Source organism: Anopheles ziemanni, chromosome 2 (assembly GCF_943734765.1).
Source record: "Anopheles ziemanni chromosome 2, idAnoZiCoDA_A2_x.2, whole genome shotgun sequence".
In the NCBI taxonomy this organism is placed as follows: Eukaryota; Metazoa; Arthropoda; class Insecta; order Diptera; family Culicidae; genus Anopheles; species Anopheles ziemanni.
The window spans coordinates 87,109,440-87,358,294 of NC_080705.1; the positions used below are offsets into that span (position 1 = coordinate 87,109,440).

The following is a 248,855-nucleotide window of genomic DNA, read 5'->3' on the forward strand; positions in this document are numbered from 1 at the left end:
CTTCTTTCTCTGGATAAAAGTAGAAAATTATCCTTTGTAACTTGTTTTAAGTGTAAATTTGATATGTTTTACCGTACGACATGAAGTATAAATTGACTCCTAACAAACCTATCTCCATCACGAAGAAACACAAACTCTTGATAAATGTCATCCACAGCCTACTTCGTGTTTCACTTCTAGCGCGCGTACTGATACATCCCCGATGTCCTGTAGATATTGATCTGCAGTGCAATATAAACAAGTCCCTGGAGCGTGTCTACGCTCATCGTTACTTAAATTAATTTCGTCCCATTCCTGCCAGAACACTTGGGCGAAAGGATTGGCAGTCCGTTTACATTTGCCAGCATCAATGGGATCGTCTTCTTCTCACGAAACGCAAATGATCCTGCCGGGAACAACCAGCAGGCGGTGACGATTGACTGCCTATGGTGTTTACCAGCAGCTTCCAACTGGCATGGTACGGTCAAATGTTTACATTCCAAATAAGTCCAGAGGCGTTGTCCCAGAAGCCTGGAAATGCTTGCAGAATAGATTGAATTTTCTATGATATGATTAATTTGAATTAATTCCAATGTCTCATTGAATAAGGTTTGTGGAAAAATAAATTGTTTACACCATGTAATTTGATTTTCGTAGTATAACTAATGTTAAACATATTGTAAATCTAAGCTTAAATTGCATCAATCCTGCATTAGATGATGCTGAAACCTCAAAACTAAATTTCCATACCCAAAACACTACTCTCGCAGAGGAGGGGGAACTCCGGTTTGGCTGAGTAGCACCGGTGAAACACGGGCAAACATCCATCCGGGATGAAATTTGATATTAGGTTTAAAATTTAATAACCTTCAACACCCAAACACACACGCACACACATACTCACAAGTGGGTAAAAGCGAACCCCCTGATCGATCTTCTGTTGCTGCGAGAAAATCGATAATAGCCTCACCCCACAGGGTGATGGGGTCGTGATGGCAGGCTCGGTGACCGACATCCCGGCACACGAACCACATCTGGGTCGGAAATCTAATTCCGGCAAAGCGTCTGTGGCGGAAGTGTTGTGATGTGTCGGGCGACAAATTGCCCCTGTCCTGGTGACGAATTTATTATTTTAATTCACTGAACACTAACCTTATTTAAGAGCTTCCTTTTCTAAACAAAATAGCGTTATCAAACAGCATTACTGTTTATGATCGACATATTAAGTGTTGTTACCTACTATTTGATTGATAAATTTAGCAGAAACGTGGATCAACTTTTCTTTTACTTAAGTTTAAAAATGTTTCTCGATCTTTAAATCCTTTAAATTCCTGCCCTTCGGCGTCGCACGGAAGGTAACCGCAGCAACATAATCATACTCTGCTTTCACGTACCCCGACCATCGTCGTCATCATCATTCGATTGCTTTTAGGATGGAGGCGAAACAGCAGACAAGCTTGGGTGCGTGAGCGGATGGTAAAGGTTTCACCCTTTTCAGTGTCGATTTGATTTCCCAGAATCAACTTCGACATCTTCGCCCGGGATCAATAACATGGCAGGGAGAAAACAAGAGCCAATGTTGTAGCCCATACCTTGTAGTGGTGGAGTGAGAAAGCAGCCAACGTTTGTGCTTGCTCCTTATCGCTACATCTAGCCAACGATTCGGCGATTGGATCAAAGCATCGAAAAGGTGCCTTCCACGGAAAACGCATAATAAACAAAAGGAATGGTAAAAATCGTTACACCACTGTCAAACTTTAGGAGCGAAGGAAAACAACCAACACATAAACATCTCGGAATGATGCCTCTTTTCCCACGACTTTCGGGCGCTTCTGTGATTTGAGCTGATTGCAAGTTTTTGTGATATCTTTCAACTTTAGTTTTGGTTATTGGAACTTTCTAAACGAGTTCAATCATTTATTTCAATTTCCTTTTAAATATACCTCTCTTAACATTCTAATTCTACAGAACCTAGCAAAACATAGATACGGTATGATTTGAATTGAATTCTTCGAAAGACATGCCTGAATTCCACAACCCTACCGGAGGAATCGGTGAGGCCGGAAACAACATCAAAAACACAATGCTCTCTCCCCTGTGACGGGAAGTGGAAGAAGTAATAATACTAACAGCTCCCATCCACTACCACGATCTGCCGCTGCCAGTTGCCGTAAGGGATTTACGCGAAAGGGGGCCAACAGCAACGAAACATCAAAAGCTCGGCAGCGTGAGACAAGCTCGCTGAACGGCACGTGTCGACGTGAGACGAATGCCCATCGGGGGCCACTGGGGGTTCGCGTTCGCTACGTTGGCACTATTTATCACACACAAATCTCATTTGCTCGTTTCACTAATGTGATTGATCATGGAAAGAGCTTTTGTGTTAATGATATTTTATGATTTCTAGTGGCCAAGCGTTGAGTGAGCCTCTCTTTATGCTGGTGAGCTGCTGCCAGGAGGTTGCTTATGGAAAAAAAACCCTAATAATTATTCTCGGAAACGACGAAGCAGCAAAAATCGGTCAAAATGAGCCGTTGGGGTGCTCGAATCATTATGTTTCAGGTAAAATTATTAAAGTGTAGTATTTTTTTTATTTTCGTACTATTGCTCCAAATGTATTAAAATGCTCAAATAATACTAAAATTAATGCTATTACAGATTTAATAATAACATAAAGGAATGAAACAAGCTAGAAATGTATTCTACCCTTTCCGATTGTCATTCAATTTTAACTACATCCAAGAAATTTACAGTTATTTAATTACATTCGGTTTGAATTGAAGCTTTTAATATGATATCATCGGTTTTAGGGAAATCTTCGTTTTTAGACCAGCATTTGTAAACCAAAAATGGGATATTTTCTTTTTGTAAACAAACCTTGTGGACTCATTTGATTATGTTCTTATATTTTTCATCTTCATCCCTCACTCGTATCTTCCGAAATGTTCAAAGTTGATGTGATTCTAAACAGGAACTGTTCGACAGTACACGAGTGAAAGCAGCTTTTATGTAACCCCCTCCCCCCCCCCCCCCCCTTTGAGTAAGCTGTATTTGCTGTTTCTTCTTATTTTATTTACTTCTCCATACCCTTTTTATCCTCTTTGCTACCGTCGCGTATGTAAAGCGTATAGTGGCCCGAATATAATGGGTTTCCGTTTTCCGGCTTCCCGTGTGACAATATTGACTGAAGTAATTTAGTTTGGGCTCCGATTCTGTTCACCGCATTTTATTTTTGTCATTTTTGCAACATTACGCATGTGAGGAATTCTTAATTGGACATTTTCTACTCCGACAAACGGGCCACCGTCGGTAAAGGCAGTACGTACACAACTGTAGTCATCAGAAATGATTCCTTTTCCATTTCATTTGAACAAGTGAAGGGAAATTCGAACAACGCAACCAAAAAGCATGCAATGTGAACTATAATATTATTCGTCTCTCTAACTTGTCGAGTGGAAAAATCTTGTCGAGCATGAAGAGACCACTCGTTCGATAATACGCTTCCATTTTAAGCTGCTTAACTATCCCTCTACTTTGACTGTTTGTTGAGAAACAGAGGGTAGAAATGTTAGAGCTTTTAACTCAACTTTTAACTTTTTTTCGCCAAACCTTTTAATAACATCGCTCTATCTGTTTAACAAGTTTAAGAGTTCAGACCAAACTATTTGCGTAAAACAAGCTATCATTACACAAAGTTTCGGAACTAAATAAATCCTTTGCAACCTTCTTCTTACTATGCCAAGCAGGCAGCTGGTTGATCGATCTCTTGTTTTGCTCCACATTTATCACAACAACGTGGCGCAATGTATCCCAATGCTCGGCGGTGAATCACCCAGCAATCTTAGCTGCCATTTGGTTTCCGAATTATTTCCAATTATTTACAAACTGGTCATCTATTATGCATTAGAAGGCCGCAGCCATTGGACACGGGCTGCAAACGATCGAGTTCTAGTTTCGGAAGCATTCCGGTCACGTTTCTTGAAGCCAACGACCGGGTGAAAAATTATATACAGCACACACACACGGGAAGAAAGGAGAATGGGAAAAAAGAAACTACCTCGAGGGATCGACACCTCGTGTGTTTGAGGATGATTTGTTGCACGGTGGTGTTTTACGAGACAAACAAACCCCTGTTGACCTTCGGGGAGGGGGTTGCATTTTCACTGCTTATGCACTATTGTTGTTTTATCGTTGTTGTTTTTATCGTGTCATGGGGTTCAGTTAGATTTTTAGTGGAAGAAATAAGCAACGATATTGATTTTTTTACTAGATAAACTTGTTTATCATACCTTAATAAAAAAAATCAATAGATAAATAAATATATAAAATAAACAAACTAGTTTAGCAATGAAAAATAATGTCTTTTCCATACACACAAGGTTTACATCACAAACAAGCAAACAACCACCCCCTTCATTGAAAAAAGATACATTTTTCCAATTTATCTGACAAAATGTCATCACCATTTCATGACCTCTTTCAGCTACTCAATTCAGAGTCAGTACTGATCGAAATCGATGCAAACCGCAAGCGGAATAAACCTACATCTTTTGACCATTGGCAAGACCGGGAGCTCAACAAATGGCGAACATACCATTCTACCATCTTAACAATCCGACGACGTTTGCGCCCGGAAAAAGGTCATCCATTTCCTCGCTGGTCATGGCGGAACGGTTTTCATTCTCCCGGATACCGCCCCCAGATTACATCCGCCGTCGGTCGGTGCCGACCAGAAAAGCATCCGAAACTTTCTTCAATTCGAACCCTCCGGTGCGTTATTCCCTTTCTCCCTCTGGCAGTAGCGAAAGTTCGAATTGACCGCAGCGAATGCATTTAGGAAACGCAATCCTTGAGCGCCATATTTACTCATGCCCTGGTTTCATGCGCGATCCTTTCGTTGTTGTGTGTGTGTTGGTATATGATTAGTTTTTGTGTTTTCTGTGTTGTTCCAAAAACAAACAAACACTCCCCACTGACCACACTGCAGAAAATGTTGTTGTGCTCACTCGCTAAAAAATATGCTGCAGAAAACATGTGAAACGACCCCGCCACTCGCACCGATGCTCATTCTGTGTCTGGTTGCTAGTATGGAACACAATTTCCGCCCAAGTTCGACCACAAAACCCTACGTACATTACGACCGGCGGGGCGGGAAGCACTCAGCACTAACCGAAACATCCAGCAACTACCTGACTCCTGATCCCAAGGAGGAATGTCCTTGCGGATTGTATCCAGCACGTGAGCATGTGTAATCCTTTTCCACTTCAGCGTAAACTACGTCGGACACTGCCATCCGTTGGTTGCTTCTTCTGGTGGTCAGCAACCACGATGTGGCTCTGCGTTGCATTCGCGATTTCGGGGGATGATTTCTCATTTTCACTAGCCCGGGAGAAAGATAACAGTCTCCCAATTTCAGCAGCAAACGCGCTTGGTTGTAACGAAGGACTTGGAAGGTCGTTGATCAAACAAAGCGATCTAAATGACTCCGAAATGGTGTTCGCGAAAGGTAAAGAATAAGATGGAAAACTGAAATGGAGCGCGCGTTAAGACCTTCGTGTGGGTGGAATGATTAGAAATTGTAATCAACTGTACCGAATACGGTTTACTCTTTTTAACTGATAATTCTTTAGGTACAATCGTTCTTTAATTTTTAAAGAAAAAATAATATTTCTTTTTAATTTCGAAATTTTACAAGTTTAACAAATATACGTTGTTTCAATACTAATACGAATTTACTATAGCTATACTTCAAGATTCTTAACTATAACTAAAACTATTTTACAGTAATCAACTAACTATTTTACAATAATAAATTTAAAAATTAAACAATTTCAGGTTAAGTTACTCATTTTTACTAAAGTGTAAAGGTGTTTTGTTGTATTACTACATCTTAAGAAAAAAAAATTAAAAAGTCAACGCTTTCGATCATAATAATACGATGCACTTACAAATTAATTTAGAGTCCATGGCGCGTGTCACATTTCTTCTTTTCTATACAATTGATCATCAGGATTCATTCATTTACACATGCACCCTTTATTTAGAACATTACTTTTTATCTTTATAAATCCCCTAAGGAAATACTTTTTCCATCTGTTCTGTTTTACCCTGATCTCAAATTCTTGAGCGTAAAGCGCTAGGCATATCCAAAAACTTTGTGCAACCCAACGTTTTCGTATGTCGAGTGATAGATTCAAGCCACAATCCATTTATCTGCTACTTTATATCCTTCGCCCAACCGCCACCCAACCCCGCCTGGTTTCGCGACAACTCGCTTCCGGTTAATCAAATTTTATAACTTCATTATGGCCCGCTAGCTGTGGCCACAGGAAATGGAGCCGAGGAACAGCATAGAGATAAAAACATCCCCTAAAATGTCGGATACAACTGCCAGATATGCCACCATTTGCTTCCATGGCCCAAATGTTTGGTTGTTTGGCTTCTCGATGGTTTGTTTTCATTTTCGGTCTTTCGTTTTGTTTTTAGTTTTGTTTTTTGATTTTTTTTTTTTGTTTCTGTAAGCCATAACAAATATACTGAATATGGAATCGTTTTCAGACCGAACTAGCATCTCAATTATGCTCGGTTCATCTTCAACCGTTCCACCCAACCGATCTTTAGGGGCCGAGATACACGTCCCGGTGGCAAAGCCACTGACAAGAGGAAAACCAGTGCGGGTTGTGGGTACGCATTTATTTGTGGTGATACTTTTCTTTTATGAAACTCAATTTTACCCCCACCAAGCAAGCGGTACCCATTTCCACCCGGGCTCGTCTGAAAGCTGCCACATTTCCCCGCGGCGTGAATCGCGCACGACAAGCACACCAGACGAGGCCATTACGAGCGATACGAGTCAGCTCCGAACGGCGGGGATTACGACGATGTACAACTGTTCCGGCTCGTTGCGAACAAGATACACGGAAACGACAAACACAAAACGAAGGACATGGAGGTGGGAGGGAGCTTTTTCCCGCTTTTCTTTCCACCAAGAGGACCGCTTGTCATTCACTCGGTTCAAATAGAACGAACTGCACGAACGAAGAAACACTCACCAGCTGTACTACAGGAGTGTAAAGAGGGAAAACTTGCCAGAAAGGAAAATGAGAGGCTAACAAAAAATACAACAACATTCCCACCACACAATACACACCACATAGACCTCGGGGTCACAGAACGGAAACCGGGAGGAAAATGGGGGTTTCCCGGGTCGAGGCTGGCGGTTTGGTTGGCGTCGCTCGGTCCGGCATAATCCCGAAAAACGCAATTCATAGGGAATTTATAACGGGTGGATTTATTATCACTTTACAAAACCGCTCGCAATGGGCGCATAAATTCGCCATTTGCCATTTGCTCGTTGCTGCGGCCAGCTGCTTGTTTTCTACGTATTGGTAAAGTTATGCGATACAAAACTTGTGTTTTTATTTCTTGGTCACCTCAAGTTGTTGGCAAAGTTGGTACATAATTTTTATGCAAACACCTGAAACAATTCATCAGGTTTAAGACGATTAATTGTCTCTTGAATTTAGGTTGATTGAATTCTATGCTGGGTTTGCCGAGCATAATCATACATAACTTGTTTGAGAAATATTTGCTGTTGTTAATACTAAAAACAATTCGCCAAGAGGATTTAAATGTTTGAGCTACTCTTTACAAACGTTGCCTTTATTTAGCAACAACTCTACTGCTCAGGACATCTTGGATAAAAGAGAAAAGGACTTCGTACTCTTCATTATCCTTTTGATGAATTTGTGCTTAATGTTATAATTAGCCCATTTGGTCCTAACCCACTCGACTGTTGGCGAGGACAGCAAATTAGAAGGGAAGGGGAAAAATATTCTCATCCTGCCCCGAAGGAATCGAAGCTATGGTAATGCTCATCTTCTGCTTTGATGTACATACAATCATTCTGTAATCAGATTTAACCAGGATTACGTGGATGCTGCTGGTGGCAACTGCTGTGAAAAAGAGTAAGAGACATCAGGAGTAGGAAAATTCGCAATTCTTCCCCATTTTAATTACCTTCCTTTGATAATGATATAGTTTTCGAATGCTTTGACTCGGTTCTTTCTTTGCTGAAACAAAAACAATTTCAGCCATTTTAGACTAACAGACTAAAACTAACAAACCAGTCCCTTGGTTGTCATTTGCCATGGCAACCAAAGTTTGCTTATAAAATGTGCAATAAACAGTCTGTAGCAAAAACACATATAAATTTTCCAGTAAATTTAAACTGACGTTTTTTTCTTCCACTTGATAATCACAAATCCAATAACGTTTTACTCTGTGCACTGTCACAGCAGAAAATGGCAAATCATCCGAAGCGAATTGAAAGACGCACGGGGCATTGCGTCACGAGCTTGCGATTTAATTTTTCACTTTTCTCCCCGGCCCTGTAATTGAAGGTATAACACACATCATCCGTACTTCTCTGCACACCCGCGAGCCGATCACCCGAAGCTCGCTTGCCGGCGACCCCTTTTTACATGCACTGTTACAAAAGTGAGTGAAAGCAATTTCGGCACAACATTCCGCGCAAACATTCTCGCCGGTCTCGATGGGAAGGCCGGAGCGACAAAATGCTCAAACGACCGCGAAAAAGCGAACAGAGAACCAGCCCGACGAAGGAACCAAAATGCCGCAGCCGAGTACTCGGATGTGGTGGCCTCCCGAGACTTCACATGGAAGCAAACGGGAAATTCCTTCCGGACGACGTCTGTTCGTTCATTCCCTCCCCCCGAGGGATGGGAACTGAAAGCCGGCCGGGCCGATCGGCAATCGTAAAGATTACTTTTTCTCCTTCTAGTTTATCCAAACCGTGCCGAGGCCTACCACGTTGGGCTTTTAGTTTTTCCGCTTACCGGAGGCGGCCCGGTAGGTCGGGCTGGCGTCGTTGTCGTCGCCCTACAATCAGTAGGCGGCGAGATGGTAAACCCAGAGACGGGAACGCTAGCAAGAGCAAGGCCAAACTTCCGCAATCGCAAAGTAAACATCAAAAGCAACATTGATGGAACGTATAATTTCCTTTCTGTTGTTCCTGTTTTTGTTTTTGTGTGTGTGTTTTTTTATGTAATACCTATCATTGCGAAACCATTACACTAATGTGTTGGGCGACCCGATCATCACGCAAATGTATACGTTACTCAACGTCGTTCTCTTTCGTATGAATATTAGATTTATGATTTCCTGTGCGAGACTAGAACTCTTCGTTACATATAGCCATAACAAATGTTAAGCCTAATATTTAAGGAGCTTTCCTAACTGATAACAAAACATAAGTAGGAAGAAACAGAGTTCATTTAATTAAATACTAGCTTCCATGTTGTTTACATACCTGTCGTTCTGTTGCTTCGTTCTTAACAAGAAATAACGTGCTATTTTGTTATGTGTTATGTAAAATGTTTCGTTTTATCTCTCCTATCAGCCTTGGATTTTGTTTTGTTAAAGGGAAATATTTTTCCCATCTACAAAACTCGTTACTGTTTGTTCAACTATTATCGAAACGATACTTTTGAAACGAAACATCAAAGAAAACATTATGTAAAAGGCGGCAAATGTTTTTCTGAACGAATAAACAAAACAGAACTATCAAAATTAATTGCTGCAAAACCAAACCATTCGTGCGTTCAACCAACAACAAAAACTTAGTATTTGGCAAGTTGATGAATTCATTATTTTTTTATAGAAATGGCTAAGATCTTGTTTTTAGAATTTTTATTATGTAATTTGTAGTAGAAAGCAAATAAAATAAATTCCGATATCATAACTATACTTGTCATTTACTGACTTTTATGGTTCATAAGGAAAAATATTTCCCATGAAATTATAAAAATCCTACACATGCAAGGTTTTTCTGGTGATATTCCCTTATTTTACACCCCAAATAGCAAAAATATTGTGTTGTATTGCCAATTTTAGTCTTGAATAGCTTACGGTCCTGAAAGGGTTAAAAAGATTATGATTTATATAATTTTTAATATGATTATCTAATATACCACATTTTTCCAACTATTTACAACTTTAAACCACAATATTATAAATAACGGTAACGGCCGACAAGAAACTCTTAGTTACAGAAAAAAGTTGGTCACGTTTAACTGAGGTTTTCAACGCTCACTTCAACGTAAGAATTTATCGCGGTTCAGTTCGGTCCCTCCCGCAAATGCGCTTGTCTTCGCCATCTTCTGCTATCGCTAATACCAATCAGCAGCCCAAGTGCGCCACCATTCACAGAAGCAAAACTGAATAATGATTAATTGCCCCGGGTAGTTGCCAGGGCCACTTGACACACCCGGCCGGGAGAAGTGAGCGCTTTGGAACGTTTTCCCATTCGGGGGGCTTTATGTCTCACTTCGAAAGCACGCAGCAAAGCAGCAGAGTGGCACATCCGGAGCCGGAACGAGTCTTACGTACGTATAGAGCATGTTTTCTACATCTACTCGACCACCACCGGTCCTTTTTTCCGGTGTGCGGCGGAAAAAATGTGACCATAAACATGTACGTAAATCACGGTTCCACACGGGGCTAGGCGTCCACCAAGCTTCGAGGTAAGAAACGCGGCGAGGATGATTAAGTGTTGCATATTCCAGATAGACGGCATCCGCCCAACTACCCACCCCGCCCCAGGGCAAGTGAATGGAAACCGGGGCCACAGCAACGACGACACCCACTAACAGCATTCTTCAGTATTAAGCTGAAAAAAGCACTGCCGGAACAGCCGGAAACCATGGGAAAGCTCACGAGCGATACAGATTCCTTGAAACGCCGATCCCCCCGTGGGATGGAGACAGATCCTCCGAGCGCGCGTGAACCAACACGTGAGCCAGCTCCCAGCTGCGGTGAGGTATTACGAGGACGATGATGCTATCAGCTGCAGAATAATTATGTGTGTTGCTACATCAACCCAAGCTGCAAGCCCTCCAATTTGTTTTGTACCTGCTTTTCAATTCCATTGTTCCGCTGCAGCGAAAAAACGGGAATGGGAAATTTGAATCGATCCGTTTCAAGATAAAATGAAAACCAATCAGTGTCACATCATCACCGAATGAACTGAGAGGAGCTGGAAGGTGTTCAAGGGAAAATGATCTCGTTTTCGTGCATTGATTGGGGAAAAAGCAAATTCAAATAAGTTTAAGAACCTGTTCCCAGAAGTAAATGATGAATTGAAAATGGAACAAAATAAAACAAATTCTAATACATATGAGACGAATTTAATGTTACTGTTGCAATTATATTAAAAGTAAAACATGAATCCGTTGCTTGTTTAGATTTAAAATAAAAAATTAATAAAATAAATTCTAAATTTCGTTTAGTTTTGTTTGTTAAATATGTTAAAGAAATTGTTTATAATACTAACAATACAATGGCTCGCTTCCTCCAAAACAAGTTATGTTTAACGACAATCAATAAACACAGATAAATTAGATGGCAAAGCGGGAGGAGGATATACATTATTTATAATCCCGTTCATGTCCCGTGGCGATGACGCCAAAGTTTTCCACGGTGTATTATTGTAGAGTAGGCCGCTTGTTGAGCGCAAAATTATGTCCGTTGGGAGAGGGTTAAAATTATTTACATTTGAAATCAACCATCAAGCCGGCGGCCGTTTGGGTTTCGCTGTCTTCCCGAAAATAAACAACAGAGTAGTGGGAAAACCGCGCCATTCTTTCATTCGAAGTGTGCAACCAAATTTTACCCCCTACCGAAAACGGAAAGAAATACAACGGGAAATTGAAAATCACTCCCGACCGTCGTAGCAAAAGTATGGTGAGATAACTTTTTCGACCACTGGGAGGATAGCTCAAGGTTTGCTACCGTGTGCCACGTGTTGGCTTTTGAAGTCAAAGCCTGCCTTAACCGGAAGACGATAGGGAAGAGCACGGTAGGACCAAGCAGAAACAGCTTCCTTGTCCGTGATTTATTCCATGTTGTTGATGATGATGATGCAGATGATGGTCGGGATGATAATGTTCGCAAATCGTGCTGATTCGGGCTGTTAAAGTACGCCCGTCGTTAGCAGTGTCGTTTTTGTTCGTCGTTAGCAGGTAGTTCAGAGGAAAGTGCAGCAGAGCACTGGATTTTACCGGTGCATCTGACGACTTGTTTTCCGGTGTACGTTACACCCCCCCTTTTTCCCCCTCACACCATCAACTCGAGCTGCACTGAGCGTAGCCCACATATGACCCACTTCGGACGCAAAGTTATTGCACCGGAATGGTTCTTGCCTCCGTCTCCCGGTACACCCGGATGACGTTCTTCTATTTTCTTTCTACAAGCAGACACTCGAAAACTGTGTAAGTTTCCATCTTCACATGCACTAGCGCCCCGTAAAGTACATTCGTGCGGGCAGCAAAACACTGGGCACATTCTCTGCCCCGAAACGTAGTTTTGATAAGCAAGAATAACATCGGCCAAATGCGATCAGTGTTTTTCTTGCCAAAGATTTTGAAAGCACTACTAAGTAAACTTCAAACAGTCGACCCACACCACTAGGGAAAAAAGTTGGTGTCAACGAGAGTTTTTTGGGAGATTTATCGGTACGTTCCTATCCCCAATACATTGTTGTTCTACTTGTGCCTTCTCTAGCGCAGCCCCCTTGGGCCCTGGAATGGAATGTCGCCCAGGTTGAGTTTAACGCCCAGCGTAATGTTTTTATAGTTTAATACTCGGCCCCATCAACAAATGATGGATGTGATTTTAGGGAGCGAATCGAACGACATTGAAACCATTTTTGCAAGCATTTTCACTCCCGCATGTATTTTCCATGCAAGATTTTTCGCTTCATTTGATTGTACAAAAACAATTTTCACACCAAATTGCACCCTTCCGCGGGTTCACCGGTTTTCGACAGCTCGCGATAGCGTAACGTCAAACACGGTTATATTTGTTTTAAATACCCGTCGAACGGCGAATTGTCTGCATTACGACCCGCCCTCAAGGGTGTCCGCGTCCGCTCCAGAACCGGCACCCGTTCCTTCATCCCGCCCGGCATTAAATCGTTGCAACCGAAAGCGACCGATCAGGCGCACACACCACCACCTCAGGTCACGCTTGACTGAAGAGTTCGACATCGTGTGTGCAGTTGGTGGTTTTTGGCACTGGCTGGTGCTGCTGCTGCTGCTGCTACATATTATATTATCCCGCCAGCTCGGGCCCACCCCGACCGTGGTGTTCCATTTGCGTAATGGATCGTAAAGCTCATGTGTTGGAAAATTAAATTTTCATCATCATTTCTCACCCTTCTCATTCTAATTTTGAAGGGGATATGTCATCTCAACCCGAATGTAATGTCGTCGGGCATGGGTCCCCCGATAGTGGTATGTGTGGGGTGGAAGTGGTTCGTCGATGAAGGAATCATTTTATGTGTGCGGCACATACATCGGAAAGCTTTTTATACCCACCTCGCTTCTGCTGTGTACATTTTATGGGTATTTAAAATATGAAAGCTCATTAATAATGAGTCCTACGTTAAGTACCACAACTTAGTTTGAAAACAGCGTTCCCAGTAGTATTCTTCATTAGTTGATTTAGATACATTTAGAACAATGTCTTTCGAATAAATGTATATTCTAAGATGATTCCAACGCTACTGACGCGTTAGATAATATAGGATTTTCGATTTAAAAGTATTTCTGTGGATTTAAAAGCACCACCTTACCTGCCTCATCCTGCCAATCCAACTGACATCGACAGATGTCCATAGCAAAACTGTCAGTAGCACAACCCCTCACCAGCGGGATATCGAAGCTGAAATACGCCTACGAAAAATCATCTGCATCCACACGGATTATGCAGATTGTTGTGCTCTATTTGTTTCTTCCTTTTGTTGCCTGCTGACCGGGTGAGCTAAACTATCGAATAAGCAAATCGAGAGGGGTTATTTAAAATTGCACAACACTTTTCAACACCCAGCATCACGTGATCGTGACTGGGTGCGATCGATAGCCTTGTGACAGGTTGCATAAATGAGTGTTTTATCCATGTTTTATCCGCAACATATCATACACTAGCTAGTATGTGCGCATGCAAATTAAACAAAGCTGCTGTGCTTTGTAGTTTGCTTAGGGGAATACAAATAAGTGAATGAAAACAAATCCGCGATTAGAATAAACTATGCAACAAGGCCATCGCGGATGTGGTTTGTTGTTAAGGGAAAATACAGAAAAACTGGTTGTTTATACACGCTTAAGTCAATCCACACTTGGATCCTACAGGTATAACACACGCTATAGCAAAGTATTGTTAGAGCACAATCAAATGATGGAGGCGCATGGTCTCTCATGAAAAATGGAGGCGCATGGTCTCTCATAAAATGCCGAGTTTTTGCGATCTCATTTCAGCGGAAATAACCGTTTAAATGAAGAAAACCATAATAAATCTTCCACCATTCTTTAAAGTTGATTTTAGATATATTACTTGTAACAAAAAAACATCACACTAATGTTTAATTTCTATTAAAGATTTCCATTTGATAATAGTACATACAGAGCTTACAGTATTTGACGTACACTACAAAACTAACAAAAACGTCGTAAAACGTCCTACAATTTACGGCATTGTCCGAACGGTCAACATAACTAAATCGTAAATGTCATCCACCGGCACAACACGTTCCCACTTTGCAAACGGCTGAAGAACGGCATCCCTCGAGTGGGGTAGCATCTCTTACGAACCTCATTCCGCTTTGGTTCGAGGATTTGTCCGCTTGTAAATCAATGCGCCCGTTTCGCCTGCCCACTCGGTTCGCAAACACGTTCGCCACCGGAAAGCTGGCCTTCCGGGTCTCGCAAAAGGCGGCCGCGGTGTTCACGATAAATTATCAACTTTGCACCGATCCCGTGTCGCCGGACGCGGGCGGACGCCGGCAGCAATCGAAGTGAAGTGTGTCGAACCACAAATTAAACCATCCACTGGGAACCGACCGGCTGGAGATTATTGCCGTTTCGATCTATTCGAACTTCGTTTCGATTTCGATGAAGAAAAAAAGCAGGCACCGGGCAACAAGCATGGAAAATATAAATTTTTCTCTTTATGTTTCACTTCATTCCGTTAGATGTTGTTTTTGCGGGTTGTTTTACTTCGATCTAACTTTCCAACCGGTTTTTTGAATGCGGGTCTTTGGGCTCGTACTTTTCCCCCCATTTACTGTCCGTCGCTTTGTTGTTTACCCTGCTGATGTCCATCTTCGTTCACGATCCGACGATACCGGGACACATTTTCTGCCGCCCGTTTACTAATGATGTCCGCTAAAGGGCCACTAGCACGACATTTTCTCCGGAAGCCCTTCGGAACGCCGGTTGTCATTACATCAGCTGGCTGAAGGTTGAACATTTTTACTGTGTACCGTTTGGAGGGACGGACGGCGTGAACAGTGGCCACACCATGTTTACACCGACCACCGGCGTCCGATCTTCCGCACAGATGTAATTAACCGTTTGAAGGATGGCTGACGGTTTAGTCCGTGCGGACGGACCGTTCTCCCAAACGGACGGTAGCCAAATACTAAAAGCACATTTGCTGTAATTCGAATTTAATGGTACCATAAAACACATTATGACACAGATTATCCCACCCTGCCCCCTTCTGACCGTCCGGTCCGTTGCCCTGTGTGCCCGTGAAACCTCCGACCTTCGCCCGTTTTCTTTTGATTCATCCAGCGCAGAATTAGCGTAGAACGTGCTTGCGATAAGCGGTAGCAACAGTTTTCGCCTACAAATGCCTTTTGAAACCTTTCTAAGTTCAAGTGTCTGCTGCTTAGCAAGTAACGTTGTTTCGAAAGCGTCTCCGTAGAGCACAAGGCCGTACGGTTCTTCGTAGCTTTCCCCCATCGTACCGCGTACCGGTGGAAATTTATTTTTACTACCAAACCAAAGCCCAGCCTTAAGTAAACCTTAGTCCTCCACGGTACATTACTTCCCTCGTGAGCCCCCGTTTTTGGTGAGAAAAATCGACTGTCGTTTAAAATTTCCCTGATCCTCCCTACAAAAGCGCGAGCGTGCTAGAATCAAAAAGCAAAAGGGCTCATCAATCTCACCGTGGTCCAGCTAAGGCGTCCCCACTATTGATCCTTGGATTCACGTGGCGCGAGACGTGAAAAATTTGACTCACTTGTAAAAGTCATGCTGCTTTAAACGACACATCAGGCAGAAGGGAAAGCAACGTAAAGAACGACCATCTTTGATCTGATTCGTTTCCCTCTGCCGGCGGTGGGGTGGACGGGGAATCCACCGGTCGCTCGGCACGGTTCGTTACTTCAAAAGAGAAAACATTTTGTCAATCAAAAACGAGCCCTTCCCTAAAGACCCCATTTAGCGGAAGCTTGTGTGCGTTCAATTCTTCAGGCGCACTTACCTGCACCGAACCGGCCACCCCGGGACGTTGTGGAAAGCAACGGAGGCGCAACGAAGGATTCGATTCAACAATTTCGTCCACCGTTTCTCCCCGCCCAGGGCTGCTCATCCCCCCCCATCTTCTCTTAGCCAATTTGGTTGCCAATTTTACTTGGCGCAGGAGGAGGAGAAGGCGCGATGATTTTATTTATCATCGGTAAAACGTTTTCGGTGCTTTTTTCCACTTCCTTTCCGTGGTTTTCGACACCTCCGTCGCCACCTTGAAGAACCTTCATTTTTTTTTACATTCAACCTTCCTACTGCTTTTAGGAGGGTCGTAGGCCGGTTCTCTTCGAGCCGGTAGGTTGAAATGAAACACTAAGATAAACATAACACTTACTTCGACGTGTTCCGCGCGCGCGACGAAAAGGCTCTCGGGCGTGGGAACGCTTTTCGCACCGAAAGTGCCTTCGTTCTCAGACACGGCTTCTACGGCTTCCTCACTCGGTTTACCCCCTTTACCGGTTCGGGGCTAATGTGCGGCGTTGGATTAAAGCAGCAACACTCAGTGCATTACGCGCCCACCCTTGAAACTGGTTCGTGTGAGATGAGCCCGCTTCGTGGAAAATGGAGGATCTTTCCTGTGAAGCGAAGCAATATTGGTTGGTGATTTCGAGAGCCTTGTAAGACAGCTATTTTTAAAGGAGAAGTTTTGCGAAGCCGATAAGAATTAAGGTAAAATGTTACCTTTCCCTTTTTCTACCAAAACGGAGTAATATCCTCTAAAAACAAGCAATGTGTAAAATGAAACAAATTAAACCCATTTGAGAATAATTAAAAAACGATTCACAACAATTTTAAAACAATTTTATTTTTTGATTTTATACAAAACTCTTACTTTACTTTATAAAAAAATTAAATCTTTCCTTTTTCTATGGAAACGGAGTAATATCCTCTAAAAACAAGTAATATGTAAAATGTACCAAATTAAACCTATTTGAGATTAATTCAAAAACGATTCACAACAATTTTAAAACAATTTTAAAACAATTTTATTTTTTGATTTTATACAAAACTCTTATTTTACTTTACAAACAAACATCATTGTTTCGAACTTGGAGAAGATTGCCGTAGTATTAAGAAAAAATGTTGGCACTTTGAGAAGATTGCCTTAATATAAAGAAACAATGTTTAAGGAAAGTTAATTAACGAATTATTGATTTAAAAACAGCTCATCTACATTTCTGTTTGCTTCCAAAAATTTCAATATCTAAACTTTACGAAAAGCATTGAAAGTGTGTCCTTGAGCGGCCTAAGAATAAGTTGTTTTCTTAAGGGAGGTGAGCAAATTGCCCCGTAATCTCCTACCGCCCAAAACCTCTCCCACCTTTATGTCTGTGTCTGAAACCCGACGAGGCCTCCCTTAAAGAGCAATAATGGAAGGTTAGCGTTCGTGTCTGCGTCCCTTAAAGCGGCATATTACTTCGTTCACACGCGCGTGGAGGCACAAGAAAAATGTTCCCTGAACAGGGTTAATCTTGAGAGGTGAAAAGAAAAAAAACAATCCCGATTTCGATTGTGCCTCTTCAATACGAAAACCCCACCGTTCGTCGTTCGTGCGTTCACCAATTATGTACGAATTTCCGTGACCCACCGTGTTTGGCAGTGTGACACGGGAAACGAGATACGGTGTGCCTCTCGCGAGCTTTCCACGAGCAAATCCCACCGCGTTAGCAAGGGAAGCTGTGGTTCAATCGGGCCTTCGGGTTGGCTACGAGGAAAACTGCCTTCCCGTGTACTATTAGCACAGCACTTTCCGTATGCAGTCCCGCTTGAAAAGGATTTCCTTTCAACATGCTCCCCCAACCCGCCTTTGGGGAGAGATTTCTTTATTCGCGGAACGTGCGCTCCACTACACTCCCGGCGTAGTTCCGGTTGCCACAGCGCGAGGGAAAAAGTTAATGTGATAATATGTTATGCGGAGTCAACCGCACACTCCGCACAATTAAATGGCGGTCGGCTCCGGAGCGGGCAGCACCGAAGCAGGGAGCTGCCACTGAAAGCCGCATTCATTTGCGAACTGGTGAACAGTAACGTCGTACCGACCGGCTTATGCTCGCTCGGCAAGAACCAAACGGCGACTACGGAAGCGCAGTGGCGTGCCTTTAAATCTTACCGCATCAAGACGGCCGCCGACTGCCCGGGGATAAGTGGGAAAACTTCTCAACGGCAGCTGACAGATAAGCGAAACAAAGCGCGGGAGATTTTTGTGATGCTTTTGTACTATTTTTCTCTTATGTCTCTAACCTTACTTTTATTATTTTGTTGCCTCAAATCCCCTCCTGTTGAGCCCGTGTTTGTTCAGCGCTCAGCTCAGAGCGGAATGTTGGTTTTGTAATGTGATTCTTTGAAGCGCAGTGGAAGCCGTAAATTGCAGAAACGCGACGCGCAGCATGATGAAGCAGGTGGAAAGTTAGTGGAAGCGGTAATTTTTCAGCGGTCGGCCCAACTATCTTTGCGGCGAAAATGTTCTATATTCCATTGAAAGAAGCGTGGGCCGCGCGTACAAGAAGATCTTGTAAATTGGTTTCGTTTGAATTAATAATACTATTCAGGTCGCTTTTTTAGAGACATGAATAACAAAGAAAAAGTAGAGTGGAAAAAAGATCTACTATTTGTCCAGGATTTATCCAGTAGTTCCACCTGCAGCTACTAAACTCTAGGTCGTTGGTGAGTAGAAGGGGATCGTTGGGCTATATGCACTGATTGGTTGAAATAGACTTGCATATTGCCAGCTGAATTAACCAGTTTTAAAACCAATTTTATACTTTGAACTAGTCAAAAGCGTTGGCAACTGAAGGTGAAATATTAATTATAACATTGTATAAAATAAATAACTATTTAGCTTTAGAAAACGTTATTATATTAATTATGATGGTCAACTATGATATAGAAACATTGATCCTCGAAACACGATAAGTTGTACATTACAATCAGAACCAGATTAACGTGGTGCTTTTTGCCCCACAGTTTGACTTCTTTTACTCTAATTTTTTTTACTGATTCCGGAAAGAGTGAAGGAAATTGTAAAATTGCTGGAAAATTGTGTTTACATTTATGTTTTACTTGAAATATCGTATATTTGATATTTCACTTGATAAAAAATTTTCACCCACAAAAATGTTTTGGTTCTCTAATTTTTTCGAACAGGTTGCGAGATTTTGTGTTTAGCTTCTGGAAATGCAAACTACCTAAATTTCCCCTAGAAGTCAGCCGTCATGCGGCAAACAATTCAATACTTGACCATAGCAATTTGCTCTGCTGCTCCTGCGGTTGCTGGATAGAAATACCGAGACTAGAACCGAAAACGCAAATACTCGCCCAGTTCATCCGCCGCCGCATTGTGCAGCTATTGCCATCCACTATCTATCTATCTATCATACGCCAGCGGCGCTCGAGGCAATACTTGAGCTCGGCGGTATTATGCTTGTGCTTTGTGTAACAATCTAGGTCAAGATCGGCGACGTTCCGTTTCGTTTCCGCAAAGTTCCCAAGTTGGCATACTGCTGCTCGAGCATCGGATGCCGGGATGGCGAAACCCGGTGGTGCGTTGTGCTTAGAAGTGACCCGAAAATTCATGATATGATCTCATTTTAAATTCAACAGACCCCCCGTCGGTCGGTCGCAAGTTGTCGATAGCCTGCAGTGAAACTTCCGCCCACTTTGGGACGGGCTCCACTCAAAAGTATCGAACATTCTTCAATCTCCATAACGGCCGATCGCTCGTTCAAACTTTAAAGTGCAATCAATCTGATGGATCGGCCGAAATAACCGCTCTCTCCGCTACCGACATTAGTCGAAAGTGCTGCACCATTTTATCACCAGTACCAGCAGTTAGAGAAAATGTGTGCGGTGTAGAAAGAAGAGCCGGTGGCCGGAAGGCAAAATAAAAACTGTGTCACCTGCCATTCGGAAAAAAGGGTCGCACACCATTTTCCCTTATCGCACCCATCTCGTGGAAGTAAATAATCCTCCGCCCGGTCGCCGACAAAAGCAAACGCCATAATCGTTACAATTTATCACCGATCAAATTCTATCAAATGCCAGGACGTGTGTCGCCTTTTTTTTTGTTTGTCGTACAGCCTTCTACCCCTCCATTTTCCTTCGCAGCCTGCACGTCTGACTCACACACTCACTCAACCGTGCAAACGTTCTCTCGTGCGCGCCTTCACCGGTTGGTTATTTTAAATTCAATCATCCGCCACAAACTCCAAAACCCGGTGTGGCAATAAAATGCACACGATTTCAATTCGGCCCGCGGGGAAGCACGGGGGAGGGAGGGGTGGATTGCAAACGAAAAACCAAACACGATCGAATGCCGTACCTCTTCATGCCTAAGCGCCGGATACGGAAATCAACCGACCGTAGTCCACGAAAGGGCGCCGAACCGACCGCCGGAAGTGAACGTGTGGCATTAAAAATTGATGACCGAAATTCGATCATTGGGCGCAGAAAAATATTGGTTTAGCATTCGGTGTGCACTGTGGGAGGGTTGGAGTTATGGAAATAGTAAAATAGTTTCACCCGTGTTCGTTTTTGGGGGGGGATGTTATTTAAATAAGGGCTTCAGCATTCATCGTACTGTGAGCTTCATTAGATATTTATTGGTGAACCTAATTCATGCTTCACTGGGAATAAGTATGTTTCATTTGGTACAATTGATTTACATATTGGCACAACATATTGAATGGAAAGTTTATCAACAAACTATCTTGCCCAATGTAACAATTTATTTTTCTACACAAAATTTATTCTTCGTCGAAACCATCCGTTAAAGTGGGCTTTCAAGGAAATTTGAATGTGACAAGAAATTCAATCTCCTGCATAACATTTTTTAAAGTTGTCAACACACGAATCGATTTTCTGCTCATTGTATATTTTAGACAAAAAAAAAACACATTAACCGAATACCATCGGACGCGCACCAGCAAACAATTTCCCACCATCAATATTTATTTCTTGCCGAGCAGATACAATCAGGGCGGGCCACGCAGCTAACACAATCGAATTTCGGAAGGATTTCCCCGAAAAGTGAAAGCTGCCATTCCTGACGCTGACGAGGAAAAGTAAATAAACAACCCACAGCCACAGAGCCAAGCGCGGTAAGTCGGACGGCCAATACATTTATCTCGAGGCGGGCTCCGGTAAAGCTTATCCAAGCTCACTGATGCCGATAACGGAGAAGGCGGGAAGTCAGTCGAAAAGGCAGCTGGGTTTGGTTTGGCCTTGATTGGATTCGAAGGCTGCAGCAATGGTGGCTTGGATGCAAATCTCATGGCGAGGAAATACAATAATCGATAAGCTTGCTGCTAGGTCGAATTAATGAATAACCTAACCTCAATTCGAACCTTAATACGATCACCGAGTTGGAAGTTTAATGAGACGTGATTTGTTACACTTTCAGCGAGTGTCAAAAATTGACCAATTAAAAAATAATTGTGAAAAAGGCGCTTCCCACTCAAAAGGTGCAAAATCAATCGATCACCGTCCCAATGTAAACTGGGTGTGAAAGCAAAGTAAACGAACACAACTACACCTAATTTACTCGAACCTTGTGCAGTCGAAGTCAATGGAAAACTTTGCCTTCTCATCAGGCAGCTCGTATTCTTTTCCTCGAAAAGAACATTTAGAAAAAAAAGTTCTCGATCTTTCTTATCTTTTTTTTTATTCGTTGGAAGTTTGGGAGAGGAAATTAAAGTTTTCCACAGCGCCGTACAAAATGAAACCAACTTGAACTTTTGCACCTGCTTCGTGTCACAGCAAAAACCTGCTTGCCAAGATCGCATTGCAAAGCTGAAGGAAAGTTCAGTGTTTTCTTAAGGCATATTTCTTCATCTAAGGAGAAACGCAGAAGAAAACTCAACCAGAGAGGTTGAGTTGCAAAAAAGGGAAGAGTACGGAAGGTGGAGGGTTTTTGAAATTAAATTCGATTTCCCATGCAACCACATTCTCGAGCCACCCTTGCATGGAGCTGCACTTGCGCCGGGATCCACCGAGAGTTCATCAACGGCACTAAACTTTGGTCCCCCGATGCGAATTTCGGTCCACGTTAGCAGCATGCACCTTTCGATCCGCAAAACCGGGGCCCCCTTTTCCCGGGTGACAGGTGATGACACATTCGTAACGCCAACGATGGCGGAAAAGAGCTAGCTAAGCCCGCAGCACGCTCGCAGTGTCGGTACAAGTTTGCGTCGGTTCGGGCGACACGATGATTCGACGCACCGGCAACTTTCCACGTGGGAAATTAAAGAATGGTGCGGTAGGACAAGGTAGGGTCGGGGAGTGAGGGGGGAGGGGAACCATCATCCAATGCCTCCCATACGGTCCGGGGGACTGTCGGAACAAAGGGCTTATTTAGCGACCGGATCGAACGCGATATGATCTAATGTAATGAAAAGTTTGCCATTGTTTCCCTCTAAGCTCTACGTGTGCGAGAGTTTTCCCTCCCGAGCGCCTGAGAATCCACCCCTCCCCAAAGAGTGCTTCTGGCGTTTGGAGATAACCAGATAACTACTGCCGCGAGCGCTAAAACTCAAACAATTTGTACGAAATTTTCCACGAGCATTTCTGCCAACGTTCGCAGGTTTTTCGCTGGCGCAGATCGATACGGAATTGAATTCAAACATTTGCCCGTTGCCATGGGCGGGGGAAAACTATCGCCATTCGTATGGACGATACATTCGGGCGAACAAATGTTTATAAATCACAAACGCAAACGTTCATTAACCGGATTAATGGAGTTTCTTGGCAAGGAGTAGACAAAGACGCTTCCAGAAAGCGCAACGGATCTGCGCGCGCGCGTGCGTTATAAAACTGATTTATAAGTACATCAGGCACGGCGCGGAAAAATAAATGGCTCAGGAAAGGTACACCATGCCGTGCCGTGTTATAAATTAGAAATCAGCCTCCGGCGGTTCCTTCCCCGGGTTTTGGTCTCCTCCGGTTTCGTAGCTTTTCTTCGCATTGCGCTTGGTGTTCATGTCGGCCCCGGGAGCGCTTTTCTTCACCGGAAAACCTGAGGAACCGCGGGGCCGGAGAGAAGTAGAAAAGAACAAAACGACACACACCACACCGAGATGCGGGAAAATGAAACATGAATTCGTACGCACTGGAAGAAAGGATCGTGTTGTAAAATAAATACGCCGGTATCACGGCAAATGTAACAGCTTCACACAGTCGCTTCCAAGTAGACGCAATGGAAAAGGGAGAGAAGAAAAAAGTACTCCCCAACCGATGGGATAATACGACACCCCCGCTTGGCTGGCGGGAAAATACTTAGCGAACGCCGACCCGGGCAACGGGAAAACACTTCCCTGGCGGCCCATCCAGAGAATCCCGGTTCGTTTCGGAATGTTAATGTCATGCTTTAGGCTAAACGGTGGGAGGGATGTAAAAGCACAAAGCAAAATACACAGCAGAAAGCGGGGTGAAGTTAAAACATAAAGAAGGAGCAGACTTAAGACATTTTTCTAACAAGAAAAGGGTCCAACGTCTGCCGCTCGGAAAAGAACCACCCCTCGAGGGGGTGGCAGTGAATTGAAAAAAATGGTGGCCTTTTTCTCTCGACGATACTAATAATTCACCTTCGCCGTGAGCCGTGAGTGATCGCCGGGTCCCTTTTGCTTCACTTGCTGTTAAAATGCAATTTGCATCGATCAACCCTTTCCCTTTTTTTTTTGGTTTTTCCTGCCTTTTGGTCACTTGTGTTTTTACTTGGTTGGCAATTTTCTTCGAAAGATTAACAATACTGTTACCTTTTTGGCCGTCCACTCTACAATGAACACTTCATTTTCGCTTCATTTGAATGTAAATAGAAATTGACAGGCCGCTGACTTCCATGCGGGTCCCCTTTTCAAATGGCTTTGCTTACCTTGACAACGTGTAAAAGCTGCTTTACTCGCGTAGATGATAGCACTAACACACACACACAAGTGCTTGTTGCAAGGGCCGGTTTCACTTCCCGCAGGTTCTCAAATTTTCCACCCGCACGGCGGGACGGCAGTGGTCGGTGTTACATTTACATCGATGAAACATTATCCAACGATTGACTTTCAATGTTTTCCCATACCGAGAACTTATTTCCCGAGCTCTACTCACTGCAGCAGCCAAAAAAAGGACCCCTCACGTGGAGCTACTCGCTCAATCACAAAACTCTCTCCCCAACTACGGCCTGATTTTTCCTAATTTCCACCGACCACACTCAATAGCACACAGTGCCGGTAAGTCAAACGACGGTCTCGAACGTTTGATGATGACTTTTTCGTGTTAATGTACACTTTTATTAATGCGCTTCATTACTTCGCACCGGCAGTGTGTCGGGGTCGAAAGCTCCACGAAGCAAGGCTTCAGACGTGGACCCTCACACCTCCCATAAACACACCTTCCGCCCCTTCCTGCGCGTGTACTGGCGAAGAAGATGATTGCACTATGATTAAATGCTTTCTTTGAACTGCCACTTTTCGCCTTGCTTCGACGATGCTGAAACCCCGTTGTTACTGAACTCCATCATTAAACACCCCCAGCCACTATTACCGACACTATTTTTTTTTATACACACACGCACACATAAATACACACACTTGCATAGTAGCACACGAACAATGGGGGAAAAACAAATGAAGGGATTTATTTACCATCGCGCGCCGCACCGATCGACGTGGCCACATTTGCATTTTAGGGGCATTATTTATACATTCACTGTTTCATTAAAACCTTCCGATCGAAAGGAAAACCACCAAAACACAAAACCGGGAAACGTGCATCGATGGGCAGATGTGTTCGAGCCTGCCGCCGTCGTCGTCGTCGTTCGATCGTTGGAAAATCCAGATCCGACTACCTCAACGGGGGGGCTTACTTTCTAATCCCTTTCTTTCCCTCTTCCCCGGTTGCCCGTTGGGAAAACCAGGAACCCCCTCCTTGCACTAACGATTGCGGGAAGACAAAAACCACAACCCGGACCCGGTTCCCTGTACTTTGGCTTGTAACTGTTTGTACTCGAGCCGCAGGCTGGAACACAACCAGGCACACAGCACAGCAGCAGCACCTTCCTCTCTTGGTTGTGAGGCTTGTGTCGACGGGCGAAGCACTTTCTTCATCTAACGATTATTATCCTTTTGAATAATTTAAAAGCAAACCGTACTACACACTACACCGACAGCGACCGAATAGACCGGCACTCGGCTGCGGGCAGTAACGTTCCAGGGCAGTAACAAAGTTAGGTGCCCCGCAAGCTATAGTTCTGATGACCTTTGTTGTCTACCGCGTGATGCTGCGCCGCCCGGAACGTGCTCCGAGTGAGGTACCGGGCGCCTCCATCGGGCCGTAATTGTGCCGTGGAAGTTAAGCCAGCGCCAATGTCCCTTCCGAGGCGGAGCGCGTCACAGCGTGGATCGCCGAGTTTACGACCCGTTCCGGCTCAACTACGAAGTTGCGTTGAAAGCAGAACACAAAAAAATTAAGGACCTCTACCCCTTCTCCGGTGGGGTGCAAGACGCCGTCGTGCAATCATGCACCCACGCACGCACGCCACAGCAATACTCGCGTAACGATCACTTCACGCACGAACGCACGCCACAACCGTTAGGCACGCCCGGAATGGGCCGGTAAGGTTGCTTTTGCCAACCTCCCCCGCCTTTTTTGCCTTATTCGATTGCCGAACCCGCGCCAAACCGAAGCACCGAACCGCTGCGTATGACGTCCCGAGGAGTACTGAAGAGTGTGCATTGTCCAGCTCCAGTCGGTGCCGCGACCGAGTGCTGCCAGAGTCACTCAGTCGGGGGGAGAGCGCGGGCTGGCGGCCATCGATCGCCCGAAGTCATCTTAAGGTACGCGTTCGTAGAACGAGAAGTTCGGAAGGTAGGGGTTTCCAAAAACGCCTCAAGGAATCTGCACAGGTACACGTGGCGTACCGTGGTGACGACAGTTTTCCGGCTTTGATTTGACGGGTAGGAGCGAGCCGAAGGAGGTTTCTTACCCCCGAATGAACGTCGCATTCGGATGAACCACCCTCTGGATGAACGCAACCGGAACTCAACCCGAACGAAAACTTCGTCTATCCTCGCGAACTGCGGGAATGAACTTGACAATGAACGTAGGCCCACGACCAGCTGGGGCTATGGGCATGTCCTTGCCCGCAACTCCTAAACCTGTTGATTCCGATTATCTACTCTCATTTATCTTATCTTCGAAACGATACGTTAAGCCACCCGTAACCGGACAACCGTGGGAACCGTAAGCTCAGATTCACCTAGAAAAGAACCTGTGCGGAGGGGTTTGCCGAGAGTTGGATGACTCTTTATTAATAGCGAATGATAAGAGCGCCGCCGCCTTCTTCAGGCTTTATTTCTGATATCGTGTATTTTATGAGCGCTGAACAGATTGGTTTATGAATGAACGCGCTTTCGCGGTGTTCTGCAGGACTCTTTTTAATTCCCATAAAGTTTTGCAATAAACTTTACGCTGCGGTGCGAATGATCTTTTAATGTTTTGTACAACTTTACTAGACTAATCAAAGGTCAGAAAAAAGGGTTAGATAATATACCAACTCCTATTATCATACTTTTCTCACATGTAAACGCGGTATACTTTTTTAATGAAAATAAAATATTTCTAGACGATGGGATAGTTACATTTTATTTACAATTGAAGTCGTTAGATTAGAATACAAGATCAGTCAAATTTAATACCTATTTTGAGAATGCATCCATTTTTATATAAATCCTACCAATAAAAATTTACTTAGCATTTCCCTGAATCTTTGATGTAGGTCGCTGATACTCAACCAAGTTCGCTGTTGATATTGACATAGTTGATAAACTCGTCGTTAAATGATGCTATTGGGAAATGACAGGGTGAGAAAAATTATGATAATAAGTACTTCGATTTATGTGTTGTAAAAATAAATTATCTTGTGCATTAAACCTGCTTATTGCAGCGGATACATGACCTTGGACAAACATTTTATCGACATGTTGTAGTTAAACTATCCTATCCAATGAGTGTTTTACAGTTCGCTAAAGTTACTATTAGTCTAATGGTTCTAAAGAAAACCACAAAAATATTCAAAATCGCTGAGGCGTAAGGAATCACCTAACGAAAGCACTGACTACCCATGTACACAAAGGGAACAAGTCTAGTAAACCCTTCATGACACAGGCTTTTGTTATGCCAAGAAAGAAAGGCGTATATTTTTCAGATTATTCCAAACTGAAAAAAGAATTGGGTACAAAACTACTTGAACAAAGAATTTTTCCAATAATTCATATCCCAACGATAATGAGAAAATGTATCCCAAACTATCACCGAACGTCATAGCTTTTGAAAAAATGTGAAAAAGAGTTTAATAAATTGGGAAATCATATTGTGATCAACTGCACGTCATCTTCAAAGCACGCCGCCGGAAGGAATGCTCGGTGATGGATGGCCGGAATCTAAGCCATCACACTATTTCCCACCCCCGCTCAGCCAACACAACATTGCTCGCTGACATTGATCTTCATCTTCGAAGCGGGTCGAAATTTGTCGTCGCTACCATAAACCACGCTGTCACAACGGGGCTTTTGTTTCATTCCCGTTGGATCAACGTTGCCCCAGGGCACGAATGTTTATGCTACACGTCGGCATACCCGGCTACTCAACAGGTTCTTATACGTCTGACGAGGCGAACCGGGAGAAAAGTCTCCCAAAACGTTGTCATAATCCGGCAGCATGCCGAGAGCGTGAGGTCGCGAAACAGCGACGATCGGATGGCTAGAATGCGCGCTGATCCCGCTCCGATCGTCTTACACCGCGAGCGAAAGGAGCATGCGAGCCTTGCTATATTTAGTCCGCGGCCAAGTGTCGCTTACACCGACGAGAGAGAGAGAAAAAGAGATGATTTTTATTTTCAGCCACCTGAGCCGAGCTCAAGGAAGGATCGTAGGGGCACAGCGTAACCTCCTGTCGTGAGCATCGGCAGCAACAGGGGTCCAGTGTCGAGATCGAGCTCATCGATGTCAGATCGCCGAACGTTCGGCCGTCAGGGCGTCAGCTGGACCCACGTCCATCGCGTCCAAGGGTGGTAGACAGTTGTTTGAAAGCCTTCACAAAGTGTAAATATACCACACATCGAGTGGGGAGCTACTTTTAACAAACCAATGAGCAAGTGCTTCCATCTTTTAACGCGCACTTATGGTCAAATATTTAATTACCTTATATTAAAAACCTACCTCAACGTAGACCACGTTTTGATAATTCCTTTTTTTCTCAGTTCTTTTCCCCAAAGTGTTTTTGTTAATTTATTCTGCTGATTGAAATGGTTGAATTACGATTCCCGAAGTCCTTGAAGGGACCTCCCGTGTTACGTAACCGTGTTTAAGTTCTCGAATTTGCAACAGGCAAGAACAATTCGCGCTCCCTTATCAAACGTGTGTTCGAGACGTTGGGTACATTGTCCAAGTGTACTTCACCGTTGTGTCAATTGTCAGTGGTTCAATAATAGGCTGTAGTGTTGGTGAGAGAAACGTGCCATCGAGGAATTAATTACATACGTCAATTAATTAATTAAACACCCCGCTTTAAAGCCAGCAAACAAATCCTAGAAGGTCTCCCATGCCCAGCGTGTCCGGTGTGTAAAATAATTACATTCCGCGATCCTGATCCAACCGAGAACAAGTGTGTGTCCGTGCCATTGCCAATCCCGATCCCGGCGGCGAGAAGTGTTCTCGCATGCAATTTGCCAGTGCCGAGCCGTATCTCGCGTAAATCACGGTCAGCAGGGCGCGTCACGACTTGCAAATAGTCAAGAAGATTTTGATTTTTTGGTGGAATTTCGCAGCTACGCAAGAAGTTTTCTAAGCCACCCCAAATCACGCGGGAAACTCGAGATTCACAGAGAGAGCGTGAGGGAGTGAGAAAGAAAGGTGGGTACAAAAAAACCGAATTTAATTAGAAAGTACCCTTCTCGGTGCGGTGCCAAAACCCCACGAAACCCGTCGGTTTGAACGTGAATTTTGACGACATCAACGCACGAAAGTTTGGGGCGGGTGGTGACAAAGTGAAAATTATCGACCATGTAAAATAATTACCCACGGGCCAGTGCCACGAGATCCGCATTAGTCGTCACGCGGGTGCGCCAATCGAGTGCGGGTATATGTGTGTGAGTTTTTGTGTTTGTGTATGCAACCTTCGCGAAGTGAAGGAAAGGGGCAGCGTGGAAAGCAAACGGATCCTCTGACTGACGCAACGCAACACCGCTGGTGAAGATTCCGAACCCCATTAAGGCCGGCACGAGGTTACGCCGGCATCCGTTGAATGTTTGGGATAATCCACACCGTTACGTTATCTAACGAGCACGTGAAATGCTGATTATATTGTTCTGTTTTTTGGGTGAGTCATACATTTTCAAAATGTACACAGTGTGGGGTTGCTTTTCAGCTTTCGATGTCAGCATTCAATGTAAACCAAAGACAATTAACAGACAGGTCGCAGCATACCATGTAACGAGCCGAAAACCGTGGGAAAATGTTTGACAGTTGGTTAAAATTTTGTTTACTTCTCACGAGCAGCGAAGAAAGTGGGGTAAAACTGCAAATTTGGTATGTTTCATCAAAAGAAAAAAGAGTTGAAGCGTTCGAAATATGTTTTGGAGGAAGACTGGGTATAAGCCAGACCAACACACTTAATTTCGGCAATCACAGCGAGCAAAAGGATCTATATCACATGATTTCACACAGAAGAGCAGTTTCTATCCGCAAGACCATGGATACTATGATCTAGAATTACCAACTACCAATTTCGCGAAGATTTTGGCGGAGATCTCCCACAAGTAAGCTGGAATTTTTTGAAAACACTTTTTTAACCAACTGTCACAACAATGGCGGAGCAAAAACCAGCTTTGACCCGACCTGTCTGTTAATTGTCTTTGATGTAAACCTTCCTTTCACGACTCTTAAGAACCTTATGCCATAAGCGGCAAGAAAGAATTAAAGATTTTGTTCTGACATAGATTGTTGTTTTAATACTACAAAAATAAAATTCACTTTTTTCAATTGACGAAGTTGTAAAGAAATCCCAATCTAAAGACGCGAAAATATATTTATTTTCATGGATCAACTGCAATGATCTATAAATAAATAAAAAAAAATGTTGTTGATTACACTCTACTCTAGAAATATGTTTTTCAATTCAAATAATTAATATTCCTTATCAGAAGTACTTTTCGATGGATTTATAAACACCATCGAAGCTTACAAAATTGGAGTTTATGTAAAATTACAACTTTTTCAGTTTTATTTCCTTTGGTTTGGTATAAAACTGTTTTGAAGATATTTATAAGTAACACTTCATTACATAGAAAAAAAGTCAAACAAAGATTCGATTAAATTAAACACATGGAAATGAAAAAAAAAAACTAGACATTGCACTCTAAAAGCTTTCAAGTAGTACACATTAATCAAACCCTTGCTTGATATAGAACGCTGTTTAACTTATGTTTTAATTGGAAAGGTCCCTTAGCCTGTCTTTGCAAAAAAAAGAAATAATGTTAGTATCCGGGGCGGAGAAAACGTCTTGTATGGAAAAATAAAACAGCTTAATTGGGCAAATTACGGGAAAGTATAACACGCCACAAAGCAACACGCGGAACCTTGGTCGGGCGGCGGCGCTGGAACGTCGAACTCGAGGCAGCAGCATACTATTATACCTAACGAGTTAACCGACGCTCATTAAATCAATCACTACTATCGCCACACGCCAAAGGGGTAAACCGCATCCGAGCCTAGCGGACACACACACACAACCGAGGCCGCGTTTTGCGGTCGAAAGGAAAATTTATGTACGTACTGCATCCCACATAAATCTGTTCGCACCCCGCGGCTCTCGAGGTACTGTTAAGGGGATTGGGTTGGCGCATAGTCTTTCGGCGAGGCTTCGCTGGATCATCGCCCGAGCGCCGGAAGGTTCTGCAAACAAGAGTTTGCGAAAACAAAAGTACCACGATCTGCGAGAAGGTGAAACGCTGACTTTAATCCCGTCACGTGGCGTACAATGGAAACCCCCTCCCCCCGGTGCGCAATACGGGGAGGAATTCGAATGTTAATATTCCCATTACGCCAATAAAAAACCACCACACACACACACACACACCCGACGAGCGTGCGAGCCCACCGCATCATCATCATGATCGTCCACGTCCTTTTATTTTCACCCCATTTTCCGATCGGGCTGTGAGCTATTTTCGAATGTGTGGTTTGTGCAAAAACGTGACTTAATCATCGCCACTCAACCTGCGTTGGTTCAAGTTGGGGCGAAGCAACAAGAAAACAAACAAGAATGGACGCTGGGGGATTACTTGACCGATTCCAATTCGTCGAGGACGAGATTTTTCAGTAGTTTTCATCCCTCCCCGCCGCTCGTGCGCTTTGGGGAGCAAATCCTCGCGCAGTAATTCCCCGGTGGCGTAACGGACATAAAATCCAATAAAATTAGACACACACGCTTGTGGGGAGTAAGCGGGACAGGGTGGCGGGTTATTTCGGGATGAGAATAAGTATGTTTTGTTTCGCTAACAAGCGGCAAACTTCCGTTCGGCCTTTCTTCGCGGCAAAAGGCGCGTAATGCTCTAGCGCTTAACGGTTGTCGGCTCGTTTGCGTAAACAAATGCATCAAACGGTGAGCCGTGGCTGTGTGTGTGTGTGTGTGTGTATGGAATGCTGACGTTAATTTTTATAAAGGGTGCTAACAATGTGACCCCAAAATAGGATGACCAATAACTTTAAAATTAACCAATGACCAAAAGGTTTCCACACGAAGTAGAATGTAATTTTAGCATCAAATCAATCTATAAACAAATCAACTGATGCTAACGATGTTTAAAAGTATAGAAAGTTAACAAACATGAAAAATATTTTATTGGGATAAAAACTTCTAGCCTTAACAACCTGAACATCAACTGAGTCAAGTTTAGTGGATTATTCTATTATTTTCGGTACCTATTCGCTTTTGTGGTTCTTTGAAATAAAATCAATCGGCTTACATGACTTATTTGAAATGCTTTTAGCCCCGCGTATATAGTTTTTCTGATGATCCTTTTTGATTTTACACACAGGAAACCAAATGCAAAAGTTAAATTCAATAACTTGTATAAACATCATCCGGCAGTGTTTGTCGTTGAGAAAGGCATTGTTCAACCATATCATACGAAGTCCTATTGCTCGAATGATTAATGTAACATGCAACATCCTTTACGAAATATATTACGATTGATTACATGATTGTAAAACTTGAAGGTAAATAATCAAGATTATGCCCCAACAACCTGTCCAATCGAGCACACAAACCGAGCAGAAAAACAAAATAGGGGGCAAACAAATGATTGACATCCTTTCTTACTGAAGCCCGGAACAACGCCATTTTTCCCCCCCATTGGTAGAAAAACAGAATCCTTACAACCGAAAGCGTTCCTTCGCGTGGTCAAACAAACATTTCGGTGAAAAGAAATAATCATAATTAAACGCGCTGCTTAAGAAAATACATTCCCTCCACCCGCTGTGGCTTCCTCCCATCAGCGCCCAACCGTGGGTGGCGAAAATTCTGTGAATATTTTTTAACCAGAACCGACCATTCGTTGTCCCTCGTGCCTCATTTTCGCCTTCCGACGAAATGCTACAAGCGAAATTGCGACTCACCATTCGCGTTCGGACATAGTCGAGTTGTTTTCGCCACGGTTTGTGGGTCCACTTTCTCGTTAACCCCGTCGTGACATTTGAGCTAGAGAATGAGGCGGCACGAAAATGACCGAAAATTCGATCCAATACAATTAAGCCACCACCGTGAAGTAAGCGGCTAGTGAAGATAAATGGGGCCACGGGGTGCCCACAACCGTTAGCCGTTCCGGTCTTCTGGGAGCACGATGGTAAAATATTCACACGAGATTGAAAGCCTGCCGAAGCTGACCTCGACGCGAGGTTCGCCAACAGGCGAACGATCCGTCTGACACAGGGGGCTAACAAGTCCAACCGGGTACAAATGATCCTTTCGCATGTGGCAACGCTCTTCTCCCGGCGCTCCACATTGCTTCCCACAATGGCAATGATGATGTTTAAGCCCGTCCGATGGTGGCCGTGGGATTTTCGGTGGTTTCTCCGAAGAAAGCCACTGGCATACATCATGGCTCACGAACACGACGCTGGCCCGCTTTGTGCCCGCGCGAACTATGCTCCGAGCCGGGACCACGCTCATCAATTATCACTCTAAATTTATCGTAAATCATGTGCGCGATATTTATACTTGCAAAAACAAGACTTGAAACAACTGTTTTTCAAAACATAACCCAACGGCGTACGACGTCTGCCGAGGAGAAGAAGACGAAGACGAAGACGACGACGATGACGATGGTAGGAACGCCAAGCAAGAACGTCTTGTTTTCGGCCAGGTTCCCGCCAGGTTTTTGGGGCGTAACGCGGCACTAACAAGCGTTTGTGTGTGTGTTTGTACGAGTGCGTATGTGTTCCTCCCTCGGTGCGCAAAGGGCTGATTGACGTTGGCGCTGCATTTCGCTGACTGGCCGTGACAAGGGATGAACGTTCCCCGTCCCGTTATGCTCCCTGGCGGATTGGATGGATAGCATACGGTCGGCGCTAAATAGGTTGTGGAAGACGCAGCAGCAGCAGCCACTAACGGCGTCACTCAAAACCCCCATTCACTCCACCACCGTCCCCTGGGATAAGTCTAATAAGCTGACAAATCTTGGCGCTCGGGCAATGTGGTGGAAAACCGTCAGTAATTGTTAAATGATACAAACGAAACCCTGCCATGGCGGGTAATTCGTCGCCGAGCTGAACGATGGCCACCGGATTGGGATACAAAGTTAAACCAAGCGAAACCAGATTCGGCGACCAGCCACAACCAATCATGCACTATTACTTAGAGGTGAGGGTTTGCACCGTTTGTCCTCAAAAAAAGAGTGAATAGAACATATTCAAATTTGTAGAAAAATTATCAAAAATTTTACATAACGAAGAAAGACATTCAAACACTGTAAATCAGAACTGAACTATGGACATACAAATATAAGTAGTCGATCACGCACAGGAAGGACATGAATCTCTGGATGTATACTGATTTGTTTTCCATCTGAATTGCACGATGTCCGCTTATCAACTAACCTACATTGACAAAAAATACTGCTAAGTTTCTACTGATATGTAGTTTGTAAGATTTGAACCATTCGTGATTAACTTTCCTTCAATAACAAAAGCTGGAAAAAAAAAACAATTTTGAGATGTTCATAGAGAACTTGATATTGTGAAGATGAAGAAAAAACCTATAAATGAAAGTTCAAATGTCCACCTTGAAATTATTTAACCCTTTCAGGACCGTTTTCAAGACTAGAATTGGCAATACAACACAATATTTTGGCTATTTGGGGTGTAAAATAAGAGAATATCACCAGAAAAACCTGTGCAGTCGGTGAAGGTTTTTTTTATGATTTCATGGGAAATATTTTTCCCTATGTAAATAAATGACGAGTATAGTTATGACATCGGATTTTCTTTTATTTGCTTTCCAATACGAATTACATATTAAAAATTCTGAAAAAATAATATATTCATCAAGTATAATAAACTTTCCAAATACTCAGTTTTTGTTGGTTGAACGCACGAATGGTTTGGTTTAGGAGCAATTAATTTTGATTTTTGCCACCTTAGACATAATGTTTTCTTTGATGTTTCGTTTCAAAAGTATCGTTTTGATAATAGTTGAACAAACAGTAACGAGTTTTGTAGATGGGAAAAACATTTTTGGTCCCTTAGTCGTGAAAGAGCTAAGTTCTATATGCCGATAAATACAGTAAAACAAAAATACAACTCTAAACATAGATAACCTATACTAATTCTAAAAAAACTTAAAATCTGTGTACGGACACGCATAAGAGATAGTTGGCTTGGTAGAAAAAAAGGGGCGGCCGATTAAAGTAATAATAAACACTTCCATTTGAACAGTTAAAGTATTCGGCTTTGCTCTCAGCTTGTGAAACGGCTTTTGCCGCAGGAATCTATTAAATGATTACAATTTCGACCCCAAAGCGGTACACGCAATTCCACTTGAAACGCCGTAACGGAGCACCAGCTTCGCCTTTAACTTCAATTAACCTTGCCAGCATGTCACAGCACAAGAAAATTGGCACACACCCGCCGAAGCACGCACGTTCCGTTGGGGGGGGCGCAAAACAAAACCTTTAATTAATTTACTCCAACCCGCGTGGATCGAAACACACTCACATGAAGGATGATTGTGGCAAACACGTACATCGAAGGGACCATGATGTGGGGGGGTGGAAGTCTGCACAAATCCTTTTTGCCACAAGTCCGGCAGCACCCAGGCCCACTGTTTGGGGGCGGAAGTGAAAATGGATGGCAATAAATTTTACCCACACAACAACAGAGTTGGACGACGCCGACGACGACGACGACGACGATCGGTGACAGTTTCATGACTATTGCCACACTCAAACCGACAGTTCGGCCGCCAAACAAACATTTTCGAGTACCCCCACATGCGAGTATGTGTGTGTGTGTGTGTGTGTGTGTGTGTGTGCCGCTCGGTAACGTCCTGCAGGTGTTGCGTGTTTCGACTCGGGCCAGCGACACTAAACCCGGCGGAAACCAAATGATCCTCATCAACGAGCGCGCGCCCGCGTGAGTTCGGCCGTACCGAGTCCGACAGGTGAAGAGGGTTTTGCGGTGGCAATCGAACGAACATGGCGGAATACATAAAGCAAATATGGCGCACGGCATTCCACACAACAATGGAGAGACACGGACATGGGAAAGGGATACCATCCATCAGCAGGGTGTATTATGCTTTGAGTCGGCCGGTATTAGGTGACGTGCCTCAATTAAAGGTTTTGATCTCGGCACGTAGATAAGAATTCATTGCTCTCGGAAAGATTTATTGAATTCAGGCAAATGTCAAGCCAGTGAACTGAACTTTTCTTTACTAAGACAAACCTATAGCTACACTACAAAATATTCCCATATCCATTCGAATTTAAAAGCACATGTTTGAACATCGGTACAAAACAATCGTTTTTTCCATTCGCTTGTTGCATCCTCCATCGAAAAAGAGAGCGAGCAGAAAATCCGTAAAAATATACAAACATTTGGCGACGTTTCAAACAACATTTGGCATCATTTAATACGGCAAATAAATGGTGACGACTTTTTTACCACCATACCCATTAAATATGATGATCTGCGAACATCGATTGGGCAGATTATTTACAATGTGCGAAAATGAGAACAACACAGAAGACCAAGCAGAAAAGTAGGTGCAACATAACTGAAAAAAATAAAATATTTGTCTACATTCCGAGCGGCGAATATGGCTTTTTTTTGTAAACAAAACCATAGTAAACAATTGATAAAGATTCCCAAATAATATCAAACGGAAGAAAGTAAATTTATATGTAAATAAACCGTTTTCCTTAAAAGGACTAAAATAACAAAAAAAATAGAACAATTATAAATTAAAATACCGTATTTGGTATTTACAAGGACTTTCTCTATGTTCATCAACTATCAAAGTCTGTCACTCATGTTAATTATGAATTGTAACAAAACAAATTGTTAAAATTGGGTAACATTTGAAGTTAAACCTTTTTCGTCACAAACATTAAATTATTCTTGCGTTACGTTGTTATACATACTAAAATACGGTAGGTCCTTCCAATGATAGAAAAACACATTAAAAATTTCAATTTAAAAAAACCTCGTCAAACCAAAGTATTCAACAAAGGATTAGATTGTGCTCCCTTGAACACATTCTAGGAAATGAATATTTAACTGATCATGGAAACGATATTTGCGCATCCAAAAATACCCCAACCATATTTAGTTCCTGCGCCACGTAATAATAGAACCTGTACAGTGCTTTCCCCACTTTCGTATTTGTCATCTCCCATTTCACGATTCTTCACGAACATACGGCCAACATATTTTGCACTTGTAAAAAGCATGTGCTGATGCTCCGATCCAGTCCGCACCGCAACCGCGGTGCCTTCCCCTGCCCGTACGAAACGTAAGAAATTGTTTCACACGGTGATTAACCCAAGTGGATCAGGTCCGCTTTGGCAGCGGGGCCTCCTCCTGTCCTGTGTCAAACGGCGGCAGTGCACGGTTTTCTAAAATAGACTCGCCCATTAGCCTTCCCGATTTCAGCGCTGGCACGGAATGCGGGCCCGCCCGAACGGATCGGAAGGCCAGAGATCTCACAACAACAAAAAAAAGATGCTCGGGACACAAAAGCAAACAACAATAAAGATACATGAAAGTACCATAACGTGTAGCGGATGGGCTGCAGATGAAAGCGAGCAGGGAGTGGGACAAACGCCAGACGGTAAATGTGCGTGAAATATGTCCCACTTGTCCCCCACTCTCTCTCACCTGCTTTCCCCGTTTCGAGAGGGTAATCCATTCCATTTGGCATTTTCGGAGCTGGCAGGATGAGTCGAGCCGGGGTGATTGGTTTGTTCCCGAAGCAACGATGAAGACATGCCAAGGGAATGTCCTGCCCGGCCCGAAAACGGGGTCTTTGGCAAGATGGATGATGGAAGTTTGTTTTACGCAACTGCTCATAAACTGCTCATAATTGTCCTACTATTGCAAGACGCGGCCCGGCGGCCGTTAACACCCCATTACCCGGTCGCATAGCGTTAAATTAAATAATCAACCCTCCGCTCAAGAGCGGCGGCGGTAGTTCCCATCGGTTGCTTCCCGTCTGGAAGAGGATCTGAGTCAGGGCGGGTTTCGCGGGTGGCCTACATCGGCTTGCCAGTACGTGCTTCAAATGTCAGGTATTCAATCTCCGAGAGAACCTAGCGGGTTTGACTTGCAATGCGGCTCGTGTTAAGCTGAGGCATTAATTTCCGAGGCTATGGTGGAAATCTGCAACCATGACGCTGTCGACATAAATTAACTTAACCATGGGAAATGGGATATACTCCTTAGAGAAATTATGAGGGATTTGGAACTAGTATTACACAGCATTACATGAACCTTAGCTACCACCAACGTGGCCTAAAATTTCATTCCACTTCCCTTTGTGCCGTTCACAGGATTCACCAGTGCCTGGCGCGAGGGTACCCCCTGGAGTAGCACTAACCGACCGCGACCACCTGCCCTGCGCCAGCAATGGACCGAACCGTACTTCGATCTGACCGTGTCCCGCAACGTGACGGTGCGCGAGGGCGAGACGGCATTCCTCACCTGCCGCGTGGAGAACCTGGCCCAGTACAGCATCTCCTGGGTGCGGCACCACGACCTCCACATACTGGCCATCAACTCCGACGCGTTCATCTCGGACGAGCGGTTTCAGGCGCTGCACAACAAGCAAACGGAGGAGTGGACGCTGAAGATCAAACGGACGCGCAGGAAGGACACCGGCATCTACGAGTGCCAGATCTCGACGATGCCCGTTAAAAGCCTGCAGCTGTATCTGATAGTGCTCGGTAAGAAGCAGCTCCGTGCTTGAGCTCGTTTAACGATTACATTGAAGGCGGCCATGATAAAAAAAACGGGTGGGTGTGTTGAAACTTTTCCATTACGGAACTACTAAACCATGTTAGGGGGTTTGCACACGAACGCGCACTGAAAGCAAATGTCGGTTTGTGCGGATAATTGGCACCGGGTTGATTTATTTAGCCATTTGCCGATTATTTTATTGCAGACATTCACAATCGGTCGCAATATTGAACAAATTATTCTCTTATCGGACAATCGTTTGGAGTGGATCGAATGTCGGACGATGTGCGGGGTGTCCGGAGCTCCACTCGCTGCCACTCGCCGCGGAGTATCGTAAATACACTCGACACCGGACCACTAAATCATTGCACCCATCGAACCCAACCCGACACTGGATCGTTACATCCGTCATGCACCGCGCAACACAAATAAACAAACCACAGGTCCGTCACCGCAGACCTCCACCAAATCGCAGGCCGAGGTGCAATTTAAAGCTGCCACGAATATATGTGCACCGAGCAAAAACCAACCATGCGGGTTTTGTGTATTTGAAACACGAGTTCTATCGACACCCCGCGAAGAGACCACCGACGTCGATGAAGTTTCTTCCGAAACACAACTCGCACGGATTCGCCAAACAGCCGCCCACTTGGATGCGAAACCGACGGAAGCACAATGCACACTAATGCAACACGATCGCCGTCGTCGCCACTAGAGAAACCGGAAGGAGATGTGGACGTTTCGTTGCCCCTTTCCCCCCGGATTCCAAACAAAACCTACCAAGGAGAAGCTCGGTAGACATCGTCGGTCAACAACAGCTCCGCTCCAGGTTCAAGCCGTTCAACAGAGGACGGATAAATAAACATCCATTTCTAGTGCGCGATCCGTAACCGATATGACTGCGTGATGCCAGCGCCTGCTGAAGCCACAATATATTCTGCCAAATTCCAACGATGCGATATTGTAAACTAAAAGCGAGACGGGATCGAAACAAACACCATCGTACCGGCAATGGCCAAGGACTGGCCGCGGTCGGGTTTTGGAGAAATTTAAATGTTCATCTGCTACGGCGGCGTCAACAGCGTCAAGCCAACGCATGTACAGTTGCTTACAGCTTCAATTTGAATGCAACGTTTATTTGCTTATGCAGCAGCAACACTCGGCTGCCGGGTGATGGGTGCATTATTTATCGACCAGTTGACTGCCATTATCACTTGAGGCCGCCGACGCCGGCTTGGAATGGGGATGGTAAAGTTAATTTTTCCCCCGAGTAAACACACTTTCAAGTGCCGATGTTGGGGCTGAATATGCATCAACCATGTTTGAACAGTAGCGTAATCAGTTGTGACATAGTCAATCATCAATCAGCTGACATTATGGTTTTAATTAGTAGCATCTTTAAAGTGTTCTTTTATTAATTTCTAACTTTTGAATAATGAAATCTCAATAATAATTGATAACCATTATGAAAAAGTTAAGCTCCTAAAGGCGACATTCTTTTTGCGGATATTTTCAACACCATGCCAAAGATTAGTTTTTATGACAACTGCCCGCAGAATAGTATATGGAAAGGTTGCAGAAATTAAAAATCTCACAGGTGGGAAATTTGGCAAAAAAGAATTAATTAGTTTCCTGCTTGACGGCATCATCCCAAGAAACGTTCTAGAAACCGTTCAAAAATAAAAGTAGTAAACAGAGCATACTTCGCACAAGAGTGCTTGGCTTGTGTTGGAGCGGGGAAATATTGTTGTTAATACAAGTATTAAGAGTTACGAAGGTTCTGCTTCAAGGTCCATCGATCTCCACTTCATGACGTCAGAGAATTTGTTAAATAAATTAAACCACGAGTCGTTAGTTTCCGTCATGCATTAGTATCAAAAGCCCCTCTGCGTCTATTCCTTCGTCTTACGGCTAGTTTCGAAAATCCCAACAGACGGTGTCCGATTGCTTTGTTAATTCAAACTCAACAAAACAATTCCGGTCGGTCTGCAAACTTCTAACCGAACACAACCGGCAACCGTCAATCACCGAGCGAAGCTAGTTGCGCCGACATATTTTTGTGAGGAAGTTTGGAAAACACCGAAATCCACCCGCACCACACTCTGCCATTTATATTAACGCCGGTCGACATTTATTTTGACACTCACAGCTTTATAAATGTGGTGTTCTGACTTATTAAACGGTTAATTTACATCGCCGTTGACACAGACAGAAAAATCCCCAACCGAAACCGAAACGGAAAACATGGAACGGCAAACATAATTGGAGTGCGAAAGCGCCAACGACCGCGGCCGTGGGCGAAGGAAATCGCCCACTAACGTCCTTCATTCGGAAAGAAATTGTTTCTTTTTTTCTGAAGAATCTTCAACAGTTTCTAAATCCCCCTCACGGCCCAATGGGGGGTGGACAAGCGCCTCACGGTCCAATAAATAACTGCTCATTACATATATCACGAGGTTTGTAGGTCTTTCAGCGGTGGTTCCATGGTTCCTCGGTGTTTCGGTCAATCATTTCCTCCGGGTCAAAAGTGTGCCACTTTCACTGTTCCTTAATTTATTTTTAATTTCCACAATTCAGACATCCTAGATTGACAAACGACAAACATACTGTCCACTTACTGGGCCCCCTGCCTACCCTCAGAAGCATCGATCATCGAGCTAACGAGCCATTATCGTAACTCTTTTCTCCAGATGACTCGGAGCTGGTGAGACGACAGGACGACATACTTTATGACATTCCGCCTTCCTCCGGCGAGCAGCATCTTCCGGAGGGCAAGAAAGCGGGCGATGTCTACAACCGGATGTACGCGGATCGTGTCAACGGTGAGTTGTCAGCGAAATTTCTTTTTCTGTCTCCAAGGGAACTTAAACCGACGGAGTTTTAGATTACCTGTTCCTAGCGGCGACCACGCAAATTCTCGAGGGTACGATGGTGTACGGTTACAAGGGGCAAAACATAAGCCTCACCTGTATCGTCAGCTATAATTATGCGGAGCGACCGAACCATATAGTTTGGTATCATCACAATGAGGTAAAAAAAAAAGCCAAACCACCTACACGTTCGCTTGGAAATCTTACAAATCTGCGTTTGGCTATTTGCAGATCGTTGCCTACGAGTCGCTGCGTAAGCGCGAACGATCGTCCATCAACAGCATTACCTCGAACCATTTGATACGCAACGCCGAATTCGATGACGCCGGAAACTACACCTGTGCCCCGGAGAGGTACGCCAGTGCCAGCACTATTGTGCAAATCTTGGACGGTACGTACGGGGCGGCTCCCAGGACCAATGGTGAGAATATTTTTCAAAAAGGTTGTTCATTCCACAGGCGAGGAAGCACAAGAGGTTAGCAGTGCCAGCATTGGCGACCGGATAAGTACAGCGATGAAATTGTTTGTGGCCCTAAGTATCCTGTACAATCATCGGGACAGGATGAGTTAGTACACTGCTGCAGCTATGAACACAATTTAGACGGCATGGCCGATACCCCGTGTAAATAATGTAAATACAGAAATTAATGAGAAAAATTCCTACCGTATTGGATTTAGTTTAGTTCCATAGTTCAATTACAGCAAATTTATAAGATAGTGAAAAGAGTAACGTTAAAAAAGAAAAACTTACGCAGGCAGTTCTATGACCTTTGAACGATTCTAACGTTGCCCCATCCGAAACTTCCTACTGGCTGGTATCATATCACAAATTAAGTCATGTTTCGCAAAATAAATAGGAAATCACAGCAAAATATAAATAAAATGATTTTCTATGCGAATTAAGTGTATTAAATTGCTTGCGCGATGGATAAACCGAGAATATGATTTGAACAGAAAAAACACACTTCATTCTTCAGAATTGTGCAAGAGCAAAAATGTGATTAGATATCTAACTTCGTTCTGCTACGTCTATGCATGCCAGATGCGCATTATATAACAACAGCGTGCTGAACACGTGCTCAAGCTGTAAATCTTCCAATTCATTTTCTTTTCTATGCAACAAAAATACCACAACAACCGATAAAACTAAAAAGATCCACGGAACGGAAAATTGTGGCGCTAAATAGCATGAAGTGATACTCTTTTAAAAATTCGTTAAATATCTTTCTAACAAAATCATCACATTTCCAGTGTTTCATTGAAACCATCAGAAGAACGCTGCGTAATTGTACATGGTTTTCTGTTTAATTTTTTATCGAGAGCCATCAAATGCTCTATAGAATAAACATTGGTAATTATAGAGTAAACTTTTGTTGTATAGTTTAGCATTAAACGTGCTACATTTTACTCCACCGGTGGTTATCGCCCCATATTCCCCTACTATTGTTTCAAAACTTATTTGAAAACTGCCATTAACCTGACTTGAAAACATGAACCCTGCTGTATAAACCAAATCGAACCGGCGGCATGATGTCAAAAAGGATCGATTCGCGATTCGCAAAACATTTTTCAGTGTGTTAAAAATGTCCGACGAAGTAGCAAAAGCGCAGTCCGCGGATTCCGCCGCGGAAGATACCATTTTCGGTAAAATTCTACGCAAGGAAATTCCCTGCAACTTCATCTACGAGGATGATAAAGTAAGATTTCGGAATGGTAGACGGTGGGAAGGATTTACTGAATGAACACCTTAAATCCCTTTCAGTGCGTCGCTTTCAACGATGTGAATCCGCAGGCCCCCATACACTTTCTTGTGATCCCTCGCAAAACCATTCCCCAGCTGTCCAAGGCCTCGGAGGAAGACGAAGCACTCCTCGGCCATCTGATGGTAGTCGGCAAGAAAGTGGCGGCCGAGCAGGGACTGGAAGAAGGGTTCCGTGTGGTTATCAACGACGGCAAAAACGGTGCACAGTCGGTTTATCATCTGCACTTGCATTTCCTGGGCGGTCGGCAAATGAAATGGCCCCCTGGCTAAACAGTGTTGAATGTATACGTGCTTACAATCTTCTTATCGGATGAATGCAAATAAACAGCGCTTAGCGCTTTGGCGGATTATTGTTTGAACGGAATTATATTACGATAAACTTTCAGTCACTGGGTTGGGATTGAGATAACTAAAGGTGTTCGCCGAGGATGTTGCCTGTTGTTGCGTCAAGTATGGTCCGAACGGACCGAGGGTAGTAGACGTGTAGTTAGATGTATACTTACGTCCCGAGTCCCGGCTGTAATACTTCCGCTCGATCACTTTATCGAAAAACCGAGCCAGTTTCACGGAGTCGGTCGTTCCGGCGGCCAACGATCGAGACTCGTGGCTATTGAGACAAATTTCGTCCGCTCCACACTGTTCCGCTATGCTACCTGCTAACGTGCGATTTAGTATCCGGTGCTTATTGTTTTCGTCCAACATGTCGAGCTTCGTACCGATGACCAGGATAGGAATCTGGCAAATTTTAAACTATGCCATTACTGTCATGGAGCTTTATGTGACTCAAATATTAGAGAAAAAAAAAAAGACGAACACTTACCTGCGTCGAACCGAGAAACTGCTCCGGATCAATGTCCATTGTATCACCTGCTCGTAGTGTGTCCTTTCCCTCCTTGTTTAGTATTTCCATTAGCCATTGCTGTAAATTTTCTTGACTTTTACGGTTGGTAAGGTCGTGCACGAGGATTATTCCGTGCGTTGGGTTATAGAAAACACCTCGCGCATTCTTGTGACTAATCGAACCTCCGACATCCCATAGCTCGATGAAGAAGGTATTTTGTGACGGAGTTCCTTCCTTGTACTCGTGCAGTTTCACTTCCACCGAACAACCCACCGTCCAACCGGGCGATGTCAGTGGTTCATTGTTGGCGATAAGATGTGTGAGGGACGTTTTTCCAACACCTGCAAGAAAATGTTCAGAAAGAAAATGTTATAACATAGCAGACCAGAAATTATTTACAAAAGTTTCGTCAGAGGAGCCCTCTTGTTAGAAGTTGCAGTTGCAAAGACAAAAAAAAAGGTGTTGAGAGTTAACTGGTGTAATTTCGTATCGATTAATCCATATCCCTTTCGCAAAACATGCCCGGTTTTGCATTCCGAAACAGAATCGTACGAAATCTGCGAAATGCAGTGCTAGCATCAGTGTTTACATAAAAAAATTCACCGGCTGATGAACATAAACAATCGAGCATTGAAACATTTGTCTGGCAGCACTGCACCGTCCGAAACGCCAATTTCCAACATGGCGCACCGCTAACAGGCACGGTGTCTAGTCGGGTCAGTAGAAAAGCACAAATTTCTCATTGTATCGCTCGTCGTTGGGGACCCAGGTGGCGCACAATAGAAACGCTATGTTACTAGTTACCAGAATCGCCAACAACCAGCACGCGAACTTTGTCGATAGCCGCCATAAAGTGAAGTGAAAAATCGTGACCCAATCGAACCTGGCCGTCGTGGGACGAACAACAATACTGCCTCCGCGGCAGTTGAATTGTTGCTGTCGCTTCAGAAGTGAACTGGTACGCATGAACAGCCCAACCTAGTGGTGTGCTTGTTTTGCTATTTGAGGAACGGTCCGGAACTTGGAATTGTTAGTCCCTCGTGCTGGAATTGCATTAATTTTAAAAAATTCGAAAAATGTATTCAGTTGTACTTTATAATATATTTATTTAAACACCTACCGTATGCCTTATGTACTGCTTATACTTATAATACTTTTGCTTTTTTTTTTACAGCATTTCAAACCTTTTAGTTACTGTAAATTAGTAAAGTTTCTCGAATACCAAAATGGGAGACCAACGATATGTGACGGAGATTCCAAGCAGCCTCAAGCAACTGGCTCGATTTGTGGTGCGAGGGTTTTACACCATCGAAGATGCGCTCGTCGTTGATATGCTGGTGCGGAATCCGTGCATGAAAGAGGACGACATATGTGAACTGTTGAAATTCGAGCGCAAGATGCTACGGGCAAGGATCTCCATTCTGCGAAACGATAAATTTCTCCAATCACGGCTGAAAATGGAAACAGGGCCCGACGGTAAGGCGCAGAAGGTAAACTATTATTTCATCAACTACAAAACGTTCGTCAATGTGGTCAAGTACAAACTGGACCACATGCGCAAGCGAATGGAAACGGAAGAACGGGATGCCACGAGTAGGGCGAGCTTCAAGTGTCCTTCCTGTAAAAAAACGTTCACCGATCTCGAGGCGGATCAGCTGTACGATTTCAATACGGACGAGTTCCGCTGCACCTATTGCGGGAGCGCTGTTGAGGAGGATAGTTCCGCTCTGCCCAAGAAGGACTCAAGACTGTTACTAGCTAAGTTTAACGAACAGTTGCAACCTTTGTACGATCTGCTGCGACAGGTGGAAGGAATCAAACTTGCACCGGAGATCCTAGAACCGGAACCGGTGGACATTGACACCATACGGGGGTACGTTGTGCAGATAGTGTCGTACTTTAAGTTATTTTTGTATATTGAGCTTTAATCTATTGATTCTATTATTTCCCGCAGTATCGCGAAACCAACCAACAAAGCACCAACAGAACAATGGTCCGGCGAAGCTACCCGATCGAGCGGGTTCGCCGTGGAGGAAACTCGGGTCGACATTACGATCGGCGACAGCGATACGCTCGATACCACGACGCAGCGTAAGGATCGCCCGGTCTGGATGACCGAGTCGACGGTCATTTCGAACGACATGGATGACAATTCGGTCGATGCCATTCTGGAGAAGGCAGCCTTTACCTCCACGCAGCCTACATCCATCTCCGCCTCCAACAGCCTCGGTGGCAGTATTAGTAATAGCAGCACGTCAACGAACGTAATGTCGTCGGCACGCAATCGGAAAGAAGACGATATTATGTCGGTGCTGTTGCAGCACGAAAAGCAGAGCGCAAGCAACACCACCAACGAAGCGGTACGGGGTCTCGCGCAGAACAACAACGACGGCAACTCGAGTGATAGTAGCGACGATATCGATAGGGATATCGAAAACACTGAAGTCCCGGTGGAGATAATGGATTCGGGTTCGGAAGACGACACACCGACGGTCACCGTCGCCGGAAAGCCGTACCCGTTGGATGAAATCACCGACACGCTGATAGCGGACATGACACCGCAGGAGAAAGAAACCTACATACAGGTGTATCAAGACCATTTCAGTCATATGTACGATTAATTGCTAGGTCAGTAAGAAATAAACAAATGTTAAATTTGGAAATGAGAAATATTGCCGCAAATACCAAATTGAATTGTTTTTTTCTTTTACTGTGCCATTAACGTTTTTTCCGCGCTTTTTGTAATGACATCTTTAGATCATATTTGGTACGCACTCAACCATTTTCATCAAATTCAAACACAGTACGCAGCCGCCGCTTGCTACATTCAAAGATAACGGTTTTAGACACGTGTGTATCTGGAAACAATTATTTTTACCAATAGTATAAGAAAACTTGGGAAAAAATAGCAATACAATGGAAACTACTTTCAAATGATACAAAATATGTTTAAAGATAATATATGTATAACGTAACATTTATTTCTCCTATAACAAGTTGTTAGGCTTTCGAAACAATCATTGTGGTGTGACGTTAGAGTCTTTGTTTTAAGACAAGTTTATTTAACGTCTTCGTTTTAAGACCAGCGAAACGCTCCATATTTCCTCGATATTCACATAACTTTAATATGTGCGAAGCACTCGCACAAACACACCTCAAACTATCAAACGTTCATTCAAATCGTTCGAATAATCGTAATACATCTCATCTGAGGCACTTATCGTACTGTTCTGCGTGTAACTTTCACATTCCGCATCGCACTCTTCGCGTGCAGGCGTGCTGGAAGGATTCGCTTGGAACGATAGTACATTCGAGCCGGACTTGTACAATTCCACATCCGCATTATCAACGGTACTTAGTTCCGTGTTGTTAAAGTGTATGCCAACGTCGAACTTGTGGCTAAACCGTTGCCAGTATACATAGTAACCCGCACCGCAGATGGCCGATATTAGGAGGGCGTACAAGGAGAAATTTAAAAGTTTAGACATAAAGCTGGACCCCTCTTCTCCGGCGTCTGGCTCTACCGCTGATTGTTCGTCCTCCAAAGCATGGCGGAATGGTTTCACCGCTAGACTGCTATCCTCAGTAGCCGGACATTTGTCCCCTTCGTGCACCTCTTGTCCATTCTGGCAAATACAGCGTCCCTTCGTCTCCATCGGGATACACAGATGGTCACAGCTGATAAACTTTGCGTCACAAACATTCAACGCCGACGACGACGGCTGCCGGGACTGGTGTACCAGCAGGAGCTGCTGTGACGGTGGTACGTTGACGTTGAACTGGGCACACTTATAGTTGCCGAACAGCTGACACTGGCCAATCGTAGCCGAACCTCGGTTAACGATCAGAGCTTGATTTTCGAAAATACTTAGCTCCACCGGTTTGTTGATCAGATGCGGCTGATCCCGGGCGAGGTACTTCAGATGTTGGCCGAGATAGTTCGTGCTACAAAGCGAATCTCCGCTCAGATCGGTAAAGTACAGCATCTCACTCTGCGTGTCCAGTGCGATGGCCGAAATGAGCGTATTCCGCTTGAGGATGAGCGTCTGCAGCGTGCCATCCAAGTTGGCGCGGAATATCATCGAATGCGGTATTTCGAAGATCCACGAATACAGCACCGAGTAGAACATGACTTTCTTTATCGGATCGATGGCTAGGGCTTTGACGAAATTACGCTTCGTGTAGGAGACCAACCGGGCGCACGCTTCGTGAGCAAAGTTGCACACCTTTATCGACGGTTCAGCCATATCGATAAAGTACACGTTGCCCGATATCCAGTCGACCGCAAGCTTTGCCGGTGCACCGACATTTTGTAGCACCTTCGTGGCGTTCGTAGCGAGGTCCACCTCGTACAGGGCCGAGCTGTCCTCCGAGGAAAAGTACAACCGGTTCGCGTGGATATTCGTCTCGATCGACACGATTTTACTACTATTCGCCGCCAGTAGCGTTTCGATTTGCGGTGGGTTAAGGGTGAGCTTGCGCACTTGATCGAACTTTGTGTAGAGCAGGTACTGCGTCGCTCCGACCGCTTTGCAGGACATTTTGTCGGACTTGAGCATAAATCCCTCGTGGCAGGAGCAGCGGTACGAGCCCTTGATGTTGGTGCACGTCTGTGCGCACGGGTGGCCACTCTCGCACTCGTTAATATCGACGCACTTTTTCATGCTACCCGCCAGCTGAAACCCTTCCAAACAGCTGCACACCGATCCGGCCGGCGTCTTTCGGCAGATCTGATCGCATGGGCCCAGCCCACCGAGGCATGCCGAGTTGCAGTTTCCATCCTCATCGTTCCCGTTCGAGCAATCACGCTTCCCATCACAGACCTGCGTCAGCTTAATGCATTCCCCACGTCGGCATTCGAACGTTCCTTCGCCACACTCGTCCAGGTGCGCGCTCGCACGAGAGTCAGCGGAAGCGGTGCAGTTCTTCTCGTCCGATCCATCGTCGCAGTCGATGTCCTTATCGCAGCGCCATTCCTTTCGGATGCACGTGCCATCGTCGCACTGAAAATCGTGCAGTCCACAGTTCGTGCAGTCCGCCTCGTCCTCACCATGCGGACATTCAGCCGTCCCGTTGCATCGGACTCCGATTTCAAAGCACTGATTCGATCGACCGCAGTGAAACACCGTCGAGTTGGTATAGTCCGACTCCTTACACTGCGTGGTCAGACGGTCGTGGCAGTTTTCCTCATCCGAACCATCCCCGCAGTCGTCGTTGCCATCGCACAGCAAAGTACTCTTGATGCAGTACCCTATCGCGCACTTACTGTACCCGGGACTGCACTCCTTCGAGTTGAGATGGCAGTTTTCATGCTCGTCGGACGCATCGGCACAGTCCGGGCTGCCATCGCACTCCCACGAACCGGCTATGCACTGACCGCTGTTGCATCGGAACAGCCCGCTGGTGCAGGTTATCGCTTGCTCCTGCTTGCTGGACACCTTCGTACAGCCCGCCTCATCCGACCCATCGGCACAGTCAGCCATACCGTCGCATCTCCCAGTCGCGTCGATGCATAACCCGTTGGAGCACGTAAACTGAAGCTCGCTGCACGTCCCATACCGCTCGTAGCCATCGCAGTTCGCTTCGTCGGACGCATCGGTACAATCGTTCGTCTTATCGCAACGCCTGCTCGACGGAATACACTTCGTTCCGTCCGTGCAACGAAATTCGTTCCACTTGCAACTGGCCGTGATTCGCGCTTTGCTCGCATCACAGTTCTGCTCATCCGACTGGTCCTTGCAGTCCACGTGTCCGTTACAGCGTTTGCTCTTCGGCAAACATTCGCCCGACTCGCACCGGAACTCACAGTCCGTCGCATCGATACAGTTTTGGCTTAGCGAAGAATTGAACACCATTCCCGTTGGGCAAACGCAAGCACCGGAATAGAGCCCAGCGGCAACGCAGATATGCGAACATCCACCGTTCTTCTTCAGGCAAGGGTGGTCGTGCTTTTGCGTGGGTCGTGTAGCCGCAATCGGGATCCGATCCGGTACGCTCATGTTCGGTGGAAGCTGAATATTAACCTTCTTAGTCGCACCCACGTTGTGCTTGTCCGACCAGTACAACCGCTGCGAACGGTACCCCGTCCAGAAGAGCTCGTTCCCGATCACGGTAAGTGCGACCGGTTGCCGAAGGTACTCCCGGTACAGGTGGCGCGTGTCACCCTCGTAGCTGGTGATTTCGATGCGATTGCTACCCATATCGCTCCAGAAGATTGCCCGCAGATCGTGATCGACGGCAAAGCTGATCGTTCCGTTACTGCTGAGCCGGCTCTCGATAACGTGCGTATGTTCACCGCGCCCCGTCATATCCTGCCGATCGATGTGCGTGTGCGGCGGCACGGTAAGCGACCGGAGGGCGATAAACATTTTGCCAGTCTCCGGAATGAGGGCCAACGCGACCGGCACGTCATCGCCCAGGAAGTGCTGAATGATAGACCGATGATGGGTCTGCAGACTATATATCTCAATAGTGGACCTTTCGGAATCGGCCCAGTACAGCGTGTTGCTCAGGTAATCGAAGGCCAGGGCGGAAATCTGCCCGATCCCGCTGCCAACCACCTGCTGCGTCCTCGCCGACTCGGGCTCCACGGTGAAGATGGCTTTCTGCACGTTGTCCGCGATGAACACATCGCCGGTGACGCTGTTGAACGCCATCAGGCTGATGGTCAGATGCAGCCCTTCGCCTTTGCCCGCCTCGTGGCGCCCGAATGGGTGATGCTTAAGCGATACCAAGTAGTTACCGATGCCTAGCAGAAGCTTCTGGCGCTTCGACACATCGACGCAGGTGTGCTTGTCCTGGTGCAGTTGCATTCCCTCCGGGCAGGCACAGGTGTAGGTGACGTTGGTCGTGAGCAGACACAGATGCGAGCAGGTGTGGTTCAAGCAGGCATGATTTCCCTTCGGTTGTATACTCGAATGATAGATGTGGACATCTATGGAAGATAAGAAATATATTTCCAATTATTGTTACTAAACTATGCACCTTTTTAGATAGTGTAATTACATGCATATAATACTTTTGAAAAGGGTCTTGTATATTTTTTAAAATATATAACACTTACCGAAGATCATACGATCGTGCACTACCGTACGACGATTCTTTCCGGTGAATTTGTCACACGATTGAATGCTCCTGGTATCCCAATCGGACCAATAGATGCGGTCGTTGAACACGGCAATCGAAAAAGGATGCTTCAGGACGTCCGACAAAACAACAACACGATCGCGCCCATCAAACCGCATACTTTCGATACGCTTCAGCTTCGCATCGATCCAGTACAGACGATCGTTCGGCCAGTCCAGCGTCAACCCGTTCGGCCAGTGGATTCCCTCGCTGACAATGACGGTCTGGTTGCTTCCGTCCATCCGGGCCCGCCCAATCAGTGCATTGTTACCCCAATCGCTATAGAAGATCGATCCGTTCTGGGGAAGCAGTGCGATACCGCGCGGTTTATGTAGCTGATCCTGTATGATCGCCTTGCAGTGGTAACCATCGTTCGAGCAGACGGCAATGTGCATCTGCCCACTGTCGCTGAAGTATATGTTTCCGGTCAACCAATCGAGCGCAATGTCCTCGGGGGAAATAAGCCCCGCCGTAAGCAACAACTCCCGTTTACTTCCATCCTCCAGCGCGCGCTCGATCGATTCCGTTTTGTGCGCAATGTCCGTCCAGTACACGTGGCTCCCATCGTACGCGACGCCAATAACCTGCGATAGCTCTTTGGCGATGTAGTACTGGTGCATCGAGGAGAGGTAAAGGCCACCGACGGCTTTCTGGGTGGTGTACAGCATCAGCGCTTCCGTGCCGGAGGACAGCTCGCACGTTCTACCGTCGCGCATCAGGTGAAACTTGTCGATGCAGGTGCACCGGAACGAACCGGGCGTATTGATACAACCCTGCGAACACAACCCATACCGATCGCACTCGTTCACGTCCTGGCACTTGCCCGATGGCTCGTCAAACTTGTACCCAGGTTCGCAGAGACACACGGCCTTACCGTCGGGCATTACCTTGCACGGCTGTGGTGCGCATTTGAGACGCGTGCAGGCATCGGATTTGCAACCCGCCCGCTCGTCGCTATTATCCCCACAGTCATCCTTTCCGTTGCACACCTGCTCCACATCGATGCACGTGTGATTATTGTTGCACTCAAACTTCCGGTGCTCGAGATTGCACTCGTTGACGCAGTGCTCCTCGTCCGAACCGTCGCCGCAGTCGTTCATCCCGTCGCACACCCAGCTGCTCGTCGGCAGGCAGTGCTTGTTCTTGCACAGGAACCCTTTGCACTTGCTCTCGATGTCGATGCAGCCGATCGTTTCGTCCGACCCGTCCAGGCAGTGCTCGACCCCGTCGCACACCAGGTCGGTCGGGATGCAGGCTTTGTCGGTGCAGGTGAACTCGGACTTGCTGCACAACTGTGCCTTGTGCGGGACCTCATAGTTGTCGCAGTTTTCCTCGTCGTCGCCGCCAACACAATCACGCTGCTTGTCACACCGACTCGAGGCACTGATGCACGTGGTGTCGTGCTTGCAGCGATACCAGAACGGTGCCTTGCAGAGGAAAAAATCTGCACATGCACACGTGCAACAATCATTGGTTAGGAATTGGTACAAATGCTAGTAGCGTTGTCCATAACATCTCAACTTACCACAGTCAGTTTCATCACTTCCATCGGCACAGTCTTGACTGTCGTTGCAATGCCCAGAAATCGGGATGCAGGCACCATTTTCACACTGAAACTCGTGCGATCCGCATGCTTTGGAGGAACCTCCGCCAAAGAAGCGCGGTTCTGCTATCACGCCTGCCGTCAGCAGCAAAACCAGAACGGCCAGGAAATCCATACCCTACACGCAAAGCAATAAAGGTAGAAAAAGGGTTGCATTATAACAAAATTCTTTTGTTTCACTAAACACGTGGCGACTCATAACCTAAGATTTCTTTTCAACTAAGCTTTTTGCGTGATTTTCGGCAAGCATACAGAGAACAATAATTGTGCGTCCTTAACGCAGTGGTAAGTGGAATTGTTTCTTACTTTTTACAACACTGCACACATGGCACCAACAACAAAAAGACAGAAAATAATTACAACAGCACTTCACACTCTACGCGGACTGGTGCAGGATATGGATTACGGACTGAGCCTGACCGGACGGCTGGATACAACTGACCAGTGAGAAGAGGAATATCCTTTTGTGTGGTCGGCCACATAATAGGCATCGAGGAAGACAAAAGGAGTAACGCACTTGAGCGCATTTTATGTGTGCAGTTTACATGATAATCAAGCAGTTTTGAAGACTGTTTCTACATCGTCGAAACGTATCAAATTGCTTTAAATTATTCTTTGCGTTTGTTTTCAACAGTTTTATAGCTTTTGTGGTTTTCAGAAACACGAAATTCCTTGCAAATTAAGAAGTTTTTCGATTTTATTGGCTCCAATTTTGAAATCACTTTCAATGCAACTCCTTTGATTTGAGATACTCCTCGAAGTCTTGAATAGCTAAACACCTTTTCCGATTATTTTTCCATCATTCTGTAACGGTAGTTTTAAAATAAAAAAAAATCATGTTCAATCTTTGGTATACCTCGCAATGGTACTGTCAAAATTCACAGAATTAGCTAGCCTACCAACCAACATACTTGATTGCCTTACGATTGTTTGTTTACGAATTTTGTTGGACAAATTCAGATTCCATTTTCCGCGAAAATTAAAGCTTAAAATGTCTCTTGTGGCGTACGAATACAGCAGTGATGAAGGCTCGGATGCAGAAGATAACCCGGAGGAAACAATCACAGTCCCAGTCAAATCGAATGGCATGCGGAGTAAACCAGAACCTGCAGGGCCTATAGAAAACGACGCAAATTCTGTTTCAGCACATTTGCCTCTTCCCGCACCGAAGAAAGCGAATGACCTGAACGTGGAAGAGGAGGATGACGAGTTTCTTCGCAAAAAGGCTATACCGGAAACATCGCTTCCAGCTAAACCGAACGTACGCAATGGCAAAGTGCAAATCACAATCCCGTCCATGAGAGAGTTCAAAGATGACGATGCAGGAGGTACGAAGAAAAACAAACCAGTAATTGGAGCGGCATTACCGAACAAATCCACTAGCCTGTTGAGTTTGCTGCCGAAACCGAGGACAGAACTGTTCGCAAAGCCAGTTTCCGCAACGAACTCGGCGGCAGGAAATGTAGCTGGTCCTTCAACCGCGAGCGCAGGATTTAATAAACGATTGGTCCCGGATTCAGTCGCCAACCGGCCACGAAGTGTACCGGCAAGCACAGTTAAAGCGGTCGATCGAAAGAATGCTCCGAACGCTGGCAATGCATCCACACAAAGCACTCAATCGGACCCGTCGTCAGCCACCAAAGAGGACAGCGATGAGGAGGACGATGGTGAGAATGTAGATTTCTTTTCCTTCAACAAAGTCGAAACCCTCCCCACCGTGAGCGCGAACGAGATCAGTGCGATGGTAGCGAAGAAAGCGGCCAAAATTGCCGAAACCGTCCGCAAATACACCGAACCAGAGGAACAACCAGATCCGTATGGTTCCGTGGGGCCAGACGATGGGGCGACCAATGCGCAGCAAAGCAATCCGCCCACCGATGATTTGGCAAGCGAAACAGCCCTGGCCGCTCTAATTGGTGGAAACCGGGCGAAACGAGCGCGTGTGGAACAGGTGGATCTAATCGAAATTACATCCGCCGATATTGTGCCCTCGAAGGAGGATTTCTTACGCCGGCAGCTCCAGGACGAAACGGGCTACGTACCCACGGGCCATCTCGTTGGCGATTGGACGTGTACCAGCAAGCGGAAATCGCACATTACGCAGCTGGCAAACAAAGCGCAGGCCAACGCACAGGAACTGGAAGCCATGTGGGCCGCTAACCGACAGTCGAAACGACAGACCCAGAGCAAATATGGCTTCTAGGCCAATGTGCGTGTTGATGCTACCTTTCTACGATCACAAGAACGATCAAGCGGATGAACTAAATAAACTGGCACTATTTGATACCCACCGTTTTTGTTACCCTTTTTTAGCATTAGACATTTTTATTCTAAATATTTGATTTCTCCAGGGGGATTATACCTTACAAATAGAGACAACTTAAAAGCTCATGATGGTAAAGTAACGGAAGCAAACAAAAAAGCGGTATTTTAATACCGATAACTTAAACAAACGAGCGTCGGTCGTGCGGGTATTGTTTGCACCAGGATTTACCGATAAAATGCTTACGCAGCTATTTCTCCTTTAAATACTGCCTTCACTTTAGTTTCTTGCGAATCGATCTTCCAACTGGCCCCCCAGCTTAAGATCCCCTTAAGATGGATTACAGCGCAACATTTGATGGGGCGAATCTTCCGGCTCATCGTCCATATCGTTGTTGCCATTGTTCGCCCGATTTCTGCGATTCGTTCGAACCTGCGCCAACCGCTGCCGGAAGTTGTTTGACGAGGCAAGGTACGCCGACAGTGACGGTGTGGCCAGCCGCAACAGCCGCGGGTGCATGAAAGTGTTCCGGCGCTCGAACATGTTGCGCCGCACGATGCGCCGGAGATCGTGGGTTTGGAACATCGGTACCTTCTGGTCTTCTTTCGGGCCCTTTGGTACCCAGATTTTGATGTCCTTGTCCACACCGGAGGTAGCCAGAATGGGGAACTCGGGGTGCGGTTCGAGGCAATTTACGGCACCCCGGCGGTCGCCATGCATCCAGTTAACGATGACCTGGCTGCTCTTCTCCCAAATGTACACGTAGCCACAGTCGCTTCCGCTCACCACGTACTCCGAGTGAGGGCCGAAGAAGTTGACACCCTTAATCGTTTGAGAATTGCTATTACAAAAAAAGGAGAAAAACAAATACTTTTTAAAACTTGCATAGACGTATGGTGCTTGATATCAATTTAAAAAACATAGCAGAATAGCCTCAAAACGATTGTGCATTGACCAAAAATAAGGCTTATTGTAATTTTATATATTTAAAGGAAATAGATTAACGTAAAATCCGCATCTACTTACCGATGTCCCTGGTACCGATTGGTAGGTTTCACCACCGATTGCGTTGAGGTATTATCGTACAAATAGATGTCGTCATCACTGAAGCTGGCAAGAATTTCCTTGCCGTTTTCATTGTACACCGCGCAAGTGATGCTTTCCGTCCCCCGCTACCGAAACCACGAAATGAAAAAACGTTACGAGTGAGGAGTAAGTACGACTGAAAACGTCGAAACGAAATTTCCTTACCGTGTCTTCCTGTGTGGTGTAGCGCTGAGATACGAGCAATCTTAGTGGCTTCGTTACGCTGCGCATATCGTAAACCCGGACGTATGAGTCACCGCCCGCAATGCAAAACTCCGAATCGTACGGATGTGTTGCGATGCTGTAGAGCGGTCGGTGCAGTTTTTTCAACATCTCCTGCTTGCCCTGCCGTAGATCGTAGATGCGCACCTTCCCGTCTTCGCCGGCCGTCATAAAGGAGAACTCATTGCGCGCCGGTATAGCAATCTTGTGAATTGGCGAATGGCCCCGGAATAGCAACTCCGTGTTGGATCGCCCGGACGGATCGACACGCGTGTGACGCACCTGCCCATCGCGTCCAGTCGAGATGATTTCCAGCTCCCCTTCGTAGCCCTTGTACTCCATGAACTTCGTCTGGAACACGTTCAAGCGGTGCCCGCTGTTGATCGATTTCAACAGTTTCCTTGACTCCCACTGCCAAAGGTTGACGTGCAGGTCGTCCGATCCGCTTACAAGCAGCTTACCGGACGAGTTGAAGCTCAGACTGTTCACGCAACCCGTATGAGCTTCCAAGCGGTGCAGCAGCCCCAATCGTTTCATCACGTGCATCGAACTGTAAGCACGTTTTTGAAACTGGCCCGGAGTGTAGCGACCACCGTGGGAGGATGCTGTCGCTCGCAGCGGAAGCCCATACTGTCGCTGTTGTATGTCACGCATCATATTCCAGTTGTCCCTAGAATGACAATTTATTGCTATTAGTTAATCAGGATTTCAAAGGGCGAGCAAATCACCATGACTACGTACTTTAAATCGTCAAACATCATGCAAGTAATGTTTTTCATGTCCACCAATTCAGCAGGATCCGGATTATCTTCGACAGCTGTCTCCGATTCAGTAGAGCTGTAAAAGAAATCAATAATGTGACTCGCAGTAACTTTGCCATACCGCGTGCGATAGTCTCAAAATTCTATAGAAAACTTTTGTTTTGCAAAAAACATTATTATTTTTAATGAAAAATAATAACCAATCGTACTCGGCCCCTAACTGCGAGGGTTACTGCGATCAAAGCTTCCACACGTAGCTTTAGCTTAGATCTAAGTACTCCGGTGGTAGAGTCGGTTACTTTTTTGCGAACCAATGTTTTCAATTGACGGACAATGTTCGCAACACAGCACAGGCCCGTTTCATTGGCATACCCTGGGAAAGATTCTTCACTACTCGACGACATTGAGGAATCGGAAGATGAATCACTGAAACTTTCCTCACTGGCATAGTCCATCGCACCTACGTCAATGTTTTCCACGAGGTGCGGGACTAGTCCTCCGGGAACATCGTCGGAGCTATTATCGGAGCTCTCTGCTTGTTCATCGAAAAACTGTGGTGGCGCAAACAGCTCCGCTATGTCATTGGTGAGCTGATTGAGCAAAGCGAAACAAGAGGGTGTTATAGACAAGCGTAATGTAGAGGAATTTCAGCATTCACTGTTTACCTCTTCCCTCATGCGACCTGCTACCTCTGGATCGTTGAGATCGTAATCGTCATCATCGGATGAATCGTCATCATCCTGTTCATGTGCCTCGTTGACATCTCGATTAAAAATGCTTGCGTAGGCCAAACGACGCACATTTCTACGCAGCCGATCCAATTCCTGCCGGCCCCTGCTAGGTGGCCGGTTTGAGCTGCTTGAAGCAGCCGGCGGATTTGCGACGGCCAGCGCGTTTGTTTCATTTGCTGCTTCTGCTCTGGGTGGCTGCTCCTCACGGGGAGGCATATCATCTTCGTTCACACCAAACCGACCTTCGATGAGCTGTTGCCAGCGGGGACTGTCCGAGGTGGCCTCCAGCATCTCAAACAACGATAAACCTGGTCTGGTGCCTCTAGTGGATCGTGGAGGTTGTACCGGACTTGGCCTTTCCTCTCCGTTTGCATTTTCGCCATTAGATACAGATTCGCTAAAATAAAATTAACAATTTCGACACCGTGAAACAAGTCCTCTTTGTACACTTTCAATTGTACCTACCCATTGGAAGGAACTTCAGCGGATGCTGCAGCCGATGTCGTGGCTGAAGAGGTCGAGGGTTGCTGCTCGTCAATTCTTGCCTTTTTCGGTGGACTTTTATGATCATTGCCTGCATCTTCACCTTTCGACGTACTTTCCTCCATCGTTCCGGTTTGTTAATCTACTGCTGGAAGCCTTGGATAGCCAACACCTTTCGCAATGACAGCTTTTCGAAGTAACGACAAAGCCGGAAATGAATATTTTTCTTGTCGGCTGAAATCCTACTGCTTGGATAGCAAACTTTAGTTTACATTCCTCTTCAATTGTACGTGCAAATGGTGGTTGATGATGCACCGCACTGCATCACCGCAGGATAGGTGATAGGAGAAATATGCTGTAGCAACGCGACCTACAATGATTGGCTCGGTTTGGTTGATGAAGCTAACAATACGGTTACGAACTGAACGATTTCGATGCGAAAGCTTGCATTAAACAGTGTGAAAAAGATTTTTTAGGAAACTAAAATTACGCAGAAATATGTTGTTGTCTCGCGAGTCGCCAGAAAATGACACTTTCGTAAAGACAGTTCCGTTCATTGGCAACACTGCAAGAGTTGTTTTGGTAGTTTTCAAACGTCGCTGTCATCTGGTACACATGATTGTCTGTTTACAGTTTATGCTCGTGCATGTGCGAAGAAATTTAAACTAAAAATTGTATCTACCCACTAGAAAATGGAGAATTTGTTGTCGATTTTGAAACGTAAGTTGACGGAATTCATACTCCCGCATTGATCGAAAGGATGCTTACGAAGTATTCTGGTTTAATTTCAGATTCCCACAGTCAAACCGGCCGGCTGTACCAGCACCTAGCAAACGCGGAATGGAATAGTTTGCTTCAGTCCACCGAATTTCAAGGAGTGCTAAAAACTAGCCCAAAAGATCTTAATCTTGGCGATGAAGATTTACTTCACCTGGCCGTTGGTTCGTTACTGATTTTTGTTCAGCACAATTTCCTTGGCCCACGTGTTGGGTCCTCGCAGCAAGATGCAACGATGCCGGAAACGAAGGACATTCTATTGCAGCTGCAATCGGACGGCGAAGAGTTAAATGTGAACGCCGGGCATACGGAATGTCTACTGGTGTGCAAAAAGGTGTTTGATCAGCTCTCTGCAAGCAAAGAATTGGCCGTGCGCCTTTGGTACCAACGATATTTACTCATCCACCAGCGGTGTACGGACGACCTGACGCACAGTTTATATGAACGTTTCAACGAAAATGTGGCCCTGCTTGAAGAAAGCCTAGAAAATCTCGACCGTATAGGCAGGATAGAAGTTTACCTGGAGATTTTTGTTGGATACGTGCAATTTAAGCGTATCACTAAGTCCGAACAATGGCTTAAGAAGCTGGAGGAACTGTCGAACGTGACGATTTCGGTTGAAGGCATGTTGGGTGTGCGTACCAAGTTTCAGAAGAATCCACTACCGCAGCTAACCCTACGGTCGAAAGGTTTCACCGACCTGGGTCTGCCGGTTGCGTCCGAAACACACGCCACGGTAAAGCTACCATCCATCCTGAAGCTGGACGATGACGTACGATTGGAAAAGGTTACGTTTGTTAACGGAGCGGATAACGACGACATCCAACTGCCTGCCTTAATACAAAACATGGTGCTGGCAAAACTGTAAGTAACAACATACAACGAACGATCTATTATTAAACATTTGTTTCTTTTTGTCTGTCGTCAATAGGTACTTTTTGTACGTTTCTCAACCAAAGGAACAATTGGTTTTGGAGGAACTGCGTCCTTATATTACGTCGCTAGTTTACCAACAGTTTGGCCCTTGGATGACACGTGTGGCCGCGTTGTATTTAAACGCAACGACCGAGGCCACCCACAAACGGACCGTCGATCGCTCGTTGCGCCAGATCGAGGAACTTGTTCATCAATTTGACTCTTCGAGTGAAGTCGCAATCACCGATCGCGTCTCGATGGCGTTCAGTTCCTGGATGATTCCCTGCTGGCAGATGAAGGAAAAACTGGCCGACGTAATGGTTAGTCTGGGCATGATAAAGGGTGCTCTCGACATCTACCTGAGCGTGCAAAGTTGGGAAAATGTGATCGACTGCTACACGGTGCTCGAACTGCGACACCAGGCCGCAACGGTCATTAGACAGCTGATCGAAAAGAATGGACCATCCGTGCGGTTGTACTGCATGCTCGGAGATGCAACGGATGATGTCGAGTGCTACCGGCAAGCGTGGGAGCATTCTGGTGAAACGAGTGCCCGCGCCCAGCGTCACTGGGGAAACTATTACTTCGCACGCAAAGAATACGCGACGGCGATCGAGCACCTACGACGCTCGATCGAAATCAATTGCTTGCAAGAACCGACACTACTGCGGCTCGGCTATTCGGCACTGCAACTTGAACGCTGGGAGGAAGCGGCCTACGCATACCGACTCTATACTTCCTTCGAAAGTCACGGGTTCGAATCGTGGAACAATCTCGCCAAAGCATACATCAAGCTGGGGGAAAAGACACGAGCGCACAAGATCCTGCAGGAGGCTCTCAAGTGCAACTTCAACAACTGGATGGTGTGGGAGAACTATCTGATCGTGAGCGTGGACACGCGCAACTTTGAAGATGCCCTCAATGCGTACGAGCGTCTGATGGAGCTGAAAGACAAGTACTACGACCGGCAGGTGCTGGACATCGTAGTGCGCGCCATCGTAACCGGGGAACTGGATGCCGATGGACAACCGTGTGGGCGATTGAAGAAAAAAGCAATCAATCTACTTGGGCACGCGTGCGCTCAGCGTGCGAACGATGGCTACCTTTTCGTACTGGCGGCGGAACTGGAGGATGTCGATCTGTTGCGTCGCTGTCAGAAGCTTCAAAACGCCTACCGTGGCTACACGCAATCGAACAGCCAATGGTCGAAGGCGGGCGAAAGTTGCCTCACGGTGGTTAACCTTTGTGTGGAGCTGTGCGAGTACAGTTTGAAGGCTTTTGTTGAAGGGAAGGAGGATAAGGATCGCTTTGTTGCCCTGCGATCGCAGCTTTCGTCGGCACGGCTTGCCGGTCAAGGTTGTGTACGATCGGCCAAGAACGAAGATTGGCCTCAGTGTGCTGAACCGACGAATATGCTAGAGGAACTAGTACGTAAGATTACTTCTGAATTAACGGAAGCTATCGGGAAATAAACTATTCCATTGACAGGGACGTTAACATTCGTGATGGGTCGGTCTGGCATTGGCATCTTTTTGTATGACGTTTCCGAATATAATTTTAACAATATTGAATATAAAGATCTACATTGAATGTTAGTCATTTCTTTCAATGTGGGGAACGATAGTATTGATATTGCTTCACACAGGAAGATTTATTTTTAATGTAGATTCAAATTAGTACTAATCAAAACACGCACCGTCTGATCAAACGATCCACATACGGCTAAACCGACTCGATCCGGGCTCCAGTCGAACGTGTGAACAGGTTGGGTGGAAAGTGTCGTTGCGTGCAGCATTTCCAACGTACCAGCAACTCCCTGTTCTTCTCCATCCGCTAAACTTTTGGTTCGTTTCTCCGGGTAATGGCTGCAATAGAATAATTTGTATACATTAATACTCCCAAAATAGTTTTCCCTGGCATCAATGCAACACTTACTAGAGCCAAATGCGCACATTTCCCGATCCTCCGCCCGTGACGAAGATGTCTCGGTTTTGTGGAAGATGCTTCACCGTCCAGACGGTTGATTTCCCTCCACTGATGACACCGTTTGTACCAAGCGCCTGGCCAACCGTTTTCTCCCTTACCGAGGCAAATCCCTTCTGAGAGTGCTGCGTACGCATATCGTACACGTGAAGGCCGCCTTCAAGCGTACTGACTGCCAGCTTGTTCATGCGGATGTCCTTTCGGTCAAACTCGAGCGAGCATATTCCGTTCTTTACATTCGTTTCCCAGCGTAGCTTTAGATTGCGCAAGTCGACCAGTTTTAAATCACCATTGTCATACCCAGAGCAGACGAGTCGTTCGAGCGCATTGTACGAATCGCCAAAGCCAACGGCCCAGCAGTCGCGCCTTTCGGAGGGTTCCATACTTGCCGGGCTAATGTGTGCTACCGGATCCGTCGGCTGGCGTGGATCCCAAACTTTCACCGACCCATCCCGGCCCCCGGTCACTATTTCCGGGGCTCCACAGTTAACCGTCGATCCCCCTATTGCGTCCAACGAGTTGATGATGCCATCGTGGGCGGATACTTCGTAAATCGGTGCGTCGAGGCGCTCGAGATCGTACACGGATAGTTTGCCGGTGAAATCGCCAAGGGCAAGATGTTCAGTGCGCAGTTTCGATGCCCCAAACGAGCAGCACTTTAACGATTTGTCCTTCTCGGTATCCTTGACCAGATCCAGCGTGCCACGATTGAGTTCGTAGATTTGAAGCGCGCCCGTCCCTTTCGGCTTCGAACCGATAACGACGAACTTGGCGGTGCAAGGTATCCATTTGACGTCGTACACGGAATATGCGAGCGATTTTTCGATGTGCGATATCATTTGAACGGAATCCATTGTTGTGTGCCGAATGGTAGCAATTGGTGTGCTAACATGCTACAATTAACTCGTGTGAAGTGTGAACAATCTGGAAAACTTGGTAACTACCGCCGGTAACCTTTGCCGGTTGCTATGATTTGTAAATAAACAAAGATTCGTCTCGTCAACTGATGTTGTCATCAAGGATGCCTCAAAACTGTCAAATGAAAATAACGGGTGATCACAACTTTCCACGACCGTATACGATTTCGCTTACATCCAACTAGGATTATTATCTTCCTACGTATTATTATTTCCATAATAGATGGAAAACTATTATTAATTATAAAGAGAAATTTCAGCTTGATTTCAATAGCTATCCATACGTGATTTAAAAATAAAAAGCAACGCTTGTTGATCTTCTTTCAAGCAAGTCAAAGAATGCGTTGACCGAGACCTAACTCGTACTCAAAATATCAACCAACTCTCCGCACACTTTTCTTCAGTCTCACTTGATTTGTCGAACGATCAAGACGCTCGCAGCAAAGCTGTTTCCCGTGTTAAATTCTTGGTGACTGTGTGATTGAAAAACAATAACTTAAACAACCTGTCGAGAGAAAACAATAAGTCGTCGTAATTACGGTACTGTGTTGTTATCCGAGCAGGATAGTTTTGCATCCCGTCTACTGCTGAAACGTGCCGAAAAATCTCAGCTTGATCGTCGCAACTTGTGGCCGCAAAAGTACATCCACGCTTTGACACACATAGATATACGTTCCGCAGCATTTTTTCTCGAAAGGACGAGCTACCTGGTGCAGGAAATAGCATCTTCAGAAGCCGTGCAGTGCAGTGGACGGTGAAAGAGATTGATTCCGGTCGTCTCGCGAGTTTGGATACCGGGATTAGTTCATGGTTAGTTATGCTTCATCCGTGTTTTGTAAATGTAAATCAAAATTTACTTCTCGACTAAGTAGCCCCTTGCAGACAGGCGGCAGCTCGCTCTATCTTCATAACACCGAACGTGGAAAACTGTTCCTTGAACCGAAAGAAAGCAAGTGCTTTCACCTCATAATTGTTACTCCTGTCCTGCTTCGTTTTGGGTACAATTTTAAGTATTTTTAGAACACCACGAGCTGCTGTCGAGTTTGAACAATTTATAGAACGAGAAATCGAAATCATGCGGTTTCTAAGAATCTTTGTGGAGGATGTTGTGATGTGCGTGTTCTGAGGTGTGTGCATAAATGGTTTGTTATCATATTTTCTGCAATCGCCATTCAATATTGAATGTTGTGGAAAGTTGGTGAGCCCCTTTTCAACTAGCACTACAAGCAAGCGCCTTTTAATCCTTTCGTGTTGTGCGAGTTTAAAAGTAAAGAATTTGTAATTTTTTACTGAACAAACGAATGGTTGTCGATACTGTTCCGCAAAGTTCTAAGTGAAAATGCAGTTTTAGCTTCTTCCATCATAATGCTAAACGCAAGTAAAATGATTATATAAGCAGTGCTTTCCTCGAGAAAAAACGCTGGCAAAAAAACCTACTGTCGCAAGGAAGAGAAGAACATTCTCGACGCCGATGACGTTGATATCGACTGCTGGCAGATGGGTAGAGAACGTCAAAGCGTCGAGCGATGGTTACTTTTCCGGTGTTCGCTTTTCTCCAGTCACGGGATCAGCTTTCCACTTCGCTATCGCCGTGACTGACCGTGCGTAAGTGCAGTTGTGTATTTCCACTATCATTTTTCAATGGCTTTTATGAAAATCGATCGATTAATTTTTCTGCTCCTGACTAGGTTCAGGACACACCGCTGAAGGGCAAATGTACGGAAAAACAACGACGCCTGCCTCTCACTTTTGCCCTTGAGATGTGTGTGCCCGCGGGAAGAGAGACGATCGATAAAACGGCCATCCCCGGCATGGGGAGTTTTACAAGCGGTTTCGGGAGCGAAACGGTGGTTCCGTTCGTGAATGCGTGCACGTGTTTGCTCTTACTGCACACGTGTCTTCGCTCCACCACCGATGGTGACATGGACGATGGCTTGGAAAAACGGGTTTTATTGGTCGGAAAATGGTCCATGCCTGAAGGAAGCCGGAAGTGTTTGTTCCATGACACAATCGAGATGTTAAATGGCTTGTGGCCCGAGCGGAAAAGATGTGAAACAGCAAACTACAACGGTCGGCAAAATTGTAGCTAGACCGCTAAAAAGGACAATGCAAATCATGGTAGGCGAGGTTTGGTTTCGAGGGGAAAGGAAATGCAAAAATGGCGCTCTCCTTTCCCTGCGCTAAGTGGGACCAGTTTTCTCACCAGAGAGTTTTGCATTGTTGTGAAATTCACGACATCTAAAAGCCAACATTTATGAACCGACGTCATCTCGTGCAAACCGATGGAGATAGGTCAAGAAAACTTACTACACTGTTGGAAAATCACGTATTTACTTATCAGCTGTTGATTGCTGCTACGTGTGCAATAAACAAAATAATTTCTTTCCAAACCCATTCATTCCCAGTCCTAGATGGGCCAGATTGGATATAAACCTTACATTAGCCTCATTTTTAGATCTACGAATAACATATAGAGACGACTAAAGCAGATTAATCAATTCATAACTGATTTGATTATCTCGCAAACTCATTGTTTTTCGTAAGAGATGAGAATTCTGCGAAATGAGCCAAAATCTCGTTTATGTCAGACGTTCCAAGTGTTTTTCGTAGCTCCATGTGTTTTTCCTGGGTGATTGAAATATGATGCCCTGGGGTAATTCCGACTTAGCGGGATATGGGAATATAGTCATGGATATTGATTAGTAGCTGCGCTGTCGTGCGAGGATAGAAAGGATTCCCATATAGTCGCGAATCCAGTAAGAAGTAATTACAACGTTTTTCCTCTGGCCTCTGGCTTTACTTACTCCTAATTTTTTATGATTCCGACATTTCTGGTTATCTTTTGCTTTATGGTGTGCTTGATTACCTTTGTTGGGATTTTTATATTATTTCCTTAAATTACATTTAATGTTGAATCAACTTATAAATCTTTAGTACCTAGTCGTAATCATGCACATTATCACAGTTTACCAAGTAGAGTGATTAGTAAATAATATTTACATCAATATAAATGTTAATAACGCGTCATAGACTTTATATAAGATTCCCGTTTCTTATTCTTGACCAACTGTTGAATACTTTAAAGAAAAATAGAACTTTAATGATTGATGTTGCATGCGAAGGTGCTTACCTAAGATTTGGTCATTTTTTGTTAAAGCAATTATATGCTTTACGATCCTCAACAAGGAGGCGTAGAGCTTAGAAGACATAATACATTCGTATCGTCGCTCCTTCCTTTTTCATTCTTTTTGCCGCGATCATCTCGCATGTCAATTTCGTAGGGGTCCAATGGGTTGGATTACTGGCGAGCAGCAAAGTTGATAGCGTTTTCTGCTATTCCCCGCAGAATTGGCCGTTGATGCCATAAAATTTTTAATTGTGCACCACGTCGCAGGCGGTTAACCTTGAGCCGAGGGCAGACCTCGCATGGTTGGCAGTCTTGGTTAGCACGTTGTCAGAACGTGACAACGGAATGGATGCAAAAGGATCAGCATCGTCAAGCAAGAACTTAGGGAAATCGAAAAGATCGTTTTCTTCTAGATATCCTCGTACCATACATTTGACAATGAGGAGTTTGTTTTCTTTATAAAACTTAATTTCGTCAACGATATTTTCTAGACTCCAGTCACTGAAAGGTTCAGCCTGCGATTGAAAAACCTGTTGCGTGTTTTCTGCTGGTGGTTCCCTTCGATTTGTCATCTGCATTCGGAGAGACCGTTTCTGTATGCAAGCATTGAAACGTTCGTCTGACGTGACCGGCGTCCGGAGCTCTCGGCTGGGTTGGGCCATGTTGCCTAGGGCTTCTTCTTATTTCACCTCTAGCGTTCGGTCGAGACGTGCATTGCGTTTCCGTCTGAAATTGGCACAGAAATGGAACGCGCGTCTGGCGACCCGCCAACGATGGGCGTGGGGCGTTTGGGGCGTGTGGCTGTTGGCATTTTTGCGGCTAGCCCAAGCCAATAGAGCGGAGGTCAGCAACCTCGCGTCTAGTCGAATCGGCGATGTGAAGAAGCGTTTTTCTAGAGGCTATATAATTATTTAAGAGTGATGAAAGCGCCAGCGATGAAAAGTTGCTTTGACTTCTGTTCTTCATTGGAACAGAAAAAAACGCTACATGAACGATGTAATCTATTCACTCATGTTTTGTTATGCGCCAGTCACAATTTTTGGTAAAATCGTTTACGCGCCATGCAAAACTATAGTTCCAACCTCATGACATTCACTCCAGCCAAGGGCAAGCGTGCATGACATCGATCCAATGTCATTTCAATTAGCTAAACGGACGTCCACGGGGCGTTGAACAGATCTTCTGAATTACTATTTTAAATTTGTTCCCATTATCTTGATACTGTTTTATGTGCTTCACATCACTGATTGCTGAACACGCGTGTTAGACATTCCTGTAGAAGTTTTAATGCTGGAGAGTAATAAAAACGGAGATAAATCAAATACGTTCAGTAACTGTTCTTATGCCATGTTAGAAGGCTTCATATTTACCCAGAGCTCCAGTAGAGGTCACATTAGTTCAGGTTAAACGCAGAATTTGCGCAGTTAATTTAAAGTTTCACGCAAACAGTTGTGTGCACTATCAGGCAGTTTCTCATCCAGACTTCCAGAATGCATTGGTTTGATGCAACCAAATTTCGAACAAGTCAACAATGGTTCCATGTACAACTAATGCCTCCTTACGCAAACGCCCCACGTTTAGCACTACCAACAACCGGTCTGTCTAGATTGCCGACAGTTTGATTAGGTTACAACCGAGATTGAATTCGACTTCGTTCAACTCGCTGAGTGATCGCAATCCATCGATTGGGGCGGAATTGAGTATGATTAATCGCGATGCACCCGAGCGTGACCATTGTCATTGCGCATTTCGTGCTGGAAAATGATACTGGCAAATACCAGTCGGCGGCCAAACGGGTGTAATAAGCTGTAGGTTATGTAAAACTTTCCGTCAGCTACGAGAGAGACGAGTGTAAATGTGTGCACATATCCGTAGAAATTTGCAGAGGATTTATTCTATATTATATAGTTCTATATAGGAGTAAAATTATTGAGTTGTTGTTAAATGCAACACATTCTTTAGTTTCTGTTTAACTTCGCCCAAACTATATTGTAAACCTTGTTGCAACATTTTTTGGATGGCAAAACACTTCCCAACCGTGGACGCGAAGCTCTTTGCGAGTTTAAATAAATTAATGCAACCTGTCCTCCAGCACTGCGGCCTGCAAACGAGTTGTCACTTTAGAGGCTTTCGTTTATTGTAGATGCAGTGCGAATATGGAACCGGCTTTTTCGCCGGCCGGCTTTTCTTAATGCCACTCAGACAGTCACGCTCAAGGCGGCTGTGCTGCAAAACCGTGACCGTCTGCGGACACACTTAACTGCTTCGTTTGAAAGATTCTCTCGATCACTTAAGGAACTGGAAATAGAAGATGCACACGTCGGCTGGATGAGCGTTCGTGTATGTGTGTGTGTCTGTTTCCATGCCGTGTCCATCGATGGTGGAAAGGTTCGAAGTAGAACTCCAATGCTGCCATTCTGAGTTGGACCGGTTTTGAGCCACACTTTGCCTGTAGCGGAGATGGCTCTTGTGCCTATTTTTCGCCCATTGATAGAATCCACTCTGAAACACACTTGCGAGTTCAGCAAGTTCAATGGCTTATGGCGTGTAGCTGCTGAACGGCATCGTCTCAAGGCCCCGAAAGGCAGTGCAGTGAATGCACCTCGAGTTCGGTGCTGCCGGAAATACACGTGACCGTTCTGATGTGTACCTTGAGATTTAGCACAAGGATACCTCAAACTCTTATAGTCACGCGGTACCGCTTGTAGTCACGTTTCTTTTTTTTTTTTTGTATCGGAATATTTTTAAATTTTGAAAGTATCTAAGCGACATTAAGCTACAAAATTTAAAATTTTTAATGATATAAATAAATAGTTTGTGAAGTAAATATTTGAAAAAAACATAACTAACCCGTAAACCTAACTGTTCCATCAGGTCCAAATACAACCCTCTAGAACCGCTTGTACTCTCTTAGGGAGTTGGTTAACCATTTAACCGATAAGATTCAGCGACATCCAAGGAAAGAGGCTGCCCAAACCGCGGTTCTCGGCACGGTTCGCGAGGAAATTAAAGAGAATTTTCATCCCGCGACGCTTGCCCGCCGTAACGATCGCTCACTCGCTCGCGACCTTTAAGCGACGGGTGGATTCATTCAGATCGCGTTCGCGTTCACGAGAATCGCGATGAGCGCGGTCTCCATCGACGCGCGTGCCGGCCACGACCGGGCACTGAGCCGCGACGAGTCAGTTCATTGGCGACATTCAATCGTGCCGGTTGATCTTTGCGACTTAGCGTACGCCGCAGATCTGGATGTCAATTTAAGTTTGCTTGTACGAAGCGAGTAAATTCATTGTGAGTGTTCAAACAATTTCGAATAATTTCGGTAAGTTCCTTCGGTCTATTCGTGGAGGAAAAGTTGTGAGGCGTATGGAAATGTCTCTCTACTATGCGCTCGATGCGATTTTTCCGATGTCTACCATGCGTGTCAGTGCCGCGCGGTACATTTTGTAACAGAACAACCGTTGTTGGCTCAAGGTTGGTGATCTTTCCAGGACCGCCGGTCGTTTCGCCCTCCGTTGTGGCGTAAGCGTGTGTGCGTACTCCCCAAGACCTACGCTAATTGACCGAACAACCGTGTAACAGTGGCAAGGGTGGTGAGAAAATTGGTGCGTTCGTGACGGAAATAGACTCCCGGCTGAAAGAAAACCTAACGGCAGGTTCTCACGGGAAAGCGGATTGGGATTCGAATGAGGAAAGTTGGCTAGAAGATTGTCTCCTCTGGTTGCTTTCCAATTCCTTCGCCTCTGCTGCATCCCCGCGGGCAGCATCACGAGACTTCCACCACGAATGACGTAGAACCAGTGCTGTGGGGATGGTGGGAAAAATAAATAAAGAAGCGCATGCCAACGTTTCCCGTTTGGTACGTGGTTCTTTTTCCGCGTTGACCTAAGTTGGTGGTGGTGATGTGTAGACGGTAAAGCACACGCTTTTTTATCGCATTAAATTTTTCTCCCTTTTTTATCCTGTGAATACCACCATACACGAATTTCGCGGTTTCGCGATGATCGAGTGACCGACTGCGAACGAAATTGGAGCCGCCGGCCGGTGCACTCTTCCCTTTCGGGGCCCTTTTCGCCCCCCTCATTCGCGATTCGTGGACTTTGACCATCGCGAGGGTATTTCTACGTAAGGGGTGTTTCATCAGCCGCGCACGCCGGTCGGTTCTCTAACTGCATCGACCGATTCACTGTTTATGTCATGGCGCATTTTTATACCCTTTTTTTTCTTTACTATCTACTGATAGTCGTAATCAACTTGTTCATATGAAAAATTCACAAAGCGTTTTGCGGTGTTGTAATTTGGTAAAGTCATAAGTATGGGTGAAAAGTATCCTACTACACTTTGGTTAATCTTTTCCTTCGGTTTTGTTAATCGTCGGTGGTGGTGCCCACTGCAAGAGTCGAAACGGCGCGTCAGCATTGCGATAAATTTGATACATTTATGACCCAGCCCTGCGTCCTTTGGTACGCGGTACGCGTAGGGAGTGGAAGAATTTAATTAAAAAAAATACGTAGGGGTTAGTACTTTTCCACTGTGCGGTAATGTTGGTTTCATGATTCATTGGAGTTTTATAATTAGTGCAAGCAGCTCGTTTCTGTAGCTTCATCAGACCCAAGCTAAGCAGAATGCATACATCGTTCTATTTTTAAACTAACTGGACCTTTAAAAGTAATAAGAGTCCTCATAACTGTGTATGAAAATTGCGCTTGTTGTATTTTTTTACCTTTTCTGGGCACTTTAGCATGTCGGTGGCTCGTGTCTAATGGTTTCTTCAGTCCAACCATACAAACACCAACACTTGACATACTCTCAAGTGGTTGGACGTATTGTGGAAATGCAAATAATTGCAAACTATTAAAACTTTCTACCGCATACCCGTGCGGCCGAGGGATATATAGTTGGAAGTGTTGTGCGCAAAGTGCTGTGTCAATAATAGAAAGAAGCTAGCGAGAGATAAATACTTGCTGTCACAAACCATTACTGGTTAAAGTAGGTGTGCTGCATAGGAAAAAAACACTTTTTATGGTGTACTGTATGTCGGTATTCCAAATGTACATATATTTTTCCTAGCTCTTATGGCATAAATAAGAGCTACACTTGCTAAGTACACTTCTACTAAGCTATGTTACTTTCCTAGAAGCGTTTTTAAAATCTACGCTAATTTTCTAAGATTTTTCTTACGTAGTGTATTTAAAGACTGGTTGTTGTTCTTCACGGTATCTTACAAATTAACACAGTCGGGAGATTCAAAGCAAATAGTCGGCGCAGAACTGATCGACCAGAAAGGTGCTAAATAGTTTCACAAACATCCGCCAGAAGTCGCAGCATAGCAGCGGATCTGCCCTCCACATCGTCCCCGCGGCCACCACGATCGTTCGTCCTGCGGAGATTTCTAACACTTGAGTTGATGTGTCGGTAAAGTCGGAACGATTGCACCAGCGCAAACTATCAATTTCTTATCGGCATGTGCTTGCATCGCTCGGTGGTAACTTGCCCGTAACTGTTGACCTGTGAAAACAGGGAATAATTACGTCGATGCTGATGATAACCTTCTCCCGGTTGTAAAGATGTCTTCCGCGAAGCACCGATTCCGGTTCAGTAGCAATCTAACACTTCGAAGACGGACATTTAGGTTCGCTAATGAGACATTAATTGAGTTTTTTGATTGACAAATGGGCGAATAATGAAACTGTCTTTGTCTTTTTGGTGCAATTAAAATCTCGTTTTTTACATATGTCACTAATTTCATTGTCCAATCTGTTTTCTATACCACTTCCAGCACTTGATCCACGTGCTGAGCAGCAGTTGTTCTTCAGTCTTCCACGTGCCAACCGTTGTGAAATTTCGTAGAAGTTCTTTTGCCTAATTGAGCGTAAAAAAGTGAGCGCCATTTCTCAGCAGTGAAATTTTGGTTCGCTACCAAGTCCCTAGGTGATAAACTATCATCATCGAGAGTGTGTGTGTGTGAAGCATTGTGTAAAGCATAATATTTAGAGCAGTGTATATCGACATAAACTTATCCCATAATTTGTGTTAGATATCCTACCACAACAGAAGGTTTCTGGCAAAGAAAGTGAATTGAAGTGACAAATCGGATACATCTTAATTCTGTTGTTTAGTGAACATCGTCTCGGAGTTTTCTATCGGTTGTTTGCTGTAGGCCACTGTAACCAAAGTCCGTGTTCTGGTTAGAATGGCCCCACCCAACAATGAATGCTCGTACGATGTGATTAGCAACGTAGCCGATGCTTCCGGTGAAGCAAACGAGTCGTCGAAGGCGTCGCAGATGGCTTGGGAAACACCGGTGGCCCAGGGTCTGTACGATCCACAGAACGAGCATGAAGCATGCGGCGTTGGCTTTATCGTGTCGATTGAAGGAAAACCGAACCATAAGGTAAGTCCCCCGTTTAAACCAAGCTCTTTCGCTCGCATCAATCAAACTTAATATGTATCCGTTATCTTTCCTTCCGCCACACAGATCCTACGCGATGCTCAAACCCTTGCCATACGCATGAACCACCGTGGTGCATGCGCCTGTGATAATGACACCGGCGATGGTGCTGGCGTTTGCACCTCGATTCCCCATCAGCTGTACGCCAAGGAGCTGTAAGTAAGGCTGTGGCGCCACATTCTCACTCGCTACAAGTGGCTCTCCTCCAATCGACCGGAGAGTGGTGGAACGATGTATGTTGGTGACCCCAACACACGCGGTTTCTCTACCTCCGTTTGGGAGCTTCAAGTGCATCCTCCTCCCCACATGCCCTTATCGGTAGCCGGTCGCAGTTGCGGCGCAATAGGGAACCCGAGTCACTAGTCGCACGACCGGCCCGGGCCAGTCGTATGCGTAGTTCATTTGTAGCGGAATTTATATGATGCCTCTTGCGCAATCACGGCGCTTCCAGGCTGCCCGCGTCGTTAGCTCACGTGTGGAGCGGGATTCCTCAAGTGTGATCTTTTATTTATTCTCCCTTCAACGGAATGTTTATTAGTTATTTATATCGCTGGTCCGGGGGTTGTTGTTGTTTTTTTTTCTACTCGTTTTGTGACTTCTTTCGGTATAGCGCACTTGAAGAAACTAGTTTCCGGCGACTTCACCGCCAGTCAGTTCAATCGTCGTCCTTGTTGCGGGTATAATTAATTCATTATTGGGTTGCTTTAATTGAATCGCTGCTCTTGGCCCTGAATGTTGGTTTGCCTCGGTTTTGCGGAGTACAACTTGTTTTTTTTTGTCCCGCGTCTTGTCTATCCGATGCAGTTTTGCAACTGTTGTTGTTCCCCCCTTGCCGCTACTGGCGTCTATTGCGTGTGGGAAAAAGAAAGAAGGATGCTGCCTGTCGCGGTTATCAACGATCGACCGGTTTTTTTGTCGTCTTACGGGGCACGTTCTTATCACGCGAAAACGGGGATGCACCCTTGGAAAAAAAAAAAATAAAAAATACCCACAGTGGAATGTGGATTTAAGTGCAGTATTTGTTACTATTTGATGTCTGCCTATTATAGGTCACTCACTACGTGCGAGTTTTATCTCTATTGTTTTTATGTATTTCAAATAACTAATTTTTGATTCAGCCTTTTGTTCGATGCAATGATCTGTTTTTTTAAAGTAATTTAATCACGATTCTGAAATGAGTTTTCCTTGTTATCACAGACACCCTTAAGAGGGTCGACAGAATTGGATAAAGGATCAGATGAATGTGCTAAAAAGTGAATAGTTTTCGTTCGGCAAATTGTACTAGTAATTGCCGCCCATGTTGCTTCGAAGAAGCCAGCTAGCCTTCCAACGACATTAGTGATAATGTGTGGTAAATCCCCTCCAGACGGTGGTGCAATTAATTTTATCCACCAACTCCGGCACGTAATCGCCTTTTCGATACTATCAGACACCTTCTATCTACGGGGACTGAGTCTGACACAGTTTCTTTCTCGCTCCTGCCTAATCGCCCTCTGTCCTTCGCTCGCTCGTGCGCTAGGCTGATCGTCTACTTGTTTGACTTGCTAGCATTTCTTTCCCATTCATTAGATGGTAGGGTGGTTTGTTATTCGATATCAGTTGGGTCGATTAAACTCTAATGTGACACCACACGCGCGCTGCTGCATCCAAGGTTTAGGCGGTCGAGTTTGGCATTCGACTGCGAAACTGACAAGGCGCCTCCATTCAATCCCGGTTTGCAACAACACGTCAGGGATAGAGGAGGGGTGGATAATTTAGCGTATTTTCCTACATTGTTGTGTCGCTGTCGCCCGTTTGCGAAACCTTGCCTAAGCTGGTCCAACAACTGAGGATTTTCTTTTGACATTGATGGATACGGCTAATAGTATTTCTGTTTGCCTCCCGTTGAAGGTCACGTTGGAGCAAAACGCCGATGTGAGTTACTCTAGGACATGCTAAAATGAAATTTGCATTTGGAAGAAGCTATCCAATTTTTATGTTTATTTTTGATAAATACATTTTTTTAAAGTAAAAACACACATGCACTAACAAATTCACGAATTGTGCCTTTAGATGATTGGTTATTTTTGACCTGGCCTAATTCCACAAAGTTTTTTTTCTCCCCGTTTTGCCTTGAGCATCACACACGCTTCGTTGGCAAATTTATTTTGTGGTTCTTTTTCTTTATATAATTCTCTAGTACATACTTGCTTTGTTCCGTAGTGTTACGACAGAGCGAATGGAAGAAAAACAAGCTCGCTTGGCATTTTCAAACATCGGCACAAGCGCGGAGGAGAACTGAGTTCAAGGATCGCATTTTGTTGTACCATATAAAATGAAGTGAAAAAAAAACCAAATCACAAAAAACAGCCACGCAAACATCTCGCGACGGTTTCAAAGGTTAAAAATATATTTTTTAAATCTATCACGGTTTCTCGGTGCACAGCTACACAGAACCAGGAAAACTGAAAGTCCATCTGATTAACACGTGCCCAGAAGAATGTCTATGTCCCGTTTGATTAATTTGTTTTTCTCGTGTGGAACGTTTTCGAGAGATACGGGAAAAATAAATGTGCGCGAAAAACAACTGGTTTGTTTTTGTCTAGCCATATTATAAATAGTGGAAAGCAGTGTGATTCTATGACGATTACAAAACAAATATGTCTAGTGACAAAGTCGAAAAGCGCTGATGCATTTACCGAACCCGAATGCAACTATCGATCGACTTCGATCGACGTTTGTTTGGCAGCCGCCCGTTCCAAGCCACTGATAAGGCCCCTATAATGACAGATGGCATGCAGCCTACGTCCTTTGGCGGTCGTGTATGGAGGCGCCCGCTTCTAAACTGAACGGGACATCATGAGAGACGGCGATGATTGATCGATAAGCGGAGCAGCAAATTACGTTTCGGCGGGACTTATGTGTTTCTTATTTGCCTGCTTGCCACATAAGAGCACAACACAACGTCATTCAAAGACGCGGAGGAATCGGCGGTCCGAGCGCAACGAAGGATGCGCCTCAGATTAGGAATTATAGCGTTTGCGCCAATATTGCATCACTTGAAATGTGTGACAAACAATATTCAAGCTCAACTATAAAAACAATCGTCACAGCAGCAAAAGGAAAACAAAAACCACAAAGAACAGAACGTGCTAAATCATGTTTTACTTGGTGGCTTATCAAAAAGATGACTCAAAGATGCAAATGCATTTTTATTTTTCCAATAAAACCATTATTCCTGCTGCAGTTAACCCAACAATCAAGGTTATCGAGGGATGTGTGAGTAAAATAAATGGACCGTACAGAGATTGAAATTATACCTAGTAGCTACGTCGACGGTGATAAGCTTGGCCATCAATTTTCGATTCCAAATTTGTGGCGACGGGGATGTGTTCGATTTACGGTATTTGTTTACAATCGCAACCAGACGTTAACATGATGGAAGCAAAATGAATGCCAGTATTTATATCGCTTGTTTACGAAGAGGAGCTCATCTTGCCACATAAATTATAGTACTAATTAAATTTAAGTGTTTTTAATTGCCCTTTTCGTCGCAGATAGAAGGGCGCAATTCACATTTCGGCAGAGTTCTTTTGAGGTTGCCAAACACTTGATGAATTTTTATAGCTGCCATTTGTGTTTTTTTTCTCTGTCCTCTCCATATGGCAGGGAAATTGCGGAAATGTACCGTTAGCTACTGGTAGTCGCAGTTTTGGCAGGAAGCTATTTTTAATGATTTATCTGACTTGGATGTGACAAGACGGCCCGGCTCGTGCACGATTGGCTCCCGTGCTGTCCGTGCGAGGAAAGCAACGAAAAACACCCCGCACAAACTCACACGGTGCCAATTCGCGGGACGTTAGCGCCCCTGGCAGGAGCAAAACTGAAATGAAAATCTTAAATCACACCGAACACGAAACAGGCACACACGTTTTTCGCAAGCACACGTTGATCACGTTCAACAAGGTGGGCGCAGGCCATCCCGGCCACCCGCCACAGACACAATATTTTCGTGCGCCTCCTCTTCGCGTCACGGCCGGTTCGCGCTCCTCCCACCCCGGACTTGTGACGGGTCCACAAAGCCCTTGGTACTGGCCGGTGATTTCACTTTTATTTTTCACAACATACTTATTTTTCCCTTTCGTCCCCCGTTCAAATGCTGGTAGCGTGTTCGATTTGTTTATTGCCATTAGCCGATAGGTGGGTTGGAGAGAAGGGGGAGGAGGCCAGTTTTGCGAGTGATGTTTTTCACGAAAATAATACCTAATCTCGTGCGCTCGTGCGATGGTTTTTTTTTGTGTGTACTGTTTGCTTATTTACTGAGGTTCGGGTGTTAATGAATGTTTTTTTAGCAATCATTTTTGTTCGCTTTTATATTTTCTAAATTTATTACATTCCTCTCCACAATATAGTAACGCTAAAAAGGAAATATTTTTCTCTTCTAAAACTTTTGTTTGTGCTTTTGATTGTTATTTACTTCTTTAGTTATTTACTGTCTGTCGCATATGATAGAAAATGTTTCTCTATTCGCTCATGGGTGGAATTGTTTACTACGGCATGTAGTAAACGCGCTGATATCCAACTGCGCGAGCTGATTGTGCACGCGTTGGTTGGGTGGGCTATTTTTATCTCAACAACCACTATCGTGTCCCCCTGGTGGTGGTGTGGCACCCTCGCTCCTACTCCTCGTTTTCCTTGGAAAAATCGCCATTACAACGCCACTACATCGAACGCATCATAATATCGCTGGTGGTAGACCCACCAGAGAGTTTGTACAAGGGTATATTAATTTAATAAAAAAAAAAACTGTCCACAGAACGTTGAAAGGATAGGCCTGGCCGTAGAGAGGATGTCAACGGTGGAGGAGGGTTTCTGTCTGTTTCGCCGCGTGTTCCTCAAATTCACATTCTCGTGCGGATTCGTAGATTCCGATGCACGAGTTCGCCCAGAATGCCGGCAATCAGAATCACGCCGGTGGCGCGTGATCTTTGTGCGAGCATTACTTGCCTTCTCGACGATGTCACGACGCCATTTCTCGCCGCCGCTCCACTGCCGTAAGCCGTCTCTCCTTAAGACGACAGTTTTGGGGGCCCCATCTTGCTGTGTTGCTTTCTTATCGTAGATCGGGAGCGGCATCTTTGTGACGCGGGTGAAAGCAATTAGGTTTTACAGTAGAACTCTGTTGATTTTCGCCTTTTCTTTCCATCGAATGTTTTGCAGAGTGGTAAAGCGCAGCTTCATTATCTTTTCCGCGAGCAGTGTGTCGTTTCGCTTTGAAATTGCCTAACCCATTGCCTCGCTTAGCGACATTTTTTTTTGTATGTTGTTTACCACCGTGGCACTTTATAATTTGTTTACTTTCACAATTTTCGAAACATGTCCATCGTTCTTCCATCGTCGACCGGTGGTGTTGTGGTGTGTCGTCCATGGGTCGTCAGTCATGTGACGGAATGTTGGGCTGACATGTTGGTACCATTCACTCAGCAAAACATTCGGGTGGGTGTACGTACTTTTTTTTCGTTCCATCTTTGAAAACAAAGAAATATTACACATTTTGTATGACGACCAAAAATCTAATAACGTCATCAATTTGGCCAAAAGGGTGAGAAGACGCGGACTTTGTTTATTTGGCAATTTGCATGCTTGTTTTTCCCAACATCAATCCACTTACGCAAGCAGGTCCGTCAAAAAAAAAAAAAAAAGCTGAGAATTATATTGCGCACTGTGGAATATTGCTGTATTGGCCTTGAAGAAGAAATTTAAAATTATTACAAATTCCTTTATGCTAAGAACATAGATGATTGTCGTTCGGAAACCAAGCATGTCTTTTGTTTTTCCCTCCGTTGGACCAGCATTGGTTTCATAATGTTCGTTATTGCACCATAGCTTGCAAATTGGCGGCATCAACAGCTTACCCCCATGTGCGTCACTTAACTTCCAGATCCCCCACTCGTTAGACAGTGGCGCAGGAGAAAAGTGCTAATTGCTGAACCACACGTCTTGGGTACACTTTAAATTAGCATCTGCGGCCTAAACTTGAAAACGAAATACCGCGCCACATATTATATGATGTTTGTCTGCATCTCGACATAAGATGATTATCTGTGCCCTTTTTTTTTTTGTTTTTGTTCGCGAACTGGCGCGAATGTAGGAATGTGGTGCAATATGCGATATGGACGCGACCTAGCCAATGCACAAGGTCACCCCAAAGTCGACCAGATTCGCCGACCGATAACGAAGGAAAGCGGGTTCAGGTATTTTCCTATGGGAAACATGCGGCTCGTTTCGGTCGATGATTATCGCAGCTCGATAAAAAGACGATCACGAATTGGAGTGATTGGTCTGCTGGCAACGGTGATCAAATTTAGAACCGGATTGGTGCCAGACGACTAAAAACAAAATTAAATGGTTCTGTCCGACCGTGTCCATTATTCATGATTAAGGGGGTAGGAATTTTGGTATATGAATCACTTCTACTATCATGAAAATTGTGGTCCAGTGAACTCAATTTCTTCAACACCTTTTTTTTTCAAACGTCTTGCCGATTCCGGGCAAATCTCTTGGCTCCCACGTGCCGTGTGCGTGTTCTCTCCTCCCCCCAGGGCGCAAGGCTTTTCTATGTGACCTCCGTGAAGAAAACCAGAAAGAAGCAATTATGATAAGGCGACAGCAGAGGCACGCAGCTTGAATGAAATGCCACAACCGCACCGAACCGGTAATTTTCGAGACGAACGAGCGAACGGAACCGATTGCAGCTGGTTATCTGATAAAGTAGCTTGCCGAAAAGTGGAGAAGAAATGAATTGTGGTTTTCGGGGCGATAACGTATCCGGCATGGGAAAGTTACTGGAGATCATCAACCCGAGGTTGATTCATAACCCCTACAAATCCGGGAGAAATGGAATAAGTCGTAAGGAGACGTAATTTAATGTTGCGTACACGATATCAGTGAATGACTAAAGAGAGGGATTCTTTCGTTTCAGATATTAACTGAGTCATGAAAATATTTGTCAGGCTTCTTCTATTCATTTTTGTTTGTGTTTTACAAAAGTTTACCAAAAAATTTCCATCAAATGTAAAACTCACGCTGATAAGTATGTGGTTCCGGGGAAATTTTGTTTCTTATTTCAAGCTCACTTTCTTTTTGCATATTTTCTTATAATTTTCACTCAAAATAGTAATTTTGTCTTGAAGCACAACGATTGCAGATGAATATGAGTTTTGTATTTTTCTAAAATTATTGAACTTGCCTCTTGGTGGATGACTGTGGATGCTGTGTTACAGTTTCCCAACGCCAGTATCCCCGGTTTTGTGCTTACCAAGGCACTGTGTGTGACCAATTGCGTCAATGACGATGCATTGTGCCAGTCACTTATCTGGTGCATTTATAAACAGAAAACATCCACAAACAACAGGTTCGCTTATATGACGCCCTGTGTATAATGTTTCATGCTTGGCAGGGCTGTTTCGTCCAGAGAAAGAGAGAGAATCGTTTGTTTTCTGATTGTCCTTGCACAGTTGTTCAATTTTAATGAATGGGAAAAGGCAATATTTGAAGGAATGTCATGGGAGATACCACATGAAGTGAGCATATGTTTCTTTTGACGACGAAGAGCTTAAATTTACAAACTACCCAAGGTCCGTGGGTGTAATGGTGTACTAATCGAGTTATCTTTTCTCCCGATCGTTTCAGAGCTTCTCATGGCGTTGAACTGCCCGCCCTTGGCCGCTATGCAACGGGCATCTTCTACCTGGACAAGACGACGCATGAGGAAGCGGAGAAGGAGTTCAATTCGCTCGCCGAAAGCTTGGGCATCCAGGTGATTTACTGGCGCGACGTCCCCACCAATCAGGAGGCGGTCGGTGCGGTGGCCCGCAAGAGCGAGCCCATGTCTCGTCAAGTGTTTGTCACCTCCGAGGTCGACGAAGAAACGTTCAAGCGGCAGGTAAGCACAGTGGATTTCCACGGCTCAATTATTCCGATCGATAACAAACGGTTCCTTTGTCGCTTGCTTCCTCGTAGGTATTCATCCTCCGTAAGCGTGCCACTCACGAGTTGACCCGCCCGGGACGTCGCTTCTACATCTGCTCGCTGTCCCCGAAGACGATCGTCTACAAGGGACTGTTCACTTCCGACCAGATATGGGAGTACTACGTGGACCTGAAGAACCCCGACTTCCTCACCTATCTGGCGCTGGTGCACACGCGCTTCAGTACGAACACATTCCCATCGTGGGAGCGGGCGCATCCGCTGCGCGTGCTGGCCCACAACGGTGAGATTAACACGCTGAGAGGCAACGTGAACCTGATGAAGGCCCGCGAGGGTGTCATGAAGAGCGAGCAGTTTGGTGATGAGCTGAAGAAGCTGTACCCGGTCGTCGAGCCGAACCTGTCCGATTCGGGTTCGTGCGACTGTGTGCTCGAGTTTCTGACCCACGTCGGAAATCGTTCCCTGCCGGAGGTGAGTGATACGAGGGATAGCTCCCGATGGTGGCAATTCGTTGCTAATCAATACTCGATCTTTTCCCCCCAACATCTCAGGCCGTCATGACGATGGTGCCGGAAGCGTGGCAAAACGATCGCACCATGTCGCAGGAGAAGCGCGACTTCTACCACTGGTCCGCGTGCGTCATGGAACCGTGGGACGGCCCGGCACTGATCTCGTTCACCGACGGGCGCTACATTGGCGCCATCCTGGATCGGAACGGTTTGCGCCCATCGCGCTTCTACGTGACCAAGGACAATCTGCTCATCATGGCCTCGGAAGTCGGCGTTTACGACGTAGATCCCAAAGACGTTACGCTGAAGGTAGACCCATTGTGTACTTATGCGATTTTTCTTTTTGTAGATTCGTTTAAAAAACCATGCCCATAAAAAACCAAATCCAATTACTACGCCATCATTAACGCAACCACCACCACCACCACCACACACGCAACCACGCGCGCGATCTCGTCTCATACCGACTAATGGCTGATCGATTGGACTTTCTGTTCTGTGTGACCGCCGCAGAAATCGATCGATCGTCGACATCGTCGTCACGAAGAACGCACAGTCCTTACTACGGCGACGGCTTACCTTACCCTCCCCGCGCAAGAAGTCTGAAAGTGAAAATTGGCCTTGCACAAAAGGAAGCAAAAAAGAATACGCAAACAAGCAATTCAATCAAGGGAGTGGGATAACACAAGAAAACCCCCCGTGATCCATCCACTGCCGGGGATCCATCCTTCGAATGGGATCCAGTTCCGCAGATTTGGATTACTACTGGCCAGCCAAGGGTTTGGACGGCAGAGTGTGGGCGCGTGCTTGGCGTGTGTATACGCCTCAGTACCATCTCCTCCTCCTACGCGATGCGTGGTGTCCGTTCAACCCGCGGATGTAGTGTGGTGTGGTGTATGCGAGAGCGGAATGCCCCCGGGACACGTGAGCGGTAATGCTTCTCCACCCGTAGCTCGTAAGGCATTTTCATTTCTCGTCTTGTATGTTTCTTTTTCTTCTTATTATTATTCAAGTTTCGCCAGTCCAAAATGAGGGGAGGTAATCGCTCGTCCTCTCGCCTTCATCTCTTCCTCGTCTCTAATAGTGCGCGTAATCGCAATCACACACAAAACCGCATACTCATAAAATAGTGGGATACAAAAGCAAAAAAATCGAAAGGACACACACGATCGTGCTACTAAAATCACGATCACACACATTAGCGTTTGTGCCAGAGTTGCGAGTACAGATCGTGCGAATCCTATCGCTTGGTTGAAGGACCAAAAAAAAACAAGAAAGGCATTTCAATCAGTGTATCATCATCATACGCCAACAAGGCAACAACAACTAAAATAACCGCTTCCGTTTCTGTTATCCCGACGCAATCCCGCGTCCAAAACTAAAACAGTCAATGATTTTTCTAATCAAACCAATGTTTCCCTATTCTTTCTCCTGACAAACCAAAAAACCACAAACGCATCGCAAACGCGCGCTCGTCTGCTCTCTCTCTCTCTATCTCTTTCTCTAACTATCACTATGAAATTCCCACCCACCGCACGAATTCTATGCGCGCAAACACATCGTTGGCTGGTGAAATTTGTTCGAAAAAAAACAAAAAAAAATAACTCACACAAATTCCTTCGAATCGATCGAATATGATCCGTCGTTTCGTCGAACAAACTTTCCCACCCCGATGGCTGCCGTGTGGCAAAATCTGCTCTCGTAACGGTGCACGGAACGAATCGTGGTGTTATTTATGATGACCCTTCGGCGGACAAACACAACAGAGTCGACTGAAGCCGGGCCGCATGCTGCTGGTGGACACGGAAAAGAAGGCGCTCATTCAGGACATCGAGCTGAAATCGGAGATTGCCAAGTCCCGTCCACATGGAGAATGGCTCAAGGAGCAGGTAAGGATCGTGGCGTTAAATTAAATTTGGTCTGTTCTTTTCTAGCAATGCACAATGGAAAATACCCCCCACCCGGGCAAGGCAGCGGACGAAGACGTAGGAATTAAAAGGGTTGCATCTCCGTCGACATCAGAAAGGGAGCTTTTTAGTGGAAAAGCGTATTCAGTCACTAGAGTACCGTACCACCAACCACCATCATTCACGCATTTTGTCAATCCATCCCATGTCGCATTGTGGTGAATTGGTGCACTTATTGTACTAACATAATTGGTGTATACCAACCAGTACTAATCTATGCAATTGTACTTTTCTTCTCTCTTTTTCTCTCCTCTCACCTCTTCGTCGGCATGAAATTGTTGGTCGTCATCCACACATCTGTTGCAAAACGAAAATTGTATACGTCATCTTTATCCAACCTACCTACCAAACACACCCATTGGCCCATTGGTGATTTGTTTTTATCTTGTGCTTGTCTTTTTTTTGTTTGTATCATTTTACTCTTGTTCGTAATTATCTTGTCTGATATCTTGTGTTACACCTTTGTTTAACATATTTACACTTTCGATTGCTTTTTTTTCGATACCAAACAAACATACAAAACATTCATTTATGTTTTTGGCAAACATACAATATTTTTATAATGTTCTCCCCGTCTACGGATCATCCAATCACGCATTGAAAATTGTATTTGGTTTGTTTTTTTTTTATTCAAAATTTCTTCTCTCGTAAAATATACACCACACAACACAACAAAAAATAAACACCGTCACGTTTCAACCGTAAACTTCATGACATTACAACAGATGGTAAGTGGACTGGATTAGGTAAAAAATGTGTGTCGATCGCTTGATGAAACGCTAATTTTGCTTCACGCTTCACGCGAAATCCTACGTACATTTGGTTTCGCGGCCGTCTTACATTGTTTATTACGCTTTCCGGATAGTACACACTCAGTGCCTTTGTCTCTAACAGTTCGCGATTGGTTTCTTATATTGTTTCCTGTTGTATGTTGTTTATAATTGATATCTTGAGGATACATTTGGCCAGTATACGATACGAAGTCGAGAAATTTATTTTGTTTATTCTACAGAGACTACAATTAGAATAATTATATGAGAAATATTTAAATAACTTCAAGAATTTAAATCCAGTAAAACTAAAGAAATTGTTTGATATTGCTGCTAATGTTCAGGGATCCGAAATAACCTCTTTTGTTGTTGAAGTAGGAGAACTCCAAAACAATTAATTTAGTTGCATGGTTTTAAAGGATGGTATTTGTTTAACAAACAAGTCGACGAGATTGTTCATTGTTCTTTTTTTCTGTCCTCCACACTTTGTGCTTTGTTTATTAGTACACATATCGTTTATGATTAATTGCCAGTCCGTCCCGTTTTCTAGGTTCCTAATATCCTGCCGTGTTCAGTGTGAATGTTTTGCTGTTATAATTTCGCTATGACACTGTCTTCCCACAACACACGATGGGAAGGTGTTCTATGGCATGAGTACTTATTATTTTTCATGTTGATTGTCTCGTAGATCACCATGGATGACATTCGCCGTGAGGCAGCCGAAAAGATGAACGGTACATTGGAGCTGGCTGTAACCAACGGAGGAAAGCTAGAGGAGCAGAAGGGCATCCTGGATCCGCGGTTGCAGTTGTACAGCTACACGACCGAAACGATCCACATGCTGCTGCTGCCAATGATCAAGAACAAGAAGGAAGCGCTCGGTTCGATGGGTAATGACGCGCCGCTTGCCTGCCTGTCCGCGTTCCAGCCGCTCCCATACGAGTACTTCAAGCAACTGTTTGCTCAAGTTACCAACCCACCGATCGATCCATTCCGGTAAGCCGCATGCCTTCTGTCTTGTACCATGCGCCATCGTGCACGTAATGAGTTTTACACCCAATTTCCCCCCACTTGATTACAGTGAAAAGATCATCATGTCGCTGCAGTGTCCGGTCGGGCCGGAGGCAAACCTACTGGTGGCCTCGCCCTCGCAGGTACATCGCATCTGGTTGGATAATCCGATTCTTAGCATTCCGGATGCTGAAATTCTGAAAAGAAATCAACATCGGGGCTGGAAAACTAAGGTTCTCGATATTACATTCCCAGCGAACGAGGGTCCACCGGGCTACAAGAACGGGCTGCGGCGCGTCTGTACTGAGGCGCACGCCGCGGCCCAGAACGGCTACCAGCTGCTGATGCTGTCGGATCGTGCCGCCAGTGCCGAGCGGGCGCCGATCTCGGCCCTGCTGGCCCTCGGTGCCGTGCATCATCATCTGATCGAGACGCGCCAGCGCATGAAGGTGGGTTTGCTCGTCGAAACGGCGGAGGCCCGGGAGGTGCATCACGTGTGCGTACTGCTTGGCTACGGTGCGGACGCGATCTGCCCGTATCTGGTCTTTGAAATGGCCGGTGCGCTGCGGGACGAATGCGTGCTCGATCCGGCGCTGACGGACGATGCCATCTACCGGGCGTATGCGACCGCCATCGAGACGGGCATCCTGAAGGTGATGGCCAAGATGGGCATCTCGACGCTGCAGTCCTATAAGGGGGCGCAGATTTTCGAAGCCGTCGGCATGGGCGTGGACCTGATTGATCTGTGCTTCCGCGGCACGCAGTCACGTATCGGTGGCGTCAGCTTGGAGGTGATGGCCCGCGAGGGTCTCGAGCGGCACGAACTGGTGTACGGTACGCGCCACGCGGATGCCAAGATCCTACGCAATCCGGGCCAGTTCCACTGGCGTGCCGGAGGCGAGGGGCATATCAACGAACCGGGGGCCATCGCGGCCCTGCAGGAAGCGGCCGTCAACGAGAGCAAGAACGCGTACGCGACGTTCCGCGATACAACCATGCGTAGCGTGCAGCTGTGCACGCTGCGTGGTCAGCTGGAGCTAGCAAGTGCCGGTCGGACGAAGATCGATCTGTCGGAGGTGGAACCGGCCAGCGAGATCGTGAAGCGTTTCGCTACGGGCGCGATGAGCTTTGGCAGTATTTCGCTCGAGGCCCATCAAACGCTGGCCATTTCGATGAACCGCATCGGAGGCAAGAGCAACACGGGCGAGGGCGGTGAGAACGCGGATCGGTACATGAACCAGGATCCACAGCATAACCGTCGTTCGGCGATCAAGCAGGTTGCGTCCGGCCGGTTCGGTGTGACAGCCGCGTACATCGCGAACGCCGACGATCTGCAGATCAAGATGGCACAAGGTGCGAAGCCTGGTGAGGGCGGTGAGCTGCCCGGGTACAAGGTATCGCAGGACATTGCCGATACGCGTCATTCGGTGCCGGGCGTTGGGTTGATCTCTCCACCGCCCCATCATGACATCTACTCGATCGAGGATCTGGCCGAGCTGATTTACGATCTGAAGTGCGCCAATCCTAAGGCGCGCATCAGCGTGAAGCTGGTGTCGGAAGTTGGCGTCGGCGTGGTAGCATCCGGTGTGGCAAAGGGCAAAGCGGAACATATCGTCATCTCCGGACACGATGGTGGAACTGGCGCTAGTAGCTGGACCGGCATCAAATCGGCCGGTTTGCCGTGGGAACTGGGAATTGCCGAAACGCATCAGGTGCTTGTGTTGAATGATCTTCGTTCAAGGTACGTTTTCGCAAGGTGGCTTAAGCCCGGACACTTTAAAAATAAAACCATTAATTGTTTTTCTCCCTTCCTTCCATAGAGTGATTGTACAGGCCGATGGACAGCTGCGCACGGGTTTCGATGTTGTCGTTGCGGCACTGCTCGGTGCGGACGAATTCGGGTTCAGTACCGCGCCCCTGATCGTTATGGGCTGCACGATGATGCGCAAGTGTCATCTGAACACGTGCCCAGTTGGTATCGCTACGCAGGATCCCGTCCTGCGGGCCAAATTCGCTGGCAAACCGGAACACGTGATCAACTACTTCTTCATGCTGGCGGAGGAGATTCGCGAAATTATGGCCAGCCTCGGGCTGCGCCGTTTCCAGGAGCTGATCGGTCGCACCGATCTGCTGAAGGTGCGCGAAACCGTTTCGTACAAGGCGTCCCAGCTGGACCTCGAGATGCTGCTGAAGAGTGCCCTTGATTTGCGCCCCGGAACGAACATTGTCGGTGGTTCGTTGAAGCAAGACTTTGCCCTGGAGAAGCGTTCCGACAATGAGCTGGTACGGCGTGCCCTGTCCGTGATCGAGGGTACGGCTGCGGAACCGCATCTGACGTTGGACATGAAGATAAACAACGAGGAGCGTGCTTTCTCGAGCACGCTCAGCTACGAAATTGCCCGCCGATATGGGGACGCCGGACTGCCGGAAGATCGCACGATCAACATCAATCTGACCGGCTCGGCCGGGCAAAGTTTCGGTGCGTTCCTGGTGAAGGGCATCAAGATGACGCTGGATGGCGATGCGAACGATTACGTGGGAAAGAGCCTTTCGGGAGGCACTATCGTCATTCGCCCACCAGAGGGAACCACTTTCGAGTCGCATCTGAACGTGATCGTGGGTAATGTCTGCCTATACGGTGCCACTTCCGGTCGTGCGTACTTCCGTGGTATCGCTGCCGAGCGTTTCTGCGTGCGCAACTCGGGCGTGACCGCTGTGGTGGAAGGCGTTGGTGACCATGGCTGCGAGTACATGACGGGTGGTATGGTCGTCATTCTGGGTCTTACCGGGCGCAACTTTGCCGCTGGCATGTCGGGTGGAATAGCGTACGTACTGGACGTGGATGGTACGTTCCGCTCGAAGGTGAACCCGGGCATGGTGGAATTGCTGGGGCTGGAGCTCGATGAGGATCGCGCCACGGTGAAGACACTGCTGGAGGAGTTTGTTAACGAGACGGGTTCGGAAGTTGCCAAGGAGCTGCTGTCGAAGTGGCCGGAACCGTGTCAGCAATTCGTGAAGGTATTCCCCTACGAATACCAGAAGGCATTGAAGACACTAAAGGAGCAGCAGAACCAGCTAGTGAAGGCCCCGACCCCGGCGACCAACGGTCATCCGAAGGAACCACAGGTGAAGGACATCGAGGAGTCTATTCAGGATGGGCAGCTGGCAAAGAAGAAGTTCGATCAGGCGTTGGACAAGACGCGCGGCTTCATCAAGTACAAGCGCGAGGCAACGGTGTACCGCAATGCGGCCGATCGGCAGAAGGACTGGAACGAAGTGTTCAACTTCCCGCACGTACGTAACAATCTGAAGATGCAAGCGGCCCGCTGCATGGAGTGTGGCGTTCCGTTCTGCCAGTCGAACTCGCACGGCTGTCCGCTCGGCAACATCATCCCGAAGTGGAACGACCTCGTGTTCAATGGCAACTGGCGCGAAGCGATCAATCAGCTGCTGCAGACGAACAATTTCCCCGAGTTTACCGGCCGTGTCTGTCCTGCACCGTGCGAGGGCGCTTGCGTGCTAGGTATTTCCGAGCCCGCCGTCACGATCAAGAACATCGAGTGTGCGATCATCGACCATGCGTTCGAGCAGGGCTGGATTAAGCCCGAGGTACCGCAGGTGCGCACCGGCAAACGGGTCGCTATCGTTGGCTCGGGTCCGGCCGGATTGGCCGCTGCCCAGCAGCTCAACAAGGCCGGCCACCACGTGACGGTGTTCGAACGCAACGATCGTCCCGGAGGTCTGCTGCAGTACGGCATTCCGACGATGAAGCTCTCCAAGCAGGTCGTCCAGCGTCGGCTCGATCTGATGGTGGAAGAGGGCATCGAGTTCCGGTGCGGCGTACATATCGGCAAGGACGTGATGGGCTCGCAGCTGGAGCAGGAGTACGATGCGGTTCTGTTCACGACCGGCGCAACCTGGCCGCGCGATCTGAACCTACCGAACCGCGACCTGAAGGGCATTCACTTTGCGATGGAGTTCCTCGAGGCGAGCCAGAAGAAGCTACTCGGCACCCGCCCAGAGTGGATCTCGGCCGAAGGCAAGGATGTGATTGTGATCGGTGGTGGTGATACGGGTTGCGATTGTATTGCAACGTCCCTACGTCAAGGTGCGAAGTCTATCACCACGTTCGAAATCCTCCCGGTGCCATCGGAGAAGCGCGCGCAGGACAATCCGTGGCCACAGTGGCCTCGCATTTTCCGGTGAGTACATCCCCCTCCCCACGCAATCGACATTGGCGAATGCTGATTTTATTGTTTTCTTTTCTTCTGTCCTTTGCATATAGTGTTGATTACGGCCACGAGGAAGTTCGCGTAAAGTGGGGCAAAGATCCACGCCAGTATTCTACCACGACCAAGGAGTTCGTGAGCGACGGCAATGGACAGATCAAGGGCGTTAACACGGTGCAGGTTGAGTGGACCAAGACACCCACCGGCCAGTGGAGCATGAAGGAGGTGGCTGGATCGGAGAAATACTATCCGGCTGACCTAATCCTGCTAGCGATGGGATTCCTTGGGCCGGAGAAACAGGCACCAACCGAGATGAGTAAGTGGGCGCGTAAGCTATGGACGAAGCGGGGCCTTTGTTTGTTAATCCATCGAATCCCCTTTTTTCCCCTTATTCGCAGATCTGGAACTTGACGGAAGAGGTAATATCAAGACGAGTGTCGGAACGTACGGCACGGCCAACCCGAAAGTGTTTGCGGCCGGCGATTGTCGCCGCGGCCAGTCGCTGGTGGTGTGGGCCATCTCCGAGGGACGTCAGGCCGCGCGTCAGATCGACACGTATCTGATGGGCAAAACGAGCGCCCTGCCCGGTCCGGGTGGAGTGATCGATACAACCCGATCGCCAATCGCCGTTAACGCATAAACAAACAAACAAACAACGCAACGTCGACCTACTGGCGAACAAAACATGGCAGAGGACTGCTGGTCATGCGGTCACACAGCGCATCACCCACTAGCCGTGGATTGTGGGAGATTGAAATAGATGCAGTATCTCCTTCATCCTCCTCCTCCTCCTCCTCCTCCTCCTCCTCGTTCTCTCACCCGTTTATGTTTATGGGACATTGGGGGGAGGGATGGGCATTGGATGGAGAATGGGCAGAGATGGAAATATTTATTACGATTAAAATATGGTTACGATTTTATTTAATGTGCCTAAGGCCATTACTACGGGGACGATTGTAAACTACTTCTCCCCGTCAAGTTTTGCTATTTCGAATCTGGGAAGCAAGTGTCTCGCTTATGGCAAGACAAAAGGGAAAAGAGACCACACATCAAACGCCTCAAAGGCAAAGACCCGTTCTGAGATAATTGATATCGCGCACAATATCGCCCGTTGTTAAATCTATCTACCGAAGTGGGGTGGGAGGCGCATCTCTTGTTACGCTGTGTAATCGGTTTAGTTGAACACACTAAAAACAAAACACTAGTTGTTATAGTGAGGATCATCGGAGTGTCGCGATACTCTCGAGTGTTTGTACCGTGTGACAGTGACGACGATCGTTTGGAGTTGGTTTATTAAATCATGCTTGTGTGAAGGCGGCGGAGTTGTCCGTGATGGCTCGCCTTCTGGTATTTCCATTCCGGTTGCAAGACACAACATATATAGTAGCTTCCGTAGTAGTGAAGAACCGTGTTGTGTAGAGGGTTTCAAGATATGGATTTCACCACCGGTCAGAGATCTTCAATCGTCCAGCAGTCAGTCAATCAGTCACTGTCGCTCGGGTACAAATGGAGTGCATTTTAAGGAAACTATATATATACAAAAAACGAAACAAAATCCCATACATAATACACACTAGGAACCTTTATCACGTGTATGCTAAATTAACACCTATCCAATGTCAAACCAACTACTATTTAATGGTGACGCTTGATAGTCTAATTTAGTTTGTTTTTTTCTTTTACGGCAGCGATGCGGGTCTATTAGGAGCTATACTATTATTATGTGTTATGGACACGATAGATAGAAAGAAGCGGAATGAGCGTTATAATTTATTTTATCTTTCCTACATTAAAACATTACATGCTTCCCGCTCCCGTATGGCTACACATATGCACCATCTGTTTTTGGTATGTTTTAATCGCCCCGGCGGTTCCCCATCTCCAACTTGCGTTAGTGCTTCGATTTTTTTTAAACTTACGATTTCGTAGAGATAGATTTTAAGTGGAGAATTAACGGAAAGTGTTTAAGCAGGCAGCTACATTAAAGAAAGTGCCCTGTACCATCTGTGTTATTGATTCCCTAATGCACTAAAATAATACATACGAGTAGCGCAGCGTATATGTTATAGTTTCTTGTTATTTTTTTCTTCTCATCTTTGGATTAATGTTTGTTACTTTGGCAAAAAGTAAAGCAACGGAAGAACAAACAACTAAAGAAGGAAATATATTATTTCTGAAAGTTTTTTTTTGTTTCTGTTTTATTCTTTGATAAAAAAAACCCCGCTTTTCATACACGGTTTAGGTTCAGCATCATCTCATCACCCAGCACGAAAAGTAATAAATTATGGCAATCTTACCTCAAACTGTACACACGACGGGTGTAAACTTTTGAAACTAGTGCCCACCAATATCGCCATCGTTTCACTCCTAAAAAAGGCACGGGATTTTTCTTTTTGTTTTATATTTGGTTAGGCCCAAATGTGAAACAAACAATTAGTCATTAACATCTTTGCGGCCTTTGAAGTCAATTACAGGTTTGCACCTCGATCGACGGTTAAAATGAAGCAACAACCCAAACTTTTTTTTCCTTTTTGGCTTCGTAACAGTGAGTACACGTGAAACGTCATCCAATCATACAGGAATGCGAATCTTCCAGAGACTAACCGTGAACGTCGTTACTACGTCCTGCTGCCCAACAATGGCTGCATGCTCAATACGGAAAGCTGCTGAGTAGCTCCGGTTGGCGGGTTGGAGGACGTACGAGTATAAAATGAAAAATGTGCGTATGTGCAGTGTATCCCCGATGGATAAATTACTGTAGGTGTTATGACAATAATTAGCGTGGAAAAGTATAAGATTGAGCAAATGACTAAGAAAACATATATTTCAAGTGACAAGGTAACTATTTAGTAGCGCTAAGTAACTGACTTATAAAGATTCTAGTGTATCCTCGAGTGATGTGGCAGAGTTCGTGACTATATATATATACCTAAAACATCATCCTCACAACTGATAAAACCAACCACATAAAAGCTCAAAAGAAACTATTAACCGTTGTGTTTATATAATGATGATGAATACAATTTCAAAAATGCAAACTAAAAAACCACAATATCTCATGCAGCACGAACACCTTAAACTAAACAAAAAAAAAAAACTTATAAACGCTTCCATTTGTTTGCAAGTAACCTAAGGTACATCGGTTTTAAGTCATCTGAGAGGATAAAAAGTGATCCCGGTGCGAGGCAAAGGAAAGACTATACTATAAGTTCAAATGCAAGGCAAATCCTGTTGAAACGAATCCTTCCTTAAAACAAACGCAGCACGATGGTGAAAACGAATCGACCGAACTACAGCAGGAATCAATAAAATGCAAGGTAACGAAGCCGGTCCCGGTCAAAGACTGAGGAAAACGGAAAATATACATAATCGAGCGTGAAAATTGTGAAATGTGTCATGGTTATACATTGGAAAATTTACATTGTTGTTAGCATGTTTGTTGCGGTAGCGGATATTCATTGAATTGTGCGTATAATATATACACAGGAAAAGCATATAAAATACCTTAAAACGCGATTACTCTTTAAAGCTTGGCAAGAATATTTACAAAATATTGAACTAAAAAAGAACATTTCGCAACAAACCGACAACTGGTACGTTCAACAACGCACAGTCGCAAATGAATAACTAGGAAATTACTTGTATATTGTGTGCTTCCTAAAAGTATCAGTTAATCTTCGCTTTCCAGTACACAACGTAATGCATAATATTTCAGCATTTCCCTTTCATTTAACAGTTTTTATTTTATATTTCAAATGCCGGAAAGTATCCTATCGATGATCCTATACAATGATAAATTTGCTTGCTACAAACAAATCTCCAGATACTTTAAATCGCGTTGATTAACAACTTTGGTTCAGGGTAACACGAAAACGAGAAACAATGGTTTACTTTCGCAATTGAAAGCCCTTCGGCATGGGAGAAAAAGACAAATGCTATCGCTGATATATACTGTTCTAAATTGCATACACGTTTGAAAAGAAAATTAGCAACAAAAAAATCATAACCTGTCGAACGAGCAAAAATGAACGAGTTACTGAACTATTACGTGTGAATCTTACGCAGATAAACTTATTACACTGTTGTTCCAGTGCAGCATAATTATACACGACACGTAATGGATGAATGCTTCTGCAATCTTAAATCATGTTCAATAAATGTAGACACTGCAAAAAAACCCGCATACACATAGTTGTTTTTTTCTTGTAGCTATTGCCAAATTAACACGTGGAGCAAATTGCAAATAATCATATGGGAACACGTGTTTGACCTCAGCGATTTTTAACAAAGTACACTTGAAACTTATTTGAAAAAGATTTGTAAATTGTCTCTAACATCATTTTCTGAACAAAAAGTTAAAGTAGCCAATAATAGTGTACCCAATATTTCCATGGAAACCATTAACGATGATGTGAAAATAATACCCGTCGCATAGCTACGTACTTGATGGGAAAATTGATCAAGTCGCTTTGATACAGTATACGCTGCTTCGAGAGTCAACATCAATAAACCAAGCAAAACTTATAGTCGAAGGTGAAAACAAGATTAATCAATTTTCACCCTCAAGTAAGTAAATACTAATCCCTAACCGGTAAAGAAACAATCTGGTATACATATTGAAAAGAAAACGCTCACTAAACTCTTTATTTTCAAGTTCAATTTCACCAGGCCAAATAGGCGGTAACGCTGAGAAATAGGATTTTTGCACATTCGCATACGAATTGCTCCCCCGCCCCGTTTGCCATCTCAAAAACAACGAACCGTATCATACGCGGGTTTCACCTCTTTAGGAAAACATCTTAACCGTCTCCACGGAACCATTACCGAGACCGTGCTTTGTATCAACATTTTTACAATTTTCATCACTTATTGCCCTCTGCCGACGCGTTACGCACCGCGTAGACGAGGGGACCACCAAGCGGCCCGGTCGGGAGTCGATTCATATTCATATGTAGCGCGGGGTTGTGGAGTGTTTTTCGGCGACGAACATTACTCCTAGCTACATTATGGATCGTAATCGGATCGAAGGTAATGGGAATCGCTGGCGAGCGGATGTAAGGAAATCGAAAGCGCAACGAACCGCAGCTCGGAACCCTCCGCGTTCCAACGGCCGAAAGAAAGTATTTGAAGGAAAGCAAGAGCATTTCTTCCAGATCCAATCGGCGGAAAAAGTAGATGGAGATTTTTTATAGCTCCAACCGCGAACACGAGCGGATCGGTAAAGTTTCTGGGATCATAAATCTATTTCATACAAAACTGAGACTGGGACAACCTGACCCAAAACAATTACCGTCACATCTAATTCTAGTGTTTATCGCTCTCCGCATTGTTGGTTCTATGATTATGGCACTGGTAACTAATACTCACACTTTTTTGCGTCCCCCCTCAGAAGCAAGTGTCTTTTTGCTTCCGGTTCGGTTACATCGATCGCGCGAAACAGCGTCTTCGATCGAGAAGCGAGTGAGGTACGCTGAGGTATGATTAGAGGCTCCACGTACCTTCCTGCCGGATTACATCGGGTACCATGCCGAAGATTATCACCGACGGCGTCGAGATGCTGCCGTACACTTCCCGGTCTGGGTCGGGAGTGAGTACTCCGAGTCGAGCTCGTATTGTTTCCACTTTCACTCGTACCGTCGTGCAAACGGTAGGTACGAAGTAGCAAAACCTTTCAACCTACTCACGAGCACGCCGCGCGCGCTGGCGTATGTTTTAGTGGCCACCTTCGGCATGTGCCATTTCCATCGTGCAATGCAACCGAAAATCGTTTGACTAAGCATTAAAAATTGAATCGAATATCAAGTCAATTTCTATCTCTATTCATGTTTACTCAACATTTTAAACCCCCAAAGATTTTCATAGAAAATTGAAAACGCATTGAAAACGAATCAAATTTTATGAAAAGTAAATGTTTTACATCACATTTATACCGGTGCATTCTGCTCCACACAAGCCGGTGCCTATTGTCTCCGAGTGAAGACGTTTTAGTTTTAGGCTCCACCAAAGCTACGAATCTAATTCTTCTGATTTTCCAATAAATTTCGTACTGGTTTTTGATTTCTTGACGATACGAAGAACAATTGCGATACCATATAAACATCTGCTATACCGTAAAATACAATAGGAAAAGTTTACATAATTTCATAATAAATTAGTTTTGTCTCTTCGTATAAATTGCCATCCCGGTGCATCTTGTCCCACTTTCTGCTACTTTATGTTTTTATAAAAAAAATACTCAGCCAACTTTAATCAAATGACTGCAGCAGCAAATTCTTATCACATCTTTAACACATCTTTCTCCCGCTTTAACGCTCACTCAAACCGAACTAAAGTTGAACCTCGTTTGCGTGTAGGCTTTGGCGCGCATAACGGCGCAACCCCGGATCGGCTCACGTTGGGTGCGCTAGTGTTTGACGATCGACTATTGCATAAATATATGTACGTCCGGAAATTCCGTCCTCAGCTCCCGCTTACCCAATCCCCATAACTGGTCCCGACGCAATACTACAATCCAAAACAAACCGGCACACGCGGGAGAGGGGGAAGAGAGGTTATCCCTTCTCCCAGCGCCGAAATCCGAAGCGGTTCCAAAACCGAACTTCGCGAATAGCGCCACCAGCAGCGAAACGGAAAAAGCTCGGTGAAAAGTGAAATGCCATGGAACCGTGCCGTCGAGTGAAGTCATAGTCATCGCATCGCGGGTTCGGGTTGGTGGTGGATTTTTAAAACCACCAATCTCGCTTCGCCCTTCCCTCGAGCGGGACGAAACCGGAATCGGACCTGACCGCGGTGCGAACCGACACAGTCAGTCGAAGGCAGTTGCAGTTCGCGAACGGTGTAGTAAAGATGCCTCTTCCATCCGGCAGCAATGGGTCGCGGACCCGAAAGTGGGTTAGTAAGGTGACGGCGATATCCCGGTTGGCGCTTTGCGTGATGCTGTGCCTTGCGATCGAACGTGCCGAAGCCATCAGCTACCGGAAGGACTCGGGGTAAGTAGGAGCGGTTTGGTTGGGCGGAAGGGAAGGAAATGGAATGATATAAGTGTGTGGTGTCGATAGGTTTGCCACCGATGGGATGGATCAGTTCGTGTTCCGGGAGTACCCGGGTTCGAGTACGACGGGATCATCCGGAGGATCGTCATCTACCGTGAAACGTTCCGGGCGGGTTCGTTTCATCGATGGTCCAGCTGGTGATAGTTTCCAGCAGGGATCCTCAGCAGTACCCACCTACAACCGGGGAACTGTAGAATCAGTCGGCGGAGGAGGATTCTTCCAGGGTGGTTCTAGCTCCAACGCCTCACCCTTTCCGCAGCGTGATCGAGAGCGCGATCAGTTTTACACCGTCGGAGCCTCGATACAGCTGGCCGGTGGATCTGGGGATATGATAACACCACCACCGCCGGTCGAATCGCAACCGAAGCCAAAGCGCAAGAAGAACAAGTACAAGTACTCCAATGCGAACGAAAAAATCTACAATCCCGATGACCAGGGTTCATTTACGCCATACGCTGGGTTCGGTGGAGTGGCTCAACGATATCCGGCCCCATTGCAGGACAATTACCTCACGTCCGCTGGTCGCCCGGTCGGAGGGCAGTACGACAACTCCATCTCCAACTATCCGGAATTGCAAAAGCAGCAATATCCGTTCAGTGTGAACTCACCCTATCCCGGGGCGAACTACTACTACGGTGGCCAACAGCAGGCAGTTCCTGGAGTGGCACCGAACAATCCCTATCAGTACCAGTATCCCGCGCAGTACACACCACAGTACGCCAGCCAGCCTTACCCTCAGAATAATCCTGGATTCTATCAGCAACCCCAGCAATCCTTCGGTGCTGCCCCGGCGGGTGGACAAACCGGGCCTCCGAATGCACAAAGCATTCTTGGGGTACTTCAGAGTATCTTCAACTTTGCTCCCGGAACGTTTGGATCGAACTCTCCCCCAGCAGCACCGACCCGACCCGGAGGTCTCTACTCTCCCGCACCGACGTCACCATTCGTTGGGGGAGTCGGAGGACAGTTGCGGCAGGCTTTGGACAACATATCCGAAAACGACGAGCTACAGTGCGTCCCGAAGCTCCTCTGCATGATGTCCCGCAGCTCCACCGGGCAGGGATTCAGCCTAGTCAACCGGGGACTCTTATCGACGTGAGTAACAATCTCTGGAAAATCTTGCCTTCCCCCCTCATCCATTCAGACAATTTCTTTGTCTCTCACAGAATCCTAGGTGCCGTTCCGGACAGTTCCCCGTGGCTGAAGTTCTCCCGGGCGGCCCTCCTGGGCTACGGTATCGGTGCGAACAGCTGCGACGCGTACTACCCCAAGTGCCCGAAGGACGAGATGGAAATCCTCTACTACCTGAACAACCATCGGGGCGGTTTCTTCCGGTTTTTTAGCAACGGTGACCAGGGACAGACCCAGCAGCAGTACGGGTGAATACGGTACACTAACAGGCAGTTAATTGAAGAAACTCCCGAAAATCGTAACCCTATATACGCCAGTGGAAAGATAATGTGCCAATCGGGTTGACTTTGAAGTATAGTGTTTCTTTTTACCCACAAATACGTAGTGTGCTGCTATGGTTATTTATTTTGAACAATAGTGTCTCTTTCTCTGTGTGCTGCCTGGCTCCCTACTGTTCCATCCATTTACTACATGTGACAGTGATCGTGTATTTTGGGTATCCAAGTGTGTAATAAAGTGCGACTAACATGGCCTACTGTGGGAAAGTTTACTCCGTTTGTTGTAAGTAGTTTGAGCGTGGTGAAACAGTGTAACGGAAAGCAATTGTCATGGGAACATTGTTTAGTTTTCGTTTTGCGGTGTCGTTAGAGAAGAATTACAACGGGTTGCATTCGTTAAATCGGCTACTCCACGTTATTTTGAAGGTACACCAAAACCCGTTTTAACATATTTAATATCAGTTTATTTAAAAGTTGTCACACCAGTGTTAAAATAAAAAACAAATAATGTGGCAAAGTTGTTCAATTTAACAATATGTAGGAAACGAATAAAGTATATCTGTGTCTAACAAAAAATGTTTTTATAATTCATATTTGTTTAATATGCTATTGCAATGTGTTAGTTAAATTAAATACTCTTCTATTGATAAGCTTATTCACAATCTCATATCTTTAAACATATGTACGTCCCCAACCAAGCGAACATTAACATTTACCGTTATAGGAACTTTCGTAACGAATTCGTTCAAGTTACCATTTCGGGATTGTCATATTCAACCGGAGAAAATATTTTGAAAAAAAAGCGAGAGTAAACCATTGAATCAACCTTGCTTACGGAGGAGGACCTAGAGGCTGTTTACTTTCAACTGGTCTCTGGTCATGGAGGCGTAGGTGATGACGCATCTCACCCCTGCGTCTACACTGGTGCGATCGAAGCCGGTTATCCAACCGCAACGGTCGAACCTTCCGAGGTGACCCAATCGTGAGCATCAACACAGGTAAAGTTCACGGCAGTAGTATCGTTTGTTTCACCCAGGCATTTTCTTTTTGCCAAATGGGAAGGGAAGGTCAATATATATCCACCTCCACCAAATCCGACATCCGGAATCACCGGTACAGGGCAATAAAGGGCGACCATTATCCAGCCAGTGTGTGTCGATGTCAAGGGAGATAACATTACTGGTGTTATTGTGGTCCAGAGCTCATTAGAGTGGCTGGGTTGCTCGTGTTTTATCGGTTCGGCGGCCGGCAACCTGTGCTGTCCGATCAGATACGATATTCTCTGACGCAGTGACAGTAGAGGAAGCGGAGTAGAGGGAAAAGGAGAAAACTGAATGATAATAAAAATCAATTACCGGTCGCCAATACTCTATTTGTGTCGTATTTATTTGATAGATCGAATGTTTGGGAAGGGAAATGAGAAATGTTGTGCATATTGGGAAATTGCATAATTGCATAATAGAAAGCATGATAAAAACTAAAGCTATAGCTAAAAGAAAATTCAACCTCTACATATGAAGCAAGCAGAAATGAAATAAATTTTGTTTTGAACTTAGCTGTAAAAACACGAAAAACGTGTCCGAAATCAACATAATTTTGTCATGATCTGCTTCCCTTTAACCCCTTCACAGTATATTTAAAATGTATAGACACATTTTTGGAATGGAGTAACAAATACTGCACTTATCAACAGGCCAGTTTTCTTCCAGGACAGGAAAACATCCCGTAAAAATGATACGGGGAACATTGCGCATGTCCCAGCATCCTTACGGAAATAACGCCTATGTATAAAAGGGCAGTATCCTGGGCGATATTGTTTTCAGTTGTGGATGTCATCCCGAAAAGATTGGATGTTATCTCCATACGAAACTATTCCATACCCTTAGTGTGATCAAACGGACTTGGCAACCTTCAAAACAACCAACATTCGGTAAGGACGTTATTAAATTGAAAATGTTATCACTTACTCAAAAAGGATCCTTTCCGCAGCATGTTGCTTCAAATGATGTAGTTGGCAAAGCATCATATCTAGTTAGTTTCCTCAATGACGGCAACGGAAGCCAAGCAAACGGCGGACAACTCAAATGGCTCCACAACGGCTGCTACGTCCGGAGTGGGTTCGTCAAACGGCCATCCCCACGGTGACTTCCACAGACTGGATTCATTCGTGCGCGCCTACACTGGCCATGAGCTGCGCTGTGTAACGTCCTTCAATGATTTCGTCGAACGGTGCATGTACCGGCCGGTGGATGGAGCCGCCCTCGGAGTGGCCCGTGCACTGTTCGGGTTGGCCATGCTCATCGACATCCCGGAAGAGCGTGGTGGCGGTGATCTGGACCTACGTTGGGGTGAACCACGGGACTGCCGCTTTCCACTGATCCATTCCATGGAAACCCCGGCATTACCGCGCATGGGACTGATTTATGGCTTGATGTGGCTCGGCGCGGCGGGCATTATGTTGGGCTATCGATTTCGCACGTCGGCCACCATCTTCGTCGGGACGTATTGGTACGTGTTCCTGCTGGATAAGAGTGCCTGGAATAACCACAGCTACCTATACGGGCTGCTCGGGACAATCCTGCTCTTTACCGATGCAAGTCGATGTTGGTGAGTCACGTAATAGCCTTCGTTTTCCTTAACCGCTATCACTGAATGTTGCATTTTTATCACTTGCAGGTCAATTGACTCCTGGCGCGAACCAGAACGTGAGCAGACGGTTCCTTTCTGGAACTACTTCATCTTAAAATTTCAATTTTTCGTACTCTACTTCCTGGCCGGGCTGAAGAAACTATGCCGCGAGTGGCTGTCCGGGTATGCCATGACGAATCTCAGCTACCATTGGGTATTTTTACCGTTCCGAATCGTACTGGGACCAAGGCTTACCGACTTGCTGATTGTGCACTGGTTTGGCTGTTTTTTCGACACTACTGTTGTGTTCTTCCTCATATACGCCCCGACACGCAAGCTGGCAACCGTATTTGCCAGTGCATTTCATCTGATGAACTCACGGCTCTTCCATATCGGCATGTTTCCTTGGGTTTGTCTAACGCAGCTTCCACTGTACTATAGTTTCAGTTGGCCACGGAAGCTCCGCCTGCTAAGTTCACCGTTGGTTGCTACGACGAAAGCATTCACTGAAGAACCTCCAACTGTTGAAGTGTGTGGAAAAACGAAACACCGTCTACGGCGAAGGCGATGGTCTATGGTGGTCATGCTGATGTACTGTTTGCTGCAACTATTCCTTCCATACTCTCATTTCCTCACGAAAGGATACAACAACTGGACAAACGGGCTGTACGGATACTCATGGGACATGATGGTGCACGCTTGGGATACAGTAATGATTGGCATCCGGGTGGTAGATCTTCAAGATCCGGAACGGGTACATTACGTGGAGCCGTACGCCTTCACCGATAACGATCGCTGGACCAAGCATGCAGATATGGCTGTACAGTTTGCGCGTTGCATTGAACGGAACATCCAAAAGGAAGCATCCAGAGAATGGGTTCAGTTCCGTGGAGGCCGAACCGAAACAATGGCTAATGTGTCCGTTTACTTCGATATCTGGTGCAGCATGAATGGGCGCTTTCAACAGAGGATATTCAACCCGAATGTGGATATCCTACGGGCACCGTGGTCGCCGTTCGTGTCGGTACAGTGGGTTCTTCCTTTGCTGGACGAATTCAACGGATTGCGTGATACTATGATACGTCGAATCACCGACGAAGTGCTTGGCTGGAGCAATCACTCGGATGTGCTGTTTATAGCTGACTTTCCGGGACTGATGTTGCGGAACTTTGTCGGGAAGGATCTGTACAACGTGACGCTGACGGTACTTCAAGGAACGGTCCGATATCAACTATCCCGTGAGGACGAAGTGGGTGGGAAAGATCCGATCACACTAACTACCGGTGAAAGCATCGAACTTCTCTCGGGTAGTTTTCATTCCATCGAAACAATCGGTTCGCAACCTTCCTGCTACATGTACACATACGTAAATCGCACCAAAGAGCAAAATGCATCCAAAAATCAGGCGGATTTAAACGCTTCACCCACGTCAATTCTTCCGCTTGGCGAGGAGTTCCTTCATCGATGGGAAAATGTTGTCCGTTTCGCGCAGCATGTAGCCAACTCGTTGTTGTTCGAACTGTACGGAGTACCGATGCCAAGACGTTTAAAGGAGCTGGTAGTAGATGGTTAATGTAAAGCAAATAAGTGTGGCCAGTGTATAGTCGAATTTATGTTTTAAGATTTAGTTTTGCTATATGTACAACGGTGGATCGGTAAATAACAATAAACATAACACTCATCTTTTTGGCAAAAACACTAAGCTTGTGGGCGAATGAATTCTTTTTCATAACAACGAATAAATTGTAGATTGTGAGTTGATTCGCGAATGTATTACCAAGGCACATATTTGAAAACACACAAAAGTAAAGGAAAAATTATAAGAAAAACGGAACCGTTAATTCCCTGTGCTGTAGCACTGACAGCATGAACAACTTACAGCTTTTATCGATTATCTGTCATGCTGGTACAATGCAGCCCTGCAACATCAGCTGTCACTAGGCGAGCTGTCAGTCGAAAAATGGCCGCGCTGCTTCAGATCGCTTCAAAACAAGCTCCCCAAATTAATCGTAGTTTGCTGGAGTGTGTTCGTCTTTCGTTCAAAAATCCGCATCCAATCGGCGAAACCTACTGTCGGTTTCATTCGCGGGTAAGTACAGAAACCGACGTTCAGCTTTCAGTCTTCCCTACTTGACCAACCAGGCAACCTCAGTCACAGCGCGGTACTCTCGATAAGCTGCACGATGTTGTGGGAATTCCTTGCAGGTTGGGTTGGGGAGTGAAGAGATGAACCTTCTTCGTCGGTCGGTTTATTGTGGGAACTATCGTTGCCACCGTTTGCGCAGATGTTTGAATGATTGCATCAATTTTAATTTCAGCTCTGATTCATCTCTTCACTCCCACAATCACTGATCGCTCACGTAAACGTAATCAGCCCTTTGCAGCTGATATCGAAACGAGGAGTGTGTGAAAAGTACCTCACGGTCAAGGCCAAATATTACGCACTTCGCACTGAAACCAGCTGCTAAACACTTACATAACTCAACGTAACAAAAATGACAGACGACGATGTGCACTCGGCGCGGCCAGGAGGAAAAAAGAAGCACAACAAATATCCACGCGAATGCATCGATCACGTCGATCTTTTCCGTTGGCTGAAGGGACTAGGATGGGCAAACGAAACGGCACTGCGAATCGCTCGATACGAACACTCCGGAAAAGGATTGTTCTCACGAAAGCCCATCGATGCAGGAGACTGCTTGATTTCCCTTCCGTTCGAGGCAATGATCGGACTGAATGCCCTCGAGCGTGATGCAGAGTTCAGAGCCATGTTTGACGAATTGGCCTTGCAGGAGCACTTATCAGATGAAAAGCTGCCCTTCCAGGCGCTGCTTGCATTGTATCTATGCACACAGGAGCATCGAAGAGAACCAAAATATGCAGCGTATTTTCAATCCCTACCGGCATGCCTAACAAATCCATACTTCTGTACGAAACGGGAGCTATCACTGCTGCCCTACTTTGTCTTGCTGCAAACGGCGGAACGGAACAAACAGATCAAAAGCTGTTACAATAAGCTTTGCTCGGTTCTAAAACCGGAGTGGAAGAATAACTTCAAGCTGGAAAGATTCGAGTGGGCCTACTTTGCTGTAAACAGTCGAAGCGTCTATCTAGATCCGGATGTTACCAAGATAATCAACAGTTTCCTTCCCGATGGATCGTTGTTCGAAGACATCCTAGCTGATGAGCCGTCGATGGCGCTGGCTCCTTTTCTAGATTTTTTCAATCACCAAAGCACCGGCAAGATGGCCAGTGACCTGTCCCTTTCGGTGGTACAGATAAGGGACCGTTTACTTAAAGAGCAACCACTGGATCTGTTCTACAATCTTCACACCGATAAGCCGTTCTCTGCCGGCGAACAAATATTCATCAGCTACGGTACGCACAACAACACAAAGCTCCTGCTGGAGTATGGATTCTCTGTGGCCTCGAATCCGGATGACTTTGTCGAGGTTACGATTACCGAGATTAACGAATTTATCAAGCACGATCCAGAATTACGTTGCTTACGATTGCCGCGTGCAAAGTATCGCTTCCTTGCGGACCACCAGCTGGACGAGCAGCTGTTTTTCGTTGCGGACGATCTGATCAGTCACAATCTGGCCGTTTGTCTCACCGTGCTGTTCGTCGAGCAGAACATTCATCGTATGAAAACGATCGCATTCGCGGCCACCCCGCCACTGGAACCTATCCGGTCAATCACATTGCGTTTGCTCGAATTCCTCCTGCTGGATGTCTCCCGCTCCCTGGCCGGGTTGGATGCACTCGGGGAGCTTAGTTCCGCTGGTCACGCTTATCGAGAGTACCGTCGGGAGTGTGGGGTGTTTTTAAATAAAATTAAAGACGATTTCTAAACCAAACGCTTCCAAAACCAACTACCTGTTTCGTGTTAATCTTTCACTTTTGTACCTTTTTGAAAACGGTTGCCATAGCAATTGCATAGCAGAGCGGCCGCTACTGCTAACCTGCACGATGACTCCCGATTTAGAAAGCAAGAAGCAAAAGGAAGCACTTTGGGTAAACCATGGCGCTACTACTCCACCCAAGTCCCATCGGATAAAAAGGATCAGCAAACGACCGAAAATGCTCTCTTGAACATATTTCAGAAGAGGAAAAAGGGTAAGACAAAGGGAGGCAAACATGCAAGTATTAAAAAGTCCTGTTTTAAATATCCCTTTTTTAAAAAGCATGCATCTAACTATAACCAAAATTCAGCGCACATATCATTTTCGAATATAACCTCCCCAAACGGGTCATCCATATCGCCATCATTTTGCAAGCGTTCGAAATCAATACATTAATGCTTCTGCAAAGTGATAAACTCAACGGGTGTAAAAGGGGACACTAATTCTCGGATGCCAACTTGTTTGTGCTTGAGGTTGCTGCTATGTTGTTTCCCGTATGCCTTCTTTTATTGTTCCATTCCTTGTTTGATCTTTTGGTGTCCATTTTATATGTGTTTTTTTTTCTTACTCCACACGCACACAAAAAATGTTCTGCACCATTCGTCCAGTTTGGTAGCGAAGTTCTGTAAATTGTAATCACTTGTAAATGGTTTCTTATGCTGCCGGTAACAATGATTTGTAAATGTTATTTTATTCTGTTTTTGTAGTTTTCTTTACAATTTGAAAAAATAGTGTGCAGAATGTTGTAACATTTGTTAAATAATAAAGTTCAAAGAAAAAATGTACGTTAGAGATCCAATGAAGCTTTCTCTGATTCTTTTTTTCTCTTTTCTTTTGAATACCACGAATAAATCGAATCAATCTTACCTTCCCACCGAAACCGGCGTGCTTTGAAAACCGAACATAGGAGATATTCATCTAGGAAACTCTTCATCTTGCGAATGTCTAGTCTCCCCTGTACGGTACCGTTCCTCAGTTCCAATCCTTTGGCATAGGGTACAACGGCAGCAACAAACTCAACAAGAACGTCGGCGTCATTATTCTTCCAACGGGCCATCGGTGGTTGGCCCGTGCACGAAAACCATGCGAGAACACACGGTGTCCCGGGGGCAGGGACAGGGACCGCTTACGATGGGCCGGAGTGTGGCGAATTCTAGGGGCCCCACCTGGGCGTCATCTTCCCATTCTAGTCAACCCGCACTGCAAGCTCCATTCACCGTACAACCACCACCCATTCGTCATTGTTTCCATCTAGGGCACCATCCGGCGTCGGGCGAATCGATCGGGACGTACGAAGGACCGGAAATTAAGGCCACCGATATGATCAAGGCGATGGCGACCTATATCTGGCCGAAGGATGATGCGATGGTGAGAAAGCGGTAAGCTAACCTAAAGCAATGCCGTATGCTTTATTATTGGCTATTGGTTGAACCGTTTTTGTTCCGTTCGATAGCGTCCTGATATCGCTGAGCTTGCTGGGAGGAGCGAAGGTCCTGAACGTCTGTGTTCCGTTCCTCTTCAAAATGGGAGTTGATAACCTCAATCTGCTGAGCATGGACACGGTCCCGCAAGCTGCGTCCGCATTAACCATTTCCGTGCTATTGGGATGTAAGTTAGGGAAAGGGCGAAACTTCACAACCAAAAGCAAACTAACTCTACATTATTTGCCGGTACTTTTTCAGATGGTATAGCGCGTGCCGGTGCGGCCGGTTTCAACGAGCTGCGCAATGCGGTTTTTGCACGTGTGGCTCAACATTCTATACGCAAAATTGCCACCAACGTGTTCTTACATCTGCACAACCTCGATCTGCAATTTCATCTCAGCAAGCAAACGGGGGCTTTGTCCAAGGTAATATGTTCTATGATACTTTCTATTAACTTTCTCATGTAAATCTCTCTCTCTCTCCCCTTCCAGACGATCGATCGAGGATCGCGGGGTATTAATTTCGTACTAACCGCAATGGTGTTCAACGTTGTGCCCACAATGTTCGAGTTGGCGTTGGTGTCCAGCATACTCGGTATGAAGTGTGGCCTCGCGTACGCCGCCCTCTCGATGGGCTGCGTCGGAGTGTACAGTGCCTATACCCTGGCGGTGACGCAGTGGCGCACCAAGTTCCGCATCTACATGAATCAGGCGGAAAACGAGGCCGGTAATAAGGCGGTCGATTCGCTGATCAACTACGAAACGGTCAAGTACTTCAACAACGAACAGTACGAAGCGAACCGCTACGACAAGGTGCTGAAAAAGTACGAGGAGGCGAGTCTGAAGACGAGCACTAGCCTGGCGTTGCTAAACTTTGGCCAGAATGCCATCTTCAGTGTGGCCCTTAGTACGATCATGGTGATGGCGGCGAATGAAATAGCCCAGGGTCGCATGACCGTGGGCGATCTGGTGATGGTGAATGGACTTCTGTTTCAACTGTCGATTCCCCTCGGATTCCTCGGTAGCGTTTATCGTGAGGTGCGCCAGGCACTGCTCGATATGCGCACCATGTTCACGCTGATGGGTGTGGAGAGTGCGATACAGAACCGCGTGAATGCGCCCCCACTGGATGTGCGGCGTGAAACGGCTTCAATCGAGTTCCGCAACGTGGGCTTTCGCTACGCACAGAGCAATGACATCTTCAAGGATCTTTCGTTCACCATTCCGGCGGGCAAGAAAATTGCCATCGTCGGTGGATCGGGTTCGGGTAAATCTTCCATGGTACGCCTGCTGTATCGATTCTTCGAGCCAACGGCGGGCCAGATACTGATCAACGGGCAAAATATCCGCGATGTAGACTTGCAAAGCTTGCGTCGGGCGATCGCCGTCGTACCGCAAGATTCGGTTCTGTTTCACGATACCATTCGGCACAATATCCACTACGGGGATCTCTCGCGATCGCAGGAGGACCTAGAGAATGCGGCCCGCATGGCGGACCTGCATGAATCGATTTTGCATTGGCCGAAGCAGTACGACACGCAGGTCGGAGAGCGTGGCCTTAAGTTGTCCGGTGGAGAAAAGCAACGGGTAGCGATTGCGCGTGCAATTTTAAAGAACTCACCCATCCTCGTATTCGACGAAGCCACCAGTAGCTTGGATTCCATCACCGAACAGGTATAAAAGAGTCATCTTTCTGAATGTTCCCATTGATAAATGAAATGTTTGCTCCGTTTCAGAATATACTGCAAGCATTGGCACGAGCAACCGACAACCGTACCAGCATTTGCATCGCCCATCGTCTGTCGACAGTGATGGATGCGGATGAAATATTGGTCCTAGAGAATGGTCGCGTTTGTCAGCGGGGTACCCATGATCAGCTACTGCGAAGCGGAGGTCTATACACAAAACTTTGGGACACCCAGAATCGCCTCTACAACATTAGCAGCAAAGCCGCTGGCAAAGGAGCTGCAACGGATGGGGAGAAGTAATTAGAAACGTGTAAAAATTACGAATCAAGATCAAGATTATTCGAACGTGCATGATACGAGATCCACTGTTAACTATTTTTAAGCCGAGAATGGCAATCGGACAAACCTCTAAAAGAGGAGAAAAAGGAAAGACGTTCTTTTCGTCACTCGTGTGATTCGAGTACAAAAGTTATTTTTCTAGCGTATTATCAATTAACGTGTACAGTGCAACCAAATCGATTTCATAGAAAATGCAATAAAGAATCTTGAAAATGCCGACGAATATAGTTTCATATAGTAATCATGCATAGATTCCTCGATTAAAACTAAATAAAATCTTTTTGTAAATAACTGACTCACATAATTTTTTGAAATACTGACAGCATAGTTCGAACGTTGGCTGTCATAGTAGTGCTGTCAGTTGTTTGACAGATAAAAAATCGGAGCGGCGTATGTCATTTAGGAAAACAGAGAAGAACGGAGAAAGTTTGCAAACACGCCGACTTTTTCGGTGCGAATAATTACAAAATTCGGTGACTTAAAACAAGACAAACAAAAATATTACCACCATGGCGGACGTACTGGATATCTACAACCACGAGGAGTTTGAAGTGGACGAAGATGGCGACCAGGGCATCGCACGGCTGAAGGAGAAAGCACGCAAACGCAAGGGACGCGGTTTTGGCAACGAAAGCATTCCCCGTGAAACGATCGACTACGAGCGGCTGCAGGTGGACGAGGAGGAGGCCGAACCCGGCCCGCAGCGTTCCGTCGAGGGGTGGATTCTGTTCGTCACGTCCATCCACGAGGAAGCGCAAGAGGACGACATCCAGGAGAAGTTCTGCGAGTTTGGCGATATCAAGAACATCCATCTGAACCTGGACCGCCGGACAGGCTTCCTGAAGGGATACGCACTGGTAGAGTACGAGACATACAAACAGGCGCTTGCCGCGAAGGATGCATTGAACGGATCGGAAGTGCTCGGACAAACGATTGCCGTCGACTGGTGCTTCGTAAAGGGACCGAAAAATCTTAGACGATCCAATGACCGTCGTCGGCGATAAGGAATGCGACACGCCACACACCAAAGGACGGGCAAACATCTGATATCTAAGTAGGTAAAACTGGAAGCGAAATAAGATTCTTTACATTCGTGGATTGCTCCGGGAATGTTTCATCCACACCTCAATATATACTTTTCATTAAGAAGATTTAAATTATGTAAAATTTGAATGAAATAAATTTAAATACACCTTCTTACACAACTTGTCCGTGTTGTTTCCATCGAATTGATTCAGTTGTTTTTAGGAAAATAACGACGCAAATCCAACGCGCTTCAGTTTGGTCGCCTGCTTGGCGTTATCAAGATTTCCACTCGATGGCGGATATCGTTTTGGAGGCTTTCCGAGGCTCATGGCATCCTTTATGAGCAGTTCCGTTTCCTTCAAATGCGTCGCCTTTGTACCGGTCGCTGTAGATGGTGATATTACTCTTCCCACGTAGCTGTAAAAAACAGATAGTTAAAAGACATAATTTTATCTGCACGATCTGCTGCATGACGGGTCTTTATTTTAGCCACAAATTGGCTAGACAATCGTAATAACTATACGCCATTCATATATTATATCACTTTATCAGTTGTAGATTTACGGGTAGATGTTGGTACTAAATGTCAGCATTATTTATCGGCTACGTGGTTCTTCTGGTCACAGTTCATTAACCTATGCCTCGGAGGAGAACTCAGTGCAAGTAGTAAGTGCTTAAAAGTGCTTCTAAAATATATTATAATATCTTTAAGACATTGCTGCTGTCGATAGCAAGCAGTTTATCGCATTGTTCCGGATTTTTGTCCTTACATTTTTTTTTATATGATTAGCCACTGTTTCTCAGCCACTTTTATGTGCCAATATTTCTTCAACAACAAGTGTATTTACAACCATTGAAAGCACTTTGTGCATGTGGTTTTCTTTAGTAGCCGCGTTGTTATATGATTTGATGCAAAACTCTGGTAATATGTTTATATATAATTTGTGTCCACTCACTTGGCCACATGCTGGTTAGTCTGTTTATTTAATCATGTAGCTTTCAAAGTGTAGTACAGGAAAAGTCTGTCGCTCGAAATTTAATAGTGGTTTAACAATTTCAATTCATGTACATACGTAGTTTTCTATCATTTAGTGATTTGTTCGCGTTCGAAACGAACCTCTATGTTTCAACGTATTCAAATTTGTTATGGCATGAAAGAGCGGGTGTAAGTAATCTTGTCGGAACTGTCGCCAAATTTGAGGTTATTATTTTTAAACACGATTCAATGTTCTTTTTTTCATCTATAAAATGAAAGCACCCATCGGTTTCAATCATGATAAAAGTGGCCGACAGGCTTGTTTGTTTCAAATGCCATTCCTATTGCCCGAGCCTATTGATTTTACCACAAATATCTGACCAATGGCCATATTTTTAAAGGAATTGCCTGCTTTCTTTCCAACTGCGAAGCATGCGTAGCTATATGTGTCATGTTATATTCCTAATCATGAAGAGGACCTAAAGTGGAGCAAACAGCCGTTATCTAACAAAAAAAAGCAAAACAGTTTAATTACAAATAAATAAATAAAAATAATAAATGAAAGAACTGTTGAGAAAAAATAAAACAAAAAAACAAATAAGATTTTATGTCATCTGTGCTGTTTATTGGGCGACAGATTCTTTTTTTCCGTTGAACCCTCCAGCTAACGATCACTCGCGACAAAGAATACGGTCCACACTTTTCTCCTTCTCTACTACGTTGCCACGCGGCTCACACCCGGGTGCGGAATTTTACTGCTTTAAAGGAGTAAAATATGAATTCTTACTATAGCGAAAAACATACATAAATAAATATTTCAGAACATTCAGCCTTGCGTGTATGACGATCGCACCAGTTGGGTTGGTTTGCATGAGTCTGGCTTCCTTTTTTTTTGTTGTATTTTAATTAACTAAAATAAAAGTATACATAAATCCCCACACCCCCGCACGGGGGGTGTGTACTTGTGTGTGCCACGTTATCCACGTTGATCCTAGTGCCCTTTTTGCAAAGGAGACACGGACACTCTGCTAATGATGAGTGCTTTTTTAATCGGCAACGGATAAGTGAACGAGAATCATAACAAATTCCAACGCACGATGTAGATATCATACCCGCACGGTGATGTTGGTGCTGCTGTTTGAAGCATTTTGTGTTTCTTTGCTTTACTGTTACTTTTACGTTTTTGATGCTAACCGCCGTAACTATTATTGTTAGGCTTGCCTGCACTCACTTCATCTATTGTATTTAAATAGACCTACTAAAACTAGCACAAACTTCATAAATAACCAAGCGAATTCTTGCTTGCCCTACTTTCTCCGATTTTTTTGGGCATGTTGTGTTTGTATGTGATCTTGCTTTCTAATATCTTAGAATTGTCCAGCCGGTCGACAAAACCAATCGAGTCGTAGGTCCCTGTGTGTGTGTGTGTACATGGTGTGTTTAGCGCCGCGCTGTCGTTATCATGTTGATTTCCATCGCGTGATTGGTAGGAAAACTCGTCACAAACTCGTGTCCCATTGTCGATTTCATGTTTTGGTGCCGTCCGCGTATGCTATGTAGTAATATCCACAGAAAAAAAAAATGATTTCCACGACATTAGCAGCGTCCAATGTCGTCGTATCATGTGGCACCTATGCGGTTACCAATTTACAAGGCCATGGCGTCATCCAGGAGATTTTTCAGTTCCTTCAGGTGCTGAGCCTTGGAACCGGTGGCGGTAGAGGCACCGCAAGGACGTCCAACGTAGCTGTGTTTGGAGGGTAGGGTCGTCAAAATCGTGTCGATGAGAAAGAAAGGTAAATAAAAATAAATATTTCATATTGCTAAGACACAAGCTGCTCGCGACAAATTATGTCGATTCATCTCTAGTGGTAAAAATTAGCAACAACACGTTGTTCAATCGTCGATAGGTTGTTAATTGTTCATACAAAACACAAAAAATGACGAAGGGAGAGTGGGGTGGTTGGTGAGGGATTATTTCAATTTGGACAACTGTTTATGAGAGGAAGATGGAAGACTTGTTTTTTACATAAACGTTTGTACGGAAAACTTAACAGTGAGTAAAGTTGAAGTGTACATTGACGGCAATACAACAACATAATGAGTAGAGATAATTTGGTTTTCTACTTAAATACACATCTAGCAGAAAGGCAAGCAAAAAACGGAGAAGCATGCTCAAACAGGAGAGCATCCGACATTGATTAATGGGTCTGGAAGCCTAGGTAATGGAACAATTTATGAAAAGCATGCACAAACTGTGAGTTAATATTAAACCGAACCCAAGTAAAACCAACTTAAGATTAGAAAAGTCAACAGCTAACAAATTGTACGTCATGAAACAAGAAACAAGTAGCAAACCTATGCATTACCCATACAAAAAAGAAACTAATAAAGTTTAAATAAAAATAAATATGCGAAAATATAAAGAACGAAAAAGAACTTGATTAAAATATAAATAAACATAGAATAGTTGACATGAGGAAATAATAAGGAGCCAATTTCAAATAATAAAAAAATGCACTTTTTTTATCGAATTGCACAAAACAATGAGTATCTCAATCAGAATGACGAAAATTTTTACCAAAATAAAGAAAAAAAAAGGAAAAACGTATCTAATTGAGTACGGCAAAACATAAAAAAGGCGACAACAGTGCGCAGCATTCAGCATTGCAAGAGCAAATACAAGAAGCAAAAACAAACATCCCTTATCTGGCCATTTGATATCGTAAAGTAAAGAAAAAAGTATACAAATTTAATGCAAAACTATTTTGAACTTCATTACACTTGCTGTTTGTAGTGTAGAAGCGAGAAAAAAGTAACAATTACGAAAAGTAATGATAATACAAAAAAAACATATTCAAATGCGTCTTTCTTATATCGAGTGAGAGATATTATGTGGAGCTCGCATTAAAGCAACGATATCAAATGGTGGCATCGAATGAACAAGGGATGAAATTACAAATACTTTAAATGGTTAGCCTAATGGTGTTGCTGCGCACCATCAACGAATAACAATGTGGCAAACTGCAAATAGCAAGCACGAAGAAATGAACGTAGCTGCTGGCTGCGACTTCTGCTTTTGCATCCAATATACATAATTACTATGAAGTTGTTGGGCAGTAGTACGAGCATAAATACGAGAGAGAGAGTTGCAATTTGTGTATTGTTTTGTTTTCAATCGGCCCCTCACCTAAGTGGTCGCGATGAGATTCGCACTTTGCGACCCTTGCTGGCCGCGGAACCGCTCGTCGGAGAGTTAAAGGTACCCTGCGGGATATTGAATCCTTGGCCGGTTTTCTGCTGCACAAGCTTTTCTTCTTGCACGCTGTCAATACGGGCATGAGGGTTGTTGTTATGAATATTGGCACTTTCGCTACTACTAACGTTAGTGAGGGTGGTGGTGGAGGTGGTGGTGGTGGGCGTGGATGACGGAGATGAAGATGAAGGGGGAAGGTGACTTTGCATTGTGGGTGTGGGTGTAGCAGCGTTTGCGGTACTAGCATTGGCGGAAGAAAGTTTGCTGCTGTTGCTGCTGCTGCTGCTACTACTGCTGAACCCAAAGATACGACTAAACCACGACCCACCGTCCCCGGGCACCTTGGCCCCGGTGGACGGGGAGGTAGTGGTCGTGGAAGCGGCGGAAACGGGATTGGGTTTGCCATCGGAATGCCCTGAAGCCGCATCGGACTGCTGTCGGTTATCGCTGCCAACGACGGCGTCGATGCTGGCGGCGGCAGTTGGCCGGTTTTTGGGTTTGTATGCTTCAAACACATCTTTGTAACCTTCATTTGTTCCGTCTGCGCCCTCGACGCTGCAAAATGGAGAACGAGAGGGAGGGCCTCGTGTTGGTCGATTGGTTGTTGTTGTGGAACGTTTCATTTCGTTAAAGCGAATTACTTCCGGAACGTGAGTTTTTTTTGTTGTTGTTCGTGAATGGAAATGGTAAGGAAAGTAGTAGTAGTGGAGGTTATGCTTAAAAAGGTGAACTTTACGGTGGATCTAGTTTAGCTTGAAAGCAAAAAAGAAATAATCATCTTCTCCTACCGACTACGACGACGGTCCTACTTTTGCTGAAACAAACGATATTGCAATTTCCTGGTAAAACACATAAATGCTATATCGAGATTTAAATATTTAAGGACGAACACAAAAGGTACCGAAAAGTAAAACATAATCCAACTCATTATGTGTCAATTCAAACTAGGTAAAACAACATACAAAAACCAACCTAAAACCAACAGAAACGGGCCACTAACTATGGGGGGAATCATAGCTAGGATGGTAAAAAGGAGGATAAACAACTTATGCACTCGATGTGTAGTCCACTCAGTTATTAAAATCAAACAACAGAAAAACACGATTAAACAAATTAAAATTATACTCTCAACACAACGATAAGGTGTAACTGAGGGAATCAAACGATGAAGGATACAAAGAAAATGTCATTGAAGCAGAGACACAGTTCCGGTGGAAGAGTGGGGGGTGGTGGCAGAATAAAATTTAATTTCCTTCCTTCAAGCTACCTTCTTCACTGAATTCATTAATTTTGGTGTAAATTTTCACTGAGCCGTGTATCTTTTCCGAAACAGAAAGGATTTCGTTTGTTGCGAAATTCCCCTAGTACTACAATTTGTGCACTTCCGCAACCCGCCGGAACAAATGTTGATGAGCCAAATGTGTCCGCCTATATTCCAATTGTAACCAATGTGTGTGGGCGTGTGTGTTTTTGTGCATTAAACCGAAACCGTACCGATCTACAAAATGCGAAACACTACTACAGGCGATAAGACAAAGTGACAGAGAGAGAGAAAGACGGGGGGAAAAAGTAGAGAAAAGGGATTCAAGGGCGAAAAAGGATGAAAGTGAACTACGGCACAGCAAAAGTAGAAAGGTAAAGTGTGGTGGCATAAGTGCATAAGAAGGTAAAGGTGAAGACTTATGGGGTGCGCTTCTCTAGTGGGAAAAAAAGTATAGTGAGTGTATATTATTAGAAAAGAGAGAGAGAAAGGAAAAAGTGGCACAGCATTTTCAACTAGAGGGATGCAGCATAAGGATGTCGCAATGTCTTTTATACTTATTTTTTGGGAAGTTGAGTTGCGTTTTAATGGAGAGTAAGGAGGGCCTAAAACATTTAAATATTGTATGAATTGTGTACCGGAATGTCGTACATGTTTGGGGGGGAATAGGATTGTATTGTGCTGTGTGTTTATTATAAACTTGAAATGTGCGTGTTTAAATGTCAGTGGATGCCAATTGTAAGTGTATTATGTATGTTTTCCCACACTTTACTAAACCGAATATTGCTTCTCCATATGCACAAATTTGTGAGGTTTCTTCACCAGAGAGAAAGGATGACTTTAAAAGTCCAAATGTTGCCATATGTTGTATTCTACAGTAGAGTCCCATAGTGAAAGGGATCAACAAGGTCCGTATCCAAACCGTAGGAAAATTGTGTGAGTTGTGTTTGTGTACAAGAGGAATTGGGAGCTCATCAGGGATGATCGGATAGATGGATGGAGAGAGAGATGGATGGATGGACAACGAACACAAAAACAGAACCATTCTTTGGTTCACACTACGGGGAGAAGGGGTTACATTCCGCGGCTCACCTGAAGTCACGCGTCGAGTTGATCGCGGTATCAAAGCGCGGCTGCACGTACGTCCAGCAGCCCTGATTCTTGTGTTCTTCCTGGGCCCACACGAGTTCCGCGTTCGGGTATTTGGCGCATTCGGCCTTCACCAGATCGTACGGGAAGGGTGAGATCTACGGCGGAGACAAGAGATTGGAAAATTAACGCTAGCTGTCCCGGGGTACGTGACCTAGTTGTAAATTGCCGCCTTGCCTGTTCGACGCGGCTGATTGCAATGCTGGTATCCAACTTGCGGTCACGGCGAGCCTTCAGCAGGTCGTAGTACACACGACCCGTGCAGAAGATAACTCGCTTGACCTGGTTCGGATTTTCCGCGGTCAGCGCATCGGGAATCAAACTGAAACGGGAAAACAATAGATTATAGTAAAAGAAATCAAAATCTTTATCCGCCTTCGCTACGAAAACTTACCGCTGGAATTCGGTACCATCAGTCATCTCACTGAAGTTGCTTCGGCATTCCGGATGACGCAGCAGCGACTTGGGCGTGAGGACGATCAACGGCTTGCGGAACGGCAGAGCGATCTGGCGACGGAGCAGATGGAAGTAGTTACCCGGGGTCGAACAGTTGGCCACGATCCAGTTGATGTCGTGCAGCTGGCGGATAGCGAACTCGTCCGACTCTGGCGGGAAGTAGTCGGGATCGTCCGAGCACATCTGCAGGAACCGCTCAACGCGGGCCGACGAGTGCTCCGGGCCCATACCCTCCATACCGTGCGGCAGCAGCATTACCAGTCCACTCTGGCGCACCCATTTGGCCTGGCCGGACGACACGAACTGATCGATAATGCACTGCGCGGTGTTGTTGAAGTCGCCGAACTGGGCCTCCCAGCAGACGAGCGCGTTCGGGTTGGTCATCGAGTAGCCGAGCTCGAAGCCGAGCACACCGAACTCCGACAGCGAGCTGTTGCACACGGTGTACGGAGCCTGGTCGGGGTACAGGTGGCACAGTGGCCGGTAGGTCGCCTTGTCCACCGTCTGATGGTGCAGCACGTGATGTCGATGCGAGAACGTACCACGCTCGACATCCTGTCCGGACAGACGCACGTGAATACCTTCCTTCAGCAGCGAACCGAACGCCATCGCTTCGGCAAGCGCCCAATCGATGGTCTTGTTTTCCAGCATCTCCTTACGAGCCGCCAGCACACGCAGCAAACCCTTGTGGATGACAAATTCTGCCGCGTTTGGCGGTGGCGACGAGAACCGATTACCAATGTGCACGAGAGTCTCCTCGATCACACCGGTCGGGGCGACCTTCAGTGGGTCCTTGCCCTCGAAGAATCCGGACCACGGCGAATCGATCCAGTCCTTGTACTTGATGTGCGTTTCCGTCTTCGCCTGCTCGAACGCCTCCTCGCAGATCTTCTCGTACTTGTCCTTGACGCTCTTCACCTCCTCGGCCGTTACAACACCCTCGGTGATCAGCTGATTGGCGTAGATATCGAGCGCGGGCTTGGTGCCGCGGATCTTCTTGTACATCAGCGGCTGCGTGAACATGGGCTCGTCAATTTCGTTGTGTCCATTGCGCCGGTAGCTCACAATGTCGATGATAACGTCCTTGTGGAAGGTCGCACGCCACTCGGCGGCAACCTTGCACACGTGCATCACGGCCTCCGGATCGTCGCCGTTCACGTGGAAGATGGGTGCGTTGACGACGCGTGCCACATCCGTGCAGTAGGGCGAGGAGCGCGAATGACGCGGATCGGTAGTGAAGCCGATCTGGTTGTTTACCACAATATGCACCGTACCGTGGGTCGTGTAGTCCGGCAGATCGGACAAGTGCATCGTCTCGAACACCACACCCTGGCCGCAGAAGGCAGCATCACCGTGCAACAGGATCGACATCACCTTCTTGCCCTCACCGTCACCGCGGTAGAACTGCTCAGCGCGAGTCTTACCCTGGACCACCGGATCGACCGCCTCCAGATGGGACGGATTGGCCACGACGGCCAGGCGGATGTTTTTGTTCGTCACACGGTTCAGACGCTCGATGTACGTTCCCAGATGGTACTTTACATCACCGGAGCCCTGACGGAAACGGATTCAAAACCACCTGATTAGAACCCTCAAGCATTACGTTTGCGGTGGTGCGCGGTACTTACGTCATCGGCAGCCTCCAATCCGGCAAACTGGGTAAAGATCTGATGCAGCGGCTTACGGCACACGTTGGCCAGGACGTTCAATCGACCACGATGCGGCATGCCCATGATGATCGATTCCACTCCGAGCCGCGTCGACACGTCGATCACCTCCTTCATGGCGGGAATCATGATTTCGCAACCCTCCAGACCGAAGCGCTTCTCGGAGGAGAACTTCTTCGCCAGGAACGCCTCGAAACCGGTGGCACGGGTCAGACGGGCCAGGATGAGTCGCTTCTCCTCGTTCGTGTAGCTCATGATGTTCGGCGTCTCGAAACGCTCACGGATCCAGTTGCACTGCTCGAGCGAGTTGATGAACATGAACTCGACGCCGATTTTGCTGCAGTAGGCCTTCTCCAACCGGCCAAGGATTTCGCGCAGGGGCAGGAACTTTTCCTTGCCACCGATGAACGTCGTGCTCGGCAGCTTGAAGACGCGCTCCATGTCGGCTTCCTCTGTTGTTGTTGTAGTTGTTGGTTTGGGCAGTCAATAAAGGGACAAACGAAAAATTAGTGAATGACGAGAGCAATAGTTTTCTCTGCGGGAACACCTAATAATACCACGCACCATTAAAATGCCAAACAACGCAACGTCTAATTAAAACAATCCCTCCCTTAGAATTTAAAGAGCGATTTATAATTCATTTTGTTGCATTGTTTGGCAAAGTTTAGCATTCCTAACATAATTTGTCTCCTACTCATCTACAATGATTGATGCAAATAAAGTTTTGCTCGCACAGAGGTTTAGAAAAAAAAAAGACCAGAACAGTATATGAAGCAACTTGTTGCCGTATGGGGAAACATTACTTGAAATGCATATCATTAGTTGTACCTACGGCTCAAGAAGGAATGTCTTAAATGTAAGCATTAATGTAAAAATATAGGATTGAAATTCGGATAGCATTTATAGAAATTATACAGATCTATGTTCCGATGCACTACGGTATCACTATGCTAAAGTAATAGTGTAGAGATTTTGTGCACCACGCCTTCTGGCTAATGACCAATCATTTCCGAGGGATTAAAGGTGGCAATCTTATTTTACATTCCCAAGCAATGCAAGAATCGGATTATGGAAGGAAGTGTAATACAAGAAAATGCAAGGCGCCAAACAAAACGAATCACTAGTAGTACGCTCGGCAACGTCCTTTGTTGGCGTCTGTAGCTGTTTGTTGTTAGTGTGTATTGTTTAGGAGCGAAGAAAGCACATAGCAATAATATACAGATGGAAAGCCAGTACCAATGTGTTTGGCACCTTCGTAGATATAGGGAAAATTGTAAGAAAGAAATGGGAGGAAAGAGAAAGAAAGCATACATAAATAGACAACGAAAAAAGAAAGAACTCAAACATGTAACTGAAAGGATTGACAAAAACGAACGTAAAGAAATGGATAGTTTCTATACAACGACGAAAAAGCGCTGTAGCGTGATAGAAAATATCAAAAAACGGGGACGAGAAGGACTTTCCCCCGTTTCCCCGTTTCCCCGTTCGCCATGATCGCTTTCTCTTACTCATCTTCGTCAGCAGTACACGATCTTCATCGCTTATACACTCCAAAATCCATTGGTGCACTGTTTTTTTTTTGGTTTGGTTGGAAAAATGGAGTGTGCAAAATAAAAACAGACTCTCAAGAGATGGAGAGATGTGAGAAAAAATGTGGACACGAATGGAAATGAGTACAACGAATCGAAAGAAAAGAGAAAAATCAGAGAAAAAACATAATTGAGACATCTGGCCGGCAAAAACTTGTTGGAGTTGTGTATATCAAGCAAATATCGGTTGGTAGGGACTGGTTTGGTTGGTTGGAGCGAATTTAAGGACGTGCAGAATGAAAGCGTTTCCTTTTGCAAAGAAGGGGAAGGAACCGATTCATCGAACATGCTTCAATGAACATGAGCTACGATGGGAATCGAATCAAACGATTCTTAATTTCCGAAAGGAGGTGTCCGTACCATGAAGGAATTCTTCTACAAGTACCAAACATGTCGCAAGAACGTTCCAAAATGATAATTACAGAAGTTTCAAGAACAGAAGAGGAAAACCATGGAGGAAATGCAAGATGGCCCGCGATCGATGGGAGATGTTGTTGGTGGAGGTAGTAGGAAGTTGGTGGTTGGTTGGGTGGTGGTGGTGGTGGCATCAGTTCGCTTACTGTACTACGACACTAAGTAACGCTTTCCCGCGTCCGACCCGATACTCACCGAAACGGTAGGACGAGTACAGCAACTCCGGTGGAGTTTTATCGTCCAGGTCTGCACTATTGATGCCGAGCGGGTCAAGGCGGGCCACATTATGCCCTCTGATCTGTACATTTGTAATTACAAACACGGAAACACATTTCCCACACACGTACACACCCCCACACCCATACCCACAAACACGCACACACACACACGTGAATTCATTCGGTGGTATCGCAAGGATACGTGACGTAGTGCCCGAGATTTAAATTTCGTGTGCGAATGTAGTGTGCCGTGCCAATCAATGCACAATCAAAGCAGCCACAGATGAACACAATTTAGTTTACATTAACATGTTTAATAAGGTGGTTGCAGAAAGATTTTTTTAAATTAAAAACGAGTGTTAATTTGTGTGGCATTTGCGTTGATAGTTAACGGGCACATTTTCGAGGTTTGCGGGCGTGGCGGATTGCATTGTATTGATCGAGTTCAATAATTAGTGCCACAAAACGTCACCAAAATCGGAGAAGAGAAAAAAAAGGATGGATGAGAGAAAGAAAGGCAGAACATCAGTTTCGGTTTAAAATTACGGAACATTAGTTTTGTGGTCGGATGGTGGACAATGGATTGAAACTTAAAACAGCAACTTCATTTTGGTGGTGTTGGAGATGGGCGGACGAATGGAAAGAGAATGTTTTACAACGCACAGGGAGAGGGACACAACACAAACGCAAAGCGGCCATAAGCAGGTTTGGTTGGGTACACACAGGACAGTATCTACACAAGAACACAGGACAAGAGGACAACACACTCGGCACAAAAAACATGGGTAATTTATAGCGGGTTTTGCATACACGACGTACCATAAACGTACCACACAAGAGAGGGATCTTTTTCAGACCAACTTTTATGCACGCCAGAATCTATTTTCCATCAGCTTTATGTTAAATGCTCTCCATAAGATTTCCAATTAAATTAAGCCAATATTTGCATGCAAAAAAAGTTGTCCCTACTATCGTGAGTATACTCTTTAACATATCACACCACACACCATGTTAGTTGGCCGTCGATTGGTCAATCGGAACAGCGAAGTTCTCTAATAAAAGAATATACAGTTTGTTTATATACCCCTAAGCTTACGTAAAGAATGCCATTGTTTTGTTTTTAAATTAGATTCCTAATAACCAGAGAATTACTCCCACGTTGGCTTCACCGAAGCCCAATTTAGAGTTAAAGCCCTCTTTGAGTCATCCGAATCTCATTCACAGGCGAGATAATAAAATTAAAGCTATCCAGGGAGCTGATTCTAACTTATCCACTATATATGCGCCCTGAGAGTATTAGGGTCGAAGTTAAGTTAGAGATACTATAGTAAGTATTAGCAGAGTAGAAAAAAAAGGTAGTAGTAAGGCGTATCAATTTACCAAAGTTCATGTAAGTGCGGGTAACTTTTTCGTTCGCTCGAAGATTCGCTCGTTCCGGGTGGATTTCGGCATTAAGAATGCCCAGCGGATCGATATCCGACACCAGGTGCCCACGGGACTGCAGGATGAATGTTTAATGATTGTTTATGTTGGTATTTTTAACGTTCCATCGATTGTGAATCAGTGAATTAAAAATATAAATAGATGATATTTTAGTGTTTTCCTTTCGTTTTTTTCCGATTAATTGTTGAGTGATAGCAAAAGGCGAAAGTTTTCCAGTACTTGATGCAAACTGTTATAACCAATCTACAGGCAGGGACGGCTGATGGAAGGATTTTGACTCGACGATGGAATAGATATCATAATGATTAAGGATACTGTTGTTGCCCTTTGCCAACTTGCAATACATCTGTTATGTTCCAAAGAACAAGCTCGCAATAACCTACGAACATTCTCGTTGAAGGACAATCCATTTTAATATTGGACACCGCGTCGAAATAGCTAACAGAGGACTAACCATATAGAAGCCCGTGTTTATCGTGGGAGAATATAATTAAAACATTTACCACAATCATGCAGAGCTATGGACCATTTAAGATCGATTGTAGGGAATCGAATGAACAAAAATACAAAAACCAAATAGATATAAATGCGACCGCTGATCTAAGTTAACTAGTAAAAATTACAGAATAACAATTTATGTTGGAAACTGCTGCTTTTAAAAAAACCAAAATACTAAATGTAAAGTATATCAAACAATTAGTGATTACGCTTCAGAAAAGCCACAGAAAAAAGTAAGCTAAAACCAGGAAACTAATTTTAAAACAAGAGCGGTCGTTAACTGTTACATTTCTTCTCCAATAAAGGGAGGAAGGACGAACACACGGGTTTGGGAGCATTGGGCTACTGGTAACTCAACGGATAAGGAATAGGACATTTAAACTCTAGCACAACGAATCGTTGTACATAATCAAACGTTTAAGGCGCCGCGGACAAGATCAAAAAGGACAAACGAGGGGACAAATTTAATACGGCGGACGATCGATAAAAGACTGAGTGGCTAAAGGACGAGAGGGGCCGCGATTACGAATAGTTGAGAGACAGGAAAGGACGGTGAGCGAATGATTCGGGCTACGGCGGGACACACCGTAAGAAGAACGTTACCTGGTAGCTACGAATGATAGCTTGCACGGCAAGATGATCATCGATTAGCTTGTCGTCGATACGGCCACCGACGGCGGCGCCAGCGCCAGCCACGGCCGGCAGCGAGCTGCCCAGGTACTGTGCTGCGGGAACATGATTCTTCGGCACGGGGGCAAGGCTCGGAGGCGCTGCGTACGAGTTGTTTCGGAAGTACGCATCCCAGGACTAAAATGGAAGCGCACACAGGAGTGTCAATAAACAACAAGATGAGAACAAATTGAAAGGTTGGACGATTTCTTACCGCATGCACGGAAGCTGGATCCCGCAGCCAGGAATTGTACATATCGTCAATGTAGTTCGACGAAGAGCCATTAAGGAATGGCTCGGCTGCGGTAGAGTTGTACAGCTTCACCGAAGAGGCAGCCATCAGTTCCGTGGTCAGCTGGAGCGGGAAAATGGGAAAGAAAACGCTTTAGATTACTTCCGCACACCTAAAATCAATCCCAGGCATCATACCTTCGAAGCTGGCTTCTTCAGCAAAAAGGAACCAAAGTTCTGCTGACCCTTCGGGTTCACTAAGTGGAGAGCTGTTCTTGCGCGATGCATTTTGGTGCTTGTTGTTGGTGTCCTTGTTACTTAGACTGCGTATGAGATGGTCCAAAAAGGTTCAAACGACGGATTCGGAGGGACCCGTTGCGCAGAATATAGGCTGACGTCGGTGGACGACGAGTTTTTGGATCAGATTCTACCGTGCGAAAGGAACGAGACAAACGATTTTAGACAACGGGAGCGCAGGCGTTAAAGATTAGACAACAGCTTTTGGATTGCGTTTTTAAGTACAGCCTACTGTGAATCGTCGGACTGCTTATCCCGCGTACGTGGTGGTGAGAGTTGTGATACAGTTCCTTGCGGTGACGTTTACTTCCTTATCAAATGTAACAATTTCTTCCCACCGTCATCATCGTACTCTTATCAACATCTCTTTTCTCCCTAGCTTTACCGAAACTGACGAAATATTGTGCCACTACTGATGCTAGCACTGCGCATGTTAATTCTCCTAACTGATGGTGGGTTGATTACTAAATACGAACCATTTGAACGGTAAACTGTTGACAAAACCCGTCATTGATCCAATACGCATCGCTTGAACTTTGAATCCCATTGATCCCATTTCGAAGACATCAATGTAGCAACACAAAGGCATTGGAAGCGATCTCTACTCATTTGTTCAATATTTTTGTGTTTAAAAATTTGGTCCTATTTCTGCATACTCGTTTTACATAACAGTTCACAAAATGGACGATTGTTGCTCTGCGTTACGAGTTAGTTTGCTCGTGGGGAACAAAACTCATTGCGGCTATTTATATTCAAGGATCGTGTTGAACTCAGCCAAGACGGCATCGGCAACGGTTAGTGGTTAGTGATCGTTTATGAGAGACGCTAGTAGAAAACATGTTATAAAGCGTAGCGAAAAGATGAAAAATCATATTTTGCATGCTATTCTCGATAATTTTTTTGTTCTTTAAGGTATTTTCATGTGTTTTTGTTAAGTCATATTTTGACTAGAAATTTCTCGAAACTCAACTACAACAACCCCCTTTTTACGCTAATATACTCTTATCATGCACGTTTTAACTTTCCCCAGCAACGCTGACTATCGGTTTGTGTTTGAAACTGAATTTGTTTCGGTTAACGCAATTTGTAAAGAATGATTTCAACCGTACTTTCCAAACAAACGTTTTTGCAGTATAAACGTTTAAAAGGCTTTTTATTAAATCAGCGTACAATTAATTAATAACAAAAAAAGGTTCAGAAACGAAACAAAATTTAAAAACAAATGTGTTCGTCACAATACGACCCAAACGTGAGAAACCGTTCATACGGGCAGGCTAATGTAGCTAGGTTTACGAGTAACTTAAAGAGGGAGGCAGATTTTACGAGCATCAATAAACCAACAAACTCGTATTTTGATCCATTGCAGCGGAGACATTCGGAGAAATCTAACTTTTTTTCGTTGCGTGCTTAAACAATTAAACTGCATGCTTGATAAGATAGTGGATACATGATTGGAATCTTAACTTTTTATAGCTTTAAAACCATTCCGATGGAATTTGTAAACAGTTGTTGTCAATGAAGTACATAATTAAAAGTTTGAATAAATCAAGACTTTGTGGTCTTGCCGATTCGAAGGAGTGTTCCTTCGTTAACAAACAACCTTGGTAAAGTCGTTGATTAACGCACGAAACAATTTGTTGCATCGTTTCGATCACACGCCAGATGTGCTCGTTTAACGAATTTTGGTGCTAGAATTTAAACAGCACCGCGTATGGTACGAAAATTATGCAGTAGTCTCGGGCAAGGACACTCCCTCGAATATTTTTTCCCGTCGGTCCGTTATGTGGCGGTGCAATCACGACACTTGAACACATTCGCGAAGAAGCATAGCTATAAATAAAATCCCATCTATCCATCGTCGTTGGCAGAAAACGTGACGGTGGAACCGGGACGCTGGTCAGCAACTGGCTCCCGTTTTCCCTGTATGTACACACCTCACCCCAATTCGCCGTATCGAGGATGGTGTTTTATCGCGTGTGTCGCAGTAAAATTTGCCTAACCCGTAGAGGACAGGGGTTCGTCAGAACATCGACCTGCGCGGCGGGTCCGTTAGACTATCGCGCTCGACCTTGACATTGCATCACGCGGTTTCGTTTGCCTGCCGACATCCTGATACTGTTATCGATTTTTCATTTCTGATGAATTATGTCTGACGATTTCGACACGCCATAAAGCAGTTGTTGGGCAAACGTGTGCCGGATGTTCATCAATTTTCCTAGACAACTTCAACCGGTCTAAAAGCTTGCTTGCATTGTTCTACAATTAAAAGAATGATAGATGGTTTTATCGTTCAAAACTATAATATAACTTTGGTATAGGCACACTGCACACGATTTTCCAAAGACAATTCCGAACATATAGGACTAATTTTCCGTGGACATAAACTGTGTGGTTGGCTAACGAATATGTAAAATCGAGTTTATGATGAATAAACATCACGTGCGAACCTAAATGAAAATGTCACGATCCCAAGTTATACTCTAAACGTTTTCTGAGTTCCAAGAGAATGTGACCAGCCTTGCCACATGCAGATAATTATCATCTTTTCGCGCTGAACAATCTTTCCTTGAGGACGCATCCGGGGACATCCGGTAGTGGTCGTTATTGCGTCTTATTTGAAAGAGCTTGATTGTAGATTAGAGCGCGGATAATTTATCTTGTCTATCTTAGATAATGGTTTTTTGATCAGCGAAAAACAAAATAACCGATTATTCGAGGAATTTCCCAAAACATTATTTTACAGATCGATGATAGTTAAGAATGAAAATCTTGAGGATAGAAAAATCCCAACCGTCGCGTCACTATCAAGTTTATCGCTCTCGTTGTTTAAGGGGCCATGACATCATACCTGGCCACGGCGCCGGTCAGATGACGCACCCGTTGTTGGAACGTCTCATTGCTGTACCTGTGTGTGAGTGTTAATGTGGTGTTCGCAAATGCGTCACCGGATCTGCGCGCGCGCGCATTGCGGAGGCGCGCATTCGCTAATCAGCGAAGCACGTGATTCACCACTTCTCGCCAGCGTGCTTGTGTTTGAGCCACTCACTTTGAATGTGGGATCAGCATAAATGATAGGGGATGGCTGCTGGCGCGTTATCATGTTTTTGGTTCGTTTTCTGCCAACTACGCGAAAAGTTTTGAAGAAAGCACATCAGCAAGACATGTAAACCGGTTCGGGTTGGATTTTAGTCTTCTTTGATCAGGTTTTTTGCTTGTTGTCTTCCTAAACGGGTAGCTCAAAAGGAGGTGGAAAAACACAGCAATAAACCCAGCAGCACGTAATTTCCACGCGGAATCGTATCGTTATTCTGTTCATTGACTCATTGGCGAATTTTTCGAGGAGCCGGTCTTTCATCTAACCGGTTTTTGTGAAGCAAACACCAATGCAAAAAAAAATTGGTTTTGGTCGACCAGGTATTTGGCAATGAATCGATCTTTCTTCCTTCCGTTTACCACCGCAACCAACTAATTTCCTCTCCCATTTCGATTTGCGTCCAAATCAGGTTTTGGTTCGCGTTTGGCCTTGTCCTCATAAACTTTTGGCGAACACTAAACATGAAGGGGTTTTTTTTTTACTTGCGGCAAACCAGGCCCGAACATGAATTCTTCACCATTTGCACGTGAGAGGACCGACCTTCGTTGTTTGGGGTGGTGACGATGCTAGCCCGATCTTTTAAAGTTTGGCAAATAGCCAAGGCGTAGAAAATGAAACAGATCATTCTCTCGATCGGACAACAAGCGGTTGGCAACAAGTAGGCTGGGTTGTTAAGACAATCCTAATGGGCAGTAGAAACTGCCTACTAGGATCTTATACCTTCAACCATCGTTGATATTTAAAGGTTTGCCAAAATAAATCGAAAATAAGCACACCCTGTGTTTGATAACGCACCGATGTCGGTGGGTTTCAGGTTTTTCATCCATCTTATCATCGCTGATACCTTCAAAGCAGTGATAATAAACAGTCGTTAAAAGGGGAGGGTTTGCAAAGTTTATCTTTAATCAGATGGTTGATGCTTTTCTCCATCGCTCGACAACAGGATTTTAAGAACGGAAGACATCTGTGGCAACAAGGTGCAGGTGATGGTAAACACACGTCAGAGATAAAATGAATGACGAAGCTGACGCACATCGACTAGCTTTAGGCCTTTTCCCATCTAACTCCACCCTTCCCCACGGAATGGGGGGAATCTTCGAACGGGATGGAACAGGAGGTTTTGCATAACTTTGTGCAAAAAAATAAAAAATAATAATAAACAACACGATCACTCACACCAAAACAATAACAACAGTCTTGCATATCCCTGCGCCACACTGAATACACTGTAAATCGTCCGTGCAGGGAGCCAGATGGACTTAGAAATGATTGAAATTTTCCTCTCAACCACACACAAAAAACCACCGACCATTGTACACCTCCCTGGCTCATTTACCAATTCTATTTTTGATTATTTAAACGACCAACCAACAAAAACAACACCAAATGGACCAGAGAGAGAGAAAATGCCGAACACTCGGAACGGATGTTCGTGATCTTCCTCCCTTCGTGGAAACTCATCACGAGAGTTTTCGCTTTCGTTACATCTTCACCGGTGAAAATTTTGCTCATTACCTAAGAGGTCAAGATCACACTGGTTTGACCGTTAATCAGCCCTTGAAAAGGGGGAAAAAATATGTTCATAGCCGTTACTTCACGATCGCAGCAAAATGATCATTCTATTACTTTCGATGAAAATGGCACAATTATAGAGGCACTGATCGCGACTAGATCTCCGTTACCACCGGAGCGACGAACCACGTCTGGCCATATGGCGTAAGCAAAAATCACCGTTATGTAACACGTGAAAATCTAGCCGTAAACGACCAAATAGATCTCTTGCCACGTGTGTTCATTCAACCTGGACCACTTTCATAACAAAACATTCGAACGCAGCATGGATTCATTCGTTGGGGAGTTCGTTCCCGTAATGTTGCGGACGAAATTCTCTATTGAAGAAATTCGTAAAACTATGCAGCAGCTTCTGGAACATGATATTGTATCAGGGATGTTTCCAAGTAGAAAATGTTCACCTGATAGACACTTGTTACCGCACTAACCCAAATTTAACGGCAAAAGTGCTTACACAAAACCGAACGTACCTCGCCTGCCAGCAATACCGACACGAGGCTGATTTTCTACTGGTCGCGAACTTTCAGAATGTTCGCGCAACGACTGCTCGCGAGCGACTGTTGAATCGCGGTCGCTTGACCACGAGACGGACAGACAGATAGCCGGGCAAACCGGCCAAGAGTCACGATCAAACCAACACATCGAATGCAGGAAAGCGCGTGTCGGATGAGGGGGATTGCTTCCCGCGCCCGGCCAGCTAGATAGAGAGCCGGGAGGCCACCGAACCTAAGGGGTGGAAACCGCAGTCTGAACACACCTCCACCGTGACGCCATGCAATCGATGGCCGGGCCGTTAGAAAAAAATACTAAACCTCATAAAACAATAAAATGAGTCTTCGTTTTGGAAAACCGTTTCCGTTACATTGACTTTTCTAGTCGATTCTCTCCATTGTAGACGGCGGCGTGTTCCAAAATGTAAATTCCCGTAGGAATTGCGAAACATGACAACCGTATGCCAAGGGCGTATGATCGCGAAAAGGGATCGTAACTAAGTGAATATTGAGATAGGGAACCTAAGGGTAATACCCACTATGAGGTAGTGTGATTTTTCAGATGTTATATGCGAAATCGCCAATAGATGTTATAGCTCTACGTTGAACAAAACGTCCAACATGCACGATTGAATTGAAATCTTCGAGTAAGTTTTTTTGTTCTCCTTTGGACAATCTTACAGCCAACTTTTTACTATCAACTATAGCTGTTAAAACGTTATTTTACTGAAAGTGATCCATAACACTACTATACAAATACCCTGGGAACATTACCTTCATATAATATCACACAAAAACCCCGCAATTTCTTAAATTGGATGCGTAATGCCCCACTAAACCCTACTATATAACATACTAATAATAGATTGCCTTGCTACTAATGCGGGTGGTGGTGATACTGTTGCAATTTGTACCACGTGCCGTCTCAGTTCAGCTGATAATTTTCACTGCTACGGCATGCAATGTTGACCCTTTTGAATACGTATGATGTTTGGGTTTCTTTTATTTCCAAAAACGAAACCTATCATGCTGGAACATGCGAAAGAATTATGATGAAAAGTAGCATGTCCAAACCAGCTAGAACCATCGGTACAAATCAAATCCAATAGGTCAGTACTTGTTTGCATTGCTTATAGGGCACCATAACCATTCGACTCCAAGTAGGCGTTTGGGGGGAGAAAAAATGCTCAATGTACAATAAAAGGTTCTCGTGAGAAAGTGTGTCACGGGCGGAACCGCCACTTGAAGGACAATTACCAATTCCAGTGCATGGATGATGATGTACCTTGTCCGGGCTCGTTGGCCATAAAGGAACGCTGCCTGCAAGTGGCGTACACAACCAGACACTTAGAAGAAGATGGACGTTACGTGCAATCCTCTTATCACCTGCGCTGTCACAAACCACGGAACCAAATGGCGCAACAAATGCGGCCACAAACAAAACGGTGGCTCGAGCTGCTTACCACTATCAAACATAACATCACAATCTCGCATTCTGCTCCATAAGGTGCTTTGTAACTGCGTATTTCTCCGGTCATATTCGCCCGTCGGCTTTTCCGCGCCTGATGAACCAGTGTTCCGTCCGCCACGGAAGGTGATAATGGGCTTCGTGTGACACTTGCCACTGAAGTCAGCTCGTCACACGACACGACCACGGATTGCAATTATCGTCTTTTTGTTATGTGTCTTTTTTTCACTAGTGCCCTATCGGTCTTCCGTGAAGATCGACAATCCTTACAAAATTAACACCCTCTCGTGCCAACGACACTTGCAAAGGGGGTGTCATTACAATTACGATTATACTACTTGAACCGGTTACGACCGGACAGGCAGAACAGAGTCCGGTGTCTTGTCTGCACCAGTTATGTTGTGATAGGAGATGAAGGGCATTCATTAAACAACTGAGCCCTGTGGGCTCGGTGCTCCCCCTCTTCCATCATTTTCGACTTATCAGCTGGTTTCGTTATTTTCCTTTCCCGTCTCTCATCCGCCAAGCAGAAGTCAAGCATCTTTTAACGTGTGGAGGCTCGTCTAGGCGCCCGGAGATATTGCCTGACTTTTGACCTCATTAAATGACGAACGGGGCGATCGAAAATCCGATAGTTTGCTGTTAGACCGTAGAGTAAAGCGGTACCCTTAGTACATTATTTCGAGTCTTCGCCGCGGAAATCTATCTGAAACATAATGTAATATTATTTTTTATATAATAACTGCAATCAACCACGTTGCAAAAACATTGGGTGTGTTTTTCCAATGACAAGTATGTGGACCGTATCCGGCCATTTGCTGTACATTGTTGATGCAGCAAATATTTGCTAGACGAGCACAATCTTACAACAGGACAATACTATCTGGTTTTCCACTCTTCTAGTCCAGCCTCTTCTCCCGCATGAGGCAGTGAAAGGTGGCACCCTTTCCTTTCCTACCACAGACGGTATGCTTTTTCCTATCTTCAATGCGTTGCGCTGCCACGACTCCCAACTGTGTTTCGTCAGCCGGTGAAATGCAATTGATTGCACCACACTTTTACGCCCACCTGGGATTCACAGTATAGGAAAAAAGATGCACTTCCGCTTTTATTGACTGCTGGTATCACATTTAGAGCACATTTTGCAACACCTTTGCACACGGGATAGTTCGGCGCGGCCAAGGACACATGGTTTTTCTGCAGCCAATCCTTTGCCGTCTATCTTTTCCATTACATAATGTGCTCCTATTTACCCGCGCCCAGAACTGTAATTTCTTGAAAACGTACATTCGCACACACCACGCACGGGGAATCCAGCCGTAATGAACAATACTTTGCTAATTCGAGATGGAAATTAGAAACTAAAAAACCGAAAAAGGAACCTTTTTATACCTCACAGCGAAAAGCACGAAAATGCGTCTGCGACTGTTTGACAAACGCGTCGGGCGATTAGTGATGACAGATCGTTAGAGGGTTACCCCACGAACACACTATAACGTACCATCCCTCATTTTTTGGCATGATCGGCTGTCAAACGTGTTTTTTCGATGCACTTTTGACAGAAAAAGGAACTTTTAGCAATTCTATGTGCCAAAACATGTCGATAGTTTGCTGAAATGGAGTCAATGGGTACAAATTTGTTTTTTCCTTCCGGAACTTTAATACCCACCACTAGTAGACTGTCAACGGAGCTGTCATGTGCCGTGGCGCAAAATATTTACCTTTTGACCAAGGTTCATTGAATAAAGCCTCTACGACCAAAATGTCTCAATTTGAAATAATGGTTGAAATAGCCGTTGATAACTTTTTAGTCCTTGAATCGATTTTCACAATTATAAACTGAAATTACCGTCTTTCTGAGAACAATTGAGCTTAACTTAACTACAAATTTCATATCCATTCACCGTTAAATTAGAAGGATGTGTCAAACGAAGGGGACATTTAATTTGAAATAGGTTAGTGGCAGTGGAATAATTTTGAATCTTACTATATCATCGGTCGTGAGAAAAAACTGGTTTTTGGAAACGGTTTCCGAAAGATTAGCTAGTAACTTATAACGATAAAGCTCGTCATGCCCTCAAGAGATTTCCTTATATTCCGCGTTCCTTTTCCATAAATATCTTCGATTCCATTCATATCTTCCCTATGGATATGAAAAACCCGTACGACATACTCAGTCTTGTCAACTGCCGCTGGAGAGACCATTTCCATACTAACGAAATCGATTCACCAATCTGAGAAGATGTTGGAAACTTGTTTCCCCCTAACATGCCGACATATGACTATTTTTGGTATGAAGAAAGTGTGTTTTTCTTTCCTATGCACACGATCGTGCAATCGAATGGTTTGAAACAATGTTCGAAGATGAGGCGAGTTAGTGATTTGTAAATACCTAATTGAAACGTTTTACCAACTGTTCCGATTCCTCACGGGCAGATGAGCATCGCCACTTTGCTGTTACGCCAATGGCCGTTTGAGGCGACCCGCGGCTAATGAACATATGCTTCGACCGACTGCAGCATCCATTCTTGTGCAATCCGCTCGCGAAAACCTTGATGCAGAGATTCGCAGCTACTCCTTTCCAAATTCGACCCAAGATTATCCCTTCCCGTCCCGATGGCGGATAACTTGTTAGTTTTGCATTTGCACCGCTCACTTCACACCAGCCGCCTGTCCCTTCCCCGAGCCACAAAAGGAGAAAGAAAAAGAAAGGAGAAAAACCGTTACTACTTGAGCGGCGCGTGGTGCGTTTCGAATGGCGTGCGCGAATGCGCACAAAATATGTTGGTCGCGCAAGGCCGAAACTACACACACTCACGGCTGGGGAGTTGAAGAGAAATTGTTAACCCCGGTTAGGTATGGTTTGGATCAGGATTCATGCGCCACAAGTGTCCGCGACGCCGTGGCGAAAGGTTGTGCCCGGGGCCCCAAAAACGATCGTATCGTTGGTAGATGCATAGTGGACAAGCTCACGCACGAAAGTGTGTAGTGAAAAGTGTGCAGTGCGCTGTATCGTGCCATTGGCCAGGGGGTGCCTGTTTTTGAGCCGTCGAAGAACGCATAGGAGTATCCGAGTTCAACGCACGATGAAGTGTCACTGCTCCTGGGCCGTCCTGTGGCTGTGGGCTGTCGTAGCCTGCAGCAACCTGCTGATGCTGCACCCGGTCCGAGCCGATGCACCGAAAGTGAGTTCGATGTCTTATTGATTGTTCGGTTTCTTTTTCTCGGCGTTTAATTGTTCGCCAGCGTGGTTGCGTTGGTTATGCAATCGCAATCGAGCCTCCCGGAATGTTCGGCGGTTTGCGCCAAGCACGATCACTTACACAATTCGAGGGCGTAATCGGAGGCAAGTAGGTTCGAAGGTTCAATAAAATTTGGGTGATCGCAATCGATTTATGTTTGTTGCTAACTTATTGTTCAGTGTTTAGTTAAATTAAAAGGTACGAAATTGATAAAAGCAGCAACACTGCACCCTTTACTAAGCCATGTATTTTTTTAAAATTTTGTTTCATTAGTCATTCATAATTCAACGATCATAATCTGTTTTTAAGCTTGAATAAACATACACTACATATTTTGAACTTGTGTAATAAAATAATGTGCATTCACTTCCAAAACTACCCCCTCATCACAATCTGATAGATTGGAAGTTTTCCAACCCGCGACGATCTTTCCGGTCCCCGAGCATTGCCCCGATTTCGTAACATGTGATCGGCAATTTTCAAAGTCAGCCCATGCCGGTCTGCCCAACCGTGCCGTGCCACAAGGTCTTACGTCTTCTTACGACAGAAACACCACGTTTGTGGCGCATCGCATCAAGGCATATCATCTTTGAGGAGGAAGAAAGATACAGTAGATCTTTGCCATTGCCTTGTCAGAAGGCACGCACCAGACCACGGTGGGAGTTTCGCTGGCGATCCATTTTGTTCCACCTTTACGTCCAACATGTTTAGCCGAAGACTAAACGCAACCTTGCCAGGGGTGAGGGTCCCTTACCAAAAGTATAACCTTTACTTTAGTACGTAAGTCACGCAGAGTCTCCGAGATGGGTGAAAGGTGTGGCTTTGGGATCACAAAGCTGTTCACCTTGACCGGCGATTGGATGATAGCAAAATGAGGGTAATTTTTAGAGACAATTTTGGGGGATTTTTATTTTTTTATTACTTTTTAATTTAAGCTTAGATTTTACAATTTCGCTTAGGCAATTATTTTTGAGTTTAATTTAAATCCCTTCTTGCCCAATAATATTTGATTAGTTTGGCAACATTAATAGATTGACAAAGTATTCAAAAGTCATATGATTCAATACTACTTACTTCTTGCGGTAAGTCAATGCATACGCTCCAAACATTACATAATTCACAGGGTTCGCATTTTTGGGCGATTTGGGTTGAAGAACTGGCAATAAGGTTCCCACCACCAAAGTAAGACCTTAAGGCACGGAGGCGCAAACGACATATTTGCATCATACGACAATAATGGAAGACGAGTTTGCTTCCCGACTCCTCCGCTAGGCAACGAAAGGCAACGGAAGGTAGCATAATGCGTGCGGAAGCCACCGCAACCGACTGCTTGGTACTGAACCGTTGCCGTTGTTCGTCATTGTCGAAAAAAGGGACTGCCGGGAAACGGGTTGGGAACACGGAAAAACGTGTTTCTGTGTAGCTGACTGGAACCCGACGGACATACGAAATTGAAATGGATGTTCATGCACACGACGGTTTCTCCGGTTTCTCCATGCGTTGGCTTTGCGACGCGAACCGGTAGCGATTACAGGCAGGTTTAAACGCCGATCTTGGGTGCCATAATGTACCCGCAGCCGTGTCACTTCTTTCGGATCTGCTTCGGACTGCTCACTGGTTTTCTCCCTATTATCTGCAAGCCATCTTGTTTTGTATTGCCCCTTTATGGACTAGGTTTACAAGATGATTACGGAGTAATCACAAGTAGAAACATTTTCACTAACTTTGGTTTACTTGCTTCCCTTCCAGAAGCGCTGTCTCAGCAAACCTACCGTGTCGAAGAAAGTGGACATGGTCATTCACCAGTGCCAGGAGGAGATCAAGTCCGACCTGATCGAGGATGCGCTGAAGATCTACACGGCCGAACACGGCCAGTGGCACGATCGCCGGAAGCGCAGTCCGGACGATGGAACGCTGGACTTTTCCCACCCGACGATCGTATCGCACGAGGACAAGTGGATTGCCGGTGTAAGTTCTCTGATGGAAAAATGGCCGCCACCATAGGAGTACGTTTTTGTATAAATTTATTTCACCCATTTTACGCAGTGTCTGATGCAGTGCGTTTATCGTAAAAATAATGCCATCGACAAGAACGGGTGGCCAACGCTGGATGGGTTGGTCAATCTGTACACGGACGGTGTTAACGAGCATGGCTACTTCATGGCCACCCTGCGCGGTGTCGACCGGTGTCTGAAGGGAACGTCGAAGAAATACCAAATCAAACGGAACGATGCTGCAGGTGAGTGTGCAATCATTTGATTGTCTATTTTAGGAATCGATTTTCATTTCTACTATTTCTTTTTAGAAAACTTTGAGCAGTGTGAAGTCGCCTTCGACGTATTCGATTGCATTTCGGACATGATCACCGACTATTGCAGTGGTGGAATGCAGGATCATAAATAGTTCAGTGAACCGTTTTAATCTAAGCAAAAACAAACTCGCTAGAGTTTATCGTAATGCCCGAAATTGATTTTGAATCCAAATGTAAATTTTAGGAGTGTAAACCTTAAGTTAAGCAGGGCATTACATAGAAATGTGATTTTTGTTAATAAACTGGAGAGATAATTTAATTTAAATTTCGTTCCATCCGAGGATTGCTAATTATAATTTTTCACATATAAACCAGATACACATAATAAATTGTATTACGTTGTACAATTTTATGGGAAAGAAAGTTAAAAAACTTAAATGACTGCAAGCAATTTTGTCCAAACTTTACTTGTTAAGAAAATCCAGTTTTATTTCTGGAAACCCATTGCGGAAACTTGCGAGATGTATGAAAACAATAAAAAATTAAGGCAATTAAACAACAACTACGGTGGGTTTTCCGCACTTTTGTTGTTTTCATCGCACTGTCCCACTGGTCGTAACTAGCGTAAACGTATTTAAATTAAGGGTTAAGTTCAACGATCGTGAAATATGTAAACTAACCGGCGGGTCGGTTTCCAAACAATGGTCAATAAGACACCCATCTCAACGCTCTTAACGAGCCGCCAAACCTAGGCCAAAAATGCCAAAAGGTTGACTGGTTTGTGTTCTACGTCCACGCAAATTATTCGATGCGGAACTTATTAAGGGACGAGCATGATTCGCATTCGCATTAACACTGAAGAACACGATGGTGGATTCATCTTCTTCGTTTGCTTTATGAATCAGAATTGGTTAACTACCTGGAAGTTTTCTCTGAAGAACAGTGGTTATATGGTTTTGTTTCGTTCCAAAACTAAGGTTAAAAAAGTAGATTTTCTGTGAAACTTTTAGGTTAGAGTGTTCTGCCGCCTCAGACCTTCCCAGAGCAATCCGTGACAACGGAAACAAAGCGGAACACTTTTACGGCTGTTGGGCTTCCTCTAGAGATTTTCCGTTTCAGGGCCACCCACAACGGACAATGGCGGTCTTGGCGGGCTAAGTAAACATGCGACAGTACGCATACTGCACCGAAAGGGGACCATACACGTGCAATATCCGATTACGATCGCATCCGTAAAGTCATCATTGTTCTTAATTGTACCTTTTTTTAGCGTTTTTCTTGTTTCTCGGCCAACAAACGCCAAGGAAAAACATGGTCAACGATTTGTCATCGTCCAATAATGCTCCTCTGTGAACAACCGCGGTTACAACTGGCCAAGTCGGCTCCTGGGAATGAAGGTTTACCGTGTTTCGCAAAACTATTGTCCCACCGATTTCGGTGATAAGAATCGATTCTTTAAATTATCCAATTAAACATTTCCGGTGTCACCGTGAGTTGCACGAACGGTGTAACGGAAATTTCAATCCACGGTTTGTCTAGTTTAATTATCTAAAATTTGTGAAGCATTTGTTTCAAGCCTTGTGTTAGAACAAATGCACTGGTTTATTATGAAAAACAATCTATTTTTGTCGAGCATAAGTAATCCTTACACGTTCCCGATGTTGATAAAAATCCAGCACATTTTGCTAACTCAAACGAATGATTACCAAACGTGGTTTCAAATCTTGGCATCATCGCCGAGATATCTCTGATTGATCTCACGTACGTTCTCATGCCCAACCTCAATTCACAAACGAGGCTCAACAATTGGTGATGAAGCTCGGTAAGATGGTAAGATGCAAATAATGTTAATAAACTTTGAATTTACGCATCAAAGGGGCCACGTTGAAATCGGAGTCACGTGTTGTGCATTTCCTTCTCGTGGCTCGTAAAGATCGTTAAATTAATTTGAAGGGTTGCCCATATGAGTATTTAATTCAGAATTCTCTTAAAACAACAGACTCCATTTTTGCATTGAATAAGGACTTGTTATTTTTGGTCAACCAAAACTTATAACGCATTACTGTATACTTATTTATTTTAGTTGTTGTATGTTGTATGTTGTACCATACCCGATCACTAACAAGTGTTTATACTTCTATCCTCCTCGTTTTGACGTACACCGCGATCATCTGCATCAGCCCACGTCCGGTTGAGGTGGATGGATCGTTTCGCAGCCATAAATCATCTGCTGATTTTAATAACAACGAACGGCGAATCCAACCGGCTGAAATGATGAGGGGTTTTAATTAATACACACACACCTGAAGAAACATACACCGCTGGCAGATGGACGGAACTGTCCGGTTTCCGAGGGACAGCTGAAGTCACACCCAGCCCAACGATCCACTTCCGGCGCGGTACGTGAAAATCTGGCTGTCTTCGGGCGACCATTGTTTGGTCAGTTCGAAGGTGTGTCGAATGCTGCCTGGCAAGTGGTTTGCTGAAGAGCGAGACCTACCGAAATCTAGCCAACCTCCGTTCCTGCAGAACCTTCGGCTCGCTGGCGCTATCAATCATTTCGGGGGCTGGAAGGAAGAAAGGAAATCCTGCCAAAATAAGGCAGCCGGACAGGCGCCGACGTCAAGCGACGCCAAGCCATCAGGTGTTGGCGGTCCAGGTCATGGTTTTCATTCTTCATTCGCCTAAAGAGTGTTGAGCGGGAGTCTTCGGCAGGTTGCCGAAATGGTGTACGAACGGTCGCAGCGCGCAAGATCGCGATCGTGATGGTGGAAAACAATGGGCGAGGGGGGAAAGAAAATCCCCATTCGCCATTATGACGCTGCCCTTGACTTGTATCTCCAAGCGGGAAAAAGATGGACCTGCGTTACCGCGCCTTCGGTAGGGCAGCGTTGTGATGTACTGGTTTACCGGCTGCATCCGTTTGGGCGTGAGGTGAAGCTGCGATCATATATGCGATTTATTGTCCACGTTGATGAGCAGCCAACGTTGCTTTACAAGGCACTACATTGTGTTGCGATTGCTTCGCTAACTGCACAGTGATGTATGTTTTATTATTTGTTGGGGATTTGAAATAAGACTACATTAATCTTAAAATGGTGTAAAGAATATAAAGTATTAATAAAAAGTTTACCGCGAGAGGTATATTTGGGAGTTCTTTATAATAAAGAGCAACTCATTATATGTTTATTTTTATGTATTCCTCATATTAAATAAGCCATTGATTGTAGACTTAGGCTTTAAGCATCATACTCAAATTTCAAATATGAACGTTGGAGCTCAATAACTTCGGACACATAACATTTTTAATGCTTTCAGTACAATCAGTTACTTATTTTCTTGCATGTTCTAACAAATTAGTTTAGTAAATTGACGGATCTAGTGAGATTCCCAAGCAAAGCGCTATTAGAAACATTACTACAACCCAAATAAACATTTGCTATTACTCATATTCGTTTCTCCCGAGTTCTTGAAGATTTCATATGTACAGACAAGCCTCCGCGTCCCCGCGGGTAGGCTATTGCTCAAGTGAATGAGCATAAAGATAAACATTTTATGAATGAAAAATTCCACCACCAGCTGCGCCACGATGGCTTACTTTCGGTTTCGAACGCTGCAAGTGCAGCAGCAACGTGGAGTGCAGTCATGCAAACGATACAAATGAAAAGAAACCACCGAGACGGACGGGGCTGTGAGCAGCCTGCACACTGACCACACATACAGACACGTGTGCGCCACCTACGATCAAACTGGAAAAGATCGATATCGAGCAGACCGCAGCGTGATCCCACCGGCCGGGCGTCCCGCCGTGCATTTGGGCTGGGAAACGGCGCAGCCCGATCGGTTGGAGGAGATCACCATTGTTTTCGACCGGGCGTGGAATGTGCCACACTCTTCCGGAGGTGCCACAACACCGGCCCCGTCTTTTGCCACCGCAAGCTGTAGCTCATTTTCAGCTCGTTTTCACATTTTCCCCCGGACCGACCGACCGGCGTCCGGACCCACCTTGCCACACTGGCACACAAAACGCGTCATAGAACCATCTAATCAACACGCATGCGCATGCGTTAGGTCGGTGGTAGCAGCAAGAAGCCCTCGACCGAAGGGTGCCGGCTAACCGACTGACTTTGTTCCTTAATCTTTCGATCTCGTAAAAAACGGCAAACCCCTCCGATGGTTTCGTTTTTGAGTTCGCGCGCAACACACAACACCGTCGGACGGCTAGCAACCGTTTTTCGGCACCCCCTCCCACAACGATCGGGGCCGAACGGGGCAAGGGAAGCATCCGACGACTCTACTCCACGGAAAACAAACACAGCCTCCGATCAGGTGGCTTAGTGCGGGTGGCACATCTTATAGTATCATTATTGTTTCGCCGCGTTCATTTGATGATCTTTGTTTTTTGTTCGTTTCCCTCTACATTTTTGGGCGGAAAAGCGCCATTAATCCAGGGGGAGGCACGAGGGTTTCCCGCGCAGGAACATTCGGAGGGAGGTGGCGGACTAAAGTGTATATAAAGAGGTACGATTTTCCGCCGCACTGAACAGTTTGAGCCTGGTGCTGAGTTTGACTAAAAGTAGCTCCGGAAAAAACGTCAAATCTCGTGAAAATATTATTGATCGTTGAACAAACGAACGTTGAAGAATAAACATGATTCAAGTAGTGAAATAAGATGAAAGTGCTGCGAAGAAATCTGTGAACAGTGTTCAAAAAGAATAATATATACAATAAACAAATTATAAAAAATATATATATAGGAGAAAAGTGTTAAAATTTTAAGATAAGAAGCAGCAATGAAAGTGTTGGTAATTTTGTGTGTGGTGTTTGCCAACCTGCTAACAGTGCGCACCGACCAGACCGATTTCAACCACATCAATTCGGATGGATCCTTTGCATTCGGGTAGTGTTTGAGTCGAATTTATGGAAAAAGTGGTTGTACAGTCTTACTGAAATGTGTATGTTTGTTTTCTTTTTCGTGTTTCACTCTCAATCGGCATCCTTGCGATCCGACAAAGGCTTAAGAATTCCGACACACCCGGTGCGCACTACCATACGGCCAGTGGCAACCCGAAGACCGTCGTTCGCGGGCGCTACGGAAGCCGTCAGCCGGACACGGGGCGTGTGGAGGAAACGGTCTACACTGCCGGACCGCGCGGGTAAGTGGAGGTTCCCGGAGCCAGCCAGCGGAGTGATTGTATGGTTTTTATTCCAACGAAGTGAAAGGTTTCCCAATGTTGAACTTGAATTTTATGGGATGAGCCACCGACCGAAGAACGCGGGCGGAGTGGAAGAGCGAATTACTAATTTAGCATTTATCACACCGTTAAAGAAGTGTAATTATTTTGAGGTCACAAGACAATTGTTCAACGGCGGGGGTGTGTGTAGCAGTGTCCGTGCAGAAAGAGAATTATAATTTTACTCCCCCATGCCAGTGGAAAATGGTTTAGACCCCCAAGGTGGTATCAGACCGTTCGAAACCCTGCCGACTTGTCCTTCGTTTGGTATGAGTTTTTAAACAGCAGTCCCATTGTGTTTAACTGTTTTATGCTGCTTTGGGTCCATCAAAGTCAAATTTAAAGTGGCATTGATGTGCAGAACCGATGCTGGAGGCGGCAGAATGGGTTAATCATTTCAAGCAATGGTGGCGATTTTGCTTTCCGAACCGTTTCGGCTAAATGTATGAAGGTGATTTACAATAGTTTATGGAATAACATCATGAAGAGTAAATAAAAGTAACTGTTATGAACTATATAACTGATTTAAAAAAAAAGTACAGATCAGAGAATTTTTTTTAGTTTGTAGAAATTTGGTTTTGAGAAATATCAAACTTCGTTTATACAACTCCACTTATGTAGATTTGGATAAAAAATGTTTAGAGAACGCATGGAAAGTTGAAATCTTATAGACCTTTTTTAAAAAAAATTCGCGTTAAAAAGACACGAAATAATCGAACCTTTAAACGGCTTCCTGTAACAAACTGTAAGGAAAGACTTCAACTCAAGAATAAGCGACGAACTCGAAATAATTTTTGAAATGTGCTTGATTGACTGACAATCGGGTTGTGTTATGAATTAGTAAATTTGAAATCATTGTAAGCAGTTGTTTGCACTTTTTGTGATTTAAGACGGTTGTTGAATAAACTAGTTTTATAGTTTTGCAGTTAATACCTTTTTATCCACAAAAATAAAAAGATTTATTATTTATAATATAAATTTTCCCCAATATTTCATAGTTTCCGTGCCCGTGGTCCCAAAATCCACCGGAAGCAGAGCCTCTCGCAGGTGCCAAGAGGGCCGGTAGGTACACCGGACGACCCACTGGCCGATCCGTACGACGATCCGAGCTACGACTTCCAGTTCAAGACGCGTAACTATCAGCGGCGCGAGGGTTCGGACAGCAATGGGCGGGTGAACGGGCTGTACACGTACATCGACGACGTGGGCGAGAAGCACTCGGTCCGGTATTCGGCTGGCTCGGGCACCGGCTACGAGGTGGCCAATCCCGTACCGGACGCACCGAACACGATCGCCTACGAGAGTCCGCTCTACAAGACGCACAAGCAGGTTCGCGGGAAGGTGGCGTTCGAGAGTGGCCCGAGTGGGTCCGGGCAGTACAAGTAAGTGTTGTGGAGGAGGCAAGAAGGCAATCATTAGTCAAACGATCGTTCGATTTACATTGTTTCAAGATTACTCTCCGTGGGACCCGACCAACGACGCTCGGAAACGACCGGACCGGACGGTGTAACCCGTGGTTCCTACTCCTATCTGGACGATAAGGGTGTGCAGCGTACGGTGCAGTATATTGCCGGGGCTGGCATCGGCTACAAGGTGGTGCAGAGCACTGTAGGTGCCGGAACACACCGGTTGCCGCAGCCCAACTTTGGCGTGAACCACGTCGAGCAGAGTGAAATCGGTGACAATAACAATCCGTCGTATCAGACGGCCCCTTCCGGTCCGGCCAGTGAGCGTCCCGGAGCTTCCGGAACCTACGATCATGTGGCGCGTCCTTCGGCGGGCGGTTACGATGGAGGACCATCCGGTCGCCCAGGCACGGCTTCCTCAGGTTCGTACGACCCTCCGACAGGGCCGTCGGGTTCGGGAGCGGGCTATCCGCCGGACGGTTCGAAACCTAGCGGACCAGCCGGTTACCCCGAGAGTGGTCGTCCCACGGGTCAAGGATTCGATGAGGAAGATTTCGATAGCAAGCGTCCTACGACAAGTTCGCCCACGGCGGGTCAGCGTCCCGGATCGTCGTCGACCGACCGACCCAGTGCCGACTCGAGCGAAGTGTCCCGGGAGAAATACCCACCATCCGGCGCATCGGACGATTCCGACCATGACGCAGGGGTGTACGGAGACGACAACATCATAGGCCTTGTGCCACCCAAGTACGATTTTGAAGCTTCCGGTCCGGGCGGTTCTTCACCGGGAGGTGCATCCGAGCACGAGCACGATTCACCTCTGTCCGGACCGTTCGATGTGGCCATCACGAGCGGCCCATCCGGACCCGCTCCGTACCCATCGTTCGGTGAGTCTGCACCGGGCACGAGCGCCTACGACTCGAACAACGACTTCGCCTCCTTTCCCGAGGTGACGTACGACAAGAAGAAGCTCGAGGACGACCGCAAGAAGGACTGGCGTGATTTCGCGAAGGACTCAACCATCATCAAGAACGTGGGCGACTGGTACGTGGGGCTGGCACCCGGTGCCTCGGTCCGGGCACACATCCAGAACATCGATCTGCTACCGTACGGTGGACGGGCGCCCTCGCCAGGAGATGCCCTGCGGCGGGACACGCAAGCGCAAGCAAAATCGGGCCCCGGAGGCAATCGGAAGCCTTATGATGGGCGGTAGGGACGCGGCAGGCGCAACCTTTTTCAACAGTTAGTAGGCTATTAAGCTAAGTGGAACAATTAGTGATGTAAATAAATTATTGCAAATGTGAAGAAATAATGGTTTGGTTGAGTTGGAATTATTTTCTTAAAGTAGTAAAGTAACACACTAAGCGACATGTTGTGAAAAATAACAAATTTATAATCTAAGTGTGAAGAAATGGAGAAATTTTATTCCGAAATGAAATTAAAATGCACATATTTTTGAATTTTCAATCCCAACAAGGCATTTTACAGACAAATATTACAATTTTTTATAAATTCTTCGTTCAATTGAATCAAATCATATCGTATTATGTGTAGATTTTACGAACACTCTAGAAATAGACCAATACATGCCATGGTATACTTTTTCTTTTTGCTTTTAGCAACCAGTTGGGATATATTGTGGATAGTTATCTGTATGATACATATTACGACTACTTGTACTACTTTAAATTTACTTCAGCTGATGAAATACTAGTTCAAATTGTCGGGTTTCCCCTGAATCAATCAATCAGCTTCTCTGTGCATGAGGTGAGGATCTAGTCAGCATGGGAAGCACATGGGAAGAATTGAGCAACAACTACAGAACACCAGAGCACCGGTAGCCGACAATCTTCGCCTGATCTGAGAGTGACGCCATGAAACAAATCCCACCCCGGTTCGGTCGATCATCATCTTTTAGCGCCTTTTTAACACCATTGTCAATTGGTCTGCAGCACCTGACAAATTGAATGAACATGCAACGGCTTCCCCGAAAACCCAAACCTCCCTCTGCAACGGAGGACGCCCAACGAGTACAAGCAAAAAGTAGCTAACGCGGTTCGATAATTGACGGCACGGTAATTTCATGCTCAACAACATCGTTGGGCGTGTTTGCGATGGAATGTTGTGTTGCTGCAAAAAAATATATCGCGCTTCATTTGAATACAATCGATCGCAGGAAGATGCTAACGGTGCACCGGTGTATGGGCAAAAAGTATGCAAATACGGTAAATACATCATAATCGATCAAATCGGGTGTAAAACGTGTGGAGCTAATTGAGGGGTTAAAAACATTTTCCTCTTTTGTACAAACCGTTGTGTTGTAGACATATTTAAATATGCTAATTAATTTAGCCGTTGGTCTCGATCGGAAGATGATGCTTTACAAACACCGATTCGTTTTTGTAATGTTTTTTGGTTCTTTTTGTAATGGTTCTGTTTTGTTTACTTGTACAGACAGTTTTCTGATGGATTTCGTTTTAGAATAAAAAAAATCTGAACTGTTACCTACAAATAGGACCTCACGGCCCCAGCACGTGGCTTGTTGGCACGATTAACGACAGTTTTAATGAATACAGTTATCTTTAATTGTTAGATGATAGCCTAGATGAAACAAGCTTAGTTCATCAAACATTGTGTGGATCGTAAATTTGTGTGATCCTTCGTCACAACGGCTAATTGTTACTAATTGTTACTAAAAGATCATTGATTGTAGATTAGTCGTGGATTTATTGAGATCCGCTCCCGTTGCATCCGCCGATAAATCAACCCCGGCGGGCAGTTTTACAACATTATAAGCTACCAGAATTACTGGAAGACATCCATTATCGCTCGCGGATGATTAGATTTTATTAGACATAAACATACGGTATCCCGGCACCGAGAAAGGCCACCCCCGCGTCTCCGGGGGAAGATGATCCACAAAGATTAATCGAGCGAACTTTCCCGCGAGGCGGAACTGACGGCAAGGTTTCGGTATCGATTCGATAGGGCACGTTTGATGCCATGGACAGGTAGTAAGTAGATGGTCGCCAGTCACTTGGAATTATAGGATGCCTGGGGCTAAGCCCTTGGTAGACCTGTGGTTTCCAAAGGGGAGCAAAATGATGCCAGATGCATTACTAGAACCGCGCGTCTTGTTTCGGTTGTGTTTGTGAGCATCACATGCGACGGAACCGGCTTTGAGGAATGCAAGATATCGTTAATTACCGGAGATGAATGACGAATCGCATCCAATACACTGCACTGCAGCTTTTCAGCCCTTCGGGGGAGGTTTTTTGTACCTTTTTTTCCCTAGTTGGTTATTGTAGCGGGTGGATCGATCGATGATCTGTCGCACCCATATTAATATGGCAAGGGCTTGTAATGACAATGCCACCATACCGGTTTCGCCGATATTAAGTCATACGGAGTGCGTCGCAGCATTGTCGCTAGTGTTTGCGTGAAGACGCTTGTTCTAGTGGTGACCGCGGAGTGATGAAGTAGACCAGTGTGCATCGATGTTGTTGAGTGACAGCTTATAAAAACACCTGACTAGTAGTTCCTTACCAACAGTTGTTTGTTCTGTGCTGGAACGAAGGGAAGTATCTCAAGGTGGTTAGGATGGTGCTTGGTCGTTTTGCGTTACTAATGCTCGCGGGAGCCGTAAGCCATGTCAACTGCTGGAACTCACCAAACACGTATTATCCAGGAGTAGGTGATAGAACGTTTGGAAGTAACCGAGGATACGGTCAGGGGAACGCTTTCGGTGGAGCATGGAATCAAGGACAATTTCAAGGAGGTATCTATCATTCTATGAAAAGTTGACGTCCCCAACGGTGATCAAGTTTAACATTTTTAGGATTTCCCGGCTCAGTAGATCAAGGGTTGGGCCCTGGCTTTGGGAATAGCCAGTGGGGTGGAGACGGTAAATCTTACGGATCTGGAGGAGCAGGAAGTGGATTACCCGGTTCTGGATACAACGGAGCTGTAGGTAATAATGGAGCACCTGGAAACGACAATGGGGCTGCCTTTGGTTCAGGTGAATAATGACAATTGCTTCGCACAGTGCTATCTTACTATCCTCTTCTATTACTTGTAGGTCAAGGTTTAGGGTTTGGAAACAATGGACAGTTTCCTACAGGACCATTTCAAGGAGGAAACTATGAAGGTAGGCTTCCTTTCAAAAGATCGATTTGTGCCATATTGGTAGTAACAAATCTCTTACATTGTCTCTGCGATAGGTTTCACTCCAGGGACCGGAGGTGCCACAGGTAGTGCCGGTTTAGGACCCGACGGATCCTTGGGTGCGCCCGGTTTAGGTGCTTATGGCGGTAGTGGTGGATCATCGCCAGCAGGAGGGTTTAATGGCGCAGGATCATCAACTCCCGTTACTAGTGGCTCATATGGAGGACCAGCATCTGGTCGTCCTGCAGGAGCTGGACCAGCGCAACATTTTGGAGATGCTGGGTTGAGTTCCGGAGGAGTGAGGCCAGAGGTTAAGGGATCAAATCCACCATCCAACGGGCAACAACCAACAAATATTCCTTCAGGCACTAAAGAAGTTGGTGCAGGAACAGGAGCAACAACAGGAGCGTCAGGTCCTGGAGCTGGAGCTGCTACTCCTAACGTACCTTTTACCGTTCCCGGATCTCGTCCTGGTGTTGTTTATTATGTGAACCCAGCAGCTATACCTGCATCGTATCCAAAGCCTTACGGTGCACCAGCAGGTTTTGGTGGTTATGGTGGTGCCGGTAGATACCCATGGCAAGGTACAGGCTATGTGTACCGAGTCCCAGTGGCCCATGTGAACCCCGATGGTAGCTACGGCTTTTCCTACCAAACGCCACATTCGACTCGGGAAGAGGCAGGTGATAGCAATGGAAACGTTGACGGAAACTATGGCTTCAACAACGATGGCGCGAAACATAATTTCTCCTTCAGTGCTGGTCCCGATGTAGATTTGCGTACAGGCTTTGGTAGAAACCCAAGTGAAATTGATCCAACCGACTTCGGACCGCAGTCGGTTCACTCAAGAGGCCGGGTGCCGACGTTTCTACGCAATGGTGCTGATGGTTGGGAAGGTACCATAGGCGGCACTCCCGTAACGACTGGAAGGCCTCAGGGTAACGGAGCAGATGGTCCCAGTACGACCAGTGGCGCAAATTCCTCAAACGGTCCTGATGATAGCACTCTTCGTGTGCTGGGATTGCCAACAACATCCCCCTCGACAGGTGGCTCAACACCACGTGATCAGACAGTACGGGGAACTACTGAGGCATATAGTAACCCTAACGCTGGCAATCAACTAGGTGTCGTACGTAATACTGCAACTGTTAGTCCAATCGGCAGTTCAAACGATCGCACAACATCAAGCGGAATCGATGAGGACGGCTTAACTACTCAGCAAGATACTGAAGACTCAACGGATTCAGTAAACAGCCTAAGAGGATCGTTTAATCAGGCTACCGATGGCTCAGATAGCCAAACCACTCGCCGTCCTCAACAGTCACCGATCGAGCAAGTGGTTGCTCGTCCAGAAAATGATCCGCGAGGTTCCTTCGCGAACAATAATCTAGGTGGTCCGAACGATTTGCAGTTTCCTGCGGGAACCGGTGTTGGGTTTCGTCCAACCGGTGGGAGCCTGGATGATCCGAATGGTCTAAGAAATAGAGCTTCATCTTCCTTGGGACCGAATGGCGTAGGGTCTCAAACGGCTGGCCCACGTCGGGATGGTTCGTACCCATTCGGATATCAAGCACCGGCTTCTACCCAACAAGGAGCCGCCAATGGAGCGGGCAATGTACGGGGCCCATTTGCGTATAACAATCCGGCGGGTCGTAACGACGGCTTCCGATCCGATGGTAGCTTTTCTGCGCCAAATGGTTTAGGTCCCGCAGGAGTTTCTCCTCCTGGTGGTGCCGGAGGAGTGTTGGGTGCTGGTGGATTCAGAGGACCCGGCTATGATGGAAGATATCAATTTGGTTATCGTGCACCTGACTCAGAGCGTGAAGAATCATCGGATGGTGCTGGTAACGTACGAGGATCTTACGCGTACAACAATGAGGCAGGAAGGAATGATTTACAGTACGTGGCGGGTCCTGGCACCGGATTCCGTCCAACGGGTGGAAGCCTTTCCGTTCCAAATGGACTCGGTGGAGCTGGTAACGGATTTGGATCTGGTAGTTCTCCAGGATCTGGTAATGGATTTGGATCCGGTGGTGCTCCAGGAGCTGGTAAAGGATTTGGATCCGGTGGTGCTCCACGAGCTGGTAATGGATTTGGGTCTGGTGGAGGCCTAGGAGCTGGTAATGGATATGGATCTGGTGGTGCTCCAGGAGCTGGTAATGGATATGGATCTGGTGGTGGCCTAGGAGCTGGTAATGGATTTGGATCTGGTGGTGCTCCAGGAGCTGGTAATGGATTTGGGTCTGGTGGTGGCCTAGGAGCTGGTAACGGATATGGATCTGGTGGTGCTCCAGGAGCTGGTAATGGATTTGGATCCGGTGGTGCTCCAGGAGCTGGTAATGGATTTGGATCTGGTGGTGGTCCAGGAGCTGGTAATGGATTTGGATCCGGTGGTGCTCCAGGAGCTGGTAACGGATTTGAATCTGGTGGTGCTTTAGGAGCAGGCAATGCATTTGGATCTGGTGGTGGTTTCAACAATCGGGGAGGATTGGGCGGGCCCTCTACCGTCACCAGAAGTCCCCAGGATGTGCTCCCATCTGGACGCTGGAATACTGGAAACGGGGCGTTTGCCACTACGAGCGGATCATTGCAGCCTGATAGTGCATCGACGTCGCGTAATGTAGCCGATGAAAGCACTACCGGAAACTTTGATGATACACAGCAAACCACAACCTTTGGTAATGGAGGACGTTTCTAAATATATGAGAATATTGTAACACAATAACAAATTAAATTTCAATCGCAGGAATGTAACAAAACTATTTAAATAAATTTGATCATTTTATTATATATTTTGCAACTCTTTGCGTGCTATATTTTGTTTACTATACAACACGATTGCGCAGGTCAAGTACAACGGACGAATTAACCGGAAGTGTCAAACCAACTGTCCCATCGCCGGTTACCAGAACTCTCATTCCGGTACACTCTGATGCTTGTTTTTCGCCCGAAATCAAATCGCAATACTCCCCCGGAGGAAGACATGTTTGAAACACTCCATCACGTGTCACGGTGCCGGTGTTGAAAACCGCAAATCCAATATTACCACGGCAGAATGCAAACGTGCCACTCGTCGTCTGCACATCGGTCAGTGGAGCGACGGCTGCAAAGTTACGAAAGCCTACCATCCGCCGAAATACGGGCCATCGATGTTCACAGATCCATCCGTTGGAACAGCTTCCGTCGGTGGAATTGAACCCGGGCGATACGATTTGCTCCAAGCCATCGGCGGGTGGTCCCTGGCCGGAGTCGGTAAAGTTGTATGAGCTCATTATTCGTGCAGTACTATAATCGGTGGCTAAGGTGAAAGCAACGGCTTGGATGTACTTTGGTCCATCCTTGAAGGTAAGAATTGAGGCACCACCAGCACCGTGTCCTCGTTGATTGTCATGGTTGTCCACGAACACCAGTGCCGAGTCAGACGGTATCAATCCGTACTGGGTAGAGTTTTCGGCCACCAGTGCTCGCAGTGCCGTAGCATCCAGTGTGCCCCGCAAGATGAGCCCGATGTACATTGAATATTTGAATTCTGTGACTTCCCCAAGGTAGGTGTATTGTGATCTGGTAGAAAAAGAATGATTTATTAGTCCACATCGATATTGTATTCACCTTCCGATATAGTGATACTTACGCCGTGATCGGTTCCTGCCCAAGATCTATTACTTCCTGATAAATAAAAGGGGTCGAAAATGGTGGAAACTCAAACAAACTATTGAGAGGATGCAGCCGCTTGTAGATAACTTCAAGATCGGTTGGCCACATATGTTTGCTGCCATCCATTCGGAAGCCGGCAACTCCGAGCTTAATCAATCGATTCATAAAGTCTACAATTCGATCCTGGACATAAGACTCCGTTTGATTTAGATCTGGAAGTCCGTCGAGTGCACAATTTCGAACCTCCTCCGCGTACTGATAGTTTGTGATCGTACATTCCGGATGAAAGTGTGTTCGATTGTACGGAACGCCTGGGTACAACCGGTTCTCCGGGTCACTTGGCGAGCCAGCCGTACCGTACAGTGGCACACGGAGCCCAACGGCTGCCATATGGTTTACGACCACGTCCACGTAGATCCGCACACCAGCTCGCTGACAGCGACGTACCATGGCAGCGAACTGATCTTCATTGCCCGATCGGGAGCGGATCTCGTACGAAATAGGCTGGTAGCGTTCCCACCAGGGACGATTCGGTGCGACAACATATTCGTTAACCGGTGACACCTGCACACCACCGTATCCGGCTGGACCAAGCACACGTTCGCACTCTTCAGCGATATCGGCGAATGTCCATTCGAACAGGTGAACCATCACCGTCCTTCCGGGATAGTAGTGGGGATCTTTTCGATTTCCACTAACATTTCTGCCACTCGCTTCAGCCGAAACGTTGGGAAGGATCGAAAGGTTGTCGTTTCCTCGGGAGAGTTGATTAGCACGATCTGAGGAAATGTTCGATGCTGCAATCGACGAAATATTGCTCCAATACTGAGGATTTGTGACCGTGCCAAGAGTCTTCGATAGTTGCTCTATTCGTTCTAGTCCAGAGCCGGGAACAAGGTTTACCAATTGGTTCCACCCACCGGATGAATTCAGAACCGGCTGTGAGGTATTTGTTGTAATCAATCTGAATGCATTGACAGAATTGTCCAGAGGAATCCATCGGCCCAAGTATCCACTCGAAAACGGACGCACCCAACTACGCCCGGTTGGAATCGACGGTATTGATGGTATCGAAGGAAATGTCGGTAATAGTCTAGCTTGGTTCGAAGTATTTGGAATATCGTTCGAGAACCTGTTTCTAAAACCATCGGCGACGTTCGTGAGTAACGAGCCGGATGGCAACACTCCACTGTTTCCTACACCGCTTTGATGAATTTGCGCTTGGAACGAGGCACTTCTTGCTGAAGGATTAAGCGATGCGTTGAACGGACTGTTTGAGTACCCGACGGCACCGCCATTTCCTACCGAAGGGACTGTGAATGGACCGATCTGTAACCCTATTATCGATTCGATATTGTAACGCGCAGCGATAAGAAACAGTAAAATCCAACCATGTGCCATGGTTTTGCGATGGTACTGACCCTCGTAGGTGATGAGCGGCTATTTTTATAGAAAACTAATGGTGTAACGTGCTAGAGGAATGTGTCGTTTAAACAGTTTGTGAAAAGTGCATACGCAGAACTGTTCGGAACAGAAACGGGACAAACAGAAGCAGGTGCTTGATGTTTGTTGTTGCATCTAATTTTCTCCCAATTGTTTGCTTTTTGAACAACTGCCTGATGATAATGTGTGCAGAAAACCAATAGTAAATGCTTGTGAGAGAAAAAATGGAGAGGTACATTTTGTAAATAAAAAGCTTGTTGTACGAAAGATAAATTGATTACAACAAAGTTGTAGTTGAATTTGTCATTAGTTATAGTCCCTGGTAACCGATAGCACTTCCAACAATAAGTGTACAAGATGTGTTCTAGAAGGATGAATATTAATGAAATTTTTCTTAAAATTAATTTGAAAATTTGAATCACTTTTTTGCATACTACACGTTTTTATAACTAAACAAAGCACGTGGTCAGTCGTGTTTCAAAATTGCCACAGTTGATCAATGACTGATTTGTTTATGTTGTCAAATTCACTACATCGTGCTGAAATGTCAAACTTTTCAAAAACAAAACAATACAGTCAACAAGCATTTTTCGTGTTTCTAGTGCCGCTCGAAACAATTCTCTCGTAAAATGGTTAGAAAATTGAAATTTCATGAGCAAAAGCTCCTGAAAAAGGTCGACTTCTTCAACTGGAAGGAAACACACAGCCAGCAAGAGTCGAAAATAATACGCAAGTACCACCTCCAGAAGCGAGAAGATTACACTACCTACAACCTGCTGTCCCGGAAGGTGCGCGAGGTGGCGCAAAAAATAGCGGAAATCGACCCGAAACACCCGTTCCGAACGGAGATGAGCGGGCTGATGCTCGAGAAACTGTACGTGATGGGTGTGATAGCGACCAAATGGGATCTGGAGAACGTGAACAACATTAGCGCGTCGGCGTTCTGCAGACGCCGGCTGCCGGTGGTGATGGTGCGAAACAAAATGTCGGAGAATCTTAAGCATGCCACCACGATGATCGAGCATGGGCACGTGCGGGTCGGTGTGGAGGTGGTAAAGGATCCGGCCTTCCTGGTGCCGCGGACGCTAGAGGATTTTGTGACCTGGGTCGATGGATCCGCGATTCGTAGACATTTGCTGGAGTATAACGATATGAGAGATGATTTTGAACTGTAATAAGGATGAAAGAAGAGAATAAATATTGTAAGCATAAAAATGGTAAACTTATATGAGATAATCAATAGGGAATCCGAACGATATGACACACTTTACCCCATCGCACAAATCGTTGTCGTAGACCATCCGAAAAATTTCTTTAAAGAATGATGGATATCTATCCGCCGATCAAACTATTCGTGTAACTGCAAATTTTGATAAGCTTCATGGTCTGAACATTTCTAAATCACCACCTGAAGAATGAAATACCTATTATGTGTAGTACCATGGGTTTTTATTTTTCACAACTTCATGTTATTACTTTGTTAGTTTAATTAGATTTTCTGCTACGGTGCGTTCATGTTGGAAATATCCGCTTTGTGTTTCAAGTGCGTTCGCCCAAGATTCTATTTTGAGTATACAAAAATAATACCGTCAGTCCAATAGTGCAAGTCCATGTTCCAAAGAAAGACGAATACCTGTGCTCGTTATACTATACCCTTCATTGACAGGGTAAAAGCAAGTTCATGATCAGTTTTTAAATTGGGATAAACATTGAAGTCAAAATAAAAGAAAAAAACACGTCCAAACTTACTAACGTTTCGTTAAGTTCTAAATTTGCCGTAATCTAGTGCATTATGGTCGATCTTATAAACGCACGCGAACGCAAACAAGTGTAGAGTCACTTACGAGTTGAGCGCCTCTTTCTTACGTTGTCTCCTTGGGAGAAGCTAACTTTTCCTATCCTTTTGTCCCTAATCCCTTTACGCGCCCTAGACAGCGTCAACTTTTTCCTTGTTTGTTTCCCCATCGCCAGCGTCACCGTTGGTGGCCGACTTTGCCAGACCGGTGTTCTTGTTGACTCCACCACTGGTGTCGACGCTATCGTCTTCCTCCTCCCCGGCACCGTCGGCCGCGAGGGTTTGCTCGAGACCGTTCTTTTCCGTGTGCCGGAACTTGTCGTACCGCTCGAGACTTGTTTTGTCATCATCCTCTTCCTCCGCTTCGTTAACGTCGCGCAGCAGCTCACCCAGCTCGTCGTTATCCACCTCTTGCCACATCAGCTTGTCGTCGATCAGCGCCGTATTGACATCCCCACCGAGGGAGGCCGTATCGGCGTCTTTGCTTACGTCCAGGGAGAGGATTTCATCAGACGGAACGGTACCACCAACGGCCGGCTCCTCCTTGATATTGGTTGTTGATTTGGCGGCTCCGGCATTGGTTCCAGATTTTGAATTATTCGAAGCTTCGTTCGATTCGGGCTTCTTTTCAGTTGCAGCTCCTTCCGTTGCTGTCGAAGTGGTGCTTGCTGTCCCATTGTTGGCAGCGTTAGCCGCTGGTGTAGCCGTTTTTGATTCCACAGTTCCTGCTCCTCCGCTGGCAGTGCTAGATTCCTTTGATTTTTTTTCATCACCTACAAGAGGGAATGAAACATAGTAATTCACATTAAAAAACACATTCAGTGTGGTTCGTTGTGAATATTCTTAATCTTACCCTTCTTGGAGTGTGTGGATCCCTTGTCACCCTTCATCTTTTTCTTGTGGATCCGTTCTGCCCGCTCGCGCAGCTTCCTCTCGTTGCGGATGCGTATGTAGTTCCTCAGATGCAACGGTTTCTTGCAGTGGTCGCGCAGCGTATCTTCCTGACCTAATCCCCTACTTGCCTGTTCATGCAGGTAAATGTTGCACAATTCGCAAAACTGTACCTCCACCAGCTTCACGTACTCCTGGCCAATTACCATGGAAATATCGTCCTCGTCGCCGACTTCATCATCGTCCTCATCGTCATCCTCGTCCGTGCCGCCGGTCGCCCGCCCACCGGCACTATCGTGCTCACGCTTGATTGCCACCGCCGACGAAGATGCACCACCCGATTCCTTTTCCACGCCCGGTTCGCAGATCTCGTCCACCTTGCCCACCTCGTCAACGATGGTCAAACTGTCCAGATCGACCATATCGCCCGTCAGCTCGTCCCCGGAATCGTCACCCTTCGACTCCGATGCGTATCGCACGACGCGAGCCTTATTCTTCAGGTGATCCAGCGACGCCCGGTGCGTTTCGTACGCCATCGGGCTCTTGAAGTTGATGCGACACACGTAGCAGGACGGCATGAGGAAGTTCTTCATCTCCTTGTGGCCCTCGGACTGCTGGTGGATGATGCGCGGCTGGCGATAGTTTAGACGGCACAGCATGCAGAATCCAGGCCGCTGCTTGCCACCGGTTCCATCTTCACCATCCGCACCGTCTTCGGACTTTTCGTCCTCGTCCTTCTGGGCATTGCGCTGGGCGGAACGCATCTCGATCAGCCGCTCGCGACATTTGACCGCGAGCAGGCGCATCTTCGCTTTGTGCGTGCGGCTGTAAAGGTGAGTTTGATATTCCTGGAAGAAGAGCATATAAAGGAATATAAACCATGTGTTTGAACATGACTGTTTCTTCGACATGTACAAAAAACATTACAATTTTAACATTAAATATGAACTAGTAAAAACTGTTCAAATCTCTTGCTCTTACCTTAAAAGTGACGCACTTGTAACTACAATGGGCACAAGTCAGTTTAATAAACGATGACGAGCGGTACTTGGTGGTGATCGTTGTCGATCGTTTCTTCTCACTTCCTTCGTCCTTGGACTCATCCAGCGATTTTTTTGTCGAGGAAGGTTCCTTTTTCGGAACCTTCTTCTTCACCGGAGCCTGTTCTTCGCCCCCTGCGGTACCTGAATGGAGAAAGAAAGGGTCATCGTAGTTCCCGCGATAAAATGGTTTGAAAAAGAAACCAATTATGAATTTCCAATCCCTACTTACCAGTATTGTCATCATCGTCATCCTCGGTTTTCTCCTGCTTAATCTTTGTTTCCTCTTGCGCATCATCCCCATCGTCTTCCTTCTTGGAATTGATATCCGCTTCGGCCGATTCGACCAACGACTTCCGTTGCTTTTTAGGCGTCGGTTCACCTGCTTCATCGTCCACACCCGCATCTTCCGCGTCGTCGTCATCGTCGTCGTCAACATCGTTCTCGGAAGCCGAATCGTCACCCAATTCTTTCGCGGCCGCCAGTGCCCGTTTAATGAGGGACCTTAACAAAGGTGAGAGCGTATTGGAAAGAGAAACGCCAAATGAGGAATAGATCCAATAGATGACGTAGATGAGAAACCTACTTGCTGGCCATTTTTGAGGTGGTCATATCATGCATCCGTTTCTCTCCGATTCTTCCACCAAGGATGCGACTACGCAATTCTCCCCGGCCACGCAGCGACGGATAGCGTCGGTTGTGGAGCGACATCGGCCGCATATCGGTGCGCCGATGGTGACTGCTGACGCCGATGATGCGCGAGCTCAGCATCCCACGCCTTCCGTCGGAACGATAGTGAGAAATGCGGCCCCTCATCGACCCGCGTCGGTGGATTCCTCCGCCGATACCGCTTCCCATGCCGTGGGAACTGCTGCTGCCGCCACGTCCACCCATCATCCGTGAGCCTTCGCTCATCGGTGGGCGCATCATTGAGCGACCACTTCCGCCACCGCTACCGCTGGTCCGCATCGCCACCGACCGGGGCGGGCCCATGCTCGACGAATTGTTATCGCGCGACCTGTAAGAACTGCCGGAATCACCTCCACCGTGGCTTCGGCTGGCACTGCTACTGCTCCGGTGATGCGGCTCGAACTTGCTCCGGCTCGAGTTGCCATCACCCGCGCCACCGCCCGACGTCGACGAGTGATGATCGTGGCTGCCACGCTTCTCGTACGAACCTGAACCGGAACTGCCTCCCTCGTGGTACCGATTCGACGATGATCCACCGCCGCGTCCTCCAACCGTGCTGCTACCACCATACTCCCGCCGCGAACTTCCTCCCTGCGAGCGTATGCATTCCAGCCAGGATTAATCCGCATCCATATCCACCGATGTGCGTGTGTGTGTGTTGGGGGGATGGCGATGGTGATCAGCATTCATTCCGATTACATCCCATTTTCGTACGCCGCAAAATATTAACCAACATATTTACCATACAGCAGGAACGGTGGTTTTTCGACAATCAGTTGAAGAGATTTTCATTAGAATTTTTGTTGGGTTTCAGTTTGTTTCAATTAAATATTTTGTTTTGTTGATCGCCTTTTGTAGTGTGCAGTTTGGAGTTCACAAAACACAAACCTCGCGGTAGCAGAAATAGGTGGCCCCAAGCTCACCGCACATTGGTTGTGTGTTAGGCTTCTTTCGATTTACAATTTCGTTTGAAGGTTCGAAAAAAAGCCCCGAACGCGAAATTATGGGGAATACGCGTCACGTATCATTTTTGTTTTTGGTTTGCGTTCATCATTCTCGATTAAGTCACGTTACGTTCGTCGTCCAATTGCTTCATCCACCTTTGTTTATTCTCACGAAGACGATTGAAGTTCGATTGATTTGCTACACGGAACAGATATTCTATCTTTGCTTAAATCTGATGCAGTTCATACCCGCGATGCACTGAATGTATGTCCTTGCTCTTCTCACTTTGACTCGCACCCCGTAGAAGTGATCGGTGGACATTTGGTCCTTTTAGTTAAGAGAAGAGCTGCACTGCTTTGCTAGTTATTAAAAAGTTACCACCGGTAGATCTATATTTGCACTCGAGTTCTGCTCTATCGACACACTCTCTTTCTCTCTCTCCACAAAGCGACCTAGATGTGTGTTATCGCTTCCGATCCCATCATTTAAGGGAGCCGAGTAAGTGAAGACAGATGTCCTCAAGAAGCAGCATCGGTACGGATTTTTACTTCAAATAACGTCTTGAATTGTGAGGTACATAACAAAAAATAATACATGATGGGAAAGTTTGATTTGTTTCCGGTTGTCTGCCCGCCACTTCCCATGTGAGACTATAATTCGATCGATTTCTTGCTCATTCGTAGATGCATACTGAGATCGATTGTTTCTTCACATCGGGTTCTCGCCATGATATCTGCTCAGCCGATCGTGTGGTGAATCAAAGGCGTGGATGGATGCATAAGATAAACATAAGGAGGAATACGTAAGAGGGATTGATTTTGTTCTCAAAACAGGCGAACGTTTTGCAATGATGAAGACACGCCATCTGAGTGGGTTTTATACCGTAACTTCTTGAATCTTCATCACCAAACCAGCGCCTTATCACCGTTTCCTGCGAAAGTATGGGTTGCTTTGGTCGTATCGATCACGAAGATTTCAGTTTCACCGCACACGTTTTATTCTATATGTGTCCTTTAACGTGTCTAACAAACTGATGGAAAAGTGGCCCCTCCATTCTATCCTTCACCATTCACCTAAATTGCACGGCACCGGCCAGTAACACCAACAACTGCCTCTCGCGGAGCCATTTAGGGCATTCATGCATCACGATGCGCGGGAGAATTCTTCCTTCTCCGGTTTCTGTGCGGATCGCAAGCGCGCTAACTCGTGAATATTGATCATGCATGCTTCCTATCCTCATACACACGTATTTGAGGGAGGGATTTTTATATAATTTGTGTACCCATTCTTTCCTCAAACTTTTCATATCAATCGTAGTAGTTTGGGCTCGTGTCTCTTCTTCTTTTGGACAATTTAAGGGGTTTGTTTATGTTGAACATAGAATAAAAAAAATTTCATCAATAAATATGCTTAGCGTTTGTATGTTAAATTTATACTTTGAACATTTGAAAATATTTTAAAACAATTGAAATTAAACATGTAAACTGAAAACTGTTATGTTCACAAACTCGACTAAAGCAAAGGCTATTTGTCTCGAGTGCACCATATCGGAATGTAAACATTTTCGCACAGAAACTGTTCAAACAACTTCGAAAAATTAATAATCGTACTGACTATACCGTTCTTTTCGGTTTAGTATCAAAGTTTTCCCGTTGTTTTTGTATTCCATCCAAAATCAACTTTTAATTACCTGCGAGTTGTGATCGTTACGAGGACGTTTTCGATCCGGCGAGCGGCGATCTCGGTTATCCTTGAATGAAAACGACGCGAAACGATTGTCAGTTTGTTGTGCAATAAGAAATATAGAATAAAAGCCGTCCATCACAATCAGTATTTAGAACATTGCCAAATGCTACCTTATTTTATCAATAACAATATTAAATAACCGCCTCTCCCTCATCCCGACATTTCCAGCCAAAGCGCAACGGCTATTCCTCAGATGGCAGAATGAGCTGCTTACCTCATATTTTGATGAATTGTTTCGCTTGTAGCTATCGTTGCGGCCATCGTGCCGCGAGTAGCGCGAATCCGATTCATAACGGGATGAGTTCCGTGAATCGTAACCTCCGCCACTACCACCGGTGTTGCCGCCACCGCCGGTGCTGCTGCTACCGTACCGATTGTTTCGCGAATCGTTCCGGTTGTCATAGCTGCTGTTATGGTTAGAATTGTGGTAGCTGCCACTGCCATGATACGAGCTACGACCGCCACCACGTGAACTACCTCCACGGGAATGATATCCTCCACGGCCTCCGCCGCCTCTTGGAAGGACCATTTTTAGGTCTTTTTTATGCAGTGCCTTCGTACAACTGCGCCCACTATCGAATACTATCCGTCAACACTTTGTACTATACGAATGTCTGGATGACGCTGCAGAAAAGTGTAATAAAAGAAACAATGATTAAGTATGTAATAAGTCTGCTACTACGTTTTACACTACGGGAAAAACTTCATAGCTACAGTGAATATTTATTTCGTCCAGAGCAAATTCTAAAATGGCGGAACACCGGGTGCTACGGACGCCGCCATTCCTGCTACCCCGAAGCACATAAAAAAACGATGAATTACCTTATTTTTCTACCGCTTGCGAGCGGTAATATACTGGATTGGAATTGGCTTCAACTATACGTTCAAGAACACGGTGCACGGGGAGAAAAACTGTGTGTTTTTCGTCTGTAAATACAGATTTTCCTAGAAGAACAGATTTTCACTTCACGTCACGAAAAATTTTCAACATCCAACTAACCTAGTGATGGCAGTATGACACGGACCCAGGATGGAGTTCCACATGCCGACTTTGATCGATCCAGTCCGTTCCAAAAAGTTTCGCTGAACCCAGCGAACAATATTTGTTCGAATTTATCGAATTATCAACAAATTACCTTCTTGCGATACTCGTTTAGATGTATTTAATCAATTATAATAATCTTACGACGAAGTTAGTTGATCAGATTAACGTTAAATAGTTTTAAACATCCATAGTTCCTGGAACTAAGTTTTGTGTCCCGGACTCGACGTTTGCTCGAGCGGGGAGCTTGATGGAGCCAATTTGGTCGATTCAACAGACGTTCTTCTGCATTCAGCCGCGCCGGTTGCATTTGGACAAAGTAGACGAAGCAAGTCAGTGGTGCTGCTTGTTCGCGTATCAAACATTTTTAATATCATTTTTCTGTTCGGTGTATTGTGCAAAAAATATGTTCTTTTCGCCGGTGTGCCTCGTACCATCGTGAGAATAGTTTAACCAGTGTGTGCGGATTTGGAGTACACGCAAGATAGTGTATTGTAAAAATATTGTTCATTAGGAAAGAAAAGTTTGAAAAACCATGAAACATCATACTTTAGCACAAATGTTCATACTAGTACTGATGGTTGGTAACCGCTTCCTCAATCGCTTCCATCGATCAGACCATCGCCTGTAAAATCTATCCCGGCATTCCCGGTAAAGTGGTATTCGCTGATTTTTTTTTCGTTTCAAACCGTCTGCATTACACGTGTGTGGAAAAAGGTGTATGTGCAAGATATTTTAGAATATTTATTTCGTTTCAAACAAGTGTGGTAGTCGCGAAGCCTATGTTCAGTGTCTATGGCGATTCGCAGCAGCTTATGATTGTTAGAAAATGTTGCGAAAGTGAAAATGTGTCGAAAAGTGTGCGTTAAAGCAGTGTGTGTATGAAGCATCCGGAAGAGCCGGTGAGTTCGTCGCGGTCCCTTAAGAGAAGGGACCATCACGAATAGTGTCTACCGTAGCGTAAGGATAATACAGTCGAAGCATCCGCCATCCTATTCCCTCGATAACGCACGCGACATAGACTGCAGCAACCCCATAAAGCATCGGGCTGCAAGATGTCGAAAACCATCGAAACCCGCCTGCAGAGTAACGAGGTGCGAATACCGAAGAAATCGACCGAGTTCGACCTGTCCGCACCGGCTGCCCCGAGCCAGTACTTCAAGAGTTCGTTCGCCCGCTCCCTGTCGTTCAGCCAGGGGCCGGGAGGGCCCGGTGGCGGTCCGTACGGAAGCGCCGAGCAGCACTTCACCCGCTCGCTGGATTTCGACGTTAACTTTGATCCGACCGGCGGCGGCGGCGGCGTTGGTGGCGGTTTATCTAACTTGCACCAAATGACTCCATCGTCCGCGTCGCCGGTGTACGAGGAAGAGCACGAGGGTGCGGTATCGCGGGCGGAAAACGGTTCCGATCATGAGCTGGTGTCGCTCAACGGGATGACCGGTATCGAGGCTAGTAATGGTGGCATCGTCAAGACGCTTTGGAACTACGCCAAAGGACAGGTGAGTAAAAAAACATCAAAAGTACAGAAAATTGCACTTAGAGTCCTTTGCGTTCTCACAGGATAAAATGTTTCTTTGAGCAAAATCAAAATGAAGTAGAAGTAGTAAGAAGTAGTAGTAAAAGGAAGTAGAAAAGTACTAAAATTAAACAAGGGTGCCAACATAATCCCGCAGTTTTTCAGTATTCTTTTCAGAGAAAAGGGGAGAATTTTCCGTATTACTAAGTCAAATGACTCTTGTGAATGGGATTAACATCGAAAATAAAAGCGGCAGTTTTTGCGTTTCATGATCAAAAACTTTAAATCAAATCAAAAATAAAATTAAACAAAAATATATTAAAACAAAACCAGAAAATTAGGAAAAAATCATGGCACACTAGAAAGGTGCTTGTGTTCAATGAAAAAGACCATCTCCAAATGCGCTGGAGCGTTCGGGTTAATTAGTTTTTCTTAACCGCAACATAAACATGGACACACCACACCGTTGGTTTTATCAATTTGTTTTACATACTTATCACTTCCAATCTTTACAACCGGCGCTGCTTCACCTAATGTGTTAGTACGATCTTGTTAGGAGAACCGTAGCCGTTTCAATTAGCACCTTCGAGAAAACCCCTAACGGGACCGAGAGCGAGCTGTTGTTATCTTGCCTCGATCAGATCGTTCGTCCGTTAGAGGTGTTGCGAGTGTTTTCCTCGACCGATGAGCGAAAGAAAGCAAGATTTTATGCTAGTTTCTTATCGGGATAGTTTGGGCCGAGAAGTTTTTGTTCGATAGAAATGGAATGGACAAAAAAAGCCAGACTGTCAGTGTCGTCGCCTAAGGGATTGAAGCTAATTGCCTTTTTTAATTCGTGTTTCAGGTAGAGAGTCGTTCTTTCTTTTTATGTGCTCATTTAATTGCGTTGATTTTGGTTTTTCTCTCGGCACCACTGCAACATCTCCTAGGGCGTTCGGATACCCTGCGTTGATTACATCAAGGGATAAAGGATCCATACGTCGGGGAGGTATGATTCACCGGAGCGATGAACCCTTGTGGAGTTTATATTTGTATATTAAGATTGTTTTCTTCTCCCTGCCTCTCGGTTTTTTGCGATTGACCAATAGCGGGAGAAGAATGCCCTAGCGCAGCTCCCGAGGACTCTCGCGGCGAACTTGCCATGACAAGGGGTCCTTGTTTGTGCTCGGTAATGCGAGCGCTGATCTGCAGGAATGCAAAACATGCGCCCGGCCCAGGCGGCGGAGGGCAGTGCATCTATGCGAGGCGAATGCAACTCCGCGTGCAACTGAGATGCTGTTTTGTTTTGTCCCCTTTTTCGTCTTGCGTTTTTAGCCTCGCCAAGCCATTTGGGTTTCGGTCACTTTTCGTCAAGCCGTTGCTCTCGTCATCAATTTCCATTTCCAAGTGGACACTTTGGAGGACCGGCTGGTCGGGAGGCGGTGGGACACCGTAGATGCTGCCTGTACGCGTGTGGTGCAGTAAAAATAGAAAACGCAATTTTGTGTCGCTTTTTCCGACACCACAAGACGTGACGAGCGATGGGTTGCATATCGCGCTCCTCCCGAGCGCCAGCTTGTTGGGAGCTAACCCATCGCGGCACGTTTTTGTGAGAGCATTTTGAAGAAGAGATTAAAATTGCAGCAACCATTCGACTGAAGTTGGAATGCAAGGAAAATCTATACTTGTGTGTTTTTTTCCTTCTTTTTTTGCGACTCTGTAGGGAACATTTGAAAGATTCAGCTTCAAGTTCGTAATCGATCTTAGAGTGTTTGAATTTATGTTTGTGTAAAACGGTTTTCTATACTTCAGTTTCTGACTGATAATTTTCTGTTAATAAATTCGATCCAACGGGAGTTAATTTTTCACCAGTTCTGACGGTCGGTTCGGTGATGCTGACCGAGGTCTACCGTGGCGGTCAAAGCGGCTCTAGTGCGTGGTCATTAGTCAACTAAAAATAAAGTCCCATCAAACGGGGTTCCGCCTCGGTCGTAATAAAACCGTAATAAGGAATAGTTAAACACCGTACGATACGGCCTGGCTTAAGGTGATCATCGCTCGATTGCAAGTTTCTAGGGGTCACAGTTCTACGGATCTCCATGGCTGTTGGCACGGATCAGCATAATTAGGAAATAAATATAAATATCAGACAGCAATTGGCTGTAGAAGTGGAACTAGCGGTGAACGAATCTTTTAGGGGCATCATATGGCTTCATTCTTTTTAAATGAGAGCGATGCTCATCCTTTGGTAAATGATTTGTGGATTTATCTATTTAAGAAAACTGAGCTCCTGAATAATCATATCTTGGTCTTTCTCTTCGCAGGAAGTAAAATCGGCAAGCAGCAGCCCAGCGAAAATGCTAAAATCCAACGGCACGTCACGAAAATCCATCGAAGGCAACGAGATAGAAGTTTTGCGGCTTCGTAAGGTAGGCATACCCATCCCTTTCGAGAGGGCTCTCTGCGTGGTTTGTTTGATGATATAATGTACGATTATTTAACAATACTTTTATCGAATTAATCGAATTCACCCACATTTCACCCCCGCCACACCGGGTGGTGCCGGTCCTCCAGTGGGTCAGCTTTTTCTTCACTTTACGCTCGATAACAACACCTGAGCGCCAAGCGGACCGAGCATAATGCTCTGTATGCTTGTTGTGTGCTGGGCACTCTAACCTTGACACGTATCACTTTGAACATGGTTTTTCGCTTGTTCGGTTGTTTTCTCCGTTGCTCCTTTTTTTTTTACTCTTTAAAATGTGGAGTTAATTTTCACGTGCGACGGGGTGTGTTTGTTATGGAAACTCCCTACTTCGCCATCAACTGCACCGACGGTGCGGCCAAACGTAATTTGATTTTTAGAAATTTGTTAGTTTTTTTTTTATTGTTTTGTTTGCTTTGCTTTGACCGTTTGGATTTTCAAGATCGTTGGCAGCTCCGACCGGGGCACTACTGTTACGTTGGCCGAATGCAGCTTCGGATAGATTACGCACAGCTTTACGCTTGAGGCGCGGGTGGGTAAAAGAAAAGCACAGTAAGTCCTCGACAAGCCGTCCCGTGTGCGGGTGTGCGTGGGGACGGTATTGTGTTGTTTTGTTGCTTCGCATTTTCCCATGGGGAGGAAAAATCGTACCCCGTAGAAAGAGATAAAACGAGTATCTCGCCAAATGAGGCGATAAAGAAAGATTGCTGAAAAAAAGTAACTAACCCATAGCAAATTCGACCGGTTTTCCGATACATACGGATATACGGTCGACTAGTGGCTGTTCGGGGGCCCATGGAAAGGGTAGCGAAGCACCAATTAAGTAATTTTGGAGAGCCACGGTTGCGATCGAGTTTTTGCCGTTAGTGTGGTGATAGCACCAACTCTGCCGCGGAACGCATGCATTTTCCTTTGTGAAGGAAAATTTCGCAGCTTCTCTTTTTATCTGCGACTGAAAAAGCTATCTTTTCCTCCGGTGTCTTGCAAGCCGCCCGGCTCGTTTGTTGGTACCGTTGCTTGCCATTATTTTGCGAGTGATTTATTTTTCCCTTGTTGCTGCCACAGTTATACGCGCTTTTCTTTAACTTTGGGAGGAACCATCTGTGAGGTGCGCTGCTTTTTTAATTTTCTTAAAAATGTTTTATTTAACATGATAATCGGGATGATACGGGAATGGAATAATACTTCAATCCAGTACAGCATTGTTTTTATTTACTTCATTTTTAATTTTTTGTTGTGATACTCCTGTATTCTCAATCATGTTCTTGAGACCTCTTATATTGTTTTCCACGCTTCACGCTAAACACCAATTGAAAGGACTAAGTAAACGCTACGGGGTATGTAAGACGTTATTTTTCAGTTTTTCACCCTTTTCGTTCGATGGATTTTAAACGCAGCAGCTCCATTGAACGTTTGCGACATAACTTAGCTGTCAGCTGAAGGTCAGTAAATATCCGGCTGAAGATTTCTCGCCCGTAGCGAACGATCGGCGATCGGAAAGTTGATACGATAAGGTTCCATTGCTGTTGGGAAAAGGAAATCATCCGAAAAGACCCGTACCCGTGTGTGAGTGTCACATTCAATTAGGTCGGACAAATCGAATTTTTCCCCCCCAGTTGGATAAAAAGGCAACGCACGTGTGTTGGGGTCATCGATGTTCGGTTCGCCGCTACAAAATCCGCTCATTTTCCGCCGTTGGCGCTTGAAGACATTTATGGACGTTTTTTTTTTCAACGAACCATATTTTGTTTATCATAAATTAAATCCTTCATTGCCCGCTGGCTTACCTTTCGGAATGATGATAATTTATTCCCGGGTGTCATTAGTTGAGGCAATAAATCAGATTGTCCGACAGATGGACAGCTCCGAGCGGCTAGGAAGTTGCGATGCGTATGAGCGATGAACTGCGATTTCTTTGGCCTGGAATGGAAAAACTATTTGAGATATGTTAAGAAGAAATACCACTCGAAGGGGCCTTAACCTTCGCCCAGTGGAATCGAAAATTAAATTCAGTTTTGACTTGGTTAAGCCCCTTGTGCGCGGCTATGCCTTTTTAAAATTGAATTGTTGTTCTGGTTCAACAAACGCTAACCAGAGCTCTGGGTTGTTGTTTTTTTCCTACAACACACGGAAGACATTCGTTACACGACAGTTGTTCACTTCCTTCAGCAGAAGTGTTGTTTTTTTTAGCGCAATAAAGCAGCCTCTTGTTAGATGGTCGCTATGACTTGTAAATAAAAGTAAATCGAAATTAAGTCGCTTGCCAAGTTTCAACCGTCTTGTTCCTTATGGCCTAGTTTACTTCAGCCACCGACAAGGCACAATTTATCGTTTTTGCATGATGCTGCTGGCGACGTTCCTGCACACTTTTGAAATTCAATGAACTGGAATTGGATTTGTACTGCAGATCGTCCCGACCGTCGGTACAGTTTGCCAACTTTGGATGATGGCGTCGTTCTTGACTAGTATTCCTTTTCAGTTTTACCGTGGTTCTTTGCTCGTGATCCGTAAAGACAGATAGAATCCCTTTAATAATGTTAGAACCGCATTCAATGGTTTGAATTGAAAGTATCTTTTGATGTACCAGCCAAACTTGGATCCGAAAGGAGACTGTATGTTAATTCCTTTTAACTTCGGATTACACGTTTTGCTCCGTTCCCACGATGCTTAAACCACTTACAGTCCGATCGTTTGATGTCCTTGCTGTCGAAGGGAAGGAAGGAGATTTGTGTTGCCGTGGAAAGGGATTCTGTTTCACGAACTGCCAGTACTGCACCCTAGTTCATCTAGTAATCTAATACGTCCAGCAGATCGGACCGATTGGCTAACGCCAGTCGAGGTAGGGCGCATCGATACGCGCAGGTTACAGTGCTAGAAACTGGAAAGTCGCAAATGACCTCCTGTGTCGTGTACCGTTGCCCGAAGGCCTTGGTTGGTACACATTCCGGCAACATCCAGACCGGCAGACGGTGGAGATGGTGTAATCCAAACGTGTCGAGATGAGAGGCGCTCTTAAGAAGCTTGCCAAGTCAAGAGGCACTCGGTCTGGTTGGTCGTGCGGCGGAGGTACAAGCTTTTTGGGCGGCCAGAGAACATCGCGATAGAAGGGCCTATGCAATTAATTGTTGTCCGCCTTTCCCATCTATATCTGCCCACGTCTATCGCACGGGGACGATCGGTGAACTGAACTCCGCGTGTGCGGAGGTGCCTAATTCATCGAAATTTGTTCATCGTGCCCTGGGTAGAGGGGTTAGACGCTCTAATCCAGAGTCCAGCAGGTATGTCACGTGAAGTTGTTGTTGTTTTTTTTATTATTATTTTGCAATGGAGTCCTATACGGTGGAGCTTAAGAAATCTTAGAGACATTTCTTCACTCGGACTCGAATTGGCCATCTGTTAGGGTGTGGATACTGGTAGCTCACTAGGGTCACGAAGTGGTTGTACTAGTGCCTTGGATAGAGACTACAAAGTGGCCGCCTATACCCTCTAGCCAGAGCTTGCAGAGATTGCAAAAGGGAGGGAATGCGCGTCCTTATGTGTCGAGCACCGTATGCGGACCATCGCGACGCCTGGCGATGGTAAGATATCTTGATCGTCTCGGTTCAAGATTCTTGCCCCGCACTATGGTCATGGACCGCTGCACAGTGACGTGCCGTGTAACGTCGAAGCTTCCCAAAAACACCAGGTGCGGAGTTGGCAGCTCGAATAAACAATGCCACAGATGTATGTTCGTGTAGTACAGTCGCGTGTTACTGATTATTACCATACCTGTCGTCTTTTGAACACAGGTGAAATCAATGTACATAGTACGCTTAAAATTAAACGCAATGATGTAGCAGGTATTTGGTAGGGAGTTATTAAGGATTCATTTAAATGACCACACATTTATGACTACTACTTATGTCAACTAAAGTAAAAAAGTGCTATGGTTTAATTTATTGTGAACGATTTCTTTTAGTGACGGTGAAACCTTCCAGATTTATAGTTAACATTCGTCATCACCACTCGCGAAAGAGACTTACCTCAAGGGCGCGGTTCGTGCTCTAATTAGGCTGCTGATGGTTATCCTCTCTCGGTCGGTGGTAAATTGAGGGATGACTCAGAAAGAAACGTAGGTTGGAATGTGCCGTATTTTCGCCGCACGTTGTTCATGTGACTCTCTTCAGGCGCATCGATGCGTAAAGCGCTGAAGCCTATGACTCGACGACAACGGCTCTGGATGGTCCCCCCGGCATCAGAATAAAGCTTAATGGAGTGCGCTCTGATTTACTATCACAGTTCCACGCTGATTACGGATTTTGGAGGTGTCCGTTAGACTCGTTTTAGGATGTCGCATTATTACCTGAAGGCTTCTGAGTTTCATACACCTGGATTGGGTTTGTTTTTCTTACAGAACCTCAACGCAACGTTGCGACTTGGTTGGGAGGGCGTTCGTACGAATGTGTTCTATGGTTACAGCGTGTTCCACAAAGCAAATTCTAACCGCAGTTAGCCACCAGCAACAGGGGCTCCCATATTGAGGTGGCTTCTTCATAGTATGCGCACCCCTCCGCTTTGGCCCAACGCGCTTGCTGAGCCAGGTGAAGTTCCACCCTTTTCCGTGGATCGTTCTCTGCCTTCTCCGCCCGCCCCTCCCAAAATCATACGCGCTTGCGAGCATCACTCGCAACCGTAATGTTTCACGACAGTGAATGCTCGCTGACGCGCATCGATCTGTGACGAATTTGATTTCGAGATAGCTTAGCTAAAACCCCCTGTAGAGTGAGAAACGTTGCCGACGATTTCGGGCGTGGGCGGCGGGTGTGCGGACTCTGGTCCTCCGGTTGATTGTAAGGGCAGGCTGGAAGGACTGCTTGGCTTGGTTTCGGGCTTGGTAGTTGTGCCGTACACCACCGGGAAGGTGAGCGTGTGCATATATCGCGACCGATGCTTCTGATGGTGGATGGTTTGGGCCTGGTCCGGGGTCGGTTTGTTTACACATGAGCCAGCAACCTGCAACAGCATTGTTTTTTTTTTCGCAAACTTTCCATGTAATGTGTTTTTCACCGGTATAGAAGCGTTTGTGTGCGGAGGCCGCTCGCATCGATAGGACGATGATGTTTACATTCGTACAGCAAGGTATGTTGTGTGCGTGTGTCGCAAAAGTAAAGGCCAATCACCGCCCGCATAGCTAGAGCTTGGTGATGGAAAAGTCGAAGATGGTCAAGAATTACAATGCCGGTTGACTGACTCGGGCGGAGTGCGGTGATTTCAACAAACGCTACGGTAGCTCCTACCCATCACCGCTGATTACTCCATCGCGACCATCTTTGCGCCGGCCAATACCACCACCAAATTTTACTGCTGTACGCTCAAACGCGCTCCCCGCGGATACTTCCACTGATGATACCATTTGTTTTAGTAGACCGGGCACGTAAAACGATGCGCTTGCTGTGGTGCGCGTGCGTGCGTGCATAAAAACACCTGTACGGTATTCGCCCGGGTATCAGCATGAAACGCGCCATGCTGCTGGGAATTTATTATCGTCTTGTGGAGTGCTATCATAGAAGGCGCCCTCAGTTGCGTAATGCTACGATCGCGTTACATTCTCCCAAACTTCCGACGTGGTTTATCGGAGTTTTTTCGTTGATTTCCCTAGTTTTACGAATTCGTCAAGGTTTGTTTTAAAAAAAGCCCCATTTAGAATGATTGTGCTGGTTTTTGCCGTTTTACAAACCAGAAATTCTTGTCTCTTTCTGTTGTTTTCGTAGTATATCTTTTATACCGACTTTCAAATGCTTTGGGTTAAGTTTCATAATGTCTGAACCTCTGAAGTCAAACTAAAAAGATCTGATATGTCAGTGGTTTAGTACTTCCTCTCTCTTCTGCCCTTGTGGACTGTATTCGAAGTCCCGGTTTAGAAAGCCATCGTTGTTAGATATTATGGATAGACACCGTTTTTTACTTTCAAATAATTACTTAATAGAAACTAAGCCCTACAAAAGTAATAAGGGGTCTTCTTGTATAGCAGAAAGCATAAATGTTTGCAAGAGAATATCGAATATCGGAAATGGTACTAGAAATAAAAAAGAAGAATACAATCACAGCTGACATGTTCAATGTTTTTCTTCTTTGTTGTGGCAAATCCTTCATTGTGCCATACAAACAGAAAATGGTCGAGAAACGATTGGATGAATAACCCAAAACGTCTGAGACAAGTCTGTTAAAAAAGAGTGTCTTGCTGCCGGCGCCGACGTCCCATTATTACAAATGATCGCAAAAATGTTTGCACATTTTGTTGCCTATTAGAAAATGGCAGTTTCCTTTAGCGAACCGAACGAATGAGCAGATGAGCGAATCGAAAGAGAAGAAAAATGGTCAAATTAGGCGAAAGGTCAGCACCTTTGATCTCGATCGCGACCACCGTGCGGCCAAGCTGGCTGCAATTTGGCCTGGCGGCCGTTGCAATTTCCACTCCTCGCCATGAACGTCATGATTCTTTGCCGGCCGCCAGCATCCATCGAGCGCCGCAAACTTTCGCAATTTATTCCATCCATCAAGTTTTGCGCCTAAACGACCGGTAAAGTACGGCCGATCGATGGAACGATTTACCGAAGGCCTCCTTGCATCTTTTTGTTTTCGTTCGTCTTGTGCTTTGGCGTGTGCGAGTGGAAATGTGTGTTCGATGGAACCCGGAAGTGACGGGGTGGTAGGCCCAACCGATCGTTGGCCCGCTTGGGTCTTGGTGGCGCATTTAAAGGAGCCATCGTTTCTGGTAACGATCTTTTCCTCCACTCCGATCAGGAAGTGATTGTCGGGCGGTTTTCGGAGGCGGTGTTCCAAAAATTGATTGTTTAATGACCATTTAGCATTTCGGTCTGCTGCTGCTAGGTCGCGGTCCTCCTTGCGTCGGCCTAGCGATGTCGGGTCGGATTTCCTTTCCATTCCTGCTTGCTCTCATTAGGAGTTTCCTAGCGAGCGCGCCATACAAAGTAGTAGTTTTTCTTCCCGCTCGCGAAAGTATGTTTCGCCTTTGGCATTTTCCGATCCGATGTGGGAGCTGTACTCCAGGAAGAAAACCTATGAAGGTCATTGAAAAGTGTTTGCCGCGTGGAACGCGAACGAAAACAGCCCACCGTGAACGATAAATCCAGGCCAGCTCGCTTCGGGTTTGACCTCATCCGATTGGGCCCGAGCCTACAAAAACGTTCGATCACCCTGGTCCGGCGGTCCAGAAAGTCTTTCATTAGCAATCGTTAAACTTAATCTCGATCCCAATTTCCTCCCATTTTCGTGAGCTGCCCGCTGACGAACGGCAACCGGTAGCCGCTTTTGCCCAGTTTCGGAATTATTATGACGCCACCAGCTTTTCCACCGGGTGGCGCTACTTTTTTCGAAATTGAATGTAACGTCAGCTAATCGTTTATCTTCGTTGATGGAATAACTCTAATACGAAGGAAGTGTTGGAATCGGGTTCGGGTGATTTAAGGTTAGTTTCAATAGAATTGATTAAGGCGATATGAAACAAAAATTGTTTTTGTTATGATCTTTTCTTTTTATTAAAATAAAATAAATTGCCAACAATAAGTAAAACATGCTCTTACCATGTTCTCCGCTCAGGTTATCCTTTTCCGGCAAAACAACTCCGTTTCCGTTGGTTTCCCTCTCCCTCGGGCCGGTGGTGCGATGGTGTTTGGTTCGGTCGTTATCTGCACTGCGCACGGCATTATAAATTCCGTGCATGTACTTCCGCTCCTTGTTTTAGCCGACGTCTGCTACGGTTTCTGCTAGGGTGCGGTTCGTCGGGTTTTAATTCACTTATTTTAGCAAATTTTGCACCCCTTTGCAAAGACCGCTAGTGTGGCGGAAAAAGTTGTCTAAAGAGGAGCGTGATTTTTGTGCCAGGAGCATTTATGTTTTGTTTAGACGAATGTTTATCGTCAGTTTAGGGTTTCCATGTTATGAATACTACGGTGTTTTTTTATTTAAAAATCTTTTTAAATGTTCTATTTGCAACAAATTCATTTTGATAGAAAATTGTCATTAAGCTTCTTGCAAAGATGCATCGAGCCTTAATTTACATCAAATGGGGCATAGTCTGCCCAACATTGTCATAATCTTCCCTCTATAAACATCCAACGCACCACGCGACGTGCGTGTTCTAGATGTTCCACGGAACTGTCAAGTTTAACACGAACGAGCATAAAATGGGAATGTTTAAGATTAGCCATTGGCCAGCGACTCGGCATGAATGATTCATACACATGTTTGGTCTCAAGAATCGAATCGAAGGTAGGGAGGAAAATAAAAGTTTAAAATCAGTCCGTGTCCGTGGTCGACTGTGTAGGATTTTCTTTCACTTCGATCACAGAAAGACCTACCCCCGGGGGCCCTCCCCGCTTCGCTCGCATGCTCTCGTTTCCACCGTTTGCCTTCGTTCGAATGTTTCTGTCCAATGTGATGGTTGTGCAGTGTAAATATCATTGTACACCGTGTTGTATTGGAAGCTGGTCGGGGGAAAGGAGCTCCATGCCTAGAGGATGTTGCCTCCAGTCCAAACTGGCCTACGGGTGGTTGGGCCAAGTCTTCCCCGTGTGGAGGTGTTTTTCTTGCGTGAGTGTCGAAAGTAGCGCAAACAACAACCGGGCAACGCCTCTGGAGAAAATCTTCCGGCGTTAATCAATGAAGCTGGCTGCCCGGATCGGTTTGACGAGGAAGAAGATTGAGGTCTGCGATCGTAATGTTTGTGAATGGACGTCTTCAATACGGCGCAATGGCGTGTGCGTTTCTCATTCAACTCATTCAGAAAATGGTTTGAGAACTTCTTCCACTTCTTAAGGTGGAATAACTATTTAAAAAAAAATAAAATTTATCAGTTTTTTTAATCGTTTCAATTATTTTGAGCGTTTAATTAGTTGTGCTGATTTAATAACTAATTATAAAAATTTTAATCGACGAACGACACTGTGTGTTCGAATGATAAAATACCGCTCGGCGAAAACCGACGGCGCTATCGGGAAATGAGGTAACGGAAATGAAGTAAAATAATGCATGGCGTTATCGGAGATAAACTCCTCTTCACAACTTCCTACATGCGCGTCACATAACCCGCGTCCGTAGGAAGCGCGGCCGATCTGCGTGGAAAAGGAAAAGTGTCCAAGCGCAGGCAAAGCAAGCAAGTTGTCCGATGTGTCCCTGTCGGTGCGTGAGCGCAGGCGCAAATTGTGAGACGCCTGACTAGGCTGACCTGAAGCGGGCGGAGGATGGTAATGCATGCGTTTTCTTTCCTCCCCCCCCCCCACGGTGTGAAGACCGGTTTCGTTCTTGGAAGGCGAAAGTAAGAAATCTGCGCCTTGTGGAACACCGCGTTTGGAAGACGCAACATATTCCGCGTGGCCAGCTGTCCCTCTGCCCCACTGCCCGTCTCGCCGATGATGGGGTGGGGGAGGGGGCGGTGGGCGACGACGACGGTGCGAGATGCATCCGCGAGGGCCGTGCACGTATGCTGCGCGCTAACGAGCGAGCATAGCAAGCGACCGGCTGGTCGTACCGGAATGTTTTTCTCGTTTATGGGTGGATGGCATAAAAAGTTGGGTCTATTTTTGGCTTATCTCGACGACTAGTAGTAGCCGCTCGACCCGGTTCGAAATTGAGCTCAGCGGAGGCGGCGGGGACGTAGACCGACGGCCGTTGATGGCCGCGCATGTGCGTGTCGAGGGGGAGAGAAACTTATAAAAATCAGCCCAAGAACCTGTCCGGAAGAACGGCCACCTTCGGGTTAGGGGATTTCCGTATTTCCTCTTTCCACTATCAATGAGCGCATCATCATGGATCGCTGCAACATTGCTCCGAGCGCTCCATGTTGGGGCATCTGTTAGGGGTAGTGCAATAAAACAAAAACAGAAAAAACAAGCAGAAAACTCTTCCGGGATGATTCTTCGTTCGTCCTACATAAAAATGCAATGAAAAGCCCGTCCGACGGTCGATGGAAAAATTATTGGGAGATTTCCGTGAGCTGAACGACGAGCCACGTGTGTGGGGGTCTTGGCAGCGTGTCAAGATGGATGTCAAGAACAAGACGCGCGCGCGCGAGAGTGCACGAGAGATGCACGCGATCCAAAGCCCCCTTGATGGGCAATAAAATATCTATCGAACCGCATCGGGCAGCCAGAGGGACGAAGGAGCGAAGGTGTTCGCCCCCCGAGTTGTGCCTGACGACAGGGGGCTTGACTTGCGCCACGTGCCAATAAAACAACGACATCCACGATGACGATGACGGGGGGGTGTCTTGATGCCTTTGGTCTCCTCGGATGCGGTGATTTATTTTTTCGAAGCACCGGTGCTTATGCGGTGCCATCTAAAATTGAGTTTGTCGTGGAATATGTCAAGAAGATCAGAAAGGGCTTGTGCTTAATCGATATGTGCACTGAACTAAGCTCAGAATGGGGAGAAAAGGTGTTTTAGACAGCTTTAAAAATGGAAAGAACTGTGTATTTCTTTGGCAATCGAATATTCTTTTTAAATACAAAATTTTTGCTACAAATTCTCTCTGCTTTGAAGCTTCTCTAAAAGGCGTTTTAAACGATTGCAACTTTCACTTAACAGCAACTGTCAAACACTCATTTCACTCATGTGAAACCCAACTTACCACGTCTAAACGGGAAATAAACAAACAATTTGAGTTGCGCAACTCAAATTTCACTTAACGTAGCCGGACTAGAAATTTGTTTCACAGCAATGAAATTTGCTTGACAGTTCGTGCAACTGATAGCTTTAAAAGGAGTAAACAGAATAAAACCATTTGAAATGATCGTTCAATGAAATAAAAAAAGTCATTTTATGCGATTTAAGTTCACTTCCATGATTCACAACACTAAATGAGTATTATAATTAATTTTAGAGATGGAATAATACAGCTCATTTACAATTCTACATAGTTTGTTTACCGACTCATCTTTGCCGGTTGACAGTTAGCGTTAATTCGTTGTGAGTCGTGTAAACGCGTGATGCGTTCGGAAACTTTCAGTCCACTGAAATGAAGACGACTGAAAGTTTCTGTTGCATGAAAGTTGCTGTCATTTATCTGCACCTTAAGGATCATTTTGGAGTTCATTAAAATCCAAAAGCAAAAAGTTGATAAGACTGTAATACAGAAGGGCTATTGATGATTTCTATAATTTCTCAAATAAGTTCATATTATGCAATCGTAAAATGTTCGAATACGATTTATGACTATTGAATGAGTTTCGCTTTTTATCATCCATACATATTTCGCTCACGTATTGTCGTCTGACTTTAAATAGGTCCCAAATAAACTTTTCAAACAGATAATCAGCGACTTGTGAAATTCGGCTTGTTCTGTTCTCTTTGCGTCGAGGTCTTGGAAAATTTAAGCGAGAGCGAAGAAAGGCAATCGTTTGTGCTTTTCGTGTGGAAATTGTGATGTGGTGCATTATGTTGTACACTTTTGAACGGAAAAGGATAGCACTTGAAGTGAAAAACTTTTCCCAGTGCGCTTGTTTGCGTTTTTTTTTCCCTCAAGTTTCACCTTAAACCTTCGTCACCGACGTGTTTTCTTCCGGTAACACTTCCACCGTCTGTGGCCTGTCTAGCCGGCGTCTGGAAACCGCGCCCGTCTCTTTCTTGCGCAATGTCTGCGCTGGGGGGCACAATAATCAAGTCTTCATCCGTTCGCGAGAACGGAAGTCACGTACCTTCACGGTGCGGTTCCGGCGAATCGGGCAAATGCTGCAACTCATCATCGTTGTCAGTTCACACGCCATTCGGTACCGAGGAGGTTTCTGTGCGATTTGTTTTTTCCTTAAACTCAACGTCTTAAAAAGGTAAAGAAAATGGTTTTTGTTCATAATGCACTTTTTACTGTTAAGCTTACAACTGGTTATGTCCTTAATATAATTCGAATGTTCTTTCCATCTCCGCATTGGTATGCATGTTTATCTTAAGCCGTTCGCTATAGTTTGGCTTTTCTATTGGTTCCAACATTCTGACCAAAAGTCGACTGAACAATATCCTCTGCCTCGCCCTTCCTAAAGAATTTAAATGAGCTGTGGCGCCATTATTGTCACTTCGCCAAGTCTTCGTTCACCCGTTGCCACCGGGGGTCGAGGTGCCATTGCAGCGTGAAATGTCTCAGAAAGAATCAATTCCAGGTCACAAGATTCCAACCGTAGCCGGAATGATGTGGTCGTTTTGGTAAAAACCTAATACATTGCCTTAAAGTGGGCCATCGGCAGGACAGTTGATGGTGATACCGAGATTCTCGTGCATACCTTGCTTTTTTGTTTTTCTCTCACTCCGCCAACTCGGCGACACACCCGGTGGCGTTCGGATCGAGTGAATGGCGGAAACGTTCGTCCCGACGAATGCTTCACTTGTCAATGCCGCCGTGGGTGGGTGGTTCAATCGACGGGCAGTGGGTGGGGGATGTAAGGTAAAACCGCTCGAGTCCTCGCTAGATTCCGAAGCTTTGGGCGATTGCCGTCTACGATATACTCTCCCTCCTACCGCCCGGAAGTTGGTTGGAAAATTAACGGCAAAACCGCAACCTAAATAAATGATATCATCGTCGACAGAAGAAGGTCGTTAGAATGGTTGGACGAGTTTCAACGTGAAACGTGATAGAGACGCTTGTTTGTGGTGTAAATTATTTCGATTGCTCTCGGGAAAATCGTGATATTTTTACAGTTAAAACTGGTTGCATTCTGTCGATCTGTGGTTCTTTATTTCTGTAGCTTTTTATTTAAAAGAATAAGTTAGAGAGGTAGAAATATTGTTGATCTATAGTTCTTTAGAGGAATACAAATATTGTGATGGAAAATTAGAACATCCCCATAGTTACCTACTCTATTACCAGTGTGCGGTTAATAATAATTGCCGTGAAAGGACAGTTTTGCATATTTACTCTTCTCAACGCTTAGAAAGCCGCATTAGCTGTAGGGTTATTAATTTATGCCAGTTTTCACTTGAAGGGTAGTTTTTTTATTCAGCCGTCGAATACGATCTTTTACATATTTGAATAACAATGGGCAGGCTGTTATGCAAACGATCGGCTCGCTGCAGCGGGCTTTCTCTTCTGACAGCCCTGCACCGGCCGGCCGACTCCGACGCCAAACAGAAGCTGCGAAGATTTAATCTTACCCTTGCGCCATCGGCTGCCAACCGCCCTCTCAATCAAGTGGTATCAAAGTACACTTTCGATCATTTAATAACACACCCGCATCGACTTCCCCTCTGCGCGTGGTGCGCGTGTCTCGTTTCGCGTTGTCTCGTGTGCGATCTGCCGGTTCCGTCGGTTCCGTCGGGGTCGGCGCATGACACCGGCCCTAGGATTTGCCGGCCATCGGGGCGCCATGTCACGCTGTTTGAGCGCGCGCACACGGCAGAAAGGTTTCATTCGTGGTCGCGCCAGCAGCCGCAAAGAGCCCATCCAGAAAACCAGAAAACGCCACTTCCGACAGATGAATGCAACCGAACGCGAGATAAACTGGCTGCCCACAACCGATCCGAGCCTGGCGCCTTTTTGTCACCCTCTCTCTCTAGGGTTGGCGCCAAGACGGGGGCACGATCGATCGAGCGTCGTTCCAGTGATTCATTCGAAGCAACAACATCGCTTGTGAGGATAGGAACAACGTTTATGACCACTTTAAGACAGGGATCTACGATTTGGTTTAACATTTCACGGATGTGTGTTTTACGGATTGTGCTCATATCTATTGGAGGGATTCCTTCTGTTCTCTTGGCGGACTATCGTTTTCCATTTTTTCTGACTCCTAATTAAAATTGCTTTGCTTTTTGAGTTATTTTTCACCAGATTGGTTATTATACTGGTAGCGTGAATACTAAAATTGTCCGAAAGCTCATTTTTAAACTCAGCATCATTTCAATGGTTTTTATTTTAAATTAACTGTGATTTTCTTTTTATTTTAAATTAAATATGAAGAACGTCTAAAAATAAAAGAGCTAGTAGGATTATATAATAACTCAGCAATTGTATGACACTTGTGGAGGATTTCCCAACGGAAAACGCAAAAGTGTGTGACAGCAGAAATCAGTTCTAAAAAGTTTTTGATCCATAGACAGATGAACATGCAACTTAAAAATTATAGTAATATTTAATATCAATTCTTGGGGAAGCTTAGTTTTTGCTTAGCCTTCAAAAATCGTTGGTTTAATAAATATTATTTACAAATTTTATTGAAAAAGATTCGACTAAAAAAGTGTGCTAAAAACGCTTGGCAGTCAACGTGTGAATTCCAGACTTATCTCCTTGATCGCTGGTCATTAAGTCCAACGACTTTACTAAGAAAAGGGTTTTGAAAGTAGGAAAGGTCATTTGCTTGAAAATGGGTCAAATTAATTAATCGAGTTCGGATCCTTTTATAACATGATTGAAATTTTATTTTATTTATATTTATTATAGTTAAAAAATGAAATTTTATCAAAAAAAGAAAAACAAACGGACCAGGTTTATGATCAAAACAATGTTTTAAAGATGTTAAGGCAATATGTTATGTTTCGCTCATAGAGCTAACGAAACTATAGAAGATTTGGCAATGTATTGAATCACTCACGACATAAAAAAGCTATCAAATTCACAGGAGCTAACCGGTCGATTTCATAATCGCTACGTTGATCAATGATCATCATCAACCGCGCATCAATTGACGGTGTCCAGTCGTGTCACGAATTCGATGCGCGGTCATCTAACGTCTCTGCACGGGTTCATAAGCTACGGGTTAGCGCTGTCAGATTTTCCTCCCATCATCCCGCTTCTCCCGGTGGCCGGGAAACGAGCGCTGGGAAGCATATCGATTTCCTGGCGTTGTGTGTGGCGGAACAATAGAACGCATGCAACGCGCGTAGAAAGTCCCCGGGACAAACATTACAACATCGTACGGCGCTGATCACCGCAACCGGCGGAAGGTGGTAGTGTCGCTTCTGCGCGGTCGGTTCCGGTAGCCAGTTGATTACGACAGCCCACAACATGCGCACCAATCGGCAAGGGGCCACGGCATGGCCAATGAAAGTAAGTAGCAGCAAGCCGTGGCGTAGATGTTGTGCCTCATCATCAGTGCGAGCTTCTGCTGCCCGTGGCGGAAAAACTTTTCCTATTAACACTCTCCCGGCTTCGACTTTCCTTTCATCGGCTGGGGGGAGTAGAAGTAGAAGGCTAATCTCATGACCCCCTGGCGACATTTTCGCCGCCGATCCGCGTGGCGCTGGGGTTCCCCCGAAAGGGCACGGTCCGGGGAAGCCATGTCGGAAATCGTTTCACCACAAACACGGTCCGGCAACTTCTCCGTTCGAAGTTTCTCACTGCCAGCAGTCTCTCACACGGTTTTTTCCCCCCAACACCTCGAAGGCAGCCTCTGGCATGATCCCGGCCTGCGACCTGCGGACACTATCGGGAAGCATCCGAGGACTGACTGCAAACGGTTTAATTGAATTTTGATTAATCGCTCTCTGGTGCAGATTTATGTGCAGCATGCATCTGTGTGACATTAGTACTTTTTTTTTTTGCTTGCGTTTTCCCTCGACCGCTACTGCAAGCTTTTCTTTGCGGAAGTGCAGTGTGAAGGTGGTAATCGGCCCGACTCCATGTATTTGTGTGCCGCATGGCACCAGACATGGCTGCGCTTCACTGTTGTCACATAACTTTTAATGATTTATTTATTGATATCTTCGTCCGGCCGTTCGACGGTTGGACGCTAATCGATTTTCGTAAAGTGGGCTATTTCAACGTTTTTTTATGGATTGATTACGATTCAATCGGGCGACTTCTGGGGATGCTGATGATTGCTGTTCCGATGGGGGGAGATCGAAAATTAATGAATGCATGTTTTGGATGTGCTTTTTTTCAAAACTGTTTTGGACATAACGTGACAAAAATAGACATTATGAGCATAAACATTCCACTTCACTAAACGACAATGTCCCATCGTCCGGTAGTTGGTTGGGAGATGGGAGATAAAAGTTATTAAAAAGTATAATCGTAATAACATCGGGTCCGAAAGTTAGAAATAAAGGGCAGCACCCCGCTTGTTTGCAGGGCTGTGATGCAACCAACATCCTACACCCGGAACATCGTACAACGGGAGAAGAGTCGTTTAGGAGTCGCTGTTTTTATGTTGTTGTTTCTACTGGATAGATGGAAACACTAGAAAATGAGTGGAAAAGGGATGGAAAAGGGTTTACAATTCGTCTGATTTAATCGACCATTGTTACACGCTCTGCGGAGCACTAGTTCCGGAGGGCTCTGAGTCGTAGGGTCCACATAGCTTTTTCGGTGAAGGGAGCGAAGGCTTGAATAGTTCCACTTGTGGGAGGAGGTACCTGTGTGTGTGTGATGAAAAACACGAGTTTTTGGAAAATTTCCAATGTCCCGGTGAGTGGGTTCTTATTCAAAGAATATACTTAAATTGCCATGTCTTAAATTACCCTTTTTTGTAGATGTATGTATTGCTCATGCTAATCCACAAAGCAAGAAGAAACTGTGCAGGAAGAAGTTTTCTATTGTTGGCAGATTTATAGGCAGTTTAACAAATGACTCAAAGAGAGATGTTATCGTTTAACTGACCGTCACATAAAGTAACTCTTTTAATGGTTACTGTTACGATATAGGTACGGTATTTTGGGATTGGAAGGGAACATTTTACACAACACATAGCACACATTTCATCGGACCAGACTAGACGTCTGGTGTGGTTTAAATATATCAACATATACCTATTGAAGCCATTTCAGAAAGGACCATCAATATGCCCGTTGTGCGTTCCTAGGGCTCCACAGTATGAGTATGTACCTCGCATTCGAGAAGCCTTAATACCGTTGAGACTTACTGAAAGCGAAGCTCACCATGGGGTTTTGTTGGGTTACCCTACACCCTATCCCTGTTGTTGTTTCACTTTTCATTCTGCAATTTAAATATTCACCCACAATCGGGTTCGGTGAGTATTTTCCGTTAAAATCATGGTCACTGCTAGACAACCCTATGTTATTACGATCACGATTACATAAAAAGCATGCAGTGCGTCTTTCCCGGGTGAAACATGGCCGCTTATACTGCAGAGTGTAAAATACATGATATGCATAAAACATAACACATACGGCGCACTTTCCGACGGGGGGTTTTTAGTCCGTGTGGTCACCCATCATCGCAGGCTATCACTAGGTAACCTGTTGTCCCCGGGATGGTGTGGGAATGGCGCAATACAGCCGAAGCTGCAAGCAAGACTAGTTCTCCAACCACTGCCGTTTAGCCGTTGGTGTGGAAAAAAACAAAGGATAAGAACTTTTTCCACCCGGTTCACGGCGCTATTAGATCGCATTTCGGCGACAGGTCACGTTCAAGGCGAGAAGTTATGGAAGGGAATAAAAATGATCAGTGGTGAATCGTCGTTGTGACGTGACTGCTTGTTTTAGATTTGGCGGTTAAAAGTTGAAACAAAATCGTGACGGAATTAAAATAGTTCGTTTTTTTTAATTTATGGATTTGAAATTAAAGTTTACCGGATTCTTTTTTTGGGAATTGCTTCATCTTGGTCGTTAGAAACAATCAACTAAATACAGTAGGTCCCCGCAGTACGCGATACTCGACATACGCGAATTCGCAATACGCGATTTTTTTACAACTGACTCATTGCGTTTACGGTTGTTGCTTGAGTTCTGATTAGTCAATTTTGGTAGAATTATGTTTTTAATACGCAGTTTTAAACAGCCGTTTAAAGGCCATGACTGCATTAAATAATAAAATGGCAACTCAGAAACATAGTGAGATAATACAAGAAATGGAATACTTATTAGTAATTTGGATAGAAGATTATATAGGCGGTTTCCTCTCAGTGTCAACTCTTCAATATGTAGTATAAACGATATGACACCGGAAATCCGCAATAAGCTTAAATTCGATATACGCTATTGCGTTCGGTCCCAAACATTAGCGTACTGCGGGGACCTACTGTATGTCAAAAAATCTCTTCAACCTCATTTTGACCCTTGTGCAAACGACAGCATTACAGATGGCCTACTCGAATGATGTAATGCAAATGAGGTACCGTGAGGTCGAAATTCCTACCCTTTAGGGCCCATATAAGGTAACTAATCAAACGTCTTTTTTTTGCATCCAGGGTCCTAGGCGGACCAACGTTGTCAACTGAAGAGAGGTTTTCTCGTTGGGCTTTGCGGTCGACAAAGATGACATCTCATCGCTTTGGCACCATAAAAGTCGCAAACGCCGTTGGTCGGCTCGTTTGCCTTTAAAGTCCCGCTTTAATGTACCGTCAGCACACTTTCGAGGTCGTCGTCGGAACTCCTCGTCGTCGGAACTCCTCGTCGTCGCCCTCGGCCGCCTTGAATGAGGTTTGATTTAGACGACATGCGTTGGAAATGTTTCCGATTTTCGCTCGCCGATAAGTCCGCCTCTCGTTCGCCAGGTGTGTTTCGCACTCGGCCGATCTTTTCGTTTCATCAGTCAAAAATGTGGAGAAACGCTGCGCGCTCCACTCACGAGATTTGACCGAATTTTTCCCTAATGCGGGCCTAACAGCGCCTCCATCTCTGCCCCCCCCCGTCCGTCTCGGTTTCGGTTCGGTTTTGGGACAAAGCAAATGGGAACGACTACGAATGTGCATGCTGCTGATCGTTGCGATTTTCGCGCAGCCTGTAGAGATTTGGGGGGTTTTTGGGTGGAAATTTTCGCGAACACATCGCCGACGAATTGTTTCCTCTAGTTCTTCACTAAGGCTTCGTTCGCCCATCCCCGCTGACGTCGCGCTCGCCGAAGCGAACCATAAATCACGGCGTGGTCACAAGATGTGACATACGGGTGGGAACGACACATCGAGACGGAAATAGTGAAAGCTTGAGAAAAGAAAGGGGAAGAAAATCAGTTGTTATAATGTACGACCAGCAGCAACGGAAGGAGGTGAAACGTGGCTGCGGGTCCAATGTTTTGGTCTTAAATTCATATGTGAGCCGCGGGTCGCACCAGATGTCGAAACGATGGTGGAAGAACATAAATTGCATCGGGGTGTGTGTATGTTGTTGGAACCTTGAAGATGATGCCGTTTTCCGTTTTCGGCTGGCGCCTGGTCACCTGCTTGGGGAAATATTTGCCCCGCTCCTCTGCGTCGTGGCATTTGTAAGGCAATTTCCGGTTGATCGTCGGTCGTATGGGCAGCAAGATGAAGTCGGGGGAAAAAATGTGACTGAGGGAAAGGAAAAATGTCAAAACGAGGGCAATAGGTAAATTCGAGGCTAATGATAGTTGCCATAAACAGCCGAGATATTGACGGAAACATATCGTTGGGTTTTATTTTGTCCCAAAGTCTTAAGAGGTTAAAAAAAGCTTTGTATGTTGTTTATGTCAGGTATAAAATACCAATAAGCAGACTAACCGAAACACATCCAGAATTTTGGGTATAAATCATATAAGATGCCGGGTCAATGTTTTGCAATAAAGAAGTGAGATGAAGTCGACCTCCTTCGTGGTTTATCTGCATCTCTCTTGCGCAGGTCCTCGGCGAAAAACTGCATAAGGGTTTTCCAAGTAGCATTTGTTCGCTAAAGGTCAAGTGCAACCTATTTTCCTTTTTTTCGTTCACCAAACAAAACCGTCACCGTGCGAAACCCTCCTGCATTTCAATTCGCCTGGTTTCTGGCCTAGAATCAGGAGCGTGCAGTTGAACCTGGCCACCTTGCACACTGGCAGCTCAAAGTTGTAGTGAGGTGAACTATCGATTTTTCTCATTGAAGTACGGTCCATATTTCCCTGCTGTACGGTGGTTCAATTAGGTTAACTCCAGCACGCTTCGTAGGGTGTAGGTTTCAAAGGTTTCTTTGCAGCACTCGAAAAATCGACAGCCCCGATCCCCCATGTTGGCAGTTTCATTCAAATTTGGTTCCTATGCTTGCACCAACTAAAAATGATGAGAAAATGTGGGCTTTCGTGCAATCGTTGGAAATTCGATTTTAATGGGCTTATGCAGGCTTATGTGTTTCCTAACAGTGAAGGTCATCCTTTTCCTGATGAAGCCGTCATTATTGCATGGGTCATAAGGTTGCGTTAGGACTAGCGATTTCCTACTGTTGTGACTTCTAGGCTGAAGTGTACGGCAATCGAAACATGCGAGAACTTTATCGCGTGAGACATATTACCATTTGTTTGGTTTTGCGTTTTGTTTTTTTTTCTTTAAAATTTATACAACTCAATTTACTTAACTCTATCGTTACACCATGTTGTTTACTTCCGTACTTTTAGTTATTTTATCCACTGAATAATTATTTCCATTTTTTCCATTTTTTATTCATTCTTTCGATCCAATTATTATATCAACCAACACCGAAAAAGAAATGGTAGCGTTCCTTCATTTAATATGCTTTTTATAGCCAACTTGTATCATGTTTCGCCCATTTCCAGCACCTTCAAACCTATTCCTTACCATCCATTATGGGGTTTTAAAGTTACACGGCACCGTTTACGATTCATTTGCATAGCGTCGACCAACCTCGAAATGATGCTGAGGTTTCGGAGCGCACTCTGCAGAGCGTCGTCGCACTGCCAACAAGCGATGCCCAGGTTTGGTCACAGAACCTCCCTCGGCGAAGGGTTTGGTAGGGAAAAGAAAGAGCAAGACAAAAGAGCAGCAAACATGCGCACTCTTAACCCGCTAAATGGGCATGAATATGCGCATGCAGATGCGTTTTTCTTCTCTTCTCGAAACTGAAGTGCCACCACCGTTTGTGGTGCGCAATGGAAGACGTCAGGAAGATCCCGTCTTTGCTCAAGTGACGCAAGAGGCCCACTCTGCACCGATAATAATGTTAATAATAATTTACGCTACCATTAGGACATGGCAACGATCAGAAGTTTTCCGGGGCGTGCAGAATGCTCTAATGGGCGATTTTCGAGTCAAGCACTCTCTAGAAGCACCACTTGGGTGTAAGTTTATTTGATCCTTGTTTATGAGAAGCATAGTGCACGCACACCTGCAGTAACGTTGCACATTGCAAGCCTATCAGAATGGTATATGCAGGAACATGTTCCAAGAATCGGCAGCAAATAATGGTATACGAAACTGCTCGAGTAGTTGGAGTGGGTTGTTACATTATCAAGCATCGAATATTTTTATTTGGTAGCAATATTATACATGCAAACAACTCTATTGAAACTAATTTTATCATTTCTTTTCAGGTAAGCGTTTCCCATCAATACCTACGGAATATACAGACACGGTCGGGCAGGTAATATTTTAAATTTTCCTGTTTGTCACTCAATTCATTGAACCGTACAATATTCGGACTCGGGCACCCTATCATCGTAAGGTTGCATGAAACTTGACACTTATTTCCGCTCGTGAAATGCGAGCAATTTCCCACAGGGTGTCCTGAATTTGTGTTGAGATTGCCATTTTTGCCGCTCAATTTTCGGGATCAAAACGAAACGAAAGGGTTATCAGAACGCTCAGGAAGGAAGCCGTTTTCCATATGGAACCGGTAATACTAGACTGGTCGTTGAAACATTGGTGCCCTTTTTGCTGCCCTACTGGGCCCCATGTGTGTGTGTGGCTTACTTCCGTGCGGTACTTGAACACCGTTCCTTTTCATTTATCGTTCGGTGGGTTGTGACTTCCGGTATTTTTTTTAAAATTATCTCCAACCCAATGGGGGAATCGTTGGCGGTCTTTTTATGCTCGGAGAGGCTACACAACACAACGATGTGTGTGTGACCTTTCAATCTATGCGTTGTTGCACCCAATAGAACGGTTCACAGACGCGACTCAAATAATTCATGACCATTCTGTCAATTTGAAATTACTTCGGGGGCACGGTGGAAAGCGGTAGAGAACGGTTCGATCAAAACTTGCGTAACATAAAAATGCATTTGTTCGGTTAGCCTTTAAACCGATGCATGGCGTTGCCGTGATGCGTGACATCGGGGGTTGTAGGCAGAGTGGGTGTGTCAATGCGAACGATGAAATGAGGAAAGGCTTTCGTCAACCTTTTTTTTTGTCGCTGTCGTGAATATTCTATGCTTCATTATATTATCTGTTACAGAGCATGGGCTTGCGATGGTTGCGTTGTCTGCGCGCGCTCATTATAACAGCTTACCGTTCTGTTGCTTTCACCCTCCGGTCCAGCTTTATTCGAAACATTTCGGTTCACGATATATTATGCGCTTTTTACTTCCTCACGATTCCACGCGTGTGCAAGCGGAAGTCGGGTTTGTACAACGTCGGGTTGCGGGGCTAGAACATGATTTTGGTCAATTGGCTTGACGTTGGGCGAAACCTTCACCGGAAAACACGATTGCTATAAAATGCATTCCCATACATTTTGGTTTGCTGTTTGAACTGTTTTATTTTTGTAACTCTATTTGATAAAGTTTGTAAGCTTAGCTTAAAAACGATAGAAAAAGGCACTCATTATGTAAACATTACTTCATCGAAGTTATCTTTTTTTAAAGATGTTATGCAGAATCTTGTACTTCATATCTGCATTCTGAATTAAATTAACTTTTTTGTTCAAAACCTAACGACTGCATCATTTTCGGAAGTTTGTGCTGTTCTGCGCAGGCTCTCAATGATGCCAATTTTGCCGAACGTAAGGTTCGTGCTGACGTTAGTGCTTTTAATGTTTTGGGATTGGTATTTTTCAAGGCTACCCAAGACAGTGCCGGGAATAAATTTGAAACCTTTCTGTCACGTCATTACACCATTTAAAGCTGATAATGTTTTTCGACGTTAGAACCGAGTCGAAAATGGTATGATTTAAAAATTAAGATATAATGGCTTACCGTACCTTGCAGTTCGCAAATGAAGAGAAAAAATGTATGGGTGATTATGCTGGCTGGGAAAAGGGTCATACCCCACTGGAACGATTAATCGTTGTCGATTAAAAAACCAATTAAATCTCACGCCTCCAACGTGTGCTTGGCTCCCTTGGGCGCCAGGGAAACCCGTTCAATCATCGGTTCGACACCAGTCGCGCGCACCCTAAAGGATACGTGGTAAGCCATCAACACGCCCTTTTTTGTGCTGCACATGCACACACCGAACCTACCACCGTAGAGCATCCCCGGCGGTTTGTTTGCCGCATGATCGCTGGATTGTATGATCATTTTTCCGATCACTTTTCAAATCCCACCGAAAGCAAAAGTAATTGCGCGCGGGAAACATCGGTCGGGAGTTTAATAAGCACGATGCGTAGGAAGTCGGAAGAAGCCGTAAAAAAGGTGGTGGTTGGTGATGCTAATGCAGAAAAGTGCATGTAGCAAAACACCGTGCACCGTGTTTTCCCCCTTGACTCATATTTTTGTTCATGGATTATGCGCGTTAATCCGGTTTTATCCGTACGAAAGTGAAACACCGTACAGTGCGCTGTTTTTGTGTTCAATCATCGATGGATTTTAATTTCTTTTGCGATTTCTTGAATGGAACGGTTTAATAAGTCTTGTAAACCATTTCGCGCTGATTATCAGTGGTATAGGCTTCAGTTATGTTTGTAATCTCTTGTAACGGATGAAGCATTTGATTGTGTCTGTTTGTGTTTTAAGTGATCAATGTTTTAACTATTTAGCTCAAAGTTGAACGTTCCACTAGCACCCTGTTTTGAGCAGTATGTTATACTAGCTTTACTTTATGTACTCTTTACTCATTGTTCACTCTTCTCAAAAAGAGTGTTAGAAAATGTAGAATGATAATTTATGATTACGATTACCACAGTTGATTGCTGACAGTTATGTAATTTTAGTTATCTAGTTGAACACACCTTTATTTCCCGGTAGCAATTGTTTACTCATTAAGTGAAACGTTGTTTTATTCAACCAATGTTAAGATAAGCTTTCATGGTGCTTTTAAATCGTGTGCCTTTTACGGATTTGTTTTTTAAATTGCACTCGAGGAAACAACATTGCACTTGTGTAAAATAATCTAGTGTTCAAACATCTTCTCATTTTATCACTGTAGATTAGGAAGCGTAACGTATGACACGTTCATGATCGTTTTGCTTGTATTCTAGTTGCGTTAATTATCATCTACGTCGAGGACGATCTCTACAATATTCTTTTTTCATTTTATATGTTTTTTGAGTATTTTCATAGTTAACGTGCTCAAATTTGGCAACATCTGATGAACGAATGAACTCAGAAACAGAAGCAGGCGTACGCTCTGTGTAACGTCTCGGTAGAAGAGCTGATGTGGATGTAATGCATTTATTTTGTTCCCGTCCAGAAACAGGTGATCGTATATTGAGAATCCATCGCGGAAGTTGAGTGAAAATGAAGCGATGAATCCGCCAATCAAACCGGTAAACAATAGTCAACGGTATGTGTCTGTGTGTGTGTTTCGGATTCAGCTTCCTTCGGGGTGTTTTCCCCCTTGGCTTGATGATTGTGTTACATCTGTTCGCGCGCAATACAATAGCGCAAACGTAACGAACTCCACTAGGTGCACGGTGTCAGTGTTCAGCAGTTCGTCTTTTCGACTCGGATGCCATTCGCTTTTCCTACGCTGATGGTTTCGGGAGGAAATTAGCGCGAAAGCAGAGGACTCGGTTATGCTCCACTTGGGCCTACCACCCATCGCTACCACCCGCCGGGAAAGGGAGGTAGAAGCAAAGCAGACATCTTAAGTCGAACGAGATACACCGACGCCTTGGGGCCAGCTGTTCGTCTTTCGCCCGCATTCAATTGTTTGGCTCGGGACGTAATTTTCCCGGCAACCGTTTCTTCGCCGTTTCCTTTCAACGGGGAAACACCCTTTCATCTCAATCACCGTGCCGAGAAGAGAGAGGGTTCAGTTGGTCCGATGGTATTGATCTTTTCCCTCGGGCGAAGCGCTGCTCGATACCGTACGCGAAGTTTTGGCTGATGTTTGACTCTTCGGATCGCTCCATTTTCGTTTTTCTTCTCTTCGAGGGATCTACTGTCTTTATTTCTATTGTTTTCGAAGCTATTCTCGGCCGCTTTGGTGTGGGTGCGGGTGTAGGGGGGAACGATATGGTGCGAGAAAAAGATTTGTGTTAGGTTGATGGTACCGTTCGCCGTTCTTAGACGGTAGAGAAGAAGTGCCGAAGATCGCCTTTCCCGTTATAACGAGACTGTGTAATTGATAGTTGAAATGCAGTTGGATTCAATTCTCTTTCCCCTATTGCTTCGCCCGACCGAATCTATCAATCCGTGCCGTGGGGTTTTTCGCACGTCTAGTGTCTCACTTGTGGTACATTTCTCTTGCTTAATGATCCATTTCGCAACGCTAAACGGTTCGAAGTGGGAGAATGGAAATGGTTTGATCTTTACGATCCATTTCTTCGTTTGAAATGGAACCCTGGTGCTAACTTCATCATCCCAGTCGGGCGCGAAACAATGAACTGTGTCCGCATCTCGAACCCGCCACTCGCAGTGTTCTTGCGATGGAAAGGTGCATCAAAGAGGAGGTTCCCAATATTAACCCAATTCGTGCACGTCCGTATGGCGTTATGTGACTTTTGTGCCGCACGTACTCTAAGGGAGGAAAGAACATGATAGAAAACGCTTTATGCAGCCCATTGTTTTCATGCAACATTTGGTGCAGCGATGTGTCTACCAGCACTGTGGAGACGGATCTCATAATTATTTCCAAACGTTCACCAACGAAGGTGGGTGCATCGTTTGGGCATATGCGCCTCATCGGCACCGGAATGGGAATGGAAATTAACCTAGAGGCTCGTGGAACGTGAATAAAATACCACCAAATATGTAGAGCAAAATGGGTAGCAAAGATGACGAATGTCGGGTGCGAAACTTTTAGTGCAGATGGGTTCGGTTTGCGGACTAAATTAGTGGAAAATTTCCTAACCTATTTTCTGCCTCAACGTGCGATAATCACTTTTTCCCTTCAGCTTGCTTGGAATGTGTTATTGTTCGTGGTGGGTGAACATTTCGACGGTGACGCGAGCATTTGCAGACACGGAGACGATCAACTGTGAAGGTATCGGCTGTCGTGTGGAGTCTCACCAAATGTCAGAGGGTGGATAATTGGTGCGTAAAACCTTCGTTTGGAGTGAACTAGAGCACCGCCCTATCCATCTTCTCTTGCGACGTGCCGCGACGCGATGAGGTGAATCCACCGACTTTTTTTTTGAAGACCAGAGCACCTCTGCAGGTGTTGGATGGTTCATTTCCGTGTGCGTTCCTCACCTCCATGTCTAGGCTCAATGTTGCTATGAATTTCGATGTGAAATAGGTGTTCCCATATCTTGCTCGATTCTCCCTCACGTGACCATTTTTACCAAGCCCAGCGATGGCTGAGAGTTGGCCAAGTGGATCAGCGTACGGGGTCAGGAGTGCACCCGTATTTATGACATGCTCCCACGTGAATCAAAGTCTTCTTGAATGCTTGATTAAAGATGGTTTGCCGCTAGTTTTTTTCTCTTAGCTCTTTGTCCTCGCTATCCCAGTTAATGAATGTGCCGCTTCTCTAATGCTGCTTTGCATGCGATTTTTGACCATTTATATTTTATCCCATGTTAGATCGAAATGTCTTGAGTGCAGATACTCGAGCGAAGGTCTGCAAAATGAAAACGCAAGTACAGCGAGGGAAGGGTTCGGTTAATGATACCCATTAATCCAGAAGACGTTGGGGTTCCTTTTTCATTATATGGTTGTGCCAAATCGTATCAAGCACTTATCGACGGTAATTGATATTTGAGGTTGGTAAGCTTCAGATTATTGGTGTCTTGCTTGGCAATGACGCAGAAGAGTAGAAGGCCAAACGATTCAACATACTGGACATTGTATTTTGAATAGAATTACCAAAAGGTGAATGCTTTGTTTTTATACGCGAATCTTAAATGTATCCATTTGCGGAACTTCCTTCCTGACTTATGCCAATACTTCATGTTACCATGAAATATATTTTCTCTGTACGTGAGCTCGGAATCGAAAAACCTGCTTTCTCTAAAATCTACTACATATTTTAGCTTTTTTTATGTATGGAGTTCTATGTACACTAAAAACTCAACCAATACTGACCCGTCGCTTCTGAAACTTTTCACACATTAAGTTTAAGTACTGCAGATGATGTTGAAGGATTTTTGAACCCAATTTTGTAATAAAATCATCTAAATTTTACAATTAAAATTTTACAGACAAAACAAGCATGTAAACAAATGTCAAGGTGTATCCAACATAGTTACCCTAAGGCTTATACATCAAGGGGAATTACTACTAATACTTTTTTCAATCCCTTCGTTACCGAGCAACGCCGGGGCGTCAAGCTAGTAAATAATAAACTTGTCCCACTCTTCAATCAGTTTTCCTTCACTCCATTCTTGAAATACAATTTCTCTTATGTTTGTATGAACTCTTAGGTTTGTTTTAAAAGTAGAACAGATGGGCAAAGATGCAGAAAGTTAGTCCCATATTTAGGAGCTAACCTGAAAAGGGCAATAGCCAACCGAGAGAGCTACTGTGTCTAGACTGGATTTCCTTGAAGATCTACAGGAAAGGCGACAAGCAATTAAAACAGCTTTTGCAAGTAGATCAGCAGACTATTTTTACAATATGCTGATGCGAACAGTCAATACCAGTAGCTCTCGCATGTTCTCTCACCATAGAAAAAGGCGATTGTGCAAGGGTTCCAATGTCTGGAAAAGTGTAGATTGCTAGCCTCTTCAGTGAACCTAAGCATGCGCGTGGTCATTCAACAAATCGTATGTCACACCTTTCCCTTGGAATGCCGCGAAGGGCCATCCGATCGGTACAACTGTGCTGGTGCATCCAACCGTGATCATGTCGGCGCCCCATTAACACCGAAAAATAAATTCCAATCACTCCCCGCGTCCGGTGGCGCTGCGGGAAGTATTCGGGTGGGTTTTTTTTGTTTTCTGCTCTCGGATCGCATTTTTTCGTTTTCGTCATCCTCTCAGCGTGGGCCGCGATCGGCTACCGAATTGGGCTGTGGAATCGCGCTTCCGGCAAAAAAGGGTGTGTTGTTTGTCACCGTTTGTCTCAAATACTGTCCAGGAGGGGCGGAATGTGGAATGGTGGAACACTGGTGGCAAGGGAAAACACCTTGTAGAAAGCATAAAATGCCGTGCATAGCGAAGCAATGTAAAACAAACGGCTGGGGATGCTCGATCTAATTCGACCCGAGGGTGAAAATTCGGCACCGAAACTGCAGTTAGGCGTTTACAATCGATCCGTGACTCCTGACGGATTTAAAACAACATCGAAAGCACCGTTTGCTACCGAATGTGGTGCTGGTGTTGTCATTACGATGTCGAATCGCATGGCTGAGCAGGTGCGTTCAAAACACTTTTTTAAATTGCCAGCATAATTGATTTCAATTTAGATGAGGAAAGTTCAGGAACATATATCTTAAAACAATTTAAAAACAATTGTTAAATAAAGGTTCCAACTACAGAATTATTGTGAACTAGTGTGTGAATATGTAAAGAAGTTTAATAATAAATCAACATTATACAACAAGCAACAAAAAGGTTGAAGTCTACGTCACGCTGCTTTATGCGAGGAGTAATTCAATTTTCTCGCTGAATTATTGAAATTTTATCAGATAACAATCTCCTGCCGCGTGGAAATTGCTGACCCGTGTTTTTTTGTGCCTTGGTCATTGGAATCAAACGATTGTATTATGATTCTACTTCCACAACGTCAACGGAAGCTGGGTTTTTATGGCATTTTAAATTTATGCAGTGCGAACAAAGTCGCTAAAATGGTTTGGGGTGAAATTTGATCTACTAATTTTTGAATGGTTCCATCGAACATTCGACATTCCAAGGTGAACTGATGTGTGAGAGTGAAAACAAAGCGAGGTAAGGTGTCAGAAAGACATCACGCAATTCGGTGGACGCTGCCAAACAGAAACACCTTCACTGATGAGGTTGTCGAAGAAGATTAGTGATCCAGCGAAGGTGGCGTCGCTGTAGGCAAGGCGTTACGAAAGTCGCGTCTGACCTGTTGGTATCGGATGGCTTCGTCAAATCTACGGATATCCTGTGTGCGTCAGTTTTTTTTTGTTAGTTTGGTCGAGCTGATAATGGGTTTTGAATGGTGGTTGATCAGTAATTTTTGTTGTTGAAATCTTGATTTTGCTGTTGCTTTTTCGTTATTATTTCCCCTGGTAAAGTATCGCTGTTGTAGATATGACTCAATTTTTCAGTTTTATTTTTAGCTGTAGTAGCTAGTGATACATTTTCCGGCCGATAAAGAGCTAACGCCGTGAAATTTTCCTCATCAAGGTCTACCAAGGTCTGGTTAACGAGACAACATAATATTTTTTCAAGCGTTTATTGTATAAAATTTATTAATTAGTAATAACTGTTTTTGGAAGGTAAATTCAAGTTGGAAGCTTATAAAAAAATATTATTGAAAATGCTTGAGATTGTTAATGATTCCATTGAGATTTCTTTGCGGTTCTGCTGATACAACTAGTTTGTATCATGAACTTAAATCATGATTTATTTTTGCTGCTGATATCCTACATTTTCGGAAATGGAAATATATTACCTGCTAATTAATAGCATAATGTTCCTGGTGCGTGAATTCATTGCCATTCAATCCCAATGTCATTCCATCGCTAATTATGTGGTTGGAACTGCATTTGTTTATGCACGGAAAGGGAAAACGCACCTCACGGTCAGTAGCGACGCGTAAATATCGATCGATGTCTGATGTGCATATTTATGAGCTTTTGGCAGGCGATGGTCTGTTTGAGGCAATGAAAAAGGGCGTTATAACACCACCCTGATTAATTAGCAAAACTGTATATACAAAGGCTAAATTTGACCGTAACTGTGAAGTGCATTGTCATTTTTGTGGTAGTTCCGCAACTGTTGATACATTTTTGGCAAAAAGCTAAGGACAGGAAACGGCAACCATCCTCGATTGCTTTTGATGTGTATCACGTACTTTTGTGTGAAATATTTCTTGTATGTTTTACGTTGTTAATTTTGGAGCTTCGTTGGAATGCATTGCCACCTGTTGGCGCTGGAAAATAGTTTTGTTTGTTTCTTAGTGAAAACATTTTCCCAAGGATAGTCTCTGTTTCATAACAGTTCGGACAACGTTTCTCACAGTGCTCATTGTGATTTCATAGACACACGCCGGGTCAGGAAAGATATAATAATTTGTGTCTTTACTATCGTATTGCAAACAGCTGTAGATAACATAAATGCATGCATACAATGACCAATGACCTATGGGTGCTTCGGCGGAAAGGTTGCGCAGTAACATGCACTATCTTATCGATAATAGAATGAAAAGTTTTATTAAAACAGTTTGAGAGTTGTTAATGCCCATCTTCCTTCTGTTCGATCATTTCCGTGCCTCTTGAACCTTCCTTCGATCGGCTCAAACTTTTCTTCGAACTTGCTGCATGCTATCTGCTGTACCGCTTTCCGTTACATTTGACTTTTATTTTCATTTTCATTTATTCGTTTTTGGTAATTTGGTTGGTGGAAGGTAGTGGCTTTTCTTTCCTGTCGAAAATGTGCGATCGCTGCTGTGATTTTGCTACGTTTAGCTTTCCTCGCTTTTAAGCTTGCTTTCATTTGAGTTTTTTTCCATCATCACTGTTGCATCTGCATCCTGTGGCAATCCATGTTCGGTGGACATGTTGTACAAACAGAGTTTTTGCTGTTTGCCTTAAAACATGCTTCCGTGAGAAGAACATTCAGTGTGTTTTTCCATGTTGACATTCGGTAGCCTTTAAGCGTAGAGAAACTCTGTGGCGGTAGAAAAAACGAGCAAGAAAACAGCAGAAAAATAAAAAGTTTGTTGTAGAAACCACGGTTGATCAACAGTAAACGCCGATGGAAATAATGTGCTCTCTTGGTCAAGTTCAGTGCCATTTAATGACCACTTTTTGTTGTACCCTGTGGTAAAACGTTTAGTTTGCGTCCATAGAACTTCAATGAATAAAAAAGTTGAGCTTAAGCAAATAAAATGTGCTTGAAATTTTCATATTGATGGTAGTTGATTTTGGACAAGAAGAGTCTCAACCCGACTTTCACGGTGTGTTGATCCGTTCACTAAATTCCTTCGTCACTGGTGTTACCATTCCGGTACACCCCATCGTCCGTTTGTTCGTACTTTCATTTTCGCTCACTTCGAAACGGCTTGACGTTGACGAGCAACGTGTGCGCCATTCTTGCGGGAAGAAATGATTGGCCTCATCTACGACCTCACAATACCATACCAGCGTGTGCCACACGTGTACTTACTTCGCATGGCGAGAGGATGGCACGAGGAAACGATCGTGCCCCGGTGGTAAAGCCAGTTAAAGAAATCGCAAAGATCTGGGGCGTCTGAGTGAAGGTTCGCGATGAAGGCGACGGGGTGTCTTTGTGGGAGACGCCGTTGAACATCATTGTTGTGTTGCACCGTTGGGGGGAGCATAATGAGAGTTATGCTGCAGATTACGCCTGCCATTGCTGGATGGTGGATTTAAAGGCGTTCACATCTTTCCGTCGGAAGTAAGAAACAATAATTTACTTCGATTCATTTCCATTGCAATCGTTTTTGGTTTTTGCTAGACATAATTTGAATTTTAATGTATTTTTTTTTTTTTTTCAAATTATCAAGACACGATGGTTGGTTTCTTTTATTAAGATAAATGTGTGTGCCATAAGCGGTAAGTTTGCATCCTTTCAAATTTCCCTAATTTCTGTCCTTCTTTCAAATAAACCGCAATTATAGGAAAAACAACCCTTTTTGGAGCCACACCGTTGCAGTGAGTTCAAATAGGGGCTACCGATGGGTTTTGTTCCGCAACTTGCATAACAGGCCAGGGTTGTGTCGCACGACTGCCATATAATTATGCTATTGCCCTTTGCAATGTTTACCTTGGGCGCGTGAAGACATCATTTGTAAATAGCGTGTGTTTGCTAATGATACATTTTGAATGTTTGAAAAAGTCACGTTACATTAAAAGGAACAAACGAACCATGTAGGCAAACATATATTTTAAAGAAACAAACTATTGTAAATAAAACATCATCTATTAGTTGCCCGTTCCGAATAGAACTGCAGCATAAGAGGGAAAGTAATGAGTAGACTACATAATCGTTTTTCGTTTAGTTTCCATTGCGTGTTTAAAAGTGGTTTTTGTTCAATAGCTTTGATGCTTCACAGCAATTCTCACACGGGTCTTTTTTTGTGACAAAACCTTTCGCTAATGAGTCGAAACTAAACATAATCTCGCCTCTCCGGAGCAATACAACAAACCGAAGTAAAATGCGTAAAATACGCGCACCACAAAAGCTGTTGCTGTTTTCCCGGCTAGTGCTTTTAATTGCCATAATTTGGGAAACCCTGATCGGCAACACCCGGGCTGGTATGGTGCCGCTTCCTCTCCGTCAAAGTTGGTGTTTGTGGTTGTCGTTGACCGGATAGATGTTGGTTGTCTACATAAACACACGCAGCATCGGCTTTGAGCATACTGGGGAACGACCGATCCGACCGTGACGCAGCGGCGGAAGATCTCCGAAGGTGATGCATTAATTGCTCGTGCGGTTTTGTGGCTCCGAAGATCAGGTGGATGCCGATGTTGCCACAACGTCTCGAGAGAGAGAGAGAGGGAGAAATTTGTGTGCGTCTGAAAACTGAAGTTCAAAGCTGAAAAAGAATTGCAAAAGCACGTTAATTACGGGCCCTAATTTTCTGATTTCCTTGCACGGCGGGTGGTCCTCCATCTTGTGTGTGATTCGTTCTTTTGAAGTACAGCACGCAAATCTTGTGTTGTTCCTTTTCGACAAACCGCTGTTAATGCGTGGTAACAAACCGAACCAGGGATAATTTATTGTACCTTATATATTTTTCAATGTGCTTAATATATTTATAGATCGGACACAGACATCGGAACGCTTTTAAATAGATTTTCTCAATTAATCAGCTTTACTATCCAATCAGTTTGAACCTTCTAGTGAAATGATGACCTGTGTATCTACGTAAAATAATGTATTCCTTCCAACTTCTGGTACTTGTACGGTGCACTGAACCAAATTTCCTTTTTTTATGACAGTGACTAGGAAAATGTGCTTCAGACGATGACTCACAGATGGGTGTTAAAAAACTACTAGCTTCGATGGTTTTCTGAATACAATGGCCGTCTAGGGAAGGCGACTGGTGCCACCTGGCCATTAAGGAAGACAGTCACGACGATCCATAGAATGTGCGAGCACTGAAAGTGTTTCGTCCGATCCGGGTGTTTTAATGACTTCCGTTGCGCATCGGGAAGGAAATTGATAAAGGCGAGTTCAAGAACCCTTCTTTATTGCCGTCCTGAGACAAGACAGCGGTGAAAATAAACCACCTTCTCTGGTTCGCGTTGCTTTATTTACGCCACCAAACGAACCCAGCCCGCGAATCTCCCATCATTTAGAACAATCGATGCAGGCTGCCTTTATGCCGTCGGAAGGAAGGACGGGATGTGGATCAGAAAATTCCCGAGTCGTAAAATCAGAAACGATAAAATTCGCAAACAATAACACTTCGCGCGGCAAGATTTGCAAACACCTCAGCAGCGGCGGTTGCTCCGGCTTTCTCTTCGGCGTTTATTTAGCACCATTCTGGAATGCGCATACCCGTGGTTATAAATTAATCTATATTTAGCCGGAGGTACTTAAACCCTGGAATCCCGCTGGCAATTGAGTTGATTTCGAAGTTCGTTCGTTGATCCGAACACACAAGATCATCTTGCAAGAACCACTTGGACTGGTTGGCTCAACTCAAGCTCTGTTCTTTGTCAATAATGATGTTTTGGTAAATAGGTAATCATGAGAGGATTTCAAGTGGCAACATTAGCTCTAAATGGGGGATAAGATCAGCTATCCGTTTCGATAAGTAACCCCATAATTCGTAACATCTTACAGATTCTTAAGATTTCTCTTCTGTTAAGTGTATTAGGGTGTTGGTACTTAAACGGAGTTCAAAGATTAAATTTTCTTTTCTAAAGGTGACCAGTTTAATTTACTTTACCTGCTTATGCCTTGAAGACAGGTAGTCGCCCTTTCCCTGCTGCCGTCAGGTGTTGTTGTCACCCACATCCGTTGAAAACAGACGACACCGTAAACCCCAACTCTCCCCCAGCTTATACTACACCTTCCGCTATTTTCCCTCCCAATGTTAGGCGTTCGAAATGCCACCGTTTAATTTATGCTACATTCCCGTCGAGCGAACGAATGTGGAGTGGCACTGCCGTAGTTGGTAGTCAACCCTAATCAACAATGACGCTGTCTGTCCCACCACCACCCAGAAGGTTTCAGGTGGAAATGCATAATTTTCCGGTGTCTCGTCGAGTTTGTCGTTTTTTTTTTTCGTATCCCCGGTTTCATCCTCCAGTGTCGTCTCGATGCATTTTTTTCTTTTCACTCCCCCAACTCAACTTTCACTGTCGCGGGTGCTTCGTAATGGCATTGCTTTAGTTTTTCCCCTTCGGAACTATTTTTGTTTGTCTAAATTTATGTGCGCCTTTTTTTCTCGCTCTTTTTCACCTTTACCTAATGCGTCCCTTGATGTTTTTTTGTTCGGTGCGCGGGGGGTTGTTTGATAAAACTAATCGTTTTGTATGTCTGATTTGCTCGACATTCGCCTCCCGTTCGCGGTGACTACCGTGTTTGGGCAATGGGTTTCAATTAAGCTAAACGTATCTCACATTATGCGACGCAAGAGGAAAGTAAAATGGGAGGAGAGGAGAAAGATGGAACTAAAGTTGAGAAAACGTGTACCATTGATTGTAATTGCACTGTCTGTCATCAGTTACTGCATTACAGGTTTGCTACGTATTGGTGAACGCCAGGTGAGGGACAAAAAAGCCAGATAAAAATATAACAATTGCACCTGGTGACACTTCCGTGATTTCTGTTGACTTCACTCGCTAGCGCAACGTGTAGGGTGTTTGCTTCTTTCCCGCCCTTCCGGTCGACTGTTTCTCGAAGCCAGCGCAGTTGGGACGGTCGGGATTTCCAGCAAAATTTCCACAAGAAAAGCACGATCTGCTGAAAATGTCCAATCGAGCGAGCCGGCAGGCCGAGAGGGTGGTGCCTCCATTGTTCGCCCGTTCGCGACTGCTCGAGAAAAACATTCATCTTGCTCTACTGTCAACGCCACGGTTGCGCGATTGTAGTTCCTCTTTTTTTACGGCAAACTTTTTACCACCCCCAGGCGTTACGGGCCCGTCTTGGTAGCTGTGTCTGTCGTAGTCAATTCGAGTCTGCAATAGTGCGGAAGGCAAACAACAGACCGACAGACAGATCGGCCAGACAGTTTGTACGCACGTCGTGGAAAACAGTTGCAACGATGTACTGCTGGCGGAGAAACTTCTGACACGCGGAAATCGTGACCAACGATAAGAAGGGCTTTTACCGTCGACATTGTTTAGGTCAACAAGTTGCCCGTTTTACTTGCGATGATTCAATGATGCAGAAGATGTTATCAAATACTTCGAGATTATCTTCGTCTCTAAATTGAAATAGTTGGAAAAAATGTGTTTCCATTTCCCCAAAGGATGTTGATTACTTTTATCGAAAACTAGCTGATTAACCCGATTTCATCCGGTTAGAAAGAACTTCCAAACGAAATTTTCATTCAGTATCTTGAGTTTTGAGGGGGTCAGGGTAGGAGGGCATTAGAAAGAACAAAAATTAGCTACACACCAGCCAAGTTTGGCACAGATACACTTAGTAGATTTTGCGTTGCATACATGTGATAAGAATTAACACTTTTCGTTTTGAGCTATGCTATTGATTTGCTGAAGATGAGGAGGGCAGAGGGAATCTGGGGTAATATTGAACATTAACAGTAAGGCCATTCGATTTAGAGACCACAAATACCTCGAAATTGATACCCATATTGTATTTTTACCATTTTTGAGGTATGGGGTAGTGTGAGAAGCCCCCTTTCCCCTTTCCCTAGATGGATGAAATTTTAACCCATGCTATGTCCCTACGTAAGCAGCATGTGTATTAATTTTTGTGAAAATTCGATCAATAATGGTTGAGCTATAATTGTTTTTCATTAATTTTAGAGGGTAGGTGTTCGGGAGGGGTAGGGAGGTATGGGGATATCAACAAACGAAGTTCAGATCATTCAATCCTGGAAAATTAGCTACCTTCCTGCCAAGTTTGGTGTAAATCGGCCCGGTAGATTTTGCGTGATGCGATCACATACATACATATATATATATATACAGACAACGGTGACTTTTATATATTAGATGGGCCGGGTTTGGGACCGCTTACCCTAAATTATGCTCATTTCTGACGACGGAACACAATTTTTGTGAATGTATGACAAATGATGTGTTGAGAATTGGATGCTTTGGGGAAAGGGGAACACATTAAGGATGGTCGTGGTTAGTTTTTTTCTCGTGAGCTTACTTTCAATGATTTTTTCGTATATTTTTAGCAGCGACGAAAAGAAATTAATTTTGAATGAGCGCATTAGGCGAGCCTGCAGAAAAAAGAACTTGGTTTTTTCGTAAAAAACATCCATACAAGTGATTGTGAGTGATTTTCTAGCTTAACACCTTTTCGATGGCTTGAAAAAAAGTGAACTCCCTTTGCAGCTTATGAATGTGCACACCTTTGCAGCCTCTGCGACATGGTGACGATCATGAAATTTTAGATTAGTGTCGCTTCTGGTGTTTCTGATTCGTTTCGGGCCGAAAACCACCACCCAACTTTGGGTTGTGGCCCTTTTATGCATACTCAAAGAATTCACCTATCCAACCGTGGACGGCTTGGGTTTGTTTATTCAAGAAATGAAGTTATTTTTTACACACATTCCTCAGGGCAAGGGAACGGCATTACGGTAACATTCAGCTCGTCGTAATCACCGGACAGTTGAATGTGTATAGTGGAGGTAAAATGTAGGTCGTACGGTACGAAACGAAATTGAAAGTAAAGTGACCTCATTTGTGGTGAACATTTTGAAAGTTCATACTTATTTTTAGTTTTTTTTGTTATTATTGTGTACATAAAAATAAATACTATTTTTTTTTTTAAATTGCATCCACTTTTGAACCATAGTTTAGCTTTCCATGTGGTATGCTTTATCGATTTCTGCGCCTTTTTCCACGTTTGATTCTCTGTGTTAAACTCTACCATATTTTGAACACTCTCCGTCGATATTATCACTTGAGACGCTTTGCAGCTTTTTTTATTTAAACAACTGTTTTCACCGACAACAACAGACCATATCCAAATACATACGTCAGTATATGTATCGTTGCAATAATGCTGCCATTTGTGATCGATATGAAAGTGGATTATTTATCCGGGTGGCGTTAATGAATGGAGCATGATTCACCGTTTCACTGTTCGTATTTAAGTTATGTTTTATAAATATCGCCGTTTGATAATTCTTTACGGATTTCTTCCGTATGAAACGTGTTTCTTCTATAACTACCTATCAAGCATGTTTCAGTTATTATAGAATTTTTCTTAGCATTGCTACCTGTTCTGATAACCGTTATTCTTTTGCCTCGCAGCAAGTTTTCTGACCAATTATTGCTCACAATTGAACTCGCTAATTTCGGTATTCATCGCGTGCTGTTGAATTATTAAAGGCTTTTTTTACCATCGTTCCGCTCTTCAAAATTCTCAAACCTGTAGTTAAGGATATTCCCGTTATCCAATTTCCATCGCAGAATTTCGAGCATAGCAGACAGTATTTTGCCATGGCCGAAAAATAATTCGTTTCCCCTCTTGGATTTGATTTGCGATGTTCAAGCCATTTTTCTCCTTTCCATTGAAGATTGAAGGAGTTTTCTCTTTGTGGTCATTGAGAATAGAACACGCAATGCTTTATATTTTCCTCTGTGTATTTCTTCTTTTATTATTTACATAAATTACTCGTTGATCCATAGATTGTATGTTCTAAACAACATATTTGTTTATGTTTTTGTTTGAAATTGTCTTTGCTATCGCCTCTATTGTGCATTATGCTTAAATGCAAATCACCTTAACATTCTCAACGTATATAGGCTAGCGATTGTTGGAGGGAACAGAATATATTTCCTCGATTTATCGTTCCGGGCGTTTCCACGTGGTACATGGTTTCTAGTTTTCTTGTCTTCCGATCAATTTTGGTTGTTACGTCCGGTAGACGATCGATTGGCTGAAAACAAACGGTAAACATCACTATGGGCTTCGTCGTGGCAAACCGAAGTGTAAATGGGTGGGAAACTCAAGACATCTTGGCTTCAATGTGGTATGGTTTAGTGATTTTGATGGCTCATTGGTGGATCGATCCGATGGTTGAAATTCAAGGTTGCGGAGTTACTCGTGGCCTCACTTGCTCCAACTAATTGTAGAAGTAAACAAAACATTGGGAAATAGTAAATCAAATGTACTGTGTCTGATGCAAGCTTCTTTATTTTTTATGTGTCTGGTTTTAATTTCGTTCCGGTTTTTTAATTCCAAATCACTCAGATGAACTTGCGTTATGCGTCGAAGAATTCTGCTACTGAGAAATAAACAATCGTTTTCATCTTGTAAAGTTAATCTAACTCTTCCGTAAGGATAAGAAAGCATCTTTTAAATGAAGATTTGTTTTGTTTATTTATTTCTCATCATTCTTATGGGCTGCTTACTGTAGATTTGTATACTTTTACAACCTTCACCCATTAAACGGGCAATGCTAAAGTCAAAGTTAATTATAGAATGGAAATTATTGACCTCAAACAAGTCTGTTATGGTCATGGTTGGGAAAGGCTAGTTATGATTCTTATTTTGAGGTCTTCGCCGGAATAATAATGATGACTTCCTCGCTGTCTTGGCACGACTCGACCATTTGTCGACTTTGTCAATGTGAGTCGGCAGAAAATTGGAATCGAATACTTAGAAGCTACTGTGGGAAATGTAGTTAGTAAACGTGATCAACTACAGCAGCAGTGTTTAACAGTCGTTGTCCAATCTGTTTCATTCCAATGCGCATTAATGTGCATCCAATCCCTAGAGAACGATGTTAGATTTTGATGGGCAGTAGAGAAACGTGAAGTTTTTCCTTCTGCAAAACTATTGAAGTGTTATTTGGGTGTGGTTTTTTTTTCCGAATATCTCAGTTTCTTCATTGGCACCACGCCGTAGAAACTTGCTATCTTTTAATCCAACGGTTTCTTTAGGATGGTCTTTGAACGGTTTCTGACTCCCACGAAATTTCAACGAAGAACGTTTCTCCGATGGCGTTGTACCGTTACAGCTGTACCATCCTGTGGCACACGTAGGAGTGTGGGCATGGTCAAACCGGCAGGTGAACGGAATACAATTATCAATGAGTTCATCTTCTCTACTGCTCTAGAAACTCTTAAACACACGATGGAGTGGGTCAAATTATTCATTTGAGTTTGATTTGATACAATATCTGAATCCAACGTTTTCTTCCGCAGCCGTGGATGTAGTGGATCATCAATAACATTGTAAATTGAAAAATTCATTCATTCATTCATGGGTGCTAAATTATGCAGCTTGCTTTACAATTAGTTTATCTTGTTTCGTTCGATGGTTCATAGATGATTGATGAAAAGATATTCGCTTTTAGATCATATATGAATTTCTATTCTATTTATCGAAGCACATTTCAAAAACGACATTCAGTCTGTGGTACATATCCAATTCGTTTAAATCTATTCGTTCGTCGGGTTCGCTTGAAAGACTTGTTTTGTACATATCGTGTATCGGGTCTCATCCAAATGTGTTACGAAACCCGATGAAAATCGGTTGCCCTACATTTGAACACCGTGCCAAAGAGAAATGTGATGGTCAGTCCCAAGCATATGGGATGCTTGTGCGGCGTATACCCAAACATCGATGCAATTTTATAGTTTGTGTATGCGTGTGTGTGCGCGAATTTATTTCCTAAAATAAGTATCGGAAAAATAAACACCATATCCAATCGGCGCTAAGGCGTGCCTCTGGAACGTTTGGTGCACCGGTTTCTGGTTGTGCATAACAGCGTGTTCAGTAAACTATACGCAAAACACGCACGTTTTGTGGGCTCCGATTTGCCTGTTAAATCCTGTTTCGGTAGGGCTGTGCAGTAACCATTGCCTCCTTGGTTTACCGGAGTTACGCGTGGTAAATTTTGTGCGCAAAATGACAGTTAACTCTTGCCTTAATGTGAGGTGGGCTGGCAAAACGAACAGCGTGCTTGTTAAATTAAATTATATCAATAAATAAGTGAATAATCATGGGGTGCAAATTGTGCCGATCGGAAAAATTGAAATTGCAAGTCGCGTGAGGGAAGTGTGGCGTTCTACTTCCTTGCCTTTAGTGCATGTACGTAACTCCGGACGGATAGATATTTAAAACTTGATAAACGAATCATAATTCGGACTCGAATTCAATATGTAGTTCAAGTTTTGACGTGTCTGTTATTTCCACGAATCATGTATTTCGGTATTACGAAACATTATTAGATCAATGACAACAAAGTATTGTTTCACTTCGAAGATAATTTATTCTATTCTTTTTATTTTTTTCATTTCAGGTATGTCAGAAGAATCACTCTTCTTCGCTCAATCGAAGTTTCACACTGTACAGGTTTTTCGTCTGGAGAAACGAAATGATTACGGATCGTTTCAGTGATCATTTTCCCCGATAGTTCGATTACCTGTTTGAATTGATCAATTCCAACGGTTCAACATCGTGGCCATAGTCATGAAATATTTCTTCTATTCGATTTTTCTTCAAAGTCCCCGAAGAGTAGGTACGAATTTTCTTAGTTAGTAACGCGACGATCAGCAACATCATAATTTCTGGGTGCCCTCTGGCGGATCGTAACCTCGACAGAAGTCGTTTATCTCCATCAGTACAATATGCTCCATTGCGAAGTGATTCAGGGTAGAGCCCATCTGGTGGGAGGTCATTATGATCGAACACAATCTGGTGCCCTTTCTAGTGGAACCTACCTTTGATCGCGCGATCGGTATTAGGTAAAATAAGATGAGGTGAAGGGATTGAACAGTGTTTTAGTTCAAGTCGCAGACGATTGCAAATTACAGTTCCTCACCATTTGTTCTCAATCCAACTAGGTTTCGTGGAAATGATTTTCCAAAGATAGAACCAGGTTTCTTTCGTTGCATACGACTTGTTGGGATTAGCAAACCATGAATGGCAGAGTCTAGTTTGTTGATTAATTTTCACTCGAGAAATATTTCGGTATTTCGATACCTTCAATCTATCACACTCTGAGCACGTCCTGTTGCAAACTATTCTACTAGAGTCGATTGCAAACTCCGTAGTACGATTATGATGTTTTCCAAACCGTTGCAACAGTGTTCGCTTGAAAGCTGATAACAACTCAAATGCGGTGCAGTCTAAAGTACTCGTATAGATTCCTGGATTTAGTGCGGACGCCTCTTGCATAAATCGAAACTGTTCTCAATTTATTGGCGAGGTAACGGAAAGGGAACGGTTATGTTGCGCTATTTGGAGGGAATTGATCGCTTCCCGGTTGGGATGAGGTTAAATTTAGCTCTAGTCGTTTGGAGTTTATCGGCGTTCCCGTGGGGTTTGGATGCTCACCGCAGATTGGTAAGGGGTTTGGGAAGTGTATGTTTCCGATGTTTAAATTCAGTGGCTCGTCGGTCGTGCATAATTAACAGCTGCTAGGGATCATCGATTTCCGCGTAAGCAATATCATACGCAACAATTGCTGGATTATTGAAGCAACATATCAATTAAATTAATCCCTGAAGTAGACGTGTAGTAATTGTGAAATTTATGCAGTTTCCTTAAAAAGGCAAAAGTGGCTGATATCTTACTATTACTCAAAAGTAAAATGTGAGTTGTATGTTTTTTTTTTTAAGATTTTGCTCATAAACAACATCTGTACATAGCAAAATTACAAAACATGAAACAAAATAGTTTAGCCATGAATGAATATCTGCTCAAGAAAGCAGTTGCATCTATTATATTTCAAGGGTATTTGGTGTTAGCTTCTCTGGTATACCTTTTAGAATGTTGCGGTCTCTTGTGCGAAGGTCGTAAATTTTTATTCAAATGAAAAGATTATCTCGCCTCGGTTGAATACCTGACAGTATAGTAGATCTCTTATTTCTCTATACAAAAGAATATGCTAATGTGAAGGTCCAATACATCTGTTATGCACGGATTGATTTAAAAAAATAAATTTTCTCAAAGCATTGGCTTATTGCCGCTATGTAGAACTATTTGTATTTTTCTTGTTAAGTTGGATTTATGATATTTATATTGAGAGAGGGTAACACAGTTACATATAATACAGTCATGATGTTTGAACAGTATGTCGCAATACAGCACATGCACCTTCGGCAGGTGGTCAACACACCTGTTGTGGCAGATATTGGTTGCATTCCCTGTACTGGACCTTGGAAAGGCCGTACATATAAATCATTCCTATTGAGCGCTGAATTGTTGTGCAATAAGTAACAATGTTGTTGTGAAAAGTCACTCGCTGAACATGCTTAACATTGCTGCTGCGTTCTTTTTCAATGTCATAAAGTCTTGATCAAACTCATAAACTTCTGTATGTGGTTGTATGTAAAAGGGAAACTAAAACATAAAAAGGAGAAACATTAACATGGCGATAAGTTTTGTTATGAAATTTTGCATTGCCAAATTCCTAGTCAAGAGCCATATTTTCTACCGCGTGTCAAAATACTATACCAATATTCCATCTAAACTACGGTGTGCAGAAAATGCATTAAGGAACCACATGCTAGTCTGCAGTGTCTAATCGTCCAACGTGCCCAGAATGGAATGGTTTTAGGTGCAATGAAGATAAGCGAATTACGGCATAGTGGCTGAGCATGCCACTTCTAATCCCAAGGGGAATGGGAATTGAATCATGCCAAAGTGCAGCTTTAATTGCTCCCGCTTGGGCAATAGTTGGAACACCTGGGTGCCAGCCCGGGTGAGTGTGAAGCAATTGCAGTATGGTGTTAAAAATTCAAAGCACTCTGCTGATAAACTAGTGAATGTTTCAGTGCTACCCCCTTGGTACCATTCGCTGGAGTTGGGGTGGACGGTATTTTATTGGTATCAAATTGAACGACTTGTCTGGAACAATACCCGCAGAATGTATCAGTTGACTGTGTTTGTAATAGGGAAGGAAAGTATTTCGGTTTTTACTGAACCATCGCAGGGCGCGCTATGTACAAGACCACAAAAGCAAACCGCTCATGGTTTTTTGCAAAATCATGTGCGTCCGCTTAGAAGTATCTGCCCCGACGTTCCGTGCGAAAGAGCAGCAATTGCAGGTTTACACAGCATGATTGTGGAGAACACATTTCGCCAGCCTGGACAGATAATCGAACGATGACTTCCGGAGGGAAGGTCCACCGTACGTCGCACGGCCAAACTTTGTTTGCGGTTGACGGACGAACCCCCACCGTTTAGAGAACGGCGGCTTGAGGAGGGTGCTAATTCTCATCAACCCGCAAGAACCAGCTGCCGGCTGGTAGCCATAGTTGGGCAGTTCCCACCAACAACACCACGACACGGCAGCACCCCACTTGGGAGGTGAACGTGCTTTTGCCGAGTGTTGTCTGCATGGCTACTTCACGCAAGACCTGCGATGCATAACAATTTGATATCCGCCCGCTCGGAAGGTCGGAAATGCGCTGGGCCGATGAGAAAGAAGTTGAAAAAAAAGCTCAGCTGTGACGTCGTCGTATGCCGGACGATGTTGGCAAACGGTATGAGACACACCACTCCGGGGGGAGATTGCACGCTACGGTTCTACGATTTGTTATTTTCGAGCCGCGCCGAAAGTGCACCGCCATTCTTATGCTTTGTGCCTCGACCTGCACTGGTTTGGAAGAAGAAAGCGAACGTTGCACTCACTAATGAAACCACGTTAATTTCTGCCGACACGGATGACCTCGCCTCCGGCGTGTAGTCTCCATATGAGAGTCCCACGTCATCTCGATCATCCTCCCTCGTTGCATGTGGCGTTGGGAAGTAATTGGATGAAAGAATCCGCCTTCCACAGAATTCGCGTAAACCTGGCACAACCTAGAGTTTGCGTTTATACTGCCTGGAATAGCGAGCTGGTCAGAAGCTTCGAATGGAGTTGAATCTAAAAACCAATTTCATCGTGGTTTAGCCACGATGGACGTAGAGGACATTCTGGGTCTTCACCCGGACACCATTTTTCCCGTGAATAGCCATGGAAGTCTATTTTCTCCAGCTCTTCGGTCCAGTCTCCACGAGCCTGCTGATAATTTCACGGTTGAGTTTCACCCGAGGAATGGAAGTAATTCATTAAATTGATCCAGAAAGAGTAGCGAAATGACGTGTCGGTGTCTGATAATGGTTTGTGGGAAGCAGCAGGGGTGGTATGTTCGTCCAGAAGAGGAGGTAATGGCGATCCTGCGGTTCTTGATGGAGGAAAAACCTCGTCAAGGTGCAGTAACTACGGGCGGTTGTTCTATTATATGCAAAATTAAACGCATTGTGTGCGAAAATCGATGATATGATGGTACTGAAGATGATGATGAAGGTTTTTTGTGTTGCTTAAAGAAATTACAATTTTAAATGCGACAATCCCTGATGGAACTTGGCAGGTGAGAAAGAAATTACAAATTCTGTGTAATCGCTAACCTGCTGGCCAATTGTGTTCGTCGCGGTGGAAGGAAGGGTGGATGAAACACCTTCGTAAGTAGCTTTCTATGTAATAACATCCAGACTCCATGGTCATTACGCGAGTTCTTCACTTTCCATCCTTCTGGAACGACATTCCGACTTTCAATTTTCATTATAATAGGGTATTTTTTTACTCACTTCTACTACTACTATTTACCACGTACACATGGTGCTAGACGTTTTCTAAAGCGTGAACTCCATCCGTCACGACCGCAAGGCCATGGGAATCCAGATGGAGCATATTTCTTCTAGCAGCTATTTATAAACCATAGCTTCGCGATTCACACTGGTTTGGTGCACTGTCATGTGGATGCAGATGTGTGGAAGCTTAGATTCACTTAACATAACTCCGTCCGCGGTTTGCATCAAATGGAATTGGAGCATTGTAAATCGGTCAAGAGCTTACGTTCTCATTCGTTTTTCTAGAACAATGATGTGGTGCTTGTACGCTTATGTTTATTGCGGAGAAAATGAATTACTCGGCATTGTTGATCTTTGAGGTCTTGTATTTCACTCTCGTCGAAGGAATGTGTGGAATTTAAGGGGAGGAAATGAATTAAATGTTTCTTAATCATATTACATTTAGATGGTAGGTGATATGTTCGTAGGTTAATTATTTTAAACTCCTACTTTAGCTTCTGAATGCGAATTGCTTTATCTGAGCCTCAGTCCTTTCTTATATAGTATGCTCTCCTGTACCCTAAGCCTACTAAAACATCATAGCATACTATAACAGAAGGGTATTTAAGACTTTAGGGAATTCCATTCAAAAAAGTTAAAGTAAAACTTTTCCGTGTCGGCTCGATGGCGCCTGGTTGTAATGTAGTTGGGTTGGTAGTACATAGCTTTTTTCATGGTGTACAAAATGAAAACAAAATAAAAAATACCTTTTTCCTGATTGTCGTGCAGTTTTGCGCGTGTCAGTTATCGGCTGCCTCCAACCCGCGAAAAGTGAAACTCCTTGGTGGAATGCTTGCGTTGCGCTAGCTTCTCCGGTGTCAACTTCTTCTGGAAGAAGCCAATCGGTCGTGCTTAAGGGATTGGAAATTATTTCGGAAAAGTACTTCCTTGCACTGGTGGTGTCGTTTTTTCTGCAATGTGGTATTTTCGGTTTCCAATGTTTCTGCAGGAGTGTGCAGGTTTGAGTGCCACATGAATGGGTGCATAAATAAAAGCGAACAGCACGAGCGGTGTCACTGGAGTGTAGTTTGAATGAAAGAAAGAAAAAAATGAGTAGAAAAAAATTGCTGTCACATCGGCAACAAGCAGTACAAAACTCGCTAAATGAAGTTGCGGCAGACAAATGGCACCAGTTTCCTTGCCTCTCCCGCGCTGAATTCGTCTCTTCTGACTTCTTGCATGCAGGTTGCCGACTAGTGGACTTAAACCATCGTTTATGGAAAAGGATTAGCAGAGTACAGCGTGCAAGTAAACGCGTTTTAGAGCCCCAACAATAATTCATTACGATCGCACGAGTGCGAAGGAAGGTGTACTTATTCAGTGAAAATGGTTGCATGAACCATTAACGATAAATTAAGTCGATCCTATTAAACGGGATTTTCGTCTAATGCTTTTTATTTGCATGCGAAGTTTTTGCCGGGAAGGAAGGGTTGGGTTGGATGTTTAACTACTTTTATTGGATTTATGATATTAGCTTCCGATAATAATTGGGATATCGCGATAAATTTAGTAGTAATGCTTATTGAAAAGGTTAATGTATTCATATTTCTTTCCAAGCATTTTGTTTCCAAAAAAAGAACAAAAATTAAAAACCTTTTTGCTGATTGAAAGTATTGAAGGCAATATTCTTAGCGTATAATTTCATTAATTAGTTATCTAATGCAGCATACAACTGTGAAGGAAGGCTACAAAATGATTTGATTTCATCTACACCTAGATATGGTCGATAGTTGAAAGCCTATCGCGCACCAGGCCCGATTACAAAATCAATTGCAGCTGCTAGCTGCTCTTTGGACTTTGATTAGGAAACTATTTGCAAGCAGTACTGCAAAATGGCTTCGAAAGGCGCCTAGTTGGCAAGGAAGGTTCGGTGGTGAACATTGGATTCCGCTGGACGTGGGTGTCGGAAGGTTGTCGATGGTAATGTTGAACATTAAAAACGGTTCAAGAAAAATGAAGAACTTAAAATCAACCACCTTAAGGTGGACAAAACAAGTGCAGTTCACCGCCCACGTTAACTTTGGGACTATGTATTCGCGGGGTAATGCGCAATACAACGAGAACTGGTGGCGGTAATGGCGGCTACGCAAGGGGACAACATTCGAAGCCACCGAGTGGAGGATGGTCGGCACAATATAGGTCGCCAAACGCCCTTGCCGTGAGCGGCAGCTGGATCAGTGTGCACACCTTTTTCGAGCCTCCGAAGGCTGTTGCACCGGCACGGGGGACCATTTTGGGTCGCGGCCCAGCATGATTTCTTTTGTTTTTGGATAAATGCGCCGAGAAGTCGAACCATGGGCGATCGCTAACCGAGTCGGACCTTATGATCCCGAACCCTGGGGGTGTACTCGTGCGCGAGTGGGAAGCGAATGGCCTGTCTGGGCTTAATTTGACGATATGTTTTCCTTTTTTTTTTTGGCACTGAATCGTCGTGATCACGAGCCTCCGCAAACGTTGCCTCGTAGCGGACAGCTATCAGTGGTCGGTGGTTCGACCTGAGAGAGATATTATCGGATCGATTTATGGGCCGACTAGATCGATTCGGGTTGATTGTTTGTGCGCCCGCCGACGGGTTGAGTTGGAGGCGATGAAAAAACATGTCGTTAGGACAAAATGAATTGATCGCAACCGGTAGTCAGCAGAAGCGGAGGCGCCAGCTGGCGGTTCGAATTTTCAAGCCCTGAACGATTAAGACGATAGGGGATTTAAACTCGAGATCGAGAGCGATTTGTCTGTGGCGTTTGAAACATTTCGTTTGTTTGCATTTCGTTGGGAAAGATGGGAGAGGTCGAAATCCATTCATTATTAATGGTTCTACGTGGCTTTTGTTTATTTTATTTGCTCGACGACAACGCTGGTAATACCTTAATAAATAAAATAAATAATACTAATTTATTATTTGAAATTATATAGTTTGAAAGTTGGATACATATTTTTATTGCAAAATATAAGCTGAAATACAAAACGGTGAGAATCCTTAGCCAAGAATCCGGAGTCCATGTTTTCGTGGGCGGAGAACTTGCTGCTCCGTTAATTTTCCCATAGTGTCCTATTCGGTTTGGCTTCGCTATTTCAAGGTGTGTTTATTTCTAGCTCGTGAAAGGAGGAAAACGCCACCCAAGGTCATCGTGTTAATATTTTCAGCCCACAGTTTCAAGTAATTCGTTCACTCTATCGAACGGATACCGACCGGCGTCATGAGTAGTTCCTCAAACTAAAAAAAAACAACCCCAATGCCGTACCGCGCGGGCCCGCCGCCTGCCTTCGCCCACCCGGGAAAAGACTGACGCTCGCGTCAGACAGCGAACCTGATTGAAACGCAACGTAATAAATTGCCCGTGGCCGCCGCGATGCCTGCGGTTCGCCGTCGGTGAATTTGTTTACCAGCCGTTGACGTTCTTCGATGGTCCATTTTCGGGCGCAGCTTCTTGCACTCCATGGTCGTGGTGCACGCTCTGGGTCGCGTTGGGAATTAATAGGTGAACGGTTTATTAATCGATTTCTACCCTTGTGCTGGGCGATATTCTACTGCCTACCATATTGATTGACCACTGTTCGGTTGTGGTGTCTGAGGAACGGCGGCATCCGAATCGCGAAAGGGGCGCTAACGCTGTTAATTAATGGACTAAGCGCGGCCAATTTTTTGATGCCCGCTGTGTGTAGTAGTTTCATTCAGTCCGGTGAGATTTTAACAGCTCGAAAAAACGATAGAGGGTACGAAATGGAAGCCCGTATTTGTGTAATAGGTTGCCTTCACAACAAAACCTTCAGCATTTTCCTTTTTTCTTGTTTTTTTTTGGGATTGATGAACCTGATATTATTTTTCCTTAGATGATAGTTAAATTTTGTAAAGCGCCACTATGAAGTGGCTTCCTAGTAGGGATTTATCTAGTGTTGTGCTTAATGAATCTTTTGGCGAGATTCATTCATATGAATCTTTCACCTAAGATTCATTCAGATGGATTCATGAATCTTTGCGGATTCGAATCTTAAAAAATCTTTCAAAACCTTAATGAATCTTCACGAATCTTTCACGAATCTTTCACGAATCTCTCCGATTCTTTCATAGGCGTCGACAATGCAACCAAAAAAAAGGGGTTCTTCAACTCATTATTGGCTGGTGAATTTTCATCAGTTGGTGTCTTTAGGATTCATGAATCTCTCGACAAAAGATCCATGTATCCCTTGCAATGCAGAGATTCATTCAGATTAATGAATCAGAATCAGATTTACACAGCTCTAGATTTATCACTATTAGAAGAAGTTGTTACTTTAGTTGATCATTGTTGATTACTTATGAGTTTCGAACTACCTCGATCTATACAACATCGATCGACGGCTTTCACCAAATCCTACAACAGCTCGAAACCACTTTACAGTTTTAGCCGACTAACGCAGTTGCAATTGTTATATTGGCTGGTACAACAATGGCCGAGCGCTGGTACCTGCAGCGAGAGTTTTATTGGCCATCACATCATCGACACCCTGACCTAGCCCTGTGCAGGGAACGGAGAAAACCGGAGCCGAGAGCAGGAAAAAGAAACAGTAATATGTAACAAATAATTACCACGCCAGTAATGGAGTTTAATTTATCGCTGCAAACAACGGAAAGGTGCAAAGGCGTGTTAGTAATGGCATCCCAGTTTGGCGCATGATGGGGTTCGTTTGTAATCACCTTGTTACAACTCACCCCCAACCCGGCGACAGCAGCACGCGTGGTAACAACGCGTTGACACATTGTGCTGATAGCAGGCCGCGTTGCTTCGCTTCGTTTGTGTCCGTGTTCCGGAAAAGGGCTCTCACACGCGGTGTCCCCTGGAAACATATTTTGTGTTGTTGCATAACCGCGGTTGAGCGACAGATTGCCGCAGGTCCTTTCAGTCGCGAAATACGATTAGGTGCAAGTCGCATAAGGAAAACACTGCTTGGCCGTTCAGCGAACTGGAGCAGTTAACTAATAAGCTTACATTTACCACGGTGCCTTTGGTGTAGAAGTAATGCGGGATTGGTTTAGGTGAATGAGTGATGGAGCAGTGCTCTTGCTCCACTTAGAATACTCCCTTAGACGCTTCGGCTATGCATTCTTTTACTTACACTAGTACACATCACTCTAGGTCAAGTAAGTGCACGTTTGACCCGACTTTTACTACTCCCCTCGCTTTCTACATCCTTCAATTCTCGGTCATTCGGTCATGCGAGGATTCTTTGTTATCGATTTATTTGTTCTACTTATTAGAAAGAAGTATATGCAGTAAGCTTTTCGTTAAATAGATTGTCCCTTTTTTATTTTTTTTACTTATTTTATCTTTCACATACAAAGGTTTTTAAGGTTTATAAAACTCTTTGTGTTACATTGAATATTCTCCTTGCTATTCCTCCATTTCGTCTTGGGTTTCATATACTCTTTCCATCGTATGTTTGTCGATGAACTGCGTTGAACGAACGAGTAAGGTCAAGTTGTGACGTCGCATAACATGATCAATCATCGGGTCATTTGAAATGTGACCAGAAACGTATAGCCAAAGACGGAAGATGGAGAAGGAACGAAGTAAAAAATAAAATACAGGAAAAGTGGGATTAAAAAATCGCTCACATTCGAAGCCAAAGGTGTCGCTGAAGTGTCTGCAACAAATCTCTTCGGATGTCAAAACCAGATGCTGCACGTTTGGCGGGAGCCGCTGCCGGTCGGCCGCTAATAAAAAAGCCATAAATATTCACAACGGCTGTGTTTTTTTCGTCTTGTCCTCAAACGCTTGTCACATTGTTCGACAAAGCCTCAATCGGATGGCGATTTGAAATGGGTGGATTGGAAGTTGGTGTAAAATTTGCATCAGACAACCCACCCAACAGTTTGATAGCCAATCATTCGGTAGCGAAATGTCAAAAGCTATAGCAAAGTTGAATTATGCGCCCCGCGGATAAGGTTAGGCTGAACTATATAGCGTTCGCATTGTCATAAATCATCTCATCGAGTGGTTTCGGTGAAGATGCGCAAAGGAATTCCCTTCTGCCATTCCCTTATACGGTGCATTAAATAACGATGCAGTCATCAACTTAAAATTTTGCATCCTAACGAACCGGGTTGCTTCCTCCATTTTGAATAACTCAAAAAGGTTTTTTTTTTCATGGTAATAATAAAAGCTGTAGCATTAATTTCGAGCTAATTGCACTTTTAAAAAACTGCAATTAATATGTTTCATATTCCCTTTCATTCTACTTTGCTGAAAATTAAGGTAATAAAATCGACCGTACAAAACGTGGCTCGTAATAAAGCATCCGGAAAAGTGCAACCGCTGCGCTTTTCCATCCACCGTTGCATGTGTTGAGCCGGATACGTTTCGTTTAACTTGTAATGAGTTTTTAAGTTCTCAATTTGCCGATGTTAAATTAACAGGACTCGTTTGTTGCTTTCTTGCATTCAGTTTTTTAATGTTTTTTATGGAATATATTATTGAATGCGTATACAAAACAATACATAGGAAAAGAAAAAAAGGCACTGAATGTTGTCTCATTAACAGCAGTTACTTCTCATATCTCTCGTAAAAATAAGATTCGTCAAATAAGCATAAAATCATCTATGTTTTAGTTTGTCGAAGAACCAGTATTATCTTTTCTCGACAGTAACTTTTCGTTGACGTATTTCACCAGTAGCCGTGAGTTGGTGCAGGTGGAATACAAGAAGTAGCCTTCATTTAAGCCATACTGGACGTTCTTGACCGTTCCAAAAATGGCAACGGATTCCATTTTATCTGTTTTACTATATATTTTGTTCAACCGTCTGCCAGATGCATCCATGCGCTAGCGATGCTGTGGGAAAGGACGTGAGCAAACCGGTGACACTGACCGATTGAGCGAATTAACCACTCTGTTTAGATGCTGTTGCGTTTTTCTGCTCCAATCCGGCCACATAATGGTAGTGGTGTTGCAAAAGTCGTCAATGATTTACCTGATGACATTAATATTTGTTGCAACAAACGTGCATGTAGCACCTATTAAAGTTTTGGGATAGTTTAGTTTAATCGTTCCCAACAAGTTCTCGTGCAATCTAGCGAAGGGGGTACATATATCCATAACTTTCCAATTGATGAAGCAAACACGACCTGCTGCGAGCATTTGTAATGCATGCCCTAAGATTCGTGCGGCGCTCTCTTGCAGATGCAGACGCAAATTACCAGCATTCGGCACTACGTTAATTCACGGCAGAGGGAGGGTGCCTGAAAGTGTGGGTGAAAGAAATTGCTGGCAGTTGCGATTAATTGTGCATTTATTTCGTGTTCACGGTTCGTATGTCGCACTCGTAAAATTCACCAATTACACACCAGGCGCGCGTATGCAAATGCGCTCAAATTGTTATAGCCCTGTTGCGATTGCGATTGCTCACGTCGGCCTTTTTCGAACGTGTTCTCCCTGGCATTGTGTACCCTTTTCTTTCTGCTGCCCGTGCCGATGGTAATGTTTGGCCGCATGGGAATGCGAACATGTGCAGTTTCGCGAAACGGAATAACGCAAGTTTGCAAAAATAAAGTTGACTTACATATTTTTGTCCCATGTCGACAAATTGGGTTGCAATAAAAGAAACCAGTTTTTCATTGGAGTTATTTGTAAGTATATTCGAAAATGGTCAGTAATGACACGAGGAAACCACAAACTCCACTTCGGTACAGAAAGAAAGAAAGAAAGCACACTCCGTTCGAAGAGCCAACTTGTCATGCAAAAGCTCATTGGGAATGCCATCGAGAGTTGCCTTCTTCTCCGCATGCAGAAGCTGATGATGAATGGAGTTTCCACCAGCACTTCCTAGTGGATTGAGGTGGCGCGAAATTATCAATCATCCCGCGCGGAGATTTATATTTTCCCTCATTAAAGAAGGAAATCCTCCGGCTTTCAACAGACGTCGTGAACTTCGATGGAGACACATGGTAGACCATGTGAGGGGTCCATGGGCGTTAAAATGGTTTAATCTCGTTTTTTCTATCTCTTTTCGGCATGGGATGGGGGAAAACAAAACCGCAAGGAGTTGTGCAATTTAAAGCATGCTGCCGTAGCTCGCTGGCGCCCAACAACCGGCCCCCGGTGTCGGTGCGTTTGTTCTCTTGTTTGGTGAGACCGAAATCTGCATCCATCTGCCTCATCATTTGCCGCCGGAGAGTGATGATCTCTCGTTGAGGTCTGGCCCCGACTTACCCTTTTCCCCGTTCGAAGTGCGTCGATTGAAGCGCTAATTAGAGGTGTAAATATTTATCATCATAATTTTCCTATAATTCAACGGTGTTAGCCTGGTTGTGTGTGTGTGGCGGAGCGAGGGCATATTCCGTCAACAGGGAGCTTGCACAGGGTACCGCAGATGGTACGCAATTGCTTCAGGCACTGGTTTGGATGCAAAGTATACCCGTCGAAATAATAACGAAGGAGTACGTGCCGGTAGGTGACGAGTGTGCGTTTAATTATGATTCATTTGCAAGCATTAAAAAGCATCGCGTTGCTCCGGATACATGGTGCATCGAATGCATAAAATCGAAGAAAAACAAAAACGAGCAATAGGAAAAGAAATATTGATATAAACTGGGAAACAAGCATAACACAAATCACAAAAAAACGAATCCTCACAAAATACATGGTGATGGGAATAATGTAGTTTGATCTCTTATGTTTCAGTGCTGTGTACATTTTATCTCAGAAAAATATTTAATACTTATCCGTTATTATAATGGGCTTCTATATTTTTTCTGTTTTTTTTTTACCTTTCATTTTTACCATTTACGTTAATTTATTTTTTCTGTTCATAAGGTTCCTAATGTGTTAAACCTTTTTTCGGATTGGTATTACATGGCATTAGCTTAATGGGCGACTAACCCAATCAATATGCGGAGTACTTTTCGTAATGGCATAGAATCCAATTTTAGTAAAAATGGTGGTCGTTAACACTCCATTTTTTTCCAGCCATTTTCTCCTCCAGACCAGATGGTGAGGTTATTAAGCGATTGCCTTTTTTCAGCTGAACCATGTCATGATTGATATTCATTGCAGTTTCCATATACTAACGAATGTTTTTAATCTTATTTCAACCATCCCGAAATGGTAAAAAGAACACTTGCGTATTTCATTTTCGGCTCCAAACCTGCCTCATAAAGTCAGTGGATTCATTAGTTAAAGCTTGCTCGCGTGGGCCATAATGCCGGCGCGGCAACTTGTTGGCACGCGATCAATAATAACGCTCTTTACCGTTGTTTTGCGGTTCGACACTGAGCGATGGAGGCGAGAGAAAAGTGCGACCCGCAAGTAGACCGATTGGGTCACGAATGAGGTCCGGACCTTCGGTCTAGCTAGCGGCACACGCGTGGAGTGAAAATCGAGAAGATGTTAAGCTTGAAGGAAACTGTGGAGATAAAAAAAGGTTGAATGTATCCAGCGGTGTGAGGAATAAGCCATACCGATGGCTAGGGATCGAACGAGCGATCAATCCGAGATCTTCTCGTATCCCCCTCTAGCCACGCGCCGGATCGGGAAGAAGATGTAGAACCTGGTCGTCCTTCACACAAAGCACCGGCGGCCCCATCCGGGGTATGTTGGTCAGTAGAGCAATCGTAGGGTGAATATGGAAGCATCGGAGAGGAGATGGTGTCTATAGGTTGGCAAAGGACAGGCGGTGGTCTCACCACTTCACATACCCACACGTACGAGTTCTAACCTTGACGGCCGCCGCAAAAACAAGCCAGGACATGCGAAGTCCATAAATTGGCAGCTAATTGATATAGTCGTGCTTTCGTGGCATTGACATTGCGGCTGATGAGGAGCACAAAAAAACGCACGAAAAACCGGGCCACGGAGGTCCAGGTCGAAGACAAGTTCAACCTTTCACCCGATCGGAAAGTGGGATGGTGATGGTCTGGACTTGTTTTCCAGTCGTGGATCGTGATCGTGGTCTCTTCGCCAAGCGGGGGGTGTGGGCTGTTGTACGCCGGCGAAAGGTGTAAACATCTCGCATATTTCAACGCAGCTTCCTTTCAGCAGTACCGTAGTTTGGTTCGCAGCTCTTCGGAAGGAACAGTTCATCGGAGCAACAAGCGTTTGTGCTCGTTTTCCTGGTATTTCAAATTGGCCGCCTATTACTTGAAAAAAAAAAGCAAATCCTATCCAGTTCATCGCAAATTTGCTCTAACGAAGTCGTGAAGAAAATAACACTGGCTCCAATCAGGCGTATCGGTAATAGTTTAAAATGTGGGTCTTATGAGACCCTCGAGAGTGCTTCGGAAACAAATAACTCCGCAAGTTTCCCCATACACACCAATCTGAGACTGAGTGGAAGCAACTGCAATCAAACAATTTGCGGTTGGAAGACGTATTACATTCGGCTGCAATCATCATCGCGGGTGTGAAATTACCTAAAGAATATGTTCGTACCAAGCACATCGTGTGCGGCAACACAATTTCGAGTAACGTTTCCCTTCTATTCGTTTTAAGGGCGCTCGTTTCAAATTTGTGTCAAACTAAACAATAAGAAATCTGACAACTGTTACTTCAATGCCAAATGAACCCGATCTTGACGTGACGTGAGGGAATCATAATTTGAGAGCGTGTGATTCACATCAAGCATGAAATGTGTTTTTTCCCGAAAGTAAACCATTCCTAAAAAGTGGCGAAGAGGATTGTTTTAAAGTTCCTGAAGCCAAAGACATGGTTTCATGTGACTTAGTAAGAGATGTTGGTGTTTAACTTGGATGGAAATTCAGCTTGAGGAACGTGTTCCTGGTGGTAAGAATGATATTCAATTCTTTCAAATGTATACTATTCTCACTCTCAACCAAGATAGTTGTTTGCTCCTCGTTTTCGTTTTTGGGGTCAGAATGTTACCAAATTGTATTTCTTTTTTTCGGGAACCTTGAATTTTCCCACCCATCTCCCCCCGGAGGGAAGCCGAATGTATACAAAAAGGTGTATTCCTTAGGTATGCCTTCTCCGGGGTGGAAGAAGTCTACCGCTGTTATTGCCGTATACTTTTCGTGTTCCCGTTTCTCTTAATGCGTGTACACATCATGGGGGTATTAAGTTTCGTGTACCGATTCACCAGCAAAACCCACCAACGTGTCTGTTTTTATGATCCGCTCGGACAAAACACTCTTTTTCCTGTGCCCTGGACAGTGTGTGTGTTTGTGTGGTGTGTTTCTTTTATTCCTACAAGATTTTCCACAGTGAGTCTTAAAACTGTCGGACCGTCCAAACGGTTGAATTGAACCGACTCCGAGTCGTGCGGGATGTGAGCAGACATTATCGTTGAGAATTTTGGAGTGGGGTTGTGCCGCGTTCTTTGACCAATGGTCCACCGAATCCTCTGCGGTTTCCTGGAGTACTAGTAGTCTCAGTTGAACCTCCCGAGAGATCTGTCGAACGATAGTGCATGCGTCTTTCGGGATGAAGTGAGTGAGTGTTTCACAAGAGTAGTTCGTTCGGGACCTGTTAGTACGAAAACAATATGAGTGTTTGGTTGATTTAAGCAAAACTGAAGAGTGTGTTTTGTGACTTTGCACGTGCGGCAGACTTTGCTGGTTAAGTTTTTCAATGGACACTATTTTACGCCATCGCATCAAGGTGAGTACAATTTAATTAGACTCTCAAAAGGTATGCACTTCTAAATGAATGGTCGGAAAATGACGCGACGTTCTAAATCGTTTGCATAATTATGGCATGCGATGGGCAGGAATATCCGCCCTAGAGTCGCTTGAAATTGGGACGGCACGGCTTAAGACTTGTGACCCTCGCTGGTATGCGTACACGGAACTCGAGGGCCGTGCTTCTTCCTCACGCGCTGGCGCCAACGCCTGCGTAATGTCTGTCTACTTTGGACTGTGATGTATGTGATCCTCCTGCAAGCTGCGCCATGCTGAAGTTGTTTCGCGCGCGCCAAGATTTTCCGCATAGTTTCGATCGCATACCGGAGCGGAGCTCTCACTCTGGTTCTCACAGGAGGGCGTCTGCGAATAAATGAATTAAAATAGACGTGTTTGGGAGTCATCATCAACAGGCCAGAGCACCGTCTCTAGTAGGTAGGGCAAGAAAACGAGGGAAGTGTGTCCTGACCTGGAGGATCGGGAAAATTTTATGCAGCATTGTGTAGCGCTGATCGAGCAAACAATCTCTGGCCGTGGTTCCCCTAGTCCCTGGCGGAGGAAGTGTGTGTGTGGCAGGAATTGTTGGCTGATTGGAATGGAAGAGCTTTTCATAAGCCGATTTCGAGGGATTAATTCGACTCGAGGTGCTGTCTTCCTATATGGATGGATTGGAAAACAATAGTGGTGAAGAAAATAAAACGAGGTCAGTAAAGTATCTTTACACCGTAGGGCAGCGCTGTTACATTGCATCGCAGAAGAAAAGGTGACGTACAATTGAAGAGAAATGTTGGCCTACGATAACTTCATGGATCACATCAACTTATTCAACATGTTTCCATGCTCCCTATGTACTCTGAACACAGTAGTGTATTTTGGAAATTGTATAATAACTTGCCGATGGATTTTAGGATTTTGAGAAGGTACCGGTTTATAGCGAGCGCTCATGTGGTACAAGAGATTTTTATCTTCGCATCCATCGGTTCGATCGAACGCCGTTTGCGATCAGTTGGATAACAGTGAATGATTTTAGCACGGCAACGTCGTTTCGCCTTGGCTGGCGGAATGATAATCATCAACTCGGGGATAAGTATTATAATTGCCTACTGATTGTACACTAACCTCTGCCTATCTCGAGCTACCGATCGGGCTACCGTCGTCGAATTGCATGTACACGCATGGGTAGAGCGAAACTGATATCCGATGTTCGACAGGTCCCAACCTGATCTGCCGGTTTGTCACGATTTGCCCGGGTCGTATCATCTTTCAGCCGTGTGCTGTGTCCGGTTCGCCTACCGTACGTTGTTGATGATCTACGAACTTGTTCCGTAGGTACTGAGAATTATTTGCAAAATAAACCGTACGCGCGCGGTAAGGTTTACAGATCTCCGGGTAGGATAGGTTATTTTGAACAGAACTTCACATCCATTTTGGACCGGAAGATACAAGCGTTGTGTACGGCATACCGTAACGTGATCCACAAGATTGCCTTCCAACGGGAACTGGCTGCGTATGCCAATTCGTTTGGAGAAGCCTGAAGACCTGAAGGTGTGGCACGATACTGCGATTAGAGGCAGCACCAGTTGGCATAGTTCGTTCGTTTCCCTCGACTCGATTGTTCAGTGTCAGGGCATTCTGGAGCCTGGTAGGCAGGTGGAAGGTCTTTCGGTTGAGGTATCAGCGGTAACAACAGCTAGGTCATGGCCTGGAGAGGCAAGAGCCTCGCAAATGGCTGGCGAACTCACCCGTTCGTGACCGTGATTGAAGGCGACGACGTCGTCGTCGTTTCGATCGTGCCATCTTACTCCCCGGTAGGCTTCTCGGCCGGAGAAAAGGAAGTACGAACCTGTGCGACGTGCGCTTAAAGGCCTTCTAAATCGTCTTGCGTGTCAGGCGGGTGGAGCTGCCACAAACAGACCAGAACCGGAGCTGTTCCGCAACGTGGAGCAACCGTCGGGTTCTCTCTTCTTGCACACGCGCCCAGCCTCAGCCCATCCTAACCCCCCCGGTCGTTGAGGGGGGCGTAGGCTCTTCAGGCCCCGTGGGCAACGTTCTCTTTGTCGAGCGCGCGAGTCCAGGCCAAGTTCAACGACACTTTCGCGCGCGCACGCGCACACACGCTCGTGCTCACGCAAATTCTTGGCCACTTTGGTAGGCAGGCTAGGTCTAGGTTAAGAAATGGGCTGGGTTTCGGGGCGAACAGCGTGGCAACACGAGGCTGTTTAAAACAACACGATAATAATTGCAATTTTCTCCATTGTTACAGTTTTTTGTTCGTGCAGAACTAACGGCATTTGGGCGCTACGGAAGAGACTCCATTTTATTTGGCGTTCGTTTTGTTATTGGGATGGGTTGTAAAGAATAAAATGTTTTTTGAAAATTTACTTTTTCGCTTGAATAGAACCCGTAGACTCTATTTTACATGCAAGATCATAATCTAATGACCAGTTTTTATGGCGTTTTGACTGAATATGTTTAATTTACCTTCGCTCAAATATTGTGTCTCTGAATGCTTCTGTGTCGCAATGTTTGCCTACTTACAACCACCTTTTGAGGGGTAGCACAAGGTGGCCGATCCTCTTCATGCATGATAGACTGAAAAATGTCCCAACATTCGGTTCAGTTGGGTCAGGGATCGGTGAGGAATTTGGGTTAAACTTATACTCATCCCCTACCATCACCAAGCAACCTTCCATTCCTCTCATCCACAAGAGTTGTACCGGTGTGCGTTCGCATATGGTCTTCATCATCGACTGAAGAACATCTCGTCCCATCCGTTTCCGCCAGCCCCAATACTATGCGGGATAGTTGGCGTCGTCGGTGCGGTATGCTGCCTCCCTCAGGAATTTTTCCCTCCCAGTCGCGCCATCCCGCAATGTACGCTAATGAAAATGACACAAATTAGGGATGATCGTTTGTCACTATTAATAATCTGTACAGTATTTCGTACGCGGTTTTCCGCAATGGCGGCTGCAAGCGTTCATTCAGGACGCAGGCGGATCTTGAAAGTGAAAAAGATATGCTTTGAGCCTTTAAATTACAATTTAATGGTATTTTTTTTCTTCCCCACTATCCAATAAAGTCCACAAGTTGAAGGAACTTGTAAATACAACAAATACTTATTCTCTGATTAGCTCAATGGCATCGAAAATAGAGAGTTTTTCTACTGAAAAACGAAGAAAAGACTTGCCAAATAAACTTAAAAAGATCTAGAACCTTTGTTACACAAAATGCAGATGGAAAATCTCTCGGTTTGGAACACAAAAACTGTGATGAATAAACCTCCGAAATGTAGGTTATCGTAATCCTCTTCGTTTTTCATCTGTTGACCTAAATTTGATGTTATTTTATTTAATGGACCACTTATCCTTAAAAAACGTTGATGGGTTCCTCGTTGAGGCCCGTGATTTCCTAATAGCAACACTGGACGAGACCGTAGGAGGAGTTTATTAATCGTTATTCATTTTTCAGACGGATTGTTTGGGGTTTTGTTTAATACATCGAAGGTGACGAAATGGGTCATTTAGGACCTGAACGCGTTTATAGAATGAAGTATTTAAGTTTCAAAACCTGGAGGAAAAGAAGAAAAGTGTATTCTTTTATTTTATGTTGTGTTACGAATAGTTTTGTAAGAATTTATCAAAAGTTCCTCGTGTGCCTCGAAGGTTAGGTGCAGGGTCATTTTATGTGTTTTATTTTGATTTTCCGTTTATTCTCAATGCTGTAAGACAATGCTGTGTGGTTTGGTTGATTTTTTCTTCGAACAACGTTAGCTGAGCCATTTTTCGAACAATTGATTCCAACGAAGCATTTTACATTCAACAGCATTTTAACGGTTCCGGGACGAAGGTTAATGCATCTGTTAATTGCCCAACCGCCCCAATGCCAAAGTCAACCCGATACTCGCTTTTCACCATTGTCAGCTCAATCAATTGAAGGCTGGACCGCCATATTTCCATAAGCTATCGCAAACGGCTGACTGGGTCTGTGCGAGCTGGTGGACGGGCGGGGAGGGGGGAAGATGCGCCTCCACCACGTAACCCAAGCCGTAACGTCAGTCCGTCGGAATGGAGTTGGGTTTCGATCGCCTTGCTGCCATCAGCAGTAGTGCTGTGTCCCATGGCCAAGGAAAAGCGTCACTCGCAGACACGCGCGTGACAGAGCGAGCGGTTTGTGTGGGGGTATGGTTCCGTCCATAGGCCGGGCACACACATGGCGAGCTGGGCGGGTACTCCCAGCGACGGAGTTTGCAGCGAGAGAGACCTACTAAACCGGTGATGCAGAAACTGACCTCCTGCGATGGTCGGCTGTCTCAGCTCGTTGGTTCGGATGGCCATACCCACTCGGGGCTTTGGTGTGCAAAGGATGAGCTTTTATTGGTCACCAGTCATATCTACTATGAGGTCACCATGAACTGCAGATTCAGAGACTTGCGAGAAATTTAAAATCGTTTATGTGTGATCAAGGATTCGTTGTAGTGACAGGCTCCTCCAATGTCCAGGGAGACTAAGCAAGAACCTAAACTTTAGTATAAGTAGTTTGCATGTCTCTCAACACCACCTGGCAGGTGGTGATTTCAAGCATGTTCCCAAAATTTCACCTTCGTTCTCACGATAATAAGACGTCACATGGCGGACAACAACTGCATGCCACAGGCCTTTAAGAAAGATCATGCCGAACGAATGTTTTCTTAATCGTCACCATCGTATACGTGATATTGAACGAAAGGGAAAGAGTGGCCAGTTTCCTGAGGTCTTTCGTCGAGCTTGTCGTTCGTATTGTTGCAACCAACGATGGTTGCGCAAATCTGCATTCAAATGGTCAGGGTGACATGCGGCGACAAAATCAACGACCAGTAACGACTACCGCCTATATCCGTCTTTGCTTAAGCAGCTCCGAAAACAAGTGGATCAGCAGGATTCCCCTAAGCGCGTGAAGACCTGTCGGCGAGTTCTAATATGGAAGTCAAAACTTTTCCCTCCGTCAACAGTTGCCCCCAGTTGCGTCCGTCGAGATCCGCGTGTTAGAGTGAGCTCTTGTTTGTCTTTTGCGGTCTTCTGTCGCCATGTTCGTGGATATCCTACCCGTTCCAAGATCATTTTCGACCGTTCAATATTTAGTCGCTTCTGCCTTTCTGGCACCAATTGGGAGGAACGTCGTCTACGTCGTCAGATTTGTCAATTCTGTCCCCCGCGCTCTGCCCATGGATCGAATTTCGGATATGGTCCCCCTGAGTCGCCGGTTGCGCGAAAAGTGGTTGACTAAACTCCATCTATTTTTGGGGTAGCCGTTGGGGAGTTTCTTTGGCCTATACTCTCGGTTCAACGGGAATATAGGGTCTTCCCAGGGTGTTGTGATCACCGGTCGCACGTTGGTTTTAGGGTAGATTTTATTGGAATGGTAGCCAAGGGACGACGGTTGCAACCGGATAGGAGTGCATTTCCCGATTTCTCGAGTAGGCCAACACTTGACCCATCTCGAAGGGAGTACCATCCGCATCGTTATGATCGTGGTTTCATCGATGACTATAACCGTCCGAGCCCCAACGCGTAATGTGCGAGATTAATGGCCGTCGATGGCCTTTCTTTAAAGGGGGATGCTGTTGATGTTGGCGCGGTTTCAAAAGTGCATTTTTTAAGGTGTTAAGCTTGAAGTTTATGAGTCCGTCCGGGTGGAGTTTTTTTTTCTCTCTTGGGGTGTGCGTTTTTATGCTACTGGGCGGAAAGTGCTTGTATTCTTGTGCCTATCGAATGTGGTGTGTTTTGTCAACACATCCCCCAGTAGGTTTGAATATTACAAATCGATAAGTTTGGTATTCGTGTCGTCCATTTTGTCAACTTATAAATCTCTCCTTTGAGCTGCAATAGGGAGCGAGTTTCTTCGTTCGCCTTCGCCTGCATTTAATCGATCGTAGCATTTTACTTTGCAACCCGTATTTCATGTGTGTATTTTTTATAAGGTGTGAGAAAGGTAGTGTACAAAGTAGTAATGCACTCCGTTCACCACCTTCTCAAACAGGGCGCGCATTTAAAAGGGGCGAGAAAATGAATGTAAAACATGGTGGTGAGCTGTTTAAAGCTGGTAACGATCGTCGATTACTGTTCCGAGCTGGGGATTGATCAATTTTTTTAGGCTCTTGTTTTCCACTGCTCGTACCAAGGTGGCACAAACACATATGGTATTTCTGCAACCAATGGTTCAAACTACGTCACCGGCGGCCCGTGCGAGCGAGGCGTCAAAAGTGTATTTTGCGAAATCAGTACCTACACAACCGATTGATAATTTACACTTTAATCCACTTTGGCCCCGTCGCGGGATTGGCTTATCCAACTTGGGCTTGGGTGGTGAACAAGTGAATAAACCAATGCTGCGTCGGTAGCAATCGCCATTTTGTTGTTTGGATGGTGTGGAAAAGGGTTTGTAGGTGAGAGAAATGGCCACAATATGTGCCTCGAAGGAATGTGCAGTAAATTATGGAGGCCTTTAAATTCCCAGACCCCCCCATATATGGGGTTTTACGTTGTATTGTTGTGTGTTATAAATTGTTGTTATTTGAGACCATGCTTAGCGGTTTTGCGGATGAAATTCCTGTTTGTTTGGAAGACTCCAGCGTCACGAGGAAGTTTACGGGTTTTGGACACAATTTTAGTGATTTTTGGAAACAGAAAATTGAACACAGCAATTTAGAAACGCTACTTTGCTACGGGTTGTTTGCAAGCATAGCACACCCAGCATATATTATTTTCCGATCTGCGAAGCAATCAATCGTCTTTGTACAACAGTATATTTTAAGCTGGCGCTTTGGCAAACCGCAACGCATATCTAATTACGGAGTAACGCTTCCGCATGGCACCGAAGAACTGGCACAGAAAAACAAACCATTTTCGCCAATATTGACCAGAGATCGGCCGTAGCCCGGTCCGTTATTATGTGCTGGCAACGCGACGGCGGCAGCCAACAGGTTCAAGCTTTGGAAGTGATCCGAAGCCGGTGGTGGTAGCTGTGCGATCCCCGGGGCTTCCCGCAATCCGTTGCGTCGCGTGCGAAACGACGGGGCGGACGGACGAAATGGTGGCGAAAAATTTATTACTAGGAAAGCTGCACTAAATCACTTTCGCGAAGTCGCGATCCGCGGCCTCGGTCCCGGTTCCCGGCGACAAGAGAAACCCGTCTTCCGGTGTTGGCGACAGCGGGGTCTGGCCTTTGGTGTAGGGTGTGGGAAGAATATGCGTTCGCGAGTGTTTGAATTGGTTGCTCGCCAAGTTCGGGCACCGGTTTGCATTTTCTCCTCGCTAAAGATATGATCGGCAACGGAGTTCTTAAAGCAAACATAAGAAAATGCGAAAATACCCAATCGAGATGCTTCAATGGACCGGAAGTCGTACCATTTCTCTCGCTAATCGTTTTCCAACTTGAATATGAGAGCGATTTTATTTTATGTCGAGAAAAGTAAACTATGCTTCACAAACATTCTGTGTTCTTTTGAAGAAGAAAAAGCAGGAAAAGTGCATCCAACTTCCTCAGATGGTAAATAAGGAAATGGCATAACGTTTCATTAACGTACCATCTTGGCTGAGCGTCGGGTGGCGAAACACGGAGATCATCACCAGCGTGATTGAACGTGATGATGACGGCTGAATGAAGCCATTTTGGCTGCGCGTTGCAATGATTTATGGGAAAATTTACTTGTTTGCAGACTGACGAGAGTTTTGTTTTTCACGCGACAAACAATCCGTTGACAGTTTTTGAGGAATGACTGCTCCATCATCCACTCTTGGCGGAGGTGGAGGTTTCAGGTTTCTCGGATAAACACATAAAACCTCAGCATAACAGCTGCTCCGTTCACTTCCAGTTTGTCCACGAAAGTAGACGTTTAAATATTAATTTGTGGTTTTATTGTTATATGATTTCGTGTGATAATCAATTTTTAGCCACTACTACAACAAATTGATATGTTTTCGTATTTGTACCAATCTTGCTGTTTGTTTTGAACATAAGGAGTAAGTTTTAATTACTTTTTCCATCAGCAAGACGTACATTTTAATTTTTGGGAAACTTGACATTCTTTGAAAATTTTAATTTAAAATAATTCAATTAGGTTTAAGAATTTGAAGTGGATTCTTAAATATGAAACCAACATCAATGTTGAGTAATAATTCGCAGCATTTGGTGCGAAGTAATCGTATCTTATGCAATCGAATCAAAACTAGCCTATTTAACAACTTTCAGATTGAAAGGCGTAGCTTGATCCAACTCGTTCCAAAACTGATCAATCCCAGCCCGTTTCGTACAATCCGGCGAGTGCAGTTTTAATGCATTTCATGCCGAAAGACGCCAACCATCTCGAACCCTTTCACGATGAGATGTATGTTTTCCTAGCACTCAACACAGCCGCTGAAAACTATGGAAAAGCTATTGCTCCATCTTTTGCCCCTTCACCGTTGGAAAATGACTGTATGAGCTCTCCTTCTGTCCAATCATCGGTGGGTTTGCGAAAGGGCATCAGAATTAGTGGCCAACGTTATTATTATCGAACATCGTCGGAGGTCGACATACACACACTCGTACGCCGACGATGTGTGACGCAGGGGATCGAAAAAATCAAATCACGCTGAAAAATGTCACCAAACCAAGCTTTCAAGCCCTCCATCGCTCATTGACGTGAGCCGGGCCCCGCCCTGCGCGGAAATGAAATGATGTGAAAGTCACGCGAAAGAACTGTGCTTTGTTTCTCCGTGCTCCGAAGGTCGAACAAAATTACACGTTTCAAAACGGTGTGTCCCGGACGACGAATGGGGGGAAAATGACACTCCCGGGGCGGTGAAAGATGTTCCGAGAACGGCGCCGAATACCGCAAACCGTGAGATCCCGGTTCGGGGGGAGAGACAGAGCCCACGTCACAACATTCCTGAGGTGCATAATTGAAATAATTTCAAGTTTATCTTGCGTGGACAAACCCGGCGAGAAACGATCGTAGACGGCGATCAACGTTCTGTACTCTTCAGCATGCAATTATGCAATGTGCAATGGGCTAAGATAATCCGCTGCACCACCTAGACACCTTTCGCAGATCATACACATCCGCTCGCAGCCAAATTACGGCAAACGATAGAATCATTTGTAGTCGTCGACGTCTTCAAACGTCTGTTGCCCACAGTTGGATAAAAATCTCGCATCGTCTTGCGAAAACATTCCCGACTGTACTGCACTGTCTGCCCTTATGCGGGCCCGGTTTAGCAACCTGCGGTTCGGTCGCAAAAAGGTGACAAATTACTTTATCTTTTGGCGTGTCAGAATGCCCCTTCCCCCCCCGGGGGAAAGGGAAGTCGACGGGTTGGCGTCGCTTGTGAACTTCAAGAATGGAATGCTGCGTGAAACGCACGGAGACGAACTAATTAATTTCGCCTAATTTAAAACGAGAGCGGGATTTTGAAATAAACCCTTTGGTGCGGAATTGCACCCGAAACATTTCCATTGATGAGAGGTGAGGTTCTTGGGCCGGACCTTTTTATAATTTGTTGTAATTAATCGTTATCGAGCACGTCAATTTACTCGCTTTCCTTCTGAATGTCGATCCCGAATGTGTTCCTGTGTCTACAGCCTGTGGTGGAATATTTGATGGACATCTGGTTATGTTTCGACATGCTGAGGCAGTCTGACTTTGCCTGTTCGCCAATCGTAGCAGGAAGCTTCAAGTTCGGAATGTGTGTAAAGGTCACACTCAAGAATATATTTGTCTAGGATATATGAGGATTTGTAGTATCTTTACGTTGTTTTTTTTTATCCGGATGTGGGCTTAAAATTGTTCTTCTACTGACACTCTTATAAAACAGTAATGAGAAGTAAATGTAACAAAATTTCAACTTTTCCTTCTTTTCCCACTCCCAGAAGCTCTGGTTTTGAAGTCGCGCTTCGGCCGTTCTTTGCAACTTACAAATCCTTCAACCTGTCACTTGTTGCAAATCGGCAAGTTGCTCCCTGTCATTTGGCCGATTTTCTTCGCCCCTAACTCAGCGCTCCGCCGGTGAATCCAATTCGATCCGATTCCCTGGTGGTTGACATGGAACCCCCATCCTCTTCTCTCCCTCCTCATCCTTGGACATTCTACTATGTTGGACCAATACGGGCAACCTGCGTGTTATGTCGCTCATTAAATGCAAATTTGTTGCACTCATTTCCGCCAGCAGGCCGTGACGACGCTGCCCAACACGCTGTCGCCAAGCCACCGAGCGCCTGAGAAGACTGACTGGACTCTCGCGTGGATCAAGAATGACGAGCGCTTTTGATTTTTGTCTAGCTGTCCATTTCCCACGTCACGTGATTCGCGGGCAGAACAAAACGAAAATCTATGTGTGGGCACGGTTTGTTTTTATAATGCTGATCCACGTAGTTTTATGCTTAGCAGAACAAAAGGTTGAGCGGTTAATCGCGTTGGCTTTGCGTGTGCCGTTGCCGGTACGGTAGAGGTTAAGGTCCTAGGCGTTATGCAACCAACGTCATTGTGGATATCCGGTGAATGAGTCTTCTTTTTTATGTAAGCTTAGCGACAACGTGCTGCTTGCATTTTTGTTTTATGTGAATGTCTCAAACGTGCACTGAACATGCAATTGTTGCGATGTATTATTTGCAAAACTCTTACCCTTACTTACTCGAAAACATTAATGGTGTTTTTAGTGTCATTTCCATTACTTCTTTTTAAAAACTTGTATGCGTTTAGTTGAATACTGAACCCCTATTATGTTAAGATAAACCGAGTTGTCGACTTTAACGTTATGATTCTATTTTTCTTTCCCAGGAATGTCAGAACCTGATCGAGGAGAACCGTCGACTTGTGAGCATAGCGACGGCCGCCAGCGGAGGCGGGAATGGTTTGGGCGGCACAGGAGGAGGAGGCGGTCCCTATGCGCTGGGAGGTGGTGGTATGCTGGGCGGTGTTGGCAGCGGATCCGGTAGCCTGTCTACACTGGGCATGGGTGTGCCGAACGGTGGCAACTACACCAGCGTTGAATCTGTGATCCTGCAAACCCAAGTCGAGACGCTCCAATGGCAGCTGAAGCAGGTAAAGCGAATCAAATATTGTGCCTTTAATCCTATAAATGGTTTTGTAGACGGCCTAGAGTAGACGAGATGCAATAGCTACTGATACAAATCTGTACGATCATTATGTAAAGTTGCCTCAAATCAATTCCATAATGCGCTCTGTTAAGCCATTTGGATGTAGTAAAACACAACCCGTGCAGACGCCATGTTTTGCGGACGCAAGATTAGTGGAAATGAGGTGTAACTAAGCACCGTCTCGCTATCGGAATCGAATTGCGACAACGACCGTGCATCTTCCAGCCTTTGCATCCAAGGGCCGAAGCTAAGTAACGACCTGTAACCGGTTTGTATTGGTCGCGTTCAATGTTCCACCATCGCCTCCCATGCAGAGTCTAGACATTGGCTGTATTTCGTAATAAAATGCGGACCCTAATCTTGTTAACAGAAAATCCATGAACCAGTGCGATTGTTAATTAGACGGATTTGGAGTAGAAACTCTTTCGGACAGCACAGGGGAAGGGTTCGGTGGAGACAAATTGGTAACCGTTTGCTTGCAAAGTGCCGGTGGGCTCGACGCTTGGTGGGGTGACTAATTACCAGCTGAATATTTAATTCACTCGCCAATGTTTATTGCCGGCAAAAGGTGTGCATGATGTCGCGTTTGGAACTGTATCGTGCTCTGCTGGGCTTCCATCGGAGGCTCAATTATTCAACCAGTGACATTTGTCCAAACAAGTAGCTGGACACCAACTACGTACACCCGGGCGTTGTATGTTGTCCGAAGGGGCGCTACCGAACCGCCGGGTGGTTCAGTTTCATTCAACGGTTGGTTGACCATCTCGGTCAACTATCACAGTCCATCTGTGCGTAGTGACGCCCCGAGTAATGAAGTCACATTGGCTAGAGGCTGTACCTTCGGGTCGCGGTGTTTAACGGTTCCATATCTGCATACGACCCACCGAGGGACAGGTTTAGAGGTTAGAGTGGTTTTGTTCTCTCATCCCAGCGAGTGGGATGGATGTCGTTATTGGATGCTTAAATGTTCAGTTATGTTTGCTGAAACCATGGCGGAGGGGAGTTTGATCTTTTCTACTTCCAGGAGATTCATCGGCAAAACTTCCGAACATGGAAACTAGCTGCATTTGGGATCCTTGTGACGTCGGCCATCCGCATTTCGACGCAGTTCTGGTTTGCATTCACCCTGACAATCGAAAAGTGCATCAAATAAATTAACGATGTTTCTTCCTCAGACGTGTCTGACCCGAAGTACTTCAGTTGCAGTGGATTGCACAAAAACCTACATAATGAATGGTAGCAGTGGTGGATAAAGATCACACCAGTCCGAGGCGAGAGCCTTTCGTCACCGTGAAGAAGATCTTCCTTTTGAGATCAAAGAAACATGTGATTGTTTTGGTTTCTTCATCATTTCGTATGTGCCAAGCGGCGGCACCAAAGGTTTGTCATTCGCATGCTCTCTGTGGCGTAATTTGGGTTCAAGTTTAACTCACCATTCCCAGCAGACACACTTTGAGGTGAACTCTTGTATATCCCTGGAGAGCGTTGTTGCCATACGATGACTTAGCGAATTGGGATGGATGTCGCTCTGTACCAGAGAGCATCTGTGTCAAATGTTACACGCTTCGCTTTTATGAACCGACACAGAGATTCAATAAATCCTCACGACGTTTACGTTGCGGTTTGTTTTCGCGAAACCCGAACCCACTGGCATGCATCCGCCGTATGTTCCGTTAGAGGCTGATTTAACGGAACAGATAGTTTGACAAGACAATTATGAGCCGTCCTTTGCCAAGCCAGACAGGTACTGTTACGTCACCTAGAACGCGTTGTTCGAGAATGCCCCCCAAATTGGAATGATCCCTTTTCTGGGAGGTGTGATAGATGCACCTAAAATTACTCTTCATTTTCTACCGTTTTAAGCTGCGTTTTAATCCACTCGAAAGCTGCGGGCTCCGCGGCATGGAGTTCGTCAGCCATGTGTTGGAACTAACCATCCGTTCCACACCCGTTCCACACCCACCCCCACCGACTGGAGCGGCATCGTTACCCGTGACTGATGGTGACACGATGCCGACAACACGGGGCTGCTCTTCCGCCATTTAAAAAGCGACAGAGCCGATGACAACGTCTGCTGAAACTATTTGCTCCCGATTCTCTGCTCCATTTATGCTTAATTACTGATCGGCAATCCAGCGCGATAATGTCGCGACGGAGTGATGGAAAGATATTTTGGTACCTCTCCCACCCCCCGCCCAAAACGCCCCGTCGGTGACGGGGGGAGCTGGTGGTTAGCTAACATTAAGGTTCGCACGACGGTTCCGGCCGGTGAAAACTTCCTTTTTGATCCATTCGTAATGAGTGGCGCAGAGTCTTTGAGTTGACAAAGAAGTGTTGTACATCGCGTCATCAATGGAAACAGATGGGACCGATCAGGGCAGACGTCGTTGAGACAACGCGTTTGCTAGTGTTTTATTCTAAGTTACACTGTGTATGATTTTCATCTTTGGTTTTTATACTTTAACAAAGTTTATCAATAGTATGAAGCAGAACACTTTTGACACTCTGTACCACTGATGCGATTATCTTTTTGGAAAGTGGTTGTGTTCACATGTCGCTCTCCCAGTTGAACACGGATTGCGCCTAATGCATTAAGTTGAATGAAGATATCAGCATCGGTTTGCTTATGCGCTGAAGCAAGCCGCCAGCAAGACATAATTCCGGTAGCTGAAAACATAATGCACAGCATCCTTCACACGAACGAACGATATTTATGATGCGCTGTTCGTTCACTCACGTGTGTTTTGGTGTTTAGATTTATGCTGTGTTTGATGTTTGCGCGTCTTGGCGACGTCTTGGCATTCCATTCCAACACCTACCCACATTAATTCCCATTCGGATGAAACACCCACCAAATGTAAAGTGTGTACAAACAGAGAACAGACAAAGTCGGGGTTAGGAGAGAGAAGACAACCTTAGTTTATCAAACCCCGAGGGATTTAGTCTCGAAAATAAGTAAAAAAAACGGGATGAAGAACACTAATGTACAACTACAGTCATGTTTTCACGTGGATGGATAATATATTTGGAAGGAAAGTGGTAAATGCATTATGCATATTTAGACAACACACACAAAGGGAAATGGGCTAGCAAACAATAAAGAGTGTGGTTAAGATTTGGGAAAAGAATGTAACATACCAGATTCAGTATAGCAGATGCGTCGAGAACATTTCTTATCTCTTCTGGAATCATCCAAAAAGGTTTAGTTAAATCTGTTTAATCCTCTACCTCTGTAACACACTCTTTTTTCCTTCTCCCATTGTAGGTCGACTCCAGTAGACACATGTACCGGGCAGTGATGGAGGAGGTCGTGCGGTTTCTGGATCGTTGCTATCGTTCGCTGGACGCACTGCAGAGTGGCCAGATTGGCCGGTCGAAGAGCGTGCTACAGGTGTCGAAGACGAGCAACGGCGGCACGCAGCATAACCACAATCACCACCACAGTAACAACCATCACCACCACGACTCGGACAGTAGCAGTGCGAGCAGCCCGCGGGCCCGAAGCAGCACCAACCTGGTCGATGTTCACCAGAAAACGTACACCAAAGCCACCAATGGACGACTAGATCAGCAGAGCCAGCACCAGAACCAGCACCAGCAGCACCAGCACCAGCAGAAGCAACAGCATCAACCATCCTCGCTGACGTTGATCAACTCGTCGCCGACCTCGAGTCAGCATGGCGCACCGTCAACTCACCCCGAGGACGATTGCGCCGTTCCGCCATCACCTGCCAGCTCCTATAGCACCTTTAGAGATTTTACTTGGTACGTGGTTTGGTTCGATGGAGAGTCTGAGAGTGACTTTATTTTATTATAGAAGGCCAAAAGGAAAGGCATAACCATCCTTTTGCTGACAACACTGCTTTCTCTGCTTTTGCGAACATGCATCCCAGCGTGTCCCAGGTTTTTCAAAGAAAGCAGAAGGGCCTAGAAAAAAGAACCCACACGCAATGTACCAATTCACGCACAATTCCTACGACTTTTCCGTTGGCGTCTTAAGTTTATTTGGGTTTCACACTTTGCGGCCTTTCAAAACATCGATGCACCACCATCGCGCGCACAAGTGGCCCGTTAACGTCTCAATACATAAATCGAGTGCTAATTTATTGGACACATACGTTAATTGCCTGTCGTCGTCGTCGCCGTCGTCGCCGGTGCCGGTGCCGGTGCCGGTGTCACCGTTTTCGTCGCCGATTGACATGCTCTGGGGTTTGTGTAGAGAAATTCCTCCGCATCTCGAAACGTCACGTTCCGCGCGGATCCAGCCCGCGGGGTGTCGACTATGGTTATATTTTTGTGTCCAACATGCTCGTTTATGGTGCATCTTTAGAGGTGGATCTAGTTTGGATTTAAATGGAATATTCATTACATATATCTGACAAAAACAAACGCTGAGGTACGGATAAAATAGTAGCATCTAGATTTGTTTAGAGATGAAAATTGTTCAACAATGCACATACCGGCCTAAGAATATTTGAAAGATGAAAATCTGAGGGTAATCTTTCGGGTTTACACAATTGGATAAGTTAGTACCAGAGTCGTGATGAGTATATGATATTGTTTAAACTACGTTAATCGCGTAAGTACATTCTGTTTAAAGAATGTAAAAAGTTAGATCTAGGAATCAAAACAACGAGAAGATTACATGGTTTTTTAAACAGAACCTTTGAAACAGTATCCAATTTAAACGATTAGCACGTCAAATGTACGCCAACTAAAAGCTTATTAGTCGTGACAAGAAATTCCAACTCCGTCTAAAGACACATCCTGTTTCGAAATGTATCTCTCTTGCGTTGTACATCGTTACAAACAAATGTTTTTCCAACAGTTGTCTCTTACCCATGCGTCGGGAAGGTCGACTATTGTGTTGTCAAAAATCAAAAGAACTAGGTTAATCAATTAGATGCGCTATTCTTGGCAAGGAATTGGCCCCTTGCGCCGAAAGGGTAGGGTGCATATCCGATCAATTATTGGCGCACGACAGACGTCGGTTGAAGAATCTTTACTTCATTTGTTATATCCCCAAGCTTGCGCATACGCCGGATTCATCCTCCGCTGGGCAACCATCTTCGAGTTTTTCGGGTGTCGAAGTCGGTGGCGCAAAATGGACGACTTTTGCACGTCGACGCATAGCGTCACGAAAAACGCCTCCCCTCTTTACCGGGGGCGCACGCACGCAAGGGTCACTGTGTCAAATCCATTACGAACCATTAAATCCGCCACATCCGGACCCCGATCGACTGCGACCGAGTGGTTCGTCGGATCCAAAGGCATTCGCAACTTGAGCACGGTACTGGTTTAACTAGATCGAACCCTTGGGGAACGAGGAATTCTCTCTGGTGGTGTAGAAGGTGTTGCATCGATTTATCATCATCAGTCATCGGAGGTGTTCAGCTGGCATGAAGCAGACCCGAGCGCCACATGCAGACAGCAACGCCGCTCTCGCAATCTAAAAGGAAAGGATTTATCGGTGGTGTCTTTGGAGTGGAACCTTGGGAAGACCAACCTGCAGCATCCTTTTCGCGTGTTGCGCACGCATCGCTGACTCAGCGCACCGCCTCCGTCATTAGCTTAGTCTTAGTAATCTGACCAATTTTGTACCCTCCCGGTGGACGACGAGGTTATGGAACTCGCTGATTGGAGACAGAAAACTCGACTCCTTCGGCGCAGTATGTCACCAGGAATGTGGCCAGAATGGTGAATTATTGTCGAAACCATTTCACGCCTGATGAAGTCTTCGGCCTCACGTCCAGCCCCGTTTTGGACGGTCTGCTTCGCATCCCACCGTCCGCTTCCGAAGCAATACAGACACGCGTGGCACCGAAAATTCGCGCGTGGTGGACAACCGCTTCCACCAGGATGGAGAGTCGGTCACGTAGGGCGTGAAGATTTTTCCGTTCGTCGCTCCTTTTCTCCAATGCTCCTCTAGCGTTGGTCGCGTGATCTTTAGTCGCATTAAAATGAAATATTCACGGCTTTGCCACACCACGTGCGGCCCCCTCCCCCCTCGGGGCTAAATTTGGTGGCAGCAGGAAGCTGTATATTTACGATTGGCCGGTCGGCGATAAATTTCACCCGATCGTCAATAAACCTCACGTGTTTTTATTTTACATTCTGTGTTTTTTGCCCGTTTTGTTTTGATGTTAAAAACGATCGACAAACAGAAGGAGGACTTTCCAGGTTAGGATGGATGATTTCGGGAGGGACGTTCTGTATAAACGTGCTGCGATGGTGAAGATCGTGTGATCGGCAATGTAAGCAAACGGGGAATGTAAGATGGTGTGTCCATCTGTGTCCGGTGGGGCTAAACGTGTATCACGTGCTTACGTTCGGTCGATCCCTTGGAAGACACGGGAACCGACACCGACGTTGCTGGTCCAGCACATCATTGCATAACCCGGCGATTCGCCCGCCACTGCAGACCCACAAATTACCGAGCGCGGAGATTGTGGGACATAACTTTTCGTTGTTGACAAACTTCTGTCGCGTCGAGCGTTAACGCCGATAGATGTTCTGGAAGACGGGGTGGAATTATTGGCGACACCATTGCACCCTTCGCTAACATCTGTTTACTTCCAACGGAACATTAAGCGAAAACTATGCGGCGAATAATTAATGATCCACGAGAATGCGCCTGGAAGGAGATCGTGTAAATTGGTCCATGTTTTTTAAATATACATAGAACGTTAAACTAGTTTCTTTGATCGGAGAACGATGATGCAGGATATATAGGATGTTTAAATTGTTTACTGCTGTATGATCGCATTAATTTTGTTTATTGATGTTGTGCTTGTGTACACAAAATCCTGAAGTAGAACAGGTTCTAGACAAGTAAAACTAAAAAAAAGGAAAGATAAATATCAAATAAATGACGAATGGAATTAATTCATCGACAACTCCAATGGAATATGACGCCTCTAGCAGCGTGTATGGTTTTGCGGCTTGCAGACACTTATTTTTAACTCCTTTTTACGCGCTCCAATTGAACCGTCTGTCAACTCGGCGAAGTGTCGCCCGGGCGGATGTACGGCCAAGTGTGGCCGTGGACGGCACGGGGCTGTGGCAGATTTACTCGCACCAAGCGTGTGTCGCGATGTGTGCTAGAAATGCGATACTTTGGAGGCCCCTTTCGGTGTCGGCCTTCAACGGGCCGAGTACTTGATACGTTTTCCCGCTTTTGCCATGGCAAATGGAGTAAGAAGAAGAAAAAGAAGAAGAATCGATGGGACGAACGGGACACCATCGCCCGTTGATGTCTTCAGCAAATCAGTTCAAATATAAATCAATCCTCCATTCCTTTCCTGCCCCCATACCATCCGTTTGGCATGGCCGATCATTATCCAATCAGACAAACCCACGGAACTGCGGTTCTTGGTTCTTCGGGTTCGCGTGAGAGGGTGGTGGAAAGAATTTCGGTCGTTTTCGAAAGTAACATCATTTATTTTATTCTCTACGTTCATTGCAGGCGACGCTCACCGAAACGAACCCAGACTCTGCCAATTTCCAGCAACGAAGTTGACCCGGAGAAGCTGGCCCAGGAGGCGTTCCGTCTGCTGCGGACGGTGCAGAATCTGCTCAACACCCAGGAACCGACGCTGGCCCAGTCGACGAATGCACTGGACAGTCTGATCTCGGCCTCTACGGCGGCTTCCAGCTGCGGCAGCAGCACCACCCTCACCGGTGTCGGGCTTTCCGGTGCATCCGGTGCGGTTCTTGGCAGCACTCCGACCCTCACCGGGAACGGTAGTATGGGAGGAGGTGGCGCTAGTGGGGTCGGTGGAGCCAATGGGGGGCCGCTGGTCAACACACGGAGCAATGTTGGCTTCAATCGGAAGATGAACATGCGTGGAAGTCGCCTGTCGGTGCGTAGCAGCACTGCCGATTCCGTGCATTCAACGTCCTCCTCGACGAAGACGGAAACCGATGAGGACAATACGGATCGGCCTTCGCCACCGCTGCTCCTGGCCCACCATCACCTTCTGCACCATCAGTCGAACGGGGTGGGAGGTGGTGGAGCGAATGGTGGTACCGTGGGCGATGGTGGTGGTGGTGGTGGAGGCAGTAGTAGTAGCAGTTGCAGCAGCAGCACTTCCGGCAATGGCAGCATCACCGGGAGCAGCGGGCATCATCACCATCACCACAATCCGGCGCACCGGTATAGCGCCAACATCGAGCGGATCAAGGAGATGATGATTTCGAGCTCGGCGGAAGATGAGAGTGGGTTCAGCTCGATGAACTCGTTCCAGGAGATCGGGTTACCGCTGGTCAACTCCACGATGCTGTCGTCGGTGGGAAGCAGCCACGGTGTGAGCAATGGCTCCCTGGGCGGCGGTTCGTCCTCGTCGACCGACGGTGGCAGTAGCAGCAATAGTGGCGTAACCGGTGGCGGTACAAACACCTTCGGCGTGTCGGATGACTCATCGGAGCTGCGTGAAAATACCGTCATTCCGACGACACTCAACGGTGGTGGTGGTCACAGTGGCAATGGTAGCGTCAACAAACTGGGCATTCCAGCCTCGCCGGCCAAAGCATCGTCGACTGTCAGCTCCGTGAGCAATGGGAGCGCCGTTGCCGCCAGCAGCACCACCACGGCACCGAATGGATCGCCACTCCGGGTGACACAAACGGCCAGCTACGAACACCATACGCACTTCGTCAACCACCGCCGATGGGACTCGGCACCGGTAGTGCCACCGAAGCTGAAGATCCACGCCAGCGAAACCGACACCGTGTCACGGGTGCTGTGGGTGTAGCAGAGATAGAAACGGCACGACGGTGGAGGACCCCTCACCGAGCGCCGTCGACCGTCAGGAGGATTCCTGGCATTTTTGTCCTTCTGTGTCTGCACCGTGTAGCTGTCCACCCGGTTCGCCTATTTTTATAAACCAGTTCTACTTCTTCTATCGCCATTAACTCCATTCGATTTATAACTTCCTCGCATCGACACCCCATTTTTTGTTTTGGTTTCAATCACCCAATCTCAATCAATCCTTCCCAAACTACAAGCAAGCACTTCAAGCAGGTCGAATATAACATTACATTGATTGCATTTAACTATGAGCAGTAACTGGCGGTACCTTTCTACAGGTCGCAACCCAACCGTTCCATTCTGGAGTGCAATGGACAATGATCTGTTGTTACGTACGAGCGTGCGGATGTAATTCCGGCCACAGTTTTCACAGTGATTAAACTTTAACTTATCGAATGAATGTAGATTAAAAACAGGGAGAAAAATCTTACATAGCATTTCGCACGAAAGCGAAATACCGTGAATTTGTACATTTTAAGAAGTCATGTAATAAGAATCTAGGAATAAAAGGTCTGAAGCGCATTTGCGTACTTGGCAAAACAAGTACCCGTGCAGCCGGACCTAGGCATAAGTGGGAAACCGATTTATTCGACTACACTGCGTAAGGATAAAGGGAAACGAAATGAAAACTGTATTCCACGACGTTTCGCAATTCGCTCGAACGAGGAAGAGGAGATATTCTCTTTTTTTTATTACTACACACAACCAAAGCTGTCAATATATACAAAGATTCTGATGAAAATTGATAAAGATTGTCCCGTGAGGGACAACAGAAAATGAAATAGTGGCGCTTCCAAAGGGGGTAGAGGAAATCAAAACGATTCGAAGAAATTCGTGTGTGTGTTGCGCAACGTTAGGCAGCATTAATCTGATCCCATGAAACGTACTCTGGGTAGGGACATAACTCTACGCACGAATCGGTTTTAATGTGTATTAATTATGATCATCATGTACGGTAGATTAACAATTGATAATTTTATAGTGAGTCATACTGGGCCGTATTAGATCTGGAGAAAATAAATGATAAACAATTTTGTTGTATCCGCAAGAACAGGGAATCAAGTTTTTGTTTATGTGTCCTTACCGAGGAAAAATAGAATCGCCGTAGACATAGACATAGTGATGAAATGCGTAGCGTTATAGTAGGAAAGCTATGTCACAGTACGACCTACAACCAGCATTTAAACCCATAATTATGTAATAATACAAGATACGTTTTATTTTATCAGCGGATTGCCAAGACGGTGGTATTGACTACCGGGAAGCGTCCAAAACTGTAGAGTAGAGGTGAACAATAGCTACTTACGTAAATTATGAAACACACTTTGCAACGTAGGAAAACAAAAGTAAAAAAAAAACATAATGTGAGCAAATAATAAGCCGCTGGGCAAAACAGGACTTTCGTAAAATTAGACAAACAAACCAAACAAACACCAATGCAAAGTGATAACGTACGGTTAGGGATCGCTTTGCCGAACCGATAGCGGTAGATGATATTTTTGAAAAATTCAGTTTTTCTCCTTCTTTTCATGGTACAAAATGATAGTACACCCTTTTTCCAGTTCCTCCTGTTTATTATACAATTTTCTCCGTTTTAACGTATAGTTTTCTAAAACCCACGAAAGGAACGAATTTTTTTTTGTTTGGCATTTTAATTTAATTGCGTTACGTACGGTTCATTGTTAAATTCAGAAGAATAACTAAGGCCGCCTTATTTTGAGGCACGGTTTATACAAGCAAAAATGTAACCACATGAAAATGTTGGTGTTATCAATATTCCATTTTAATCGTTTCTCAAACAACTAACCTCTTACTATAACAAGTACTACTACTACTACACTACCACAACTACTATTGCAGCTATGAAGATTTTCGTCACTGGAACGTCGAACTCTATTGCTACCAACTACTACTCAAACTACTAAAATGAAGAATAAAATGCATCAACAGTCTACACCGAAGGTTTGCGAAATTTTTTGCTGGAAGAAATGTAAGAATATTCATCAACAATTCAAACAAGGTTTTTCTTCACATTACAGTGTTAATTAAAAACTGAAAATTATTTTAATTTATAAACTTCCCTTAAGTATTATAACGCAACGGAAATTCGGATCCGAAGTGTCGGTTTGTTCAAATTATGTTGATGAACCGGTTTTGAACCGGGAAATTTGAAATTGAAACGGTTCGCGAAATATATCGTCCATTAGAAATGTTTCAAATTTTGAATTTTCATTTTTCCGTTACGAAGTGCTCCTTTCAATTAAAAAGGGTGAATTTAACAGAATTTGTAACGATAAGTTGCACCATGTCTTTCAAAGGAGATTTTAGAGACTTTTTAAAGCAGCGTAGAGTGCGTGTTGCCTTAGTTTATTAATTTATGGCAGCTATGGTGTTTTGTATCACTTACTTGGGTTAAGTGACTCACGATTTCTGGAGGATTGGTTGGACAGATTTCTAGATTTTGGCAAATGTAATGTCTTAATTTAGGGACCTCAACAATGATGGATTGATTAATTCAATGATGCGAGGTCCAAAAACTTAAAGATACTTATGGACTTGGTGTGCCTCAAGCAGAGGGTTAGTGCAGCTACTCGTTTTACGAAAAATAGCAAGACATTGATTGATCACGTGTACTACAACACAGTGTGGTAACAGATACTTGTGCAAAAATATCTGACTATGAAATTTCGCTTTTAAACTTGAATTATGAACGTTTTAAGACTGTTTAAAAGAAAGTTAAATGCAAAAAATGGAATAGGTACTCTTTCAGCCGGTCACTCTGGGTATTCAGAGAGAAACTACAAATTTCCATGATACACTTGAGAGTGCTATGAATAGTTAAGTTTATGAAAGGACCGTGGATATTCCAGCAGATGGCATATTAAACACAATAGAGCTTAATTTATAGCCGAATTTACTGAAATAATGGTTAACCCTTAATATGGTAGCGAACATATAACGAACAATTTCTCATTCATCTTATGGTTGCACCTCAAACTCGTTTAATGCAAATTTTGTGCACCGGTGGAAACGCATGCGAAATCGTTTTTTTAACTATCATTTAATCTACCGTCCTACCTTCCTTTTGGATGAATCGGTTTCATTTGTCAATTGTTTGGGTCACAATAAATGATCGATACAATCAGATCAAACGAAATTGTCAAATTTAAACGATTCCGTATGTGATTCCAGTTTCTATTTGAAAAGCAAGCGTGTAGAGATTTTCCATGGACGGTTCTTCTTAGTGATGCATCACGGAGTCCCCCCGGCCGGCTAATACCGCTTCGTTCAAAGGGCAATCGTCTTTAATTCCGTGCGTAAAAGGCCTTCAAGCGAGGGGGACAAAACAACCTGGGAACGAAACGGAGAGGCAACGAGATAAGAGGGCCGGTCAGGAAGACGGAAAGCGTTTGTGGTGGTATAAATAACAGACCGCCATATTCTAAGCCACGTTTTAGACGTCACATGAACGCGGGATCGAAGGTCGTTCGAAGGGCGTCGACAGCGAAGGAAGACGACAGCGGCGACCACGTGGTCGCCATCGGTAACCCAATGGCGGGCTCCTAGGGAGGGCTTACCAGATGGTCCCTTGGATGGGAAGGCAAAGCAGGAAAAAAAAACAGTCGAAAACTCCTCGCAGTGCGTGGGTTGTTTTGTGCTACCGGTTTCGTGAGCATAATATCGGCCATGTCAGCACGACGTGCTCAACTGCGAGCGGGCCAGTGAAGAAGAAGAAGAAGAATATCGGCTTCAACCGGGGAAGGGTAGGCCATGCTCGATGTTTGTTTGGGAGTGCGAAGAAGGTACAAAACAACAAAAAAATAAACACCTCACCTCGCGATAAACAGTGACGTCAGAGCCAATGAAAAATTATGATATTATTTTTAAAATGATGAGCATTCCGCCGAGATCGCCCTTGCACAAAAGTCGAGTGGCGACCGTTGAGGTGGGGGTTTCTGCGTCGGTATTTCTCAAAACGCGCGTCACCGCCATTGATGCATTGATCTTTTGGCAACGTACATCCATCGTATGTGGTGAAAATGTGCACGCCAGCGCACACGTCCCGCCAGCGCCGACCAGAAGCTGCGATGTTTGTTTGGTTTATTAGTTTAGGTTGACGACGACGACGACGGCGATCGGTGGTGATCGTGTCTAATGGTGTTCTTGAGCCTCCTCCCCGACTCGCTTTCAACCATTCCCCCCTTCTCCAATGAGTGGCCAAATTGTCTTACAGCTTGAACCGCTCGACGCCGCTTCTTCTGCGCCGGCGCTGCCCGCTTGCGTTTGTGTGTATGTTTCGCATTTTCGAGGGAACTCACCGCCGCCCGATGGGGATGAACATGACGGATGAGCCTCACGTGACACCGCGGAAAGGGGTTGGCCCCACCCGGCGTCATCCCGCCCGTTACCCATCGGATCGCGTTTTCTCTACCTCCCATTGACTTGCTTTGCTCGCGCGGAAGCCGGAGGTTCATAAACAGAGAAACGTTTAAACGGTACGGTGGAGGTGTATTTGGTGTGCGAAGCTCAAGATTCGGTTCGGACATGTTTGGGGATGGCGGCTAGCGCGAATGGTGGGCGGGGGGGGGGGGGGTAGGGGGGGGGGAATAAATGGCACCGTTTCAGCACAAACTATCGTCAGCCGGCCTGGGATGCAACGAAATTGCATTTTAACCGTATCTAGCAGAGGACAATCAAGACTTGCATCTAGTTTTTTTTTCTGAGGAATATGGAAATATTTGTTGATGTAACTCTTGGTTTAACTCTTGTAGAATAATACAATTTAACAAGAAGACAATATTTACTTCTATTTGGAGGAAAACCCGAATCAAAATTGAGGCATCATCCAAATGTTGATCATCCAAAGTTTCATAACAATTTATTAGTAGATTTTTATTCAGTCTAATATCAAGTTGCTATGACTTTTTGATAAAAACATACGCTATATTTGTTCCTCTTCATTATTTTCTGTTTTCTAAAATCACTAAATTATTATGACAGTTTATGTATACTTCAATCGGTAGATGTTAAACTCGCTGAACTCGCTTTCTACCACGAGTAGTTCCATCCAACATAATAGAATGATCCCCAACGATGATCCCTCGTGATGATGATGGAAAGGGTTGAGAGCACACACCGCACGACAATGTTGTCATCGCGCTCACGCTTATCGGTCAATTTCACCCTCATCCTTCACCCGGCGACGGCTCAACGGCTCCCCTTGGCTCGATCCTCTGGACCCGTTGGTGTATGATTCGATTCGTAAAGTGCACCGTAATGCTTCTTGCGTCATACCGTCCGGCCAAGCAAAAAACTGCATCCCAAGGGCACACCGGGTTTTGGTCGAGAGGGAACGAGCCACTCTTGGGGTAGCTGGTATTTTTTGTTTCGAACTTAAATGTTAAAATGAGACTCAATCCACCCGAAGAGGCACGATGATTAGGACTCGGTGTTTTTCGTTCGTTTTGATGAACTTGAAAGTTCGTATGCATATGTGGGCCTTCTCCGACCGCACAATAGTGAAGTTCATTTGGTGGTAACATTAGTGTTCCAAAATGTAGTACTCTTTTTGCAACAGGGCGGAACATAAGCCAGCGTTTTTTTCATGTTTTGGAACTGTGCATGAAATGGTAATTTGACATTGAACCAATATCCATGTTTTATGGTACGGAACGGTGTGTTTTTGTGCATAATTTTCGTACCGTCTGCTGGATTGACGAAAGGATAGGTGATTTTTTCCTTTGAATGGAGCACAGCAATTAGGGGTCCATAGAACGATCATAGTTTGGAGTCACAATGTGTCGAGTTTTTGTTTCGTTTTGTTCCAGACAAATGAAAACACGTGTTCGGGTGACCGTTGAATATTATGCTCAATCACATGTTGCGAATTTTTATATTGTCAAACAAGGCTTCTAATATTAAAGCGTATGATCGTTCATAAAAACAAACATTTAACCCGACCGCTGATAATCCTCGTGTTGATGTTTCGCTCTCGTTCAGAAGCTTCGCGAAGAATTGCGTTGAATCGACATACTACTTCATACGGGATGCTGTGAGAAGTCTTGCCGGGCCGCCTTCTGGAACTTTCGCAATTTCCCATGGAAATCATATGTGCATTCGAAAGTGGCCAACATCCAAGCAACCATTATTGAATGGGGTCGGCCGTATTTTAATGACGGAGACTTCATTTGTTTTCCGTTTGCTCAGCTGGCGTACCGGGTTCTCGTTAGGTCGGAGGGAAAATTCATTTCGACTAATCATGCTCCGCATGGGGATGCAAATCTATGATTTTCTCCTAGATGAGAGCTGTCTAATTAATTTCTAAGGAGATTCTAAGTGGTGCTCGGATGGAGAAGGTAAAATCTGATACTTTCTTATGTCTATTCAACGAACCTTTCATACATGACGAGTCCTGAGAATTTGTGATGTCATGGTAAGATTTTCCTTTATTTTTACCATCTTAATTGATCTCGTTTCTACAGTCTTTGATCTCAGCTACCAATTTAGATTACTATCATGGCTGTTGGTGGCCCGGTGTCGCGGTCGCTACGGTCATAAGCGAAGAGGCCGACAACATTGTTGCTCTGCACCGTGAAACCCGTCAAACATGTTTCGTGAGTCAGGTGCATTCTTGCATTTGCGGGCGAAATTTTATCACGACAGTAATATAAAATGTGCAAAAGGCAAAACAACTTGTGGCAAACAGCCAAGCCAAAGCGTATCATCTTTATTTCCTAAAAAACGTACATGAAAAAGAGTAAAACGAAACTGATTTGCATTTATAATTCCACGAACGAGTATCCATCCATCGTGAGATAAATGAATAAATCATTCGAGAAAGAAAACTCAAACATCAGAAATATTACCAAGAACATAACATTTGAAATTACTGAGGTTAACATACGATGAAGTATGATGATTTAAAAACACTAGTAAATCGTGAGCTGAAAAGTGTTACATCGCTTTGGCTCAATCAAACCACCATCATCTTAGAGGTCACGCAAAACTGGTACCATAAAGGAAGTCGGTTGTCAGCTGGACATGGCTTTGCCAGAATGTTAGGGTAAAGGCCGGTCCACACGCTCCGTTTTGCACAACGTTTTAAGTTTGCGCAGTTTTAAGACGGAATGAAAACGTTGCAATTGTGAGCGTCCAGACGGTACAGTCTTATTTATGGTTTTACACAGTTTTTGATGATATCGCAATGGAGGAGGTTCTCCTGTGGTCAACTTTTGCGTATAGGTTTGTTGAAAAAAAAGATTGGAATATCTCAGAAGACCTGGCGGGACACTTCCCATACTAGACTATTTCGTGAATTACACTATGAACCTAATGAATGGTGAATCAACTTGAGAATGGACTTTTTCACAACTGTGTCCCTATTGGCAGTTGCATTAATTTCCTTGTATTTTTCCACTAATGTTTCATAAGCTTTTCCCCTTTTCTCCATGTTACTGTAATCCGTCGATATTACACGCCAAACACAAGGAAAGCTTTGGTAAAGAGCAATAAGTTACGCTAGAAATTCTCGAAAACATTGCAAAAGGTCAGCCATTGTCGCGTGATTAGCAAAAACTATCACAAATCGAACAAAATTCCACCAAACACATTGAACAAAGCATCAATATCCATCGACATATTCGTACAGCCCAGTTGAGTCATGAAGTTTGCGCAGTTTTCAAAGCAATTTTGCTCAGATATCGCTGCAACTGTGCAGTTCTCCCGTCAAGCTCAAAACTGTGCAGTTTTCCTGTCCACACGCAACGTTTTACCTGCGCAGTTTTGAACTGCGCAGGTAAAACGTTGTGCAAAACGGAGCGTCTGGACCGGCCTTAAGGACGTGTAATCTAACCGTTGCGCGAAACCACCAGCAAAGAGAAGGACGAAGCGAAAGGAACGTCCGAGAGCAACAAACATCGCGAGGGTGGCAGTTGTCTTCCAAACCGCGGCTCAGCTTGGCGGGAGATGGCGTTTCTTCAGTCCGCTCTTCTTTTAAAACTCCGCCGCGCATGCTTTCTACGCCCGGGGGGTTTGCGATCGAACGTGCTGGTATGCGTGCTTGGGCTTAAAGAACATTTTGGGTTAAGAAATTTGAATAAGGTTAAGCGAAAGGAGCAAAGGACCGAAGCAGCGGACAAAAGGGAGACGCGTGGAACGCGTGACACGCGGGAAAAGTATCGATGAAAAGGGAGAAAGAAACGACCGCGTGGTACCGAAAGGGAGTAACAAAAATCTGGCTGAGATATTTAAGAAAGGAAAAAAGGAGAAAGAAACAAAATCGTCGAAAGGAACCCAGATAAGAACCACATGGGGCTCGCGGTTGCGCCGCGCGTTATCTCCAGGGCCGAACCCGACTCGGTCTCGCTAAAACCGGTGCTTAGGACAGCGTTTTTTTTTGCCTTCTCCGCCTTCTTCTCCTCTTTCTAACGCCGATAGAAGCATTTTGTCTCTCTCTCTCTCTCTAGCTCCCTGGCTCAAACGACATTTAAGCTCACTTAGCGCGTTAGAATCCACTTTTTTTGTCCTCCTCTGCTGGGTTGAGATGTTTGTTGCTGTCATTCACGCGCCGCTCAAAATACGCAATTGGAATAGGATGGTTCGTTGTGTGTTTTTTTTGGCCCCGCTTGTTTGTCTTTTTTACAGGCGAGGCTATTTATATAAGCACTGCTTAAAATGCAAATGTTTTTGATGAAAGATTACTTCTAATGCTATTGTACGGAGTTTCTGAAGTTACTGCTTTTGTGCTATTAAAAACTGCCGAAAATTAAATGAAGTATGGCTAAATCTTGGACATTTTGTTGCTCAAATTTATTTGAAAAAAGTTTTGAAATTCAACAAGGAAGAAATAAAGGTCTCTTACATATTATCATCTAATCCGCATGCTATACCATAATTTGGTTATAGTCTAACAACTTCATGCCAAAGGGGTCTATAAGGCTCAGAAGCCTGACTGCATTTAAAATCTAATTGAAATTCCGTTCACCGACAAGCATCTCGACTCCGAAAGTTAAAAGCATTACCACGAATAACACTGTCTAAAGTGAATTAGAGTAATCAAATGTTTTCTTACACAGTCACCTTGAATCAGATTTCTTATCAGGTACATTTATTTGTAATTGCATACTGCATTTAAGATACTCATGATTATTGTCAGGTAAGTAAGCCACCAACAAATAAATAAAATGATAAAATATTTTGTTTATTGCTATCTATTCTTTTTAGAAAGTAGTTTTGTTACGACATCAGGATTTATTCCTCATCTATTTTCGTCGTTTATATTTTAAAATATTTAAAAACAAATATTTTTTATCCTTACATTTCCCGTCACATCTTTTGAAATATGTTGGGACCTAATGATATCCCAAGAAAAACCTTTCGACGCTTAAACACACGCTCACACGTGTGCCGCGCAAACGAACCACATGGTCCGCGAACAGTCACTGTATATTAAGCCGGTGACGTTGGAAGCGTCACGGATGGAGGCGGTGGCGGGGGATGTGGCCAGCGGGCCAGCACCACTCCAAGAATGGCTCCACGGTACAGAACGCCGCCA

The 248,855-nt window shown here is 45.0% G+C and overlaps 22 protein-coding genes across 23 annotated transcripts; 15 read left to right on the plus strand and 7 right to left on the minus strand.

Annotated features, from left to right (window-relative positions):
- Positions 1 to 36,637: 36,637 nt before the first annotated feature.
- On the plus strand, positions 36,638 to 42,304 carry LOC131294641 (uncharacterized). The gene is made up of 6 exons (XM_058322685.1): positions 36,638 to 36,668; positions 38,458 to 38,850; positions 41,554 to 41,685; positions 41,748 to 41,893; positions 41,965 to 42,124; positions 42,192 to 42,304. Exons 1-6 carry the CDS (start codon positions 36,638 to 36,640, stop codon positions 42,302 to 42,304), a joined length of 975 nt encoding a protein of 324 aa, XP_058178668.1.
- A 982-nt stretch (positions 42,305 to 43,286) lies between these two features.
- Positions 43,287 to 43,856, plus strand: LOC131282245 (adenosine 5'-monophosphoramidase HINT1). Its single transcript, XM_058311657.1, has 2 exons — positions 43,287 to 43,430; positions 43,496 to 43,856. Exons 1-2 carry the CDS (start codon positions 43,317 to 43,319, stop codon positions 43,763 to 43,765), a joined length of 384 nt encoding a protein of 127 aa, XP_058167640.1. The 5' UTR covers positions 43,287 to 43,316; the 3' UTR covers positions 43,766 to 43,856.
- On the minus strand, positions 43,854 to 45,254 carry LOC131282244 (rab-like protein 3). 2 transcript variants are annotated; one of them, XM_058311656.1, is made up of 3 exons: positions 45,141 to 45,254; positions 44,316 to 44,677; positions 43,854 to 44,230 (listed from the first exon to the last, which is right to left on the minus strand). In XM_058311656.1, exons 1-3 carry the CDS (start codon positions 45,184 to 45,186, stop codon positions 43,865 to 43,867), a joined length of 774 nt encoding a protein of 257 aa, XP_058167639.1. In that variant the 5' UTR covers positions 45,187 to 45,254; the 3' UTR covers positions 43,854 to 43,864. The 2 variants fall into 2 exon arrangements, with proteins under 2 accessions (XP_058167639.1, XP_058167637.1); XM_058311654.1 differs by having other exon boundaries at positions 43,854 to 44,245.
- LOC131282243 (general transcription factor IIE subunit 1) lies at positions 45,022 to 47,009 on the plus strand. The gene is made up of 3 exons (XM_058311653.1): positions 45,022 to 45,294; positions 45,511 to 46,209; positions 46,291 to 47,009. Exons 2-3 carry the CDS (start codon positions 45,563 to 45,565, stop codon positions 46,955 to 46,957), a joined length of 1,314 nt encoding a protein of 437 aa, XP_058167636.1. The 5' UTR covers positions 45,022 to 45,294; positions 45,511 to 45,562; the 3' UTR covers positions 46,958 to 47,009.
- Positions 47,010 to 47,295: 286 nt separating this feature from the next.
- On the minus strand, positions 47,296 to 53,502 carry LOC131282508 (putative vitellogenin receptor). Its single transcript, XM_058311990.1, has 4 exons — positions 53,371 to 53,502; positions 52,987 to 53,182; positions 51,400 to 52,905; positions 47,296 to 51,270 (listed from the first exon to the last, which is right to left on the minus strand). Exons 2-4 carry the CDS (start codon positions 53,177 to 53,179, stop codon positions 47,492 to 47,494), a joined length of 5,478 nt encoding a protein of 1,825 aa, XP_058167973.1. The 5' UTR covers positions 53,180 to 53,182; positions 53,371 to 53,502; the 3' UTR covers positions 47,296 to 47,491.
- Positions 53,503 to 54,026: 524 nt separating this feature from the next.
- On the plus strand, positions 54,027 to 55,349 carry LOC131282511 (uncharacterized). Its single transcript, XM_058311993.1, has one exon. It carries the CDS (start codon positions 54,056 to 54,058, stop codon positions 55,265 to 55,267), a length of 1,212 nt encoding a protein of 403 aa, XP_058167976.1. The 5' UTR covers positions 54,027 to 54,055; the 3' UTR covers positions 55,268 to 55,349.
- Positions 55,350 to 55,372: 23 nt separating this feature from the next.
- LOC131282512 (DDB1- and CUL4-associated factor 8) lies at positions 55,373 to 57,858 on the minus strand. Its single transcript, XM_058311994.1, has 5 exons — positions 57,769 to 57,858; positions 57,377 to 57,472; positions 56,579 to 57,305; positions 56,354 to 56,499; positions 55,373 to 56,168 (listed from the first exon to the last, which is right to left on the minus strand). Exons 1-5 carry the CDS (start codon positions 57,849 to 57,851, stop codon positions 55,658 to 55,660), a joined length of 1,563 nt encoding a protein of 520 aa, XP_058167977.1. The 5' UTR covers positions 57,852 to 57,858; the 3' UTR covers positions 55,373 to 55,657.
- A 1,444-nt stretch (positions 57,859 to 59,302) lies between these two features.
- On the plus strand, positions 59,303 to 61,824 carry LOC131294642 (tetratricopeptide repeat protein 27). The gene is made up of 3 exons (XM_058322687.1): positions 59,303 to 59,330; positions 59,402 to 60,251; positions 60,319 to 61,824. The coding sequence occupies exons 1-3, from the start codon at positions 59,303 to 59,305 to the stop codon at positions 61,772 to 61,774; spliced, it is 2,334 nt and encodes a 777-aa protein (XP_058178670.1). The 3' UTR covers positions 61,775 to 61,824.
- Positions 61,825 to 61,936: 112 nt separating this feature from the next.
- On the minus strand, positions 61,937 to 63,242 carry LOC131294954 (dynein axonemal assembly factor 10). The gene is made up of 2 exons (XM_058323009.1): positions 62,238 to 63,242; positions 61,937 to 62,167 (listed from the first exon to the last, which is right to left on the minus strand). Exons 1-2 carry the CDS (start codon positions 63,137 to 63,139, stop codon positions 61,960 to 61,962), a joined length of 1,110 nt encoding a protein of 369 aa, XP_058178992.1. The 5' UTR covers positions 63,140 to 63,242; the 3' UTR covers positions 61,937 to 61,959.
- Positions 63,243 to 72,522: 9,280 nt separating this feature from the next.
- Positions 72,523 to 89,874, plus strand: LOC131282547 (uncharacterized). Its single transcript, XM_058312044.1, has 11 exons — positions 72,523 to 72,723; positions 72,808 to 72,935; positions 80,452 to 80,704; positions 80,782 to 81,219; positions 81,300 to 81,566; positions 83,024 to 83,146; positions 84,683 to 84,990; positions 85,076 to 86,746; positions 86,826 to 89,207; positions 89,291 to 89,550; positions 89,633 to 89,874. Exons 1-11 carry the CDS (start codon positions 72,523 to 72,525, stop codon positions 89,872 to 89,874), a joined length of 6,273 nt encoding a protein of 2,090 aa, XP_058168027.1.
- A 6,206-nt stretch (positions 89,875 to 96,080) lies between these two features.
- On the plus strand, positions 96,081 to 97,669 carry LOC131294643 (uncharacterized). Its single transcript, XM_058322688.1, has 4 exons — positions 96,081 to 96,223; positions 96,293 to 96,423; positions 96,454 to 97,381; positions 97,453 to 97,669. The coding sequence occupies exons 1-4, from the start codon at positions 96,081 to 96,083 to the stop codon at positions 97,667 to 97,669; spliced, it is 1,419 nt and encodes a 472-aa protein (XP_058178671.1).
- A 2,070-nt stretch (positions 97,670 to 99,739) lies between these two features.
- On the plus strand, positions 99,740 to 101,896 carry LOC131294644 (vitamin K-dependent gamma-carboxylase). The gene is made up of 2 exons (XM_058322689.1): positions 99,740 to 100,302; positions 100,372 to 101,896. The coding sequence occupies exons 1-2, from the start codon at positions 99,740 to 99,742 to the stop codon at positions 101,894 to 101,896; spliced, it is 2,088 nt and encodes a 695-aa protein (XP_058178672.1).
- A 387-nt stretch (positions 101,897 to 102,283) lies between these two features.
- LOC131294645 (iron-sulfur clusters transporter ABCB7, mitochondrial) lies at positions 102,284 to 107,639 on the plus strand. The gene is made up of 7 exons (XM_058322690.1): positions 102,284 to 102,412; positions 104,256 to 104,442; positions 105,484 to 105,607; positions 105,682 to 105,836; positions 105,911 to 106,077; positions 106,144 to 107,325; positions 107,388 to 107,639. The coding sequence occupies exons 1-7, from the start codon at positions 102,284 to 102,286 to the stop codon at positions 107,637 to 107,639; spliced, it is 2,196 nt and encodes a 731-aa protein (XP_058178673.1).
- A 456-nt stretch (positions 107,640 to 108,095) lies between these two features.
- Positions 108,096 to 108,793, plus strand: LOC131290142 (RNA-binding protein 8A). The gene has a single exon (XM_058319479.1). The coding sequence runs from the start codon at positions 108,188 to 108,190 to the stop codon at positions 108,680 to 108,682; it is 495 nt and encodes a 164-aa protein (XP_058175462.1). The 5' UTR covers positions 108,096 to 108,187; the 3' UTR covers positions 108,683 to 108,793.
- A 1,496-nt stretch (positions 108,794 to 110,289) lies between these two features.
- On the minus strand, positions 110,290 to 130,884 carry LOC131281454 (2-oxoglutarate dehydrogenase complex component E1-like). The gene is made up of 10 exons (XM_058310785.1): positions 130,836 to 130,884; positions 122,730 to 122,958; positions 122,515 to 122,655; positions 122,235 to 122,438; positions 119,668 to 119,770; positions 117,431 to 117,921; positions 115,741 to 117,356; positions 115,524 to 115,668; positions 115,290 to 115,444; positions 110,290 to 111,427 (listed from the first exon to the last, which is right to left on the minus strand). The coding sequence occupies exons 2-10, from the start codon at positions 122,817 to 122,819 to the stop codon at positions 111,328 to 111,330; spliced, it is 3,045 nt and encodes a 1,014-aa protein (XP_058166768.1). The 5' UTR covers positions 122,820 to 122,958; positions 130,836 to 130,884; the 3' UTR covers positions 110,290 to 111,327.
- Positions 130,885 to 132,539: 1,655 nt separating this feature from the next.
- Positions 132,540 to 135,098, plus strand: LOC131294646 (general odorant-binding protein 70). Its single transcript, XM_058322691.1, has 4 exons — positions 132,540 to 132,638; positions 134,445 to 134,663; positions 134,742 to 134,934; positions 135,001 to 135,098. Exons 1-4 carry the CDS (start codon positions 132,540 to 132,542, stop codon positions 135,096 to 135,098), a joined length of 609 nt encoding a protein of 202 aa, XP_058178674.1.
- Positions 135,099 to 139,739: 4,641 nt separating this feature from the next.
- LOC131281614 (uncharacterized) lies at positions 139,740 to 142,799 on the plus strand. The gene is made up of 4 exons (XM_058310956.1): positions 139,740 to 139,846; positions 139,962 to 140,102; positions 141,179 to 141,562; positions 141,632 to 142,799. Exons 1-4 carry the CDS (start codon positions 139,740 to 139,742, stop codon positions 142,797 to 142,799), a joined length of 1,800 nt encoding a protein of 599 aa, XP_058166939.1.
- A 2,387-nt stretch (positions 142,800 to 145,186) lies between these two features.
- LOC131294647 (fibroin heavy chain-like) lies at positions 145,187 to 148,448 on the plus strand. Its single transcript, XM_058322692.1, has 4 exons — positions 145,187 to 145,364; positions 145,443 to 145,604; positions 145,665 to 145,733; positions 145,807 to 148,448. The coding sequence occupies exons 1-4, from the start codon at positions 145,187 to 145,189 to the stop codon at positions 148,446 to 148,448; spliced, it is 3,051 nt and encodes a 1,016-aa protein (XP_058178675.1).
- A 127-nt stretch (positions 148,449 to 148,575) lies between these two features.
- On the minus strand, positions 148,576 to 150,805 carry LOC131294648 (alpha-amylase I-like). The gene is made up of 3 exons (XM_058322693.1): positions 150,550 to 150,805; positions 149,382 to 150,279; positions 148,576 to 149,311 (listed from the first exon to the last, which is right to left on the minus strand). Exons 1-3 carry the CDS (start codon positions 150,803 to 150,805, stop codon positions 148,576 to 148,578), a joined length of 1,890 nt encoding a protein of 629 aa, XP_058178676.1.
- A 617-nt stretch (positions 150,806 to 151,422) lies between these two features.
- LOC131281341 (U3 small nucleolar ribonucleoprotein protein IMP3) lies at positions 151,423 to 152,056 on the plus strand. The gene has a single exon (XM_058310667.1). It carries the CDS (start codon positions 151,477 to 151,479, stop codon positions 152,020 to 152,022), a length of 546 nt encoding a protein of 181 aa, XP_058166650.1. The 5' UTR covers positions 151,423 to 151,476; the 3' UTR covers positions 152,023 to 152,056.
- Positions 152,057 to 152,592: 536 nt separating this feature from the next.
- On the minus strand, positions 152,593 to 158,574 carry LOC131282329 (uncharacterized). The gene is made up of 7 exons (XM_058311758.1): positions 158,169 to 158,574; positions 157,899 to 157,958; positions 155,160 to 155,854; positions 154,806 to 155,077; positions 154,515 to 154,717; positions 153,496 to 154,381; positions 152,593 to 153,415 (listed from the first exon to the last, which is right to left on the minus strand). Exons 1-7 carry the CDS (start codon positions 158,481 to 158,483, stop codon positions 152,775 to 152,777), a joined length of 3,072 nt encoding a protein of 1,023 aa, XP_058167741.1. The 5' UTR covers positions 158,484 to 158,574; the 3' UTR covers positions 152,593 to 152,774.
- Positions 158,575 to 159,299: 725 nt separating this feature from the next.
- On the plus strand, positions 159,300 to 240,866 carry LOC131282270 (sericin 1). The gene is made up of 5 exons (XM_058311683.1): positions 159,300 to 160,495; positions 162,816 to 162,920; positions 230,174 to 230,437; positions 233,759 to 234,258; positions 237,959 to 240,866. The coding sequence occupies exons 1-5, from the start codon at positions 160,052 to 160,054 to the stop codon at positions 239,244 to 239,246; spliced, it is 2,601 nt and encodes an 866-aa protein (XP_058167666.1). The 5' UTR covers positions 159,300 to 160,051; the 3' UTR covers positions 239,247 to 240,866.
- Positions 240,867 to 248,855: the final 7,989 nt, after the last annotated feature.

What these genes read in the sequence shown, in the direction of transcription:
- LOC131294641 (XM_058322685.1), top strand. Translation starts at nt 36,638, where the DNA reads ATGAGAACAACACAGAAGACCAAGCAGAAAA. An exon ending in ACAGAAGACCAAGCAGAAAA is followed by an intron (nt 36,669 to 38,457) that starts GTAGGTGCAACA and finishes TGCCGTTCACAG; the next exon opens with GATTCACCAGTGCCTGGCGC. An exon ending in TTTGGTATCATCACAATGAG is followed by an intron (nt 41,894 to 41,964) that starts GTAAAAAAAAAA and finishes GGCTATTTGCAG; the next exon opens with ATCGTTGCCTACGAGTCGCT.
- LOC131282245 (XM_058311657.1), top strand. Translation starts at nt 43,317, where the DNA reads ATGTCCGACGAAGTAGCAAAAGCGCAGTCCGCGGATTCCGCCGCGGAA. An exon ending in TCATCTACGAGGATGATAAA is followed by an intron (nt 43,431 to 43,495) that starts GTAAGATTTCGG and finishes AATCCCTTTCAG; the next exon opens with TGCGTCGCTTTCAACGATGT.
- LOC131282244 (XM_058311654.1), bottom strand. Translation starts at nt 45,186, where the DNA reads ATGGCGGCTATCGACAAAGTTCGCGTGCTGGTTGTTGGCGATTCTG. An exon ending in GCTGGTTGTTGGCGATTCTG is followed by an intron (nt 44,678 to 45,140) that starts GTAACTAGTAAC and finishes ATTTTCTTGCAG; the next exon opens with GTGTTGGAAAAACGTCCCTC. An exon ending in AGTTTCTCGGTTCGACGCAG is followed by an intron (nt 44,246 to 44,315) that starts GTAAGTGTTCGT and finishes GTAATGGCATAG; the next exon opens with TTTAAAATTTGCCAGATTCC.
- LOC131282243 (XM_058311653.1), top strand. Translation starts at nt 45,563, where the DNA reads ATGGGAGACCAACGATATGTGACGGAGATTCCAAGCAGCCTCAAGCAA. An exon ending in GACATTGACACCATACGGGG is followed by an intron (nt 46,210 to 46,290) that starts GTACGTTGTGCA and finishes TATTTCCCGCAG; the next exon opens with TATCGCGAAACCAACCAACA.
- LOC131282508 (XM_058311990.1), bottom strand. Translation starts at nt 53,179, where the DNA reads ATGGATTTCCTGGCCGTTCTGGTTTTGCTGCTGACGGCAGGCGTGATA. An exon ending in AAGTGATGAAACTGACTGTG is followed by an intron (nt 52,906 to 52,986) that starts GTAAGTTGAGAT and finishes GTGCATGTGCAG; the next exon opens with ATTTTTTCCTCTGCAAGGCA. An exon ending in GCACGATCGTATGATCTTCG is followed by an intron (nt 51,271 to 51,399) that starts GTAAGTGTTATA and finishes TATCTTCCATAG; the next exon opens with ATGTCCACATCTATCATTCG.
- LOC131282511 (XM_058311993.1), top strand. Translation starts at nt 54,056, where the DNA reads ATGTCTCTTGTGGCGTACGAATACAGCAGTGATGAAGGCTCGGATGCA.
- LOC131282512 (XM_058311994.1), bottom strand. Translation starts at nt 57,851, where the DNA reads ATGGACTATGCCAGTGAGGAAAGTTTCAGTGATTCATCTTCCGATTCC. An exon ending in AGTGAAGAATCTTTCCCAGG is followed by an intron (nt 57,473 to 57,768) that starts GTATGCCAATGA and finishes TTTCTTTTACAG; the next exon opens with CTCTACTGAATCGGAGACAG. An exon ending in ATGATGTTTGACGATTTAAA is followed by an intron (nt 57,306 to 57,376) that starts GTACGTAGTCAT and finishes TTGTCATTCTAG; the next exon opens with GGACAACTGGAATATGATGC.
- LOC131294642 (XM_058322687.1), top strand. Translation starts at nt 59,303, where the DNA reads ATGGAGAATTTGTTGTCGATTTTGAAAC. An exon ending in TTTGTTGTCGATTTTGAAAC is followed by an intron (nt 59,331 to 59,401) that starts GTAAGTTGACGG and finishes GTTTAATTTCAG; the next exon opens with ATTCCCACAGTCAAACCGGC. An exon ending in AACATGGTGCTGGCAAAACT is followed by an intron (nt 60,252 to 60,318) that starts GTAAGTAACAAC and finishes TGTCGTCAATAG; the next exon opens with GTACTTTTTGTACGTTTCTC.
- LOC131294954 (XM_058323009.1), bottom strand. Translation starts at nt 63,139, where the DNA reads ATGGATTCCGTTCAAATGATATCGCACATCGAAAAATCGCTCGCATAT. An exon ending in AATGTGCGCATTTGGCTCTA is followed by an intron (nt 62,168 to 62,237) that starts GTAAGTGTTGCA and finishes ATTCTATTGCAG; the next exon opens with CCATTACCCGGAGAAACGAA.
- LOC131282547 (XM_058312044.1), top strand. Translation starts at nt 72,523, where the DNA reads ATGGCCCCACCCAACAATGAATGCTCGTACGATGTGATTAGCAACGTA. An exon ending in CCACCGATCGATCCATTCCG is followed by an intron (nt 84,991 to 85,075) that starts GTAAGCCGCATG and finishes ACTTGATTACAG; the next exon opens with TGAAAAGATCATCATGTCGC. An exon ending in ACAGGCACCAACCGAGATGA is followed by an intron (nt 89,551 to 89,632) that starts GTAAGTGGGCGC and finishes CCTTATTCGCAG; the next exon opens with ATCTGGAACTTGACGGAAGA.
- LOC131294643 (XM_058322688.1), top strand. Translation starts at nt 96,081, where the DNA reads ATGCCTCTTCCATCCGGCAGCAATGGGTCGCGGACCCGAAAGTGGGTT. An exon ending in TTTCATCGATGGTCCAGCTG is followed by an intron (nt 96,424 to 96,453) that starts GTGATAGTTTCC and finishes GATCCTCAGCAG; the next exon opens with TACCCACCTACAACCGGGGA. An exon ending in AACCGGGGACTCTTATCGAC is followed by an intron (nt 97,382 to 97,452) that starts GTGAGTAACAAT and finishes TGTCTCTCACAG; the next exon opens with AATCCTAGGTGCCGTTCCGG.
- LOC131294644 (XM_058322689.1), top strand. Translation starts at nt 99,740, where the DNA reads ATGACGGCAACGGAAGCCAAGCAAACGGCGGACAACTCAAATGGCTCC. An exon ending in ACCGATGCAAGTCGATGTTG is followed by an intron (nt 100,303 to 100,371) that starts GTGAGTCACGTA and finishes TATCACTTGCAG; the next exon opens with GTCAATTGACTCCTGGCGCG.
- LOC131294645 (XM_058322690.1), top strand. Translation starts at nt 102,284, where the DNA reads ATGGCCGCGCTGCTTCAGATCGCTTCAAAACAAGCTCCCCAAATTAAT. An exon ending in GATGCGATGGTGAGAAAGCG is followed by an intron (nt 105,608 to 105,681) that starts GTAAGCTAACCT and finishes TCCGTTCGATAG; the next exon opens with CGTCCTGATATCGCTGAGCT. An exon ending in CATTTCCGTGCTATTGGGAT is followed by an intron (nt 105,837 to 105,910) that starts GTAAGTTAGGGA and finishes GTACTTTTTCAG; the next exon opens with ATGGTATAGCGCGTGCCGGT.
- LOC131290142 (XM_058319479.1), top strand. Translation starts at nt 108,188, where the DNA reads ATGGCGGACGTACTGGATATCTACAACCACGAGGAGTTTGAAGTGGAC.
- LOC131281454 (XM_058310785.1), bottom strand. Translation starts at nt 122,819, where the DNA reads ATGCATCGCGCAAGAACAGCTCTCCACTTAGTGAACCCGAAGGGTCAG. An exon ending in GATGGTACCGAATTCCAGCG is followed by an intron (nt 115,669 to 115,740) that starts GTAAGTTTTCGT and finishes TTCCCGTTTCAG; the next exon opens with TTTGATTCCCGATGCGCTGA. An exon ending in CAATCAGCCGCGTCGAACAG is followed by an intron (nt 115,445 to 115,523) that starts GCAAGGCGGCAA and finishes TCTCCGCCGTAG; the next exon opens with ATCTCACCCTTCCCGTACGA.
- LOC131294646 (XM_058322691.1), top strand. Translation starts at nt 132,540, where the DNA reads ATGAAGTGTCACTGCTCCTGGGCCGTCCTGTGGCTGTGGGCTGTCGTA. An exon ending in TCCGAGCCGATGCACCGAAA is followed by an intron (nt 132,639 to 134,444) that starts GTGAGTTCGATG and finishes CTTCCCTTCCAG; the next exon opens with AAGCGCTGTCTCAGCAAACC. An exon ending in AGGACAAGTGGATTGCCGGT is followed by an intron (nt 134,664 to 134,741) that starts GTAAGTTCTCTG and finishes CATTTTACGCAG; the next exon opens with TGTCTGATGCAGTGCGTTTA.
- LOC131281614 (XM_058310956.1), top strand. Translation starts at nt 139,740, where the DNA reads ATGAAAGTGTTGGTAATTTTGTGTGTGGTGTTTGCCAACCTGCTAACA. An exon ending in GATGGATCCTTTGCATTCGG is followed by an intron (nt 139,847 to 139,961) that starts GTAGTGTTTGAG and finishes GATCCGACAAAG; the next exon opens with GCTTAAGAATTCCGACACAC. An exon ending in AGTGGGTCCGGGCAGTACAA is followed by an intron (nt 141,563 to 141,631) that starts GTAAGTGTTGTG and finishes CATTGTTTCAAG; the next exon opens with ATTACTCTCCGTGGGACCCG.
- LOC131294647 (XM_058322692.1), top strand. Translation starts at nt 145,187, where the DNA reads ATGGTGCTTGGTCGTTTTGCGTTACTAATGCTCGCGGGAGCCGTAAGC. An exon ending in TCAAGGACAATTTCAAGGAG is followed by an intron (nt 145,365 to 145,442) that starts GTATCTATCATT and finishes CCGGCTCAGTAG; the next exon opens with ATCAAGGGTTGGGCCCTGGC. An exon ending in TGGGGCTGCCTTTGGTTCAG is followed by an intron (nt 145,605 to 145,664) that starts GTGAATAATGAC and finishes TATTACTTGTAG; the next exon opens with GTCAAGGTTTAGGGTTTGGA.
- LOC131294648 (XM_058322693.1), bottom strand. Translation starts at nt 150,805, where the DNA reads ATGGCACATGGTTGGATTTTACTGTTTCTTATCGCTGCGCGTTACAAT. An exon ending in ACTCACGAACGTCGCCGATG is followed by an intron (nt 150,280 to 150,549) that starts GTTTTAGAAACA and finishes GCTCTGGACTAG; the next exon opens with AACGAATAGAGCAACTATCG. An exon ending in GGGCAGGAACCGATCACGGC is followed by an intron (nt 149,312 to 149,381) that starts GTAAGTATCACT and finishes TTTTTCTACCAG; the next exon opens with ATCACAATACACCTACCTTG.
- LOC131281341 (XM_058310667.1), top strand. Translation starts at nt 151,477, where the DNA reads ATGGTTAGAAAATTGAAATTTCATGAGCAAAAGCTCCTGAAAAAGGTC.
- LOC131282329 (XM_058311758.1), bottom strand. Translation starts at nt 158,483, where the DNA reads ATGGTCCTTCCAAGAGGCGGCGGAGGCCGTGGAGGATATCATTCCCGT. An exon ending in ACAATTCATCAAAATATGAG is followed by an intron (nt 157,959 to 158,168) that starts GTAAGCAGCTCA and finishes TTTTCATTCAAG; the next exon opens with GATAACCGAGATCGCCGCTC. An exon ending in ATCCACACACTCCAAGAAGG is followed by an intron (nt 153,416 to 153,495) that starts GTAAGATTAAGA and finishes TCCCTCTTGTAG; the next exon opens with GTGATGAAAAAAAATCAAAG.
- LOC131282270 (XM_058311683.1), top strand. Translation starts at nt 160,052, where the DNA reads ATGTCGAAAACCATCGAAACCCGCCTGCAGAGTAACGAGGTGCGAATA. An exon ending in GGAACTACGCCAAAGGACAG is followed by an intron (nt 160,496 to 162,815) that starts GTGAGTAAAAAA and finishes TTCTCTTCGCAG; the next exon opens with GAAGTAAAATCGGCAAGCAG. An exon ending in AAGTTTTGCGGCTTCGTAAG is followed by an intron (nt 162,921 to 230,173) that starts GTAGGCATACCC and finishes TTTCTTTCCCAG; the next exon opens with GAATGTCAGAACCTGATCGA.